Source organism: Poecile atricapillus, chromosome 20 (genome assembly GCF_030490865.1).
Source record: "Poecile atricapillus isolate bPoeAtr1 chromosome 20, bPoeAtr1.hap1, whole genome shotgun sequence".
NCBI lineage: Eukaryota > Metazoa > Chordata > Aves > Passeriformes > Paridae > Poecile > Poecile atricapillus.
The window spans coordinates 1,397,763-1,666,135 of NC_081268.1; the positions used below are offsets into that span (position 1 = coordinate 1,397,763).

General features: G+C 49.1%; 13 protein-coding genes across 31 annotated transcripts; 6 read left to right on the top strand and 7 right to left on the bottom strand.

Moving 5' to 3' along the window:
- Positions 1-382: 382 nt before the first annotated feature.
- On the bottom strand, positions 383-30,284 carry GAPVD1 (GTPase activating protein and VPS9 domains 1). 4 transcript variants are annotated; one of them, XM_058853305.1, is made up of 27 exons: positions 30,191-30,284; positions 29,549-29,597; positions 23,401-23,615; positions 22,203-23,046; positions 20,937-21,023; positions 19,665-19,799; positions 19,362-19,551; positions 17,441-17,601; positions 16,537-16,666; positions 15,651-15,776; positions 14,643-14,816; positions 14,147-14,287; positions 13,412-13,546; positions 12,743-12,862; positions 12,224-12,301; positions 11,717-12,090; positions 11,115-11,202; positions 10,659-10,739; positions 9,895-10,017; positions 9,286-9,415; positions 8,748-8,857; positions 7,972-8,131; positions 7,487-7,674; positions 6,591-6,804; positions 5,966-6,038; positions 5,403-5,600; positions 384-4,710 (listed from the first exon to the last, which is right to left on the bottom strand). In XM_058853305.1, exons 3-27 carry the CDS (start codon positions 23,583-23,585, stop codon positions 4,570-4,572), a joined length of 4,386 nt encoding a protein of 1,461 aa, XP_058709288.1. In that variant the 5' UTR covers positions 23,586-23,615; positions 29,549-29,597; positions 30,191-30,284; the 3' UTR covers positions 384-4,569. The 4 variants fall into 4 exon arrangements, with proteins under 4 accessions (XP_058709291.1, XP_058709288.1, XP_058709287.1 ...); XM_058853304.1 differs by lacking the exon at positions 30,191-30,284 and adding an exon at positions 29,715-30,167; XM_058853308.1 differs by lacking the exon at positions 30,191-30,284 and having other exon boundaries at positions 383-4,710; positions 16,600-16,666; positions 29,549-29,707.
- A 153-nt stretch (positions 30,285-30,437) lies between these two features.
- HSPA5 (heat shock protein family A (Hsp70) member 5) lies at positions 30,438-34,511 on the top strand. 2 transcript variants are annotated; one of them, XM_058853313.1, is made up of 9 exons: positions 30,438-30,591; positions 30,804-30,942; positions 31,155-31,386; positions 31,617-31,754; positions 32,019-32,131; positions 32,210-32,600; positions 32,870-33,107; positions 33,295-33,462; positions 33,639-34,511. In XM_058853313.1, the coding sequence occupies exons 2-9, from the start codon at positions 30,827-30,829 to the stop codon at positions 34,196-34,198; spliced, it is 1,956 nt and encodes a 651-aa protein (XP_058709296.1). In that variant the 5' UTR covers positions 30,438-30,591; positions 30,804-30,826; the 3' UTR covers positions 34,199-34,511. The 2 variants fall into 2 exon arrangements, with proteins under 2 accessions (XP_058709296.1, XP_058709297.1); XM_058853314.1 differs by having other exon boundaries at positions 30,589-30,607.
- A 492-nt stretch (positions 34,512-35,003) lies between these two features.
- RABEPK (Rab9 effector protein with kelch motifs) lies at positions 35,004-37,439 on the bottom strand. Its single transcript, XM_058853333.1, has 7 exons — positions 37,261-37,439; positions 36,986-37,122; positions 36,756-36,908; positions 36,486-36,647; positions 36,073-36,222; positions 35,741-35,890; positions 35,004-35,553 (listed from the first exon to the last, which is right to left on the bottom strand). Exons 1-7 carry the CDS (start codon positions 37,317-37,319, stop codon positions 35,273-35,275), a joined length of 1,092 nt encoding a protein of 363 aa, XP_058709316.1. The 5' UTR covers positions 37,320-37,439; the 3' UTR covers positions 35,004-35,272.
- PPP6C (protein phosphatase 6 catalytic subunit) lies at positions 37,391-40,744 on the top strand. 2 transcript variants are annotated; one of them, XM_058853335.1, is made up of 7 exons: positions 37,391-37,522; positions 37,655-37,750; positions 37,840-37,905; positions 38,286-38,427; positions 38,849-38,928; positions 39,064-39,273; positions 39,933-40,744. In XM_058853335.1, exons 1-7 carry the CDS (start codon positions 37,448-37,450, stop codon positions 40,179-40,181), a joined length of 918 nt encoding a protein of 305 aa, XP_058709318.1. In that variant the 5' UTR covers positions 37,391-37,447; the 3' UTR covers positions 40,182-40,744. The 2 variants fall into 2 exon arrangements, with proteins under 2 accessions (XP_058709318.1, XP_058709317.1); XM_058853334.1 differs by having other exon boundaries at positions 37,448-37,750.
- Positions 40,745-40,818: 74 nt separating this feature from the next.
- ARPC5L (actin related protein 2/3 complex subunit 5 like) lies at positions 40,819-43,869 on the top strand. Its single transcript, XM_058853345.1, has 4 exons — positions 40,819-41,025; positions 41,157-41,229; positions 41,485-41,661; positions 43,311-43,869. The coding sequence occupies exons 1-4, from the start codon at positions 40,886-40,888 to the stop codon at positions 43,371-43,373; spliced, it is 453 nt and encodes a 150-aa protein (XP_058709328.1). The 5' UTR covers positions 40,819-40,885; the 3' UTR covers positions 43,374-43,869.
- A 712-nt stretch (positions 43,870-44,581) lies between these two features.
- GOLGA1 (golgin A1) lies at positions 44,582-61,813 on the bottom strand. Of its 4 annotated transcripts, none has more exons than XM_058853311.1 (23): positions 61,688-61,813; positions 61,026-61,334; positions 59,321-59,411; positions 57,870-57,944; positions 57,289-57,386; positions 56,748-56,780; positions 56,092-56,220; positions 55,647-55,804; positions 55,151-55,262; positions 54,932-55,027; positions 54,585-54,710; positions 53,630-53,725; positions 53,094-53,189; positions 52,686-52,838; positions 52,361-52,456; positions 51,552-51,641; positions 50,645-50,747; positions 50,186-50,343; positions 49,851-50,012; positions 49,320-49,379; positions 48,612-48,776; positions 47,685-47,771; positions 44,582-46,848 (listed from the first exon to the last, which is right to left on the bottom strand). In XM_058853311.1, exons 2-23 carry the CDS (start codon positions 61,158-61,160, stop codon positions 46,768-46,770), a joined length of 2,400 nt encoding a protein of 799 aa, XP_058709294.1. In that variant the 5' UTR covers positions 61,161-61,334; positions 61,688-61,813; the 3' UTR covers positions 44,582-46,767. The 4 variants fall into 4 exon arrangements, with proteins under 4 accessions (XP_058709294.1, XP_058709292.1, XP_058709293.1 ...); XM_058853309.1 differs by having other exon boundaries at positions 55,647-55,816; XM_058853310.1 differs by having other exon boundaries at positions 55,647-55,816; positions 61,681-61,753.
- Positions 61,814-61,992: 179 nt separating this feature from the next.
- SCAI (suppressor of cancer cell invasion) lies at positions 61,993-100,816 on the bottom strand. 3 transcript variants are annotated; one of them, XM_058853620.1, is made up of 19 exons: positions 100,084-100,816; positions 99,900-99,944; positions 92,242-92,303; positions 89,022-89,153; positions 82,909-83,004; positions 82,219-82,305; positions 81,581-81,679; positions 80,832-80,928; positions 79,972-80,070; positions 79,194-79,346; positions 78,265-78,366; positions 77,594-77,695; positions 76,884-76,962; positions 74,738-74,837; positions 74,190-74,271; positions 69,735-69,807; positions 69,024-69,197; positions 68,842-68,942; positions 61,993-67,745 (listed from the first exon to the last, which is right to left on the bottom strand). In XM_058853620.1, the coding sequence occupies exons 1-19, from the start codon at positions 100,696-100,698 to the stop codon at positions 67,596-67,598; spliced, it is 2,448 nt and encodes an 815-aa protein (XP_058709603.1). In that variant the 5' UTR covers positions 100,699-100,816; the 3' UTR covers positions 61,993-67,595. The 3 variants fall into 3 exon arrangements, with proteins under 3 accessions (XP_058709603.1, XP_058709605.1, XP_058709604.1); XM_058853622.1 differs by lacking the exon at positions 100,084-100,816 and adding an exon at positions 90,843-90,940 and having other exon boundaries at positions 99,900-100,017; XM_058853621.1 differs by lacking the exon at positions 99,900-99,944.
- A 7,851-nt stretch (positions 100,817-108,667) lies between these two features.
- Positions 108,668-116,483, bottom strand: OLFML2A (olfactomedin like 2A). Of its 2 annotated transcripts, XM_058853723.1 has the most exons (8): positions 115,965-116,478; positions 112,016-112,279; positions 111,790-111,897; positions 111,502-111,687; positions 111,059-111,320; positions 110,713-110,946; positions 110,371-110,556; positions 108,668-110,137 (listed from the first exon to the last, which is right to left on the bottom strand). In XM_058853723.1, exons 1-8 carry the CDS (start codon positions 116,028-116,030, stop codon positions 109,536-109,538), a joined length of 1,908 nt encoding a protein of 635 aa, XP_058709706.1. In that variant the 5' UTR covers positions 116,031-116,478; the 3' UTR covers positions 108,668-109,535. The 2 variants fall into 2 exon arrangements, with proteins under 2 accessions (XP_058709706.1, XP_058709707.1); XM_058853724.1 differs by lacking the exon at positions 110,713-110,946 and having other exon boundaries at positions 115,965-116,483.
- A 308-nt stretch (positions 116,484-116,791) lies between these two features.
- NR6A1 (nuclear receptor subfamily 6 group A member 1) lies at positions 116,792-192,096 on the top strand. Of its 5 annotated transcripts, none has more exons than XM_058853583.1 (10): positions 116,792-116,970; positions 129,069-129,128; positions 173,076-173,306; positions 176,960-177,015; positions 178,439-178,596; positions 179,452-179,679; positions 180,004-180,258; positions 183,538-183,659; positions 185,087-185,239; positions 186,196-192,096. In XM_058853583.1, exons 1-10 carry the CDS (start codon positions 116,904-116,906, stop codon positions 186,282-186,284), a joined length of 1,419 nt encoding a protein of 472 aa, XP_058709566.1. In that variant the 5' UTR covers positions 116,792-116,903; the 3' UTR covers positions 186,285-192,096. The 5 variants fall into 5 exon arrangements, with proteins under 5 accessions (XP_058709566.1, XP_058709567.1, XP_058709568.1 ...); XM_058853584.1 differs by having other exon boundaries at positions 179,455-179,679; XM_058853585.1 differs by having other exon boundaries at positions 129,075-129,128.
- LOC131586591 (WAS/WASL-interacting protein family member 1-like) lies at positions 122,357-148,645 on the bottom strand. 4 transcript variants are annotated; one of them, XR_009279179.1, is made up of 4 exons: positions 147,305-148,645; positions 134,610-134,638; positions 124,861-125,386; positions 122,357-122,627 (listed from the first exon to the last, which is right to left on the bottom strand). XR_009279179.1 is itself a non-coding variant. In XM_058853589.1 (3 exons), exons 1-3 carry the CDS (start codon positions 147,579-147,581, stop codon positions 125,111-125,113), a joined length of 582 nt encoding a protein of 193 aa, XP_058709572.1. In that variant the 5' UTR covers positions 147,582-148,645; the 3' UTR covers positions 122,357-125,110. The 4 variants fall into 4 exon arrangements, 2 of the variants coding, with proteins under 2 accessions (XP_058709572.1, XP_058709571.1); XR_009279180.1 differs by lacking the exon at positions 134,610-134,638 and having other exon boundaries at positions 147,305-148,641; XM_058853589.1 differs by having other exon boundaries at positions 122,357-125,386.
- A 4,097-nt stretch (positions 192,097-196,193) lies between the features above and the next one.
- NR5A1 (nuclear receptor subfamily 5 group A member 1) lies at positions 196,194-215,425 on the top strand. The gene is made up of 7 exons (XM_058853706.1): positions 196,194-196,353; positions 198,379-198,494; positions 198,882-199,023; positions 202,493-203,133; positions 209,740-209,859; positions 210,351-210,498; positions 213,557-215,425. Exons 2-7 carry the CDS (start codon positions 198,393-198,395, stop codon positions 213,802-213,804), a joined length of 1,401 nt encoding a protein of 466 aa, XP_058709689.1. The 5' UTR covers positions 196,194-196,353; positions 198,379-198,392; the 3' UTR covers positions 213,805-215,425.
- A 3,093-nt stretch (positions 215,426-218,518) lies between these two features.
- On the bottom strand, positions 218,519-237,419 carry ADGRD2 (adhesion G protein-coupled receptor D2). Its single transcript, XM_058853989.1, has 25 exons — positions 237,372-237,419; positions 237,223-237,283; positions 236,376-236,606; positions 235,578-236,231; positions 235,323-235,421; positions 234,773-234,858; positions 234,102-234,383; positions 232,761-232,872; positions 232,240-232,374; positions 231,852-231,972; positions 231,185-231,290; positions 230,865-230,920; positions 229,665-229,791; positions 229,462-229,565; positions 228,708-228,810; positions 228,374-228,527; positions 227,478-227,611; positions 226,794-226,909; positions 225,756-225,876; positions 222,422-222,463; positions 222,163-222,216; positions 221,706-221,847; positions 221,183-221,241; positions 219,584-219,614; positions 218,519-218,634 (listed from the first exon to the last, which is right to left on the bottom strand). The coding sequence occupies exons 1-25, from the start codon at positions 237,417-237,419 to the stop codon at positions 218,519-218,521; spliced, it is 3,294 nt and encodes a 1,097-aa protein (XP_058709972.1).
- A 10,014-nt stretch (positions 237,420-247,433) lies between these two features.
- On the top strand, positions 247,434-267,605 carry PSMB7 (proteasome 20S subunit beta 7). The gene is made up of 8 exons (XM_058853443.1): positions 247,434-247,591; positions 247,694-247,787; positions 247,936-248,033; positions 248,330-248,470; positions 248,993-249,108; positions 255,613-255,671; positions 266,812-266,963; positions 267,439-267,605. The coding sequence occupies exons 1-8, from the start codon at positions 247,530-247,532 to the stop codon at positions 267,548-267,550; spliced, it is 834 nt and encodes a 277-aa protein (XP_058709426.1). The 5' UTR covers positions 247,434-247,529; the 3' UTR covers positions 267,551-267,605.
- Positions 267,606-268,373: the final 768 nt, after the last annotated feature.

Consider the following 268,373-nt stretch of genomic DNA (forward strand, 5'->3'; position numbering starts at 1 on the left):
AACACAGTCCCGCCAAATCCATGCTCCCAGTGCAGGCTGTCAAGGGCCCTGGGGCCACTGGAAGCCCTTCTGGTAGCATGGCCATGGAGGAGAGGCCGTGGCAGGAGGCACAGGAGCCCAGGAGAAAAGACCAGCACAGCCCAGGATCCCTCGCACAGCACGGACAGAACCAGGATGCACAGGAGCAGGTCACCTCCCAAGCTCTGCAGGCTGGAGATCCCCACTCTGACAGCAACTTCCAGGTATATGATTTAATGAAAGGCACAACAAGAAGTGAAACAATTAGAATTTCTGCCTCATTATCATGGTAATCTTATCAGTCGGATAATGAGGTATTAATGGAGATTTAATGTGCCTCTCATAACAGAATCCCTTGGAGAAAACACATAAGGAAATTGCTGTAAATCCACTTAATGATGGAAAGGTCCCCAAACACCATATTCCAGAGGATGAAAAATGCTGGATGCAAATGAGAGAGAATCAAGGTCAATAACACTGCGGGGACCAAGCTCACAGCACCGTCACCACCGCACTGCCCTGGCCCCGCCCGCAGGGCTGGGCGGGTACACGGCAGCTGAAGAAATTCTCCTGTCCCATCAGGAAAAAGGAACATTTCTTAAGAAAAAAGATGACAAACAGTCCTTTTGGACTCGACTATTCTCAACAAGGCATCAAACAGCAGCCAGCAGAGGGACAGGCACAGTCCTGCTGCAGGCAGAGCTATTTCTTTCCTCTCAAGCTACCAGAATAGCCAAGCTGCAGATTCAAAATAGTAACTGAAGAGCTCTGAGTTAAGCAGTCAATGCAGTGGAGCTTCCTCTCCCCTTTACTGGAGTTTGGTTCTTTTTTGCCAATGTCCCTTCCCTGTGAGGTGGGAGGATGGAGCAGAGCAGCAATGCCCAACGCAAAACCACAGAGTTAGTGGGAAGCTGCTCACGCTTGCACTGCCATCCCCAGCACAACTGCTGATGGCACTGGAACAAGGCAGAAACGTCAAAGCCAGGCGGTTAAACTGCTCTCCTTTTAATCAGTTTTTACAGAATAATACATTAATAATCACGTTAAGAGACAAGATGGGGTTCCTGTATACAAGATTGTGCAAGCTTGTTAATTTAGATTTATAAAGGCTTTACCAAAGAGGAGAGGCAGTACAAAGCTTTTCAATAGAGGTAAAGCACAATTAAAAGGTACAGAACACACACTACTAACTCAGCAGAGGTTAATTCTCAAGTAGTACAGGCTCAACCACGTTCCCAGCTGCACCCAGACACGAGCATCCTTCTCTCCGTCCCCATTGCCCTCCTGCTGCTCCAGCTCTCCAGGCACACTGACTCACTCGTGCCAACACACAGCTCTGCTGCCAGCAGCTCTGCCCCCTCCTACCCCCTTCCCCCACCCCATTCCCATGGCAGTGAGTTCTCCAATTCTGTGAGAATTTGGCTTAACAGAACAAGAACATTTTCAAGCAATACAAACCAACACTGTGCTCACCAGGCTCACCCACAGGAAACAGCATCATGTTTGTGGCTTTTTTTCCTGAAGTTTATGGCAGTTACATTCAGCATTTGGTAGTAAAAGGTCTTCAAAACAAAAACTTTTAAACTCAAATCCTTGATAGGCCAGACACATTCTGATTCTCCTTAAAGAGGATTTTTAAAAGGTTTAAAGAGAAATCTCACTTAGGAGCACAAAGGAATCTCCTAAAGATGAAAACCCCAGCCCCTTCTTTTCCCTCCTCTACCAAAAAAAGAAACCAGCACCTCTGTAGCATTCCCAGGCACAGACATGGCATTGTTTAACGGGGTAGTTCCTCAGAATGTGCCAACAATCTGTGCTGAGACAATGACCAAGCCTGGAGTCCACAACTGTGACCTCTTACCAAGGACCGTTCCCTGCTCCGCTTTGCCCAAAATGTTCCATTCCTCCTCCAGTGGCTGAAGTAGTTTAATTCACAGAAAGCACCGAGGTTACAGCAACAGGCCCGTGGCTGGCACCTTTTGGCAGCAGTTCTGGTACTTTTGGTCCTTTATGCAGTGTCTTTTCACCTTTGCTATTGCACATCAAACCTAACAACATCACCTCCTAGACAAGGAATTTAGCATTTTAAAACAAAACATTACGGGACACCGGGGAAAACAGTAAAACAGACATTACAGGCAGGTTTTTAATTCTTTGGAAAGCCTAAGTCTCTAACTACACCTATCAAGTCTATATAAAGGACCTTCAGAGTAGGCTGGAAAAAAGAAGCAAAGGACCATCTTGCTACAAAAACTCTCAGCTCACCTGGGGCTCACTGAAACCTACTGGTTTTAGAATAACTAAGTAACATTTTAAAAAAGACTCCAGTTCTTTTAAGTATTTTTCTATGCAGAGAAACCAAGTGATAAAAGCTGTGAAGGAAATGGCTCTTGCCCCTTCCATAAAGGAGAGTGAACCTGAAAGCCCCGATGGTGCTGACCAAACCCCCTGAGCCAGGCCAGCACAGAGAGGCAACACAGAGGGTGATCACCACCTCCTGCATCCTTGTGCCTTCTTCAGGGATCCTACAAATACTCTCCTCAACCAACACCCAAACTGCAGAACTTTCACACATCAGTCTTAACATCTTGGATATTCAAGTAATTATTACATATTACAGGACACTTCAATAAAAATGAATTTATATTGCTTTTTGATATGATCTGGCCATATCTTCAAGGGCAAGTTTGTGCTTTGCTGCAGGGCTGTGCTTGCAATATTGAGTTATGTTCAGCACCAAAAACCCATCAAGGCTAAATAACCAGAATATTGCAATGCTACACAGACTGAGACACCAAGTAAGGCAGATCAGAAGAATTCTGTTTTGACTGAGTATTGCTCCTCCACACATTCGAGTCTCTAATAGAGGAGAAAGACTAATAAGAAAAGGAAAAGGTTACCATCCCACATTCTCACCTGTGATTAGTTTGGCAAAACTACTAGACTGAATTATATCTGAGAGCCCTAAAAAGTAAGTTTCCTGATTATGCCTTGACAAGTAGCACAGCCAAATCAAGCACTCAATACTTTACATAAATTGCTCTAATGCCAATTAACCACATGATTTTCCCAAGTACTAGTTTCTTACAGGTTTTAATCATCAAAATGCACACACACACAAAATGAACCAATTGTGTTTTGAAAAGAATGTGAGAAAGATTTTGTTCTCTTTACCACTCACAGACTCCAAGTCTTACCACATCCCTATGTCAGAAGTGCAATGAACACTCTGGAAAGAGCAAGAAATAATACTGACATGGAAAAGTTCAACGCTCGCTGTCCTTTTTCACTGTATTGAAGCTGAAAAAGAGCAGCAAGTGCTTATATACAGCCAACACCCACTGGCCATGCCCCAGACCACTTCACTCATGAAAAACCCATGTGGTGTTGTGCATAAAAACCTCTTTAAATTGATAACTGTCAGTTTAAGGGGAAGGTGGGGCGAGAAATCTATAAAACACCCTGAACTGATGTCATGATATGTTTCATAAAGAACAGTGTTATATTATTTTAAAATATTTTTTATGAACAGTAAAACTTGCACTGCTGCATAGCAGACAACACGAAGAACATTTAGTAAAAACATTCACTGAACCCCCTGGCATATGTATTTAATGTCACTAATCAAAATATATATTACAGCCCAAGGTTCTATTAAGGATCTCTGTTTGGGGTTTGTACAGTATACACAATAGCTCAGAAAAAATATTACAGTAAGGTATTTTATTTCTCCTTTTTATATTAGACTTCTCTATTGTAACTTACAGTCCCTCTCCTCTATATATCCAAACCTCTGTAACACCCTAATGCCCTAGCCAAGAAGTGTTCAGCTAGCTAATAAGCCCTGTTATAAATTCCAGTTTTAGAAATTTCAGTAATCTTAATTACATCTTAATAAATAGTTCAGTTTGCCCTTTTAAATCTTAGCCTTTTGCGGAAGTCCTTGTGTCACCAAAACATGGTACATCACAACCTGTTAGAGGTCAGAGAGGCTTTTGCTTGTTTATTCAAAGGATAGTAAGTCCAAAGATACTTGCAATGCATTAAATATAATTATATAATATTTACACTGTCCTCACAGATTTTAAATCTAGATGAAATATAACCGATAATTGATGTCACCTACTACAAACCTTCAGTGTGGCTGGTGTTTTCTTAATAAAAGGTGTATTCAACTAGAAAGTTTACTATGTGGCTGCCCTGATTCCTCGTTTCAGTTTTCTGTTAGAAATTAAATGAAGTGAATTATTCACATAAGAATTCAGGAAGAGGGGTGGTGGAGAAAGCATGAAGAATTTTCTGAATGTTTTGAGATTCCAAAATACCTGAAAACTGTGGTCCCTTTTGCAGTGCCAGTATCTAAAGGGGAGAAAAACGCAACCCAAAGAGAAGAGGAAAACCTGTTAAATTAATTAGATTAGTAAAGGTGTGTTTTAAAATGCCTCAATTCTGTACAGTATTTTACAAGGAAAGTCTTTTCTTCAGCTTTTACAGCTGTTGTACATTCTTAGAAACTCCTCTCCTGTTCACAGGCTGCCTGTGCTGTGCGAGCTACTTGCGATCATCGATGGTTTTGATGAACTCCACGGCTGCCGTGAACTGCATCCACCAGTACGACTCCTCTCCCGACAAGCAGTTGGCATAGAAACTGCTGATGTACTGCACAGTGGACAGCAGGCAAGGGGGGTTTGCCTGGGGTGGGAGATGAGAGAGATACTCACAGCTTGTTCACAAAGCTCAACATCAACAAACGCCGCAAGATACAGAACAGAAACACAATTCCCTTTGTGCAGTGATCCTCATCCTACAGGGTATGTAACCCACTGCAGGGTAGGGACTGTTTATCCTCACCAGCCCCACTTCACATGCTCAGAAAGCATCAGGTTTGATGAAAGGAACATTTTTCCAACAAGGAAAAATGACTATCAGGCCAAGAGAAAGAAGGGGAACACTGGCACAATCTGTGAAGGTCATCAGGACCTCAACACATGTAAAGCCTGTTGTTTCAGCATGTTACACTTCAGACCATTCTCCACTCATGTCAAAACAAACCAACAACACAACCCAAGTCACTCCTGGTCTGGATCTTGGTCCTGAGGACAGCATGAAGCAGTCAGAAGACAGATGCTGGTGGACATGCCTCAAACAAACTCTTCTCCACACACAACATTTGCACCCCAATTTCCTTGGTTCCAAATGCAAAGTTTGCTTGGATTCAAAAACCGTAACTCTGACTCATTTCTGACATTTCTATTCAAACCCTGCTGAAGCAGATTTGGGTTTGAGCCTGGCCAACTCCCCATGACCCACAGGCATTATCTCTCCTCCTAAATTTGCTTGTTTATTACTAGAATTCAATTTGTGATCTCTGTAAAAGAACTCACCTTTATGAGGACAAAGACCAGAACAGGAACAAAATCATCTGCCCCAGGAACAGAATCCTCATTGGCCAGACTGAGCAGGTTCATGATGGTGGAGCACATCCTCAGGATACACTGCACCTTGTCCCGGGGCGTTTTGTAAGCGCTTATTGTGCGGATCTCGGACTGTGCCGATGGCCACGGTGCCTCCCGGAGATACACCTGGGGAAAACCAACCCAGCCTGCATTTGCACAAGCCACTGGTGTGCACCACAGAGAAGCTGATGTACTAGAGGCTCACAGGCTTTGCAGAAATGGGAAGCTTTAAGGCAAGATGAATTCAAACTGAAAGAGGGAGATTTAAGTTATATATACGGAAGAAATGGTTTCCTGTGAAGATGGTGAGGCCCTGGCACAGGCTGCCCAGGGCCACAGGATGGGTACAGTGTATTTTTCCTGCAGGTATTTCAGCTGTCACAGACAGCAAAGCAAGCCTTCTAAGTGTAAAACAGAACAATCCTCTCCCCATCCCAATCCCAGTCCAGCCCCAGCACACACATACAGAAGCAAAGGAAAAGAGTTGTTACCTCAGGTATCTGAAGTGCCTTGTGGTTTGCAGTTACTACTTTGGATAACCTCTGTATGTGCTCATGAAGGACCCTGAAAACACAAAAAACAAGAGTGAAAAGTAAGCAGCAGTCAGCCAGCTGAGGAAACTTGTTTCATGTTTGATAGGACAAGAAAGATCTCCAGGAATGTGGCCCTACAGATGATGGACACCAGGTCAGTGAAGATGCAGAGGATTGTTCTGTCCAGCCAAGAACAACTATAAATCTTCTAAAGCATTCCAACATAGTCTGTTCTAAACCTCAGGAACCCCAAATGCATGGAAAACACTGACTGAAAGCAGAAAATGGACCAGGTCCAGTCCTGAACCAGGTTTTGATCATTCTCTCAGCACACACACTTGCAGACCTGACAGTCTGTATCCCAAACCATTACACTTAACTTTTTTTTTTCTGTTCTAGCAGTTTGTTGCAAATACATTTGCACATGATGCTAAAGCCCTTCCTTGTTCTTTTACAAAATGTTCTGAACGAAAACATGAATTTGTGTGGCTGACTCACACAAGTCTGTCACAAGAGGGCTGCACAGCTTCCATTGCACCAACTGCAAAGGAGAAAACAAGTCCTTTGAATTCCATTAACTTACTGGTCACGCAAAATATCTCCATCCTGATTAGGGTAGAAGGCGAGTTTGAAAATGCGATTCATCACACTGCGCTCTATGGCTAATTGTGCATCCTGGAGCTGCTCCTCGCTGGCATTCTGCCATATGGCATCCTGAGCCATAGCCCCATACAGGAACTGGAGAAAATCCTCTACTTGGGCTGTTTTATCATCTGCTGCCGTGAGTTTCTGGAAATCTGATAAAAAGGAGAAAGAGAAAGAACATTTGCTTAAGTTAAAAAATATTATTTCTGCTATGTTTTTCAGGCACATTTAATGTGCAGCACTATATGCTCCAGGAGCAAGAACTGACTCCAAATTCCTTACGTGCTTCATTTAGTCAGATATGTGCACTGAGAACATAGAACCAGTTTGGTACAAGTGACTATTTTGAATTTCCTGGTGCCACTGTCTCTTATGCTGTGATATTTTTGAATCTTTGATTCACTTGATTAACACTATTATTATCCCCCATGTCTTCTAAGGTTCAGCCATAGGTTCTGGACTAAGAATTGAATGCTGCAACTTAATGTATCGTTATCAGTAGATATTAGTAGATATAAAATAATTAATAGTATTCATGCTTCTGCCATGGGGCAGATAATGTGATTTAGCATAAATTTTTCAGCCAAGTAAGGTCAAATTACCTTCATTCTCTTAGCCCATGAAAAATGCAGGCAATTACCATAGCTTAGCTGCCACAACATATTGTAAAGTCACAGTAATCTGTCTGTTTAGCCATTAATTCACCATCAGAAATTAAAATAATTTTAGGAATCTACTCTTCAGATCAAAAGACATATTTTAAAACATTAACCCAAGTCAGCATCTAAATACGGAGTAAAGGAATATAAAAACTTTGGTCTGCATTAATCTTACCTTGAATGAATTCCCTTATTTTCTTTTCCTTGCTCTCCAGCAGTAACCTCACACAGACTGTAGTGAAGTATCTGTTGGCCACTTCTTTATCTCGCAGGACTCTCTGTAAGAGCCTCTCCAGGTGCGCCTGTGTTGTCTGCAGGCCTTGGCGACAGCGAGTTAAATAAGCGATATATGGAGCTCTTTTCCTAAAGCAAAGAGCTCTACATCAGATTCACAACAAAAACAGAGGCTAACAGCTTTACAGACTGCTGAGTCATAGTGCAAAGGATTCTTCCACTTGTTGCTTTTAAAATAAAACAATGCCTGAATTCGGAAGCTTGCCTCACACAGGTGAGTAAATTGCATCCTTTTGTGGGGACACAGAGACGCAATAACCTGGTTTGGTAAAGCACAATTTAAAACAAAAGGGATCTTCCCAATCTGCTGCTGAATAAACACATGAATTTGGGAGCCCACTGCTGATGGGACACCGGACAAGCTACCTGTAGTCCTCTGCAATGGAGGCCAGCAGCTTGCGGCAGGTGCGGTTGTCGAAGCGGCTCACGCAGCGCATCGTCTCCTGCAGCTGCGCCATCAGGTTCTTGTCCTGCAGGTTGATGGCTTCAGCCAGCTGAACTTTCAAGAAGCACACAATTTCATTATCTAACAAAGAACAAAGGAAAAATATTAAGGAAAAGAAATGCAGGCACGATGAAAATAAATTATTTTTGAATATGGGAAACACATTAATGGTTTAAAACAAAACTTCTGTACATTAGGCAATCAGTGTTATTTTAGAGCAATTTAATAAGCCTTTCTGAATTTTCCAGTTGTTAGAGGATAGCTTCCATATCACTGTCTTATCTAGTATTAAGAACCATTCTGATGGTGAAGAGGACCAGATAAGGTGACATATTCTCCTGTCTGCAAATAAACCTAGAGTGAATAAAAGGATACAACACAACACATTTATACTAAGTCAACATAAAGACCCAGTAAATCATTCAAGTAGCAAAACTCCTAACAGCACATGTATTTTGAGAGTCTGTTCTATAGCTCCAGGCTCTACCTGCATTGTATCTGTAATACTTCGTTACAAAAAAATCTTAGACCAGGCAGAGATGGCAGTTTGTCTGTGGAGTAAGAATGAAAACCCTCTGGGGGCAGAAGGCAGTCTGTACCCTCAATATTTATGGCAAAGAGAAGGGACCATAAATGGTGCAGTTCAAGTGCCATTACATGGGAACAAGGAGAGACACACACAGCACAGAGCCTTTACCTTCAGGGTCTGTGTGGTCTGGGAGACCATTCCTTGTTGAATGTGTCAGCATCGGGAGGGCAACAGAATCTGCTGAACAGAGAGCCAATCTCAATTTCTTCTTTGCATCCCTTAAAGAGGAAAAATACTTCCTTAATACAATTGATTAGAGGTCTACTTCTTCAAAAAGCAGAATTGAAGATTTCTCTTCAATTCTTTTTTTAATACTGCCTAGAAGTTATTTTACATCATTATAACATACAACATTCTCAAGACTTTAGAGTATCAGTTCTTTTGATACAGCACCATTTTCAAAGGGATTTTCTTAACCATCAGATTGCACTGTTCTCTTTGGTTACAACATCCCTCCTTCATCAGTGGAAATATGACAGTTTGAGATACTTTAAACTAAAAGCACATAAAAGTTTACAATGAATCTATATTAAGATTCTTGTCCAGTCACACAGCTTCAATTCTACTTCAGCTTTTTCAGCTTCTACAGTCACTTCAGCTTTTAATTCTACTTTGTGGGCAAGATGAAACCTGCAAATATATTTACCTGTAGGAGAAAGCAGAACCTTGTGGCTGTGCTACTTGACTTGCAGAGTCTGGGAGGTCGTCTGCAGACATGTTCTGCAAAGCCTCATCCCGTGGGGAGTCGTGCATGCTCTCACCATCCCCAATGGCCTCTGTGGAAACAAAAACCACATTACACCTCAAGAGAGGAGTCAGAAGAAGAAACCAGACTAATTCTGTGCTTGTTATTCTAAGGTCAGGGAGAGAATGGAGACAGCAAATAAATCAGCTTGTTCTGGATATATGAAAAAGGGCACATTAAAACATACAACCTAGAAGCTCCTAAGAAGAAACTGCAGAAGTTTTGGAAGGCACTTCTTCAGTGTCATTTAAAACAAAACGAAAAACTGGTAGGAGATGTGCTATCAACATCAGCTCCCTCAATGGCAACACAAAAGAGCTGTCCTTGGGAATACTGATTTAATTCCCAGCCTCTGAGGGACTGTCCCACAGATTATTTGACAAAACATTCCTTGTTCAGAGCTCACATTGTTCAGCTGCTAACACTAACATTGGTCTAGAATACTGAAGTGTTTTTGTCTTTAAGGAGCAGAAGCTATGTTGGTGGTGATTACAAAAGCCAGGTTCTCACCTGCACTGTCGTAGTTCACTATGGCTCCTTCGCTGGGACTTGTTCTCTTGATTGCATTCCTGTATTTGTCCAGAATGTCCTCAGCAGCTTGTGCCTGTGCACTGAGCCTTGGGCTGGGATCATCTGAAAGGACCATAAAAAGCAACCAGAGTTACCCTGGTGTTGGGCCAACTGAAAGCAAATACAAAAACTTAATCCTACACATTTGGCCTCTTGTTTTTAGACCAATCAAACAAAGAGCTGCTTGTGTTCCATGTAGCCCAAATTCAAATGTATTAATAAAGTCTGAAGCAAACCAGAAAACAAACAATAAAATCAAAGTGAACAAATAAAGTCAGATCCTGAGCAGATCCTCAGTACATTTATACTGCATACACAAACAGCTCTTGGATATTTGAAGACTTCTAGAAAGGATCAGGCAAACAGAAAACAAAACACCCAGGTTCAAAGCAAAGTAACTATTGCAGGATTGTGAGTACAGCTATCCTTAGAGCTCAGCTGTGACAAGGACAGGTGCTCTATAAGAGCAGGGGAAAAGTGAGGACTTGAGTTGAAAATCCACTGCATGCACCAACAGACATGTAACAATTTAAAAGCAGCCTTCAAGTCAGGAAATCTTTATCTATTTTCTTATTCAAAATGCCAATTCTGAGCATAAACTACAGCAGCACATAGCTGATTGTCAATATCTACCTGGTGGGCACTCTGGAGCTGCAGGAGGCACATTCTGAGAGAACATTACTGCGATGGTGTTACTCACGTACCTTGAAGCATTGCGTATCTGTCAGGCACCATGTCATCTTTGTCTTTTTCTTGTTTTTCTTTCTTCCTAAATGGAATAGGAGCTGAAAATGCAAGGTACCTCATCAAAGACTACTCTGAGATAATGGCCAAATAGCAGAAACTTTAAGGAAGGAGTTAATGCAGAAAATTTTTATCAAATCAATGTTCATTAAAGCATAAGCTTATCCATGGGGTAGAGCAGAACTGTACCTCATCATCTATAGCCAGCTCCACCTTTAACAGACACGAGGCCAGGCAAAACAGTTGTGCCTTCCAGGTACAGCACACTCTAGGGAACTACCAGCCAAGGGAATCAGGTAGGTTCCCATTTTTATTTACATATTTATTTATACCTTAACTATAAAAATGACTAAAGATATAATAAAGGCCGTGTGAGCTCCGATTGAAGTACCAAACCCAGAGAGACATGATCCTACCTTTGGGCATGGCAGACACAAAACGTTTCCTCCACCAGGGCTTGTTCCTGTCAGACTTCTCATCATCACTGTCTTTCCGTTCCTCAATCTACGGAAGGGCAGAGTCTACATTTGAGCATTTACCAAATCAAGTGTAAAGAGAAAATTTCTCCTTCACATCAGTTTTTGCAACACTGACTGTAAAAACAGAACTACAGCAGAGCACAAAGAGCAGATTAAGTCAGAAATATCTCTCCTAAAGAAGACATCCTACAAATGCAAACCCATAGCCACAAAGAACCTTAGATTTAATTTATTTATTTTTTAAAGAAAATTAATTTTCAGGCTGCTGAAGCAATTTAACACTACAATGAACCTGTTTCTGAAGTACCAACAAATCCAGCAAACCTCATCCAGTAAATTTAAGAAAAGCCAGATCCATTTAAGCCACTCTGAACATCTGCAGCTTTATCTTAAAAAACATTATTGGCCAACGTTTAAAGGGTAACAAAAGTGTGTTGTAATTCCTTGGCTAAAGACATTTCATTTCAACTTTCTGGCATTAGATGTGTAGCTAAGGTGGGCATGAGAGACAAAAATAAGCTGATGAATAGAAGCCTCACCTCTCCCCTGGAGGAGTCTTTGCTGGGAGATGAAGAAGATGACTGAGAGGTGGCCACCAGCACCGCTGCCCCAGTGCTGCTGGAGGCCATGGGCAGCTCCCTCTCCTCATTCCCAGCACGTCTGTTCCACCCAGGATCACTCATAGGCCTCCGGGCTGAGGACACTATGTCTGAACTCCTGCTGCGGACCAGCCTCTCGGGGTAGGAATGTCTCTGCTTGAAGGCTTCCAGGTCCGTTGGAATCAAAGCGTGAGACCCAAAGTTTGGCAACCGGGCCTCGTTGCCTCCCACGGCTCCTTCCAGGATGGGGGGGTCTGGGGGTGGGTGAGAGGGTCTTGCATAGTGCACTTTAGGCCTTACTACAGCTGACACACCTGTGGGCACAAGCAGAAAAGAAGCCACACACATTTCTTTTAATATTATTCCAAATTACATGACTACTTGGTACTAACACAGAGGCATCAAAAATGCCTATTTTTAAAACAAAGCTTAATCTCTACAACTCACCCTCATTTGAGGACAGAGGGTCAAACAATGCAAGCAAAGAATCTGTCTGAGAAGGAGGAGATGTCAACTGACTGGCTCCTGAAATACAGAGAGAACAAAGTTAGTGCTCCACCAAAACTGCCAACATGAGAGACACTGGAAAAGCAGACTTCAGCAACAGAAGTTCATAAAACTTATACTCCAAAGTATTTGTAAAAATATTCCTGTCTGGAAAGAACTCTGTAGTACGTTGAAATGATCTAAGAATTACATCACAAAAATGAGGAACTCTTGAGGAGCAGCCCAGTCCCAAAACGCAAAATGTAACCAAATGTAGTCAATGTAACCAAACCAAATTAGGGATCCTAGCTCTAGTACTGCAAAGCACTGGAGCCTCTTTGTCAAACAAACACACTACTGACAAATAAGGAAAATATTAAGCTTAGTCACCAGCGCTTTGAAAGTGAGGAAAAATTGTAAAATTTAAGGATTCCATAAATGCCACTTGTTTTTATCAGAGATTCCAGATAAGTAACTTACCATGGGCTGTTTCATCCATGTCAGGACTTGTTACTGAATCTTTTCCCCCAAAGTCAGAGCTACATTCAGACCTGAGATCCTCAATCTTGTTAGGAATGTCTTCAGAGGTTGCACTAATACCTTACACATAACAAAAGAAACATCTGTAATAGTCTTTCAAAGAGCAAGGAAGCAAAATCCTGAGGCTGTCAAAATGTTTGGTGGACAGTAAGTAATAAAGCTCCAACTCAAAGTAGCACCTACAGACATTACAAATTTCTGCACTCATAAAGTAACAGTTTATTTCTGCTCTACATCTTTAAAGGTGTTACCATAGCCATGAATGCAGTCTGACAAGGGACATCAGAAAGACACTCCACTTTTATATACTTCGCACAAAATCAAGAACTAGAGCTATGATTTACTTAAATAAAACAAGTTGTGATAATAAAACTAGAAAGTTTGGAGTTTCTTCCAAAGCAACTCTCCTCTGCTAACCACTGCTACTGCAGCACACTCTGCTGCCTTTTTAATTTCTTTTGTGAGGTGAAGGAAGAATCACTGCTTTAAAAATTCCAGAATGAGCACAGAAAGTTATGAGTGAAGTGATGTACAAATACAGCACGTGCAGCAAAGTGAGTGCTGACCATGCTGTGATGGAGCAGCATTGCCAGAGATAGTTGCACACACCTGACACCACGCTCAGGCCGGGGGTGCTGGGCCGAGAGCTGACCTCCCTCACATCTGTGTCATCAGATGTGCTTCCCAGCCCAGAGCAGCTCTCCAGTTCTTGAAGTCTTTCCTCCTGTTTTAAATCTGGAGCCTCTACAAAAGGGAGACAATGCAGAGTAGAGAAAGGAAGTATCATTACTCAATGCCATGCTCCCTAAATATTCACAAGCAGAAGGAAGGGGTGGGGGGTGATTTAGTGTCTCAAGTTTTAAGGTAACTCAACCACTTCAGCAAGAGCTTTCTTATATCCTCTGGTACAGAAGGCAGGACTCTGCACAAACACCAATGCTCTGTCTGCACAGCCATGCAAAGGAGTGTTTACTGTTTTAATTGTTGTATTTCTTAGACAACAGGGTACAGTCACATCTTCACTAACCAAAGTAAACCATGGTCCTGGATAGCTCCTACCACAGGGGAAGGAAAGCAAGCACAAGTTTTCTTTGCAAACCCTTTCTTCCCCTTCACACTTTAAGAATTTCTTAAGTAACAGAAGTCTCTCCCAGGGCTTTTCATCTTCTTTCTGCCTAGGAGTATTTTGTCCTTTTAATCCTGGAAGTATTCACAAAAACTAACTTAACCCTAGGACAGTGATTTCTAGAAAAAAGAGGAAGAGGCTGATGTTTTGCATTCTGTGCCTCTGGAAGAGTCTTAGAATCATGCTAAAGAAATAAGCAAAAACTGCCCGATTCTGACCTGAATCACTTGGTAATACTTCCACACTCCACGCCTCACTTGTGGTTTCTGATATGGTTGAACCTGTGCAGGGATCAAGCAACACGGATCCTGAACCTGGCAAACACAGCAAGCTGCCTAGCATGTTCTCTGCAGCTGCACCTGCAAAAGTAAAGCCGGAGCATATGGCTAGAGCTGGGCTTGGGGAGTCAGCTCTAGAGAGAAGAGTAAGAACACATCCTAAGTGTCCTTAATAAAGCAATCAGAAAACACAGTGTTGCAAAGAAACGAGTAACTAAGTATAGTCCAGTTCATGCACACAAAAATCCTCCTAGAGCACATCTCCAGTTGAATCCATGGAAATTCCTCTGTTGAGGGAGGGAGGAGGAGGAGGAGGAGGAGGAGGAGGAGGAGGAGGAGGAGGAGGAGGAGGAGGAAGAGGAGGAGGAGGAGGATGAGGGCTCTGAAGCCTTGGGTTCCAGAGCAGCACAGCACCTACCCAGAGCACACCCGTTACCTGCGATTTCCTGCAGCCGGTCCTCGTCGATGTTGGGGTCAAAGTCACTTCCCAAGACATCTGTGCTCCAGGTTTCACTCACAGTTTCTGAAATATCTCTGTCATCAGTCAAACCCATCATGTCACGGATTTCAAACTTACGGAGCTTGTCATCCAGGTTATCCTGAGTTGTGGCTGTGGAAAAAGAAACAGTTCTTGATTTTCTGAAAGGCTTCTCCAATTACTTCAGACTGAAAACCTGGAAGAATACATTAAGAAAAAAATTCCAAACAAACAACCCCCTAATTCAGGTAAACCAGTGGTTTAAAGAAAGGCCTGTAAAGCACTATTACACTATCCAGGAATGCTGCCTGAAAACACATTTGAGACATAAGAAGAAAAATCTGGAAGTACACATGGTAATTTATCAACTAAATTGACAGAAAAAATACATGAAATGTATTTTTTATGAAATGCCACAAAGACACTGATACAATTCCTGTAGAGGAACAGGATCACAGAAAAGCTGAGGCCTCCAGGGATCCTTCCAGCCCAAACTCCCTGCCCTGGTCAAGGACAACAGGTTGCTCATGATCATGTCCAGTCATAATTTGGGTATCTCCAGGCTGGAGACACCACAACCTCCAGGCACCCTGTTCAGTGTTTGACAAAGGGACATTGAACAGAAAATTATCCAGATACTTCCAGACTACTCCAATCCAGATCACCCTATTCCTGAATCGAAGAGCTTGATATCAAGCAAAACTTTATGAGCAGTTTTCTATAAAGGACTTCAGTCTCCAAATCCCAGGCAATTTCCTTTTCCTAACAACAGACTACTAAGAATATTTCTTGGGGAAAAAAACCCAAAACAAACCAAACCCACAAATAAATACAAGAGCAATTGCACAAGGAAAATTCATACTTTTTTTTCCTCAAATTGGTCAATTTTGCAACCTCTTTCCACAAAGGCTTTGGCCTTAGCATCTACAGCAGCTCAGGCACTTGTAAGAGAGAACTGGCACCTGCCTTGCTCATGCTCCAGCAGCTGCAGAGCCTCAACACCGTTGCTGCCGGAGGGGCCCGCACCCAGCTCCGACACAGACTCCCCCTCCAGATCCAGAGAGGACACAGAGTTGGACCGATTGGAAGGACCTGGGAAAACAGATTGTACTTTAAAACTAATTTGAATAACAGTTCCTAAATATACAGCATTAACAATTCAGAACACAAAAAAAACTCACTAGAAGAATTACAAGAAATGAAGTAGCAGTTCCAACACAAAATATTGAATTTCACCACTACTGTATACTTAGCTGTAACTTAAAAGCCAATAAAGTCTCTGTCTTTAATTTATTTACTTGTTCATGATATTTTTCTTATTTTGAGGAGACAGAGAGCAAAAATTAAGTTCTGGAAGTTATACAAAATAATGCAAAAGTGATGTATCCAAACCTCTTCCATCCCACAGACATCTGTGCTTTGTTATGTCTGAGGTTCATACAAAGGAGTTGTGCAGAAACTATTCTGAGATACATAACAGCTAATTAGAACATGATGAAAAATAACTCTGAGAAATCCAAGTTTCGAGCTAAGTTAGATTATCTTAATAACTTGTATTGCACTTAAGTTTCAATAATAAAAAATCAAAATCCCTCTATTTTCTCTTTCTAAACACACTTAGTCTTTTTCTTCCCGATTCTCAGACTCAGTTATGCCTTTGTAGGTCAAATTTTATCTCCAGGCTGTATTCTCTAAACAACTAAGAAAGAAGACAGGCTCTCAGAATGAAATAGCACAGCCTTCAAAATAGCAAAGACAAGATGCTGTATTTAACACACCTTCCTTTTACAGTTAAGGGGGAAAAAAAACAAGAGAGCAACAAAACTTCTCCAAGACTTAAGCAGCCCTTCACCTTCAGATATTCCTTCCAGATTATCACTGCAGAGGGAAAAGCGCAAGGTTTTATCAGGTTTACCATGGAGTTTGTTCTCGTCGATGGGGACATCTCCTTGCCCGCCATCTGCAAGCTGCATATTTAACACCTGGAGGGTGGGAGAAACAAGACTTCATTAAAATAATCTATTTTTCAGATAATTAAACAGCAAATAAAACACTGGAGACATGTTTTTGTATTGTTAATGGAACAATCAAATTTCTAACATTCTGTTTGAGAAAAGACAGCAACCTCCCAAGTCAGAGCCTGGCGAGAATGCAAGGAACCACCCCACAGACATCAGGAATGTCCTGATAACAACGGAGCCCCAGCTCCCTCATCACCCCCAAAGCACAGCAGTATGGAAAGGATCTGCACAAGGTTGACAGAGGAGATAATCCCAACCAGCAGGCAGGGAGCAAAGCTGGAAGCAGCAGCTGCGCTACAGCTGGAGGAAGAGAAGGCTGGAACACCAGCCCTGCCCTAGGAGCAGACTGCAGGCACTGATGGCACTGTGAGCTCAGCTCTGCCCTCATGAGAACCTGGCCTGTGCCTTTAATGAGCTGCCAAAAGCATCAGGATCAGTGCTCCAGTTCTGCCATTTGCCTGTGTCCCTGAATCCAAAGGACAGAGACAGCAGTTTCTTCATTCTCAGAAAAAAGGGCCCACATTCGCTTTTAAGCTTCTCAAGTGCGGGAAAAAGCCCACCTAACAAAGGCCCCTTGGAAAGCTACAACCCCCAAGCTCAGTTACACTGAGGAAGGATTTTAATTCCCATTCCATTTACTACCAAAACTTAGCTTTGCAGCCTCACTGCTGTGCTATTAGAGAAGACAGAGGCTGCACAGCTTAAAACACCTGAGATGTCATCATTTCTGGATACCTCGTTTTCTGACATCATTCCTGGAGTAATCTGTGGCCCTGTCCCCAAAGAAATCACCAGCACTTCTTCTGGCTGAACTTCTGGAATAGTCTCCTGGGAGGAGCCTTCATGATCTCCGTGCTGGTCCATTAGCATGTTTGATCTACTTCTGCTTCGAGTGGCTAAGAAAATATTTTAAAATATCCACATTAGAAAGTTGTCCTCCTTGTATAAGGAGGGACAAAAGACAATACAATGGAAATACAGAACTGTAGTGTTTCAATTAGCAATACACACTAAATAAATTTTCAAAATCGAAGTGTTATTAAACTTTTGAGAGATGGAGCTGGTGTTTAAATGTAACTGCCCTGTGAAGAATGAAACTAAAAGTTGAGGAGTAGAAAAACAAGGTACACTGTAACATGTTTGCCTAGAGCAATTCAGCCTGTTCCAACCACAGAAAGACCTTTTATAGGTTATATGAGAAAATCAAGTTTGTTACTAAAAAAAGGTCTGCGTTCCTGTGGTTTAAAACTCTAATTAATAATAATAATTTGTTTAAAAGATTTTTTCTCCTAAGAAGCAGGAAATCTTATTCTAACAGGTGTCTCAAACCCAGACACACAATACAACAACAGGTGGTTTACTCTGATTACTTTGCCACTCTTAAGTCCTCTTTTCATCTGGCCTCAGATTCCCACATTTGGAGCCACAGAAGTAAAAACACCCACACAAAATTAAGGTTTCTAAGAATGGCAGCATGACACCAATTACTTCTTTATTTGACCCAAGGAAAACAAGGCAAGTGTGCAGAAGTCGCAGCCAAATTCTGATTATCGCAGAGGAGTTTGTACAAAATGAGTTCATACACTGCAGAAATCTGCACGGGGAACTGATTGCCAGGGTGGCCCAAAGGCATGCTGAGTTATGTGACATGAGGCAAAGCTTCACAGAAGAATGGAAAGAGGGCATTACCCACCAAAAGGGGTTACTAGAGTTATGTGAGCTGACAGATTGGTAGCAGAGGTATCCCAGGCAGTAATCGCTGCCAGTTGCTGTCCTGGATTCGAAAGCATTAAAATGAAACAAAAGAAACAAAATCTTTGAGCAAAAGCTATTTTATACCATAAAATAAATGCTGTAAAGTGCCACTACTTTAGAGGTGTAAGACCAGAACCATTCAAAAGCAGAGTTAAACCAACATGGGACAGGTTTGTTTTGGAGGTGCTTTTTTGGTTTTTTTTGCCACTTATTGGCCTCTGTATATTTTCAACCTTTTTTTACACACCAACACCAAATCTCTCAAACAAAAATATCCCACATGGTCATATTCACATAAACACACACTGAAGAAGAGTAAAACACCTCTTATTTTAAAAGGAAATATTATTAATATGGAAAAAATCTAGACCCAGAAATCCTATTGAAAAAAACAAAACCCAAACAACCTAAAATTGCATTCCAGAATACTGACAGCTGGAATTAGAACAGGCAAAGAATGGAGAAATGACAAACCTTCTCTTCTCAGCACATACTCTAAAAGTCCTGCTCCTGCTTGTTCACCCTCCTGTCCATTTGTTCTCTAACAAAAATGTTAAACTTATTCTATATCCCACTAATTAAATGCCTCTGCTTCCATCTTACTACCTTCCAAAGAAATTTCCCTCCCTAGATCTGCTTCCCACCTTCAAACCCTCTCTTTACGATCGCTGCCAAACACCACCATCGTGCCTATCAACCAGTCCAGCAATTTTCTCCATTTCAGGCTGAAGTGATGAAGGTCATCCACCACACTTGCATTAGACACTAAGGATGTTACCTGGTTTTCTATGCTAAAGAAAATTCTTCACTATCTACACAGAAAAAGTGGGAACTGAAGGTGTAGGTGAAGAGGTGCCCAAGGTGTCAGAAACCGTGCATGAGCTCTGCTCACTCTCCTTACCTATGGGCAGTCGATTTTTTTTGTTAGCTGGAGTAGTTGCAGGAGAAAGCTGGGGGGTGTTATACGGAGTCATCTCAAGGCTGCTGCTTTTCCCTTGTTTGTTCTGGGGTAGATTTGCCAGCAAGTTCTCCAAAGCCATCCGATCTTCCTTAAGTTGATCGCTTGACATCACGTTCCGCATGAAGCCAACCTAAACATTGACAATGGTTTTGGTAAGAACTGCAGTGCAAACCAGCCTGCTTTTGCCAGGTGGGAGCACAAGGGTACAGGCTGACACTGGCTCCCTCCAGGAGCGGGTGTTACCAGGGCAGTGAGCTGGCTGTAGGTCATGTACACCACAGTGCGGCTCAGCCCCTCCAGCAGGTTCACAGCCGACATCGGTGGAGTCTCGACCGCGCGCCCGTCGATCACCACGTCCAGGAAAGCAGCAACACAGCTCTGAGAGACAGCAGAGAGTGAATGAGACACCATCTCCTAGAGTTTGGAAAGAAACTTATGACAGGAGTTAAGTACTTTACAGAGCAATTTAAGCTTCGCTTCCTACTTCTAAAATCTTAGGATAAAACAGGAGATTATTTTAAGGTCAGTGAAGAGCAAGCAAGGAAAATGTGCAGTTACTTCCAGCATTTCCTTTGTTGCTTTCCTGCACTCCAAAGTGTTACTTACTTAAGTGTCCTCTTACAATTTAAGAGAAAAGAATATGGTAATAAACTGGCCCTTCCTGAAGAATCTGCTGAGCACAGACTGAAAATGAAACAAGGAAGCAACAATAATATCACTTTCTAATGTGAGTAAAAATGTTACTTGTGCAATAAATGTGTAGCTTTGTGTGGTGACTGTGTAACAACTAGAATTACCAAACCCTGCAGGGATACAAGGTTACCAGGGATACCCACAGGTTTTTAAACACTTGGCAATCTATCAAAGGTCATCAGCTTCGCTGTTGCTCTGATGAAGGTAACTGCTCTATGGCTATGGATGATTCATACTAACAGGAAAAGATGAATAAAAATAGCAAAACTATGCAAAAAAGAAAGAGAAGTTACTTGCACTAACACATTTCTTGGTGTTAAAACAGACATTATGCTGAGGTTGTTTCCAGATCAAAGTGTTTCATTAGGTTCAGTTGAAAAACCACAGACAATTCAGTATTTCACAGAATCATACACTGGTTTGGGTTGGAAGAACCTTAAAGACCATCCAATGCCAGCCCCCTGTCATGGGCAGCGACACTTTCCAGTAGACCAAGTTATTCCAAGCCCTGTCCAACCTGGCCTTCAACTCTTGCAGTGTTCAGCTGAAAATACTATTTCATTTAATTTTTTGAAATATTTTCTTTTAAGAAGTGTTAGGATTAGGTTACTCTACTCAGAGTAGAAGCAAGAATCCCCAGTCCTTAATTCTAGTACTCAAGATTTCTTTTCCCAGCTTTGTGCAGGATTTAATCTGCTTTTCATTACATGTAACTTGGAAGTTAAACATTTTGTAAGTCCTTTGCAAAGTCTGAGAAAGGAGGCTGCAGAAGGATGATGATGTATTCACCAAGTCTTGGATTTTTTCAGCCTGGATTCTTACTTTGTCAAATTTAGCAAGGTTGCTCTTCGTACGTGGATCTCCCTCCTCAGAGCCTGTCATTGCCAGCTGCTGCAGAAGTCTCCCAACCTGAAATTAAAGAGAAGTAAACAGAATAAGCCTTTCAAACCATGGTAGACCAAATTAAAAAAAAAAAAATTCAAAAAGCCTCCTCCATTCTAAATCCTTTTTCATTTATACTCCAAGGAATACTTCTGATTGAGTGGACAGAGATTTCTGCTGGCTCTCCGGGAAAAAAAAAAAAGCAAAAAGCTTTAGGAAAAAAAGCAGTCATTGCCTTTAACAAGAAAATGTGCACACAGTAGGCTGTGAGCATCCATACTTCCCCCTCCCAGGAACAAAGCATGTTTTGTTTTTGCAACACGTCAGAATTGAGAGTTGAATCTAGGTCATCTAAACCTAGAGATTTTCAAAGGCTGCATATATTTTACTAAGGAAAAATAGCAGGAGGCCTAACCCTTATTTCAGAGCACATATCCCTTATTCATCTCCAACTGCAAAACAAGCCTCAATTTAAAGAGTTGCCAACTGCTCTGCTACAGCACATGAGCAGTGACACAGGAGAGAATTGCTGCTGGGTTTTAGAGAAACACTGAGCAAAGCTCACCAGCATGATTGCACTGTGAGAATCACTCCCTGCCCACTTTACAGACAAGAGTAAAAAGCAGGTTTCATTCCTCTCATGGAGGAACATCCTCAGTCAGACAAATGTTGCTCAACACCTTCAGATGACTCCTCTATGTAATATCATTAAATTGTCCAAGTGTTTGCATAATTACAAAAACTGGTCATGAGGGCTGGGGAATGCTCCAAGTAGAGCATTGGGTGTTACTGCCAGACAACATGGGGTTTTCATAAAAGTATTTCATTATTTTTTTGCAATATCTGGTATAATATTTAACATTAGCAAGAGCAGCACAACATCCTTTTTCACACATTCCAGAATTCATCTTATAGTCATTTTCATGCCTTAGCTTCCATCCCTTAAAACAGCTTTTATAAAGGCTATTTGCAACTCTTCTAAGAGATACAGGAATACATGCTGCAAATTTCTTCAAGTCAGTATTTTAAGCAAACAGATAAACTATGGAGCCTGCCTTTTCAGCAACAATTAACACAAATATTTTGTTAGCATTCATTTTCTAAGTAGGAGAGATAGTACCTTCACTTCTACTGTAGTAGCATCAGTTCTAGAGGGAAGAAAAAGGCCATTTATATATTTTAAGACTGCCTTACAGTGAATCATACCTGCATTAGATTAAATCTTGCCACCTCATTTATAGGAGCATCAGAAATGATGCCATACTGCTCTGGGTTGACGATGGCAGGGCAGATGAAACAGGCCAGAAGGAGATCTGTGCACATGGCTCTGACCTCCCCAACCTCCAGCCTGTCCACACACGACAGTGTTTTGTACATCTGCGACACAATCCACCTCAGGCTGTGAGGAAAACAGTACGTGTTTTGTTTGAGATAGCCAATGAATTTGTTGACCAAGGTCACCAGCTTGGCCTCGTTGGAGTCAACCATCTCTTGGACTCTCTGCTTGAACTTCTCTGTGCCTTTCTCTCCAAATAACTTTTCCTGCTGTACTGGGGAGAATCTCTCAATTAACTTGTTTGCATCGGTTTCCAGGTGGTCTTCATCTTCAACCAGAAGTTGCATGATTGGCTCATGTAAGGTTGCAGTAAGAAAAAGTTTTGCAGAGAAGAGTCCTTCAGAGAAAAGCTTGAACAAGATGCTGAAGGCACAGGTGCCTCGTCTCAGCAGCCGCCTGGGGTTGTCGCTCTCCTTCAGCTCAAACTCAATCAGGTACCGGAGCACCTGCAGGAGGTAACTCTCATCCTCCTGCATGATGCAGTTGCCATAAATGGAGGTGAAGACTGTGTGAATGACACTCTGGGTGTTGTCCTGGTTGAGCTTCTCTCCGGCAACCAGGCAGGATGCGATAAGCCTGGGGTTCTCTCTCAGTCTGTTCAGGAATTCTCCGTAAGCAGTCTCCTGAAATCCCAGCTGCTTGTATCCATCCACAAACTGCGTGTCCTCCAAGATTTTTGCGTGCTGGCAACATTCAGCAGGAGAAGCTTCAGCACTTTTAAAGAAAAACATTGGAACAGCTTAAGTAACTCTTAAGTAAACAAACTTGCTAAGAGATGCCATGTGATCTATCTATTAACCAGGCTGCCACATCGGAAAAAGGTCTTTCCAGATAGTTACTGCAAATTATTTGCAAATTCTGGAGAGCTTGTTCTCGTGAACAGAAGCAAAACAAACACAGGTATTAAAAAAACACGCTTAAATGGCCAACAAGTAGCTTTTGGAGTAAGATTCCCTACCTGAGGGTTGGTTTACAGCCTCACTATTTTTATGATCAGTACAGCAAAGACCTCCCGATTCTGTGGATTACATGTACGTGATAGAAGCGTGGGGTGCGCTGCCCCGGTACCTGGTGATGATGAGCCTGTCGAGGTTGATGCGCTGCTGTTTGGAGATCCAGGCCGTGCGGTACAGCCGCTCTGCTGTCTTCAGCACGTCAGCGTTGAGCCGCTGGATCAGCTGCTTCTCCGAGGTCACGTACAGCCGCTCCTGCTTCAGGTGATGGGCCAGCGTGTGGATGTCCAGCTTCACCATGGTGGGCAGCGGGCAGGTGGCACAGCAGCCCTGGCACACAGCACAGAGAGGGTCAGACCCAGCAGAGGGAGCGAGTCCTGCCAGCCCCAGGGGTGAGCAGGGCTCACAGCAGGCAGGGAACGCTGCCGTGCCCCTCTCGAATCCCCCACTCTGCCCTGAGTCACTCTCTCCTAGCATTTCCCAAGTGGCAGTTCTGTTGCTCCGTCACACAGCAGGGATGCTGGCAGAGAAGCAGATGGTATTTTCAGCTCACCCTGGTGAGCAGGAACAGGAGCACAGCCCTGCCACAGAGCCTGACCACACTCAGGTACATGAGGTGGGAACCCGACCTTTACCTGGGGACATGTGGCCCTTGCTACAGCTCAGGTGACACAACTTCAGGGAGATGAAGACCAGCCCCCATTCCTACTCACTGTCTGGGGAAAAGGCACTTACTCCATCCTAAAGCCCATCCACATAACCCAGCACTACCCAAGGATCTGGGTCTTGCAATCTCTGGCCTGTTACTTCTCTATGCACCAAAAGCACCAAGCTCCCAATGCTGCTCTTTTCTGCTAAAAAAAACCCAAAACAATATTACTAGTTAAGAAAAAACCCACCAAACCACAAACTAAGGAATATCAATACCCAGATAAGGCAGTAGTTGGAAATAAGTCTGGAGACTTTGCTCAACAGTGAAATTCATTCAGAAAAAATTCTTCAAATATTTCAATTCAGAAGAATATTTCTTTGGGCCATGATCCAAAAATGCTGTTTTATAGATAGAAAAACTGAAACAACACAGGCTTTCATAGCACAACAGCTCCACAAACTACTGCTCTGTATGAAGGTAATATCAGTTTTAACTTCACAACTACAAAACATCTCAGCAGAGTACTGCACCAGACAAGATACATTCCAGGAGCAAATCCATCTAAAAATTAAATTTTGCAAGGGAAAACCCTCATCAAGTGCATCATTAATAACGACAAAGAAAGGGGTACAATCATGCAGATCATGTAATTGATGTCTTCCCCATTAGAACTAACAGCCACACTAGCTAATTTGGGAAGGACAAGGGTTTGATGCAGATATGATCTGTAACAGATCATAATATACCTGTCACGTATCAGTAATGGAGATGTCAGAGGGCTCTAGTGAGGAGCCCTTCAAAGCAATACTACAGTCAAAATAAAATCTTACTTCTCACAGCCTGCAGTGACACTGGACAAGCCTTGCTTCGCAAACCTATTTAGACCATGCTTGGGAAACTCCAAATAATGTGCTAGAATACCACGTGCTGACCCAGTGCTCTCCCCTGCTAGTGGTTGAAAGATCTGTGTTTCACTGTTCAGCAGAGCAGGAGGTGATCCTCACTGAAGAATACAGATTAGCTGTCTAATTAGGCACAGGTTTCCCATTTGTTGGGTTTTTGCAGCCTGACAACCAGGTGCACTGACAACCATCACTGCTCCTTGTGTAATTAAGTCCTTCCATATACAGTTTTAACCTCACAACCAGAAGCCAGGCAGACACGAACAGAGAAGCTGTCACAATACATTAAAAAATTGCAATTTTATTACACTTCATAGTTTAACAGCCATTCCTAATAAACACAGAAAACTGGGTATAAAACTCTCAAAAAAAACCTCAAACTCAAAAAGACCCCAAACCAAATTCAGCAACCCTAACCAGACGCTGCAGCTGATGCATCCAAAAATGAGATTACGACAGAAACTTGAAGGATGTGCTAATTCAGATGTTTTTAACTAGGACAGTCTCAGAGAAATGATTACAAGAATAAACATTGCTGCTACTGCCAAAGTTCTTTGTGAAATAAATAACAACTTCTTGCAACAAATTTATTTTTGGTCTCAGGATTTAAGAGCTTGCAAAAAAAACCTAGCAGTAAACTTACTATTGCCTGCAAACACAGTAGTAACCACTTTTTAGGCTGTGAGCTACTGCTATCAGCCAGGAAAAGGAAGTTGAATCCATAAAAACACCTACAAACAAGACCTGCAAAGCTGCCTTCTGCCTTTCAGAACCCACTGTAGGGCTGTGCATTTTCCACTTTGAGGTGTCAACCCACAGTCTCCACTTTTCTGGACAGAAAGTCAGTCCAACTGGATCTCCTGCTTCTAAGCAAGTTTGGGAAGGAAGGGGAGACCCACATGGAGTACCCTTATTAGCAGCCTGTTGCCTCTGCTACAGACCTATGCCTTTGTTTAGCCAAATTGTAAAACAAGTGTCTATTTTTGTGTCACTGGTTATAAACCCATTTAAGAGCAGACAAGCTGATTAAACAGCTCCTGAGGTGTTTCATACATTTACACAAGCAATTTCTCTCGGTTTCATTCAGAATCTTTTTCTAGCTTTTTTGATTAGAGAAGACGTTTCCAGCATCAGGGATGGGCAAAGCTCCGTAAGAAGCCTCTGAGGAAGATGCTCTGCTCCTTCCTCCTCTGCCCACAGGTCAGAGCGAGCTCCAAAAGCCCCATCAGCAAAAGAGACAAAGGTGTCCTGGAAACAAGAGACTTTTTGTGGTAAGGTATGATCATCAAAACAGCAGTTACATTGCTGGTAACCTTTCCTAGAGCTATGGACAATGAAAAAAGAAGAAATATACAAAATCAATATACAAAGTTAATACTCAGGAAGCAAACAAGACTCTGACACCATCCAGAGCCCTGTTACACATGCATTAATCCACCTGTACAGCAAAAAGAGGTCAGACTCCTGCACTGTACCATTTGCGATGACACTTGAAAAAAACTGACAGCAGAAACCTCAGCCCTACTTGGAAAGTGAGGTGAACACCCAACAGAGGAACAACTCGGGCACCTCTTTGTGAAGAGCATCTCAGCCCTGCCACAGACACAGAAGCCTCTAGAAGCTGTTGCCAACTGCCATGCATTCTGACTTTTCCTTTTAAACTAATTGCCTCTCTGAACTCCAGGCCCAAAACAAGGCTCCAAAGAGCACCCTTAGCTGCATCTGTGCTGCTAAATATACTGGTCCTGTGACTACCTGATAACATCCCATCAGTTGGCCACTACCCACATGTGTGTCTTATCTGCCTCTGCTGCAGAGCACCAGAAATAACGAAAGTGAGAGGAGAATTGATTCAGAACTAAGCCACAGCAGGTTACTGTGTACCACTGCTTTGCCAAGAACTGTGAAAATCCACAGGATTTTCCTGTCAATCCACAGGAAGACAACTGCATGACAGCAGCTTTCACCCTATGTACAAGAACATGGGATCAGCAGCTTCCCCAGCTTGGTAACCTTCATAAAAGTCAAAGTGGCTTGACTGCAAGGATTGTTGCTGAGATCCAGATTTGTGGAACACCTCATCACTGCCTTCTACCACTTTTTAAATTAATTATTCTGAAGCCACAAACGTACAGCAAGCAAGAGCACAAACAACTCTGTCTTCACCTGAGGTCTCTGGCAGACACCTGAGAACACCAGAGATGTAAAGCAGCAGTTCAACACACAATGTACTTCAGCAAGGCTCAGTGAAGAAAACCCAAAAATCCCAGTTGGGCAAGATGCACATTCCCTCTCTTCAGACACTGGTATTACCAACACAGCTTGTCCTAAAAGAAGAAACTATTGAACCACTAACACACCTACCTGACACACACTGCTCCTCCCCAAAACCTCTTCCCCTTACAACAGTAGAAAGAGAAGCAGCTGCATCCTCTGACCAGGCTCCACAAGGTTCACTCCAGAGCATCTGGGCCAAAGCTTCAGCAGCACTTGGCCACAGCCAACATTTAGTGACACGCCACGGAACAGCTCCGGAGCAGAGCCTCTGCCGAGTCCTCGTTTGCCAGATTACCTTATCAGCTGCTCATAAACAAAAAGGTGTCTGTAATTATCCTGCAACCTGGTTTATGACTACCACACACCACATCTGAAAGAGCAGATATCTGTACACAGTTTATAAAGGAGTCACTTTAGTATATTTAGATATCAAACAGCCTGCTGTGGCTGAAGGAACAACAGATATTTAAGATTGTGCTATGTGCAGATTACTTTTCAATCCTGGAATTTCATGTTGATATGAAAACATTTCCATTTCTGACAGTTACTTCAAGACTCCCCGGGAGCCTACAAGTAACTGTGACACAGTAAGAGCAGCTTAGCACAACAACTCAAACAATTTCCCTTCATGATGTTCCACATATCAACAGCAAAGACTGCGTGACCTGACAGCATCCAAGGTGCGTTGCCCTGCTGGCAGCACACATTTGTTCAAAACCCAAGGCAGTCTAGCCTTTGATGAGCACAGGACATCAACTGCTTTCTACTCTTAAAAGTCCTGGAAAACACAACATTGAATCTCCAGGTGCTGAATTCCACCTTACAATGTTCGTGGGTTTGTCCTGTGACACGCAGGAATGAGCCACATCTCTGTTGAGTACTTCTGTGATTCAGTTGACAGAAAAGAGATTAAGTAAAGTAGTAAATACTGCTGGAACACCAGATCCTTCTTCCTCCTCCCGTGTTTCCTGCTCAGGGTTACTTGCTCCTCCTGAGCCTCGCTACGCAAGGCTCGACTTCCAGAGCAAGTTTGGGCACATCTAACGCAGGCAGGGCAGGGCAAGGCAAAATCACTCCCTCCTGCTGAAAAATAACTCCTAAGTAAACCTGAATTCCAAGCTAATTCAGCCCTGATGAAGTACCTCTTTCCTCATTAGTATTTATAGTAGCATCTCACAAACTTTATTTCTTTAACTGCCTGTCTCCCACGGCTGAGCTAAAAGAGCCCTTTTTCAGTAGGATGGTTCACCATGACCTAGGACTCACTGCTGAACCCTCACGTTACAACACCCACCAGCTCAAACATGCATGCATCACACAAAATGCAGGTCCACTGTCTAATTGGCGTTAATAAGAAACTCATCCCTCATGCTTGCTTCTGCCCAGAGGCTGCTCTCAGCTAGCCCTGGACACACTGTCCATCCATGTGCAAGGAGAACCTCACTTCTTGTGCCCCATCATCAGTAAAGCACAGCATCAGCTGGCTACTATATTATCTATTACGGCAGTGCTATGTTGCATAAAAGCCACAAAAACGCATAACCAGGTTAAAACTTATTCCAGTTGCTTGTGATGCTAGAAAGTGAAGCTCCCTTTAGGTGAGGGTCACACTAATAAACTTTTAGTCAGAACAAGTGCAGAACTTGAAGCCGCTCAAACTGACAAAACCAACCTGTTCCCAGCCTGTTCTGAGAGCAGCTCCCTTCCCATCCACCAGGAAAGGCAGCTGCTACTGAGGAGAATATATTCTCCATGATCTAACAAATACCACATCAAAATCCGTGTGTTGAGCATCTTAAATATTTTGGAACCCTCCTCAGCTGCAGCAGTTGAAAATTGTTTCCTGAAGCCACCGTCCTGCTGCTTTTACAGAGTGTTTCAGATTTCACATACTGCCAGTGCCATTTCCCCTCCATCCTCTTCAAACTGCAGCTTCTACTTGTGAGTCAACTGCATCGTCCACCAAAATAGCACTTTACCTATCGCTAAGTGTAGTGTCACATGCTCGCTCCGAGAGCTCCATCCCAACAGCTCTCAGGAGCGCGGTATCATGACTTTGCAAGAAAAAAAAAAGCCTGATCCTGCCTGGATCGAGTTCTCCAGCGTTAGGGGTCCGTGAGTAACCGAAAAGGGAAGTCACCACTCTCGTCAAGTTTCCAGTTTTAAACCTGCACAACACAAAAGCCACGAAGGAGACGCGGCAGCGAGCGGCTCTCGGAGCCGCGAGGGCCCCGCTGCCAAGGGATCCAATTCTCCAAATGCCCCCGCAAAGGGACCGCCGGTCCCGGGGCCACCGGGCGGGCAGGGCCGGCCAGGAGGAGAAGGGCACAGACGAAGCCCCGAGCAAACCCCACCAACAACTTCTGCTGCCGCCCCCGCACCGCTCCCCCCGCCTCCCGGGCGCTCTATCGCGATAAACCCACCCGACATACCCTCCTCAGCTCCGTCTCTCCTCGGCTGCCCGCCTTCCCTCTCGCTTCCCTGCAAAAACCAAAGGGTTTGGTCAGGCCCCGGGCCTTCCTCCTCCTCCCACCGCTCCCTCCTCCTCCTCAGGGGGAGGAAGCCGAACGCTGTCGCGGGATACGAGCGTGTCCCTACCCGGCCAGCGCCCCGGCGGCTCCCGCTGCGGCCCGGGCGGGCGCGGCACTGCGCAGGCGGCGACGGCGCTCCTGGGACTTGTAGTCCCGGGGCCGGCACGGGGAGCGGGGAGCGGGGCGAGGCGGAGCGGGGCGAGGGCCGGGGACCGGGCGGAGCCGGGGCCGCTCTCGGCGCTTCGCTCCGCAGTCAGCCCCGGCTCCGCCCGGCCCCGGCTTGTGCGTGCGGGGCTTGGTGTCGCGACACGGCGGGGCCTGGTGACCTGCTGGCACCGGCGGGACGGACAGCGGCTGCCCGGGGACGGGGCCCGGTGTCGCCTCGGGGCGCTGGGCACACGCGTGTCACCTCATGCCCGACGGGGGTGGGACTGCTCTGCCCCGAGACCCCGCATGGCCTGGCCATGATACCGGCCCAGCTCCTGGTTAACCGTCCCGCACTCCCTCCCGGCAGTGTCCCGGTACCCCCGGTACCGCCCGTACCCCCGGGAGCAGCGGCGCCTCCCCCCCCACACCGGTGGGTTATTCCCCCCGGGCCGGTAACCATGGAAACTTCCAGAAGTTCCCCCCCCCCCCGAACCCCGCGGCCGTGGTCCCGCCCAGCCAATGGGAACGCTCCGCTTGGCTCACACTTCTCTGTGGCCGCGGCCGGCGGGTGGAACCAATGGGGCGGCGCGAGGGGGGTGCGCCGGGCACGGCGGAGCGGTCGCGCGGTGCTCGCCAATCGCGGGAGGCCAGCTTGGTAGCAGCCGGCCAATGGAGAGGCTCCAGCGAGGGTGCGGCAGCCAATGAAGAGACTCCACGAAGGGGTAACGGAAGGTATAAAAGGGCGGGCGGCGCGGCCTGGCGGCTCAGCGGCGATCGGGGCGCGGCGCTTCTGTGCGGTGAGAGCCGGGCGCGGTGAGGGCCGCGCGGGGATGGGCCGGTGAGGGCGGGGGGATGGCGGTTGAAGACATGGAAAGATGGGGTGGGGACGGAGGGTGATTCCGCACGGCGGGGGATGGGCACGGTAAGGGTGGCTGCGGCGCGGGGAGGGCTGAGGGGGGGCTGCCACGCACGTGGCGCCTCCGTTGTGTAACCGGCGGCCTCTCGGTAGGTGGGCGCAGGTGAGCGGTCGGTATGAGGCTTCTGCTGCTGACGCTGCTGGCGCTGGGCGCCGTCTGGGCCGACGATGAGGAGAAGAAGGAGGACGTGGGCACGGTGGTGGGCATCGACCTGGGCACCACCTACTCCTGGTGCGTGGGGACAGGGCACGGGGGGCCGGCCGGGCTGGCGGACAGTGCTTGGAGCCCTTCAGGGGAGGCAGGGCCTGTGGGCCCACGGGAGGTGCAGGGAAGTGGCTGCAGGCCCGGGAGGGCGCAGGGAGGAGCAGAAGGGGAGGCGGGGGGGGAGGGGATGTGTGCAGGCCGCGGCCCCGCCTGACCGTTCCGCTCCCCCCCAATCCCAGCGTGGGCGTCTTCAAGAACGGGCGCGTGGAAATCATCGCCAATGACCAGGGGAACCGCATCACACCGTCCTATGTGGCCTTCACCCCCGAGGGGGAGCGCCTGATCGGGGATGCTGCCAAGAACCAGCTCACATCCAACCCGGAGAACACCGTGTTTGATGCCAAGCGGCTCATTGGCCGCACCTGGAACGACCCCTCCGTGCAGCAGGACATCAAGTACCTGCCCTTCAAGGTGGGCCCCGAGTGCAGCAGTGGGGGGGCTGGAGGGGAGGACCTACAGTTCTGGCCAGAAGAGGCATCTGCTCACAGTGCCTCCCCAGGAGGATTGGTGTGTAAACAACAGTTCCTGATGTTAGCAGCACTCAAGTTATGCCTGTCATAGAGGTTTTGCTTGATGTTCAGGAAGAACCACAGGAACAAGCTGGAATAGTTGAATGTAACAGCATCTGTTGTTTTCCTCAGGTGGTTGAGAAGAAAGCCAAGCCCCATATTCAGGTTGATGTGGGAGGTGGACAGACAAAAACATTTGCTCCTGAAGAAATTTCTGCCATGGTCTTGACAAAGATGAAGGAAACAGCAGAGGCTTACTTGGGGAAGAAAGTAAGTGCACAGAAGACACCTGGATTAGCAGCTTTAGGAAACGAGGGAAGGGTAGGCTGAGTCAGGGCTAACCTTGCCATCTCAAACCACATTGAGTGCTGCGGGCCCTTTTAGCAGCCCTGTTCAATGGGCTAAGGTGGTGCTGGGCCTTCACCTCTAAAGGTGGGCTGCTTGTTCCCAGCACTGCTCCAAGTGGCTGGTACTATGTACAGACTGTTTTTTCTGTCATTGCTGTAACAAAGCTGTCCCTCCCTCCCCGCTCAGGTGACCCACGCTGTTGTCACGGTGCCAGCCTACTTCAACGATGCCCAGCGCCAGGCCACCAAGGACGCCGGGACTATCGCGGGGCTCAACGTGATGCGGATCATCAACGAGCCGTGAGTACCTCACCCTGTCCTGCCCCAGGGGAGCTGTGGGCTGGCACCCCCAGCTCTGACAGCCCATTTCCTGTACAGAACAGCTGCTGCCATTGCTTATGGACTGGACAAGAGAGAGGGAGAGAAGAACATCCTTGTATTCGACCTGGGCGGTGGGACTTTTGATGTGTCCCTCCTTACAATTGACAACGGAGTCTTTGAAGTTGTGGCTACTAATGGAGACACTCACCTGGGTGGAGAAGACTTTGACCAGCGTGTTATGGAGCACTTCATCAAGCTCTACAAGAAGAAAACTGGCAAAGATGTTAGGAAGGATAACAGAGCTGTGCAGAAGCTGAGGCGGGAGGTGGAGAAGGCCAAGCGAGCTTTGTCATCTCAACACCAGGCCAGGATTGAAATAGAGTCCTTCTTTGAAGGAGAAGATTTTTCAGAGACACTCACTCGAGCCAAGTTTGAGGAGCTGAACATGGTAAGTTTAGAAAGGTAAAGTTACACAGCCTTAGCTCTGGATTGGGTCTTGGGAATGTGCAGCATCTGATGCTGTGACATTGCACTTTGGAATATAAATAACTCTGTGTAAGCAATCAGCTGTTGGCTGCCAGGGAGCTGTGCCTTTCTGAGGCTGTGCCTCAGTTTGGCATCTCTGCTCCATAGTGGTTGTACTTTGTACCTCCAGGGCTGCACAGTGGGGTGTGCTGGGAATACAGTCTCACAATCCTTGGGGTTTTGTCTCTGCAGGACCTGTTCCGTTCCACTATGAAGCCTGTTCAGAAAGTTCTGGAAGATTCTGACCTGAAGAAGTCTGATATTGATGAGATTGTCCTGGTTGGTGGATCAACTCGCATCCCCAAAATCCAGCAGCTTGTTAAAGAGTTCTTCAATGGGAAGGAGCCTTCTCGTGGCATTAACCCAGATGAGGCTGTGGCCTATGGGGCGGCTGTCCAGGCTGGGGTTCTCTCTGGGGACCAGGATACAGGTAATGACAACTTCACTGCCACCTCGAGAGCTGACTCCAGTGGTGGATGGTTGGGCATTGACAAGCAAATGCAGACAAACTTGGGTCTTTTCCAGTCCTTGGAGTTCTGTGCCCCTGAGGGATCCTGTCTGCAGTGTTGTGCTTTGTGCTGAAGCTGTGTCACAGTCTTGCCTTTGATCTGTTCCAGGTGACTTGGTGTTGCTCGATGTCTGTCCCCTGACTCTTGGCATTGAGACTGTTGGAGGTGTCATGACCAAGCTGATCCCAAGAAACACCGTTGTTCCCACAAAGAAGTCTCAGATCTTCTCCACAGCTTCTGACAACCAGCCAACTGTTACCATCAAGGTCTATGAAGGTGGGTATCAGCTGTGGTGACCCATGCAACAACTGGAATTGGCTGTTGGATTTTCATTCTTGTTCCTGATTGTCACAAAGGCTGTAGGTACTTTGTTCGTGGAACTGTGTCACTCACAGTTTCACAAAGTGCAATCCACAGCTGGGAAAGTAACCCTGTCTCATTGTTTCTTGCAGGTGAGCGTCCCCTCACCAAGGACAACCATCTCCTGGGCACCTTCGACCTCACAGGAATCCCTCCTGCCCCTCGTGGTGTCCCCCAGATCGAGGTCACCTTTGAAATAGATGTGAATGGGATCCTCCGTGTCACGGCCGAGGACAAGGGCACCGGCAACAAGAACAAGATCACCATCACAAACGATCAGAACCGGCTGACTCCAGAGGAGATCGAGAGGATGGTGAATGACGCCGAGAAGTTTGCAGAGGAAGACAAGAAGCTGAAGGAACGCATCGATGCCCGGAATGAGCTGGAAAGTTACGCCTATTCTCTGAAGAATCAGATTGGGGACAAGGAGAAGCTGGGTGGCAAGCTGTCCTCTGAGGACAAGGAAACAATAGAGAAAGCAGTGGAGGAAAAGATCGAGTGGCTGGAAAGCCATCAGGACGGGGACATAGAAGATTTCAAAGCACAGAAGAAGGAGCTGGAGGAGGTGGTTCAGCCCATCGTTAGCAAGCTGTACGGCAGCGCCGGCCCCCCACCCGGCGAGGAGGAGGCAGCAGAGAAGGACGAGTTGTAGATACTGGCGTCTCTGAATGTGGTGTGTGTATATATTGGACTCAGGAACACTTGTTTAAAATATTGAACTCTTAATTTGGAATGTAACTTTGAATCTTCACTCGTGAGTGGAGCTGGAACCGCTAGCCCGACGTGGCTGTATCCTGCTTTTCGTTAGCAGTTGCTCGATGTCTGGGGAGGGGTTGGGGTGGGGAGTGTAAATGTGGGTTTAGAAGTATTGGCAGTGAAACGTTATTTAACAACTTGGTCATGTGAACTTGGCGTAGAGCTTTTCTACCTGGAGTGACCACAATAAATTTGTTATTTACACTGGACTCTGTTCTAGTTCTGTGATTTCCATTATCCAGCTCCAGCCAGGATCTGGCCGAACCCTAAAGAAGGATGGAGTGCAGCTCACGCCTTCAAGGTCACCTTTAATGAGCTCATGGAAAGTGGGAGGTTGAAAAGCAGGAGTTGGGCCTCAGTTGCCTTGGGATGAGCTGGAACTCGACTTCTGAAGGGAGTGGGTGGACTTGGACCTCACTGTACTTCTACAGCAGATCCTGATAAGGAAGGGGGGAATCAAGCCTGAGTAACTGCTGAAGGGACAGCTTTTATTGAGCTGGGAGAGGGAGGTTTATCCATTGGAACCCCTTGCCTGCAGTAGTGGTGGTGCCCAGCAGTGAGGGAGGAGCTTGGCTTAATTGTTTTCCTGCAGTATTAAAACTTCAGAGCTTTAATAAAATCTCATTTGAAACAGACTGGTTTTCTGAAGACTGAAAAGTAGTTTACACCTAATAAAGGTTCTTACAAAAAAAGAAGCCTAATTGAAATTTGGTCTCTTTATTTAACTGATCCTTATCCACTCCATGGGATTAGTTAAGTCCAGAATGACCTTGTCTGTGTGCCAGCTCCAGCAGTGCTTTCAAACACCTTGGCTTTTGCCATGTTCCCTGGGCTGGGGCTGCAGCAGGACCATGTTCAGGCAGAGCCCCTGTCCCTCAGGGCTGTCAGCACCATACCAGCTGCCCAAGGCTAATGATGTGTTTAAGGGACAGAATTAACCCCATGGGAGGAGGCTGGTGCTGTGGGGACACTACTGGATGAGGGTGACCAGGCAGTCCCTGTGTATCTGCCCCTGTGTGTCCATCCCCCCAAACACAAACAACAGATGGACAGAGGTATCTTCAGCACAGCCCTCACCCTGCTGGAGGGGCTCAGCTCTGTCACCTGCTGCCAGAGGTGGCTCTGTCCCAGCTGGGCTGTCTCCTGTGTCCCCGTGTGCCCCAGCCTGCCAGGGAATGACACACATGGTGTGGTCCAGCCTCCCACTGGGCAGGGGAGATTCAAACTGCAGGAGCGTCCACTGCTGCCTTCCTGCAGTGCAAAGATAGTCACAGCTTTAAACATTACACACCAGACACTGACACCATTAATTAAAACAGTTTTGACTACTCAGTCCTGCAGTGGTGTAACTCCACGGGGAAGCCCAGCATGTGAGCAGGTAACGCGTTCCCCAGCTGCCTGGCACCTACCCTGGCACCCCTGAGAGCAGCCTCCCTACCTGTGTGATACTTGTACGTAGTATCCAGTGTCCCATCTGGACCTATGCCACCAAAAATGTACAAGTGGTCCTGGAACACTGCCGAGGAATGGGATGCCCGTCCTCCAGGGATATCCCCAGTGGCAGGGATCTTCACCCATCTCATGTCATCTAATGCAAGGAAACAACAGGTCCACGGTTATGCATTAAACAAAACCCACATGTTTTGCTGATTTAAACAAAAGTGGTAATACTTTAAGCACTTAAGAACTAGTGTTTCAGAAAAAACATCCCCCCAAATCAAAGCACACGGCACACAGGTACTGCCCTGCAGTACCTCCACCCACACTTACTTGTATCGATGCAGAACAGGTCATTGTAAAAAACATCTCCAGCTAAACCTCCATGGATGAAGAGCTTGGTCCCAACTGCAACCACGGCGTGTCCATGCCGAGGAGAAGGGGGATCACCTTGAGTCTCTGGCTGGGACCAGGTCAGGGTGGCTAAAAATGGGGAGTACATGTGCATTAGAAAGAAAATTCTGGAAATTCTACAGACCAGCAACCCCAGAGCCCTGCCAAGGCTTCCCACCCAAGCCACTGGGTCTGAATTCCCACTGACCACACGAACATAAGGGCCTGTCAAGGGAACAACAGCCACCCATCCCGTGGGGCTCATGTCCAAACAGCTCAACACTTCCAGCCCTCTTGACTAAACCCCAAGGGCAAAGCTCCCATCCCAAGGGACGAATGGTCCACTGAGGTACCTGTGTCGAACACGTGAAGCCGCTGGTCTTTAACCGGCTCTGCTCCCTTGTCTCCACCCCCGAACACGAACAGGCGGGCCCCGATGGCCGCCGAGGACGTGTGGAATGTCCGAGGCTGTGGCTGCACGCCCCGCACTGCAGGGCTCTCCCACGTTCCTATTTCTAGTTAAGACATTTGATTAACCGAACAACCAACACGGGAAGAGAAGTCACGCCGTCCTGCAGCCCCGAAGCCCAGCCCCGCTGCGGACACGGATGCGGGGCACTCACCGGGGTCCAGCACCTGAACGCAGCCGCGGTTCCCCGCGGGGTGGGCCCCGCCGAACACCCAGAGGCGCGGGGGGCCGGTGGCGGGCAGGAACGTGGCGTGCTCGTAGCGCGGCCTCAGTCCGCGCCAGCCGGCGGGGACCCAGCGGAGCGGGGCTGCGGACGGGGGCAGGCGATCGGACCCGGTCCCGGTGGCGGTCCCGGTTCCAGCCCCGCCCCGGCCCGGCCCTCACCCAGCTCCACGAAATGCGCGTCCGCGAAGGCCCCGGCGGGGTCAGCACCGCCCAGCAGCAGAACGCGGCCGGGCAGGAGGAGGCAGCCGAGTCCCACGCGGCCGCGGGGCCGCTCCCCGCGCGGGCTCAGCCGGTACCTGCGGGGCGAGGGCGGCGCTCAGCGGGCCTGGGCCGGGCCCGGGGTCCCGCTGGTCCCCCCTCCCCGCTCATCGCCATCCACCCATCACGCCCGCCCCGCTCGCCGTTGTGCCCGCCGGTGCCCCCGCCCCGCTCACCACTGTCCCGGGCGCGGCCGTCGCCCCGGCTGCAGCAGCGGCAGCGCCTGCGGGGCCATGGCGGCGGGGCCGCTGCCGGGGCCGGCCGGCCGGAAGAGCCGCCGGAAGTGCCCCGCGCTTCCGCCCGCGCCGGCGGCGCGCTCCGCCGCCCGGAAGTGGCGGGGGGCCCGCCTCTGCCCGAGCCAAGATGGCGCCGCTGGACCTGGACAAGTACGTGGAGATCGCGCGGCTCTGCAAGTACCTGCCCGAGAACGACCTCAAGGTGCGGCGGCGGCGGCGGGGCCGGGACCGGCCGGGGCGGGCTAGGGCGGGTCGGGCGCTGCCGGGCGGGCCGGAGCGGGCGATGCCGGTGGTCCCGGCGCTGACCCCGAGCCCGTCCCGCTCCCTCCCGCAGCGCCTCTGTGACTATGTCTGTGACCTGCTGCTGGAGGAATCCAACGTCCAGCCCGTCTCTACGCCCGTCACCGTCTGCGGGGACATCCACGGGCAGGTAAGGTCGGGCCGGGCCACTCCCGGGCAGCCCCGGGCAGGAGCCGGTGCCGATGCCCGGTGCCCCCTCACGCCTCTCTCCCCCCGTAGTTCTATGACCTGTGCGAGCTGTTCCGAACCGGCGGGCAGGTCCCCGACACCAACTACATCTTCATGGTACGTGCGCCGGGCGCGGCCCGGCCCCGCTGGGTTTGACAGGGCTCCGAGGTGAGATCCCGAGGGGCTCCCGGGTCCCCGGGCCGGGGCCGCTGTTGGCTCCTGCCCGCCGGTTCCGTTGCCGGGAGCCCCGCGGGGTGAGGCAGAGCCCAGCGTCCGGCCCTGCCCGGGGGTCCGGGGGCGCGGGGTCATGTCAGGGCGGCGGTGAGCGAGTGCCCAGCCCACACCCGACAGTGCCCAGAGCTCCCGAGGGCCCGAGCGGATCCCGGCTGCCCTCCAGCGCTGGGTTTCTTTGTGACAGTGAGGAGCTGAGAGCGGATGTGTCACTGTGCGCTTTCTCGTGTGACTCCTGCTCCATGTACGGCTATCTCTGCCTTCAGGGGGACTTTGTAGACCGAGGGTATTACAGCCTCGAGACGTTCACGTACCTCCTTGCACTAAAAGCCAAGTGGCCTGACCGTATCACGCTGCTGCGAGGCAACCACGAGAGCAGGCAGATCACCCAGGTGTACGGGTTCTACGGTGAGTCCTGCCCCGTGGCACACATGTGCAGCACCTCTGCCGTGGCAAAGCCGCTGGCAAGGCCACAGCTCCCGCAGCTCTCCATGGGCTGGGTGGGACATGGGCTCCAGCGCTGTCGTTTGTTAACATGGTCATTGTGTTTCTGAAATGGAATGTGTTTAAGGCGGAACTTGCTGCTCTTTTCCTTTGGCACGTGGGGTTTCTGCTTGCCTTGTGGTGCCACATTTAGTTACGCAGGCAGAGGCAGAGCATGAAGTGCTGGGTTCCTCCTGCTGCTGGTGCTGGTCCTGGTCAGCAGCAGGGCCCAGCACAGGGCTCGTGTGACACACCTGAGTGTGCAGGTTTTCCTGTCAGTGTTTGCTCTGCCTGTGTTGCCTGTTTTCCCATGATCCATGACAAATAAAGCCATTCTCTCCAACAGACGAGTGCCAAACCAAATACGGGAATGCGAACGCCTGGAGATACTGCACCAAAGTCTTCGACATGCTCACAATAGCAGCTGTAAGTGCAAACAGCACGTTAACGGCAGCAGATTGTCTAAAGGGAGCTGCAGAGGTGGTGAGCTGTGCAGGCTCCCCTGGAGCATCTGGGCCGGGCAAATGCTGAGTGTTCTGTTCACGTGTCGTTTCCCTGCAGTTAATAGACGAACAGATTCTGTGTGTGCACGGAGGCCTCTCCCCAGACATCAAGACCCTCGACCAGATCCGGACCATTGAACGTAACCAGGAAATCCCTCACAAAGGCGCCTTCTGCGACCTGGTGTGGTCGGACCCGGAGGACGTGGACACGTGGGCCATAAGCCCACGCGGGGCGGGCTGGCTCTTTGGGGCCAAGGTCACCAACGAGGTAACGCTGCTGCTCAGGGCCACACAACCCAAGTGTGGGGATGGGGGAACTAAGGGGCTCAGCTCCGTGCGGTGTTTGAGTGGACTCTGCAAGACACTGAACTCCCCTGTCATGCCTCTGCCAGTAACTCATGGTGCTGGGGAAGCTTTGCTTGTGCCAGCTGAAATAAATGAGGCACTTGAACCTAAAAGAACAAATATAACTGCCAGATGTACTAATAGCCGTCTTGCTTTTGGAAAGTGTGATGTGGTGAAACTCACTAGTGTCCCTGGGCTCTGTGTGGAATGCTTTCCTAAGGACCTAGGACAAAAATACCATTTTTTAATCAATTCCTCAATTAATTTTGTTGTGTCAGCACTGAGCAGACTCCTCAAGGCTCCACACACTGGCCTTGCCAGGCTCTGACCTGGCCACATTACAACAGCTGCACTTGCCCTGCATTGTGGCGCTTGCACAGCGTGTTCAGGAAGGGCTGAGCCTGGGGACAGCCCTGCTGCCTGGATTTCATGCTGTTCCTCAGTGCTCAGTGTTGGCAGCGTATTTCACAGGGGTTTCTCACTGCTCAGGTCTCCAAAGCCCCTGTTCTGTTCTCCCTCCCGCTGTGTGTTGTGTGTGCAGCGGCAGCTCAGGGCACACTGAACTTCCCCCTTCCCTTGCAGTTTGTTCACATCAACAACCTGAAGCTGATCTGCAGAGCACACCAGCTCGTCCACGAAGGATACAAATTCATGTTTGATGAGAAGTTGGTAACGGTATGGTCAGCTCCCAACTACTGCTACCGCTGTGGGAACATCGCGTCCATCATGGTCTTTAAAGATGTAAATACAAGAGAACCAAAGTTATTCCGCGCAGTTCCAGACTCAGAGCGTGTCATTCCTCCCAGGACAACCACGCCGTACTTCCTCTGAGCCCTCGCCTGCCTGCTGTCACCTCTCCTTGTCCTGCCCCTCTACAATATACTTTTTATTGAGCACTTTGCTGCTGAAATGCTGCCTCTTGCCTTTTTTATTTTTAAATTATCTAAATTTATTGTGTATTATGGTGTCTGTAGCAAGTTTTTTTTCTCCCCCTCCCCTAGATTAATTTCAGAGTATTTGTAATATGTCCTTGAGATTTGTACTACTGCATGTAGTTCTCGCTTAGTCCTGGTTAGATGAACCGATTCCTTTAACCACCACGCTCCGGGAGCCGCTCGGGCCCGTCTCTTGTTCAGCTTTTTGTTTTTGGTAAGTTTTAAGAAATTTCAGCAGCAAAGTCAGTGCCCGGTGTGCGGCGGGGCCGGGGCTGCCCGTGCTGCGGTCACGGCGCAGGACCGAGCCAGCCTTTTCCGAGTGTTACGTGGATCCCAATAAAGCGGTCCAAGGGCTCTTCCCCATTCCCTGTTTGTTCCGTTTTCCTCGGGATCCCGATTAAACCCGCGAACCTGCTGCAGCGACGGGATTTGTACATTAAAGTCATTGTTCGGATTTTTTCCAGGCTCCGTTGTGTTTTTACTGAGCCCGAGTGCGCGTGACCCCGCGCGGGGCGGGGCGGGGCGGGGCGGGGCGCGCGGCCGCGCTGGTTCCGGTTCCGGTTCCGCCGGGGCCGGCGGCGGGCGCTGCTGGCGGCGGGGATGGCGCGGAGCACGCTCTCGTCCCGCTTCCGCCGCCTCGACATCGACCAGTACGACGAGAACCGCTTCGTGGAGGAGCCCGAGGAGGCGGCGGCGGCCGAACCCGATGCGAGCCCCGAGGTGGAAGCGCTGCTCAGGCAATATCCTTTGGGCCGGGGGGGCCGGGGGAGTCCCGGGGAGCGGGCTCGGGGCCCGTGAGGCGCCGTGCGCTTCCCCCGCGGGGCCCCGCGCAGCCCAGGCCGCGGTTTGAGTCCTTGACCCGCCGCCGCACAGGCGAGGCGCTCCGGGCCTTCCACACCGCCATCCGCAGCTCCCCGGGCAACAGCAGGAACCAGGCCATGAAGGTAACGGGGGCGGGCAGGGCCCTGCTGGGCTGGGAAGTGACAGCGGCACCCCGCAGACTGGAGCAGCACGGCTGCGGTTAATGAGCTTCTGCTTCCCCCTGTGCTTACCCTTTCCTCCTTGAACCCCAGAACTGCTCACCTCGCTTACAGAAATAACCCAGCCTGGAACGTGGCCATCTTTTGCCAAACACGAGCCTTGGGATCGTTCCCAGCTGTTCTCGTTCTCACATTCCTCTCTTTGCTTTGCCTTCCCAGGAGCAGGCCCAGGGAACGATGCTTAAAGTCCTCACCTCTTTTAAAAGCAGTGAAATAGAACAAGCGGTGAATTCCTTAGACAGAAACGGTGTTGATTTGTTAATGAAGTACATTTATAAAGGATTTGAAAAGCCGACAGAAAACAGCAGTGCAATATTACTTCAGTGGCATGAAAAGGTACGTGTTGGGGGCACTCTTGGCTCAGCCACACTCGCAGGGTCCTGGTCAGTGGCTTCAGGAGAGCCCCTGAAGAGAAGCAAGTGATGGCAGGGCCTCATCCCTGAGGAGCTCGGTGTTTCCTTTTATCTTTGGTCTCTCTGAGCCTGCATTCATAAAGCCTTTGCCTGTATTTCAAACCTTACCCTTTGCCATGGGGAGAGGAAACTTATGGCAGGGAGTTCTCCCTGCCTGTGGCACCCAATGTGTGCAGGGGCTCCAGCAGGGGGAAGAGGCAGTGGAGATGGGACTGGAGGGATGGGGCAGCTGCAGCTTCCTCTGTGGCCGAGCTGAGGGGGCTCAGGCTGGCTCAGGTCTGGCAGTTTTCATCAGCTGAGTCACAGGGTTTAGCAAACCTGTTCGGTTTGCCCAGGAGAGGATTTTGAGGTCTCCAGAGATTCCATTGGGGACCAGCAGGGGCCTCTTGTGCTTCTATAGAATGTCAGTTGTGAAATAGAGAATGTGGGATGTGTTCAGCAGCTCACTGTGGAACCTTCTTCTCTCTCTGGGATGGGTTGAGGCACATTCCTGAAGCAGCTGCTGGGTGCCACTGCCCCCAGGCAGGAATCCAAGTGAAATCTTCCCCCACTGCAAGGGTTTCAGCTGAAGCCCTGGCTGTCAGTGCTCCTAGGAAAACTGATCCCTGGGAAGGCTGCAGCTCCTTGTGCAGGGCAGCTGCTGTGAATGCTGGTGTCATTTTTCCCAAGGTGCAAAGCTTTTCCTGTGGTACATAAAGCTGATGTAGCATGGCTCCAGCTATTGGCTGCTGTCACCAGCTTTGCCAAGCCTTGACAAGGGAGGAAAGAATTTCTCAGGACAGCAAAGAACACGTTTCTGCTCATTTTTTTCTTTTTTTCCTGTTGTTTCTACTGAGGTGCTTTCAGGTAAGCGTGGGTGGTGCTCCCAGCGTGGGAGGTGACACACCACCACTCTGACTGGTACTCAGAGCATGTAGGGACATGAAAGGCATCTGGTCCTCTGTGCTGTGAAAGGAGAAAGGCAGGTCTGAGTAGGCTGGGCAGGGTTTAAAGCCTGGTGTTCTGCTTTGTGGCAGTACTGGTACGATGTGTGGCTTGCTCAGAGCGGAGTCAGCTCAGTGGTAGTACCAGTCTGTTCTCTGCAAAAGGCCTGTGGCAGGTCTGGTAGCTCAGGAACATTTACCTGTCTAAAGAACCTGCAAGTCCTGCTCCAGGTGGGTGCTTTGCATTGTCATGTTCCCCAGCACTGTGTCTCACACTGCTCTGATACCCCTGTGTTCTATTGGATTGTGGCTGCAAAGTAAACGCCCCATTTTCAGCAGTCAGCTTAAATACTTATTTTTTCATAATCACCTCCATCTTCTAGACTTCAGAAGGAAACACTGTTCACATTGAGGGACACAAATGAAACTGAAGTGAGCACTTCCTCCTCCTCAGGGATATGGGAGGTGAGACATTCTGCTGTCAGTGATGTGCAACACTGAAGCCCTCGAGATCCAAAAGATGGTTAGATTGTGGAGAATGACAGTTTCTAGTCTTGGAGAAGAGCCATAGTCCCTTGTGTGGCTAAATTCTTCAGTGTTTGTTCCGTGAGAGACGTGGTGACTCTGTAACCTCTTTCCTTTCCCACAGGCACTGGCAGTAGGAGGCCTGGGCTCCATAGTAAGAGTTCTCACAGCAAGAAAGACTGTGTAAAGACTGTTAACTTGGACAGAGGTGGCGGTCAGGTTTGGACTCAGAAGAAGGAGTGAGCTGAAATTACACTGGTCCATCTTTTTTAGAGATTGCAATCTACTGAAATCCTACAGTAACCTCCTCTGGGAATGCTTTTAACCTTAAAGGTGGGGGAAGAGTAAAGGTATTCCTGCATATTCCGACTATCACCTATAGGAGTCAAGACATTCTCCTGCTCCCTTAACAGGCAGAGAGAAGGCACACTCCTGCCTGCTATTACTGTAAGTGAACAGGTATTGCAGATGCTGCTTTAGCCAGGTGTGGTGAAACAAGCTCCTGTGTGTCCTGCTTAGTCCCGAGGTAGCTGTGTCCGGGCTGAGATCCTGCAGCTGAGGGTGGGAGAAGGGCTGTTAGAACGGTGGCTTTGAACGTGTGAGCAAAGGACTGTTGGACTCTGGGGTTGGGTTAATGTAAAGTGAAGTGCCTGCTGCATCAATAAAGTTCTTGGATCACATGAGTTAAATTTATTTTCACCAAAATTTTAAGTCTGGTACTTACTTCAAAGCAGGCCTGCAATAACCCAGTCCCAACCCAGTGTCCACCTTTGTAGGACTGCTCCTAACTCCAGCTACTTAGAGAATTTGTCCTCAAATCCAGCTGTCCTGGATGTAGGGAGTGAGACCAAGCTCAGCTGTTCCAATCAAGACTTCTAAGATGCATTGAATAGAACACATAGTCACCCCAGGTTTGATTTTTAGATTCTTGTTCATGCTAGGAAGTCAAGAAGATATTTCAGAACTTGTGATTTGTGTATTAGTGTGTCCTCTGCACCAGATGCGTTGCCCGTGCTTTGCCCAGGCAGGACACGACTCCTGGCTCCACGGCTGGCCCCACATCCCTCTGGCTGGGGCAGGGCTCCCTGCCCTTTGGCACCAAGGAGCAGCTGCTCAGGGAGCCCCAGCTCCACCCAGTCCTTGATTCCATCAGCTGCTCAAAGTGCAGCAGCAGCTGCTCCTGGTGGGAGGTGATTTTGGAAGCAGCAGTGCCACCTCATTGTGGCACAACTCCCTGAGAGAGGCCTTGGTGGCAGAGCTGGCACACCCATCCTCACCCTGGGCAAAGGTGGGGTTTGGGTCATGGTTTAAAAGTCAATTTTAAATAACTACAGCATCCCAGGGGAGACAACCAGAACTATAAAAATAAAGAAATCAAGATTAGGGGTTTGATCCAAAATGTATTGCACCACAAATTTCATAGTGTTTCATCATACAATCCATATTTACAGCATAGAAGGAAAGAAATCCAATGGTGATAGAAAAGATTATGTATAACCACTGTTCTGAGACAAGGGAAAGTGCATTAGCTTTTTAATACATGTATACACACCAGTCTTGCTCTGATACCTAATGAAAACTGAACACTTAAGAACTAGTTTATGGTAAATTGATCCTGTGTGAGCTTTGGGAGCTGAAACTGAAGTTGTTAGTGAATATATAACCTACGATTTTGTCACTCAGTTCCAGGCTGCCTGTCCTGCTTTTCTTACTGTTCAGCAGTAACCTCTGAAGCCAGGATCAGCATAAACCCAATTCAGCAGGGAGCAGTGGGAGTGAGGGAGTCCTGACCCCTGGTCCCACAGAAACAGGACAGGGTAAAGGGACATTAGAAAGGAAAATATCTCAGAGAATAAAATCTTCCCAGAACCAATGGGGTTATTCCACCCTGCTGTATCTCAGTAAAAAAACAATTTAAATAAATGCACTTTTTGATTGTCTATTTTCACAGTAGAGCAGGGCTGAACCCTTCCATGCTCTATCCTGTCTGGAAGTGCCATGAATCTGGTTACTGGATTGTTTGGACAAGCTTTAGTGTACCAAAAAATTCTGTTGGTTTTCTTAACTTCAGACAAATCCAACCTGGCTCTAAGCTGATGAGCATTACCTGTGCCCAGTGACAGCTCCTGGGGTACCCATGTCTGGGGTGCAGCTGTCTGGGAGACCAGCAGGGTCTGGATCCTCTGCATCAGCACATCCACCTCCTGCTGGATCTCCATTGGAGAAAGCTTGAATTATCCTTGATATATTTAACAGAAGTATGAACTTCCTTGTAGGAGAATTCCCAGAACTACAGCTGAATTCCATACATGTGTAGATTTTTGGAAACAGGTCTCAGTTTTCAGAAGTCAGACTTAGTGCTGCTTCCCATTTGGATTCAGATTTTGCAGTGGTGTTAATAACTGGGCAAAATTGTGCTTCCAGGGAGGAAGTACCACCTTGGTCCCCTTTCCTTACTGTACTAGGAAAACAAGCTGCTGGAACCACAATTTGTTCACTAAGAGTTGAATTTTACCCTCAAACTCCTCATGGACAGCATTTCTTTTACCATAATAGTCAGGACACAGCTAACATATTCGTAACAGTTTTTAAGCATCAGTATTTGAAGTACAGAAAACCACAACCAAAGAGGCAGATCCTGGTTATGAGGATTTGTTGCTAAAACAAATCAAAACAAATCAAAGTGTTTAGTACCAGCATTCTTCACCCTTTGTCACTAGATTTTTATTTTTTATATTTTTTAAATAAAAGGTATTTTTCAGTGTGGATTTACAATAGCTGGAACTCACCTTTAAAAACTTAAAATGGTTTCCTACCCCTTTTCCCACTGCTAACAACCCATGGAACAGGCTAATGGATTAGTTTTAAAGGCGACTGAGGATTAGGTACTATAATTAAGACCATTTTAAATATTATTTTTCTTTAAGAAAAGTAAAATCAGACAACTCTAAAGTTGTGCTCTCAAATTAAATAATCATCAACATGCAGCCTTGAGGACTGCAGGCCAGGATAAATGCACCTTAAATTACACAGTGATATGAAAAAATGCCAACCATTAGTTATGTCAGTATTAGAAGGCAAGGCAGAGTTCTTTTTTGGTTAAAGCTCCTGCTCCTGTCCTGTGAAAGGCTTTGCAAACCATCCTACTCTCAACACTGTTCTGCCAACACATTTTTCATTGCTGGCTTCCCACAGCCAGACAAGCAGCTTTTCTGTGCCCAGAGTCACTGGACTCCAGCACCCTGGAACAGCAGCTGGAATCAGCACCCCAAGACACTGAGCTGGCAGCCCTGCTGTCAGCAAGGTCCTCAGAACCCTCTGGTGCCAGGAACCCAGGAGTGATGAGCACAAGGAGCTGCTCTCCCATCACAGACACCGAGGTGGTCCCCGACTCCAGCCCAGAGCTGTTCCAGTCTGTAGTGAAAATGTCTCCTTGCACAGTATTAGTTTTGTAAACAGAGCCAGAAGTTCTTGTACAAAATACTGCAATGACAGTGATTAAGACACACCTGGAGCAGTGTGTTCAGCATTCTTTTCACAGAAAGAAGTGCCTGGATACTGCCTGCCACCTTCAGGTTCCCTTAAGGCCACAGAGTCCTTGGGCTCGAGATAGAGGGCCGGATGCTGCCTTTGGGAGATGGCTTTGACCCAAACCAGGACATCTAGGACACAACAGCACAACACACATCACACAGGTTCACACTTTTAAGATGTGAAAGAGAAATAATATGGTACACAGCCATGTTCTCATCATTTGATGGAAAGACCTATTTATAGATCAGAATGCTGCAGACTCCAGACTGAAGAAGTGGAGGCAGCTTCACACAATCAAATCTGGAAGGAACAGTGCCCACTTCCCACAGGTGAAAAAGACTGAAGATTATACTTATATATATTCCTTTAAAATAATTTCAGATTAGAACTCTACAGTCATTTAAACACGGTGCCTTTAGTCAGTGTGGCATTACAGTGTTCCCTGAACCAGATGGTGAGGAAATCATCTGCAGACTGAACATCCCAGCTCCCTGGGTGGAGAGGGATGATGCAGGACCTGGAGCTGAACTCACTGCTGGAGGCAGCACTCACTGAACATTCCCTAACCACCACACAGTCAGGGCCATGCAGATCTCAGCCAATGGAAAAGAGACAGATCTTGGTGTCCTAGCCCAATGTCAAAAGGACAAACCCAGAATTAGGCTCCTGCTGTCAAACACTGACCGTTTGGGTGAGGAGCTTCCAGCTTCTCCCCACAGATTAAGTCCACTGGGCAAAGCTGTGCTCCAGTTCCTCTGAGCACCAGAAAGCTGCTGTTTCTCTCACTGAAATGGACAATCCCTGGCATGCATGTATGTGGTCAACTAACATTTTAATAATAAATTACATTTATTGTTGTAGCTAATGTTTGGAAAAAAGACTTTTTTTAATTTCCCAGCATCTAGGAATTTTCACTGTCTCCTGGGAATCCCATTAGAGACCACATATGGCACAGAAACCTTACCTTGTACTCCAGAGTTTCTTTGAGCATGTTTTCTTCCTCTTGTGAAAAATTCAGTAACACAGACACAGCTTTAATGAGATGGAATGCCTGAAAGAAACCAGAGTTGTGCTGCTTATGGTGCTCTACACTCAACACAGAGTTCTGTAGGTCTGTCACAGACTTCAGCAGAACAGCAGCCTCCCATTTTTCCCAGTTTCAGTGGACTAGGATGGCCAGTATCTTACTTCTGTGTTTCCTGGCTTTCTGTTCTTGTTTTGGGGAAAGAAGACAAGTGGGAGCCTGGTTAGTCAGAGTAGAGAAGCAGCTTGCATCCTGCTTTAAAAAGTGGCTTAAACCAGCATGAAGCAGGAGAGATTCCTGTAATTTGAAATACACACTGGGGCACATAAACTTCACAGTCTAACTGGGGCACAGTGGCAGAGTCAAGCACTTGGGATACCATGGAATTCTACAATAATTTTTTTACCTTACCCTCCGACTTGCAATTAAGTGTTTTGTTGGCATGACTTTTTAACTTTAACACAATGTGTGGAAACAGGAAGGCTCCAAATGTACAAGAAATTACCTCTTACAGACCAATAGCAAGTGATTAATGTATTTTTTTTTTCCTCTTTCTTAAATGTACAGCCTCTCTAATTTCATACTCCATATGCTCTTCAGAGCAGTGCAGAGGGAATCTCTCATAGATGCAGATCTCTAACAACCAGATATAACTACCTCCTAAAAACTCACATTTCCCTTTCCTATTAGTTCATAGTAGTCTGTACTTCCAAACACATTGCTGTCAGCTATTTTGTGTTATTGCCCCCACTGTACACTTTTTAATCGTAAAATTATGGAATTGGCATAAAGTGTCCTTAGGAGGTGACAGGTGGAACTTTCTAGAGAAAGACAGATATAGAAAGAGAAGGTAAGTGGCACCTTTACCTCAGATTCCCTGCAGGACATGAACTTTAGTACAACATGTTTAAGGTACTCGAAGTTTATCTCCCTTGAGTCGTTCAAGTCAGAGTTGTTGGTGACAGTCACAGAAGCATTAGGCACTTCAGAATTTGCACGTAGCTCAGGTACCTCACTCTCAGGCCTTATTTTCTACAAAAAAACCCAAACCCACAGAAGAAAAAGAGAAGCACATTGCAGATGCTGTCAGTTTGACACTGGGAGGGGTCTAGGTTCAGGATATCTAAAGAGGGTTGTACCTCTTTACAAATTGGGTGGGTACAAATTGGGCATCAACAGCTCCTCGTCCTTCATGGGGTCACAGCAGAGAAGTGGCTCCAGCTCTCTCTACACTCCAGGACAGGAGCTAGTTGATGTCAGTGTTCTGTGTACGTTACCCAAACCAGCATGGAACTGGCTCCATAGTGGAAACAATCACTTGGTGATATCACCTATCACTAACCTGCTCTGAGCCCTTCAAATGTGGGCTTTCTTCAGAATAATTTTCAACATCAGAGCAAAAATAACAATTTTAAAACCCCTGTTAATTTTTTTTAAATAGATTTTTTTTTTTCTTGGAGCGATAAACCATTGCAGAGAGATGGAAGGGGTGTTAGCAGTCAAGGTTTTGGAATGGCAGTGCAAGTACCTGCCAGCAAGTGCAATCTTAAGGGACTGAAAACACACAACCCTTACCAGCTCTTTCTGGAGAGTTTTCTTGAGTTCTGTCATTCTTTGCTGAAGCTGCTTTATCATCTGTAAGCACAGCAAAGGAGAGTTTAACATAGTATTCATTGTCAGGACCCCCAGGTATCTGGAAAAACCCATGATAAACAAGTACTGAATGAAAAAATAATTAACCAACACTGACAGTGAAGAAGCAACCTGAAAGCCTTGCCTTGCCAGCTGCACACAGCAGCAGACACGTGACAGGACACTTGGGCTTTCATGTGACAGCACCATGGAACTGAACCCAATTCACACAAAAGGGCTCTGCAGGAAAGCTGTAAATAGTATCATTTGGTGCATCTTTCTGCCAAAATAGATCAGGATTCATGCAGCTCTTGCTGCAGTTTTTATTCATGGTTGGTAGATGTGCAATCCAGAGAAAAGCATTTACTCACAGAGTACTGGATTCAAATTGGACAGGCCTGTCCTTTTAAGGCTGCAGCACCAATTACTTGGCTTCCTAATTAAAAGCGGAAAGACTACAAGGTTTCTGTTCACCTTGTTTTTCTCAGCAATTTGCTGTTCCAGCTCTCTGTTATCCTTCTGAAGTTGAATGACATCTGCAGCTGCCACCTCTCCATTCTGTTCCACCACAGTGTTTTCTGGAGAAGGGAAATGCTCATTGTTCAAGACCCTTGTTGACTCCTCCAGTTCTAAAACCTTTAAAAATAACAGTGAAGTGGAGAGATATAACATTTGCAGCCCAAGAACACTCCCCAGGCAGAAAGCCAGGCTTTTTTTTGATTGTCCAGACAGGACAGAACTGGGGGGCTCCTGCACATCTCCCTTTTTTCCTGGGAAGTCTGACAGAATGGATTTCCAACTGCACTCACATTTTTCTCATGCTCTCTGGCCAACAGGCATTCCTGTACCCGCAGCTTCAGCTCATCAATTTCTTTTCTTGCTGTTTCCTCTTTCTCCACTGCTTGGCTCTGACTTGCTTCTATGTCCAACTGTAACTGATGCACCTGCAGCAAGGCAGCTTCATGGTCTGGGAAAGGAGAGACCTGCTTAGTATCAGTGTTGCACATCAGATGGGAGCTTCTAATCTATTTTGTCTGTCATGAAGACAGAAAGCCAGGGGAGAGACAGAAAGAATGTCCAATTTGGCACTGAATGTCCAATTGTTAGTGAACAATAAACCATTTTGAAATTTCTAAGAGACTACATATGGAAGAAAAATCTAGAAAAAATAAAATCTACCAGGCAAGAACTAGTAGAGACAAGTCTCTAGCAGAACTAGAGATTGTACTTAAAGTTGTCTGGGCTACAGTAGACTCATTTGGTCTAACCTTGACTGAGTTGGTTCAGTTTTTCCTTTTGTTTTAGCAGCAGATCACATTTTTCATCAATCAGCTGGTCTTTCTCCTTTATTAGGACATTCAGATGTGCAACCTTCAAAGCAGAAAAACAATGAACAGAAATCATTAAAGATATAAAACAGGAAGAGGGTGTTGAAAGATCCAACATCCTCCAGAGGCTTAGCAGGCACCACCTCCACAATGCTGCCCTCAGTAACAAGCACTCAAGTTAATACTGGAAGAGCTAAACCCTGCTTGGCTTCTGTGCCACCATCAGATTGTCACAGCCAGCATGTGGCAGCTGCAAAAGCCCCTGAGCAAAACAGGACATGGCCTTAAACCCCTTCTACACAAATCTGGCCCAGCAATCACAGATCTACAGCAGTCCCAGAAGAATAAAGAAACCAAAAGATGGAACTAACTCCAGTCAAACTTGCTCAGTTGACAGTTCTTACTTTAAGCAAACACAAGCTCACATTATCCACTATATTTTATACAGGAAGAGAAAACCAAGACTACCTAGAACTTACATTTGGTACTGGACACAAGCTCCTCCCTATGAGGAAATGTACAATTTTACAACTGCTGTGCTCTGGAGGAACCCAGATGTGACACAGGCACTGAAAGGAACTCACCAGGACAAACAGGTTTCTTTAAAGGAAGCTGCCAGATGTCAGAGGCTCCGGATGGCCAGTGCACTGAGACAGTAACACCTCACAGATTACAGGGCTCTGAAACAGTCTCAAGTTTACTGAGGCAACCACTGCTGTCTCACATGCTGTGGATATGATTCTGACCAATGGTCTTGAATGTTAGGATAAATAAATCCAAACCTAGTCTGCTCTTTGAAAAGTTGGGATGTCTCAAACACACTTTAAACCAGCCATTATTAACCAACCTGCTGTTGCAATTCCTCTCTCTGTTTCCGTGTTTCCTCCAGTGCTTTGGCAATTTCCACACTGACAGTTTCTCTGCTGCTCATCTCATTCTGCAAACCAGAAGTAATTGAGAGGTTATGTGAGACAACTAAATCAAGTCAGTCTCTCATCTTTAACCCCAAATCTATTAGGACTACATTTATGAGTTTTCTTACACACTACAATTTCCAAATGAGTTAGGTTTTGTTTTACTGACTGCTGCTCTCTGCATTTGCAAGAGCAACACAGAACTGATGTAAGAACCCAAACAAGCCCAATGCTTAGATCTTTCAGCTTGAAGTCTCTATTACAAAGAAGTTGCTCCTTGCTACAAAAGATCTTTATTCCAATTATGCATCCAGGAGTAGCTACGGAAAAAATGTCAACCATCTAAAATTACAGTCAAAATTGGATAAACTGTAAACACCCAAAGAATTTAAATTTTTAACTTTTTGGTTTGAACACTGTGAGTGGAATCTGATGTTGAACTATTCTGTATTCACCACTGCTAACAGGATTTCCAAGCTCTTCACATCCCTGACAATATGGGAATGTATTATTTCTGCTTGATTTAGGCACACCCAAGCATTCTGATTCAGAAGAAGATCAGCCCTTTGTAATGCTTCTCAAACACACTTCTGCTGAGTACTAGAGATGATTTACAGCTCCAAGTACCTGCAACCTGAATGTAACAGGCCTCCAAGCACTAAATGTAACCCACTGTGCTGCTTACTGTTCCCCAGACTCAGCTCTGTCCCAAGATAATGCCAGTACCCAGTTCAGCCCTTACCTTTAGCCTGTTCAGTTCAGATTCTTGTTGTTTTAAAGAACTCTCATACTCTTCTTTGCTTCTCTTGAGGTTTTCATTTTCCTTTTCCAATTGGCTCTGTAAAATAAAGTGTTTAAATACACAGTACAATTATTCTAATGCTTTTCTTAAACAATTAAACACGTCGAATGCTGTGCTCATATTTAGTTCCTCAAAGTATGGTATCTTCTATTATAATACCAGGAGTGCTGAATAAGAACATTAAGACAACAAGCAAGCTTTACAGGCTGTGTTAAAATCATGTTGTGAAGATTCTCACAACCCACCAGACAGTTTTTGTACTTACAATCCTGTGCTGAGTTGTTGTTTTATCCAATTCCCAAGCCTTTTCAAGAGCAGCAATCTGAGACTCCAGCCCAGTAACTTTCTGATCATACTGATGTTTCTCACTTAAAATCTGTTGCTGCAGTTGATTTCTTTCATCCTCTAGATCAGTTTGCTTAAGAAAAATAAACCCACATCAATAAAATGGTATTTTGACATAATTCTGACAAGACCAGACACCATTCCATGAGACACTCCCAAACTGAGGAACATTATTCCTTTGGCAGTAGTGTTATGTACTCACAGACCGGAGTTCAGGAGACAAACAGCAAGAAAACAAACACTTGAATAACAAAACAGAGAAGTGATTGTCTCCGGGGGTACTGAAGACTAATCTGTAACTGGTCAGTGAAACATGCAGGATACTCACTAGCTTCTGGATCTTCAGATCCTGGTCAGCAGCTACTTCTTTGCTCTTTTTCAATGCTTCTGTTGCAATCTGTAGTTTCTCTTCCAGTTCTTTATTCTAAAATTACACCATGAATTAAATTCCTTACCCACTGGCATCTATGTTATTAAAAAACGTTTGCATAACACAAAGTGGACCAGGAGGGGAAGGTAAATGTTAAATCCCTGAAACCACAGAGATCAAAGAGGCTGACTATTTGACACATGCTGGTTTTAGAAATTCTTCACCACAACACTGCCCCAGCAATACTTGCACTTGAGTTATTTGTTTCTTAGTACAGGGAGGATCTGCACAAAACCTCTGTCTTCACCTCTAGGCCGTCCTCCACCCATGAAGTGTGGAGATGTCCAGAGACACTGATCAGTTATTCTCCCTTCAAGACTAAATGTGACTAAATGTGCAGTCTCACCTTTGGCTAGGAGTCCAGTGAGGGGAGGAGGAATAGGGCACAGAGGATGAAAAGAGTGGGATCTGTGGTGAGATTAAAAACTACTCACCTGTATTTCCAACCGGTTCACAGCCTCGCTGTGCCGTGTCCTGTCAGTCAGTACCTGCTGCCTGCTCTCCTCCAGCCTCTGCTCAAGAGCAGCTTTCTGAAGATTACATTGAGGTGAAGAACACGAAGAAGGATGGACAAAGACATAAGTTGGGGGGATAATTAAAATTTTCCCTTTTATTTCATTAATAAGGTCAAACTAAAATGGGACAGAATGTTTTCATATCTCTAGGTGAACTTTAAACTGCCTTGAGTTCACTAAGCCAAGTCCTTTTGTAGCAGCAACACTAAGATGATGCGACTGTAGGCATTCTGACCAGGGAACAGCAAACACCCCCTTGTCTCCCCCACCCCCTTGTCTCCCCAGGAGCCAGCTGGGGAAACATTGCTCCAAGCTGATTCTGAGCAGGAGCATCAGTGCTTGACAAAGAGATCAAGAAGCAATGAGAGAAAGGGGATTAAACACAGCTAACTTTCTGTTTTCAGCCGTTGTTCAGCACTTCTGAGGCTGAGGTTTTCAGCATACAACATTCTGTTTGCACACCTATGTGCAAACAGTTCCCTCCCTGCCCCATTGCCTTGACAAAGAACAAGGAAAAGCATTCACTCTTCTTGTAAGGATTAATTAGAAAAACTCCCTAATTGTTCCACCTCCTGTGGGGATGCTAGAAAGCTGCTCTCTTCCTTCTAAGCAGTCAGATGCAGTGCCCAAACAGACAATGCAGAAAGGCCAACACAGACATCTGTGCAGGATCTACACAAACAGGCTCAGTGTAGCCACCCACATGTGCTGCCCAGCACAGACAGTGTGCCAAAACACACTGACAGGACAAATGTGCCTGTATGACATCAGCAGCTTTCTTTCCATGGGTGAGAAGCAATGTACGACCTAAAAAAACCAAAACAAACAACTCACTAATATTGTACTTCTAAGCAGCCTTTAACTGTGTAATTACCTCTTTGAGCAGCTCCCGCACATGTTCATCTCCTGAGAGATTTCTCTCTAGCTTTTTTTCCAGGGAAGACACCTTTTCCTGCAGCTGTTCAGTAAATTTATCTTTCTCAGCAAATTCAAAAGTCATCTGTGAAAATGAGAAATCACAGAAACTTTTTTGTAATGAAGCTTTCAGCTAATCTTCTGTGGTTTGTCCTCCTTTGGAAATGCCAGTAGAAAGGAAAGTCCTATTTGAAAGACAATATAATCCTGGAACACTTTCTAGACACCAAACTTCCAACTGCACAAAGGTGTACATTACCCAAATGTGCACCTTTACACCAGCACATGCATCTGAAAGCACCTCACCTTTTGCTTCTGTTGCTCATATTCCACCTTCAGAGATTCATGCTCCACTTGTAACATTTCCAGTCTCTTCTCACAACCAGAACCAGCCACTCGAGCCTAAACATTTTGAGAAATTACTTACTTTGAAACTTAAATTTCCAACACCATGTAACTGATATCTAATCTAACTTCTGCAGACATGGAGCTCTTTGAATCAAATCTCACTTGGCTCAAACTTACATTTTGCAAGTCTACAGAAAGCTGCTGAATGACAGTTTGTAGCTCCTGTTCTCTTAACTCCAGAGCAGTGATCTTATTTTCTGCATTTGTCTCAGCTGTCATTAGTTCATCTCTTCACAGAAAGAGAATAAAAACAAGTGACATACCGTTCCAGAAAAATAATCTTTAGCAGATAATTCTGCTGCTTATGAAAATGGATTAAGCATCAACAAAGTTTTCTTGTCCTAAAACCAGCCACCATCATCAATCACTGCTTGATTATACATTTTTGAAAAAAAAGTGATAGTCAAGCATTCAAACTATGAAAAATATAAATAATTTACAAAAAAGTATTATTATCATTGGCTTGGCATTTACATCCCCAGAACTATAGCAGAGGCAAAAATTCAGTCAACTCACTACATATACAAACTCTTCCAAGGAGACAGAACTGAGTATGAAGTAAAAATACAGGGGAAACACATCCATTGCTCCTCTGAAATCCTCAGCTCCATACCTCTGAGCCTCCAGCTCCAAGAACTGCTGCTGCAAGTCCTGGAGATCCTTCCTCAAGCCTGAGGACTCGCTCCTCGCCTCCTGCAGCTCCGCTTGGGCACGGGTCAGTTCTTGAGCATGTGCCTCGAGCTCCTGTTCTGTTCTGCTCAGAGATTCTTCCTTTTTCAAAAGCTGGATATTAGAAGATTATCTTTGGCATTACAGATGACCAGTAACACTGACAAACCTTTTCATTGAAACTTGCCTATTTTACTAATTTGTGGGCTGAACTGAGATAATAACCTATGTTATTACAGCAATATTGCATTCAGTACCTACTGTTAGGATTTTGACACTAACCAAATCTGTGTACAAGCATAAAGGCTGAAAAAAATGAATCCTGGGCTACCACTAACTTAATATCCTAGTAAAAATTATAGGAAATAAAAAGTTTAAAATATTCTTACCATGTGTTTAACTTTGGCAATTTCCTGCTGCTGAAAGCCCTCCAGTTCATCGATTTCATCTCGTTTTTGGAAAAGGTTCAAACTCTGCTCCCTCATTTCTTGTAACTGTGTTTGAAGCATTTTTTTTTCCTGATAAATGAACAGAACAAAAGGAAATCAAAGGATAGCTATCTGCTCATGTCAAGTTAATGGGAGTTTGGGTAAACTCTGTGGGAAAGGAATCTTGTCGTGCAGCCATACAGATCCTGATGGAGCTCCACATAGAATTAGAAATCCTTTCAGATTTATATCACAGTGCAAAATACCAAACTTCAGAAAAACATAAAGAAATCTGAATTCATTACAATGCCACCAATGACCATCTAAACTGAACTCTTAAAAATGGACAATGCTCCACCTTACAGAAGGACAACTTTCCCATCACAACTCATCGTTCTTTACTTCTCCACTGAAAAATAAATCCAGAAAGACCTCCCCAAGCATTTGGGCTGGTAACAAAAAGCACATGATTGGCCTCTCCCACTGAACAAAGACCAAATAATAAAAAAGGGCTGAACAGAGTTGAGTTCTGATAGAGCTGGAAGTGTGCAGGATGGTGTTTGCAAATACACAGAGACACACTACACCCCCTGAGAAAAACATCCAAGGTTAATTACCTTTTCAACCTGACCAAGTTTTTCCATCCACTCCTGAACAAGAAAGAAAGAAAGGAGAAAAAAGATATCAAAATCCATTTGTAGACTTTCAAGGACAGCAATTATGGTAAAAAAAAAAAAAAAAAAAATTGTATTGTTAGCACATCCTAAGCTTTGGTAATGATTAAAAAAATAATCAACAGCAGTACAGTAACAGCCAGTGCTTGAATAGATAAAGGCCAAAGAATCATTTATGCTACCTGAATAGATAAGTTTAATGCAAGTAAAATAAATGTGACAACAGGCCTACTGCCATTGAATCTTATCCAAGCACAAGCTCAACCTTTCATTAGGAATTTTTGTGGGCTTTTGTTAAAACCAGTTGGAACAGTCTGAGCAGTGACAATCCCTGCACCATTCCTGGCACTGAGCTCAGCGCTCCCTCCTTCCCTCAGCGCTGGCACACTCACACACAGTGGTCAACAATTATTTTAATTAATAGCAACACCTGATTAGAACATCAGGGTCATGAGAGCCAAAAGTCCTGCTCAAGCTCTCTTACCTTGTCCTTTTTTTCCAAGGCCAAAGCCATTCCTTCAGCCATCTTGGCTCGACTGGCCTGATGAGCTTCATTCTGCTCCTGAAACTTCCTCATGGAGGCTATCAACAGAGAACCACCAGCTGTATTAAAAACTCATCTTTTAAAATTGCTTCTCACTTTTCTCTAAGTTATTTATAACTTTAAAGAGTTTCTTTTGCAAGTAATTAGCCCCATCTTGACTGTAGCTGTAGCACAGTGCTACTCATTCCCTCACGCTGCTTGCACACTGGCCAAGAGCCAAAGCTAACAGCAGACAGGAATACTGCTCCTTGTTGGATTAGAACAAAGCTGTGCATTTCCAAAAGGTCTTTCCTGCTTGTTAGCCTCAAATTTGGCAGAAGGAGTATAATAACAACTTTGTTCAACACATTGCTGCTGCTTTCTATGCTGTGAATAAGGCAACAACTCGTGATCTAATTGTTCACAGCACAGAGGTGCACAGTATGAAAGGAAATCATTAGCACACCTGCACACCAAACCTCTTTCCATCCAACCACAGCAATTTCCAACTTAACAGAAAGGAAAAAAAGAAAAATACGTACAATCCTGATGCTTTTCTAATGCATTTTCAAGCTTCTCTTTTATCTTCTGCAGATTTCGGATCTGATCAGCATAATCTTGGGTGAGGAGGGAGAAGAGACCAGGAATGGACAGACATTGGGGAAGGACATATTTAGGGTAACACACACAAAAAAAAAAAAAAAAGAAAAAAAAAAAGAAAAAAAAAAAGAAAAAAAAGGAAAAAAAAAGAAAAAAAAAAGTTGATGAGTGGCAAATGACAATGATTTTCTCAATCAGAAAATCATTCCTGCTAAGGAAAACTTGGGTGACCACAACAATGAACACAAGCAAATAGTTCTGTACTATCCACAGGGTTGGCACAAACAGAAGGGCCTGTCCCAGGGGTGTCAGTCACACAGACAAGAGCAGAACCAAAGAATGAACAACTGTTCCTCCCTTTTTACTTAATTCCAGGACAGTGATATATGTAACTCTGTTCAAGAAAGGTGTCTGGCACTGGAGGGTGCAAGGAAGGGTTAATTCATGGCCATTGCATCCATTTGCTCATTGTTCCAGCCCCACAGCACTGCCCTCACCCTCACTCAGCAGAACTGACACGGGAGGCAGGGAATTAAAACCCAAACAGAGTATATACACACCCTGGAGAAGTTCCTGTATGACAGAAAAGAGGATTTACTTAGTGCTTGGCTGCCTGCATGAGACTCCTGATACTCAGAGACTCCCTCTCCTGCGTTAAACCCCAAACAGCACTTTTAAGTTTACCTTGTGCAAGCAGATGAGCACTTGGGCCTTTGAAATTTGATGTGAAATAATTTTTGAAGCCTATATTTTCTTGAACTAAAGCCTGGTAAGTCTACAGAATAAATTAAGATAATCCTGATCTGGCTGTAACCTTTCCTAATTTTCCAAGGCCTCCCATGAGCTTTGGGAAGCAGCAAAAGACCAAAGACCAGCCTGGTCTCTGGTTCCCTCCCTACAACAGGGATGGAGAGCAGTGCCAGCCTTCACTACAGCTTTACAGAACTGGGAATTAGAAAGAAAAAAGCCTCAGGACTGTTTTATGTTGAATTCTTTGTTTCTTCTTCACTTCCAAGCCCTCTCCATTAAGGACTGCACTTGTTACTGTCAACACCAGTAAGCTCAGACCCTATGAGAAACAAACCATTACACACAAATGGGGACAGACACTGTCTGAAATATGGGACAGAAAGCTATCCCAGCTGTTCCAAGGAATCACACAAATTGATTGTTGAAATCAGCAACCACCCAGTTGCCTTCATAAAAAAGTAATGATACTGAATACTTTCTTGCTGTCAATCAACAGGGCTGCTACAAATCAATTTTCTAAAGACCCCAACCCCTTGTATTTTTAATAAATTAAATAAATATAAATATAAATAAATAAATCCATGTAAATTCAAAGGAAAACATCTTCTAAAGTAACCAGTTTTGTATGTATTAAGGCACATACCAGACAGCTTCACCTCCAGTTTTCTTATTTGTTCATTTCTTCTCAACAACTGGGATGAAAGATCCTCTCTGGAGCTGCTTCCATCAGAAGCCTTGTGAGAAAAGCAACACTCTGTAACTTACAAAATTTAGAAAAAGTGATCCTGCCATACATTAAGTCTGGGATAATAATCACTCTCCTGCCTAGAAATAGCATTTGTTGTCCACATAGAGGGGAAAATTGTACTAGCACAGCAGAATGTGTAAAAAATGCTGAAGGACAGAACCAGCAAGGGCTTAATAGCACCAGGCTCTCCAGAGCACAACGCTTGGGAAGGAGCTGGGCTGGGAACTGTTTGCCCAAACTGTCACTGAGGAGATGGGGAATGGAATGACTGAGGGGGAGGAAATCAGGCTCTACAGCACAGGCACCAGGAAGGCCAAAGAGAGAGTCAGGAAAATCAAAGTCATTAGAAAAGAAGCAGTAATGCTTTTCAGGTAGGATAAACTCATTGAAGCCCTGATGCAGCAATCTGTCCACACAAAATCTGCTGCATAACTGAGTCCTCTTATGGCTTTTGCTCCATAAAAATCAATGGCAAGAGCAGTTAAATGAATATTGATAAAACAACTAATTCTTGGAGATTTTCTGAAAACCACTCAAGACTTCAGTCACTGCCATTATTTATTTTCTATTCTACAAACTTGCAAGACGGTAAACAAAATTTCTACACGAGAACTTCCTAAGTGCTAAAGAAAAAAAAACCTCAGAAAAGCACAAGACTAATACATATCCACTATAAAATGTATTTAAACATTAGGACCTCCAACTTCCTGCTTAACAGAACAGAAAATTCAGAGATTCAAAAAAATTATTTAAAGCTCCACTGTGTAAATAACTTCTTCACTCTGCAGACAGCAGAGACTTGCTGCTGGCTCTGCAGTGGGCCCTGCTGGCTCCAGCAATGGGGTGACACTGCCTTAATCCAGGCTTTCAAAAATGTGACAGACAGCCAGGGCAGAGGTTCCAGAGCATTCCAGGGTTTCATTTAACCCACATGCTGCTGGAATTTTACTGCTTCTTTAAACAATGTTCTATAATGAAAGAGAGGAACTACAATAGCTTTGAGTGCCACAACACTGCACACATTTTCAGCAGAGACATATACAATGCCTCAGGTAGGAAGAGTATGAGGAAACCAAGAGGCAAAATGAAAGCTAGCTGGCTTTTCTAATGACAGAGAAGCTGTGGCTGTCCCATCCCTGGAGTGTTCCAGGCCAAGTGGAACAGGACTTGCAGCAACCTGGTCTAGTGGAAGGCATCCCCACCCATGGAGGGGGTGGACAAACTTAAAGGTCACCTCCAACCCAAACCATTCTAGGATTCTGTGTATCTATAATTAATTTTTCTAACACGTATCTTAAACATAATTACAGCTTTATTCAATAATTTACGTCTATTTATCAATGTTTTGTATTGAAGCAGCTTCATAACTCACGTTTACATGGGACTGGAAGCCTCCTGGCAACTACTATGTTTAACAAACGTTTACTCTTCAATATTTAAGCTCACTCAAGCTAACGATACATTTACGCAGTAAGAGATACACTTACAAAGACACCACAGCACGTATCCAAATAACACCCTAGACTTAAAATGGTTATCTGCAAAACCGTAATAAAAATACCGTCAGAGAAATCAGATTTCAAAGCAAGGTGAAACTCACAAAGTCGTCTCCGGAGTCTGCTCCCACAGACGTGATCGATTCCTTACTGACAGACCTGGGGATGCGGGCGGCTCCTCCGGGCCTGGGAGCCACCGCTGCCTCCTCTGCGATCTTCTTCTTCAATTTGGCAAACATTTTACTGCTCTACAGCCCTGAAATATCCAGGTCCTTTGGAAAGCCACGACCTCCAGCGTTTAATACACTGACGCTCCTGCCTAAAGCTTCCAAAGGCTGAGACTTAATTCTGAGCCTCATCCACTAGTTTACTGCATTTCTAGTACCATTAAAGCGCTCAAGGCCTGGTAGTACCTGCAAATCAAACAGAAACGGGTTCCACACTAAAAACCCCACCGGCATGAATCATTCAAAGGTAACAGAAAACCTTTTACCATCGCATCTGTTACAACACGTTAAAAATCGCATCTCCCGGAGCGGAATCCGTTGAAGTCCCAAACCAACGGCCCCAAACGGCGGCGGCGCCGGGGCCCGGGCGGGTCCCCTCAGCCCGGCCCCCACCCACACGCACGGGAGGCCCGGCCCGGCCCGACCCGGCCCGCGGAGGCTGCTCTGCCCCGGCACCGAGGGCCTGTCACCGCCGCTTCCCCGCGGCCCCGGCCCGGCCGCGCTCTGCCCCCCCGCTCCTCCGCCCCCTCACTGCTCACCGCCCATGCCCTGCCGGGCCTCGCCGGTCCCGCGGCCGCCGCCGCTTTCCCGGACACCGCCGACCCGGAAGCGCCGCGCGGGGCGGAAGCGGCGCCGGCTCGGCTCCGCCCCCGGCTCGGCTCCGCCCCCGGCTCGGCTCCGCCCCCGGCTCGGCTCCGCCCCCGGCTCGGCTCCGCCCCCGGCCCGGCCCGGCTCGGTCCCCGGCCCGGCTCCGCCCCCGGCTCGGCTCGGCCCCGCCCCCGGCTCGGCTCCGCTCCGCCCCCCGCCCCGCTCCTCCCTCGGCCCCGCTCCTCCCTCCCGCTGTCCCACCCCGGAGCGGACCAGGCGGGTCGGTACGAGCGTTTACCACAGTTTATTGACAGCACAGTCCGCCGGCGGGGCCGGGGCGGCAGCCGGGACAGGGACAGCGAACGGCTCGGACACGGCACAACCGCGAACACCGGGCGGGAGCGGCCCCGGCGCGGCGGGGACAAAAGCGAACGGCAATCTGCTCCAAAGTCTCTGGAAAGGCTGGAAAGGCGGTGACGAGCAGGACGCGGGGCTGGCGCTCGGTTTGTGGTAGCCGCCCGGACCGGGGATGGTGTCCGGCGAGACAAGCGGCAGGGCCCAGTTCCATCGCGGCTTTTGCTTTTCCCGCAGTGTCCAGCAGGAACACAAACGCGCTTCTTCCCTCCCCGAACAACGGCAGAGTCGCTTCTGGCATCACACTGCTTTGGCGATTACAGATCCCTTGCAAAAAAGTCCATTTGCTCAAAAAAATGTTTATTTATATATCTCTATATATTTTAAGGAAAATATCCGTTTTTACCAAAATACGATATACAGGCACACAGCTGTAAAATAACTTTAAACCAATTCACTATAAAATTACTTTTGGTAATAAATAATTTGATTCTCAGAGAGGCAAAACGCTCCCTGTACCTCCGCAGCTGGGCTGCCCGAGGCACGGTCCCTCTGCATTCCCAGAACGCTCCCGAACACTCCCACCTGCGCTCCCCTCATCCTTCTCGCTGGGCCTTGCCCAGGGCAGAAGCAAGTTGTGCTTTTCAGCCTGCATGAGGCAGAATCCTGCTCCCAACAAACCAGGTCAATGCCGGAATGGTAATAAACACGCCAGAAGCCACCTGTGAAGTCAAGGGGGCAGATCCTCCCAGTAGGGTTTATTGTGGAAGGAGCGGCTGCTGGGACTGGGCTGGTGAGATCTGTTCTGCTCTGGGGCTCCTGCAGGCCAGCAAGCTGTGCTGGGGTCTGCTCCCAACAGGAGTGAAACCAGGAACAAAACATCTATGGGTGCATCTGGGCAGAATTCAGAGACAGTCCTTAACCCCAAAAAGTGTCAGATTCAGAAATCCTGAACTAGCTCTCCTCAGTCTTGGCACAATAATGGTTTAGATGGGAAAACAAGAAGTGGCTGACTGTTACTCCTAAATCTAAAGCAGTTACGTGTGTCCTCTGCTCTCTTGAGCAGATCTCTATGGATCTTCAAAGCATCCAAATACATTTGGTCACAGAACAGTATTGCTTTACAAGTCCAGTGTTACAGGAGTGTATAATCTGCTCTGGAGAGCTCTGCCCCAGCTGCTGTGTCCAGTCTGACCTTACAAGGCCACAGAGCAATTTTCAGCTCTCTGTATTACTTTTTTTCCCTTGTTCAGGAAACTTCTCCTGCCTGCAGAGCTCCCTCAGCCCCAGGAGCAGCCACAGCCACCACAGAGCAGCTGCCAATACCCCCAGGACTGAGTGAGGCTCGGCTGCTGCTGCACCAAGGAGCTGCACTCAGACACTTACTGAGGAATCGAACACAGGTAAAGCTTTTACAAAAGAAATCTCAAGACAAAACAGTTGTTGAGACAGATTCCAAGATTTTTAGCTTTGGGAAGGAGCAGACTTGCAGCACAGCGTGGTTACAGGACATGAGAGGCAATGAGGCAGGGGAGGTGCTTCCTAACTCATGCCAGGGAAGGGCTATGGAACAGCACTTCCACCCTTAAGGGAGAAGCCTGACCAGATCTACTCAAATTGTAGCTTCTAAAGATGATTAATTAGAGCCAAATTTCCTGTTGCCCCCATCTATTTCCTATGATCCTTTAAAGACATCTCTGCACATCTCCCTGGGGAGCAGTCTTGAGAGGTTTAGTCAGTCATGACTTGACAGACATTATTTTGATTTTTACTCACAGAAAGGTCCTGAAACTTCTCAAGAAAGCACTCCAGGGAACAAGTTCTGTTTGCACAGCTCATGGAAGCTAGTGCTCCATTTAGCTGGTGCACAAAGCAAAATGACACATCACATCCCAAGAGGAATTAAAAACCAGAGCATTAAAGACTCATAACCCTGCATTGCCCTATCACTGTTATTTAGAGAAGTCAAAAGGGAAAAAAAAAGCAACAGCAGTAACTTTGGCGAGATGTTCCAAAGCCAGTTTGAGCAGGAGCACAAACCTACTGTGGGAGCAGGATTCATCTGAGCACACCACATGCAGGGAGTAGGGAGCCAGGCAGGAGCAGTCCTGTAAGGACACAGCTGGTCCAGTTCACCTTGTCCTCTCAATGTATTACAGGCAGAATTTACCCCTTTAATTTGGCATTGCCTGGTGCTGGCAAGTGTTCTCCGCTAATATAAGCAATAAAGATACATGGAGAAAGGGAGAGCGAGACAAGAGGGAAGGCATCAGGCCTGAGAAGAAAAGGATTTGTTCTCTTCTCACTTAAAAATGGGTCAGTCTTTGCTTCGCTTCCACACTGAGGACTGCGAGATACAGAAACCAGATTTTCTTCAGTACACACAAGCATACACCGAGAGGTACCTACGACCATAGCACAGAGCACACAGTAGCACAAATTTAGAATGACTTAGTTCAAACAAGACAAGCTTTTACTTGGAGGGGAAAATATCAACATTTTCATATTGAATGCAGTTCTTTGGGTGGGAAAGAAGGGGCTGGCTCAAAATCCAAGACACTCATCCTAGCTACAGCTAGAGCAGACAGAGGGTAGGAGCCCTCTGCTTCCACAGTACAATTCCATACTCCTCCCAACACAACAGGAGTGAAATCTTTATCTTTGAATGTCCCAGCACTGGACCTTCTAACAAAGATCAGCAGGTTAGAGGAGAATTAGAAACCTCAAGAATTAATTTTTGACTTGGACAGTCATTGCTGTTAAGTTCAACTTCTGAACTAATTTTGAAGGCCTACATTCTCCTCCTACACTCCAGCTTCTTCAGGGCGTTATGTATTTTAAAAAGTGCATTCTTCTCTGATGAGATCTACCTTGGCAAAAAGCAAACAGAACTTCCTCGAAGGTCTGCAAATGATAGAAGCCTCTCAGGTCACATGCAAGGACTCCCCGCTTCAGCCTGGCTAAACAAAGGTGAGGACCACCAAGACTTTCCCAGTCAGTTCACAAGCAATGTCCCAGAGGTTCACCGGCCCACACGAGTGGAATCGTCATCATCATCATTCCTATGCTTGGAAACAGCATACTCTTTTCCACAGAGATGGAACCAAAATAAGAATAGCTTCATCAAAGCAAAAGCTAAAGCAAAGCAAAAGCATTTGGCTGGAAGGCAGTGAGCTGGGGAAAACTCAATTCCCCCTTTCCATGCAAGCTGAACACTGCTGGTAGAGGAACAGCAGGCAGGGCAACAAATAACCTGCCTCTCACTTGCTGCTGCATTAAAGGCTTCCTGCATCTTGAGCCTCCACATACAATCCCACGTTTGAGCAACTGGGGACCTCCTACCAGGCAGAATGGCAGGGATCAGCTTCACAGTAAATACATGGATCTTATCACTGTAATACATACAGGGGTACCCATTCCCCTGGCTAACTAAGGGCTCCTGTACCTGGAATCAGTTATCAATTACTTCAAGGTCCAAGGGTAAGTCCCTGGAAACAGCAAATTACAGTGGAAGAAGAGCCATAACCTTTAGTACAACCACAAATGATCTGCAGCACCTTGTGGAATCCACCCAACATGGCGTATGTGTGTATATATAAATTTTGTATATAGACATTGTAGTGGTTCATTCTTTTTAATACATATACAAGTACCTATACATATATACATATTTACAATTTACACCAGCCAGTAGATGTATGTGTACTGTACATACACACACAAACGCCGAGCACACACATGCACACACACGAACACACACTTGTTAGAACAGACTCCACAGCCTGGGAAATGAAATCCTGCCAGAGTCCAAAGAGCAGCACCAAGGGGTGGGGAGGGGTCTCAATGTACCAGCTTCGAGACTGCTTAGGACAAACACAAGCATTCACAGGATTTTGTACACTTGGGAAATAAAGAACGGATGGTGCAAGCTTCAGCCCAGCTACAGAGAACCTTCATGCAAACTCCCCAGCTGCACTGCAGCCGTTCCTGCTGTTGCACACTGTGCTCCCTCGGCAGAATGGACCCACCAGTGCTGACCTGGCTGACCAGACCACACCCTGGGTGATGCTTTGCACCCAGGACTGCCATGATACTACGGCAGTCACCAAGTTCTACACTGTTTCCACCTAAGCATGAGGCATGGCTGGGGTTCAACAAAAAGCACTGACTGGACTTGCCCTCTCGCTTCTTTTCTAGCAGCCCATGGAACAGTGACAATTGACTTTTCCATTTTTCCATTTAATAGCTTAAAGTATCTCCATTCCCTCATCCTTGCTCACCCTGCACTGCCAGGATCTGCCCTAGTTCTGCAGGGCAGGCAGTGCAGTCCCAAATGTGCCAGCCAGCACTCTTCCCAGCAGCCACAAGAGCCTTCTCCAGCCAGCCCCTTCCCAAAGGCCACTGTCCTCTTGCAGACGCCCCTGCTGAGCTCTCAGGCTGGGGAGCCGAGCCCCTCGCTGCTCCTGCTTCCAGGGCACGACTGAGTCATAGGGGGGACATGCAAAACATCCAGGGGGTTATGGCAGTTCCCACTTGGTTTCACCTGCAAGGGGAACATCAGCACCTCTCCCGGGGCACGGGGCTGTGGCACAGCGGGGTCAGACACACGAGTGACAGGAGGGGCGGGCACAGCACTGCACAGGACCTGTCTCAGCTCCTGTCAGGGAGTGGTCATGCTCTGGGAGCCACACATTCCATCCGCACACGGAAAGGAGGGGAACACCTGCCGGAAATGCTGGAATTTCTATATAGTACCTCAAACTGAAGAATGCCCCCTCCTCCTGTGCAAGATCCCCCACAAGACAGTGAGAGGTGGGGGCCGAGTTTCAGGGTTTGCAGTTTGTTCACCTATTGACCACCTGCCCAACCGGGTCCTTGGGTTCATACAGAAAACCGCTGCATCAAACTTATAGGGAGCATTAAGTATCTTTAAAAAATCACTTCAAAGCACTGCTCCAAATGCAACTTAATTGTCCACAGTTTTGTCTCCTCACTTGCCTAAGACTGAAAAAATATATTTGTTATGAAGGAATCTGTGTTATTGCTATTGTTGGTTTGCACTGTGTGGTTCCATCTTTACCTTTTCAAATCCAAACTCTTTGGGGATAAAATATTGTTTTTTTCTGTTGATTTTTTTTCTTTCCAATTTCTTAAAATTGTATAAAAATAAAGGATTTCCACAAATGTGGGCTAAAGGTATAACCAATAATACTTCTATACTTAGGATCAGCTGTTGGAAATGTGGTTGACAGCCACAAGACCAGAAATAAACCTCTAGTGATTCTTTACTTTAACATTTAAAAGACATGAAAACTTCTGCTTATAAAATTGACCCCATACAGAATGGAACAGCTCAACTAATAGCTGTTTATTATTATTTTTTAAAATAATGGTCCTAAATTTAAAAATAAAATCAAGTACTTCCTTTTATGATTTTCACATTATAAAACTGCACCATTCAAAATCTGTGGCCAGGGAATCCCCTTTGCAGTAAGACAGTTTCTTTTAATAGTCATCGAGTGTGTTTTCCAGGAAAACATTCCTAACATCCAGTATGGAAGCCAGCTCCAAAATGTGCTTTTGGAGGTGAGGGTTCTCCACCGTTTCATCTCTTGGCAGCTGAGGATAAGATTCAGGATAATTTCGAGTCTCCTGCTAGATGACAGTGAAAACAAAGAGAATCAGACACTCATCTTTTCACACCTTCTAGGAAGAAGACTGCAAAAGGCCAGTTGTGCCCTAAGTATTGGGCAGTATTCAGTATGGCACAGAGACAGAAAATAGTCTAGAATTTTCAGTTTTCTTTTTCCATTGACTCAGAGATGGGCACAGTGGCAATAAAAATGCCTGTCCATCTCAGATAGTTATTGGTATGTTCACTAAGGCTTTGCAGAAAAAAAAAAAGGAAACCTCTAAAACAGACAAAAAATATTCACCTGTACTTACCTACTAGGCTGGAGTTCATTTCTTGAAATTACAGACATGTAAGATCTCCAGTGGGAGATTCATCTCATCCTAAAACAAATATCTAAGACACTGGGGGCAAATCTCTCCCCACTAACACAGACCTGCTTCTCCTCCCTGGTATCAGAGCAGCCCAGGTAGTTGACTTAGGCTTGGAGAGCTGCTGGATGTCTGCAGTTCCACAACTGAATACTGCACCTTTCAATGCTCCAGTCCCATTCTTCCCTGCAGTATTTAAAATGGAGCAGGCAGTTTATATGCCAACATTCATATAAAATGGTATAGATCCAGAGCAGACTTCTCTGTTGGCACAGCTTTAACCAACCAGGAGGCAAAATACCATCTTCCTATTTAGTGTATTCATTTACACTTCAAAGACCTTTCAAAACCCATTCACATGAATACATTCCAGAAATAATGACCCACTCCTCCCCTCTTCCTCTTATATTCTTGTTCTATACCTTTTTGGTTGTGTAGAAATAATATTCTTATGTTATCAAGAGGAATTTTTCTAGCAGACAAGGCTGTCCAGAGTGACATAATTGAACTGGAGTGTGCCTGCTGTGTTACATGCAGGACTGAGGCTCCTGCAAGCCAAAGGCTTTGTGCCTTTGGAGACACACGAAGGCACAGCCTCAGTGTAAGCTGCAGGAACAGCATGTGAGCATCCGTCACCTTCCTGAGGTCACCCAGACCTGCTCAGCCCTTGGACCCTCCCACCTGAGCTAGGGCAGCTCTACAGGCCCTGGTCTGGAGTTCCCACAAAGGCACAGACATCCCTGCATACCCGGAAGATTTTGTGCATCCTCATAGTAGCCGAACAGAAGATAAATCTCGTGAGAAGCAAGCGAAGAAATTCATCCCCAAAAAACTGAAGAAATGACTGATCTGTACAAAAGGCAAAGAAAGCTCAGTTAAGAAAGGCTCAAAGTCTCCCAAAAGGCTCAGCTGTGCCTGGCCAGGCCATACCTATGGATCGGGAGTGGGTCAGCAGCTGGGCAATGTCCCGGTTGATTTTTCTGAGGTAATCCTGACACTTCTCCCATAATCCTCGGCGCATGCTTGATAATCCAGAGACAAACAGGAATGCCATTAACGGATTGTTCAGAAAGAGTGTGAAGAGGCTACCCCGCTGAGACTGATCTAAAAGGAAAAATAAATCAATAGACAAAAGGATACATTTGGCACATGAAACAGAAACGCTGTCCCTGCCACACAACGAAGTCGCTCACCCGCTAAATTCCATCACAGAGGAGCTACTCCTGTGTGTTAGTTACACCTTCTCTCATGCAGACCTGATCAATGACTGGCAATAAAAGCTTGCTGGAGACGTGCATTAACACCAAGACACCTTAACTGACTCTGCTCCCTTTTTGGGAGAAATAAAGCTGCCCAGAGTTGTAATAACCACCATCACACCCCAGGCTGGGCTGGCCACTTCCTCAGTCTCCGTGTAGGAGAGCTCCCAGCTCTTGTTGGAGCCATCTGTAGAAATGTCATCAGCATTGGAACAAATTATTTACCACATACAATAGCTAAACTTTATCATACTACTTCAGGCATTGGTAACCTGATTTAGGTGTTACACAGCAGTGAAATGCTGTCTTTTCCTGAGGAATCTGTTTGGGATAGATACAGGATGCAACTGCAGCTTGTTGGGAAATGCAATACTGCACATACCTTGCAATGCTTTTGGATATGCTGTTGGAGAAAGCAAGCACACCAATGGTTGTCCAAATAAGTTTGTGAAATTCTGTAACAGATAAGAGTTTTGAAGTATTGATGGTCACTTTGCTTGCCTTGAATATTCAGCAAGTCAAGGGTACAAATCACATTAATGACAGAAGATACTAATGCCCCTCACACAGCTGAGCATTGGCAATGAGTCTCACAAGTTCACTTACTCAGAAATCACAGCACAGAAGGAATATAGCCAACTACATTTTAAAGGAATTACAATTCTCTCATTTCATTGCTACTGATGCCAGACACTAATTTCATGGAAATATGGCTTTCAGTAGTAACACATTACTTGAAAATAAAAAAATGCGTTCTGCAGTGAAAGTAATTTGGTTTAGCATCTTCACTCAACACCAATTGAACTGCCCAGTCAAAAATATTTCTTTCCCCTTTTCTTTCTAGCAGGAGGAGCTATGTCTGATGAAACATGAGAGCCCAGAGAAAAGTTTTAAAGTAAGTTTCCTTTAAAGCAAGTATGTCACAACCTTAACATCTGCTGTACTGAACCCTCATTTTACAATACTCATTTCATGCCCCTTTCACCAGCACCTTAAATGTTGCCAGAGTGTCCAACTGCACAAGAATTTCTCCAGAACCTGAAACACCACCATTGTCCACTTTCACCAATATTTACCTGATAATGTTCCTACTGTATATCTGTCTGGTGGTAAACAATTAACACAAAGGGAAAAAAGCCAAAAATCATGCACACAACTTCATCAGCTATCACCAAAGAGCTTTCTTAAAACTGAAAGCTTGCAAAGCTATAGAAAATGTGATTGTGTCTGCATCCTTTCAGAGCACAGACTTAAACCTCACCTCCCAAGCATACAAATGCCACAAATCTGAAGACTGGATTCTTAAAACTGCTGTTTACAGGTGTAAGACATACAACACCACAAGTATTTGCTTGTGTAGAATCCTCAAAAGGTGTTTTTTTAAATTCCTTTTGGCTTCTGCATAATCCAAATGAACTTTCCCTTCCAGGTAGTATATTTCCGTTATATTAGTATTATCGAATTAATTTGATCTAAATCTGCTAAATACTAGAGACAGAAATCTAGTCTAATCAAAATAAAACATTTCCCATCTCTGACAAGAGTGCTGAGTAGTACTAAAACCCCTTCTAGTTCATTAGGAGCCCAGGGAAGACTGATAATGCTGGATACTAAGGTTTGGTCTCTAAGGAAGAAACAAAGACAATTCCCTTGCAGACAGTAACAACAGGCAGCTCAGGAACTGGTGAAAGAAATATTTCAAACTCCAGGAGTCACATAGACACTGCTGGTTTGAACTGTACACACATTGGCAAGGTTTTACCTTCTCCAGTAACTCCTATGCTCAGTACCATGAGCAGATTGACATTTCATTAATTCCATCGTGTGTCACTCAGTTACAGACCAAAGCAGCCACACCACCAGTGAGAAGAGCCCTGCAGTCCAACAGCCAAGAGCACCCCTGGGTCACTTGTGTGTCTCTGGCTGAGAGCACTTCTGGACCCTATCCCAGCAGAGGTTAAGCCAGGAAAACCTGCCCTGCAATACAGATGTTGACAAGAGGTCTGGATATGGAATGCCCTACCATCAGTGCATGGACAACTACAAAAACAAAACCTCATTCTGTTCCAAAATTGACTGGTTTTTTATTTCAGTGTTCAAGTTTTCCAACAGAAATATTGCTGATTTTAACAATGCATGTCATGTACATCTCCTTCCAAGAGAGAACTGCCCATCATCTCCAAAAGAAGTCACTTCACATTTAAGCTTTGCTAAGCTAAGTATTTATACCACATCACTGACAAATGCCTTGCATTCTCACTGGCTGGAGGTTTTGGTTTGGTTTGGTTTTAAGACTTTGCATTTTACCATGATCCTAGTCAACCACAGCTACAGGAAGATATTGATTTAAAAATATTATTTCATCCACATACGCAGTGGTAACCTTCAAGAACACACAGACAGCTATATTTAAATGGAAGTGTTAAAAAAAAAATTCACGGCTTTCAGTAGATATGCTCGATTTGCAGTTATCTTCCACTTTCAGCTAAATATACAGGGAGGAAGCTGTTCAAGTGCCGCTGATTTGACAAACTGGCAAGTCACTTCCTGGCAGGACTTACTTTCAGTCATCACCATTTAAGTCCTCTGGAGGGAGGGAGAGGATGGGGATGCGTGCAGGAGAGCAGGAGCGGGCTGCAGAAAAAGATGTGCGAGCAGTTGCTGTTGCTGCCGGTACTGCTGGCAGTGATATTTAAATGTCAGAATAGCTCCTGTCCTATCAGGAAGGATCAGAGCAGACACACGGAAAAAAGTCAGAATTTACTTCAATTCCTCAGAGGATCGCACAGAACCTCTTTGTTTATGCCAACACTTGAGCCTCCAGACACCTCCCAGCCTGCCAGGGGACAGTCACAGGACAGCTCTGTCAGGGCACTCTGGGGACAAGGACCCTAGCATCACCACAGGCAGGAGTATACAAGGGCTGGAAATACTGACTTTAACAGCTCTGCCATGAACCTTCAGTGGAAAACAAAACAAGACACCTAAGCCAGCCCCTCACACGTTCAGTGGCAAGAGATGGGGAAGGTGAATGTCACTTCTGAAATGCTAAACATACTTCTTTTTAGCTTCTTTGCAGTTTTGCCCACACTGTTCTGCTCTGGGTCAGTGCTCCTAGCAGCCACTTCCATAATCCTGTCCTGAAATACTTCCAAAGCTCACATTTCTGTACTCCTTTTACACAGACAGAGCTGGATGCTTTCCACCAGCTGTGCTGAGCAGACCAGTGGGTTTCACACCCCTGTCAGCTCACTGCAGAACAAGGAAAAGAAACTCAGTGGAGGTTACAGAGCTACTTACTGTGTGCCCACAAAATCTAAAGAAAACCTAATTATCAAATTTAAATGTAATACAGAAACCAAATTCTACTGTAAACACTTGACATTATTCTCACAAGACCTACAGATCTACATATGGAAATCCATTTCCCCAAACAGGTCCTTTTCTCTAAGCTTTACACAGAACCCCAGCCTGTCCAGAGCTGGAATCCCTTGCTCTCCTACAGAGCTGATTCACTTGGCATCTTTTAACAAACCTATTAGAGAGGAAGGTAGTACAAAAACCAAAACCAAACCAAAAACCAAACACAAGCCATACCTTTTTCCCCTGAAGGAAACCAATCCCCCTGATGGAATGAACCTCAGGAAAGAGCCTACGGAAATAAATCCCTTCCAAATGCCCAGTTTCTCAGAAAGACAAGTAAAATATTCCAATTGTGTTTCCCTCCATTTAAATGGGGAAGGGAATTCAAGAAAAAGCAGATTTGCTCTGAAACCAGTGCAGTGAACTCAAATAAAGTGGTGTTTAAAAAGCCCTCTGAGATACATTAAGCTACAACAAATCAAAGACCCAACAGAGAGGCCAGATCATTATCTGGCTGTCAGGCAGCAGGTTCCCTGGCTTAGCACAGAACTATCCTGAATCACACTGACCACTGCTTTAGTACCTCTCCTTGGCCAACACATGCCTTCAAAACAAAACAAACAGCACAGCCTGTGGACACTGAACAAGGCACAAGTTCATCTGGCCACTAGACGTCCCTGTTCCTCCTCCAAAACGCAGCTGTGGATGGATGTTCCCTTCCCTCACTGCACATAATGGAGCTATAAAAAGGAACACAGAAGAAGTGGCACTTTCCCCAGATATAGCACATTCTTATTACCCCATTCATGAATGAAATACATGTGTAATGCTCTCCAGATTCAACTGGCCACCACGAGTGCAATGCCTGCTTCTGTATTACCCGAACTGCAGATCCCCAGAGGTGATTTGGCATGGAGCAATTCTACTGTAAGTTCAGAGCACCCCAGGAAGGAGGCTCAGTGTCCAAGCAAACACAGCTCTACAGTAACACTGGATGCTAATTTGAGGCTTGTTACTTCCTTGATTCAGACACTTTTCAGACACAGACACCCCATGTTTTATAAGATCAGGCTCAATGCTTTGACTCCTTTCTGTTGCTTAAAAGCAACTGAATGTTGGATGACTGGAAAAAAGAAAAGCATATTAGTTATCTCCCTCCCCCATACATACACACACACGCATATCCCGAGATTTGTCTTTGGTATAAAACAAAAGTAAACCTCCCACCAGACCTTGGAAATCTTGAACCTTTTTTCCCTCCAGGAGGATTTATTACTTTCCAATGAGCGGCTGTTCATGTGCTTCTCCTTCTTGTTCCTATTCATAGGGTCAGATCCTGACTAGCATGCACAACCTCAAAAGAAAAGAAAGACTGAATACAAACTGTTTAAAAAAATAGCCTGTTAAAAGTGTAAGCTAACTAGGGGTTGGCACTGTATCCTACCACACGAGGAACTGCCTCCAAGGGCCTTACCTTGTAGGCAACGCTGTTGGAAGAATCCACGATGATGAACAGGGGCTTTCTGGTGAAAGGGTAGAGATCTCCAGGGTGAAGGCTGCAAAGAGAAAGGGACACCTTACAACACCACAACTGCTGCACAGCTCTGACACTGCACAAGTGTCTCAGGCACACAGTTGCCCACAGCCAGATAAAAAGCAGAATGATTCCCCATGACCCAGTCCCCAGATTCATCCTCAGAGAACAACTGCACTAGTGTCTGTATTTGTCTACAATACAGGCTGTGGGACTTATTAGTTCAGGAGATTTTTAACTTCTTGAGAAGTCATCCACCACTGATCTGAAGTTTGCCAGTAATTAAGAATTTATATTAACTAACTTCTGTAAGTAAGGCTGAAATGTTTAAATAATCATTTAAAGCTGCACATTCATTTCTAAGTGTTTAAGGCAATCCCCATTATGATGTCCTGCACTGAGGAGTTTGAGCTCCAGAGGCGGTGATGCATTTTTCTCTACTAAAGACAAGCTCCTGTGACTGTGCAGGTGTGCACCACAGCACTCACCAGTGCATCTCCTTGTAGGACTGGTTGCGCTTGTGGATGGCGTCCCCATTGATGATGTCCCGGTTACTGTTGGTCAGCACACCCCCAAAATCGTACGGACCTTCACGAGGGAAAAGGAAGCTAAAATCAGCAGGGGCAACTCACCCCTGCTAGACATTTAGTGATCACATGAAAGGGAGGAAGCAACAACAAATCCCAGAAAACTAAGGGAATCTGAACTACTGCAGTTGTGAGGAGGGGAAAGAGGAATGTGAAGACTTCACTAACTGCATATTCGTTTTTATGCTTTTTTAGAAATTCCAGCATCTATCCAATAGAAGCAAGGAGTGCAACTTCATAACTTTTAATTTAATTATTCACTATTTATCCACAAACATTAATGCAAATGACCCAAATATTGTCTCTTGTTACACTATAGAGAAAAAAGATTAAAACCCATTAAATGTCTGATACAGGAAAAGCAATACCTTTGTAAAATTACTGCATGAGTTTTCATATTCCAGATTCAGAATTTAATCAAAAAATAAGGCTAAATTAATCAAAAAGACTAGAAATACTACTGTCATTTGCAGTTCTAACACTGCAAAGGAGAGAAGAGAGAACTCAGAGAATGACAAAGGACAAAACAGCTTTAACCAGATTTCAAATCCGTAGCAAAGGTTTGTATTTCAAGATTTCAAAGTCAGAATTCACAATTTTCACATATACACACCCTGGACATGTGTTCCCACTGTAAGCTGAATATAAATTTGCAAAACTGAGCTACCCCCTGAATGAATGGAGAGCAAAGACAAAAGCAATGGCTATAAAAAATATCAAATCCTACAAGATACCAAGAAATGTTTCTGCCATTGGTATGGGTATGAAATGTCACTAACTTCAGTAAAAGTATTAGGATTTCCTCATTCTGTCATACATTTGCAGACTTGGCTGACCCACATTTGGCCACCAAATGCAATTTTTTCAGGTTTGGATACAAGGCACCTTTCCATTTTAGGGAAGCTTTGGGGATACAAAATCAGGAACAGAACAAACATTAATTTAGCACTGTTACGAACACCTCACATGGTCTGCCAAACACACAGCTTGCAGGCAATGCACAGTGCAACTTGCAGCTGCTCTCCCTTTTAATAAGGCAGAAGTGTGTGCAGACCACAGTGCCTTATTAAAAGAATGCAGTTGTGATGGATTCACTGAGGGAAAGCTGCACTCTGGCTGTGCAGCTCCTCAGGTGGCTGAGCCCAGGTGTCTCTGCCACAAGGTCTTAAGCTGAAACAATACATGCAGAGAGGGGGACATACCACAGGCTTCAGAGAACACACTTCAGTTAGGACCTATCACCAAGCTGCAGAAGTAAAATGTTAAAAGCATTTAAAAAAAAAATCACTGCCACCATCCAAAGCTGACAGGGATTTTTTTTTCTTTTAACATTTTGAGAGCTCTATAAATCATGCACTGGGGAGGACAAAGCATGCATCTTTATAAAGGAATGCAAGTCTCAAACAGATGAGGTTTTTACAATATTTAGGATGTTAAAAAGTTATTTTGATTTTTTTCTTGAATTATATAAACAGATTTTTGGACTGTGTTTACTTCAGCCAACCAGTTTTCAGCTTTTACATTGCAGCTGCATCCAAATATTCTGCTAGATTGAAAAGAACAGGAGGGTGAGGTGAGGGGAATTGTCAAAAATCATGAGAAGGGCTTGAATTGTCAGGTTAATGAGCGTGCAAATAGACCAGTCCCTGCAGCTGCTTGAGTCCTTTCACCACCCATGTCCTGGCCACACATTCTCCTGGTGCCGGGCATTGGAAAGAATCAGAGTGCCACTGAGCCATTTTATGAACTTTGTGCTGATGCATCAACTGAGCCATGTTGTCTTCAAAATTGGGAGGCTTTTGATACTTCAGATGCATCAAAAACTGGATGTGTCCTTTGAAAAGTTCTCAGGTTAATGCACACTAATTAAAACACAAAGATTAAATTACTGTTTGTGGAAAATAAAGGCTATCTTACTAAGTAGACAGGAGAATCGAATTGACTTGTCTTTTAAAAGGAGCTTTGTGACATCTTTCTTGGTCACTTGTCCTGGAACATAAAGAGAATTCAAGCCCTGTTCATGACAGGGAGCATTCCTTTATTGTACCTTCACTATCCGAACGACCTGATGGGAACACGCCCGTGGCAGACAGGTAAATCAGCAGCACGCTGTTGGCAGGCAGCTCCTGGAACACAAACAAGGGGACCAGTGGCAAGGGAAGAAAGGTACAAGTTTATTTTAACACTGAATCATCACCTTCACAAACACATTGTCATTATAATTGTGCTACTCCTGCTTCTGGCTCCCCTCCACTCTGCTCTTGGTACGTGGATTTGCCCTGATCCACCACTTACACCCCTTCCAACACACCAAAAGTGTCACCTCATGAAAAGTCTCTAACTTTCCTCCACACAAACCTCTAGGCTGATATCAGAGCTCCAAGCAGCACTGAGAAAGCATCTGCTTCCACACAGAGTCTTTCACTATTTGTCCAGATCTGAGGCTCTCCAGGACACGGAACCCAAAAGCTTCCAAGATCCACACAGACCCCAACTCCCAGACAATTCACAAAGGAAGCTTTGTTTTCAGTTTGAATGGGATAGAGGACTGGAGATTCTGTAGCTATACAGTGCTCAAGAGCAACAACCTCCTGATGCACTTCCCTGATTTTGGTTTGTGCTTTGCATGCTAGGAAATGAAAGAATACTCTTAAGATTTTTCTATTCTCCAGATCAGTGGAGAGCCACATTTCACTCAGTCTCACAAGCAGTCCTGGGTATTTTTTCATTACAACTAAATTCACTGATTTCACAAACCTTAAATGACGCTGCTAAAAATGTATATAGCTGGCTGAAAGTTGGTTTATAAAGTAGGTATTTGTGGGGGTTTTCCCGCCTGGCTGGTTTCTCTGTTGACTCCTGTTAAAAGAAAGAAAGAAAATACTACTCAAAAAACCCCAACAACCAGATATTATCAAAGCAGTTTCATAGCCCTCTAAATCCTGTTTATTAGAATGCTCATCTCCAACACACTACCCACACAAATGGTCTGCATCTCATCATTCTGCATTTCCTACTACACAATAAAGCAAGATGCACAGTACTCAAACCAGAACTTTATATTACCCCTCACTGAAAATTGTGAACTAAATCTTTCTTATTGTCTCAAGTATCACCCAAGAAATTAGTGACAAAATTCACACTTCATCTCAATTAAATAAATTAAAAATCTTTATATTTTCTTTTGGCCCCAGATAGAACACTTGATGCTTTCTCTGAAGGGAACATTAACTTTTAGATGATTTAGTAACCTGATGAGTCCATGGATTTGAGCTACTCTTCACTAATTTCTAGTCAAGGTTACACCACCTTTACTAACCTGCTCTGCACAGTGATAATACTGAAGGAGTGCACTACTTAAACCAATCAATCAAACAAAAAACACAGTTAAGATGTGTTGCCAGGTTTGTTACTGAAGTGGAACTCACCTGCATTCCAGGTTTGTTCATTTGTGATGCCAAGTTCATGGGTTCCCTCTCCAGGGCTTGCAGCATTCGGAACATGTCGATTGTTAATTCACTGAACTTGACCTGCAAGAGAGTCACACAGTTTATTCTGCCTGATACACATTAAACAGAATTTCTCTGGAATAATCCAGCTAAGAGACTACACTGCATGCCAGAGAGACTATTCCCTCTCAGGGATCTGTCAGTGTCATCTCTGAATCTCTAAAGAGCTGTGACTGACTTCTAGAAGAGCTCACAGAAGACAATGTCTATTTGTTACTGATCTACCAGGCCAAGTCACTGCACTGCAGACCCCTGCTTCCAAATTACAGGCTTCTCTGGGATGTGTACAACTCAGGTGCTGAAATGGCTATGTACTATGAATTCAGAAAAAAATCTGACAAAGACAGATGAAGTGTAGTTTGAATACAATTCCCTTACCTGAAAAGAGCTCAGAGAGAAGTAATGAAATTTGTACAACTACACTATCATTAGCATATAAAAACAGGATGTAGATTGTCTTTTGAAAACCTCTTCCTGTTGCCACTGAAGTTGCAACAAGCTGGAGTGAGTCATATGAAAGTTTAAGTCAAGCTTTTTCTAGAGGTCTCTTAGAGGTCTCCCATGCTTGCATGTTGTTACAAATAAACCAGTATATGAAAATCAATTGTATCTACTCAATTGAAATGTTGAATATAAACAATAAGAGGTCTGTACCACAGGTCTAATATCTAACATTTCATTTTTAGCTCTTATTTCTGAGAACCCTCTTCCTCTTGCTACTACTGCAACCATCACATTAAAAATATTTCAATGTTCTCCTCTGTTGGAAATCTCTGTTGTATGATCAGAAGGGATGTCATGGGGGGGACTCCAAAGATGCAAACCCAGGTGCCCAGAATTTCCTTTACCTGGTTGTTGCAGTTCCCAATAATGAGCGCATCTGCAAGAGCAAGCTGTCCCACTATCATCCCCTGCTCCAGCAATGGAGCTCCCGTCTCAGAAAGCCTGTTAGAGGTGATTACAATGGTGTTGTCATCATTTAAAACCATGACAGGGTCTGCCTAAAAAAAGCAACCAGAATAAATCAAGAATTCAGGAAAGCATACAGATTTGCAGTCAGAGAGAAGTCCACAGATCTTAGCACTTACAATAAACATTTCACAAATGAGGCAGATTTTTTAAATTACTTTTCCATACATATATCTATATATTTGTATGCAGGCTACAGGGTAAAACCTTCCCAGCTGGAAAAGCAAAGTCCTTAGGGACTGCAAGAAATACATGTGACAAGCACAAGAAGGTACAGCAGAGAGAAAAGCACACTTCCTCCAATGACATGGACTCTGCTTCAGCTTCACTATGCCTGAGGAGTCAAATGTCATCAACAACCTTACAAATTCATGCAGAATAAACTAAATATTCCTACATTTATAATAATTTTAGCTTGTCTATTTTAGCTTTCTTCCCTTGTAGAAATGAATAGCAAAGGAGGAGAGTGAATGATAATGCTGCCACCCATTCTGACAATATTTAAATATTCCTGTGAACGCGTATCAGTGATTCATGGGACCACGATCCTGTCCCTGCACTAGCACACCTGCTTCCCTCACAGATGTGGTGATACAGGAACACTTCCATCAATAAGACAGGAAGCTCTGAAACAACTGCAGGGGATGGTATTCTCACCTCAATAAATGCTGCCACTTCCTGAAGAACCAGGTTCCACTCCACCTGATCTTCAGTATTGAAACGATGTGTGTAGTCTTCAATTTCATCTGACAGCTCCTGATGCAAACAGTTCAGAGACAGACACAGTCAGTCCTAAAACCAGACTTTAACAGGCAGTCAGTAACCTTATATTTGGTGAGCTGTGCTGGCCTTTAAGAATAATAAATAAATAAATTCCTTGAGAACATATGCAGCATACTCCTGACTAACATGCCAGCCAAAACGCGCTCTTTCGGCAGACAGAATGCCAATGTTACACTGAGTTCTGGCAATGCAAATTGTCTTTTACGTAGGTCCAAATGCAAAGAATATCTGGATGTAAGTATAATTATCCCACTCACAGCTATGTCACTGCTTATTACCATAAGCTACGGATACCAAGGATTCAAATTTCAGCTTGCAAGGAACTTTAAATACCTTGAGAAAGGGGATGGTGTGGCTGGTTTAGCTGTGCTAAGCTAAGCCTGCAGTTCAAGGGAGCTGTGACACAGACAGCAATGCAACCTACACAAAGCTGTCAAGCCCAGGAACTGCTTGAAGCAAGGTTGTCAGAGAGGCTGGGAAGCATATGCTGTGGGGAGCAGCTTGCTGTTCCTTTGCTGCACTTCCAGGGCATCTCCCTCTCTGGGCTGCAGCTATTGGAATATTTTTACTTGCTGTTCAAACAATGCTACCAAACCACTTAATCTTAAAGTGCCATTATTAAATGTCTGCATCACAGAAGGAAGGTATTCCCTATGTTGGATGTGAGATAGACTAGAAAAGCAAGGATCAGCAACCTCCTACCCCTCAGCCCCTTTATCCTGATTTTAGCATACCTTTACAAGGTCCTTTACAACATCCATCTTGTTGAGCAGGAGACAAACCACTATAAACCTTGCATAGTAACGCAGCTTCTTAACCACTAATTCGGGCCTAGACACAACAACAAAAACACCACAGCCAAATTTGAGATCAAAATAGAGCAGAGGCAGGTAGCAGGGGTAAGGGAGAGGAGGAGTTTAAGACCAGAGCAGGGCTGAACACTTGCAGATTAAGAGTTCTGACTGAAGTCGTGTGGTGATGAATAGGCACTTGGCTGCTTGGAATTTTAGTTAAAATTGAGTATAGGGACATAAAAAATAATTTAAGAAAGCCACAGCCTCCTTACTTGCCAGGGGCATGGGAGTCAGATATCATGGCTGGCTCCTCAAACTTTGCTGTACTGCAGTACAAGTTGCTGCTCCCCTGAAAGGCCTGATGAGAATCAAATAGATTCCTCTGCTTCAGCCCAGCTGACCCATCTTCCACCCACAACATCACGACTCCTGGCACTGATACTGCTCAGGATTTAAAATGACAAAACTTTGGGGCTAAAAGCCTTCTATCCAGGACCAGGTAACAGAATATTCTTCCAGTCATACAGCACAGCTCTTATTTAACCTGAATTTTTCAACTGTGGCAGAAGGATTAAAAGAAACTTCCTTCAACAACATGGATCCTAGTTGTGTTCCTACAGTTTAGAGTTCCTTGCTGTTTCTACACACCTTCTAGTCTTGAAAAAGCAAGGGCCTCTATTCAGACATACCTGTCTTCTTTGTTGACTTGGGAGTAGTAGGACCTCTGCCTAATTGCTGAGTAGAAGGAGAAAGCCTCATTGAGATAGCTGGTTTCAGAGGTGCGCAGGCTGCGGAGAAACAAGGCCATCAGCTCACTGCCTCAGAGGGAAAGCCATGCCAAACCCTCCCTTCCTGCCCCTCAGCCATCCTGGGCATCCATGGCAGAACTCCCTCCTCAAGTGCCACATGAAAGCCACACTCACTCTGGGAAGGCAGATGTCAGAGCTTGGATCCCATTTCAAGTAACAATCAAAGCTGCCCATCTTGCACCCACATGTACAGGTGACAGGGTCACTGAACTGTTTAAAGGAACATTAAGCTCCCAAACTTTTAAATCACACTTTTGCACAACATTCCAATGCAGCACACATGGAAGACACTTTGGAGGCAGGAGTGAAGTCCTTGGGCAGTACCAGTGTGACCAGCACCAGGTTCACAGGGGCCCTTCCCTGCGGCACCCCATGCAGTCCCCAGGACCCTCATTCAGAAACAGGCATCGTGACTCAGCCCAATCACTGATTCCTCCTGACTGAGCATCCAGACATTTGACATGCAGCTGCCACTAACCCTGCATTGCCCTCTTCAATCCTCTTCTGTGCTTACTTACTAATAATGGTAATAGAGCTGCCCAATCTTGGAAGCAATTTCCCCAATTTGCCACCTCTTCAACCCATACCGATTGTCCAATACTTGTCTATGTCGCAGGAGAGAAAAGAAAAATTAAAAGGATTCCCAAATTTCCCAGAACATCCCACCAGACAAGAAAAAGAGTCATTGCAAGGCCAAATTCAGCTTTCATTACTGGTGCAGCATTGCCAGCAGCAGCCCCTCACAGAGCCAACAGCACACACACCCCACAACAAGGGCCATTTATCTTGCATAAACTTGCCAGAACCAGACATAAGTGTGTTGCACAAAATGCAACAAAAGGTCACAACTTCCCAGGAGAACATTCAGACTATGCAGCCAGAGGAAGGTGTGAAGGATCAGAGCCCACGCTGCAGCAAGAGACTTCACACCATTCCAGATTCTGCTCTGCAGAATCCATCACCTCCTCAGTAAGAAATTAAAGCGCCACACACTCAGGTAGAGCAAAAGAGTTTGTTAAAAAAGTCACACTGAACACTCTGCAACATTTTAATTCAATAGACTGTGAGCACTGCAGGAAGCAGCTGTTCCCTCCCTTCATGCTTGAACAACAAAGTGAAATCTCAATCTTAGCTGGGGCCCTGGGCATTCCAGAGATTAAAGCTGCACTTAAACCCACACAACGCATCTGCCTACAACATTTCCTTACCGGTGCTGCTGTTGGAACTTCCAGAGTTTGGTGTAAACATCAAATGTTCGCCCAAAATAGGATTGCCACTGCTTCTGCCCATACTGAGGTAAATCCCTGCAAGAGACAGTGACAAAAGCAGAATTAGAAAGCAGAATCCACTCAGCCCAACATGACAGGAGTGTGTTTGTGTCAAAGTCAGAACTGCTTTGTTCAGGATTCACTTGACATACTTTAGAATTCTGCCTGCACCTAGAACTACAAGAACTATGATTGCCAGTTTCTCAAAACCTGTTGTTACTGGATGTCTCCAAATAGGAAATGATCATGTTCCTGCATGCAACAAGTGTTTGAAAAACGTCTTACAATTTTGCTAAAAGAGAAGTCATTTTATGGTTATATGCACAGAAAGACAAACTGGACTGTTAAAATATCATAATACAGGAAAACCCTACCCAAGAGCAAGCAGAATAACCCAGTGGAAATAATTTAATTTAGACTGATAATATTTATTGTTACTCCTTAAGAAAATAATCTTTTTCAGATGGATACCACCTTGTTTCAGAAGCAGAGCCTATGACATCCCCCAGTATCACCAGGTCAGGCCAGCATATGGATGCTCACAGTTAGCATTCACTGGGTTCTGCTACACCATCACCACATTTCTCACCCTCTAACTCAGCCAGTGACATGACACAACCTGAGAACTTCTGCTTTTTTTCCTGTCAGTCTCCAGTGCTACAAGGTGAGTCAGTTAACCCAGTTCAGTTCTGCTCTCCCACCTCCCCTCGATTTCCTTGCTGTTGTGTATTTCCGCCCCACAACTATGACGTATTCCTAAGGATTTTGGCTTTAATTTAAAGGTTTGTGCTCTCAACCCTCACTCCTCCCATTTCCCAGGAGTGACCTGAATCTTGAAACAAATGCAACAGGGGAGACCAAACTCCCGAGTCCCACTGAGCACACATTCCCTACACATCTACACTAAAGCTCATTTGAAGGAGGTGCACAACCCTACAAGTGGAAGTAGCACAGCTTTTCCAAGACAGAATCCTCATTCACTTGATTCAAGATTGATTTCCACAAGGAATTCTCTCTCAAATCACTGTGCTGGTTCATGTACCACCTTCAGCAGACAGAAAAGCAGCACATTCCATTTCCAAGCCTGGAGGGTAGAAACCAAGGGAAGCACCACCTTTAGGAAACCTTGCCATGTCCTCTGAAGGAGTCAGAGAAGCAGAGCAGTACACACCATTTCAGAGCAGCATTCTGGCCTGTTTCTGCTCACTGTAATTGCTTTAACAGCACCCGAGGTAGGAAAGGAAATTAATATTCCTCTGCTTGTCAGCCAACTGTACTTCCCACACAGCTTGAAGGGACCTAGCTCAGCTACTACAAGTAAAATGAATCCCTTACCAGCTACAGCTCTCACCAGCCTGGAAAAGCATTCCAGTACTTGGTGCTGATATTCCATGAAGATGCCAAGGAATCTGGGCAGGACTTTACCAAATTAAAAAACAAAAAAATCCCTTCAAGCTTGTAATTGGCTCAAAATCTTGCAACGTATGTTGGTGTAGCAAGGGGTAAACAGGAATATAAATATGTGCTTCAGGGTGCCAACATCTTCATTCAAATACAGCTTGACACAAACACATGCAAATTTAAAGCATTTTCTGCAAGGAACAATTCACCACCTTCTCTTGTTGTAATAGATGTAAACATTTTAGCTAAACAAAAGAAGCTAAGGCACTGTCTAAGCACACACCCAAGATACAGCACAGACTTCTATACGCAAAGCAAGAGGTAGCTTTAATTTAATTAGCACATCCACAAGATTCAATGTTAAAGTATATATAAAAAAAGAATATAAATACAAAACAACACTAAAATTGATAATTTTTTTTAAAAATATACAAATAAAAGTTCCCTGGCACTAACTTGCAGAATGAATGAATTAACAAGTTGACTTGAAGAACCCTAACCCAAGAAAACACCCTTCCCTCCAACACTGGTATCTGCACAAACTTAGAAATAAGCAGGTAACTATGGGCTGCTGATGCTCATGCATCTATCCCTCAATAATAAGCTAATTAACACACTCTCTAAACCTCACCTGTCACGTCCCCATCCCACACCTTCCTCTGCACAAGCCTAAACATTCTAACATAACCTAAACATAAAACCCAGCTCACCTCACTGTGCTACATTAGATTTGAGTATCTGAAAATTGGTGGTGTTTTAAGAAGCCTCTGTGGGTACAGTGTCCGTGTGTTTGTCCACTGCTGTCCGCAGCCGCTGCTGAGTGTCCACACGGATATTCCTCAAGCAGCATGCTCGCCTAATTGCAGCTGGCATAGCTGCACAATACCATGGATTCCTCAGCTCCCCAGGGAACGGGAAGGATCTCCATGGAAACAGACAGTAGCACTTGTTCTTTTGATAGTATTCTGACATGGCTGTAATAAAACTTCATTTATGACAATACATTACTGTGGTTTCAATACAGCTTTTCGCAGACAAGAGCTGCCCTTCCTGCCACCCCTTTACTGCTCTGTGCTGAGCATCACACATGCTGCTCCCACATACCAAGAAATTTTGCCACGAGAAAACATATGCATAAGCAAAAGAAGGCATTTAGTGCAGTTTTTTTTAATAGAACATGGGGATGTGCATTATTTGGTGAGAAATAGCCCAAAAGAATCCCAAAGCCTTGGCTGATTGCAGAGTGGCCTTTTAACACAGCTCCTCCCACCAAAGGAGATAGGGAATACATGACCCAGAAGCAATTATACACCCACCTTGAGAGCTCAAGACCTGTTACAGCAAGATTTTTGCTACTTCCAGCTCTACAGAAGGACAGCAAAGCAGTGAGAAGAGACCAAGGCAGCAGGTTTTCCTGTGGGGTGTGCCCAGCCCAGGCTGCTGGCTCATAGACAGCAGCAGGGTGCACCCACTCTGGCTGAACACCACCACAGGAGGGATTAAGAGGCAGCCAAATTAATCCAAATGCAGAGGAAGGGCTGGAGATTTTATTTGGGACAGTACAACAGCCTGCAACAACAATTGGAAATCATCTCAAATTTCTTGGCTTTTTAAACATTCCAAATGGCATGTGAAGATACTCTAGAACTGATGTTCTAGAAGGATGGGTTTCTCACACTGGGCACAGAAGACTGGTTCTCTTGCTGCACTAGTGTTGTTGGTGGATAAATTTCACACAATCCAGAATTTTATCCAATTCTTGCTGTACTTTTTGTCTCCACAAAGACCAGCACTACTTATATGCTCATAATTAATTCTGTCAGGAGTTCATTTCAGTCATGCTGCCAGATAATACTGGCTGAAACCCAATTAAAGGTGCTGAGGTGTGCTTGGCCAGTGCCACATGGAAGCTGTCACATAGGGATATTAAAGATATTGAGAAGGTCCTAGAGACTCAGCAGTACGCTTCAAAGAAGAAGGCTACAATAACTGTAAGTTTTACATTCAAAGCTTTAAATACATTCACAGTTTTGACAGGTGATAAAAAGAGGCAATTTCCTTTTATGCTCATGGGCTTGTAGTAGTTACAAGCTCCTATTCCCAGAACCTGGGCAGCAGTGGGATCAAAGTGGGGTGGCACAGAGCCAGAAGGTACCCCCTGAGCCTTCTTTCTTCATGCGGAGGCCCCCCAGCTCCCTCTGCTGCTCCTGGTGTTCCAGACCTTTCCCCAGCTTTGTTCCCATCCCTGGACACTCTCCAGTCCCTCAGAATCTCTCTTGCCTATGAGGGGCCCAGAACAGGACAAGTTGTCTCACCAGTGCCCACTACAAAGGGATAATCACTTCTCTAAAATATAGTTATGGAAAGTTTTTTAATTCCTTGAAGTTTCAGGCTGCTTTGTGATACTGAACACATTTAAGTACTTTTTAACATTTAAAAGAAAATACCAGTGACAATACACCATGACAAACTGCTTCCTTATACCCTCCCTCTTCCCAGCCTTTTTCAAGAAAGAAATCATGAGGGAGTGGGTAAAGGGGAGAAGAGAACCATTGCAACACACTTCATTAACAGTGTATTCTAACTTATAGCCCAGAGTAGAGACACTAGAAAGACAGCCCCCCCTGGGTTATCCTAGCAGGCACGGCCACAGGGGATGCTATCACTGGGAGCACGAGCACAAAGTACACTTTCGAGCAGCAACCTTGGCAGACCATCATATGTTTTCCTCAAATGCTGTATTTGGCATCTGTATTGGGAAGAGAGGAAGGAAATGCTACTGAAACAAAGACGTGGCAGGCTGAGCCCTTGCAATTTTTGGCAGCAGCAACAGCTAAGCAGCTGCCAACACAGCTATAGGCTCAGCTCCCTGTAGCTGAAGTGCCCAGAGGAGGTTTTGGGAAGGAAATTATTGCTCTCCTCTCCCTCCCCCATTACTTCTTTTCTATGAAAAATGTGGTAGGGGCAAGAGAATAGCATAAAACACAGAGCAAAGGCTGTCATCATCTTCAAAACAGAAGGTGTCAGGTAAGAATCAAATGCATTTTTTATGCTGGAGGGAAAAGCAAGCAACCGGACTAAGAATTGGGATGCTTGCCAAGACATTTCCAGGTGAACTCCCCAGAGAACAAGCACTAACAGAGAAGATACCTGAGAATTATAATGTTGCTTTATCCTGTCATTATGTCCATGGGAATCACAGGTCTTAGAGGTGAAATGGTGGTCAAGTGTAAGAAGTAACTGTGCCAGGTTACAGTAAGGACAAAGGCAGGTGTCCATTCTGCAGTGTTCCTATTTTCACACAGCAGAACTGGCTGCTTAATGCCATCTCTATTTTCACTTGTCATACTTCATCCAAAGTTATTTTCCATTTTCTTTTCATTTAGCTGGACAAGAATGTTTCTTTCTGGAAAAGTACCGTGGATATACTGAGAAACTCCATCTCATCTCAAGATCTGATACAAGCAGTACCTCCCTCCATGGCCAAAGCAGAGACAGAATGGCTGGAGGTTCTCTGCCACCTCTCTGATCTGAACTGGAGCAGCATGCAGCCACACATGAATTGTGTTCATTTGTACTCTTCAGTGACTCAGTCCAAAATTTCAAGCAAAATCTATCAGAAAGCCAATGTAATGTCATATAGTCCTGGAAATCCTGGTCTCAGGATCTCAATCCTTTCGCTTTAGACTGTTTTCCATGGGGGGAGGTAGGGGGTCAAACACAATCACCAGGAACTCCTTGTCCCTACTGCCCATTTGCCATTCAGATTTTGGAGCACAAAATGTTTGTTTTGGATTTGGTAATCAACTTCTAAAGCACATGAAAGGATTATCAATAGCGGGGGGTGGAGGAATTAAAAGCATCTTTGCTAACCATCTGTGTTTGACTAACAGCAAGCTATAAGGGCCCAAACATACAGCATTACTCAGAAACCAGTAAGAGGCTGAACTGCCAACCAGATATGAGCTCAAACCCATTACTTAAGAGACTACAGCAAAGCTTAGAAATAAAGCAGCTTTGGATACATGCTGTTTAACTCAGCATATATTGACATAAACAGGATATCCATATTACTGTCCAAACATGTATTCCCCTGCAGACAAACCAGTCAGACTTTCCAGCTGTTGTTGCAGCTGCTTAGTAGATAAATGTAGATTTTACCTTTCTCCACAGCTCAGATTAAGTACTTGTTTCACCAGACACATACAGCATACAGTTTCAATGTTTCTGTTTATCACTTCATAAATGTCTTTCCCAAAGATATTCCCTCTCTTCCTTTCCTCGCATCCAGACCAATCCTCCTCATCCTTATTTTTTTCACAAAGACAGTAGTGGTTTTGATTTGGATGCTGTGGACTGCACAGTCACACCTAATCCTTAATTGTGGCCTTCAAACACACCATTTCAGCAATAACCACATCAATTTCATGGGATTTCCAATTCCTAGTGTACTAGAAACTGGAATCTCTGCTCCTACAAACATTCTTACATACATGGTCCAAAAGTACCCATACAGAGGTGCATTGTTCTCTCCTAAACAAACCTACTGGGCTTGGATTTGAAATGTTCACTGTACAATTCACTTCAGCATCACATACTGCAGTGTGTGTTCCAAGGTTTTTCTGAAGGAATACTGTCAAAAATCCACTAACCTTAAGCCATTGAAGAGCTGCTTAGATTTATCCAGTAAGTAGCAAAAGTCTGTCACAGTTTTTCTCTCTGCTTGAGGAATATCATCTTCAGCTCCCCCTGATGACATGATTTCTTTTATGGGAAGCTCAGTCCTATGAAGAAAAAAATAGCCATATTACTCAAAAATCAAGGGCTGCTATGAACTCATCCAGACTGAGATGCATGTTCAGTTCCATGGGGATGTAACACACAGAGCATGCAATTCTCCACAGGTTACTCTTCTCAAGACGCATTTGAAAAAAACAGCTGAGAATCCAAGCATGTGACTAATTACTGCACACTGCACTAGTTAATAGAGCAAAATTAAAACTAACAGTGGTACAACAGTCACAAAATAAAATAACTCTGAGGACTGTCTTCACAAACACAAAACTGACAATGAAAGGACTGTAGCACAAACAACACGCAGGTTTCACACTTGGACAAATAAATCCTATCCAAATTTGCCTTCTGCAGAGGTATTTATCCTGCAGCTGTATTTAGAGACCAGCCTCAGTTCTCTTTACATTTCATTTTCTTCTGTAAATGCTGAAAACTGTAGCTCAATAGCTCCTATTGCTAAAACAAGGCAAATTCAGCCAGAATGCTAAAAAGTACCCTACCATCCTTCCTCTCTGCATCCTCCTAACTGTTTGATTCCATGGTGGCATTGCTTACAATCGTAACTGCAGATCTGTTTCATACCTGCAGATCTGTTTTCATTCTTCACATGAGTAAAATGTTACATTGTACAAGAATCATCTGAACAAAAAACTAGGATATAATGTAAATAATTGTAGAATTGAGTAAGCAAGGGAATATGAAAGCTTACAGAGGCAGAGTGGCTTTAAAAAATCTTACTCCAGACATACACAGATATCAAATTTTCCTTTTGAGCATACAAAGATGAGCTACAGATTTTGCAGCAGAAGCAACAACCAAACATCTCTGGAAATGGCTGCTAGATCTTCAGCTCTGCCATGCTCAGGATTTTTGTGCAAGATAAACACACCCCTAACTGGGCAAATGCAGAGCTTTTACTTCCAGCAGCTTCCCTACCAGTTCTGGTAAGTGTTCCTGTTAAGCAACAAGCTTCCATTTGTGCAGCAGCTCTATTTGGATGCTATTTGCACAAATAATTACCTACATATCCCAGTCCAAGCCAGGAAATGGCAAAGCTCACTCTTTCCAGCCATCGGAAAGCACCCAGAAGCATCTTTCAGCAACTGTCACAAAAAAATTCTTCACAATAACTAAGGAAGCTTCAGAAATGCTTCCCTGAACAAATACTTCATGCCCAACAAATGCAGAAGAAACTGACAGTTTCCACCCAGCTTTTGGGGTAAGTTAGAGGGCCATCCTGCCAACCAAGCAGTCTCATGATTTCCCAGTTTAGACAAGATGCAGCCCACATACACTTGTTTATACACACCCATGTGACAGCGCACCAGAGCACCAGTGCAAGGCCATGGGGGCACTGCACAAACCACTTGTTGAAAAGCTCCAGAAAAAGGAAAAAGTGTCTCTGTACTCAGGTAACTGTAATATGGGTGCCAGAGTGCAGAACATACCACCCAGATGTCACAAGCTTTGGCATGAGCCTGGCAAGAAGGACATGAAGACTGCGAAGCACCAGCCTGTGTCTGAAACCTCTGAACATTCACATTTACACAGCACAGAACAAACAACACCAAGTACTTAAAGCACCAACATATGAGACTGAAGTGAACAGTGAGACCTAAAAAACAGATGTCAGAAGTAGCCAGGAGGTGATTCAGGAATTTCAGGAAGAGGGACAATACCCCAGGTCCTGTGTGCTCCACAGCAAGGGTGACCTAAATCCTGCAGCGAGCCCGTAGATTCTGTGCTCCACCGTGGTAGTCCAGGCACTCCACAGCAGCTTCAGATACATTTGCAAAAATTGAGGAGCTTGCTTAAGTTGCAAAGTATGTTTCATACAGTCTAGATATCAGTCTTCTCATTTCATAGCAGTGAATTTTATTTTACACTATCTTTAAGATATACTACCCAACAACCCCAAGCACTGCCAACATAACCTGCGTTAGCCCTGGCCCAGGCAAGTAAAACCAACTAGGCTTTGGGTTGTTTTTTAAAACCAAGTAGTTCTCACATGCAAGGAGTTCACCAGACCCACTGTGAAGAGGCCATTTATGCAATCAATAAAAGACACACAAGAAAATCCATAGCCTGCCAATGTGAAAGGTATTGGAAGGCAGGAAAATATGTGAAGCTGGCTTTTCCAGCTGACAGGGAAGGAAAATAAAAGTAGTTATCTCATGCACTGGTTTTGGCTTATCATGCTCTGGAGGGGGTGGTATTTGGTGCTGTACAAAGGAAGAGCTACTATCAGGAGCAGCTCGGGAGAGGAGGAGGTGCTCCTGCACTAAGGACTGTGTTGTAATGCAGCAGCAGTACAGACAGGAGGGAGAATTATTATTAGAACAGCAAGTGGGCACAGTAAAGGGAGGAATACAGCTCCTGACATCGCCCTTTCCTAAGGGACTGCTCAGCTCCAAATGAACAATAAAAATAAAAAGCAACCAGGAGCACAGCCACAGCGGGGACCTCTCCTTCCCTTTGATACTAGAAGTTATCACATGGATCTGTGCTCGTCTGCAGACAGGCAGTTATCCTAGTTTTGACAGCCCTACTATACCAGGAATATCACCTACTTAATGTCTTGTTCTCTGTTTGATGCTTTTTGCTTTCTTTCATGCAAAAGAAACTGTTGGGCTGTTTTGTATGACAATTTTTCTTAAGTAACACATAAAAAAAATGCTCTCCAGAGTCTGCAGAAGGAGACACTGAACCATTGGCTTAAAAGACTGTTAGAATAAGTCAGAAAATGGTGGCTTCCAGCAGAACTTATTATTGTCTCAGATTTTGCCAACTCCTCAAGCCATACAAGGCAGAAAACCCATGCTAGCCAAGCCCCACACATGGTGTGCCAGGTTCTTCCCTACAAGCTCTCAGAACAGACAATTCCAGGTTTGCTTAATGCAATACATTATTGGATTTTACAAATTCATCCAATTGCAGCACCCAGGCAGCAGAGCTTCACAGACATCCCAGAGGATGGCAGTTAAAACTGGAGCTGAAGGGCAGCAGGAGGAGGGATATAGGACAGGGATAGAGGTTTCATGGTGCTGGCCAGTATTTTTAAAGTCAGATGTCACTTACATCACACACGTCTCCACTTCCCTGTGGTTTGCTGTCTTTTGGCTAAGGTTTTCCAGGCTTAGCTGGAAGGGAAAAAGAATGCTGAAGTTAATGGTATGCACTCCCCACTAGCCCTACCCTGGGATTCAGGCCTGCAAAGCAAGGCAGGCTTTGTGAGCCGTGAGGGAATGACAATGCAAGCCCAGCATGGATATGTTCAATGAGTGCATTACATCCTCTCAGATTTGCTAGGTAGCATCACTGTAAGCTGCCATTCAGCTGCCTGCTGGAAGGGGAGGGTCATAACTTCCCACCCGACATGTAGCAGCAAATAAAACCTCACACACTGGAGGTGCAGCTGTGGTGTAACCAGAGGGCACAGTGAACAGGAGGATGTCGGGGGTCTGTAAGCTCATGTATCAGGACAAGTAGAATCAGGAGCAGTTTACTGGAGCTGCACAGCAGCTGGCTGGACATGGCACCTTGACCTTCCAACAGAGCACTTGTACAACCCAGCTGCCTTTTTTTAAGCCATCATTTCTTCTCAGTTATGGAATATTGACTGGTTTTCAAATGCTTCCCACTTCCCACTTAGAGGCACAAGTGGTAACCAAAACCAAAAGCAAACACACTTTGTTCATCTATGTTTTGATACAGGATTTCCCCCAAACTAAGATGTTCCTAGAACTGCTCTCTACAGAAACCAATGGTGGAAAACACATTCCTGTCTATCAGGATTTTAAAGCTGTCAAACCTTGAGTCAGAGACCAGCTCTCTTTCCACTTTTCATCCTGACACATCTCCCACAGCATCACTGCCAAAAGGGGATGCGACACAAAGCCAGACACCCAGCTGGTATCTATTTCTTATCTGAAAATTAACAATACAGATAAAACTAAGCTCCTGATCGTTCATACACAAAGCCTGGAACCATCATGCCTCAGAACTCTATCAAAAACCAGCCGATCTTACCTTCACCAAGCATGATGCCTACCTTGGCTTCCTATTTGCCTGTCCTTTTCTTCTGCAGACTGGCACACTCATGTCTCATTTTTTTTTCAACGCTGTACTGCACGTTTTGGGAAAACCATCTGTGTGTTTCCATGTGATCTACTCAGAGTGCTAGTCCTGACAGAGCCTCAGACAACACAAAATGCATCAGAAACCAAATTCATTCCTCTTGCCAGAATACCTAACTCTCCATCAAGAGCCACTGCCCTGAAGTTCCCAAGACACCACTCAGTTCTGCCCAAGAAAAACTGAAATAAATAATCAGCAATTCCCCCAGACAGGCACTGAAAACCTCACAGCCTGCTAGAGTCAGGAATTCAGAGGGAATGGTAGTGAGCAGTTATACATCAAACCATTTCTTTATAAAACGGGGAGCGGGGGGGAGATTTCTTTATTATTCCAAGGTTTTTAGTAAAATTTGGAACCAATCACAGACATTCCTCACCCCAACCACTGTTCACCTCAGGGCATGTCTGCACTGCAGTGGCTGCAGCTCTTCCAGACATATCCAGCTCCTTTTCCAGCAGCTCGTTGGATGCTGCAGGAGGCATCTGGGAGCAGGCTGAGCCCACACCTGAGCTCCTGGCAAGGCTCAGTCCTGGGGGACAGCAATGGCCAGGGCTAGCTCAGAGAACAACTGGAGCATTTGTGTCCCAGCTCTGCTCAGTGTTCTGTGCACATGGGCTGCACAAGGAACAGGACGTAGTCTGGGCTTTGGGGACACTTTTGTCTGAATGCCACAATGGTAAGCAACTCAAGAAACAGAAACAAGTAGGTGTTGTATTTAACTGATAATGCTGGTCAAATCACATTCTCTCTGCCTAGATGTTTGCTTACTTCAAAGGGCACTAAGGAGATATGAATTACAAGGGTGAAAGCCTGGTTTCATATAAAAATTACAGTGTGGCTGATAAAATCACCTGCAAATACAACTAGGTACAACTACCTCCTACTGGGAATTCTCCAAGAAGCTGGTTTTCCTACTAAATGAATTTTTACAGCTAACTTGCAAAAATACTGCTACCTCCAAAGATTAGGCAAGAGGGCAGTCACTTTAAAAAAATAATAAAAACACAGAAAGGCCAGTGAGCCTGTGCATGAACACACCCACACTCCTGTGCAGGAACAGCCAGCGCCAACAGTCGCTCCTCCAGGGACAGGCAGCCTGGTCCCCCGTGGACCTGGATTGATCCTTCCCTTTGCAACTCAATAAACCCAGATCTCCCAGCACAGGGAAAGCTTCCACTGCCCTGGGGCTTCACACATTCTGAGGGGCTGGCCAGATGCTTCCTACAACACAACTTTTTTCTGTCTGTCCTTCCCTTTAATAGATGCACTGAACACATCACTCTACTTCAACTTCTTTTGAATTTTGTGAAAGTTACTCGTGAGATAATCTTCAGGACCTTTCTCCCTAGAGCAACAACAGTTACATCAGACAAGAGATTTGATAGCTGCTTGAAAAAGAAAAAAGAGGAACCCTGATCATGTAATTGCTTTCCTGAAAAAAGGGAAAGGAGCAGACAGGGGATAAATAAGAAAACAAGATAAACACACGCACGCACATTCCCCAGCTGCACACTGCTGTGGCCAGTGGAAGTGGCAGAGAGCAGGCACTCACAGTTACACAAGAACTGTTATACAAGTTGCACAAATTGTATTACTGCAAACTGAAAGTTTACTACTCTCACATGAATGCACAATTCCTTCCTCAGCACATCAGAAGATGAGAAGATCTGCTAACAGCCTCACAATAAGACCTCAGAGTTAAGGGGAGCTGCCACCTCTGCATTACCTGTGACATTTCGACAGGAACAGTCTCATGATTTCCAGTAGGAAAATAGGCAACACCACAAATTCAACTCCATTCTGAGTCAAATGAGTCAGAAAATACAATATGCAGTGTCAATCCCATTATTTTAACTTCAAGTAAGTGCTTTGTCTGGAATCAGGCTTTTCATATGTTTCAGACATCTTTTAAAATCCTTTTATTGCTTAGAAGCACACCTGTCTGTATCCAGAACTGCAGCTTTGGCATCTTTTCTCTCAGAAAAATGCGGAGGTGCTCATTAACATCATGCCATGGAAACCGTGTAGTCCCTTCCTGCCTCCTACACTGAGATCATGGAAGCCACACCTCAACAGCAGACTCCTCTGAATTCACTCTGGGCAGACTCACTTTGAACACAAGAGACATGATCTCACCATGGGATGCACGTGGCTTTCAATCGCCTTCAGAACACAAAACTTTCACTTCCCTTCTTTATGTTTCTGCCACTGACAATTTGTTCCACCTTTGTCTGTTCTGCGCCCTCTGTGATCCCCCTTTGACTGCAGTTCACGACCTTTTGTGTATACGATGAACAAAGGGCACAGGCTAAAAATGTCATCACAGTTGGGCCTCTGCTCTTCTACTGACTTCACTGGTTTGCTATTAAAAATAGGCTCAAGCTCAAAGTCAGACCAAAGAAGAATTTCTGGGTCATCAGAGTCTAGGAATCTCCAGAAGATGGTGCAGAAGCAATGTGAAAGAGGACACAAGTGTTTCGTTTTATCCAAATTCAAATAATGAATCTGTCGTGGTGCCTGCATACCACCTACATGGTACCTAGCAGTCATTTGCTTTGTATGAAAGAGCAAGAGAAAAAAAATCATCAGGCTGGCCCACTCTTGGCAGGGGTGGGAGGGTAGAAGGGAGACAGAAAAACACCATCAGCTGTGGCAGTGAGCTGTGTGTATTTACATTTCACAGGCTGAACTATTTAGTGGTTTATTTACACACAATGTTCTTGGAGCAGCTAAAATGCCAGTTGTGTTTTATCTCGATTTTGTGGCAATGCACATAAGCCACAGAATCATAGGAAGAGCCTGCAAATGAGAGATGAACCTCCTACATCTGGAAAAGCACACAAGCCACTGTGAGAAAGGAGAGAGAATTTTGGGAGCACAGGCACAACGAGGGCTGAAATGCATTAGTTGTGACAAGATACCAAAATACAACCCAGGGATTCAAAAGCAACGACCCTGTCACAATGCAAGAGTTCGTGCTGCAGGGATTGCACATCCCAGGGAACCCTCACAGCCAAGCCAACCTACGGCACAGCACAGCGGCCTCGGGTCCCTCTGGCTGCCCCTCCATGTTAGAGTGAGGAGGGAATTGCAGTCAGCTCCATTTTATGCACATTTGATGGCAAGACGCCAACACAACTGTTGACTGAGCCAAATCTGGGCCCCCTTGAACTAAGCCATCACCTAAAGCGGGGTGGAAAAGCACATGCCTCTCGCCTTCCCAGCAGCCAAGTTCCTGAAAAGCATCCCAGTTACAAGAAAGATTTTCCTTTCTTTCCTCTGACAACTGATGTTTAACTCTTTTATATACACTCATTAATTTGAAATGGAACAGCTAACGTGAAGCTGCATTGTACAGCAAAGGGATGGAGAGGCTTCCTTCCAGCGAGCCAAATGATTTACTGGCTGGCCCAAATGGCAGCTGAGGCCAGTGCCCGATCTGGAGAGCGGCTATCGTCACACTCTGCAGCCTGTTCCCATCCTCAGCCAAGGTGCCAATGGCTGCCTTCCAAATGGAACTGTATTCCAACAAAAGAAGGAACGCAGAACAAGCTTGGGAAAGCTTTCTGATCCCTTCGGTTCACTTCTTCCCTCCAAACCAGTGTTTGGTGGGAGCTGCCAGCACGCTTGGGAATTGCATGGAGAGCATCACCACTCTGGGAATTCACCTTCCTGAGCAGGTACTGCTCCTGAGCCATGCCTCTGCCTCAGAGCAGAGAAATCCCTCTGCTGACTTCTGCTTTAATTATATTTTAAAAACTCAGCTTCTAGTCTGTGTTCCATTATATTAATAGCAATAATTAAAAATACTTCAAACAACAAGTCCTCTAAACCTGCAGTTCCATCCAGGCTTTCTGGTATTGCAAACTTCCTTTCCTGACTGACATCCTCAGGGAACTAGACTGATGGCTACTCTGTTCCATCCCCGCTGCAGGGCCGTGCTGTGTTCTCTCAGCATATGTAAGCTGCAAGGTAATATTTGTGTTGGCAACTTCCTTACATACTTTACAGAACCAGACCTCCATTTGACCCTCAGTGCAGCTCCCACACACAACTCGGTCCACTCCTTCGAACTGTCTCCTCCTGCTGCACCACATGCTCCATACCATACCTCTGTTTCCAGCCTGTTTAAAAACTACACATCTTGAACAGAGCTTTTGTCCTTTAACAGTACACCTTAGCTATAAAAGCCAAGCCCGCAGAATGTTCTTATGCAAGAACACCAAACAAATTATTATAAAATCTGCATTTACAGGTCCTGGTTGTCCTTCTCCCAAGATTGCTCCAACGAAAGCAATATTTTTTATGAAAAAATGAGACCTGTGTAAAGTTCAGTGTAAAAAGACATCAACATCCAAATTTTTATGGTCAAAATCCAATAGCTGTACTGTGCTTTAGGGGGCTAGTGGGAGCGTTGGGGGTTTTGGTTTAATATCAGTTCTATTTCAGCTCTTTAGGCAATAACACCACCACAGACTTTCACACCAGAGATCTTCCTTCCTTACCCAAAGCACACCAAGCAGAATAAAAGATAAGCCAACAAAGTAACGTGTCCAGATAATCCAATGAATTCCCATTATCCATCTGTGCCGCAGCAGATCATCAACAACTCCATTTAACGCCAACAGAGCTAAACCAGAATAAAAGTGATGCAAAAAGAGGGGAGATGTGAGTGGCACACGGCAGCGAGGCAGCTGCAGTGCGAGCAGGGGACTGTGCAGAGCATCATGTGACAGGAGCAGCAGCCGCGGGAGAGCTGCAGCCCCCGGCTCCCACCTCCCCAAATCTGTGCCCTCCGTGCAAGGCCACGGGCACCACCATCTGATTCCAATGCAGAACTGACTAGGGTTAGAAGCTTCTCGATTCTGAATCATTACGCTCCATTTTTGTTACTTCCCTCCACAAAATAAAACAGGGACACAGAAATGATTAACAATGAGTTTCATGTTCCTCCTGCTGGAATGCACTTTCAGGATCTTTATCACTTGTAGATCGACTTTCTCAAAAGAGCAAAATGAACACAGAATGTGGTATCATTCTTACACATAGAGCAAAGCCTAACTAGACATCGTTGTGATAAAATATTCCCTTGCTTGTAAGGGACATGGATTGCCAACTAAATTTTGATACTGTATTGTAGCTACATTTCAAGACAAAACAATGATCACGTTCTCCTTTGTAGCACAAAATATTCCCCCCTCTCCATATAGTTTCTGTGAATGATTTTTCTATTTCCTGCAGTAAAGGACCTGGCCATCACATTTGGGACTGTCTGTGTTGCTCTGGCAGCCCAGAATGACTGGAGAATAATGTTCTCTGCTCCTAGTGAAGTGACTCACTCTTTCTTTCATTTAACATAAATCGTGGTCCAATTTATCCAAACATCTTGAATGAGGCTGTATTAATCTGATCTGAAAATGAAGCCTCCTTTTTCTACACACACATTCCCCAGCAGAGCACCAAGCTCCCAAAGTGCTTCCTCCACCATGCAAGGGACAGCACAACCACACCACGGGTTCAGGCGGGGTGAGGAGACCCCAGGCAGGAACTGCACCTGCAAACCCCACAGCAAGACCCATACCAGGATGATTTTCTACAATTTGCAAAGACTGCTACCACCACAGCAGTCCTGCAGCCCGCAGGAGCAGTGGGAAGCACACACATGCTGGGAGACTCACTCACATTTTAGTCCTCATATGGTCCCACAGCGCTGCTTTGCATTAGCTTGGACAAGATGCCATGAATTACAGGTTGCATTTGGTAACTCGTGCAAAATCTAGATTTTTTTAATACTAAAGAGTTCATTTTGCAGGTTGGAGGACTAGAAGTGCTTGGCCCAGACACAGCTAAAGCATAGAAGCTTGGAATCCGGTTATTAAATGACAGACGTGCAACTCAGACATTGATGAAAACAGGTCCTATTCTGTGGTGGAATATTAGATCTAGAGCTGAAAATATGCAGTCTTGATCTCGAATGCTTTAATAGGTTATGGACATTTTTATAGGGCAAGAAATTTGAGGGGTTAACACAACATAACAACCATCCAGCGTCTGTTCCCAAGAGCATCTCATGTCACCTATTGTCCAAGACACCTCTCTATTTAAAAAAAAATAAAAAATAAAAGATGACAAGGGAACTGCTACGATATAAGTTTAAAATCAGAACTGATGATTCTATCAAACCGGGAGCTCGGATATCCAGCACTGCACAGACTGTTCCTGTAAAATCCCGCAATATTCCATCCCAAGGGGCTCGTTTGCCGATGCCGAGTGCCGCTACCTGTCACCAGCGTGCAGGACACCGACAGCCTCGCCCGCCGCGAGCGGGAAGGGAGCGCGAGGAACGGAGAAGTTAATAAAGAAGGGGTCGTTTGGGTAATTATTTCAGCTACGCTGCCAACCCAGGCCTAAGCGTTAGACGTGTCATATCGTGTTCCTCCTCTCCGTTAGCAGCAAAGACAGCGGCGAGCACGGCCCCGTGCCGCCGCCGGGCCTCGGTGGCTCCCGCCCCCGCCGCCCCTCACCGCGGCAGCAGGCGCGGACTCGCCGCGCCGCCGGGGGATGCTCCGCGCAGCCCCCGCCCGCACCTGCCGCCTTACCTGGGCTCCCACGCGCGGCGGGGCTCTTCCGCCGGGCCCGGAGCACTGAGGGGGCGAGACCGCGGTGAGGGGCGCGCCGCCGCCGGGCCTGCCCCGAGGCGTCCGCAGCCGCCGCCGCCGCTCCCGCCCGCCCCCGCCGCCGCCCCGCCCGCGCCCGCCCGCGCCGCCGCTCCGCCCCCCGCACCTGGAGGCCGGGTCGGAGCGGGGCAGGCGCTGCCGGACGGCCCCGATCACCGTCCACACCCGCCGGTCCCGAGCACGGTCCCGGTCCGGGCGCGGCCGCGGCGCCGCTGAGGTTCGGGGAGCGCGGCTGCCGCCTCGCGCCGGTCCGCGCCGGCCAGCCCCGCCCCCGTGCGCGCCTTATTGGCCGAACACCCAGGCTAACGGTGAGAAGGCGTTTTGATTGGCTGCAGCGGCCGTCAATCGATAGACTCCGCCCTCCCTCGGGCTGCCGCTGAGGCGGGCGGCTGCTTGGATACGGCGGCGGCGGCACCGTGCGGAACGAGACCGGCCCCTCCGTCCATCTGTCCGTCCGTCCCGCGCGGCCGCCTGCGCGCAAGGCCCTGCCCCTGCTCCGCCGTGCCGCGGCGGCCCCTCCCGCCCCGCCCGCCATCACGTCCCCAACACTGTCGGTGTAAGAGTGCCGCACCTCGGCCAGCGCGGGAACACCGGCTGCGCTCTGACCGGGCTCCGGCGGCCGAGAGAGGGCGAGGGCGGGGGCGGCAGCCGCAGCACCGAGCGGCTCCCGCGGGGCTACAGCCCCAGAGCCCGGGGCCAGCCGTGCCTCCCGCCCTGTCATCGCCCCGGCCGGGCCCACCGTGCATCCCGCGGGGGGCGCGCGGCGCGCGGGCTCCTCCCCCCGCCCAGCGCGCGTTGGTACGGTCCGGCCGCGGCTCCGCCCCCGTCCCTGCGCCGCTTCCGTCCTTCCGCCCCGCGCCGCGCGCCGCCCGCCATGGTGAGAGAGCCGGGCCGCGGGTGGGGAATCCGCCGGCATCCCGCGGGAACGGCACCCGGCATCCGCCGGTATCCCGCGGGAACGGCACCTGGCATCTCGCGGGAACGGCGCCCGGGATCCCCCGGGAACGGCGCCTGGGTTTCCCCGGCATCCCGCGGGAGTGGCCACCGGGCATCCGCCGGCATCCGGGACCGGCAGCCCGGGAATCCCCCCCGTCCCATCGGGACCGGGAATCCCGGCAGTCCGCCCACCTCCCAGCGGGGCCTGGGCCCGCATATTGGCGCTGTGGGGGCTGAGGGAGGGCGGGGTGCGGGCCCGGGGGTCGCGCGGGGGTGCTGACGGCCTGTCCGCCGTCCGCAGGCCAAGATCAAGGCCCGAGACCTGCGCGGGAAGAAGAAGGAGGAGCTGCTGAAGCAGCTGGACGATCTGAAGGTGGAGCTGTCGCAGCTGCGCGTGGCCAAAGTGACCGGCGGGGCCGCCTCCAAGCTATCCAAGATGTGAGTGGGGCCGGGGGCGAGGGGAGATGGGCAGGGGCCGCTGGGTGCGCCGTGTCTGAGAGTTGCTCTCGCGGGCTGTAGTTGTTGTGGGCTGTAAAAAACAAACAAAAAACAGTGTGGAAGAGGAGCAGCTCTCAGTAGGCCTGAGGGTCGGTGTGTGTGTCTGTGCTCAGAGATGTTGAGCGGAGATGAGCCGGGCGCTGCCGGCGTTGGCTGTAGTGTGGCACAGTGTAAGGGGCCGGAGCACACACGGTTTCTGTGCCCCGGGTTTGATCCGTGGTCCTGCAGGGTGTCCTGAGATTCCTCTTTCCCATCTGCAGCCGTGTGGTGCGCAAATCCATTGCCAGAGTGTTGACTGTCATCAACCAGACCCAGAAGGAGAACTTGAGGAAGTTCTACAAGGTAAGGACAAACATCTTTTGTAAGTAGCTTTTTACGTTCTTGCTATTCACAGTTACAAAGTTTATGGGAAGGATTGCTACTTAAGAGTTTAAAACTCGGTGAAAAACTATCGTTTATGTTCAGTTTAATGTTCTCTGGTCATGGTTGCTTTTTAAATATTAGTGCAAGAATTCTACAAGCTTGGTGTGAGTCTGCTTTTGCAGGAGTCTTCTGGCAGCATCCCTTGTGTGGGGTGGGGTGAACTTGCTGGGAGATGTAGTTTGTAGAAGTGCAGGTACTCTTTTGTTTTGAATTTAATCATCTCGCAGGTGACCAAGAAATTCTTTAATTCCATAAGGTTCTGTAATTTTTAGAATACTGCTTCCTTGAGTTTGAGTTAGATCATATTGGGTGGGGAAGAAAGAACTTTTCAAGAGGTGTTGGATAACTGGAGCTTTTAAGATTAGACATTACTTAAACTTGAGTCAGAGCTGCTGCAAAAGTTAGAATTCACTCGTGTTTCTCGGTGGAGTCTCCTACACTTCCAGACTGCATTGACAATGCCAAGGAAAAGAGGCTCAGACAGTGGTGCTGGTGCTGTGGCAGGAGCCCAGCCCAGAGCAGTGTCTGAGCTCAGCTGCTGCATGTCTTTGCAAACAGGGCAAGAAGTACAAACCCCTGGATCTGCGGCCCAAGAAGACTCGGGCCATGCGGCGCAGGCTCAACAAACACGAGGAGAACCTGAAGACCAAGAAGCAGCAGCGAAAGGAACGATTATACCCGGCCCGGAAATTCGCTATCAAGGCATAGCCCTGAGCAAGCTGCAGCTCCAGGCTGGGGGGCTGGGGATGGCTCATTAAATGGAGTTTGGTTTGGAAGTGTCACTGGTGGTTTCTTTGGTAGTGGTGGGTAAAGAGGCCATAAAGGAGTCATCAGCTTAATGGAGGGAAATGGGAGGATTCACAGAAAGTGTCTGAACTGTGACTGCTAATGAAAATACTGACCTGGCAGTTTATTTTCCTCTGAGGAGTGAGGCAATGAATGAGTACAGATCTGGGTGGTTGGTTCAACCTAACATGTAAGAAGTATTTAACCTGAGATGGATGTAAAATGGAAGCTTTTTACAAATGTTGGTAGTCAATACTTATCACTGTTTATCATAGTTTAAAGTTTTATCTTGTACCATTGTTTAAGTGTTAATAGAAACAAATTAATTATCTGATTTTACAGGATTTCATGGCAACTTGTCAGCACTTGGTTCAGATCCCTGGGCAGCTCATAGCTCCTGAGAACCCCCTGGGGTGGGAATAGTTTCAGACCAGGTGTTCTGTGGGTGTCACTGAGCTCAGGGTGTGATAAAGGTCTGAGCTCCAGGGGTGGCACTGCTGAACTCCCAGGGCATCTGTGGCCTCACAATTCCACGCTTCTTTCTACCTGCAAAGCACAGCACGGGTTAAATGGTTTGTCTTTGTCCCCCATGGAGTTCTTTGGGACTCAGATGGAGTTGCAATTCCAAAAGCCTTTTTTGGTCCTGATTGTGAGGAAGAGTTCTGCAGTGCTGCTGGAGCGTGAGGACTGCAGCACTCATGGTTTGTGTTAGTGCAGCCAATGCATTCGAACATAAAAAATTCCCTATCCATTAGGGAGTTCCTAGATTGGATCCAGATTCTGTTTAGGAAAAAATCTTAATTCTACTCCCTCAATTAAGGCTTTTTAAGCCTCAATCTGGTTTTATCCAGAGAGGCCTGATCACGTGCAGCGCAGGGAATTTCCCCTACATGGTGACACATGGTGAGGGGTGGCCGTGCTGTGATGTCACCTGGGCTGTGCCATGCCTTTGTTTGGAGCCCGAGGTGGACGGGACGTGTCTGGCAGCGAGCGGGCCTGGGCTGGCACAGCGCTGGGCCAGGCTGCCAGAGCGTGCCGGGGGACGGTGAGCTGCATGTGGGAACCAGCTCCTTGGCTCACACTCGCGTTCCCAGGAAGGCAAGGCAGGCTTTCAGAGGGCTGTGTCTCCATGTGTCAGTGTCCTGCCCTGGCTGACAGAACTGCTCCAGGGGGAGCCTGAGCTTCTTGCCCAGCACACACAGCCCCCCAGGAGCTGGAGCACCCCCTGTGAGGATCCCAGATCCACACACTCCATCCCAGGAGCCTGATGCCAGAAGGAGACAGGAGAGGGGCTGAGCCCCTGTGCTGGGAATGGGGCAGGTTGGGGCACGTGGCTGCTGCCAGATGATACCTGGCTGTGTTTGGGCTTCCCTCTGGAGAGGTGTGTGCCCTGTTCTGCTCCAGCAGTGCAGCTGATGGGAGTCTGGTGGCTCTGACAGCATTCCTGACAACACAACAAAGCAAACACAGTGTGAACTCCACTGCAGAGACTCGTGACAGTCGGGGTGTGCTCCAGGTATCACCTTCCTCCCCAACCACAGGAGCAGCTGCTCTGCTGAGAGAGGACCTGCTGTCTCAAAGATCCAGTCAGTACAGATCACTGGCGTGTCAATCAGTAACAAGAGAGTGGAAAACACAAAAATGGGGGGAAATACTAACTAAACAGGCACTGAACATCCAGGAGACATCCCCATGCTGAAGTAGGAGGCAGTACTGGAGAGCAGCTTCAGTTTGAGCGCAGCCCACAGCAGCCATTTGAGGAAGTGAAAATGTTTCTGGCACTGCACTAAATCCTGGGGCTGAATTACTCCATAGTTGTGTGACAAAACCAGCCAGTCCAGCCCTTCCATCAGAGCTGCCCTGTCCTGTTACAGGAGACATCCTACAGACAAGCAGCCCTTTAGGTGACCAGGAACAACAGACTGATTGAGAGGATTCAGAGGTGAAGTGATGGGCTACCTCCAGGGCACAGGTGGAGAACACTCTTGTTCCTGCTGTGAGAGCAAGGCAGGGCCTGTCCTGGCCAGGGTCTCTGGTGGTCTGTGCTGGTTCCCACTTCACCAGCCAGCCCCAGACGGTGCTGTGCTTCCCCAGCTCCCTGGCAGAAGCTGCTGCTGTCAGGACTGAGTGAACACTCTCCAGCCTTGCTGGTCCCCAGCAGAAGGGAGGCCAGTGGCAGAACCCCCAGCTCAGGGCCATGCACTCTGCAGAGCATCCCAGTGTTGCACTGCCTATGGGGACCACAGAGGGTCTCCCTTGTGCCCCTGAGGCAGTGTGACCCCTGTCCCCCTGTGGCATGGCGCTGCCTGGCTGTGGGGTCGGTTGCAGGGACCCCGCCGTGCTGCAGCGCTGACCCTGCGCAGCTGCCGACGCCAGCCCTGGGTTTAGCACCGGTGTTTGCAGAGCATCAGAACCTCAGAGGCTCAAACTGTTTATTTGCTCCTTGTAACTGAAGATGTCCCTCAGCACTGGAGAGGTTTCCTGGGAAAAGACGTTCTTCAACAAATAAATAATTTCCCGGGTGGGGATGAGGACGGAGGAGCAGCTGCTGGCTGGCTACAGGGCACAGCCCAGGGCTGGTGCTGCTGCAGAGGGAGCGCTGGCCCTGCGCCCTGGAACGCATCCAACAGGACCAGATGTTTCTGGCCAGCATAGCAGGACCGGCCCGGAGCGGATGGTGTGTGTGGGAGCTGGCAGCACCCACTCCTGGACCCAATTCTGCATCTGGGGCAGGGCCTGGGGGCTGGGGGAGGAGGGGCATCAGAGTGGGCAGAGGCAGATGTGAGCTGTATAATCACAGTCTGTGAGGATGAAGAAGATCCTCAAGATTGAGTCCAATTGTAAACCAAATATTTCCAAGGAAAGCCTAGGACCCACTTCCCTTGGCTGGTGTTTGCTGTGATGGACGCAATCCCCAGGTCTCCTAATGCTAATCTCCATGCTCCTGATTGCTCCTGTCACCTTCTTCCCTCAGGACAGTCCTTGGCTGCTGCCCTGTGCGCTACCACAGGGCTGTCCCTGGTTTCTGCACAGTGGGACGTGTGGGCAGCAGGACACGGAGGGACACACCAAGTGCTTTGTGGTGCAGAGAGTTTGGGAGCGACCACCTGGGCACATCCCAGCGCCCTGGGCTGTGCCTTGCCCCGGGCAGGCATGCTGGAAGAGCTGGCCCTGCGTGGCTGCGTGCGAGCAGCGTGTCTGGTGCATCTGGTGACCACAAGCCCCACGCTGTGAGGCCTGGCAGGAAAATGCCGCGTCCTGCTGGCCTCGCGGACGGCCTCGGTCTGTCCAGAGCGGCCGCCCGCGCCCGGCCCTGAATGCCCGTTTTGTTGGCCAGTCTGGGGGAGGATTTGCCCCCACACTGCCCTGGTCCTGCTGCTCCATGAATACAGGCAGTGTCTGGATGCAGGCGCTGCGCCGCAGGGATCTGCTCCTGCTGTCCCGGGGGCTCCCGGGCAAAGGTGGCCCTGGAGCTCCTGGGGCTGGGGCTGCTTCGTGCTGGGGCTCTGGGCTGCCAGCCAGCCTGGTTGTGCATCCGCAGGGAGATGGAGAAAGCCCCCGCATCAGGCTGAGCAGAGCCAGCCATGAGAGTCCCCTGCTCTGTGCCATGCCATGCCATGCCGTGGGTGCTGCCAGGGAAGGGGCACCCTGCCAACCCCAGGGGCTGCCATGGTGAGGCCGGGGTGCTGTGGAGCTGGTGGTGTAAGCCTGGGAAAGATTTCTGTTTCCACTGGTGAGTGAGTCAGCGGCGGCACTGAGCCCATGGCTCCCCTCCCTTCCCTCCGGCCACCGCCATCGCCCAGCACCCGCTGCCCAGCCCTTTCCCACAGCTGCTCGGAGCTGTCAGCCTGGGCACCTGTGTCCCCTCATCACACCATGTCCCTGCACCTCCCTGCTGCTCCTGGAGACTGACCAGAAGCCCTGGTGGCACCAATGTTCTCCCACCAAACAAGTCCCATCACAGGCAGCAAATGGGTGGGGGCACAGCATGAGGGCTGCGGCGCTGGCGCTGAGCCTTCAGCTCCCCGGGATGACCTGGGGGCTACTGGCATGGCTGGACACCATGGCCCAGGCAGAGCCCTGTGCCAAGGCCCTGGTCCTGGAGCCTGGCTGTGCTCAGACAGCTGAGCTGCAGGGGATCCAGGCAGAGGCAGCTCCTGGGGTGGAACAAGGACTGAAGTTTTGGTGCACCCTCAGCAGGTGCCAGCAGACTGCAACCATAGTCAAGCTCTGCCCAGGATGTCACTTGCCCACTGTATATCCTGCCCACACAAAGACTGGCCACCCCCAGCTCACCTCAACCCTCACCTCAGACACCGTGGGGAGAGCAGGACGCCAGCCTGGGCAGCAGGGCCAGGAGGGAGGCAAAACCACCACAAACAGACCAGCCTGGCCGGTAACTGAGAAGGAGGCGGGGGCGATCAGGGCTCACTGCCTGGCTGCACCGAGGACAGGAGGAGATTTTGGGAGCAAAGGCTGTGGCACCAGGGCCACCAGCCCAGATGGCCTCAGCTGCCCTTCCTGAGGCACCACATCGCTGTCACGGGGGCTTCGAGCACCACAGACCCCCAACATCCTTGTCTCAAGCTTCATTTGCTGCTTGCTGCTGAGCTGAGAGATTTTAATCTTTTAATCACGTTATGAGCCGAGGTGGTGCCGGCCACGCACAGGAGGAATGTCTGGAAGTCAGCAGCGCCTGTGGCAGCGAGAACCCATCCTGACCCCACCCACATGTCCCCACTGTGTCCTGCTCAGGGACCCCTGTCCTCCCCAGCCCGGCTTGTCCAGCGGCTGGAACTGGGACCAGGGGCAGAACATGGGACCAGCCACTGGGGATCCATGCCAGAACAAGGATCAGCTCAAAAGGGCTGCTGGGACTGCAGCCCAAAGGACCCAACACAACGTAGTGTTCTGACCATGTGGATTTCATTCCTCCTTTCCCGTGTTTTCCATGAGGGGAGCGGAGGGGTGCCCGTAGCCCAGCCCAGCCCAGCGCGGAGCCACGGCAGCCCCTGCGGAAGAACAACAAAGCCCTGGAATTAGAGATGTGCTGGGAGTTTACTTTACCACAAAAAAATGTCAGAAATCCGTATTGTTTGTACAGGGATTTGCTGGGGATCGCTAGATAAAAGCCTGGCAGGGACCCAGCCGGGGGGGAAAGTCAGCCGGCTCCTTTCTGGTGGCGAGGACCCCTGGCCAAGCAAGGGGTGCAGTGCATGGACAGTGCGGGGGCTCAGAGCAGGGACAGGGACAGGGACAGGGACAGGGACAGGGACAGGAGCAGGGACAGGGGCAGGGACAGGGACAGGAACAGGGGCAGGGACAGGGGCAGGGACAGGGACAAGGAGAGGGGCAGGGGCAGGGACAGGGGAAGGGGCAGGGACAAGGAGAGGGGCAGGGGCAGGGACAGGGACAGGAAGAGGGACAGAGACAGGGACAGGAGCAGGGACAGGGACAGGAGCAGGGACAGGGGCAGGGACAGGAGCAGGGACAGGAGCAGGAGCAGGGGCAAGGGCAGGGGCAGGGGCAAGGGCAGGGACAGGAGCAGGGACAGGGACAGGAGCAGGGGCAGGGACAGGAGCAGGGGCTGTCGGTGCTGCCGTGAGTCACAGGAGGACCTGGGAGCAGCGTGGGGCCGAGAGGGCCCCGCTCCTGGCACCAGCTTCAGGTCTTCGCAGTGGGAAACCTTTCGGCATCCAGGGACGCGGTCGGTGCCAGCTCCGGAGCACGAGGCGCCCGTGGCCAGCAGCCGGAGCGTGCGGGACCCGGCGGGGCCGGGGGACGCTGCCCCGCACACACGGACAGGAGCGGGAGGGCGCTCGCAGCCGGGGCAGCTCCTGCCTCTGCAGGGCCGTGGCACCGTGCTGCTGCTGCGAGGGGTGCTGGGTGTGGGCACACGCACCTGCAAGGTGTGCAACAGCTGTGACAGCAACCCCTGGGCACTCCTGGCCACGGAAGCCGGGTCAGTGGACAAGGGGGGCAAGGGCCATGGACAGCGAGGGATGGGGATGGTGAGCACCCACCCTGGCCAGTCCTCCCTGCCCAGCTTCAGGACAAACGACAACACACACAGCTCGCTCTCACATCTGTTATGTTTTAATACTGTTCATGTCTAAAATGACCAAAACCAAGCCAAGCACTCGTAGCCCCTCGCTCTGCCTCACACGGAGAGTGAGAGCCCCGAGGGCTGCCCTGTCCAGTGCTGGGAGCAGGCAGGTGTGAGGGCAGGTGTGAGGGCAGGTGTGTAGGTGGGTGTGCAGGCAGAACACCCTAGGCAGGCTCCTCCACGCCTGCTGCCAAAAGGGACTTGCACAGCTTCAGTGAATGCATTTAAATAACAAACTCATGATCAGCAAAAGCAAAGGCATCTCAACCATATTTCCTAAAATAGCGACTGGCACCTGTTCCTGGCGGCTGGCAGTGAGGGGACCCGCCCGCCCCACGGGGCCCGGTGCAGGCCAGGGCATGGAGCTGTCCCGGCCCTGGCACCGCCGGCAGGGACGGGACGCGCGGTCCCGGTGGGTGTGCGGGGAGTGTGGCTGGGATGGGGGCAGTGCAGGGGGGGCTCAGTGCGCTGGGGCAGGGCAGGCGGTGCCAGCAGTGGCAAAAGGATGCGGGGCTGGGCTCCTTTCTGTCCCTGGGAAGGCGAAGCTGGCCGAGCTGCCACGGCCCCAGGGCCAGGTTGTCACAGGTGTGTCTGCTGGGGGCTGCTCTTACGGGCTCTCCCTGCCCTGCAGTACAGTGGGCGCACTGCGGGTGACGGCCATAGCAGATGGGGGAGGTTTGGGGGTGGAAGCTGGGCTCTTGCCACAGCCCTGGCTGGAGCTGGGGTACCAGGGCCAGGCTGCGTCAGGGTGCCCCAGGCAGGCACGGTGCAGGGTGGGTGCAGGAGTGCAGTGGGACCCGCCCGGGCACTCAGACCACGAAGCGGAGCCCGTATGTCATCTGATGGCCGTTGTCCCAGGCATAGAGCACCTTCTCCTTGGGGTTGTAGTCGACCTGCGTTGTGAAGGAGTAGTGGTTGAGGAAGGGCAGTCGGAGCTCTGCCTCCGTGTCTGTGTGTGTGTCAAAGGCATAGGAGATCTGCCCTTCCTTTTGGCTGTAGGTGTCCACAGCATAGAGGATGCCACAGATGATGAAGCAGTTCCCGTATGTGTTGCGCTTCAGACCCGTCTTCCAGGTGGTTTCCTTGCGCACCGAGAGGTCCACGGGGTCAAGTCGGCTGAGGATGATCACCTCCTGCTGTGAGTAGTCATAGTCCACCGAGGGGTAGATGACCCAAAGCCCACTCTCATCCACAGCGAAGTCGATGTCTGAGTGGCCCCTCCATTTCCAGGGCGTCGTGTCCTCATACACCACATCGTGGAGCTGCGCCCAGCCCGCCACATATCGCTCCTTCAGGTCATACTTGATGATGTTCTTGGTGAAGGCACGGTTGTAGTAGAAGGCCCCTCTGTACACCACGTGCCCGGTGCCAATCCAGTTGTAGGGCAGCTTATAGAGGTTGCTCCAGCGGCCTGTGAGTGGGTGGGAGAGGTGTTGGGACCCTCCACAGCACTGGGATCCCATGCATGATGGCCAGAGCATGCTGGCAGCAACAGGGGACTTGTGTCCCCCTTGCTGCCCTCTGGGTGCTCCCCAGCTCCCCTCAGCTGCCCACCGCCCCAGGGCCCAGCACAGCTGATGTCACACAGCACTGGACACCTGCCCAGGAGGAGCCCCTGTGCCCACTCAGCCGCTTGCCCCTCACCCTGCTTGAAGTTGTCGAGGCTCCTGAACTCCACCAGGCTGTTCCCATAGTAGTAGTTGGTGACGTAGATGCGGTCATCCTTGGCTGCCGGGTCCTTCATCCAGGCCCCCTCATTGCGCCCGTAGCTGTGGTGCTCCGTGGGGGGCTCCACTGACTCGATAGTGCCTTCGCACTCCACCTCCTTTACTGGGTGCCGAGGGGGAGGAAGAGGAAGGCTTATCCCTGCCCCAGGCAGCTGACTCCACCTTCTTCCCCGTGGCAGATTGCTGCTGGCTCAGCTTGGCCAGGGGCGCTGGGAACACAGGGCTGGGTGCCCTCTCCCAGCCGCCCCTGCTCACCCACCTCTGTTTGGTGTTTCGGGGTCCCCGGTGCTGTCAGCCCCGTGCCCGAGGCCGGGGCCAGGGGGGCTGCGGGCGGTGCTGTGGGGGGCCAGGGCAGTGCTGGGTGCAGCCGTGGTGCTGGACACGGTGGTCTCTGTCTGTGCACCAGCTTGGGCTGGGGTGCCCTCGGCTGAGGGGCGTGGGGGGCCCCTCTCCTCCTGCTGCTCTGACACAACTGCCCCTCTCACAGGGCCTTCTGTGGGGGGACAAGCTGGGGGTCAGTGTGTTTGCAGAGACAGGCCCTGGCCCTCTGCCTTGGTGGGATGTGCCCTCCCAGCCTCCCATCCCTGCCCTGTCACCAGACTCACCACGGCTGCCGGCCGGACCCTCCACTGCTCCGACCTGCCCGACCTTGTAGTATGTGATGCCTCGGACCACAGTCTGCTGCTGTGCCAGGGGCTTGGGCTTGGCTGTGGGCTGTGACCCTGCTCTGGCCTTGGTGTTCTCCTTTTTGGGCTTTTCGGGCTTCAGTGGCTTCTCCTTGGGTGCTCGGGGGCCTGCCCTGTCCCCCAGTGCCTTGCGGGTGCTGGGGTATCGTCCCACCTCCTTCTCTCGGCCACCTGTCGTGTCCTGGGGGGCACAGCCTGGTCAGACCCCATTCCCTCCCTCCTCCTCCCTGCCACCACCATGCCAGGCAGTGGGCACAGGCACCAGCCCAGGTGTCACCCCAGTGCACCTGCCACAAGCCTGGGGGAGCTCTCACTGTGCCTGCATGGGGCTGGGCCCTGGGAGTTCCTGTGCCTTGGGGTACCTGAGCCTTGCTCTCGGGGATGGCAGCTGCATCCTTCTGCAGCAGCTGGTAGCCCAGATTGGAGATCTCCTTCTTGATGCTGATCATGATGTCAGAGTAGTTCTCATAGCGTTTCATCTGGTCGGTGAGGTGCTGGACGCTCTCCTTCATGAAGTCATTCTCTCTGCTCAGGTTGGTCTTGATGGTCTGCAGGAGAGGAGAGGCTGGAGCACCATTCAGGGGCTCACAGGTGGTCCTGAGCTGCCCGGTGGGGACACTGTGGGGACAGTGCTGCTGGAGCTCACTCACCTCCTCCAGCGTGTTCATCTGTGCCACCACCTTGCTGATGTAAGAGTGCACCTTCATCAGGTCCATGCTGTACAGTGTTCCCTCGAGCAGGTCCACCATGGACTGCAGCTGCAGAGGGGATGCAGGAAGGGGCCCTGGGGTAAGGGCTACGGCACGGGGCACAGGGCAGGGGCATGGCTGCACAGCGTGGGGAGGGATCTGGCCCCCAGTCCCACACCACAGATACCTTGAAGAGCTCAGGGGCCTGTTTCTTCAGCTTCTCCATCTTCCACTCATTCTCACAGGGGTTGAGTGAGGAGGGGGGCGCGGTGCAGGAGCACTTGCAGTCAGCCCCTGAGCTCACCGTCTCCACGGTGTAGAAATCCTCCACGCGCGCGCTGCCGTTCCTGACGCGGCTGCAGGCGTCCTTGCTGAGCGGCCGCAGGATGCACTTGCAGCGGCAGTCGGAGCCCTCCGAGGTCATCCGGACCTGGTCCACATCACCCAGAGCCTGCAGGACAGGTGATGAGCCAGGTGTCCCACCCGGGCATCCCACAGGACCTTGCCGAGCCCAGCAGATCATCACAGCCACCTCCCTCACTGCTGCTTGCCCAGAGATCTCCCACTGCCCCTGGGGCTCACGGTTGTGCCCCAAAGAGTGTGAGGCATTGTCTAGTCCAGAGCAGCCTGTCCCGCCGCTCTGTGACGAAGCCCAGGGAGCTCTCATCCCTGCAGCCACCAGTGTTTTGTGGCCCAGGTACTTCAGTCTCGTTTCCGTGGCTGTTTCCCAGACTCCAGCAAGACCTCAGTGAGCAGGGATGGTGGCATGAAGACGCAGCAGCGCCTCTGTGCCCCCACGGCACGGCTCCAAGCCCACACAGGGCTCGTTGTTTGTGGTGACATGCAGCCACCTCGGGGTGAGCTCGGCCCCTCAGTCTGCCGCGATGGCCCGAGGCACATGCTCAAGGACTCCCTTGTTTCCACACATGGCCCTGGTTCACGCCACAGAGCCCAGGGTGCTTTTCGGCTGGTTTAGCTAATTTCTCCCGTTGTGCTCAGGGACAGGGGAGCTGAGTCCCTCTCACCCGCCGCCACCGGCTATGCACCCGCGGGGGACCCCCGGGCTGGCAGGAGCACGGCCAGCCCGCTCCGGGTGTCCCAAGCGCAGGGATGAGCCTGCTCCAAGCACCCGGGAGGGTGGGAGAGCAGGGAGAGGCAGTGCGATGACCCCGGAGGGAGAGGGACTCTGACTCATCCTGGGAAACAGAACGGTGGCAGAGCTGGGAAACAAGTTGAGCTCTGGCTCCCTGTCCTCCCCGGACCACAGCGGGGCACAGAGCGCCGTGGGAAAGGGCAGGGGCCCGCGGGGTGCATGTCCTGCCTGCCTGCAGCACCCACGGCCGCCCAGGGATCCAGCGCAGGGCTGCTGCGCCGCTGGCACCGGGGCAGAGGCTCTCCCTGAGCTGGGCACGGACCCCCAGCTCCCCACAGCCCACATGGGCCAGCGGCTTCCTCCCCTTTCTGAAGGGCTGCGAAACTTCACGCATTTTGCATTTCAAAAAACCCTCTTTCGTTCAAAGGGAAACCAGGTCCCGCTGGCTGAAGGAAAACACCAGGAAGCCAAAGGGCTGTAAATTGAGTAGAATCTAATCAAGCTCTCAGCAGGGAGTGGGGCAGGAACCCCCTCCCCAAACACCACCTCGCCAGACTCGCACGTCCCCGGGCCCCCTGACCTCCCCCGTGGCCACGCCGGCGCTTGTGCAAACACGCAGGACGATTCACAGCCGGCACCGAGCTGCCGGCCCCTCTCTACAGCCCCACAGCACCCGGGGCTGGGCTGGCCTGGCCACGAGCAGCGTCCATCCGTGTGCACGGCGCTGCCTGAGGTCCTGGTGCGCGCACATCCCTGTGGGAATCCCGTGAGAGATCCTGGTGAGCCCCACTGAAGTTCCCAGCCGGGGTCCCCCGTTCCAGAGCACCAGGCAGCGGTGCGGGTGCCACTGCCGCAGCACAGCCCGACCCCGGCGCATGCTGTGACCCCACCTGCTCCCAGCACCTTCTGCAGGGCAGGGCTGCAGCTGCCTGTGCTGGAAGCTCGTTCCCGAGGCAGCAGGTGACCGTGGGCTGTGCATCCCCTCCCTCGGCCCCGGCACGCTGCGGCGGGAGGCGCGGGGCCCTCGTGTCCCGCCGGGGCTGCGCTGAGCAGCCAACCCACCGGAGCGGCCGCGACACCGGGACCCTGCACAGTGTGCGGGTGTCCGGAGCTCAGACCCTCTCCCACGGCACGAAGGGCCAGCCGCAGCCCTTCCCAGAGACCCGCCAGGCTCCGGCCACATCCACCCCGCGTGGGAAATGCGCTGTGGGTGTCTCTGCAGCTCAGCCGCCCTCCTTCACGTGGGGCCGTAACACTAAACCTCGCTCTGCCGTTTGCCAGCTTCCCTAAACAGGAACTGCACGATCTATTTATACAGAAAAGCCCACAAGCAAGGAAGTATTAAAACAGGCTCCCACGTAGGGAGACTCTGTGAGGGTCGCCCAGCGCGGTACATCGGCTGGGTGCCCTCTGTCAGCCCGTGCCTGGCTGTACGCACCCTGCAGGGCACAGCCCGCACCAGGGCACGCACAAACCCGCTCCCCAACGGGGCACAGGTGCTTGGGGACGTGGTGCAGAGGGCAGCCCATGCTGCTCTGCTTTCTCTGTGGGAATCTGAGCTCCCCAAGAAACCTGCGTGGGGGGCTGATGCAGCCCTGCCGGAGCTCTGGTGATTCTTTCCCTGGATGCCCCCACTTGCTGCAGACCCTGGCCCAGGGTGCTGGCAGGCGGCTGCTGCCTCTCCGCCCAAGCGGGTCCCAGCTCCACGGGGGCTACACACACATGGCTGGTGTGGGAGAGAGACCCTGCACTTTGCTGAGGGTTTCCTCACTGCAAGTTTTATGAGCTGGGTAATTTTCCCAGTTTCCGGGACCTCTTGCAAGAGCATCCATGTGAGCACAGAGTTTGTGACATTATTTGGAGAAAGCGGGACCTTTGACAATGACCCCTGGCCAGCTTTTAAGCTGTCCTCTGGCTGCTGCCAGAGGACTCGTCTCGGAGGAAAACACGCTGTGTTGATAAGCTGCCGCTCCGCACGCCTCTGGCACAGCTGCTGGGAGGCATGTCCCCTTCATGGGAGAGAAACCATGTCACCCTCCTCTTCTTCCTCCTCCCAGGCTTGGCACAAGGTGTCAAACACGTCCTGCAGCTGAGGCAGAACGGCGCTGGCAGGGCTGGGCCGTGGCTGACGGCGGCCAGGCCCAGGGCGCTGGCGCTGCTTGGGTGTCCCGTGTTGGTCACGGGGACACAGCCATGCCAAGCGCTTGTGTGGCACACGCATGCCCACCGATGGGATCTCATCCAACGGCAGGAACGGAGAAAACACCTCTGAGCACAGCAGGCAGCACCTGCGGGGAGGGAGGGATGGAGGAGGCACCGCGTGGATCACTGAATCCTGCCAGCATCACCCCTGGCACCCCGCCGGGAGCCCAAGCAACAGGGCATTCCAGGCTTCGGATATCTGTTCCAAGCTAAGTGCTGCCGACAACAGCTGTGTCAGCGTCGTTTTCCACCAAATGTCTTGGAAAATCCTGTCTTTTTAACATTTGGTGATCCTAGCAGTAGCTGCTCCCACCACCATTCCTCTGGGGTGGGTCCCGGTGTCCCTGCTCCGGCCCCGCTACGGCCACTGACCCCGTGGGAGACGTTTTCCAGCTGGAACCGAGGGCTCCTGGATGCAGGGGGGAGGCTGCTCCCCCCCCAGCTGCCCGGTCCCGCTCCTGCTCCTCACCCCCGCGGGGCAAGGCTTGTCCGGGCTGTTCTCTCTGGCACGGAGTCGCTCATTGCAGCGCCCATCACCGCAGCGCCGGGAATTGGGCACCTTCCAACTGCTCGAACGCGCCCACAGCCCGGGTCATTCCCTACGCCGAAGCCCCGCCGCGATGGGAGCACCGGCACCGGAGCCCCAGCTCTCCCCCGGACCCCCGCCCGCGCCCCCGCCGCTCCGCCCGGCCACAGAGAGCAGCGACCGCCGGGGACACCGGACCGGCCCCGCAGGGAAGGGGCTGCCCCTGCCCGCTCTCGACCACCGCCGTGATCGCTCCCGGCCGCAATCCCGGTCCCGGTCCCGATCTCGGTCGGTGCCGGTCCGGGCCGTCCTTACCGTGGCGGCGCCGCGCACCGCGGCCAGCGCCGGGAGCAGGAGCGCGGGGAGCAGCAGCGCCCGCATGGCGAGAGCGGCGGTGACCGCCCGCACCGAGCGCCCGCTCCGCCCGGCCCGGCCCGTCCCGGCGGCGGGGAGGAGCCGCCCGTCCCGTCCCGTCCCGCCCCGCCCCGTCCCGGCGGCGGCACCGGCCCCAGCAGAGCCCGGCCCGGCGCGGGGGCGGCGCGTTCCCCCCGGGTGGAGCTGGCCGTGCTCGCCCCGGGGCTCCCGCTGTACCGAGGCTGCCCGTCCCTCCCCGGGCTGGCCGATCCCCTCCTCTGAGGAGGCGGTGTCCCCGGGCGAGCCCGGCCGGACGCTCGCCGGGGCTGTGCGGTTTCCCCGAGCTATACCCTATGCCCGGTTCCCCTCTCCCGGAGCCCCATGCCCCGTGCCCGGTTCCCCTCGCTCGCTGCTCGGTGCCCGGTTCTCCTTTCGCGGAGCCCCGTTCCCCTCTCGCGGAGCCCCGTGGCCGGTTCCCGGTTCCCCTCTCGCGGAGCCCCGTGTCCTGTGCCCGGCTCCCGGTTCCCCTCTCGCGGTGCGCGGTGCCGCGGGCAGCGCTCGGGGCTCGGCCGCGGGTGCCCCCTGGCGCTCCACCGCTCCCGGTGCACCGGCCCGGGAGAGCCGGGGCGGGCCGGGGCGCGGAGCCCGCGGGGCGGGGCGGGCCGGGGGGCTCGGGGCGGGCCGGGGGCGCGGCCGTCAGGGCCGGGCCGCGGCTCCCCGCGGGCGGCGCTCGGACTACGGCTCCCGTGGTGCCCCGGGGGGGCGGGGCGCGGCCGGCCCGGCCGAGCGCGGCGCGGCCCTGGCTGTCAGCAGCGCCCGAGCGGCCATGGGGCAGCGCGGCCGCCGGGGCCGCTGAGACCGCCGAGCTCCGGCCCGGCCCGGCGCGGCCCCGGCGCCGCCATGGAGCTGGAGCCGCCCGCGGAGCTCCCGGAGCCCCGCGCCGCCAGCAAGGGGCCGCCCCGCAGCGGTGAGTGCAACGCGAGGGGTCCGGGCGGGCCGGGGGCGCGGGGCCGGCGCTGCCGGGGGCTCCGGGGGCCCGATGCGGCCCCGCGACTTTCCGCGGCCGTGGGGCACAACAAAGGGCCGCTGCCCCCCGGGCCGGGGCGCCGGGACCCGCTCGGGCAGGCGGGGGTCGCCGGCCGCAGCCGCTGCCCCCGGACGGTTCGGCGTTTCCTGCCAATTGAACCCGTTCGGCCGAAAGCGCGGCTTCCCCGTACGGACTCGCTGTCCGAGCTCCCCCGGGGCCGCTCCGAGCGCTCCGGGCCGCTGTCCCGGGGCAGCCCCGCGGGTGCCGGTGCCGCCCGCCGTGTCCCGGCCGTGCCCCGCGGCTGCTCCCGGTGCCCCGCGGGTGTCTCGGCTCGGTACCTGTGAGCCGGTCCCTGCCCGGGGTTTATGGGCACCATTTGGGACCCTTTTACACTTCCCGTATGCAGATGCCGCATCTGCACTTGAATGTCCCTGCCAATTTTTATGGTTTACAATTGCATTTTACCATCTTAAGGTACTCGGGTTCTCTACAAAGGGTTTGCTCAGACAAAAGAGGCTTTTTATCAGGCAGCATCCTCGGTTTTCGACATACGGGCGGTACCAAAAGATAGGCTGTGTGGGAACTGCAGAAATGGGCATTCCTGTAACCGCCCCGATGTGTTGAGCTGTCCCTGGAAGCACTTCATTCCTTCTCACTTAATTAGATGTCCAATTAGATGAAAGACGCTTAATACTCGTAGATACTTTAATAACAGTCTTAATACTTTAATGTAGCCTTAATACTTTTTGAACTTTCTGATTTAATTTGTGAAGTGTCTGATGCTTTAGTGTCCCTAGGAGTACAACAATATTAATGCTTTGTCTGCATTTGCTGTTTTTCCCACAGATGTGGGATTTTGGGGGAAATCTCTTTCTATTAATCAGATTAGCTTTAAGAGTTTCTTGCGTAGCTGCTTCTTGTGAGAGGCGTACCTGTGGCTGTGGTTAGTCTTTTCAATGGGTGATGTAACAACCTTTTACTACTTTGCCTTCAAAAATGTGAAATACTGGTGCAGTGTTGAGACATTGCTTGACCTTCAGTCTTTCTAAAGCCTCTGGGGGAGGAGCAGGAAAGATTGGGTTGTTAATTCATGGTTTTATAAAATACCTGCAAATGATAATGGCAAATGAAGACTGAATATTATGTTTTCTAAAGAAAGATTCATAGTACTTTTGATACCTTGAGGAACAGCATCTTAACTCTTAACAAAACCAGTGACAATTGTATGAGGACAGAGGTATAAAAGTCAGATTGTATTCTTGGTGTTAAAACGTTAATGTTAAAAACATTAATGAACTTAAGCTCTGCACGTGGCTTCTGTGTTAACCCAGAGTAAACTGCTGCAAGTTTATTGGCGTCTTCAGTGAGAGAAGCCTCAGGATAACTTTGAAATGCAGGGGTGTAGTTTTATTTCAGCAGTTACAGGCAATTGCAGCCTCATTATTTGACTGGACACTTGACATTCTTAGAATATAAGATGATGGTTTTCCCTTGCCAATTTGAGTACTTCCTCTTCCATGTAAGAAACATGTTTTGTCACTGAGGAAATCAATGACAACACATAAAAATAGTTTTTTTTAAAAAGCAATTTCATTAAGGCCTTCATTTTTCCTGCAGTAGTAGCAATTATTTCTCAACAGGGTCCCATTTAAGATCAGTTTTGCTATAGCTTCAGTTGGCATCTTTTTCTTCTGTGTTTGAGACATGATGGCTTTTACATAGTTTTAATTATTTTATGTTTTAGCTAAAATAGGGACACAACAATTTATCTAAAATTGCCGTAACTTTGGACACTTGTTGTGTACTGTGATCTTGGAAGAAAGATTTATCAGGAAAGTACTTGAATTTTGTGTTCCCGTAAAACTATCAGAGTTTCAGATGGGCAGATTACTGATCTGGATAAACTTCATACCAGAGAAGAGAGGAAAGTTGTCAGAGCACAAAGAATGTAAGGTTTTCAAAGAAAAATCCCTTTGCCTGCATCCCTTCCCTTTTCCACAGCATTCCCAAACTTTACTGGCACACACTGACATTTTTAGTGGTTCTTTATGCTTGGTTGCTTTGCATCTGATGAGATAAGCCTTTGCTTAACAAAGACTATTTCATTGATATAGTTGGGTCTTGGTTTACTTGCTATAAACATTTCTTTGAAGATGTAGGAAGAAAAACAAATGGAGTTGTCGAATGGCAACGCTGCTGAAGTCAAATGTCTCTGAATAAACAAGAAGCTACAGTGTTATTTCAGCTCAGTGTAGGCTTGTTGAATGTGGATGTCTCTTGCTTTTGTAAATAATAATAGAAAATAATGCATAGGATTCTGAACTCAGTTCGGTGATGGGAAATGAAAGACTTTTAATTTAGGAACAACTTAACTCCTTTATTTGATTTGAGGTAAAGATGGAAAAAATACCTCTTGGTATAAAGTTGGAATTTGGTATTGATGTCTTCTGTAGATCATTAATCAGGAAAATGGGTTTATGCATGCCTTTTTGTGCTGAGCCCAGGACTAGTGCTGTATGTTGAGCAGATGCAGTGTGTGATGTGACATTGCAACAACAGGATTTTTTCCCCTGCTTTGCTATAAAACAATATAAAGATACTGTATTATAGAAAATGAGGGAACTTTCCCTTCTGGGAGACTATTTCTTGATTGTTGGGAAGCAATAGCTATCTTTCTATCCTGCCTCTGGCAAGTCCTTTGTGGTATTTCTTTTTTTCGGTGGGGAAAATATGCCAGTGGTTTATTGAATTACTGTTCAACTCCTATGTGGTAGAGCTTTGAACAGATGCATTTACACCAGCATTCTGTGAGAATGGGAGCACAGTTTATCCTGTTGATAAACTGCCTATTTAAATAAAGCCTTCAGCAGTGTAATCTGGTAATTCTAATTAAGTCATTTACATAGGGAATTGGCCCAGGGTTTCATCAGATGGCTGCTGGGGAGCTGAAATGCATTCTTTCCCTCCAGCTGTATTAAACCAGCCTTTTGATCCTGTCCTTTTTTTAGCCTTTAAGCCAAAGTGGTTATCACTGTGCAGAGTTAATTGAGAAAGGGAAGTTGGGGGACAAGGGGACCCTTCGAGCTTTAGCTTTGGTCTTAATTATTACAGTTCTAATTACATAATTAGAAGGCTTCCAGATTTTGTGTGTTGATAAAAATGATTCTGTACAGGTTTTGCTAGAAAGAGGAAATACTCCACAGAGAGGCTGGCTTCAGTGAAGTTCTTTATTGGTAAATGATTGCCAATAACTTATCTTGAAAGCAGTATATGCCTGGAGTATCTGAGTTCTCCCCAGCACTTCGATAAGGAGGTTTCATTTACCCAGGGTGGACCCTGTGTCCTTCAGTTACATGTCTAACTTCCATTGCCTAATCACCCCAGCTGGAGGCTTGTAGGGGTGGTGAAATTTAAACTTAGAGAAATGTCTGGGCAGTGTGAAAGATTAATTTTATAAAGCCCTTTTTTCCTTTGTGAAAAAAAAACCAAAAACCAACCCAGTAAAAATCTAGCACAGCTCTAATGCTAGGCTGACTTCAAACTGCTGTGATGTCCGTGTCTGGAAATACCTCCCAGCTGAAACTTCAGGGCAAACCTTCGGTAGTTTTTATGGGAACATAATCTGGGTCTGTGGTGTCCCTCTGGCTAAATCCCCAAATTCTCTTGTTGGAGAAAGCCTCCCCAGCTCTGGCTGCAGGAAATGTGGATTACAGTGGGCTGCAGTGAAGGTGTTCATTGTGCTGGGCTCCCTGCTCACAGACCTGCTGGTGCTGCAGCCCTGGGCTGTGGATGAGCACGGGGCTCCTGTCAGCGTTAGGGTTTATTCTGATTAGCTGCTGCTGAGAAGGCCAGGGTTTACCTGCGGGAATTGCTGCGGAGCCCTCAGATCCTGAAGACAAGGGATTAAATGATGGCTGCCGTGGTTGTAGTAAAAATTTGTAAAAGAACTCTGAGTCTCTGAAAGTTCTGCCAAACACCAGCTTGTCCTCCAAAAATCTCTTCATTCAGTCTCACAGCTGTAGCTTTATGTTGTTTGGCAATATTTACAAGAAATTATTCCTAAGTATGTTGTTTCAGATGTCTTGTGAGTGCTTTTGCCAGGAGACTCTCTATCCTCTGCCAGTTTTATCAACAGTGCTAAGGAAATGCCCTTTCTGTGGGTCACAGGCAGGGGTTATTCTTACCTGCAAATGTATCGTACTCGTGGTGGTGTACAAAACTGAAGGGAGCTGAGCAAAGGTGCCAATGTTTGGTACCAGTTTGCTGCTGGACCAGGCTCAGGGTGTGGCTGCTCGGTGCCTCCTGCTTTGCTGCTGCTTTGTGCAGCTTTTCTTTGCCCAGTTCTGTTTTCCTGCTTACCTGGTACTGCCAGTCGGGTCCATCACCTTAACACTCGAGCTGACCTTTAGTATTTCACTTGAATTTACATAAGGCCCCTGCTCAGTGAACTGTCGCTATCACAGGATGATATCCATAAAAATGACACTTCCTAGTCTTGAAAAAAATCCCCAGGCCCATTGGAGACATGTGAAAAGGACACCCAGCAGGAAGAGAGGCCCATGGCCTGAAATATTCATCAATCATTTTCCTGGCACCAGGAAACCAATCAACTCTTCTAAGGGGGAGAGTGTAATCAATCACACAATGTGGGAAACAGGGATCGCCGGCCCTGCCAGAAATGTTCCTTCATGTGCACAGAAGGAAAGGGCTGTGCTGGTCCTTACTCACCAGTGGTAACTTAGACCCTCGGAGCAAGGCACTCGGCTTTTGTGAAAGGCAATCTGTGCACACCACGGGCTGTGCTGCATCGCCAGCTCCAGCCTGCACTCAGGCTTTTGATTTCACTAATGCTGAGTTATTTTGTTCTTATATATTTCTTTTATTTACCTCTTTTCTGTAGCTGGTAGGCGAAGGGTTTGTTTCCTATTCTCCATGTTCTGAAGTGGCGGGTCCAGGAGCAGCATGTTTTTATCTAGAGGATCAGAATTTTTAAATTTTGCTCTGTTTTTTCATGAAACAACTTAAGTCTGAAACAGCTTCCATTGCAAACTGGTATTGGGGAAGAAATGCACCTCTAGGTGTTTGACCTCTTTTCCTATCTTTGGGTTATTCTAAAAGAAGTATATCTAGATTGCCCAATAATAAGTGAACTTATAATAAGTTCACTAATAAGTGAATTTTAGTTGTCAACATCTGTAGGATATTTTATTGTAGGGTAGGGATTATTTGAATTCAAGTAAAAGTTCAGATAATAATTCGAAATTCAAATAAGAAATACTATAAAATATTCTAGTTAGATGGTACAAATTAGAACAAGAGACCTGTTTATAGCTTTTTTATTTTCTACGAAAACCTCTGCAATAGTTGCTACATAAGAAACGCCATAATCACGGCAAAATAAATAGCAGTGCCACAGCCTTTGTCATGTCCTTTAGCCCAGTGGACAGTGGATGGTGCTGGGATGATTTTTTCCTGAGGAGAGTGAGATGTTTCAGGCGTGGCCATGGTCTGTGGCTGGGTGGGCTGCAGGGGGACCAGCCTCACTCACCACTGCCCAAGCAGAACACGACCATCTGTGGAGCATCAGCGCTGAGCAGCTTCAAAAGGAAGAATACAAATAGATTTTCTGTAGCAATGTACGTAACAATTATTTTAAAATTGTAAAACTTGTATTCATATGTCTTCCAACATAGATTTTTAAAAAGGCAAAATTGTGCACTGTTTTTTTCATGGAAATCAGCAAAACATGAACTGCTGTATTATTTAAGTTAGTTTTAAGTTGGTTAGTTTAATTAAGGCTCAGATTTTTCTTTAGAGCAGCAGTGTATACTAAATTCAATCCAAAATTAATTTCTCATTGAAAAGATTACGAGCATTCCTTTTAAAAACGTAGATATTTTTCTGCATTTAAGGTAATTTTCTAATACAAGTGGAGACAAATATCCACAAATATCCAAATGTCAGGAAGGATGTTTCTCTTCTGAACAGCATTTTTCTGTCTATCTGACAGTTTCTGATGTGCTTTTTAAGATGCTTAGATGTGTTACACAATTAAAAGCTACTAAGAGATGTGGCATCCTGCAAAATGAGATTACAGCAATAGGCAGATGTGGCTGGAACGAGCCCTGAAGAGAAAGGGAAGTGTCTCTGGAATTGCAAGCAGCAGGAGCTAATACGGTTTGCAAACATGGAAGACAGTAGGCAGAGAGGTAGGTGGGGAGAAAGAATCAAATTTCCCTTGATTCCTGCTCGTTTGTAATCCCCGTCCCTGGGAGGCCAAATGCTTAATGTGAGCCTTTCACTCGGACAAAACCCGGGATGCTGCTGGTGGTGGGCTGGGAGGGAAGTGCTCGGTGGGGCTCTGATCATTGAATTTCACGAGCAAGATGCTGGAATCAATAATGGAAGGAAAACCTGAAGTCTCAGGGACAGGTCGGTTATTGCAGCCATCAGCACAAGCCACAGCCACTCCCAGGTGGGAAATGGAGACCTCACAGAGATGGGAGAGGCACACCCATCTCTGTTCCCACACTGACAGGTGTCCAGTTACAGGGCTGTTCTCACCTGCTGCACTGGTTGGGGTCTAGAACAAAAACTAGAACAAACTTGCCTCTGGGAACCCTGGCTGATTTGCAACATGATTTCTGCCATATTCTATATATCATAACGTGCTGTTATTTATCAGGAGATCAGTATTAACCTGCGTTGATGTTAATTCTTCAAAAAATATCATCTTTTCTATAATCTCAGTCAATTATGGTTTCTTTAATGTAGGTAGTTCCAGTGGACTCTAGATGGGTTTTGCCAGAGTGGTATGCCTTGAGTTAGCCAACACTTTATCAGTGATCAGAAAGTCAATAAAGAATTTTCCCAGATTTACAGACTGATTATGCAATTGATCTTTCAATATTGGAGTAGGCTGGGCTGCCTGGTAGGCAATATCCTAATAAACCAAAACATCCTCCAGGCAGAGAAGATGCAAAAATCTCATGCCCAGGGACAAAGACAGTGCCTGTGGGCTGGGGTGTTGCATGCTGAGAGGCACTGGATGTGAAACAGAGACATGATCACCTTCTTTTGGGACAGGCATTTTTCTTCATCATCATATTTTTTCTAACAAGCATTGGTGCTTGACTGTGTTTTCCCTTTTGGTAGCCTAAATAAGATGCCAAATATGTACGAATCCCCTTTAGAGGAATGGGCTGGCTGAGAGCTGCCCCTAGTGTTGCTGTTACCACGAGCTGGCTCTGAGGGCATTTCCTCCACACCACCCCATTTTTCAGGAGCAGAGCCTGCTGAACCTCTCAGGGAAGCACCAGCTTTGCAGAAGTGCACTGTGCTCTGTCCCAGAAATCACAGAGGGCTTCTGGAAACCCAGCCCATAAGGTATGTGGTAATGCTGATACCACAGCAACATGCATCTCCTTTCTGCTTTGATTTTTGTGCCTCAGGAGGCATGTCAGGAATCCTGTGACTTTTGATGGCATCAATAAATCAGATACCATGCTGACAGAATTTTACTGGAATGTAAACAGGCATTTAAAATAACGATGTTTGTAGACAGTGTATTGAGGAATAGTGCAGATACATGGAAGATTCAGCTCTGTGTAGGTTTCCTTTCAGTTTTGTTGTAAGCAGGAACTGGGATTGTTTTCCGTGTAAATGAAAATAAGTAAAAATACTTATCACAAGATGACCTTATTTCCCACTCCTCTCTGCAAACAGCGTGTGTTTTCAGTGCTGAGGTGAGACAAGCTCTACCCAATGTAGGGGAAAGGGGAGGAATGTCTCTGTATAGTAAAATTTAGCTGATAAGGGATAATGAATCACCTTTAACTCGGCTCTGCTGAGTAATAGCTGCTCTGGGGAACTGCCTTGTCTCAGTCCCTCAGTGGGAAGGGTATGGAGCAAATCCTCCCAGAAGGCATTTCCAGGCACTTGAAGGACAGGAAGGTAATTGGGAACATTCACTGTGGGTTTACCAATGGGAGAGATCATGCCTGACCAGCCTCATTCCTTCTGTGATGAAATGACTGGATCCATGGATGAGGAGAGTGTAATTTTGTCATTAACCTCAGTATTAGGCAAGGCTTCTGATGCAGTCTCCCATGTCATCCTTGCAGGCAGTTTGGGTGAAAACCTGGGCTGTTTTGTTCAAAGGCTGGCAGTCGAGTTCAAGCACTAACTGGTGGCCATCATGCTGTGATTGTCCTTGGGAATCAGTGGTGGGGCCAATACTACTGAGCAATTTCATCAACCATCCGGGTGGTGGGATGGACAAACTCCTCAGATTTGCAGATGACACCAGGTTGATACTTTGGAAGGCACAACTGCTGTTCAGAAGGACCTCAATAACCTGAAGGAAAAGGTTGATTGAAACTGAAGTTAAACAGACACAAACAGCAAGTCCTGCACCTGGATACCCCCATGGGATGGTGCAGGCTGGGGAGCAGCTCAGCAGAGGGCCTGGGCTCCTGGAGAACCTCACCACTGACCCAGGCTGGGCCTGTGACAGCTCATGGCCACGAGGTTGGCAGAAGCACTTGGGGCCTCCTGTGGGACATGGCAGAGTCACCTCTGGGACATCCTGAGCCTGTCCCACGCACATCTCCCACTCACAGCCCCACAGGCTGAGCTGTGCCACACGATCCCTGTGTGTGACTGATCCTCACAGGAAGGGGGAGCACGCTGGGATCCCCTGAGTCAGCACGTTCTGCTCATTCCCACCTCGGGAAGCCCTGCTCAGGTACCCAGTGTTACCTGCCGAGCTCTTCCACACCTGAGGTGACAACACTGGGGAGGGGGTTCCCAACTCATCTGCAAAGTCCAATGCTGCATCACAGGTTCAGGCTAAGTTCATTTCTAGGAGTAGCCCATATACCCCTTCAATTAGCATAAACAGGGACAAGGGCAGGCAAAGGTCAAGAGAAGTTCAAAATAGCATAATCTCTTTTTGCTGGCGTTCCCAAATGTTCCCGATCCTGCAAAGCTTTCCACACTGGCCTTGCCAGTGTGTTCACCAGGCCATTGTAAAAGTCTAAGAACAAGGCCTGGCTTGATACAAGGGAAGTTAGAAATCTGGGGCTTGAGAATAGGTAGCATTGTTGCTTAAAACAGGAGAAATAATTGATTTATGTTATGGTGGCCAATTAGGCTGTAAAGTGAAAAACTCTTAAAGAAACCCTGTGGCTTCAAGGGAGCTTTTTGCTCTGATTCCTGCTCATCAAATAGGGGAACCCCAATAAAGGTCATCAGCTCCATGAGCTGAATTATTAATTCCTTTCATGCCACTCAGGGCTTGTAAACAGCATATAATACAGGAAAACAATTGGAACTGTTCACTGAGTGGGCAGAGGAGAGGTCAGGAGGTAAATACTGGCAGCAGTTGCTCTTCACAGCTGAGTAGACTTCTGTCCTTTTCATCTTTCAGAGCAAACCACTTTCCAAAATCTTAGTCTAGTGGTTAGTCTGTATCTCCTCTTTCTTAGATGAATTGTTTTTAGTAATTTAATGGATTACATATAATTATGAAGATAAAAAGGGCTGGAGGGAAGGGTAGGGGATTATGGATAAAAGATCAAACCAGCATTGCCATGTTTCATAAACAGCTGTTTGATTTTTTTTAATATTGAGAGAATTTTATAAATCCATCTATTCAGGGCCGGGTGTAGAATAAGCAGTTGTGCTTTTACGTACTTAGAAGAAAATCGAAGTGTGATTTTGAGATTTGTTATTAATACCATCTGCCAGTAGTAGCACAGAACCAGAAATGTCGATATATTGCTGCTCTTGGATGCCACAGCTGTGCCATGTTCCTGCATGTGGGATCACCAGGTTCCTGGCAGCACAGGGCAGGACATTGAGGGAATTCTGACCTCAAACCTGAGCAGCTGGGTGCTGAGCATGGTGTCTGCATTGGTGAACATATTACAAATAGTCATTAAAACACATAACTTCAAGCATGAACTGAAATTTCCAAGTATGTCTGGGAAATAGTTACACTTTGTTTTTTGCAGGCTGTAACGTGGCATTACAGTGAACAATCTGTAATATCAGCTCTTAGAGAATTTGCGCTGCCTCTCTCTAAACACTTCCCACTCAGAAACATCTCTTCAGAAGGCACATGCATAATTTAGTTGCTCTTTGAATGATACTTGATGAACTATTCCAGATGTTGGCAGGTGTAGCTTACTGCCCTAAGTGACTGCTGCTCTCGCAGCAGCTTCTCAAGTGCCTGCCCTGTGCCATCTGGCCACGTGCCGGGCAGTGACCTCTGTGTGCCAGAGCAGCAGCCAACCTGGGAGTGACCATCTGCTGACTTGGTCCCTCAGCCTTCCTTAACCACTCTCAAAAGAGTCACAGTAACTTTAACCCACACTTAGTTCTTGCCTTTATTTGGATGTATGTGAAAGCATGTGTAGCTTTCAGTAGGCAAAAGTACAAAACTCTTTCTAGGAACCCGAAATGGCTGTACTACATGAGAATTTATTTTTTTTTTAATTTATTTACAAAGCATGAATAGTGTATAGCTTGCTAGTTCCTAAATTAGGGAGACAGTAGTAGTATTAAGGTGAAAAATAGGAAGATGCAAAATAATTTTTCTTCTCTGAGCACATCAGAGACCTGTGCAGTGTAATCCAGAGCCTGTTGGGAGGTCTGCAGTCACCATGTCACATGCAGCTTTCTGAGCACTGGGGCAGGAGCCAAGCAGGATGATAAATTAATGTGGAGATGTTCTAGGCAGAAAATGCCTTGGTAATTCAGTGAGGAATAGGACAGGAACAAGCCAGGGCATTACTGAATAAATCTGTAATTGTGTTTGTTGCTGTTCTCAGCTATGGCTGGTGCTTAACATGAGCTAAAGCTGCTGCTTTGAGTAGCTGCACCAGGGAGGCTCGGAGTGGTACAAAAGTATGGCAGGAGGATTTAGTCAGTGTGGTGCAGTGTCTGCTCTCACGTTCTGCAAAAATGGTCTGCTGAAGTGTTTACTTTTGTTTGTGGTCTGCCTAATTAGAGCAGAACTTTGCACTTTCAGTGTAAACAGTGGTCTTCAGGGAACTGCCTGCTGCCTGAGAAATGGGAATTGCAAGAATGTGAAAGGCAGGATTTGGGCTGGCAGCAAAGCCTGGCTGTGGGCTGGAGTTGTGCTTCTGGGGCTGTGTAAACTTGTACTGTGCATTTAGTGGGTCTTAGAGCTAAACAAGAGTTACAGAATATATAATTATGTGGGACCTACCAGCATCAAAATCATGGAGATGGAGACTGAGCTGCTCGACTTGGGTGTTGGTGGTGATGTGCTGAGAGGGGTTGTGGTCTTTTGAGAGAGATCAAGCCCAAAGAACGCATCTTGGCTTTACCTAATCTTGGGTTAAAACTGACCCTGTTAGTGCAAAATGGTTTTCTCTTGGTTTGGGTCCTGGAAAGGTGGATCCTCTCCAAAATACAGAGGGCAATCTGGCATTTGTTTTTGATCACGTTCTGACTTTGAGGGTTTTCACTGGCAGACACAGACAGGAAGTTCTGTTTCTTCTTTCAGCAGTTAGAAAATAAAACTTTGGAGTGTCTTGTGCTTAAAGACACTTGTTTCTGATGCTGCTCCAGATCAAATTCCAGCAGCTTGCCAGCCTTTGGAAGAGGATCTCTCTTCTGATCAGGAATCTTTTGAAGGTTCACTGGACACAGATGGGAGATCATCGTGTCCTTTCATTCCACAGTAATGCTCTGCATACAGTTTAAACTTGATGTAATTTAGACTTTGTTTGTTCTGGAAGTTGCTCTGAATTGATATTCTCAAACCATCACAAGTTACAAATTACTGATATTACTGCTGAGAAAAGTAGATCTGCAGATAATGTGTATGATAGAAATACCTTGAGAGAGGGAAGCTGATGCTGTAAAAATGACCTGCTTCTCAAAGCAGCTTCCTCAGGCAATAGAAGACATGTGTATTCAATTTCAGTGTAAATGAAAGTTTTCAAAATAAAACCTTCTCAGTAACATGCACATCACATCTTTTCTCATTTTCACTTTCCCATTAGCTACAGATGTGGAGCAGATGAGTTCCTCCTCTCCTGTCCTCCCTATGAACTCCATGGGCAGTAAGTACCCCTTTTCTTGCCATGTGTGACGAGGTAGAATGTCTCATTCTGAGATAATCCAGAGATGTGAATTGATACTCCATGGTAGAGACTTGGAGAAGTTTTACTGCTGATGTTTATTCATGGAGGTGGGGATTCCCATAGCAGAGAGCTGATGAGGTATTTCTCACAAAAGTAGCACAGACCAGGTCTGTACATCACTATTTATGCCAGCAGAATGCAGGTTGTGTAAGATCTGTTGCCACCAGAAATACCTCAGTGAAGGAGATGCCTGCATGAATGATAGAAACCCCTGAGGTGATGGAAATTATGTTGATATGGAATATTTTTCTGTAGTGTTTCATTGTTACACTTGACAATCTATAGCCTGGAATTTCTCATGAAACTGAGGGCAGTTGGTGAAATCCTCCTCAATTTCAGGGAAATGGTGGGCTTGTAACTTTTTGAGACTTGTGAAAACCTGAGCTGCTGGACACCTAAAGAAGTAGGAATTCAGAATTCCTTCTTAACACTCCATCTAGTGGCATTTGCTGTGCGGAGGGACCAGTCTTTGGGAATCCACTAGGTGGCAACAGGCCCTTGTCAGACTGGTGGGACTGGAAAACCGTGTCCTTAACAGGGCTGAGAACCCCTCATTCAGAGCTATTAACTTTTCATCTCATTGTTTGGGAACTCTGTGGATTTGTCAAATGTGGCAGACCTTTAACGGACAGCTCATTTCAAAAGTGATGCTCAGATGTTCACAGCTGCTAAAAGCCTCCCAGTGCCAGGACATGGTCCTTCCCACATGCCTCTGTGCTGGTGGACTTGCACTTGCTTTCACTGGAGAACTGTGGTTCCTGTATGATGGGAATGGAAATCTGGTTCCTCCCTTTATAATGAGAACAGCCCTGTGGAATGCATGCATGGAGGCTCTGAGTTGTAAACGTGTGCAGTTGATTAATAAAACACATCTTTGTAGGTTTTCATGCAGCTTATCAGTTTTACATGGAAACAGGTAATTTCACATGCATATGTAGAATAATTTGTCATCTAGAGACATGTATAGTTCATGACAATATACTGATTAATATTCTGTTGAACCTTTGTGGCCTGACATAGCTCATATTTACTGCTGTGCATTGACAGGTATTAAAATGTAACTAAATTTTCCATAGCATTCTCCCAGCAGAATGTATCTACATAAAAAGAGCAGGGCTGTCCAACATGAGGTAACTGATCCTTAAATAACTATGTTATTGCCAGTGTGCATTTGTCTAGCTACAGCTTTCATGTCTGTTATCTTTTGCTAAACTGAAAAATGCTTGTCTGTTCCCTATGAAGATATTTATATAAACTTTTGATAAACTAAATAAACTGAGCTCCTTGAGTTCTTTTGATGTCTTCCTGTCTCTCAATCACCCGGTCAGTGCTGGTGGCCGCTCTAGTCAGTCACGATGATGAAAAGCCCTCACTGGCCTCTGGTGTGGGTGGCTGAGCCCTGGCAATTCCTGCTGGGCAGGTCCCAAAGGCCTCCAGCCCCAGCTGTCCCAGGGCTGTAGTGGCAGCACAGTGCTGGTGCTCGGTGTCACCCTGATGTGCCCCGGGCCTGGGGGAGCTGTGGGGTGGTGGCTCTGGTAGGCAGCAGACAGTTGCTGACTCAAGCATCTAAAGCTTCCCAAGCATGGATTTAAAAACATTCTGAACATGCCTGCTAACCTGTCTTTCCTTGGTTTTTTCCCTTGCTGTCTCCTTACCACAATTAAAGCAAAAAAATAACACACAAAAAACCAAAAACCTGAAGGATTTTTTGCAACCAAGTAGGAGCCCAAATTTTAACCTTATTTGTGCATCCAGAGCATTTGAGAGGTGTGGAATGTCTGCTCAAGCCTTTGGCTTGTCATGCATTGGCAAACTGGGGTAATGGCCCCTTTACTGTAATTTTCCCTGTTTGTCTGAAATGTCTTATTCAGAGTAATTGCAGTGAATTATTTTCACATGTCCTTGCAGTAAAGATGAACTCCTCTGTCAGGACTTCTGTATTTTCTACTTTCATGCAGGTATACATGAGGAAAAACAGTTGGCTGAAATGTCTGTTTAAAATAACACAAAAGTGCTTTCTTGTACATCATGTAAGATGCCTCTGGAAAAAATCCAAATTGTGCACTCTCACTTCCGAATGAGTCTGCCAAGCATGCTGAAAAATTTGAGATTTCAAAGGCAGAATGTCAAACTCCATCAAAAATGAGTCATTTGTCTTGTTTTCATAATGTTAAAACAATTTGGCAGGCATGCTTTTGGGCTGTTCACTGTTACGCTGCTGTGGTAAATTCCCTGTACCAAACCACCACACTTACCCAGGCTGTCAGTGCAAGTGCTCACTGTGGATGACTGAATAGAGCTCTTTGCTATCAGACTCAGGGAGAGGGGAGGTTTTTCCTAAAATTCCACTTTTGCAAAGTTCAGTCCGTTTAGTGTGTAGCTGTTGAACTTGATGGAGCTGTTCCTGTGTAAAAGTGAACATGTTTAAGTCTTTTAACAGAGCAAGCAGATCCATTTTGAATATTCACCAAACTTGGTGAGTTGCTCTGACTTGAGCTGTACAGTGAGCTGAGGGACACGGTTCCTGTGGGGTAGCAGCACAGCATGTCTGAACAGGCTCCTTCAGCATAATCCTGTGAGCAACTGGAGGAGCAAGCAAGGCGTAAGAGAAGTGCTTGGAGCCTTCACTGCCCAGGGAATTGACTGACACCGCTGCAGAACAGAGGGAGAGCCACCATCCCTGGTGTGAGTGGTGTGGGGGCACCACAGGAGCCTCCCTCCTTTACTGCATGGCTCTGTCCAGAGACAGGGGCATTTTTGGGAACAGGTGTGTCATGCCAGTCATTCAGAAATACTGGGAGGGCAGCTCGAGAGGCTGCTTTTGTGTCTCAGAGCAGTGCCAGTTGTGTCTGTCGTGCAGAGATGTGTCTGCTGCTCCCTGCACAGCCACAGAGCAGGAAGGTCCCTGCCTGCCCCAGGCTGCCAGCTCCAGCTCACCTTGCCAGTATAATTGGAGCTGGCCCTGCCCACCACAGCCCTGAAGAATGTTCTCTGCAGCAGCACCTTATATCACTATTTTCTGCTTTGCTTCCTCCCATTCTCATCCCTGTTAATCCAAAGCCCCACAGTTCAGTCCCTTTTCATCTCTCACTGGTCACTTTGTAGGACCAGTGCTATTCCCTAGCTTGGCTCACTCAGGAGGAAGTTTAATTTCCTGTAACCTGGTAAAGCCGTAGGTTTATGCTTTACTGATAGATTTACCAATTGGGTGTCACTTTTACTAAAACTGAACTAGTTCCTCAACTGTTCTGCTCCTTTAAAAATCCCTGTGTGTTTCTTAATTAGCACTCAGATTTGCTCATGAAGGAGCTGGATGATGTATCCTGAACTTCTCTGGTGGGACAATGGCATAGCCACAGACCCACCTTACACAGTTTTGGGAGGCAGAATGTGGATATGGCATTTCTTTGGCAGAAGTGTCGCTTTTCTTGCTGGACAGGCCACCCTGGCCATCTGAGTGGGTGGTCCTGGGCTGTCGGAGCGGGCGGTCCTTGGCTGGCTGGTCCGCAGTTTGCATTCATTGATCAGTGAGTTGATAGAAATGAAAACCCACCGACAGCAATGAATGTTGATTGCAGCCATTAGATGCTGAAGATGCCACACCATGGTGATGGTGCTGTCACTCTAGAGCAGCCCAAGACAAAATTCTCTGGCATGTGCTTTGGGTCTTATTTTATGGATTCTGCAGACCCTCCATGGGCGGGACAAATGCCTGCACCCTTGTGAAGGCACCCGCTGCCAGAGCCTGCAGTCCTGGTCACTCAGCTGGGCTGGAGAAGGTTCCACACAGGTACCACTGGTGCCTGAGTCCTTGGCTTTCTGTGCCTTTGAAGGGGAGGCTGCTTCCTTGCTTGCCTGGCTGCAGGGTGATGGCCTGAGCCATGGGAGCAGCTGGACCTGGCCGGGAGGGAGCCGCTCCTTGCCCAGCCTTCCCCGTGAGCAGCTGCTGAAATTGAGTGCAGGTTCCTGGGAGCAAATGAACTGACATTCCAAGGCTTTTTCCAGCAAAGCTCAAGTTGCCAGCCCTAATGGAAAGGTTTCCCTCCTGATCTGGCCTGTATTCTGCTCTTTTGAACATGTACCATGCTCAGACTTGTTTCCAAGTGTCCCATATGGTGTGGATATGTTCCTGCTTTTGTGCTGCCCATACAAAACCTTCCATTGATCTCTTATGCTCTGTTCTGCAGAAATTCTGCGCTAGTATAAAGCTTTAATTCTTTTTTTTTTTCAAGAGAAAACAAGCATTTCTTATATACCAATTCACTTTTAGAGAAAGTAGAACTGGAGAACTGGAAAAACTCAACCTCTGTAGCTCTTAATATAATCTGTAAATCATGACTTGCTAATGGCAACCACATGTGAAATCTCTGAAGGTTCAGGCTTTCCATTTAACAGAGGGTTTGTGATAAACCTCAAGGTACAGTCAACGGTCGATGGTTTTTTCTAGTTCTCAAACTCACCGACAGCGTTGAATGTTCACTGAAGCTATCCAAAGATGGCTGTATACATGCACTGTAGATTTTCCATGCATATGTTTTCCATAGACTGGCAGTGGAAACAGTGCTGAGGACTGCACATTCTTTATTGTAAAGCCTTAAACTGCAAAGTATTTTAATTACGGAATGAAACCTCGAGGACTAATGAATTGCAGAAGTGTAACACTCTGGTTATGGATGCTGAGTTGACTTAGTATTTCTTAAACCAGCTTGGAATATATCAGAGTTGCAGTGGAAAAAGCCTTTCCTCTTGTGGATATGCATGTTCTTAATAGCAGCACTAAGGATGTTTATAATGATTCAGATTTCTTTAAAAAGTTCACTTAAAGAAAACTGGAGGTGGGGGCTCACCCACAATGCTAAACCAACCAAGAAGTGAGAGAAGGCGATCTGCTTAGTGGAGTGCATAATGTCTGCATTTCCACAGCTCCAGTCCCCACTCTTCTTTCCCCTAAAAAGAGTAAAAAAAGGGGGTTTAATATCCTTAAATCTCTATATTGCATCTAATTGTCTTCACCTTTTCCACCTGGCTTGCATGGTCCCGGAGAGATGACTTATTTGCAGTTTGTTTATTAAAAAGTGAATCTGCTGCTGTATATGAAATAACTTTCCTGTGAGTGCAGTGGAGCCTACAGAGTCAGTGGGGATAATTTACTGCTTAAATGCTGGAAACTTGCTTTAAATTCCAAGTATTTCTTCTTCTTGTAGGGATCAAACAGTTTCTCTCTGAATATCCCGAGCTGATACATGTAAATTAACAGAAATGTATTGCCTAATAAAGTACTTGAAGCAATCTTCAAGGAATATAGTTTGCAGCCTGCACTTAAACTGATTGATTTTAATGGTATCATTAAACATCAGCTGATACTGAGAATCAAAAGAATTCTCCAAAAATTAGTCTCACCTTTTTCTTGCCATCATTTGGAGTAGGAGCTGGTGAAAAGAACAAAGACAATTTGAATTAATCACAAGCAGAGCTCAGCCTGGAGTGTTAAGCCTCAGGAGTGTCCCAATGTGAAGGGTGACCACATGTGGTAGGTATAACATAAATCAAGGAAACTCAGTTCAAGTCAAGCATGAAATTTTGGTTTTAACAAACCAAAACAGTATGTTTATATTTAAATGACATTGTGAGAGAGGCTTTTTTCTCAATTCACTATTTCTTCCTCCTTTATCCCTCCAATGACCTTCAAAGTAGAAACTTTCATCTTCTTGTTTCACAGTATCGGAGCCTGAATTTCTTCTGCAAGTTCTACTGTACACATTATTTCTGTATCTTGGCTGCACACTCCTTCCCCTTTGCAAAGTTCAAAGCTCTCCATGAGATTTTTTGGACAGACTCCGAAATGATAAAATAGTTCTCTGGAAACTGTAAGTGGGCAATATGTGCAAGGCACACTCCAACAGTTCTACACTGAACCTTCAACATACCTTCCTTCCTCTCAGACTTCTTTCACCTAGGAAGCACTGAAACTAGAGTTGACAGCTTCCACCTCTATTTTTATTCCTTAATTATTATTTTTTTGTTGTGAAAAATGTATTAAGTGGACCCTCCCCAGATGCTGCCAGGGGTCCCTGAAAGCCCAACTCTGTTTTCTGCACAGAACACCTTGTAAACTGGGATTCCTGTAAGGCCATCAGTTGGGAGGCAGTGATTGCTGAACAAGACCTTTTCTATGAAAGTACTGAACATTCGGAGCACGTGGGGTTTTCTTTCAAATTACAGTGGAGAGAATGGGTTTCTGTATGGAGAAAACGGTTTCCTCAGAATTTGCATACAAACCCTGAAACACAGTTGTTAACCTGTTTGTAAGGACTGAGTTAATTTGGTGGATGTCTCTTGTGCTCTTTCTATTTATGGTGCCTGAACAATTCTTACACCCTAATCCAATCATTCTACTAGCTCCTCACAATAAGGCTTTTATTTAGCAGGGCAGGAATCCCAACAGCACTGCCCTAAAGTATCACTAAATAAATTTTGCATATGCAGCTGGTAAAAATAGTAAATAGTAAAATAGGTTCCCTTTTCTTCTCATGCCCTTGTGCTGTAGCTGTGACTCTCAGGAGGGAGGTGTGTGACCCCAGTGAAGGAAACTGGGGCCAGGACTGTCCTCAGCACATGGCACTGTCTTACTGCTTGCATGAAGCATCCACTGAAATGCCATGTGCAAGCACATTTGCTTTGTTCTGGAACAAGCTTTAATTGTACTATAAAAATGTATTTTCTTTGTCAAGGTAAATGACTTCAGCAGGGGAAGCATGCAAATACACCTGGGGGAGACAAGAGCATGGAATTGCTAGCGGTAGTTTTAGTTTTTGCTGTTTCATTGAAATTTGGGTGAGTGTTTAACTAGCAATGCCATAGCCAAACACTTGAGATTCAGCAGTCTTCTATAGTGAGCAATGGAGATTATTTTTAACTGTCCAAAAATTCCTTGGGACTATTACTGGACAAGTCCAGAGGCTACATAAAATTGGGAGACAAAGTTACCAGTCTATTCCATTTCCCCCTTTAGAACATAGTGCTGTGATGGTTATCCTAGAGAAAACAGATGCAGACCTGGGACCTGGGAGAAATGCTGTTAACACCAGTTTCCAGTGAATTAGGGAGGACTTACCAAGTTCTTTTGATCTCATTCTAAGTTGACAAGCTTACTTGTAGATGCAACATACCCTAGACTTCTGTAAGGTGTTTGACTTAATACCTAATGACAATTTAAACTGCTATGATACAAATTTGCTGTGGCAAATGTTAAAAGGATTAACAAATGACAAATGGGGAGGTCTAAATGCAATTCCAAGTGGGAACTTGATCCAGTTGGCGCAGCCTTAGAATGACTTGGCCACATCCTAAAGCATCTCCATTTCTGGCCTGGGAGAAACATAGCATCCCATATGAGCAGGTTTGGGGTTTTTAGACAAAAGAGTGATACAGACTTGGACTCTAGATAAATCAAGTATAAGTGAATGCTTTAGTACAAATGAATGCAAAGTTCCATGTTTGGGAACAAGGAATACAGACCACGTGTGAGGATAAAGGGATTGGCCCACGAAGCAGTACTTGCTACGGAGATAATTAACTGCATGTGTGTGCACAATCTGACTCCTACTACTGTGCAAACAATGAAATATTGAACAGCAGCACAGGCTGGTGCATCTGCATTTAGTTCTCCTGAAACTGCTGAAAGGATGCTTTAGCCAGTTCTGGCACAGGCTGCCCTGAAGACATCACTGAGCTGAGCAGGTTTCTGAAAGTTTGAGTGGAGGGCAATTAAATAATCAGACTGTCACCAGTAAAATAAGGTCCTCTGAGGTAAACCAGTGAAGGTTCAGGAGTTCTGTCCTGTTTCTTAACTTCTTTACCTGCACAACTGAGCCAGTTACAGCACAGCAACCCTGCCCTGGTTTGGGAATGGGTCTGGCTTTATAGCGGGGAAGCAGAACCTTGGCAGTGGATGTTAGCAGGGAAAAATGGTTTGACTCTTCAGAAACTCAAGGTACCAACTTCTGTTGAAAGAGTAGAAAGCTTTTTTGACCTATTGGGATGTGATTTTGCAAGAAAATTGTATCAGACACTTATGCTTGAAAAATGCTAGGCTAAGACTCAGCAAGTGAATTCAGCTGAAAAGTAAGGTAAAATTATTTTTGTTACAATTTTTTTTGCCAAATATTTTAAAATAAGGCATTTATGAATGAGCTACTCTGAATGTTCTTGCAGTCTGACATCCTAGATTGAGTAGTGAGATGCCCTGTATCTTTTTAGGTGCTTCACCAAACTCTTTCTGAGCTATCAAAACAGTGAAATAGATGTATTTTTTAAGCAAAGCTTGTTTAATATTTCTAGAACAAACACACAAGCTCTCAGAATCAAACTCTTCATCTCCTGTGACCTCCTAAAGGAAACAGTTGTCAAATTTGCTTGGTGGGGGGACTGGAAGACACAACCATGGGCAGGGGCTTCCTTGCTGACCTACTTAGACAGGAGTGCTCGCCTGGATTAGAGCCCAGTTCGCTGTCCTGTCTCCAGAGTTGTTCTGTGCAAGGTGAAGGGATCACCATGTGATGTCTCAAGCCCTGCCTGCCCCCACACCACATTCCCCCAGGCAGGCTGGGGAGGGGATCAGGGGCTTCTTCAGCACTGTAGCAGCTTCCCCAAGGAGGTGTAAGGGATATTGTTCTGAGCGGACAAGCAGGGATGTATTTGGAGGGAGCTCCATTTATGAACTGTTTGTACCTGGACTGGAACAAAATGACCTCAGTCCAGGATGTCTCAGTAACAGTGTCGTCATCTCATTTCACAGACTTCAGAAATTGTCTTTGTTGGGAAAAAAAGACTACTTTGGGTATTTGGGACCACTACTGAATTGCAGCTGTTGGCTGCAATCAATAAAGCAGTTCTGACTCTTAAAATAAAATCAAACCAGTGGCTAATGGATGTTTGGAGAAGGATACAAGGAGGAGAAGCTTGCATATTTCCTGCTAATCATCTCCTGTCTTCCAGACATTTTTCAACACAGACTTCTGGAGACAGACTTCTGTGTGTTCAGTCACCAGGAATGCATTTTTCTTTTCATGAATTTGCACAGCTTCCCTGTGAACTTTTATCCCCTGTCTTTTAAGATAACATTTGTTGCCATGAAGATGATTGGCTGTGTTAGATCCATCACTTTTAATGGAGAGGAATCTCAGGTGTCCTCCTGATGGATTCCTGCAGTTGCACTATGCCCAGGCACATCTAACACTGGGTAAGCAGCTTTGTGAGATATAAATAACGTTGTCTTTTCTGCTGTATTAAACATGCTCACAGGTCTTCATCATTGAGGACTGCGCTGCTTCCAGACCCAGGATGTGTTACATTTATTGCAGTGGTGAATTTAGGATAAGTGCATCTTCAGAAGGTCCCCCTGTGCTGACTGCTCCTCTTGGCTGGCAGCTTTGTGTCTGTGAAGATCAAAAGATTTCCCATTAGCTGTGAATTCAGCCATAGTTCCTGTGCCTGTTTCGGGAAGGAGAGAGATGATCCTAACTGCAGATGATTCTGTTACCAACATTGTTTTCTGCCTTTTAGCTTTTTAGAAATTGCTGGCAGTCATCAGTCTGGCAGTTTTCACAAAAATTAGTTCCTGTGGCGCAGAGAATTGTGCTGAGGTTGGAAGGAGCTGGACTTGCCGGTTTTTGCCAGGGCAGGGAGGGCAGGAAGCACCACTGGTTCTTCTGCTGGTCCCAAGAGTCCAGCTGAGGTTCCCTTGTCATTGTTTCTGGATGTCTAATGTAGCTGGATAATGTCAGAGAATCTGGGTTTGGCGTTAAGGTCTCCTTGGCTTTGGTGGGGCAGTGCCTTGGGTGGGCTCACCCAGCATGATGCCTGCCCCTGGATGTGTTTCACAGGAATTGTTCCAGTTTTCCCATGGGGGATACTGAAGACATACCCAGAACCTGCACTTGGTAAGGGGCAAACATGGGGAAAATACATTGCAAAGTAATTGGGAGAGAAATCTGAGGCCTGTTTTGTTGAGATGGCTTCCTGTGACTTCAGACCAGGGACATGACCCCCATGGCACTGCTGCCATGTGTCCCTATTTACACACTGATCATACACAACACTGTAAAAATACACATTTTTTTAAAAATATGCTAATTGGGACTTTTATAATTGATTCCCCACTTGAAATATTAGCAATTCCATATGGATAAAGCTTAGGTTATCTGCTTGGGAAGCAGTATGGATGGAGAGGGATCAAATGGAGGATTTGCTTTTCATAATCATAATGTCTCCTCCTGATTTGTTGATAACTGTCCCTTTGAAGATAATTAGTTCCTGGTTTTCATCTTTATAATCCAGCAATTCTCATCTGATAGACTTCAAGATTTGATGTTCTTCTCAAAAGAAATACCTATAAAATCTCACTTTTTGGCTCAGTTTTGGCAGTGTAGCACCTCTGGGTCAGTTTTATGCTGCCACCTTGTAAGACTCCATGTCAGGATACACTCATTTCAATAAAGATTCTACTTCCAGTAGCTGTATATAACCAAAGCAAAGAAAATGACATTATGATGGCATTGTAATGAGCAGGAAAATGAATCCTCACGTGGCTTTCTCCCCATCCTCCTCCCAAGTGTCATGAGATTTCTTATCCCTTGCCAACATCTGGCTTAGCTGGAAGTGTGTTATTCTTTCCATGAGGAGAGTCTTCCTTGTGAGCTGAGTGGGTGCCACACAGAACAAGTGTGCCCTGATCTCACTGAACCTCTGCAAGATCCTGGCTCCATCTTCTGGCTGTGGTCACTCCCAGTCAGCTCCAGCAGGTACCACAAAGCCTGGATGGGTGTGCTCCAGGCTGACAGGGAAGCATCACCTCCCAAACATGGTCCCATCCACACCAGGGATTCATTTCCACTGTGTTTCCTTGCTCTTTTTTCCCATTCTCACACCAAATTCATTCAGCCGCGTTTACACATGGTCTGAATGTGCATTGACCACGCAGTGTTGGCTTCAGAGCTTCAGCTGTGTTGCTGTGAGACTTTCCTCCCACTGTGTGTGGCTCAGCCAGAGCAGCACATCTTGAACTGTTCTTTCAGGTGTTAAAATTTAAAATAGAAGTGTCTTCAAAGACTTGTAGAACAACTAACTGTGATTTGGGGGTAAAAAAAGAGGCGGTGTCTTCTATCTGGTTACCAGGCAAATATTCAGTTGGAAGAAAGACTTCCTCCCCCGCCTCTTATATATTTAATTTCTTTGCTTTTGCATGCTTTTAAATATTGGATGGATGTGGATATGACCCCCAGGTGAGCAGGACTCAGCCATTCTTCTCTGAATTATACATTTAGCCTATTTAAATGCAGCCATCATGTGAAACAAAAATGAGAAAATGTACTTATGTTCATTTAGAAGAATGATCTTCGGATAACGTCACCAAATATTGCAGGGTTTTATCTTGCCTATAAAATAAATTGGTCCCAGTGTGCTGTGAGATGCACATAAAAGTTTGAATATGAAAGTAGTACAAAATTCAGATGAGTTGGTAGAACTGGCTTTAGAATTTTGAAAAAATGGGAACAGACTTCCTAAGATCGATATGTGAGGGAAGGAGGGACGTACTGCAGATTTTCATTTGTGAATCTCAACCTACTGGCATATTTTCTTTTTTGGTGCCCTTTCTCCTGATGTTTGATTGCATGACCAACCTTTTGTGCTGGGATGTGATGAGAGCACAGCTGTTCCAGATGTGCTTCATACCCCAGTACAATAAAGCCACGGAGACTGATAATGATGGTAATTGTCAAGTTTGGTTGGTGGTCTTTGGATTGCTAGTTCTGCAACCACTTCAATATTTTTACAGTTTTTATTTTACGCTGAACTCATTGGTGTTTAGAAAAGTAGTTTCTCATATTTCAAAATAAACCTTCTTGTCCCTCCCGCCAGTACTGACACCACTGATGGCAGGATTTGCATGGTCTCTGTTCTAGTAATTGCTTTCTACCAGAACAATTAAGAGCTGTGAGAGGAGGGGAAATTTGGCTAAAATGTCCCAAATGGAAATCTGCTTTTATGTGGTTTCAGAATGATAACCCAGCAAGCATAGGTGGATGTCCTGTAAAGTGTCAGGATTCAGACAGCACCATCCTTATCCTCAGTAAACAGGAGGGGTTGGGAGGGACGTCTGGATCTGGGCAATCCACACCAACTCTCCTCCCAGGGCACCACAAAGCTCACACAGGTACAAACAAAACAGCATCACTCAAATATTTCAGTACTTCCCTCTTTTCCAAAGTAGACTGCAGAAATACTGCATCTACACACTGGTTACTGAAGGCAGAAAATGAATTAAATAGGGCAAACAAAGCTGGAGCTAAGCTATTATGTATTTCAGATTGCTTAGTATTTGGCATATGGACCAAATGCTTTAGATTATAAGGCATAAGCCTTTCAGAACCTTAAGTTATTTTAAAATTAAATGGATGACAGGCACAGGTCTGCTGCATGGATTTGATTTTCTTTGTGTCTTAGCAGAAGTAGTAAGCAATGTCTCTAAGTATCTAATAAAGCTATTTTCTGCTATTACAGAAAGGTTTGCTGTGAGAAACAGAACTGAGAAAGGACCACATTTTCAATAAAACAAATTGAACAGATTCTCAGAAATCTAGGTCACAGTAACAGATGACCTATACATGGTCCTAGTTTTTGATGCAACTGTCTAATCTGCTCTGAGAGTACTAGCCAGACATCATTCCTAATTGACCTTGATATTCAGTGAACAGAAAGAAAGCTAAAGCCACATGATATTTAAATCTTTAGCAGAAAATAATATATGGCAAACTTGAATGCATTCTGTTTTGTAACTAGAATCTTTTTCACGTGAACCTTGTCTGCAAACGTGTTGATCATCTTAATAGTCTGAATTTGAGGCTCTATCTAAAGAGATAAATCTGAGTAGGAAGAGCCATTCATCACCCAGTTGCAGGGGAGGGTTTTATGTCCGTCGCACAATCACCCTGTGCAATGTGGTTGTCCTGGTGGGCTCCCCCAGCCTCCCCCCTGGAGGAGCAGCGTTCTCAGTGAGGTGAGAGCTCTCTCCTCGCCTGCACTGGGGGGCTGAGCTCCAGCATGAGCCCCCGGGGTACCCAGCCCTGGTTATGTAAACGGAGCTGCTGCCACTCCAGGGCACCGGCGTGCGTGCAGCTGGAAATGTAAATATGGGAGACTGGGAATTGCAGTGTGTGGTGAAACCCTGACCACTTCTGCTCATAGACCAGATAAATCCTTTTTGTTCATGACATCAGATTCAAGATGTAGCACTATTTACAGAGGCACTGTAGATGTGTACATAGGAACAGAGGGATGTGTGCTGTAATGGTCAAGTAATGTGTGCTCAAAGCCTGGAAAAAGTGAAGTAGGAAAGCCTTGAATAGTTATATGACAAGGTATTTTCCAAGAGAACTATAACCTGATTTGGTTGCCAAATTGAGAATCAGTAAGTGTATTGACAGAATTTTGGGGATTGATGCCTTGCTGGACTCACTGTGTTCCAATGTGCCTGTGCCACCACTGGGCTCACCCTGCCTGGGCTGGAGCCACCGCAGAGCACACAGCCCCTGTCCCCCGCATGTCAGAGCGGCTCTGAGCTGAGGGCAGTGCCCATGAGGGGACACGTTCATGCTCCACGTGCTGCCCTTACAGCTGGGCATCTCATCCCACACACCTGGCCTTCCCGAGGGAAACATGCGTTAACCGCAGGGCTGAGCAACGCAAACCCAGACTGCAGGATCCCAAAGCCGTTATGGTGGGCAGCAGAATTCCCATTCCCAGGCTTCCTGCAATATTCATTCCCACACAATTAACTGCTGATGCAGGAGGGTTCCTGGGTTTGAGATGCAGCACTCAGAAGTGTGCAGTTTTACCAGGTCATTGCTGGCAGTGGGGTTCATTTCTTTGTGTTACGGTACAGGGCAGCTGCAGATGGTTTGAGCTACTCTCAGGGAGAGCAGGAATGACTGAAGTCTGTTTGAAAAGGTGATGTCATCAGTCTCTATGTCCGTGGTGCTTCTTAGGGAAATGCATACTTCCATGTTATCCTCATATCAAAACACCCAATTGTTATCTTTTGAGCTCTTAACATTTGAAACTGTTGAGCACTATTAATCAACACTGTGGGTTTGAAACGATTACAGCATCTGCTGGCTATTATTAAGATAAAATGAAATTCTTAGGATTCCATATTTTTTGTTAAATTGCCAAGTGTATTGTGAGATCTCAGCATACCTGATGCATTTTTATTGGCAACCAACCCTGTAATGCAATACCATCTATTAATGGTTGGATTATACATGCGCTGGTCTTCTGCATCTGCTGCAACTTCCAAGGCTGTTAGTGGCTGTGACAGTGCTTCAGGCTTTATAAGCTTTCCCTTGGAATAGTTGCAACTGGAGTTGTGAAAACTGACTTTGGAATTATCTGTTATTTCTATGTGCAGTTTAAATAAACCCTGACCACATGAGAAAAGCCATCAGCATCCTTTTCTTATGTGCCTGATGGGATTATTCCCATGTCCAGGCTGAGTCTGCGGATGTTGTTGGGGGCGGGTTATGCCCAGACATTCCTCTTATGGCTGTTTGGATTAAGCAGAAGTGCATTTTGCCTACCTATAATGGTCTGGTTTCCATTCAAAACTCTGTGCTTAACAGATACTCAAAATCTTACGACCCAATTGGAAGGACAGAATCTAACTTTTCAGCACATTTTTTTTTTAGACAGCACTTTCAAGGGGCAGGTTTTAACATCAGCATCTGGATGAATATTAAGTATTAGCAGTCTTTCAGTAACAGAAAAGGTTGCTGCATTTTAAGAACACCATGGAATTTAATCTAAAAGTGTGTTGTAGATAGAGCCACCAATATCCTTAGCCTTTATTAAAAATAATAATGTTTTTGTTCAAAGGCCTATTTTTAGGTAAGTCCTTCTGGGCTTGTCAGTACCATCAAGAAAAAAAAAATCAAAATAGGTGATAAGAATTGGGTGAGATTACAATCAAGCTAAGTTTTACTGAGAAGTAATACACCCAAGCCATTGTATTCCATGAGGAAGAGAACTCAAGGAAGTTATATAATTACTCAGACAAAACTGACTCCTGTGAAAAGTATTTACATTTACATTCGTATTTCTAATGTTCTGAAACAGCAGCTAAAATTCTATGAGCTGGCCCCTCACATGTATAGGTGCTTGTTAGTCATACAAGAAGCACCTTTTTTAAAAGTGTGTTCTTTTTGTCATCCAGGCTTTTTGCCCTTCATTGCTTAAAGGACCAGTGGAAGCAGGTCCATCATCTTCCCTGTGGGTTGGTGCAGAGCATTAGCACTGCTCTTCCCAGGTGTCTCCCTGGAAGATGGACCTTCCTTGCTTTAAAACTCTTCCCCTTTTCCTGATCTCACAAGCATTGTGTTGATAAAAACATGCTTAATGGCAGCAAACAGCCCAACATTTGTTTCTGTATTTTATGCTGCTTTGTATGGCTGTAGCTCATAACAAACACACTTCCCAACTGCAATACACAACTCTCACTTTCATTGTTTTTCCTGGGTGAAGAAGAGCCAAGTCATCCCACTCGAGGTGTGCTCACAGCGAGGCTCACACCTAGAGACACCCTCAGTGTGTGCCTGGCAGAATTTTAAGTCTAAAAGCCTACTGGACTGCGTATTTCATCTGGTGCTAAGGTGGTAGGGGAGGTAAGATTTATGGAAAAACACAAAAAGAGAGGGGGACCAGCCCCAACCTCCCGCTCTTTGGGGGAGGACTGCCCCGAGCCCCGGCGCGCGGCCGCGGCGCCGCGCACAGCGAGGGGCTGGCTTCTCAGCTAATAAAACCCGCTGGTTGGTTTTCTAATCTCGATAATTTCTGCTCATTGGCTCCAATCAGCGGATTAAAGCCCAGTCTCCGAGCAGTTCTCATTTTAACTCCAGACTGGGGGGAAAGTAGGGGAAATGGGAGGTACCAGACACTGAGCAGTTTGGTTTTTCTTATTTATTTTTGTGTTTGCCAAGTTGACACAACTGAACAATGTTCTTCTCCACAGCTGGTGCTGGAGCTGCATGCAGTATATTTACTGCACCTTTTAGGATGAAATAAGCTGCCCAGCCATGTCCCCTTCCAGGCACCACTAAACCGAGTCCATTAGAACACCACCCCATCTCAGGCAGGACATCAGCTGCCTCAGTAACAAAACTCTGCTTTTATAAACACTTTGAGGTTTTTTGTCCTCAATTCTAATTCTTCCCTCCCCTCCACTCCCCCCAAATTAAAATCTCCAGCCAGATCATGCTTCTGCCTTCCAGACCCCGGGCAGCTGAAAAGTAACCATATGGACTTCATGATTTTATGTACTGCGACAATAAAGCTTTTATGACATTCTAGGTGGTTAAAAATGGCAGTCAGGAGCTCTTAAACATGGCACAGGCATGTTGCTGTTCTGAACCGACAGACCTGCCAACAGTGCATCAAAAGCTGTAATTTCCTGTGCAGTGAAGCCCCTATCTCTGCTGCCTCCAGCTTTGTGTCCCAGGGCTTGTGCCTGTGTGCTAACAAATCTCTATTGTCCAGCGGGGCGAATAGTGGCTGGGACCAAAGAATTGCTGTCTGGTTTCTATTCAAATCCAGGTAGTCAGAGATATGAATGGAGTTTCTCGAACAGCCATGTGAATAACCTCTGCTCTGCGTGGAGCTGCAGGCGCTGCGCTGGCTGCTCTGCGCCGCGGCTGCAGGGAGCACGCCACTTGGAAATACACTTTTAACGCTCCTCGTGGCTTTTAATACTTATTAACTTTTAAAATATGCTATCTTGCATTCCTGAACAAAACAAGGAGGGTAAATCATCCCTTTCTCAACTTGCTAAACTTGTGGAAGAATTCTACTTAAGCTTTCATCGTGGGTTGTTTTTGCCGAGGGAATGATAGGAAAAAGTTTATGAAAATTATTTTCTTAGAAAATTCCAGGTTTTTAAGTGTACACTGAACATCTTTTATCACACACAGAGCCTAAGAGCCACTGCAGGAGATTCTGGGGGAAAATAAGTTAAATTTCTTTTAGGTATCGTATATACAGCCCATTGCAATCGTCACAGTAAATCACTGCAGATGGTTTGGGGGAACAAATACATGAAATTTCCTTTAGATATTGTATTGAGTCCATTGCAAGTGGCACAGCTAATCACTGTCAACAGTCTGGGAACAAATATGTTAAATTTCTTTTAGAGCAAGTTACGATAAAAATTCCGCGTCTGACGGAGCAAGAATTGGGGGAATACTGCACATCGGGGGTCATTTTATTGCAGTTTTTTTGTTTTGTTTTTTTTTCATTTTTAATGATTTTGTTAATTAACATGAGGCTCATGGAATCGAGCCCCGCACGGCCACAGACCCAAACGGCCGAGGCCGGGGCTGTCTCGCCCCTCTCCGACCGCAACTGTCGCTAATCCGTCGCCGGTCGCGATAGGGTCCGCGGGCGGGGCGGCCGAGCGCTCGCCCCCGCAGGTGCCACCGGAGCCAGACAAAAGGGGGGACCGGGGGCATCCTCTCCCTCCTCGCCGTCCCCGCCCGGGTCTCGGCGGTGCCGGGCGCTGCCGCCGCGGGGCGGGGACGGCGTGTCTGGGGCTGCCCCCCTCCTTTGTGTCCCCGTCTGGCTCAGTTCCTCCCCGCCAGCCCTCGGGCGACACGCGTGTCTGGTTACCGACCCGGACCCGCGAGCAACTTCCAGCGCTGCGGAATCGCTCGAGTTTCTCCTTCTTCTTCGGGGGAGGAGGGAATAAAGCGGGGAGGGGGGGCAAGGGGGAGCTGCTGCCTGTTCCCCCCTCCCCCGGTACCGGCGGGGAGCGGCTGCTCCAGCTGCGTTACATTAACGGATATATATATATACATATATGAAAAAAAAAAAAAAAAAAAAAAAGCGCTTCTATTGGAGAACAAAGGAGCACGTGCAGAAATGAGACTGGAAAAATAAAATATAAATAATAAAAAAAAAAACCAACAACTGGCGGCAGGTCGGGGCGCAGCGCGACCCCCGCCCCCCCGGCGGCTCCCCCCGGCCCGCCGGGACTCGGATTAACGCCTTACCTGGCGGGGCGCTCCCGGCTTCAGCTCCGCGCTGGGCTCGCTCTCCCCAAAGTTGGCGGCGGTGCGGACGGTCCGGCAGCTCCCGCCGCTGACCGGCGGCCCCGGCGCGGCGCGGGCGGGGCGGGAGCGGCGGCCGGACCCGCCGAGCCCCCGCGGCCGCCGCCGCCCGCGCCCCCGCCCCGATATATAGCGCCCGCTGACGGGCGGCCGCGCGCCCGGTCACGTGCGCGCTGCCGCCGCGCCCATTGGCTGTGGCGGCGCGGGGCCGGCTCGCCATTGGGCCGCGCCCGCGCCCCGGAGGGTCCGTCCCGCCCCGCCGGCGGGCGCAGGGCCGGGGTTGTTCGGGGGCCGCGGTTGTTCGGGGGCCGCGGTTGTTTCGTTTGGGGACCGAGCCGGCCCGACCCGCACCTGCCCCGCGGTCCCGCAGCGCCCGAGCCCGCCCGGGCCCGCCGCCGGCTCCGCCGCGGGGCTGTCCTCCGGCGGGCGGCGGCCGGGCCTTGTCCGCCGGCCCCCGAGCCCCCTCCCGGGTTATCCCCGGGCGTTCCGGGCCGCTGGGAAACTGGGTCACGGCGCGGCCCCGCCGCCAGCACGGGCAGAGCCGGGCAATAGCGTGAGGCTACTTCGTGTTCGCACTTTAAGGCACCTAAAAGGTTTCAGCGGCTCCAGCACCTGGAGCTGTGGGCTCCTGGAAAACCTCGGGATTGTCCCCTCTGGAGCGGCAGGACAGACCCCTCCAAATCCCGTTGGCAGCTTTGCCCTGAATCGCACGTAGCATCGAGGAGATTCTGCCCTTGTGTTTGTTTCCTTTCCATTCTTTAGCGCAGTGAGAACAAGCGTTGCCGTTCGTATGGCAGGACAGAATAAAACGCTTTAAAGCCCGTTCTCAATGAGACCACCTGATGATGAATGAACTGCACTACCTTGCTAGTTTCAGTGGTTTCAGACTGACAAAACTCAAAGCTGCTCCCACAACTTGTCTGCTTCCATTCCCTGTGCTAGAACAGGGAAACAAGACACTGGCATGTCTCTGGAATTGCACGAACTTTGTTTCTGTCAAGTGTTTTCAGGGGGAACCCAAAGCTGAGCAGTGGGGAGAAGTCAATGTCTGTGTTGCATTTTCTCTTCTCATTCTCTTCCAGGCTCCTTAATCTTTTTTTCTCTGCTTTTTTTCAGTTACTGATCTTTTATTTTTCTCAGAACATTTTGAGAGGGGGAGACCAAAGCCCTGGACACTCTCCTTGGAGTTTGGAGGGGAGTTTGGCCTGGGTGACTCCTGAGGCCCGTTCTGACCTACAATCCTGTGCTGTAGCACAGGTTCTCATTCTCTAACACTGAAGCACTGAAGGGCTGTTCTCTCTCTGTGTTTTGCTGCTGTTAAAGTGCTTTCAGGAGCAACTGCAGTCACCACTGCTGGTTCTGGGTTCCTGTGCTTTGGTGATCTGGCAGCCGCAGCCCCCTGGGACAGGGCAGCTGCAGGTGACACATGAAGGGAAGGAGCTGCAGCAGCAATGCAGCTCCTGCCCTTTCTGGTCAAGTTTGTTGAGTTTTTCAGCTGTGCCATGATGTCATTAGCAGGGACACGGAGGAGTGGGAGGGGTGGGTCAGAGGGCCCTTGTGGGCATTCTTGATACGGATTTCTGTAGAACTCCCCTTCAAGGGCTGGATGAATGCATAAATGGAAAATGAAAATGAAATGAGAAAACAAATGACAGTTACATGGAGCTCATCCAAAAGGAAGCAATTTGGAAAGAAAAAGAAAAAAACACAAAACTTGACAAGCTGCTTTAACAGTGACCCAGGCTCGTATCACTGTCACACAGCTGCTATTGATGTGGATGAAGAGGTTCCCACCTCCCTGTCACGAGTGTGAAGGAGATAACTCATATCTACTGTCCATTCTGCTCACAATCACCGTTGTTCTAACTTCTCCAGTTCCCAGACAGCTTCCTATCTGCCTCCTCTTTTGAGGATTGTCTGTCATTCTTGAGTCAGGTAGTTACCCTCTTGAAACATAGTTGATGCAGTTGTTAGAATACGTATTCTGGTGCTTGCTGGGGTAAGGGTGAGCTTCTGACTGAAAAACCTCTGGTATCTTTGATCCTATTCATGAAAAATAAGAATGAATCCATAAGAGTATTTTTGAGGGTAATATGGGCTTTACAAGGTGTCTGAACAGCTATGGGAACCCATTTTAAGATTAGCAGAAATATTATAGAAGCTCTCAAATATGAAAAGTTAGAGTCTGGAAAAGGAAACAGGCTTTTGGCACAGTGTATAAGCACAACCACATGCCAATCTCCAGGTGCCTCCTTCTGTCCCCACATCAGAGGTGATCTTCAGATGTTTGAGTCGCTTGAATATTTTGAGGCTCGTCCTAATTATTTTGCTCTCATTCTTAAAACACTCGGTCCTGCTCAGTAGGATGAACATCGCGATTACTAAATTAGAACCGTGTTTCACTAAATCTATGGAAAACATCGTTTCCCGTTGGGAAGTGAACTGCTGGAGCAGCCATGGAGAACAAGTTCCCCAGGCAAGGGCACTGCAGCCGAGGCCATTGTGCCATGGCTGTTCCTCCAAGCCGGAGCTGGGCCCTGCAGGACCCTGTCAGTGGTGATGGGGCTGGGGGCAGGAGGTGGGGGTTGACCCAGTTTTCAGCCTTTCAGCCATTTTTCAGTGCTGTCATCAACTTTGTGTTACATTTTGCTGCTTAGAATTTACCCAAGTCAAAGTGAAAAAGCAATGGAGATCCATTGAGGAATCTAAAGGAGAGGCAATGCCAGTACTGCCTTGTGCTTCCCCCAATTATCCTCGAGTCTTTCTGGCAGTTCCCATCCTGGAAAAAGGCTGTGACAAGACAGGGGAAGGAGGAAGGATGACTTCCCATGAGTTTGGTCAGATCCAATGTGCTGATCCAGACAGGCGAGGCGCAGGCCAGATGCGTCTCATTTCTCTTCATACCGCAAAGACCAGCAAATGAAGAAGTGGGGGCTTAAAGGATATGTGTCTTTTTTCCTTTCTGTGTAATCTTTATTGAGAAATTAAGAGAAATCCAGAGTGTTAATCTGAACCTCCCCTCTTCCACCACCCCAACGTGCAGCACTGTGCTGGTCAGACCAGCTAAGTCATCTTCTTATCCCTCCCTGTTGCTGTTCTCTTCCTTTCCTTGTGAGACTGAGATGTGCCTATTGTCAAGTCCATTCAGACAAGACTGTGAAGAAATTATTTAAGAAAATAGTTTGGAAAAAGTTAATTTGGGTCAAGGAGAGATTAAGTGAGGAAATTGTTTCTTTACATCCTTCTGCTAAGAAGTAAGCAAGGGAAGAGATTGAAAATAAACCTTGTTGAGCCCATTTTTGGAGTTATTTTGTATGTGCTCTGTCCTTTTGGTAGCTGTCATTGCTTAAATCCATCTAACTTGATGAGGAAGGAAAGAGATTCAGCTTGAGAGCAAATTCAAAGTGAAAAGATTTGGCCAGTGACATGATGAAAGGGATAAATATAGGTAGAATGGGATTAAACAGAAGTATTGGTATTGAACACACAGCTCAGAGGCCTTTACTCTTGACAGCCTTATTTGAAGCCAAATTTGTATCCCTTTTGCATGAAAAGGAAAGATAAAATTAATTTAAAAAAATCAATGTGAAACTGAGCAAGATAGAAATTGTTTGATAGAGTTGATAGGCACTTGGGAAGCCTCACTGCAAAGCATCAGGAGCAGCATCAGGGAGCAGCTGTGGCAGGAGGGACGCCTGGATTTGGAGGGGCTGTCCCAAGGAGCAGCCCCAGTGGCTGCAGCTGTGCTCAGGAGAGACCTGGCTGCACATTCCCCTGGTCCCGAGCAGGGGGAGGCCCTGACAAACAGCACAGGGTTCTTGCATTCCTGCTCCTCTGTGCATTTCGTTTCCTCTTGGCTTTGAAACCTCAGCTTAAAAGAGTAGCCTGTAAAAGTGGAATTCCCTGGGCCTTGCGAGGTGTTCCATTTACTACCGTGAGCATGAGTTCTGTATGCACCACAGGACAGTGGCTGGAACTGCAGTGTGTGGCACGGTCATGCTCTCTTGTGCAAAGCCAGTTGTCCTCACCCCACTGGGAGTGAGGGAGCAGCTCGAATTCTCTCACTTGGGAGTAAACACAAGGGGGAAATTAAGGTACAAGACCAGAACTGGGTAAGAAGTCAGTAGAAGAGCCAGAAACAGGGGCTGCTAACTCTGTGCATTATTTGTTTTTTAGGGTATACTGCCAGTATTAATAACAAAAGAATTGGCTCGGTTTCCACACTTGGGCTATGAAATATGCATGCCTGTGTTCCTGCAATCAGGGGAGCGCTGTCCTCCTCCGAGGAGCGCTGCAGGTTAGCACTCTGACAGGGTCCCTGTGGCTGCCTGCTTCTCGGTGCCTGTCACCTTCTGTAGTCATCAAGTGGATAAAGAATTTTTGTCATGCTGCTTCATGAATGAAGCCTGTGCTCCTAAAGAGCATAAGAATTAGCTCTGAAGTGTGCATTAGCACAAAGCCGAGGATGTTGAAAATCATAAGAACTAAAATACACATGCACTCCATTTTCCCTTTCCCTTATCCTGACTCTGAGTGGGGACAGAGTCTGGGTTTAGTTTGTCATGGTTTTTTTTCACCCTGGCTGCTGCTAAAATGCTTGGGACTCTGGAGAGCTACCAGCCCTTTGCTTTTAGCATCATTCAAAAATCTTCCATTTAGAGACCATTCTGATATCTTGGTGGTTTTTTTTCTTCGTCGTCTTTTTTTAACTACTAAGGAAATTTGCATGAAAATGGAATCATTGTTTCTGAAGAGTTCCATCTGCTCCTGCTGCTTATTCTGGAGCTGAAGTCATAATCCTCCGTTTGTGAAATTTCCCATTGAAGAGATTTTTGGCTTGTTATAGTTTCAGCACAAAATTTCAGAACAGAGGAAATATAGATGTTTCACCTAGGGAAAAATAAATAAATAAAAAAAAAGCCTGGAGATGACATCAGAACTGCCAGTATATCTGCAGTCAATACACTGTAATTCCATAGGGACTGAGGGAGTAGGAAATAGGACAGTACATGAGGTGTGCGGGGCTTGCGGTGGGAAAATGCATTTCCTCATAGCATCAGAGCTTTGGCTGGGGGTAATGAAGGAACTGTAATCTTCTGGGTGGCTCAATAAATAGGATTCCATTTGGTGGAAGTGAAAGGGCAGGAATCAGGAATGCTGTTCAGGGCAGCAGGAATGCTCAGACCAGCCAGAAACGAGTCAAGCCCCTTTAAAAGAGCTTTGGCCAGACTGGAGCTGCCAGGCTTCTCCCAAGGAGGATCCATGGGATGGATATTCATGTAGCCACTCTCACAGCCCTCAGTCTTCTTCCGAGGAATATTCTGTGAACGAGAGCAGGATTTTTGTTGTTGTTCCAATTCCTTCTCTTCCTGTGTTTACTTACATTGATGTGCAATGCCGCGTCTGCGTGTGCCTGCGTGTAAAGGCCGGGCACATGCAGTCGAAGCAGTAGGGGACGGAGGATCCCGTGGGCTGGGAGGTGACACTTGTCCTGCTCGGACCTCTGTCGCTGTGCAGAAATGCTGCGGGAATCTGGGTCAGGGCGAGCGGCGCTGGCAGCGGCCGCGGGGCTGCGGCTCGGCCGGGCTGGGCAGGGATCGCGTGCGGGGCTCCCTCCGCCTGCTCCCAAAGATATTCCAGGAGAATTAGTGACCTCCTTTTGCATCCTCATTTACGGGATTGTTTCCCGCACCACGAGCGGTACTAGTGAGGAACATTGCATATGTATGAACCTGGCTGTGCTTAAAGTAGGTAATACATAGTTCTGCTCGGGAAAAGGAATTCATCCGCAGCGTTTGGCATTTTCTCTGTTCATTAGATCGTGGTGTGCACGTGTGCCCCTGCATGCGGCCCTGTGCTCGGGAACTGCCCCGTTAACCCTTCCCTGTTTCCAGAAGAGCTCTCCTCCGTCACCGCAGCCTGAATTCACACATCCCTCCTGCTCATCTGCACTCCTGCCGTATGTCCTTCCCCGTGTGATGTCCACCACGGTGTGTTCCTCCTTCTCCCGAGCAGAGCCCCGTGTGCTCGGCTCTGGAGCTGCAGCAGGAGCTGGTGACGGAGCAGCCTGGCTCGGACGGACCGCAGTGACCGTGTGGCTCCAGCCCCGCTGCTGTGCCCAGGGATGCCACTCGCACACACGGCCAAGGGGTCGACAGGTCCCGTCCCAGAGAGCCTGGTCCCCCGGCCTGACACTCACTGGGCTGTCCCTGCATATCCCTTCCTGGCTTGTTTCACTTCTCCCTGTCTGTTGGCGGCTGAACTCTCCCCCTTTGTAAAATCTCTTAGTGTACCACCCCTGCATAAGAATTGACTCCTGGAGGTGTCACTCCACAGCTCTGTCTGCAGCTCAAGCACAACCATTAGCAGCTATTGAACTTTATATACAAATCAGAGGTATAATTTACCTCTTTAGGGACAAAGGATGGCTGATACCAACACACCAGCTTCGAGTGCAGCCGTGCTCTGTGAGCTCCACAGGAAATACACTTAGCTAAACACAGTTGTAATTACGTGCAGCTTCCAACCTCTGTTTTCTTGCTGTTCTGTACCACAGTAGTGCTCAAGTACCAGGGATTTGGGAAAGCCTAGCCATCTACACCTCATCCCAATCAGCCTTGCTCCCTTGTTGCCAGCTGCTCTATCTCCTCGTCTTCTCTCTTATCTGTCACTGGCCTTCAGAGCCTTTTAAAGAGATAATTTTGGTCTGCTGGTCAGGTAAAGCCTGGTCTCTTTTGCAGGTGAGGCACTTCTCAGCTGCTCCATGGGTCCAGGTTTGGCTGGGAGAGCCTCTCCTGCCGTGCCTAAAGGTCAGCTTTTCATCTAGGGACTCCCACGGAATCCACAGTTCTTACCATTGACCCCCCTGCGGTCTCTGCCGCTGTGCCTTCCTTGTCTGGAGCTGGGGGGAAAACACTGAGGAAGGCACCAAGCTCCTGGCTCAAGGCACAGCTCTTACACTGACAGGCACAGAGCCTGACATCCCAAAATTTTGTTAGTTGGACACAGACTGCGATAGTAGATATTGGCAGAGGATAATGGACTGTGTTTCTGGTGGATATTGAATGCTTTCAGAGGAGAAGCTAGTGCTGGGCTTCAACAATAAAGAAGTAACTGGCAAATTTATATCTACCTACTGTTCTGGAAAATGTAACATCACTTCTTCAAGGGGAAAAGCCTATGCTAAAGTTTGTTATCACTTTTCATACCTTCAGTTTTGAGGAAGGGTCCCTTTCACTTATCTGACAGCCTCAGGAAGACAGGCATTTTTCAGGTCTGTCAGGTCAGTTTGTCTTTGTTTTGTGCTGCAGGTGAGGCTGTGTCAGGCTGGTCTGGGGCTTTGCTGTCTGGCCTCCAGAGCAGCCCACAGAACTGTGTGTGAGCTGCAGTAGCGTGTACACATCCTTCCAAACTGTTTGTGTTACTGAGGCATACAACTCCTTTGTTTTTTCTTTTAAAATTAATTTTGTGCTTTATTTCTGTGTGCAGAAACACAGAGACTCGCATATATGACCAGAGCACAAATTCTGCACAGCTACAGCAAAGTTCCAAATGAGACTAGAAATTACATGTAGCTCTGTGATTTAATTTTCTCTGACATATTGAGTCTATGTTTTAGCCTACAGAACTCCACAGCTGTGCCCTAATTCTCTTTTCCTTGTGATCTCAACATCGCTGCCTTTTAAGGCATTGCTATTCTTGGATCTCAGCAGGACACCATGTTAGACTGTCACCCTGCTCGCTGTATTGCCAGTGCAGAAAGCAGCTTCTCCCCGGACTTGCAGAGAATATGTGCAAGCAAACTTTGGAGCAATTTAGTGGGTGGATGAGACTAGATCAGAGTGCTTTATATCCTACACAATAGTGTGTATTGGGGTGAGGGTGTATGGGTTCCTCTGTGATTGCTGTCTCAGGGCATAAGGAAATGTTTATGTTTTGTTACAAATAACAAGCAATAATGTAATTAGTCTTTGGCAAAACTCACACAGGAAAAGTTAGATATCTTTTGCTTTAAAGAAGAGGGTTGCTGCCCTGTGGGTGTTTATGTTTCGTTAAGTGACATTCATATCTCTAGAACTCAGATGTCTAATTCCTGATTTAACCAAAAACTGAGAGTGTATAACCCTGGTGTGGCCCTTATCTAATATCTTACATTTGCTCCTGTAGACGTACTGCAAGTGCAGTTTGCTAAATTTGGTGTAGGGACTCACTCAGTGTGGTTTGGGCTGTTCTGACACACGATGTGGCACCTCACAGCGAGGTCTGTGGATCTGAGCATCCAGGGTGTCTCCTGTGAGTAGCAGGAGCTGTTTTCAGGAGTACGTGTGCTGCAAAGTCATCACAACACAGCACAAAGAGCCCTGTAGTTTCTGCTGATAAGATGCCTGGTGGTGAGCACTGGGAGTTTTCTATTTGCCTTGTTTTCAAGATGTATGATAAAAACCGTAACTCAGATTTTAAATTTTAACTTCTAAAAAAACGCGTGGGATTATCTTGGGTGAGCAACACGAACGTATCATGCCATTGGAATGTCAAAAATTTAATGCAGAAATCCAGGCGCTGTTGTTGGGGCAGATCATTTTAATTTCAAATCTGAATCTTACATGTTTTCTCTCAAACCCTCTCACATCTCTTGCAGCACCTTGCATTGAGAAGGATCCCTCTGGCTAAACCCGCTGTGCTGTGCAGGGGAGGGCTTGTGGCTGTGGTTGGCAGCCAGCAAGGCTGCAGAGAGCAGGGCAGCTCTGTCTGTCTCTGTCTGTCTGTCTGTCTGTCTGTCTGTCCTGCACACACAGACGTGTTGTGAGTGAGGCCTCGGCTGCACGCGCTCCTCAGCCCCGAGAGCAACCGGGAGAATCTGTTTGGTTTAGCAAATGTGCCGTTTTCACATTCCCAAAGGCAGGCAAAGCAGGGCGGCAGTGGGGGCTCCTGGAGCTCTGGCAGTGGGGGCTCCTGGAGCTGCTCTGGTACTGGGGGCTCCTGGAGCTGCTCTGGTACTGGGGGCTCCTGGAGCTGCTCTGGTACTGGGGGCTCCTGGAGCTGCTCTGGTACTGGGGGCTCCTGGAGCTGCTCTGGTACTGGGGGCTCCTGGAGCTGCTCCGGTACTGGGGGCTCCTGGAGCTCCAGTGTTTCTCGGGAGCCGCAGTGGGAGCTGTGGTGAGGACAGTTCCTGCAGAGAGCAGCTCAGGACAGGCTTAATGAGGGGAAATCAACCCCCCTAATTCGGGGGCCGCGTCCCCGGGCAGTCACGGGGAGAGGTGGATTCCTCTGGCAGGCAATTTAGAGGCATCTGTTAAGAACTAATCACAGTCCTAAGGTGCAGCTCCTCCGAGTATGAGGTTCCTGCACAAGGAATTAAGGCCCCAACTTCCACCAGCAGCTGCTCCGGAGTCGGCTGGGAAGAGCTGCTGCTCTGTGCCATGTTGAGAGCTTGGAGCCTCTTCACTCACGTAGCATGAAATTTGGGAATCTCTATGGCCTTGGTTCCAGGTCTGGTGTCAAATCCTCACTGTTTCAGCAATTCCTATGGGCATGACATGCTCGTGCTGTTGGATGTCCTGTGAAAAAACATTGCTGAAAAGCCTTTCAGTCACTGTGCTCCAGCATGGCATCGTCTCACATTCTTGCTTTTCCAGCAGACTGGTCTGGTCGTGCAGCCACGGGTCCCTTCTCTGTTGAGACGCCTTAATGAGACCGAGGTTTGTGGTCAGGGCTGCTGACAGGAAAGAGAAAGGGGAGAATAAAAATGAGCATAGGGAAGTGTTGTGGGAAGAGCTTTCCACAGCATTCATGGGATTTAATGTCCTGAGGACACAGTCAGAGGAATTCAAAGGAATAAAATCTCTATGACAAATCATAGAATTGTTGCATTGCATTTAATGTATTTTAATTGACTCTGGTTTTGTCCCCCATTGGTTTTATAGTGCTGTCATCTGGAAGACAAAGTATAGAGCTGTGCTTTCCCAGCAGAGCTGTGCCTGTGTCTGCACTGGTTGGACCTAGAAGGCCAGGCTTGGTGTGAGCTGGATAATTACCCTGTAAATGAACCAGAGCAAATGTAGGTTTGAGGAATCTCTTGAAATGTGAGTAAAATATTGACTAGATACCAATTAAGTGAACACGAGGCTGGATCATGTGGAAAATAGCATGTAAAGATGCAGTTAGACTGTATTGTGAGACATACGTATGTACGGGCTCAACTTGATATCCAAAAAATTAGTTCCACCATGTGGAAAAGTTCTTGACTCCGAAGCAGACACTTGGCACAGAGCAGATCCTCTGCTGCTTCAGCTGGGGAAGTAGCTGGTAATTAGAGGCTCATCTGTGAATCACCACAAAAGAAAATGAGGGCACAGTTTTTGAATGGGCTTGATGAAAACAGAGGGATATTGGGATTAGAGACTCATGGTTTCTTCTCTGGGTTTGAAGAAGAGTGTGATTTGTCATGGGTTGCATTGTCGGTGCACCCTGCCTGATCCTCTTCCTGTCTGCTCAATTTGTCTGGAGGTTGTTTGGGTTCTCTTGTGCAGAATGACCACTTTTCTCAGTTTCTCCTGCTTTCCTCTCCATCTGTGTAATCAAGGGAAATTCCTTCATACACAGAAGTACCTGTTTATCTTTGAGCAGCTTCCTATGTAAAACAGTTTTATGACTATAGAAATTTCATCCTGAAAATGTGCTGCAGTCCTGGGGGCTCATGTTATGAGCAATCAGTTGTAGCTGTTACCACTATGCAGTAGCTTTCCTCCTCAAGTACATTATCGTATTACCATAGATTTAAATATTTGATTTACAAAATGTCGCTGCCTGATACTCCAGCAGTATCATGTAAGACACATCACAATAGATACCGAGTGTAAAGATTGTTTTAAATGGCTTTAATACAGACAGAGGTCAGAAAAGGCAAGATAACAGCAGAAGAGGCTATGTCAAAAAGTAATTAGAGCAGGACAAATGGATTGTGCAGGCATGTCGAAGGCTGTTATTTCTGTAGGCAGTGAGTAGGAAAGGTGTTAATGTAATGTGACAGATCTGGAGCAAAAATGAGGGTGCAGGGAAAACAAATAGGAGCTGACCAATGGAATGGTTTAAATTATGAGGTTTGCTTTAACATAATTTGATTACACATGAAAGAAATGTTTAGTGTAGTTTCTTTGAAAACCTAATTGTCTTAAATACTGCATGTTCAATTCAGTTTTACACCCAAAGCAGCAGTCCCTGTGCTGAGGCAGCCTCGCTCCCTGTCAGGAATAGGCATGGGAATACTTCGCCCTGTGTGGCTTCACGAATGAGAGGAGGATGGAAGACTTTTTTCCCCTAGTGTTTGTCTAATAAAATTGGCTCTTTTTGCAGTCACGTACATCTTAATTTGGAACCTCGTGCTGGCTGGGGTGGGTGGTATCTGGGCCTGGGAGCTGCTGGTACAGGTGATGTATAAATTATCCAGTTCATCAGAAGGAAAGGATGAGGATCAGGTTTAGCAGGAAGCAGACAGGAAGGAAACATTTGTTTTTTCAGGATTCAGCTCTTGACCCATTCAGAATTGGAACCAATATTAGTAGGAGGGGGGAGCAATGCAGAAATGCCCTAGATTTCCAGGCTGCTCCAAAGGACTGAACAGGATACAAAGAACCTCCCCAGCCCCGCTCTGCTTGGTAGTGTTGTGCTGGAATCACACAACCTGCTGTACTCGCAAAGATTTGACCTTGCAGCCAGGACAACGTGTGTAGCTCATGGGCACATTTTCCTCACATTTGCAACAGCAGCAACTTAAAATGATGAAAGCATTTTTTCTGAAGGAGCCCCCTCTGCAGCTTTGAGCTGGGCACTTCAGGTTATGGCTGGACAGCAAAAGGGGATACAGAGCTCATGACAAATTATGGGCCCTTATCCCCCTAAACCAGAGCCAGGTGTGTAACTGAGCCATTCTCCTGTGCTGATTGCCTTTCCTTGCTGCTTTGAGGCCCTCTAGAAAGGAAGCTGAATTTACACAAGGGTTTCTTGAGTATGGGAATTTCTTCTGCGCTATTGTCCTCAATTGCTCTTGCCTTTCTAATAAATATATTTTCCATACTGTTGTTTATAGATGGTCGTAGATGGTAAATCACTCAGTCTCCAAGCTGGGGGGTTGGCAGGAGGTTCTTACAGAAGCTGGGGATTCAGGTGATGTGTTTTTTTCAGTGAAATATGCTGTTTTCTGCATGGATGTATTCTTGGCTGGTTACATGGGTACAAAGGGGAAGTCTGAGGGTTTGTCAGGATATACCAGATAGTTCCTCCATAATTTTGTTCCCGTTTTTGTAAATTGTGGAAGGACATTTCAGGTCAGCTTTTCCCTTTCTTGTAAAAAAGGAAAAAAGGATTACAAACTTCAACAAGTTAAATTGAACACTTAAAGATGATTTGGGGCGGAAAGGGACATTTTAAATAGCTACTCCTACTGACAGAAGAGCTAATTGCAGGAAGATGAAACCCTAGTACCATCCAGCCCGTGAGCGGCACCCGGGGAGGGGAGGATGCTGCGGAGCTCCGGGTCTGCCAGCTCCATTCCCGGTGTGTCCAGCCCCATTCCCAGTGTGTCCAGCCCCGTTCCCGGTGTGTCCAGCCCCGTTCCCGGTGTGTCCAGCTCCATTCCCGGTGTGTCCAGCCCCATTCCCAGTGTGTCCAGCCCCGTTCCCGGTGTGTCCAGCCCCGTTCCCGGTGTGTCCAGCTCCATTCCCGGTGTGTCCAGCCCCGTTCCCGGTGTGTCCAGCCCCATTCCCAGTGTGTCCAGCCCCGTTCCCGGTGTGTCCAGCTCCATTCCCGGTGTGTCCAGTCCCGTTCCCGGTGTGTCCAGCTCCATTCCCGGTGTGTCCAGCCCCATTCCCAGTGTGTCCAGCCCCGTTCCCGGTGTGTCCAGCCCCGTTCCCGGTGTGTCCAGCCCCGTTCCCGGTGTGTCCAGCTCCTCTCCCGGTGTGTCCAGTCCCTCTCCCGGTGTGTCCAGCCCCTCTCCCGGTGTGTCCAGCCCCGTTCCCGGTGTGTCCAGCTCCTCTCCCGGTGTGTCCAGCCCCTCTCCCGGTGTGTCCAGCTCCTCTCCCGGTGTGTCCAGCCCCTCTCCCGGTGTGGCCAGCTCCTCTCCCGGTGTGTCCAGCCCCATTCCCAGTGTGTCCAGCTCCTCTCCCGGTGTGTCCAGTCCCTCTCCCGGTGTGTCCAGCCCCTCTCCCGGTGTGTCCAGCCCCGTTCCCGGTGTGTCCAGCTCCTCTCCCGGTGTGTCCAGTCCCGTTCCCGGTGTGTCCAGCTCCGTTCCCGGTGTGTCCAGTCCCTCTCCCGGTGTGTCCAGCCCCGTTCCCGGTGTGTCCAGCTCCGTTCCCGGTGTGTCCAGCTCCGTTCCCGGTGTGCCCAGCCCCGTTCCCGGTGTGTCCAGCCCCGTTCCCGGTGTGTCCAGCTCCGTTCCCGGTGTGTCCAGCCCCGTTCCCGGTGTGTCCAGCTCCGTTCCCGGTGTGTCCAGCCCCGCTGTGCCGCTCGCCGTGTCCTCGGTCGGGTGCTGCCCTCTCCCGTCCGGCGGTGGCCGCACGGACCCGCGGGGACCCGGCCGTGTGCCCTGAGCCGCAGGAGCCCTGCTCAGCTCTCTGGAAAGCCGGGGACGGGGATCCGCCGATGTTTTCTCTGTCCGACATGACCCAAGCGTTTCTCTGGGCTTGGAGCACAGCAGCGATGCTCGGCCACATCCCGCCCAGCTCTCTGTGCTGTCACCCCAAACCTCTGCCGAATCGCACCGGGGTGTAAGAGAGGCCAGAACGTTCCCGAACAGGACTTTCCCCAACACTTAATGATCCGAAGAAGCTCCCAAGCCGCTGCAGTCCCAGCAACGTGTTGGCTGCAGTTGTAATTCTGAAGGTTTTTTCTTTGTTTTACCATCTGACCTGACATTTGAGGAAATGTCCTCACTGTTTGTTTGTTTTTCCCTGGGCATACAAAAAAATTGCTGTTCACCACCAAGCTGGAATTTGTAAATACTGTTCAGAGCTATAATAACTACCGCTATAACAACAAACTTGGTCTGTTGCTATCATTAAAAACACCAGCAACTGCAGCAGGCTGGTGTAGCTGTGTGAATGTAGTTTGTGTAAGTCTGGCATAAAGTCATCTTTCAGTTTATCACTTTAATGCACAGAATTTTCCCCCCTCTTCAAATCTGGGACATACTCTCTGCCTCCTGGCCTACAGGCCTCTCCTCTGTTCCTGCATGCTGCCGAACATCATCTTCTGCCCAGGTGTGGATGAAGGGATTTGGGCTCCTTTGTGTCCGTGCTGGCTGATGGGCGCCCTGGTTCTGTAGGTGGGACACGCTGGCACAAAGTGCCCAGTGCTGCATCTGCCCTGGGCTCAGTGTCTGAGCTCGGCCCTGGGCTCAGTGTCTGAGCTCGGCCCTGGGCTCTGTGTCTGAGCTCGGCCCTGGGCTCTGTGTCTGAGCTCGGCCCTGGGCTCAGTGTCTGAGCTCGGCCCTGGGCTCAGTGTCTGAGCTCGGCCCTGGCAGAAGCTCCTGCCCTCGGGAGGAGGTGCAGGGCCCCGAGCCTGCCCTGGGCCCGCTGTGGCTGCAGCCGAGCCGCGCTCGGGGCTGTGCGAGGCCGTCGCTGGTATCACGGAGCCAGCCCGAGGACTGCCCCGTGTTCTCCAGCATGATCTGATGCTGTGTCACCCGATTTGGTTACGGAGTTACAGGAGAGGCACTCTTCGAATGGGTGGAGCCATCCCATAGGAAGGGAATGGAGCTCGATTGCCTCCTCATAGAAATGTAAAGCTTCTCCCTTTGCAATTCCCCTTTCTTGTACTTTCCCACTAAGGCAGTAAAACCATATACTTGCCATGCCTACAATCCCATTTGTTTTCCTTTTTTCCTCTAAAGGCGACCTTTCTGAGGCGCCCTTAACCTCCCCCCTGCCTTTTCCTCTGTTACACAGAAGTGCTGCTCTCTGCTGTTTGTCACCCACCAAGCGAGGTGCAATGAAACTCTTCTTGTAACCACTCATTTGACTGGGATGGCAAATTCGGTAGCCAGGCGAATAAAAATATAAACAAACAGATAAAACTGGAAATTGATAGAAGGATTCCATTTACACAATGACCTATCAAACTAGTAAGAAGTAGAAAATTGCTTAATTTTATGTGCACCAAGTGACCAACTTCACTAGAATTATTAACACCACACTCCTGGTGTGTTTAACGCCAGGGAGGAGAGGAATTACCCAATCTGTTGGTAAACCATTATCACAGAACAGCTCAGACATCAGGTGGATGCTTATTATTATTCCTTGCAGTTCCTTCCATAGCTCCTCTAAGCAATTTTATATTAATTTTTAAATTTTTTCTCTGAAATAGCTGCATACATAGTGAATGGAATAGATCTTTCGGGGAAAGTACACGCTGTGTTTACCTCCAGCCAGTTCTCTCACTGCAGTGCCTGACAGCAGTAACGTCCACTGCACCAAGGCTGTTGAGATGTGTTAATATGAATTTTTATCATTTATTCAGGTACATTTGCAAACCAGGTTGGTTCTGGTTGGGGGTGCTGGGTCTCGTTGCCCAGGTTCCTGCGCCTGCTGACCCGCACGGGCTCAGGCGCTGCACGGCAGAGCTGCTGCCAGCAGCACCGCTGTTGGTAAAATGAAAACTGAGCCAGGAGACGGCTGTTTTCCTTAGAATCTGTTTGTTGCTTGAAATCAAATCCCCTTCAGTGCTGTAGATTGGTCCCTGGCCTGCTCGGTGGTGTGGGGCAAGCCTGGGTTTGTTGCCTTCAGCGCCGAGATGTGCTGGGTTTTGTTATCCCCAGCCCGGACTTTGTTCCTGTCACAAAGGGGCTGCTGGCTCAAACTGCGGGGACACAACAGAGCCCTGATTGTCATGAAAATGGGCAAAGCCTCGCTGGAGCATGGGGAATTATGAAACTGTGGCCGTGGGTGGGAGAACAAGAGCTCAAGGCAGGGCTGCCCCTGTCCTGGGGACACGCAGCTCTGCCAGCCCTGCTCTGCCCAAATTTAGGGTTTTCAGCAAAGGTTTTGGGATTGGCTGTGGCAAATGATGGTATTGGCAGAGAGTGTCCTGGGAGAGCTGTGCTGGCCTGGCCTGGCACTGCTCAATCCATTTTGGTACTGGCTCATGATGTCGCTTCATCTCCATATTTCTGAAAAAGTCACATCTTTTGAGAATTCCTTCTCTCTGGAATGGTGATCTCATGGCACATGACCAGGGAGCATCCCGGGAGAGGGGCAGCACCTCCTCCTGCTTCCTGTGCCTGTCCCTTATGGCTTTAACATCAGGACAATAAATCCCTTGCAGGCAGCAGTGCCACTTGACCACTTTTTGGCAATGCTTTTGGCTTTTACTGTTATGTACCGGTGCCATTATAAAATCTTAGATATTGGTTACAGTAGCATCAGGTTTTTCTGTCCGGGGTGGGAATTGGCTGATACAGGCTGAAATAAGAACCAGCTGCTTTAGTTTTCTTTTGCCCAGACTTACTGCATGGCTTTTTGGGTCAGACAACAGAACTCATTTTTCCTGTCTCTTTGCCTGCTCTCTGTGCTTTTACAGGAATACAGAAAGGCCTGTGCTTTTACAGAATAGTTTTGGATCTCTACAATTATTTTCTGCCCTTAAGGATTTATTATAGATAAACTGGCATGTGTATTTAATGTGAGTTTTGAATAATTTGGAAGATTTGGGTTTTTTTGGCAATTATCATTTTTCCCAGCCATGTTTTGTCTCTAATTGCAGTTTCAGAAATAGGAGGGGGCTTTTTTGGGTTTGTTTTGCGTTTTTTTGGTGTGTTTTGGGTCCGAGCAGCAGTTGTGGGAGCAACTTTGTGTTATCTGGAGATTAAGTTGCTTCATTTCAGCCTGCTGTGTCCACACCACACTGCAGCTTTACAAAATAAGCACTCTGCATTCTGGTCACACTTCTCCGAGGGGTGCCGGGAGCCAGCGAAGGGCTCGCAAGGGATGAAGAATGTGGAGCTCTGGGAGCAGCACAATTGCAAACAGCTGTGTCAATAGTGCAGCCAGGCCTGGCTTACCTTGGCCATCGCTGCGAGGGCAGCTCCGCACCCAGCCCGGCTCTGGTGGCTGCCACGGTGAAAAAGGGGGGCTCAGTCCCACGAGGGTCTCGTGGACTGACACAGAACTGCACAGATTTACAGCATCAGAAAAGCAGTGCAGGGTGGGCTTGCCAGAGTTCGCTCCTGCAAATGCACCTGCTGTGCAGAAATGCTGGGTTAAAAACAGGATTATCAGTAGAGAGCACCATGGAAGGGTTGGAGTTGGGGTTGGGATTGGTGGCCAGATCCCCTGCCCAAGCAGGGTCAGCTGGAGCAGGGGGCCCAGGCTGCCAGGAGGACACCACTGAGCTCTGCCCTACGTGCTCATGAGGTTACTTGCATTGCTGGATGTCACCAGAAAGCAATAAAATTTCAGGCTTGGGATGGAGTGAAATATGACCTCTTTTGTTGCCTCTGTGCCTTGTTTACTCTAAGCCAGCCATTTCTCAGAGCGCAGTTGGGTGCTGCAGTCCTCAGGATGAGGAACAGGAGCAAACTGTGGCTTTTGAGCAGAGCCAGTTTTGAGACATCCAGGCATCTGGAGGACAGGTCGGATTGGGCATCAGCAGAAATGCTCTTGAGCCTTCCCTTAAATGCTGTGGTGTGGTGAGCTTTGGTTTGGGCTGGTCAAACACACATGAGCACCAGGACAGTTTCTTGGGCACTAAGGACACTTGAGCTGCACCGTAGCCCAGGCTGAGTTCATCCCAGAGCAAGGATGATGGGGCAGAAGAGCTTCATGAAAATATTTTCTAGTGCAGATACAGGTGTCTGTGTCTGACAAAGGGCTCACCATGATCAGTGCTGCCAGTGGTACCCATTTTGAGGTGGGCAGCTAAATCAGTCATGGAATTATTGTGTTCCATTTGAACTCCAGCCTCTCACTTATGCAGACCCCTGTGAGGAGGGCTCCAGTCCCCTGCCCCATAGTGACCACCACCAAAGCAGCAGCTGAATTCCCAGTCCTGGGGGAACTGGGAGTCCCAGTCCATGTTCACAGTGCTCTGCCAGGTGTGGCCATGGGAAGGGGCTTCCCTGAGGGCACTGGCCTGAGCACTGTGAGCTGCGCCTGTTGGCTGGTACTGCCTGTGCCTGTCCTGCTTTTCACTGGTGATTAAAACTAAGCATAAGTTTTTGGCCAATACTTGGTATCAGTTTAAAGAAATAATTTTCATAGAGTCATAAAATCTCAGAATTACTTGGGTTGGGAATGGCCTTTAAGCTCCTCTTGTTCTGAGCAGTGACACCTTTTACTGGACCAGGTTGCTCCAAGCCCTGTTCAGCCTCACCTCGAACACGTCCAGGGATGGGGCAGCCACAGCTGGGGATCTCTGGATTTTGTTGATGTGTGTGTCAGTGGAACCTGTTTCACACTGCAGTGAGCAGCTCTCTCAGCTTCCCTGGGAAGCTGGTGCAAGGACTGTGCCAAGTGCTGGCCAGTGGTGATGGCTGGTGGCCAACGGCTGATGGCCACTGGCCAGTGGTTGGTGGTGATGGCCAGTATCTGATGCCTCCTGGCAACTGCCCAGGCCATGCCTCGCAGCAGGGGCAGTGATCAGTCAGTCAGTCTGTCAGTCAGTCTGTCAGTCAGTCAGTCAGTCAGTCAGTCTGCCCAGTCAGTCTGTCAGTCGGTCTGTCAGTCGTTTGCTTGGTAGGTGAGTCAGTTGGTCAGTTGGTCTTTGGGTCAGTCAGTCTGTCAGTCTCAGCCGGCCACTCAGTCCCTGTGTTGGTAGGTCTGTCTGTTGGTCTGTCGGTCTGTCTGTCAGTCTGTTGGTCTGTCGGTCGGTCTGTCGGTCAGTTTGTCTGTCTGTCGGTCGGTCGGTCGGTCGGTCGGTCTGTTGGTCAGTTTGTCTGTCGGTCTGTCTGTCTGTCGGTCGGTCGGTCGGTCTGTCGGTCGGTCTGTTGGTCAGTTTGTCTGTCGGTCTGTCTGTCGGTCGGTCCCAGCCGGCACTCAGTGCCCGAGCGGGGCGGGCCGGTGCGGCGGGGGCGGCGCTGCCATCGCGTCGTTAGCATAGGGCGGCCCGCGGCGGCGGCGATGGCCGAGCCGGGCTGCCCGCCCGCCGCCGCCATGAGGCGGCCCTAGGAGCCGGCCGGGGATGAAGCGGGACTCGACCTGCATGGAAGGTGAGCGGGGCCGGGCCTTTGTCCGGGCGGTGCCTGCGGGGGCCCGGGGCCGCCCCGTCCCGGCTCCCGCGGCGTGCGGGGCTCGGACCGCGGGGTGCGGGACCGCCCGGGACCGCGGGGAGAAGGAGCCGTGCGGGATTTCCCCTTTTCCTGCCTTTTCACGGCTCCCGGGGCGCGGGGGCCGAGCAGCATAGCCCTGGGCTGCGAGCGGGGTTATGCAATTAAAAAAAAAAAAAAAAAAGAAAAAGAAAAGAAAAGGTATTAGTTTATTTTGTGGCTTAATTTGTTTATATTTTAAACTTCCTAATCCCTCCGACCATCTGGAGGAGCTTTTTTTAGTATCGTTAATTATGGATAGTATCGGGGTCACGGAGGCGCTCGGTAGCGCCCGCCCGCCCTCCCGGGACCGGCGCTGCTTCCCCCTGGTATTTGCAGCTTTTTTTCCTCTCTGTGACTGAAGACAGCGGCAAAGCTCACCTTCAGAGTAAGGATGAAATATTTCAGGAGAGAACATTGAGTGTTTGGTAACACACGCTGGAGAAGTCACTGTTTCAGTTGTGCCCAGGCCCTGCTCCCACAGCCTGGGGGTGGGGTTAGCTTCAGATTTTCTTAATTCAGCATCGTTCTCAGTGGTTGCACATCTAGACAGCTTCAGTAGGGCCAAGAGAATAGGTTTTAGGGCAGGTAAGTCAGGTCTTCATCCTACCTCTCTGTAAAGTATCAATTAAATAAACCAAACCAGTCTAACCCAGTCGTTCATTCCGAGCGTGCGGCCGCGCCGGAGCGAGGGCAGGGACCGGGCACGGAGCTTTCTTTTGCTAAAATTGGATCAGCGAAAGTTGATCGCTTGAGGGAGCGACTAAACTCGGAGTCGGTCTGTGAGAGTGGGCAGCGCGACCGAGACCCTCGTGTCTGTCCCCAGCCGCGGTCCCGGCCATCGGGCACATTTTGGTGTGCGGGCTTTTGTTCCAAACTCTTTGTGCAACAACTGGCTGGAGTGAAGGATCCGTGCTCTCCCCGTCCCTCACAATGGAGCGGGGCGGGGGTCCCCCGGCACCTCCCCTGGGCCGTGCGGTCCGTGGGGCGCGGCGCTGCTGTCGGGGTGAGGCAGCGCCGGGGCTCCCCTGCCCGGGAGAAGTTGCATTTCACAGATGAGTTTTTGATATGCAAATGGAGATGTGTCCCAGGCAGGGGAAGGGTGACGGGTTTCATCAGCTGCACGCTCTTGATTTATACCGAGCCGAAAAGGAGCAGCTGATGATTTCTGGTTTTGGGGTTTTTTTTGTGGGGGTTTTCTTTTGACTGAACTCTGCTTGGGCAGAAACAGAATCAGGGTGGAATAAGACCGTTGAGTTTGGGATTTCATTACTGGAAAGGAAGAACTGACTGAGATGCACTGACCATTCCTCTAGTGCATCATTTCTCCTCTTTTCTTTCCAATACTCACTTGCTGCATTTTAAAATGAGGCTCTCTGTGAGTAGAACATCTTTTTACAGTACAGAGAATAAGATTGCAGGCTGCTTCTTCCTTTCCCCTCCTCTATTTTTTTTTTCTTTTTTTTTTTTTACAGGAGGCTTGTCCATTTAAATTAACCTTTCTCCCAGCTGGGCACACAAATGTTTTTGTTTTAGTTCACAGAGGGTTAATTCTATTCAGCTCTCACCATGGCCGGCCTGATCCGGGGCAGTACAATCTGCTCTTTGAGCCGGGCTGGCCAGGCAGGACGCGGTGCCTTCGCCCGCCTCCAGCGTGGGGCTGGGACCCCCATCTGCGGGGTCGATGGGGAGCAGGATGGGGATGCCCCGGCCCTTTGTGCACCCTGCCATGGGCTCTGCCACCGAGCTCGCTGCTGTCCCGAGCAGGGGCCAACGCACAGAAAATTTAATCCCTGTGTTCATCGATTATAAGTTTAAAAAAAAAAGCCCCTGAAGCAAAGGCGCCTGGTTTGGGGGTGGGCTTGTTTGGACAATGCAGTGCTCCACAGTGAGGGGGCAGTTCCTCCAGTTCTGGGGCTTGAATTTCACAGGATGCTTTTCCTGAAACTAAAAATTGAAAATGAAAAACATCGTTAGGATAAATAAAAGGAAAAAGAAACCCCCAACACGTTTGTTTGTGTTCGAGGCATCACCAGAGGCGAGAGGAGAGTGAGATGCAGTTGGGATTTAAGTAACACATGTGTGAGATCTCCCCCTCTGCCCCCCTCCCCAAACAGCTGGTATTTAGCAGCTTGAGATTTAAACCCAGCTAAAGGGTGCTGCAGGGGGCTGCGATAGGGTCAGTTAATCACGAAGCAAATAACTGGCACACAGCTGAAAAGATGTTGCATATATTAATGAATTGCAGTGCTGAGTGTTGCCTGTAATTATTTTTTTTTCAGCTATGAAAGATTTTCTTAGCTGTAAATTCACGTTCTGTTGTATAAATGGGAAGTTTTGCTGGCGGCAGCTTTCTGCCTTCTCCCTCTTGCTTTCCAGTCAGGCCAAAGCTCAGCACCGTCTGCTCTGGGCTTTGGGTGAGGGGTTGTGCCTTCACTTTTGGCCTTACTTTTGGAAATAAAGTCTCTTCTATTGTAAAGACATGGAAAGTCCTACAATCCGGCTACACCAGCACACCACCAGGTTCGCAAGGTAAATCTCACAGGGAGCTGTAGCTGCTGTAGAGTTTTCAGCTGGGGCTCCAGGGGTGGGTGTGAGCCCCTCGCAGCCTGGGGACCCTCGGGGGCAGCCTGGGGACCCTCGGGGGCAGCCAGGTCCCCTCCCAGAACGCAGCAGTGCCGCTCCCAGCACTGCCTGCTCGGGGTGTTTGTCCACAGGACTGGCACAGGTGGGAGCAGAGACAGGGATGTGCTGGGTATGTGACCCCATGCTTTAATTTATTTGCTGTGTATTTTGGAATCTCATTCACGTGCCGTAGTGTTTTCTTTCGGGTCTTTGCTGTGTGTTTCAGCAGGATTGTAAGGTATTTCCTTTTGGAAATTCATAGGATTTTTTAAAACAAAAATTATCAAGACTGCTCATTTTGCTGAGGGGAAAAGCCAGTTTCTTTAAAAATTGAAGGTATTGCTTTTACTGTTTGTCTTCTAAAACATAGATGAGGAGAGATTTTCCCTCTTTTTTACTCCATCTCCTGTGCTTCTTGTGTAACATCATCATATTCTTAGAGAATTTACATTGTATGTGGTATGAAACCTACCATGACCTCTGAAAACAATACATCCTTTAATGTGGCTTTGGGGAGGGGCTAGTGAGGGAGTAGCCATAAAAATCTTCAGGGTTCAAGATGAGGTTGAGATTTTTGTGAGTGCCTTTGTCGTAGCAGCAACTGTTTGATTTAGTGGCCCCTGCTACAATGGGTTGTGAGAACAAAGCCAGAATATCCCGTGTATGAGTTTGTTAAACGTAGGAGCCATCAGGAAAATTGGGGAGGGGGGCAGGGGCAAGCTTTCTCAGCTCTCTCTCTGAAATAAAACAGGTATTTGAAGAAATTTCTTATCAGTTGCTTTGTGTCCTAATCTGTGTTGTCTTGTGTAGCATTTGAAACCAGAGGAATCAGTGAGATGAGAGGTGACAGGGACGAGGGAGGGCTTATTCACAGAAAAATTGCTATTCTTATTATGTGTTTTGATAGTCCAGTGAAATTTCAAGGTTAAGGGAGTTCAGAGCACCCTCAGTGCAAAACTGCTTTAGATTTGCTCATGCTTTACCATTTCTGTGAAGTTCACTGCGGTTCTGCCCCATCTCTCCCATCCTTCACCCGCTCCAGGCGCTGCATTACGTGGGGTGAAAACTGGTAAAGGTCAGGAGCAGCAAACCCCTGGGTACAGGGCAGCAATGTGGTCCTGGTTCCTACAGGATTTTTTTAAAGGTCTAAACCTCTAAGACTTTCTGAGGGCCATCATTTTTCATCTCCCAGTTTTGTTTGTGCCAGTTTTGTGGGGAGTACAGACACCTCTGTGGTCCCTGGGGTCTGTGTCTTTGTTCACAGTGTGTGCCGCTGCTCAAAGGCCAATTTTAATCTGGGAACCCAAGGAACAGCTTCTGCTGGAGGTGTGTGCAGTTCCTGGGGCCAGGGGGCCATTCACCCCCTTCAAGTGGGGAGATGGGGATGGCAAGGGAAGGATTCTGATTCCTCCTCGCTTTAATCATCCGGGCTTCCCGCATTGGCTGGGTGACGGCCCTATTCTTCCCACAACAAAAAAAAGCTGTGCCTGGAAATGAGTCCTCACTGACATGGTCAGCCAGGGCTGCAGGGTGAGCGGGGAGCCCCGGGGGCTGTGCTGTGGTGCTGGAGCAGCCCAGGGTGTCCTGGCCATGTGTGGGACCCGGTGGAGGTTCCCTGGTGGCTGCTGACCCCGGGATTTATGGCACTGCTGTGTGAGCAGGGGGAGGGCCAGGAGTTAAGCTGAGGCTGAGCTAAACCCTGCAGATAGAGGACTCCTCTGTCCTGGCTAATCCCCGGCCCCCTCCCCGCGTTTATCAGATTGCTGAAGGTGGAGATTATGCACTTGGTGACTACAAAGTCATGTTTAGCTGCCTCCCTTCAGAGATGCTGAGATAGCCCCACTCCTGAGCTGTACCCACATTCCTTTGGGTTCAGCACATACCTGAGGCGGTCTGTCATGTAAAACTGGGAATGTTTTGCTGAAAATTAGGAATGTTTCTTCCCTTAAAGTTTGTGTTTCCTTTGTTCATCCCTTTATAACAGTGAAATTTGCAGAACAGTGCAAATGTGCATGCTGTGCATAGCAAACCTTATAGAGATTAACACAGATTGGTTCTGGTTTCTACTGGGTTTAAGCTCTGGAGAAAGCTGCTTGTGAGTAGGAGCAGCTGGTTTGGATTTTTACTTGGCTTGTGTAACTGAAAACTGGTTTAATATCTGGTCCCAATACATTTGGCTCATTCATTTCTCTTGCATTCACATGTGCTGCAGTAGTAAGAAGCTACACCCTGTTTTGTCAGCTTGCTTGGGCTTTATTGAGGCTGGAGAAGACTTCACTGTGACTCTTATGTCCTGCTGCTCCAAAAATCCATCCTGTAGATAAATACCTTTGTCTCAGAAATCTCCCTGGTCAAATCTAGATGAGGAAAGTCAGGCTTGGTGGTGTTGTGCTGCAGCAAGTTTGACCCAGCTCATCTTCACAAGCCAGTGCCATCCAAACGCTGGGGTTTTTCAAGGTTTGTGTCCCAACAGGAGCAGTGGGTGTGGGCAGCACCCCAGGCACGGTGTGGGTTTGTGCTGCTGTGTCTGCCCAGTCTGAGCTCCCCGTTGGCTCCCAGTGTGGATGGTGGGCACGGGAAGCTGCCGTGCCCTGCTCTGTGCCCAGGCAGCTGCAGGGAGCCAGTGCCACCTCCTGGGTCCTGCATGGGCTGTGGGTATTCCTGTCCCCATGGGCAATGGTAGTGTCCTGCCTTTGGGCCAATGAACACCAGAAGCAGCCTGGTTTAACCAGTATCCCTAGGAAAGGTGTGATGGAGTGAGAAGCACCAGAGTGGTTCCTTTCTCTTCTCGGTGCCTGGCTCAGCCAGGGCAGTCCAGTCATCGGTTTGACCTTTGGGAAAGCAACCCCATGGGCAATACTGGAATGCTGCAGATTTCTGTGTCCTGAATGTATTTGAATAGCTTCCACCTTTACAGTGCTGATCTGTTTGCAACTGTTTGGATTTTAATGGGTTAAAACATGAGGTGGGGGCTGGAGGCAGCTTGGCCTGGCATGCAGGGGGTTAAACTGTTGAGCTGTGAAACATCTGCTACAGGAAGAGCTGCTGGTAAAATAATGCTTGCTGGCATTATTTTAAGCATAGCTGACTTGGTTGAAGTGAGGTTTAGGCCTCCCTATGCAGTGTGAGGTGATGAGATTCTGGGTTAACTACCTGGGGCTCTTCACCATCATTTACTTCTTCCTTTCTGTTTGACATCGCTGTCTGCAGATCTCGCCGAGCCCAGCATCGTCTCTGCTCACTCTCTCTCAGGCAGTGTTAGAGTCTTAAAATACTGAATTTAATGTGACAGCTCCTGTTGTGGAGAGCTCTGCAATTTGCATTTTTAGTCATCCAGAGGCCTTCTGAAGATTTGGGAAAGGATCAGTAAAATCACATCACTGTGGCTTATCTGTATGGTGGTTTCTGTAGTGATGTTCTCGGGTTCTGGGCGGTGGCTCTGCAGCGAGGCTCTTGAAGCCCAGAGGTGCCCCTGGAGTCTGAGCTGTGACAGGATTTTGCAGTCACTGGTATCTGCCAGGTTTCTCTGTTTGCACACCCTGCTCTGGGCAGCTGAGGCAGGACATTTTGGAACCCTTTTTTCCCCACTGGAGTTTGTGTTCCTTTCTGCTAAGAACAGCAGGAAGGTCAATGGAGGCTGCCAGGGAGAGCCCCAAGGGTCCTGCCTGGCAGTGGGGAAGGGAAGGATGGAGCTGCCCCTGTGGGATGGACCCTCACGGGCTGACAGTGGCCGCCCTTCAGTCAGACCGACCTGGCAGAACCCTCAGGGTCCTTCAAAGCTTTTCTCTTGCCTTGCAGATGAGCGGGTGGATCAGCGAACCTGCCTGATCTGCGGGGACAGGGCCACGGGGCTGCACTATGGGATCATCTCCTGCGAGGGCTGCAAGGGCTTCTTCAAGAGGAGCATCTGCAACAAGCGGGTGTACAGATGCAGCCGGGACAAGAACTGCGTCATGTCCCGCAAGCAGCGCAACAGGTGCCAGTACTGCCGGCTGCTCAAGTGCCTCCAGATGGGCATGAACCGCAAAGGTAACGGGGACAGTGCCACCACTGCGGGCTGCCCTTCCCTGCCTGCCCCTCCCTCAGCTGCCACCTTGTGTTGCAATTCTGCCTCCAAAACTCCCTGCAAAAAGAAAGCAAAACTTGAGCAAAATCATGCATGGATTAAAAATTACACACAGATACTAAGTTCTGAGCTACTTCATTTCTACTTTCACAGCTTCTGTATGGAGGAATAATATATGAATTGGAAGCATATATAAATGTTTTGAGAATATTTGTATTTATGCTGAGCAAAGTGGTCACTATTTCCATGCTTCAATCTACTAACGAGGTAAAAATTAAAGCATTTAAACAGGCTTTTAGAATCCCAGGGGATCTGAGCCAGACATTACCTGTTTGCTGTCGTGGGTGCTTAGACCAGCAGCTGCAGCCCACAGGTGAGGTGTGAGGGTTTTCACCAACCACCTGCTGTGGCTGAAACAGTTGTGGTCTGGGTAAGGGACAGCCACCCCTTATCCCCACATGTGCAGAGGTGATGGAATGCTGTGGTATCATCTTTAGGATGGACATTCTGAAGTAACTCAGAAATAAGTAATAAAGAATGGGCTGTGTTTGATGTCAGTGTCACATCTCTACTCCTCACTCCAGTCTTTTGTGTGTTTAACCTCTGGAATTGCTGTTACCCATTGAAAGCAGAGATTCCTCAGTTTGATGGCACAAGTGGGAGCTGGCCATGCTCCCCTGGCAGTGAGGCAGTGGAGTGACCATCCCAAACTCCAGTGTCACCACATGGTTTTAGATGTGGCTGTTGATGGCCTCTGGGCCATTGCTCATGCCAAAGCCGCCTGTCAGAAGCACTGCAACTTCCATGAATTCACTGCAAATCCACCGGGATCTTCCTTAGAAAATGCATCAGGGGCCAGGATGGGAGAGCTGGGACCAGGGGGTGTGCTGTGGGTAGGGGGTCCTCACCTGTGGCTCAGGGTGTGCTGTGGGTATGGGGCCCTTACCTGTGGGTGGGGCTGTGCTGTGGGTCTGAGGTGGCTCGGGACCCTCACCTGTGGGTCAGGGTGTGCGGTGGCTCAGGGTGTTCCATGGCTCAGGGTGTTCCATGGCTCAGGGTGTTCCGTGTCTCGGGGTGTTCCATGGCTCAGGGTGTTCCATGGCTCAGGGTGTTCCGTGTCTCGGGGTGTTCCATGGCTCAGGGTGTTCCATGGCTCAGGGTGTTCATGTCTCGGGGTGTTCCATGGCTCAGGGTGTTCCATGGCTCAAGGTGTTCCGTGTCCCGGGGTGTTCCGTGTCCCGGGGTGTTCATTGTCCCGGGGTGTTCATTGTCCCGGGCTGTGCTGTCGCTCGGGATGTTCCGTGTCCCGGGCTGTGCTGTCGCTCGGGGTGTTCCGTGTCCCGGCGTGTTCCGTGTCCCGGGGTGTTCCGTGTCCCGGGGTGTTCCGTGTCCCGGGCTGTGCTGTCGCTCGGGATGTTCCGTGTCCCGGGCTGTGCTGTCGCTCGGGATGTTCCGTGTCCCGGGATGTTCCGTGTCCCGGGATGTTCCGTGTCCCGGGCTGTGCTGTCGCTCGGGATGTTCCGTGTCCCGGGATGTTCCGTGTCCCGGGCTGTGCTGTCGCTCGGGATGTTCCGTGTCCCGGGGTGTTCCGTGTCCCGGGGTGTTCCGTGTCCCGGGGTGTTCCGTGTCCCGGGATGTTCCGTGTCCCGGGCTGTGCTGTCGCTCGGGGTGTTCCGTGCGGTGTCTCGGGCCCTTCACCTGTGGCTCTCACCTGCGGGCTCGCAGCGCCACCTGCCGGCCCTCGCCCGCCTTCCCTGCTCCCCCTCTTCCTTGGCCTCCTTTTCGTTTTCTCCTTTCCTTTTTCTCCCTCCCCAAACAACCGCGTGGATTCCACTCACCGCTGGTGTCCCTGCCGAGGCCAGGCAGCCCTGCAGGTCCTCGGTGTTGGGTTCTGGAGCTTTCTTTTCCTGTCCTGGTGCCAAGTTATGGCATTGTTGTGTTGGAAAATCCCTTCAATATTAGGTCTAAATACAATCATTTTTAATTCAAATAAGGTGCAGAGCTTAGCACTGGTAGGAAAATCAGCTTTGAGGAGAGTGGGTGTCATGCAGCCCAGGAGCAGGATGATATTCCAAAGAGTCCATCTGTATTTGGGAACTATTCAGGTCTCTTGAGGCCTTTTTGATGGCCCACCAGCAAAAACATTCCTACGTTTTATTGCAGGTGGAAGTCATTGTCTGCTAAATTTATGCTTTGAAATCAAAACAGCAAGACAATTTATGCCTAGGGCTCATAATGGAATGAGCTGAAGGGAAGCTTCTAAATCACAGTGGTAAAATATTTTTGAGAATTAGAAAAATTCCCCCAGAATTCAGGTAGTTCCAGTAAGTTTAAAAAACCTAAAGGGGGTAACAGCCAACTATGACAGCTTTTTTTTTTTTTTTTTAAGTGAGAAACTGTTACTTTTTATGAAGAGCTTTCATAGGAGATAAACAGCCAGTGCTGTGCATTTCCCAGGTTGGGGTTTGGGAAACCACAGTTCAGGTCCCGTGGGCTTTTCCTCTGCCCTCTGAGGCACTCCCTGCACTGTGGGAGCAGCCTCGAGGCACACGAGGAGGATTTGAGCTGAGGATATCTCAAACCAAGCAGCAGCGTGGCTTTTCTGGGACAGAAGTTTTTGCTTAAATTTGGTGTCACTTTCTGCTCCGGGAGGGCCTCCTGCAGCCCCGTGTGCCAAGCAGGGTGAGGCCGTGCAGCAGCAAGGTCACCGTGCAGCTGGGGAGAGCCTCCTGCCAAGTCTGGCCAGGTCGTGGTGGGAAAGAGATCGGGCGCTGATAAACGGGAGGACAGCCTGGGAGGGGAGGCACACGAGGAGCAGGGCTGCCATGGCTTCTGCAGAGAGAGGCAGAGGGAAGAAGAAGGTAGAGAAGCTGCTCCAGGTTAATCCCCTCAGCTGGACTTGCAGCTCCCTGGAAACTTTTTAAAGGGCCTTAAAAGGGCAGCTGAGGAATGAGGCCGCCCCTCTGAAATGCAGTCGTGCAGATCGGTGTGGTAACTTGAGTTTTAAACACCGGCTTTGCAAGCAACCAGCGAGGTCAAACATCTCCCCTCCATTTTCTGTGGCGGCTGTAGGAGATGTGGCCCTCTGAAGTGACAGCAGGGTTTGCAGTCACCAGTGCAGTGCTTTGTGTCTGTGCTGGTGGCAGCACTGGTGGTGTCTCTCTGGACTCTGGCTCATGGTGCTTCAGAGGGCTGTGGGCAGCGGAGTTGGATGTGCTGGCCTCTACATCTCATTTTCCAGCAGTCCTGGGCATTCATTGGGTTATTTCCAGGGGTCAAATAGGGTTCCTTACCATGTGCCACTTCTCAAATTATGCTGGAATCAATTCTGATAAAAGATTGTTATTTCTTCATTACCTGTCATTCAAGGAGCACATGAAGAAACTAAAATCCTTGAGTAATGCTTGTAGTCCCATTGATGTGTCTGTGCCTTTTGGGGTGAGAACCATGGTGTGTGCTGCTGAAGCACTGAAGGTTTCTTTGCAAACATCTTTAATGAAAAAAATAAATCTTTTAAGGTATAAAAACTTCTTTCAACATAAATAGGTATCTACTTATGTACTTTGGGAATAGCTGGCAGTGGTGTTCCTCACTAAGGTTTGGTTGTATCTTTCAGCAATCAGGGAGGATGGCATGCCAGGAGGCAGAAACAAAAGCATTGGACCTGTCCAGGTGAGCACATGTGACTTTCCCTCCAGGACTCCCTTCAGCTTTTGGTCTGCTGGCCTTGGCTGGGCTGGGCTCAGGCCACGGCAGCAGCTCAGCCTGGGCTGGGGCTGGCTTGGCTGAGCCTCCATCATCCCTGGCTGTGTGTCCTGCTGGTGTGGCAGGGCTCTGACTCTGTCAGAAACACGTCATGAGCTGCAGGTTGGTAAATAGAGCTGGCTGCTGCCCATCCCATGGACACACAGACTTGCAGCACCCTGTCCTTTGTGAGCCACACAAGGACGTCTGTCCCTCCATGACTCCCAGTAAATCTCAATCTGCCTGCTGCAATCCCTTCAGTTGTGGCAAGCAGGGCACCAGTAAATGTCTCTCTGATTGATGGCACAGCTTGTCCAGAGATGCCTTGTAAAGCACGAGGTAATTCAGCACAGCAGCTTGTGCCACATGCCTGAGAAATGATGGCCATTTCCAGCTTGCTTCTGGAAAAGGGGTCTTTTAAAAGTTTACTGTTTATTTTAACAAAATAGAAATAACACTGAAAGCAATTTCTGTGAGTTCTGAGTGCCTGGGAAGGAGCACTCGGCCCAGCCCAAAGTGTGAGGAGCCAAGCAAGCACCGCTCTGCCCTGCTGGGCAGTCGGGTGTCTGGGGTCAGTGTCAGACACATCCTGCCTGGAGCCACACAAACCTGTTCCCTGCTGTTCTCATTAAGGGACATACACAGAATTTAAAAAAAAAAAAAAGAAGCCTCTAAATTTTTATGCATTTTCCTCATTAGTGGTGGAACACTTCTCCAGGAGCATGTTCAGCACTTTCTTGAAACTTTATATTACAGTGAAATAAATTTAAAAATTTTTTTAGTCCATTTTAACTTTGTATATGTTACTCTCTGGAACTTAAGTATTAGGTGTTAAATTGTTACTTGAGGTACCACCTGGTTCTTATCTGGAGGAAAATAGGGAACTCTGTCTCCCTGTAAATGTTTTCTGACTGATTTCATATGTGTCACCTTGTCTCTCTTGATTGCTTTATCAAACCAGAGCCTGCCCCACCTCCTATTTGCCTTTCCCTCTGCCAGTCCTGAGAGATGTTCCCAATGTACTGGCCTCAATTACTCGCAAGTTTTTCACGGTGTGACAGGGGCTGATTTACAGCTCGTTGCCATGTCCATCTGACATCATCTTTTCATGTGTCAGTTCCTATCTGCTGTGCTACCCTCACTTGTATGGTACTGCTGGAGCTGGAGGTCGCCACCATTACCTGTAAATAGAATTTTTCACATGTGTTGTTAAATGCAGAGGAAGGTTGTGGTACCTGCAGGGGGGTGGGAGGGTCAGCCCCCTTGGATCTGACTGAACAAGGTGTTTGTAAACAGGGATTCTGCTTTTCTGTTCCCAGCCAAAGTAACCATTGTGTCCTTCATTTGACAGATATCAGAGGAAGAGATTGAGAGAATTATGTCTGGGCAAGAATTTGAGGGAGAGGCAAACATGTCATGGAGCAACAACGGAGACAGTGACCATAGTTCCCCTGGAAATGGAGTTTCTGAGAGCAACCAGCCTTCACCTGTTTCTACTCCATCTTCAAGGTGGGAATGACCCCTGGAAGAATTTGGTGTTAGAGGAATCTTGGATTTTTTTCCCTGGGTGATACTTGGGGTCAGTGTAGGGAAAACATGTGAGTGCATCTTTGTGTCATGCAGCAGGTTCTTACCTCTCTGATTGTGTTCTAAGACAGGCACCAGATTAAAAAGAACTGAACTGGGGAGTGAGATGTTTGTGAGCAAAGGAAGGCAATCTTGAGTTAAAATTATATTTAAAATATGCTTCCATTTATATTGATTGTGTTTTCTGCAGATCTTGAGAGCTTGATCACCTTTCACTGCTCATTCTGCATAAGCTCTTTCTCTGAACCATGCTCAGATTTTAAAAATAAAACCATTAACGTTAATAATTGGTGGTGTTACGTCAAAGTTGGCTACTGTGAATACAAACCTCCTGATGCAGTTCCTGATGCAGCTTTTGATTGCAAACACAGCAAGAATCTCAGATCTGATCCCATCTGCTTTCAGTTGCAGCTTAAGCTTGGCCTTGATTGTGTGCACTGGTTGTGAGTACTTACGGTACAATCCTCAGTTCTGGCCCTGTAAGGAAGCCAGGTGGAAAGGCTGGGCACAGGTGGGTTTTGTGTTTCCGCTTTGCTCCCTGAATTGGCAGCTCAGCAGCAGCTCCCACATCTCCATCAGGTGGAACCAGCGCCCAGCCAGGCTGGACGTGCAGCCAGTGCACACCCGGCTCTTTCCAGGGTAGGGTCTAAACACAGAGGCGTTTCCACTCTGTTTGCTTTCCCTAGTTTTGTTAACGTTTCTGGTGGAGCTGGATGCAGCATTGTAATAAACCAGGTGGAGTTTTGGGGGTGTATTGAAGAGCTTTTCCTTTTCCAGTAGGTCTGTGGAGCTGAACGGGTTCGCTGCACTCAGGGATCAGTACCTGGGCACGCCGGTGTCCACGCACTACCAGTACCTGCCGCACCTTTTTAGCTACTCCGCCCACTCGGCGCTGATGGCGCCGCAGCCGCGCAGCCTGGACCCGCAGTCGCTCAGCCTCATCAGCCAGCTGGTGTGTGCCGAGGACCTGGAGCCGCTCGGCACCCCCATGCTCATCGAGGACGGGTGCGTGTGACGCGGGGACATCCCTGGGGTGCGGCAGCGAGCCTGACCCCATCCCATCCTGCTGGGGCTCAGCTGGGCTGCTGGGCCTGGCACGGAGCTCCAGGCTGCATGGTCTGGCCAGGCTGGGTGAGCCAAGGGGCTGTGAGGACTCCCCTCGGGCCCTGCCTGGGCAGGGTGGGTGCTGACCATTGTGGCTCCTGTCACCAGGTGACACTCTGGGCACTGGCAAATTCCTTTGACATTTGCTTCCATTCCGAGTGCCTCAGATGATGTCATTCGTTGTTTTTAATGTTTTTTCTGCCTTTGTATTAACTGTGCCTGCAGGTATAAAGTGACTCAGGCAGAGCTGTTTGCGTTGCTGTGTCGTCTGGCGGATGAATTGCTTTTCAGGCAGATTGCTTGGATCAAGAAGCTGCCGTTCTTCTGCGAACTCTCCATCAAGGACTATACCTGCCTGCTCAGCTCTACGTGGCAGGAGCTGATCCTGCTGTCCTCGCTGACTGTTTACAGCAAGCAGATCTTTGGTGACCTTGCAGATGTCACCTCCAAGTACTCTCCCTCTGATGACGAGCTGCACAGGTGAGATGGGCTGAGCCTGGGGTGAGGCAGCAAGATCTGGAGATGAGGAGCCGTGGGAGCCCAGCAGTCAGGTGTCCTCTGACCACCTTCTGGGGCAGGTCACTTCATCTGTGACTGTTCTCCTTTTCTGCTTTTTAAAGAACAGTTGTTCCAGGCTTAGAAAGCCTATAATGGTTAGTCAGTGCTGGATCACAACTTCCTTCTGCAGGAGAAGGGCACGGTGATGCATGAGGCTCTTTGAATTCCATGTAGCAATGCTGTTGTCCTCCAACATAGCCACCTTTTTATTGGGGCATGGGGAAGGGAGGTAAAACTAACCAACCCTTTGGGTAACCCTGGCACACAGGAAAGAAAGTCTTATTTAAAAACCCTTTGGGCCAGTGGAAAGGTTGTTTACAAAGCTGGTTGTCTGTATTATCAAAGTGTTCATTATAAACTGCTATTTCATTGCTTTGATTAGATAAATTTAAAGATGTTGCAACTTAGCACTTGTTTTTTTGTTATCTGATGCTCTGAGGAGCACGCCTTTCATTTATCATGTTGGTCAGGGTGTTGGTTTTTGGTTTGGATTTTTTATTTTGTAGTCTTGGTGCCAGACAGATTCTTCTTTGGGTAGTAGAGTCCTAATCTCACCACACAATGGCAGAACAGGTAGGATTTAGAGAAACTGCTGCCCATCCTCCCTTAAACACCTACCCTTTGCTCTCTGCCCTTCCTGGGCTCACGATGCTGCCAGAGTCACCAGGGGATGTCTGATGAGTAGAGATTTAAAACACTGCTGTGGTCCTCGCCATTGCAGTGTCTCATGGTTCTTGGGGGCTCCTTCGTGCATCTGTTGTGATAAGCAGAGGCACTGGCTGGCTGAGCCCATGGCAGGGAGCTGGCCCCAGGTGTCCCATTTCCTGGGACAGGTTCCTCTGTGGCGCTGCTCTGCACAGCCATTCATCGTGCATCTGGTGCCGCTCCTGCGAGGAGCACTGAGGGTCATAGAAAACCACAATGACACTCATTCTTGCACTCAGCTGTCCTTTTGTTCCTGCTGTCCTGGTCAGAGCCTCACAGGAGAAGTGTTTGTTTCATTTTGAGTTTGTGATAAATACAAGCGAGAGGTAAGACAACGAGACAAAGGAGGAATCCTCGCCCTGCAGAAACCAGCAATTCAGAGCTGGTCGCCTTGAAGGTCCTTCAGAGAAGATCTGTGCACATGGATGAAAATAGGTGTTCTTGGGAGAGGAATGCTTCTGCAGTCTCTTCTTGTTATTTAGCTTTTCAAGTGTCATTAATTGTCGTTAGTAACCTGGGAGAATGCACACCCAAAAAGCCATTTAGCAGGAAGCTGCACAGATGAGGGGTCTGGAGCTGCAGGGCTCCCTCCCACTGGTCTTCATGGTCCTTCAGCCATGGCTTGACTGTGTCCAGCAGCAGTGGGATAGCTCATGGGTATCAGTTTCCCTGTCCAAAGCTGGTCCCTTTGGATTTGAGAGGGGCCCTTTTGGAGAGGTGTCCCATTTGTGGGTGTTCTCAAAGAGCCCCCTGCTCCTCTGGCACTGATCAGGAATGATTGCAAAGGGAGCTTCATCAGAGCTCACACATGGTTGGAGAAATCTCACTGAGTAGGGATGGTCTGGCACTTCAGGGTTAATTTCTGCTCTTAACAAAATGACAAGAGCAGTGCTAAAGCATAGGTGACAAACAAAGGCATAGAATGAGCTCCACAGCCCCTGTGTTTTAATTGCTTCTAACAACTGGCTAAATGTTCTGTTTGCCTGCTAGATCAAATGTTTTCTTTTATTGTGCTGTTTTTCTGAAGATGAATATGAAATGAATAGACTCCTGACCTCCCCCAGCACTCCTGATTGCGCTTCCCTTCCCCCTCCTCCCCAGCTGATCCCGATAACTCCCAGCCAGAAACTTGCCTGGTGTAAACTGTGAGGAAAAGTGTGTGGAGGAGTCAGTCCTCGAAAAGAAATAGGGCTGTGAAAAACAGAACAGCTTTGTTTGAAAGGGGGAGGAAAGTATGTGCAGAAAAGTAAGACAGTTCAACTGCAGGAATGAGAGAAGAGCTCTCCTGGATTTATGAAGTGATGAGTGGCTGGTAAAAATGTGCATGCTCTAAAAGGAAACCCAACAGATGACTGAGTGGTCTTTGTGCTCATTAACTTCTTGAGCTTTGCAATCTTGCACCTGCAAGATTTTTAATGTCAACTGGAGAGCAAGAAAACTTGCACAACTTTAGATTAGCCGACGAGGCTTTCATCACTTAGAATATTACTTTCTTGAAGAACTGACCTGGAGTTCAGACAGCTTGTTTTCACTTTGCAGAGGTCAAACCCCACCGTGCATTTTACAAATAACTTTGAAGTAAACAAACACACATGCCAAAATAAGGTATTATTCAGTGAAAAAGGTTCTATTTCTGTTCTATTCAGAGATGGCTTGCTGGCTGTGCTCTTATTCTTTGTGCTGCACAATGCTAGAGCACGCTGAAGCTTCCCGAAACACTTCTGTCCCACTTCTGAGCGCTTCTGCAATATGTAGTTGCTTTGAAGCCAGGTATTGCTGTGAGATGTGTTCCCAAGAGGCTGTTCTGGCCCTGGGCAGGCGTGGGATGCTCTGGAGGTGCCTGCAGATACCCACAGCCTTCCACACCCTCCCACTCCGCTCCTGCCTGGTCCTTCCCCATGGCTTTTTCATGGTGCACACGTGGGGTATTACTCTTGATGAAATGTGGCAGCCTCTTTAGCAGGAGGACCTCATTCTGCACCCACAAAATCTCCATCAGGCAGTTTCCAGGAGGTTTTGGGGTATTACATCAGTGTGCCCTGTGCTGCCCATCTGTCACTGGCTTCCCTGCAGGTTCCTGGCTCTGTGAAACCTTCTCTGCTGTCAGAACAGGCTGGTGGTGAGCTGAATAACCTAGAGAGGTTTTTTCCTACAAATATCTGTAGGCCGTGGACGCCCCATCCCTGGGCCAGGCAGGATGAGCCTCTGAGTAACATGGTCTAGTGGAAAGTGTCCCTGCCCTTGGCAGGGGGATGGGACTGGATGAGCTTTGAGATAATTTCCACCAAACCATTCCATGGTTCTATGATTCTGCATTTTTAACTGAGACATTTTTCTCCTTATTTTTGGTACCAGCAGACTTCAGGCAGTTTGGATGACTTTTTTTAAAATTTTCTTGCAAAGTGTTAAAATCTCTGAACTGACTTTAGTAAGCTTCATACCTTCACTGTCCAGTCCTTGTGCTGTGTGTGCTGATGTGTGATCTCTGTCCTCCAGATTCAGTGAAGAGGGGATGGAGGTGATGGAGCGGTTGATCTACCTCTTTCGCAAATTCAACCAGCTGAAGGTCAGCAACGAGGAGTACGCGTGCATGAAGGCCATCAACTTCCTAAACCAAGGTGAGGCAGCAAAGAGGAGCTACCAGCCCCACTTATTCATTTTTCTGCTTCGAAGGGTGAATTTGTATGTCTGGTTGCTCTCTTTTTAGAGCTTTTCAGACTCATTAAAATGTTTATCTTCAACATATATCCTTAGGTCTCTTAGCTGGGTTCCTACTTTTTAGGTTCTCTACCTAAATCTGACTCTTCACAGTGAAAGGTAATCACGAATGAAGTATTTACGTGCAGGCCATGAATTCAGCCTAGGAAAGGGCTGTATCCTCCTGTTGATTAAGCAGCATATTAAAGCTGGCAGTTCAGGCTCCTTCAAGACCCTGGGCATTTCAAAATCCATGCAGAGACAAATGCTCAGTGAATAGTGTTCAGCTGTAATTTTGGAAATAAATGTCCCCAAAGTCTTTTGTACTGTGAAAGATAGTTGCAGTCTGTAAAAATGTGCTGCGGGCTCCCTCCTCCCCCACTCATTTCCAGAGGGAGATAATGCTGACGCTTCAATCTGTGCCGGGCTGAGGTTCCGGTTTGCTTCCCTGGGCAGTTTCCTGACACTGGATAATGCACTTCTCGAGCTGTCTCCATTGTTTTCCAAAATGTATTTTCATTAACTTCCTGTCTTCTTTTATTTTTAGTTGAAGTTTGCAATTTTTTATGTGAAATACCTGAGACTTATTTTTGAAAGTCAGCTTTTGGGCAGTGGATCAATGCCTCTTCCGTCAGATGGTCTCCCAGCTCTGAGCCTGCTCTGAGGCTCGGCAGCTTCCTTGCTCCTGTGCTGGATCCTCCCCAGGAGCCGCCAGTGCCGATGCCGCTGGTCACGCTGCCAGTGGGACTTCCTGCCTGTCCATTTTTCCTTTGTGTGTGTTGTCTGACACTGGCAAAGCTAAATTTAAAAACAAGAACTTGACAAGTTTATAAAGCTCCCGTGACATAATTCGTAAGCAGATGGGGAGAAATGTGATGGTATCTTGAATTATAGAGCTGAGCGCTGTCCTCAGCCAAGATGATACAGCTAAAACCATTGTGTTCCTGTCTGAGGAGGTGTTACACTGATGTCCTGTGAGGACCAAACCCTGTGTTGTGCCAGGCATGGATTTCAGGTTGCTGGGGCTGTTCCCTCTAAGAGGATTAATTGAGCTGCAGATGAGCCTCTAATGAGACATTAGCTGTTCTCTTCCCAGCCTTTTGTGGAGAGAAATCCTGGATCCAGACACACTTATAAAGACACATCCATGATGCAGGCACAGCAGGAGGGGAGATGAGAGTTTTAGTATTGGTCTAGCTGGGTGCTGGAAGGCAATCTCCAAAGCAGGGACCCAGGTCAGAGGGACAGAAATCAATCTGTCATGAGGAAGTGTCAGTAAGTGCGAGGCTGCTGCTCTTCTGAGATGTTTTTGTCATGTTTTCGTTGCTCTGATTGTATTCCTCACCAGATATCAGGGGTCTGACCAACGCCTCCCAGCTGGAGCAGCTGAATAAGCGGTACTGGTACGTTTGCCAGGACTTCACGGAGTACAAATACCCCCACCAGCCAAACCGCTTCCCGGATTTAATGATGTGTTTGCCAGAGATACGGTATATTGCAGGTAACTCCTGAGCACTTCTCCCACTGGGAGCAAGTAATGAAATTTGCTTCTAAAAGATAATTAACTTATTGCAGTGAAATTCTTGTGGACTTTGGTCAAGGATGTTTGTGTGAGACCATTTCCTATCAGAGCTTCTGCCCATCTTTTTATTCCTATCCCATTGCCCTGTGCTTATCCAGTCTGAGGGGCTCTTGGCAAGGTGTCCTGGTGATGCTGGTGGGCACAGGGTTAGTCCCACTCTGGGAAGAGGTGCCTTGCTCCAACTCTTTAAGTACATTGTTCAGTCTCCCCTTATTCTTCTTTCACTCCCAGCTGGAGGGCATTTTGTCTCAAAAGGATGTAATCCTGGTTTGAGTAGCTATCTCATCTAAATTAGGGAGATCCCTGAACTGAGCAGAAAGTGATCAGCAGAGTTCAGGCAGACCAGTGTGACCCCCAGGTTTCCTCGTCTGGACCTCGGAAATCCGCAGGTGAATTCTCAACTGCAGTTGTGTTGCTAATTAGATCTCCAAGGTCTGATGTTACTAAAACTGTTTGTTCCTGAATGTTATGGCAAAGGGAGATGCTTGCCTCCCTGTGTCAAGGCTCTGTATGCTTCATACTACTCCTTCATAATGAACAAGATAATAATCTCAGAGTAGCTCTCGTAATTTACTCACAGAGATCAACAAAGGGGTTTATGGTGAGATGGGATTTAGCCTTTCTCACTTTCTATAAATACTTCTCCATTGTGGAGAAATCATTTTGATCTGCCTTTGCCCATTTATTTTGCTTTCTATTCAGTAAATAATAAATCATATTGTGTCCAAATGCATATCAAATGTCTAATGTAGCTGTGGGATGATTAACTGTTTCTGTGAGAGGTTCAAGGTAAAACCGTCTCCAGTGCTGCTGGCTTAGGTGTCTCTGAAATCTGATTCAGGAGTGGCTGCTAATTCTGGTTTCTTTCTTACCAGGAAAAATGGTGAATGTCCCCCTGGAGCAGCTGCCTCTCCTTTTTAAGGCCGTTCTACATTCCTGCAAGACGAGTGTGAGCAAAGAGTGAGGGCAGCCGGCCCCGGCCGGTGCCTTACGCTGAGCCTCGGGCCGGGAACTGGCTCACCATGGGAGAGGGGCAAACGCCATGCAGGCAGGAGACAGGGCAGTGAGCCTCCCTGCCCTTGTAGCAAGAATATTTTTGTTTGTTTTTGTTTTTTTACTCTTTTTCCTATATATTTATTTCACGACAGAGTTGAATGTATGATCTTCAACACGATGCACATGGTTCTGTAAGAATGCAGCAGATGCATTCTCCAGCGGTTTACAGAATGTGAAGATGTTTAATGTTACAGTGTTTGTTAGGGTTAGTTCTTTTGTATTTGGGGCTGGGGACCGAGATGACTAAGACTACCTCAAGGAGAAGATGCTGTTCACACACTGCTCTTTCCATGATTTGCATCCAAAACATTTGTCATAGAGAGCAAATGTCGACAGAGCTGTGAGTATCCCAAAGGGACGACTTTGGAGAAGTGGGTGCTAGAGAAGTGCCAAGCTTTTTCCTTAATTTTAAAAAGGCAGGGAGTGGAGAAGAAGTCTGTCTAGGCAGTTTGGTTTTTTCCCCTGGAAGTTTCCAGATGCAGGTTACCAGTGGGATGGCAGTGCTCTGAGGGGCTCCCCAGCCTTGTCCTGTCTGGGGAGCTGCAGGTGGGGTCTGCCCCAGCCCCTGCAGCTGCCCCCTTACTATTGCCACAACACCTGCCAATTCCTCTGAAATTGTGTTCCTGCACTTCATAACAGGCTCCTGGCATTACACAAAGGTGCTCCTGTTGCTAGAGAATGGCAAGGACTTTATCATCACTTCCTTAAAATCCATTTTAGGTTTACAAAAGCAGGAAAAACCTACTTAGAAAAGAGGCAGGATTGCCCCTGTTAATGTGTTCCTCCAACATGGTACCTGACTCCTGAGGCTTCTGCATTGCAGCAATTTTGGGAGCAGTTGATGTATCCTATGTTAAATGGGGCCTGTGTAATGGGGTGGGGGACTCCAGCGTCCTCTGGCATGGCGTTCTGTGCTGAACTCAGGGAATGGGTGTTCCATAGTTATGTCCTGCCAGGACTGCATAACTGTTCCTTGTGGAATCCCAGGAAGAACGACATTACTGCTGTACTTGGGTACCTGCCGTGTTCTAGGTGTTGCAAGGCTTGGATTTTCCATCTCGCAGGCTCTCCACAACTCCAGATGGAGAATTGGTTTAATGACAACTGATGAGCTGATTGAGTGATTGCTGAGTGCTGGTGTTTAGCTAAACCTGGGCATTCTCAGAAGTGACCTCATGATTTCCTGCTCCTGATGGGGAGGTTGGATGAGATGCTCTTGATCTCATCTCCTTCATTAGGAATTAATACTCAAAGACTCCGTCACTCTCCTAAACAGCCTTGGCTGGATTTCCTTCCCTGCCTCCTTAGATGTAAATCTGGCATTCACTTCGCAAGGTGGCTCCTTGATAAGTGTTTCAATGCTGATTTAAAAATATGTGTGGAAACAACTTTTGTTCCTTCAGGGTAGGAGGGACAAGTCACTACCTTCTTGTCTTTCCCTGGTGACAGCTGCGTGGTGAGCGAGCATAGCTCAGTGGGGCTGCAGCTGCTGTGCATGAATGTGATGGTGAGCAGGAGAAAAATCCCATTCACCAAAGTCGTCTTTCCCTCCCTCCCCATGCCCAGCAGGTGCTGCCTGGATTGCAGCCTGAGGGGGGCTGTGACCTGCTGGTGTGGCACGTCCTGGTCAGTGCCAGTGGCCGTGGTCACCCCGCGCCAGGGCCCTGCTGCTGCCTCACCACGGGCATCCCGCTGGGGCGTCTCCCAGCTCAACGGTTTCCCTCTTCTAAAAGTCCATAGCTGTTAATTTTTCATTATTTAAGCAGGATGTTACGGGTAACAGCTGCTGGGCACAGCAGCGGCTCAGCTCGATGGAGCTTCGCACCCAAAGGTGGTTCCATAAATCTCATTTACTTTCTGGCAGTACAATGAGAGACGTGTGTGTTCTCAGGAAAGCCTTCTGCATGCAGCCAATACCTCACGTGTTCAGGGGAAGATTTTAGTGTATCTGTTTGTAAGTTAGAATGTATTTGTCAGCTTTTAAGTTTAATTTTCAAATAGCTTGATATGATCTTTTACTACGGGTTATTTCTGGCTTGCTGTTTTATACACTCAAGGAATTGTTAAAATTGCATAGGAGTAATTTTATTCTACAGTTACTGAATTATTATAATCTGTTAATGAATAAGTGTTTTAATTAGTGTACATAAAATCAGTCATCTTGTTGCCAGCTATCCAACAAAAGTAATCTATTGGGTAATCTATGGTTTTCCAAAATAGCCTCCCAAAACTAAAGTTGTACCAACAACAACCAAAAACCTAAATTCAGTTATGATGACAAATAGACATGAATGTTCACTTTCTGTCGAAGAAAGCAAATTTTACAAAGGTTGATTGGCAGCAGTATCGGTTCCCAAAGCCACATTTGCCATAGGGAGTAGAAAATCCTTCCTGAACTGACAGGTAAGGAAGCAGCAAACAGACCAGATGGAATCACCAGACAGTCATTCCTGATACCTTCTGCACCAAGTCCTCTAATGACTCGTATTTTTTAAACAGGGTAATGTGAATGTGTTGCATTGCAAACTCAGGTATTATGAGAAAGTAGGAATGTAGCTAGAGATTTAGAGACGTTAGGTAGATGTATTTGTGAATTTGGTTTGAAGGACACCCTAGAAAGGTTGGAATTTTTGTTCCATTCTTCACGTAACATTCAGTTTACAGGCACTCATATTTTATTTGTGCTTAATGCTACTAGGGGGAAGTTCATTATCTTTGGTATCTATCTGCTCTTGCTTATCTGACCTTCTGTCATAGAGAAATCAATCAACAATAATAGTCTTTGGTAGAATCTTCTGCCATGACAAGTCAATTTTTATCCCCGATTTGAAAGATAGATTGGCTGGCTGACCCCCTCTTCTCCTTCAAAGCGTCTGTGCAGATAGAAAGCTGAAGAGTTACTTTTAATCCAAACAGAGATTTGGGACATAAATTTGAAGCGCTCAGGCTCACATGCTCAGGGGAGGCTGCCGAGGAGCAGCTGGAAGGGGTCCCTGCTCACATGGCTCAGTCCCAGGCAAGAAACAGACCCCTCAACAAAACCTTCTGGAAAGTGAGTGAGTTTTCTTCCCGTTCATCTCCGACTCCTGCCAAGTGGGCTGAGCCTTGACCCCTCAGAGTGGGTCAGTTGCCAGTCCCTGTTCTGGGCACCTCCAGCCCTGCAAGAGGGCCGGGGGATGAGCAGCTGGACCTCACGCTCCCCGTGTGCACTGGATGCTGCTCAGCTGGGAGCTGTGCCAGTGCCCTTGGTGTTCTCACCTCTGCAGAGGCACTGCATGCTTTGGGCCATCAGGGAGCATCTGGATTCTTCTGTAATTCTTAAATCCAGAGATTTAATTCTTAAGCCTTTTGCCATCTCCCGTCACACACAGGCTGAAGGGGGAACATGGCGTTTTCAGTGAGCAGTGGTCAGTGGCATTGCCAGCTGCAGGGCACCTGCACAGGGGAGCTGCCACTCTAGTGCTATCCATTTTCCCAGTGCTGGGGTGTTGCTTTGAGGGAGCCCGTGAGAGTGAGGGGTCCCAGAGGTGCCAGCAGGGCTCCTGGACTGCTCTCACTTTCTGGTGGGGGCCGTGGTGGCCCCATCCTCACCCATTATAAGGCTCAAGTGCCTCTGCTGCCATCCCTCCCTGTGCCAGCAGGATCTGCCCTTGCTCCTTAGGCTTCTGCACAGACCCACAACTACTTCAGGTAAAGGAGTTTAAGACTTGTCCTTCAAACCAACTTTAAAAAAAAAATAAATAAAAAACACTTGAATTTCTTTTACCTTTACTACATTTTTTAAAAGGAAAAAAGGAAAAAAAAAAGATTCTCCTGTGAATGTGCTATTTCCCATTCATTCTTTCTTCCTTCTTGGTTTTGATTTAAAGCTATGAAGCTCAGTGTCTGTGAAAATGTTGTTATTTCTCAGGATAATAAGCGGCAATCATCCCTGCCACATGAAAGGCAGGAGAAAGGGGGAAACTTGGGGAACTAGTTAAAGTATGAAACTAATTTTTAAGTTGTAGATGATGTGTAAATGGAGGGGAGTGCATAGCTATCAGTATCAAGCTGTGGTGTTTCTCTGGGTTCACAGTGTGTTGTTTCAATGCACAGAAGCTCAGGGATAAGTATTTAAAATGTGACCCAGAGAAACCCTAGCTTTGATGTTGCAACAGTTGCTTCTTTCCCAACTTGTCTGGAGGACCCACTGAGAGCTGACCAAAGCCCCACATGGGGATTTTGGGGGGAAAACTTTGGGTTTGATAGTGGGAAGTTTGCCTGCAGAGGGCTCAGACGTGGTCCTGTGGCAGAGCATCCTAAAGGTGCAGGGGCTGTCAGAGGCTGTGCCCTTGCACCACCCAGCAGCTGGGGACCAGCTCTGTTTCTGCATTACCTCATCCCTCTGCCTTTGGTGTGAAATGTTTGACTGCTCACAGAAAAGGGGAAGTTGGAGTTTCTCGTTGTGTCCCTGGCAGCTAGTCGCAGGGCTCTGTACTCTGTTGCTTATGAATTCTTAATTTTCATCAGTACAACTTTCTCACTGTGGTGGTAGGCACAGTCAGTTTGAGAAGGGCACTGGTGTGTGACTCTGGTTGGGTTACAGCTGCTATGAGTGTCCAAACAGCCCCATCCAGACACAGACAGGGCCAGCACTGAACGAGAGCTGAAGTTTGAAGGGCTGAAACCCAGCCAGGATCTGCAAATTTAAACCAGCCTCGCAAAAAGCTGGGGCCAATCCAGGCAGTGTCTTTCCCTTGGGAAAAAAAAAAAAAAAATTAAAAATAGCTCCTGTGAGCTGCCCTCTGACAAGTCTGTGAAAGAAGCAACATGGTTCAGTGGAAGAAATGCCCCCAAGGGCAAAAAGAAACAGAAATTGAGACCAGATGACGATCAAACTTAACAAAGCCTTTTGTGATTCATTGTTTTCTTTCAATTTATAAAATGTCTTGTAATAGTTGATAACATTATTGACTCAATTTCCATAACTAAACTACCTCGTGTGACATCCTGTTTATCATCTCAAAGGGATTGTGTGAAAAACTAAACACTGCCAGTGTCTGTTGCCAGCGAGGAGCTGGGGCTGTGATTGCTGGAGTTGTGTTTCCCTTCCATGTCACTGCTGCCTGAGGCTGGGCTCTACTTCCCTCCCCAGGGAGGATGTGGCTCATGACAGTTTGGGTTTTGTCAGTGCCCATCAAGCCACAGGCCTGGTTCCAGCTCAGTCCTGGGTGCAGAGGCTGCATTTGTAACCTGGGACCCCACAGGACCTCGCAGCTCCTCGTGTGTCTGTCCTGGGCAGGCAGCAGGTCAGTTTGCTGCTTGTGTGAGCCCCTTGCTGGTCTGAGGGATGTTTCCAAGAGGGTCAGTCCCGGTTGTTGGGTCCTTCTTGGCGGCGTTCCTGGTGATGGTTTCTGCCGTTCATTTTTCCCACAATCCCTTGTGTAAATCAGGGAAGCAGGATGTTGCCTCGGCATGACACATGGTGAACATTGGCACACTCAGAGCCGGGCTGGGGCGGGAGCGTGTCTGGCCCCGTGTCACCGTGGGGGAACGGGCACCGCGAGCTGCCCCTCACCGCGCTACGACCAAATGAATGTTTCTGCCAGCGGGTCCGTGTCAGCCCGACCTGCCCCTGCTCCGCTGCTCTGGGACTTGACTACCTGTGGAAATGTGACCAATAAGTGTTGAATGCATGTTTAGTGAGTGTTTAGCTGTATGAACTAATAAATGTGAAATGTTCTGCATCGCTGATGTCTCCTGGCTGTTTGTGCCTTCCCCTTTTGGTTGCGGCACACTCTCAGGGTGGGGAGCACCACCAGGGTGGGGGAGCCCAGCGCTGCTGTGGGTGGTGGCTGTGGCCCTGCCCTGCCCTGCCTGCTGCTGTGCTGCTGGAATGGCCTATGGGTGTGGGGAAGGCTTTGAGACTGCTGCTGTGGCTGGGAACTGGGATAAGGGCACTGTGCCACATGGGATGTATTCCCCATGAGGAGGGCCTGAAGATCAATGGTGGTGGGTCTTGCTGGGAGGTTGCAGAGGATGCTCTGTGCACATGGGGTGATGGGTTTGTCCTCACCTTCAAGCGAAACTGAGCTGCACCGAGGTGACGAGGCAGCCTCTCCCCTCACCCTGCGCTGCCATGAGGCGCTGCCTGGAAAGCAAGGCTGGAGTGGGAAAAGTACCAGCACCTTTTAATTTTCAGCTCAACCCCTACTGACCACTGTATTTTGATTAGAGCTCTGCTTCCTTTTCATCTCGGTGCTCCGGCGGGTGACAACTGCCACAGCCTCGTGTGCACGGCGCAATAGTTTATCACTGAAGGCCAGCGGCTCTATGAATTCAGAGCCAGCGCGGAACAAATCACGCTGTCACTAACGTCAAACTTGTTAACCTGATCTTTGGTGGATCACTAGTGTCAACATTGCATGGGACATACATTATCGGGCCCAAGGACTTAGGGAGATGTGTTTGTCAGGCTGCTCTGTCACAGTCCCACTCTTGACCTTCGCAAAGTAACTTTCAAGGGTAAGCTGCTTTCCTCTTGACAGGAGTGGCTGTTCCCAGGAGTGTCACCCATAGGCACAGGCTGGGACAGGGCTGTGGGGTCAGCTGGGTCACCCTCCTGCAGCGGTGCAGTCAGTCCAACAGTGGGTGGAAGATCTGCTGGGATGGTCCTGTGGGGCCTCTTCCACAGCTGGGGAAGGTTCTCCATTCATGTCCACCCTGCCCGTGTCTATTCCATGAGCTTTCCCCATCTTGTCACTAGCTGCTCCCACATCTCTCCTCATCCCTTCCTCAGTCACTGTCTGTTTGTTCACAGCTGAAAACAAGAGTTCTGAGTGCAGCAGACTGGTGGGTCTCCATTGGTCCATCACAAGTCTCTCCTATCTCAGTTTGCCAGGTACAGACCCTTCTGAGGGGGTGGGTCACCATGGGTGGGCTGGTAAGACCGTGGAGAGAAGGTGTGTGCTCTGGGTAAGCTCCTGTCCAAGCTTCTGAGGCCAGTTGGGTTTTTCAGTACTTTTATTGGGGTGGTGGATCCCCTCCCTGCATCCTGCCATGAGTAGGAGAGCAGCAGTGCCATGGGCTGGGTGCCGGGAGGCCAGCAGGTTGGGGCTGTGCTGGAGAAGATGACTCATGGCTGGGAGGACCCTGAGGCAAATGCTGGGTCTGTGCTCCACATCACTGTCCTAGTGGGCCGACCCTGCTAATCAGCTGTGAAAGAGAGAGAGAAAGCTGGAGAGAAATCTTTCTCTCTGCTAACCTCATCACAATAAAGATTCCTATAAAGAGCTCTTATCCTTGAAGAAAATGAGGCACATAAGCAGGAATAGTAAACAAAAGGCTGTCATTTTGACCCAGGAGTGCTTCATGTTGTTGGCAACTGCCAAGAGGAAACATAAAGAGAGGCTGCATCCAAGTCCCAATTATGCAGAACTATGTGACTGATATGTCAATGAGTCCCCCCGGGAGGAGACCACCAGCACTTCCCAGTGCTGCCTGCACAGCATCTGCACCCACCGCCACGGCCGGGCCGCCCGCACCCCGAGCGAAGGCGTGTGTGGCATCGGAAGAATGTGGGGGACAAGGTAATGTCATTGGGAACGCTATCGCCCAAGTCCTCGCCGCGCGCGCACTATCAGCGCGGGCCCTGGAGTCAGGGACTGCGGGCAGGCAGTGGCGTTTGGCAAACAGTAGTGCTGGCCACACCTGCTGCAGGCACGCTTCGGGAACGTGGCGCAGGCAGGAGGGCTGCCCCGTGCCGATAAGCTGAGTGGATGGAGATAAAATCCGAGCAGGAGATATGCTTTGCTGAGCATCAAGGCTAAGCACCAGCAAGGAGCCAAAGCATACTGCTGCCTGCTGTGGGTGGTGTGGATCCGCAGGCTCCAGCTGTGCCGTGGCCACGAGGGAAGGAGATGGGGCAGGGCAGTCTCCAAACTCAGAGCTGGAGCTTTGGTGACATGTGCCTGTGCTTGGGCCCATCAAGGGCACAGAGCCGTGCTGCTCCCTTGGCCAGGACAGCGCTGCTCACGGCAGCAGCTTTGGGGCCTATCCCCAGCCCTGAACATCCACTCCACAGCACATCCTGTGGTGCCAAAAGCCAGACCCACCTCATCCTTCCCTCCTAGGTGCTGTGGCTTTCAAAATGTCACCTGTCTGTACCTCTTGCTGTCCCCAGGAACGCCTAAGGCTGCCAGGAGCTGGCTCTACCTGGTGGCTGTGCAGCCACTCCAGCATGGCCTTCCCAAATCCACCCTCCCAAATCCACCCTCACGCCACCACCAGGCCCCGCCGGACTGCACCGCGGCCCATGACTGGCCCTGACCGTGGCCGCGCGCCCACCACAGGAGCCAGGCCACAACCTTGGCCAGGGCCCGCGCAGAGGAAAGTGCCCAAGGCCGGCAGGGACGTATTTACCCCCGAAAGCACCTTGCTGCAAAAATAGCAAGTGGCTGGTGTGAGGCCGGGGCTTCCCAGGGGAACAATGCCTGGCAGGAGGAAGCGGCCGCGGCCGGCCCGCAGCTCTGTCCCGCCTTGTGCGGCACTGAGCCGCGAGCCGCTGCGTGCCGGCCCGGCAGGGACCTTGAACCCGACACAGATTTATTTTCTCTGACATTGGCATCGCATCGGAACATCTGGCATGTGGCTGATAATTGCTGGGGATCGGGGCGGAAGCCACTCCAGGCCTGGCGCTTCTTCCCGAGCTCTGTTTTCATTAGTTTTTCTCCTCTCTTCAGCTGCAAAGCGAGGAAAAAACAAGCAGGGCTGTGCAGCCCGCACTCCCACTCCTCTCCCCTCAGCACCCGAGGCTCACGGCTTCCCTCACTCTGCATGGGAATACTGCAGGGCACGCCTCTGTCACACCATGTCAGGGCTCTGCCGATACCGAGACAGTTCAAACCTTTCCCTGAGCCCAGGACTGGGGGTGCTGCTGTCCCACCCTGGTTACCAGCAGCCGCTTGGCCAGAGCAGAGCACAGCCTTTGCTTTGGGTGTGGGGCTCGAGGCAGCCACCCCTTCTCAAGGCTGTCGTCACTGTGGGATAAAGCAGAGAGCAGGACACTGCAAACATGTGGGGAGACACCGTGGTGATGGATGGACAGAGCACAGGGCCAGCACTGAGAGCAGATCCCCACTCTTGGCTTTGCTGTTCCTGTGTTGCACAGGGAAATTGGAAGCCTTGATCTGCCAGCACAGTGCCCATAGTCAGGACCGAGCATGGCAGCGAAACACGGGCAATCACACACGGCTAAAACGCAGCCGAGGCGTGGCTGCCCAGGCCCAGAGGCGCTGGCTTTCTGTCAGTGGCAAATGAAGAGCTGCTGGCCACTGATGCTGTGAGCCCCAGGGACCTGGGAGTGGGGCCCTGAGCGTGGAGGAGCCTCCTCTGGTCCTCCCCTGCAGAGGAGACCACTCAGGGCCGAGGAGGCCGTGGCTGCATCCCAGTGCTGGGCGGGTGAGGTGAGCTCACGTTCCTCCCAGAGGTGTCCTGCCCCGTGCCCTCGGCTCCCTCCCTCTTGCTCTGGGCCATAAATCAGGGTAGCCGTGGGTGCTGGGACACTCTGGTGCCCCCCACCTCCCTGCAGGGTCTCCCTCCTGGGGCACCTTATCTAATGCAGGGGTTCCACTTATCTTCGCTGTCACTTTCTAATGCTAGTTTATGGGCAGTGTTTTGTAGCTTAATTATGATGTTTTTCAGCATGGTCACGTGGCCACAGAAGCCAATAAGGCACCGAAGTGGGTCCATCCTGGCTGAGCCTGGCCCCCATGGGGAGGAGATTGGCTGGTGTCCTGCCTGGGGCGGCGTGTGCGCAGCCAGAGCCCCAACACCTTCCCAAGAGACACAGGTCCTCATAAATCCCCCAGCCTACCGTGGACAGGGCAGCGGTACCCACACTCCACGGAGGCTCCTCGGGTCGCAGCTCCTGGCCGGTGGCCGAGCGAGGCTCTCCCACTCGCCGGCCCCACGCGCAGCAGCCGTGCAGCCGCCTCGCGGTGAGTACGTGTCTGAGGGGGGAACCGCGGTCCCCCATCCCACCCATCTCCCAGCCACTGCCGCCATTCCCCGGCATGGTGGCAGCCAAGGCCGGAGCTGGGGACGCGGCAGGGCTTGACGAGGAAGCAGGAGTTGTGTGTGGGCCTCCGCTTCCCGTCAGCGGGCGTGGGGATGGCGGCTCTGCAGATCACGGGCAGCAGAGCGAGGCCTCGCCATAGCCTTGGCCCCGTGGCCAAGCTGCTGCTCAGGAACGACAGATCTGGCTGCTGAGGGGCTCTGGGAGCACAGCTGGTGGTGCCTGGGGGTCCCCAGTCACCCAAGGGTTTGGAGTTGCCCATAGGAGCACAGGCATGGGAGGCATCTGGGACCCTCTTGACTCCTGGGGTTGGCTGAGTCTGTGTCCTGTCCCCATCCGGCGTTGGCAGGGATCACAGCCTTCGGCTCTCAGTTGCTTTTGTTCCTTGCAGTGTTTGCTCAGTTTTTCCAACTCAGAGCCCCTCCTGGGCTCCTTCTCCTGGATGGCAGGTCCCACTCCATGGCTGCCTGGCAGCTCCCCCGGGAGCTCGTGGCGACTGTGGGGGCCATGACTGAGGGGCTCTGCCGGTGGTGGGAGCGCTCCTTCCCGGCCGAGCAGTGGCTGACCCGCACTGCAGACTGCTCTGCTGCTATTCTTAGCCCGGGCTCCATTCCTGGTGGCTCTGGAGTGATGCTCTGCTGAGCCCGTTTCCTGTTTGCCGCTCTCCCTGCCAGCGCCACTTCCTACCCGCTGCACCCGTGGGCAGCTGGTCTGTGGGGTGAGAGAGTGGGATGAGCTGGGTGGGATGAGATCTGTGGGATGAGCCCTTCAAGACAAACCATGCAGGATCAGCCTGGCAGGATCAGCCTTATGGGACCATCAGCCATGCCTTTCCTTTGTGGGGCACTGCCAGCAGCAGTCCCCAGCTGTGCCAGGTTCTGGGCACCCAGAGCCTCGGGCCCCAGAGCTGCTGTGCTGGCAGCAGGCTCCCACCATGCTGGGACAGACTCTGCAGCCACTAAGGGTTCCTGACTCAGTGGGTTGGCCCTGCAGGACGGGCTCAGCTCCAGTGCCTGGCTCAGACCTGGAGCCTCAAGCTCCCCATAGCCAAGTCCTGGGCCACGGCGTGTGGCCTGGGAGCATCCTGATAAACAGGACGTGCCAGGAGCCAGGGTGCTCCTGTGCTGGTCTGCTGCCGTCATGGAACATTCCACCAAGAAACCCTAACTGTGAAGCACTGATTCAATACCTGCTGTCTGACAGGCAGACCGGGACACCATTGGGAGTGAGTGCTCCTGCTGGGGTGGCCAGTGCTAGATCCAAACTCATCCCCTCAGTGGTGGCTTCAGAGGGGATTTTAGGAGCCGCTGCACAGCCCAGTGTTCCCCACAAAGCTCTCCCGGGCAGGCAGGGGCAGCTGGTGGGGGGTAATGGTATGTTTTGAGAAAGCTGGTGGTCCAGGGCTGTGCACTGAGCAGAGCAGCCCAGACCTGGTCAATTTTGCTCCAGCCCGGAGACTCCTGGTTCCCAGCAGGTCCTGCCTCTCAGGCCGGCCACTCCAGAGAGGCTGAGGGACTTGTTCCCCACAGATGGTGTGGGGGAGCAAGGAGGGTCTCGCCCTCCCCGCAAACCGGTGCCCCTTCCCTGCCCCTGGGGGGGATCCCTGATGCTGCCGAGGCCTGGCCGAGCTGCTCCCCAGCCCGGCCGCCGTGTCCCCGGGCCCCGGGGCCGCCGGCTCCCTCCGCCCCCGCCCCGTCCCTGCCGCCGCGAGCCGCCCGCTCTCCCAGAGGAGGTTCCCCAGCCCCGGGGGGCTGGCCGTGAGCCCGCACCAACATGGAGATGCTCTTCCAGGCGCTATAAAGAGCTCCGGCTCCCGCACCTGCCGCTCGGTCTCCACCGCGCCCACTCCCGGTCCGCACCCAGCGCCGGGGCCGGGGCCGCCGTCCGTCCCCTTCCCTTCCCGTCCCGTCCCATCCCGTCCCGCTGACCGCGGCTCGTCCCGCAGCAGGGCCGCTGGAGGGGATGGACTATTCCTATGATGAGGACCTGGACGAGCTGTGTCCGGTCTGCGGGGACAAGGTCTCCGGGTACCACTACGGGCTGCTCACCTGCGAGAGCTGCAAGGTAGGATCGGCCGGGGCTGTGCGGGGCTGGGCAAACGCAGCTGGGGCCGTGCGGGGCCGGGGAAGCGGGGCCGGAGCTCAGCGCCACCGGCGCCTTGTGTGGCCGGGGCTGTGAGGGGAGCGCTGCACGGGGAAGAGGGGTCCGGGGCTCTGTGGGGAGCGGGGAGGGGGCTCTGCAGGGGCCGCGGCAGCGGGACCGGCCGCGGGGCTTCTCTCGCCCGTTTTCGTTAGCGGCGGATTCGCGGCCGGTGGCGGGAGGGGAGCGCGGCCGCGACGGGAGCCCCGAGCGCGGCGGGAGCCTCTGCCCAAGGCGGGTGGCGGGGACGGGGTGCTGGTGCCGGGATGCCGGTGTCGGTACCCACCGCATCGCCTCCGCCCGCCGCCGCAGGGCTTCTTCAAGCGCACGGTGCAGAACAACAAGCACTACACCTGCACCGAGAGCCAGAGCTGCAAGATCGACAAGACCCAGCGCAAGCGCTGCCCCTACTGCCGCTTCCAGAAGTGCCTCACCGTGGGGATGCGCCTGGAAGGTAGGGACGGCCCGGGGACGGCACGGCGGGGCGGGGGGCGGCGGGGGCCGGGGAATGTGCGGGGACTGTGCGGGGACCGTGCAGTTGCCGGGACCGGTCGCGCCGTCCCCGCCGCCGCCACCTTCCCGGACCGGTCAGTCGCGCCGCCGCTTCGATTCCGTTTTCCCCTCCCAAGTTAAGAAAAAAAATCGTTTTTTCGCGTCGTCTCCTTCTTTTCCTTGTTTCATTTTGTTTGTTTCCCCGGGATTCCTGCTGCTACGGCTTCAACTTTCCAGGAATTTTTTTTTTGCTGGCAAGAAGGTTGGGAAATAGCAAATAAATTACTGTTTTCCTTAAGCACATAATTCCAGAACCCGAGACTTAAGGAAAAACGTTAAAAATGATGGGGATCGCAATAAAACTGCCGCAGACCCACCACGAATTATATTTTCCCTCTCGGTGGCATTTAGTATAACGGATTTCTGATCCCCGGGGCGGCGACTCCAGCCCCACAGCCGCCGCCTCTCTCCTGTCGGCGCAGAGGATCCCGACATCGGAGTCGGGCACCGACAGCCCGGGGATTGTTGCGGGTTCTGCAATTCTCAGCATCCGGCAACGAAATATATTGGAGGGGTCAGGTCTTTGGCACGGGACGGCAGAGCAAAAGCAGAGACAGAAGGAGCCCCCCACCCCAGAGTCAGCCGCCCCCTCCCCACTTCGCCCTCGAAATTGTTTGCGTTTTGCAGCGGGTGGAAGTGGGCTGAGCTGTCCCGCCTGACCCTAGCAGGGCTGAGCCCCTCGCCCGCCGGGTTCGCTGCTCGGGACACAGCGCTGTTAATCGGAAAGTCCTTCGTGTTCTGGCAGGGCGGCCGCTCACTCCGGGGAGCGGGGTGGGAGCCTGTGAGCACAAGCGCAGGAGTAAGACACAACATCGAGCTGCAAGTTCAACCCCTGCAAACTCCCGGCGTGGGCTAGCTTCCAAAACAGATCCCAGTTCCACTCTTCTCCCTGGGCTGGCATTACTGGTGCCCTAAATCCCTGGGTGCATGCTGTGGCCGTTTTGAACGATGTGGCAGGGGGATTTGGGCTCTGGGCAGGGGCTGGAGACCCTACGACAGACGGGCAGGGACAGTGCGTGGGGTGCCCGGGGGGAAAAGGCATGGTCTCAATTTGTCCCTTGCCAGCAGTTTTTGTCGTGTACACCGTGGAGGCACTTTGGTCCCAGAGCTGTCCCAACAGCCTTTTCTTGTGTGTTTTCTTGCTGTTGGCTTCATAGCAGAGCTGGGCCGACGAGGCAATCACCCAGCCAAGGGCGATATTCCCATGGAACCGTCTCTTTTGTGGTGAAAAACAGATCACCTTTTTCAGCTTCTAGTCTTTTTGGGCAAGGCATCAGAGGTGATGAGTCTGCAGGTCCACATGACAAGAGCAACCCCGAGGTGATTGATTTTGGGAGCACAGTGTTGACACGGGCACCCTCAAAGTGCCTGCGGGGAGGTGGCAGCGAAACTTGCCCGGGAGGAGAAGCACAGCGCTGGCTGAAGGCTGCCCACAGCCCTGGGCACTCTGCAGGCGCTACCCATGGCACCTTCCACGTTCCTGCTCAGGCAAAGAAAGGTGGCCAAAAGGAGGCAGAGGCTGGCCAGCAGCCTGCCCCAGGCAGGGCTCTGCGCTGGGATGAGAGCAGTGCAAGTGGGAAGGGGGCTGGAGACCCCTCCTGCCACCGTGTGGGTGCGTGGCTCGGGGGTCACCTGCACATCGTTTTTGGGGTGTTGCTGGGGGTGCAGGCGCTTCCTGGGCGGCTCCACTTGGGCCCCCTTGCCCTGGAGGTCAGGATGCATAATTTTCTTCTCTGCTGTCAGCTGGAACACAACAAATAGCAAGTCGTTCCCAATCCCAAGTGTAGCACAAATGGCAGGAAAAGCAGAGCAGGAGGGAATTAAAAGGCCTTTTCTCCCTTTGTGTTCTTACTGGGAGAGGGGAGGAGGTGTATGCTGTTGCCTCTGGAGGGCTTGTGAGACCGGACTGCGAGCACCTCTCGCCGCGTGTGGGAGTGCAGGCAGCCCTAGCAGGGTCTCTGCCTGCGCACCCTTGCCCAGGGTCACGGGGGTTTGCCTTGGGATGCGATCCCTGGGCGTCACTGTGCCCGATCTCGAGCCGTGCTGGGATAATGTCGCTCGAGTGGGTGCGGGATTTGGGTTTTAGTGTGCTCTGGCTCCGGGCTGCCAGCCTGCCTGCCTGTGTGGGATCCCGGCGGGGCTGTGCACACGTGCTGAGTGTGGGCACCGCCCCTGTACCCGAGACAGGAGCTGCCCCGGGGCAGCTCTCTGCTGCCCAGAGGGGCTGGGCCGGCTCTGGGGAGCAGGGGCCGCAGCACCCCTCTCTTCAGAAGCTGCCGCTGGCAGCCCGTTCCCAGTGAGATGCTGTTTTCATGAATAAAGAATGAGGGAGGAAGCCAGGGCGGCTCTCCTGGGAGCACATTCCTGCTCGTCCTGGAAATGCTGCTGCTCCCGGCCACGCTCCCGCCTTTCCAGCCTGCCTTGGGAGCGCTGGGGAGGTGCTCCAGCTCTCCGGGGGGGCTGGCTGTGAGCCCCAGGATAAGTAGGCGAAAGAAAGGCAGAGGTAACAGCTGAGAGGCAAAGCAGGACCCGCTGGCTGTCAGCAGGAACACGAGCGAGCAGAGGGGTTTGCCTTTGATGCTCACTGCAGGCTGCTCTCGCTGGCGCGCTCCTCCAGCCCCAGCTCCTGCCTCCAGCCATGGGAGCCTCTTCCAAGGGGGTGCCAGGGCAGCAGCCCCCGGAGCGCAGCAAGGCCGTGCAGGACAGGCTCCTTCTGCAGAGAAGCACCTGCTCCCCTGCGTGTTGGCAGATCCTTGGGGGTTTTTGGTTTGGTGGGGACATCTGCTTTGCTGCAGCTCTCGGAGGACCCTGGCAGAGCCCTCGCCAGGGCTGGTATCCCCAGGGCTAGCAGCCTCCTGCCTGGGGCCGGTGGGGCGAAGTGCATCCACTGGGACCTGCCAGCCGTGGTGCCCCACAAAGGGGCAGAGATGTGCAGTCTGGGCGGGAAGAACCGAGGTCCAGAGGGGGCTGTGGGGTCCCAGGCTCTGCAGAAACAAGGAAATCCCAGGGCTGCTCCAGTGGCACGGGTTGTTAAACTAAAGTGAGCATCAAATCCCCTCCTCTGCTCAGGCTTTAAGGGTTGTCCCCTCAACCCACAGGGAATGAAAGCTGCTTTATTACCCTAGCTCATTTTGTAGTGGAAGCCAAATGTTTCTTCCCTTCCTGCAATCCCCAGAGGCTCTGAGGGTGACATTGGCTGAGCTGGGAGTGTCACAATCTGCCTTTGGCTCTCTGGGACAGTCTCCCCCATGCCCTCCAAACCCTTGTTGCCACTAAGTTGTGTCCCCCAGCATTTTCTCTGTGCCCTGCATAAGCCCCTGGTCTCTCTCTATGTGGGTTCACTGCAGTCTCTGGCCTCTCTCTGTCTCCAGCTGTCCGTGCAGACCGGATGCGTGGAGGGAGGAACAAGTTTGGACCCATGTACAAGCGGGACCGTGCCTTAAAGCAGCAGAAGAAAGCTCTGATCCGTGCCAACGGCTTCAAGCTGGAGACGGTGCCTCAGATCATGTCCCCTGTGCAGAGTGACTACAGCCTGTCCTCCACCATCCACAGCATCCACGCCATGTCCAAGACCCTGCCGCCCAACCCGGCCGCCCTGACGCCCACGGATTACGAGCGCAGCCCCTACGGGACGCCCTCCCTGGGAATGACTGTGCCTGGCCACGCGCCGCTGCCCGGCTACCACTACCCCTCCTTCCCCAACCGCACCATCAAGTCCGAGTACCCCGACCACTACACAAGTGCCCACGAGGCTGTGCCTGCTTACATGTACCCAGAGACCTACCCCAGCAGCTCCCCCCCTGACATCCCTGAGGTCATCCTGAAGCTGCTGCAGCTGGAGCCCGAGGAGGCCCAGGTGAAGGCACGGATACTGTCCTGCCTGCAGCAAGAGCAGGGCAAAGGCCGCCACGAGAAGCTCAGCACCTTCGGCCTCATGTGCAAGATGGCAGACCAGACCCTCTTCTCCATCGTGGAGTGGGCACGGAGCTGCATCTTCTTCAAGGAGCTGGAGGTAGGACCTGTCAGTGGGATGGAGCTGCTCTGGGGGACAGTGGGAGGCGGGCAGGACTGAGGCTGCCATGATGTGAGGCTGGGATGTGGCTGAGGACAGGATTACAGGTGAAATATTGTGAGGACAGGGCAGCACCTGGGGCCATCACTGCGGATCTGTTGACACATCCCAGTCCTGCTCCCAGCTCCCTGCACGGCAGGGCTGGAGGTGCCGGGGCACGGCTGCGATGCCGGAGCGATTCCCACTGTCGTGTGGGGCTAATGGTTTCAAATTCATCACAGAGGGGACAGGTGTTGCGGCAATCGCCGGCAGAGTGACTGTGGTGTCAAGCTCAAGATATAATTGAAAAATGTAACGTTGAGGAATTATAGTTGAGACAATTCTCTCCTCTGCCTTTAGGAGGAAAATCGATGTGGTCAGGTGGGTGCTATTAGCACCAGGCAGCCGGGGCAGCCCCAGCCTGCTCCAGAGCCCTGTCTGCTGCCAGCAGCCACGAGTGTGCCTGGCTGGGGGACATGGAGCTGACCTCCATCCTGCCAAAACATCCCCTCTGGCAAATGTCCCTGAACATTTACTGGGGCCCAGAGAGGGTTTGCAGGGCTGGAGCAGCTTCTGCCATCCTGCACACCTTGCCAAGGTTTCAGAAATCTTCCATCCATGTTCTGGGCTGACCTAAGATCCCAAACTGGTGCAAAAATGGGAGAGAAGATTTTTCAACATGGCCAAAACCCAGAGAGCAATATCCTGGGCTGCCATGATGAGACTCAGGTACTTTCTTGTGTTTCTGGCCTGAGACTGTGCTGCCTGGCTCTAGCCAAAATCACCTTCTTCCGGTGAGACTGTGCTGTAGGACAGGATCAGGCTCTTCCCCGTGCCATAGGTGCCATGGGGCTGAGTGTGCTCAAGCCTTGTGGCTCAAAATAGCCCCTGACTGCCAGAACAGTGTCAGGAAATGGCATTGTAAGGATGGGCTGGGCTTGTTTCAATCATATCAGTGTCCAGCCTGGATTTTGGGAACAGGGTGGTTGTTGTTTTGCAGGAGATATTGTAAACAGTGTAAATTCAGTTCCCAGCTATATAGTTGTGTAGCCTTGTAACTCTATTGTCAGCGTGATTGTGCCACCAAAATAGGCTGTTCCTGTGTGAATCGGTGTTGGCGGGTGCTCCTCCTGCCGTGGGACTCTGGGGGGATGGCAGTGCCACGGGCCTCACCTGGGCAGAGCTACCAGTGTCCTGTAGGGAGCAGGGCACGTGCCCTGCCGTGCTCAGGATGTGGGGTTCGGTGCTCAGCGGGTGCCCACATCCATCACTTCCATCCTGGGGGCTCCAGCTCTTTGTCTTATCCACACGGTGACTGCGGGGTGCATTCCCAGCATCTCCCAGGGCTGGGGACTGCAGCACCCCTCAGCCCACCCTGGCTCCAGTGGGAGAGGCAGAATGCAACATCTCCATCCTTGGCTCCCTCCTGTGCACAGAGCCCCGGCAGTGCCGAGCCCAGCACGGAGTGGAGGTGCCCGATGTCCTTTGTGTCTCTGCTGGGGCTGCCCCACATGACTCATTCTCCCTGGCCGGGGGGGAGGCTTTTCCTCAGGCATGGGAGCGCAGCCAGTGGGAAGCAGGAGTAGGTCTGAGATCTTGAATCCCCATTCCTGTTCCTGCCCGGCACATAAAAGGAAACGGCTGCTGGGGCGGTAAATGAACTCCTGCTAGCGCAGGGTTTATGGCTCTGCCCTAAAGCCAGCACGGAGGAACATCGCAATCTCCGAGATCGATGGCACCGGCAGTCATCTTGGGGCTCCTCAGGGCAGGGATGCCAGCAGCCCTCTTCCATGCCCTGGGAAGGTCTGTGTGAAGGTAACCAGCCCCAGCAGGGAAGGGCTGTTGTCTGAGGCCAGTGCAGGGAGCCAGGCTGGAAAGGCACCACTGGGACACTTCTCCAGGGCATCGTGCCAGGCTGGCACTACACGGGGAGGAGGTGCAGCCAGGTGAGAAGGGTGAGTGTGGGCAGATTGCCCCATCATGGATTGCCTTGCCTGAGGCCACCCAGCCCCACCGTGCTCCTTCCACTGGGCTGTTAGCAGAGATCTGGTTTCTCCCTGGAGCCTCATAGGGGGCCTGGAGAGGAAAGGGCAAATCCTCAGGGACAAGGGTTTCAGATTTTCAGGGTTTAGTCCCTGCCCAGGGAGAGTGGGAGCAGTTTCCCCTGGAGCTGGCCAGTCTTGTTCCCATTCCCATTCTGCTGAGGGCCAGAATGGGTGCTTTGCTGTCTCCACGCTCCTGGCATGTTGGCTGGGCTGGGGGACACTGGGGAGAGCCTCCCTGGCTCCACCACTGCGCCTTGGGAAGGAGGGGGGCCACGGGCTAATGGCCTCTTGACATCGGCTCGCACGCCACGTCCGCCCGCAGGCGCGGGGCAGTCAGATTGAAAACAGATTTAACTTCCCAGATATATCGTTTCATTTAAGGGCCAGTAATTCTGTCAGTCTGCCACTGACAAACGAGGGTCCCCATGCCAATCCGCCGGGAGACTGATGTCGCGGCGCTCATCTCGTGTCACCAGGAGGAGAATTACGGACTGCGCTGGCCTTCGGAGGCAAGACTAATAACGCTGCACGGCAGAGGGGGATTTGGGGGCCCGCTTGTTTATCGAGGGCCGGCCAGGCAGCCGCGGCGCGAGGCCGCGCGGGCGGAGGTGGAAGAGGTCAGCGCTGACGCCCATAAATACGAACTTTAACTGAGTCTAGATGAGATGTGTCAGGACTGAGGGAAGATTTGCAGCATCTTTTCAGGAAGAAAAATATGGGCCGGGGGTGAAATATATTTTGTTGGGTTGTGAGTCTCAGGCAACTTTGTCCTCTCAGATGTAATTTTTTTATATGTATATGGAGAGAGACAGACAGAGGGATGTGCACACACGCCCGCGCGCTTGCACGCTCACGTTGTGTCTGGTTTTGGTGTGGTTTGTACACATATGTCTCCCACAGCCTGGTTTATATAGGTGTCACTGCCATACCTACATATCAATATCGTGTACACAGGGTTGCAGTGACCTTTAGATTGGGATGAGCAGCCAGGAATGTTAAACAAATTGCCACGGTTTCAGCCCGAAGGCCAGGCCAGGCTGGGTGTGCACCAGGTCCCTGCGCCAGTGGAGGGGCACAGTGCAGCCGCAGGGGATGATGCCGACCCCTTCCTCAGCCCTTTTGTGCCAAGGGCCTGGGGCAAACTGCCCTCCCATCCACAGGCAAGCTCCAGTGATAGGGGGGATGCTGAGAGCAGAACCATTCCAACAGACCCAGAGGTCCCTGTGGTCACTGGCTCTCTCTGCTGGGCTGCTCTCCCTCAGTTGTGCTTAGAGATCCCAGAGCCACCACAAAGCCTATTTGCAGTCAGTTGCTCCTCTGCCTTTAACATGTGGGTCATCTTGACCCCATCTCCTGGCCAGTGGCCAGAGCGTTTTTGGCAGATTTAAAATCTCCTTCTGGTCGTGGATGCTGCAGCAATGTTCAGCATCCCATGCACTGGGGGAAATGTGACGCTTTCCTGCCTGTGGTGTCCCGGCCAGCGCAGCCCTGCCCGCACAGCCAGGGCTGCAGCAGCGTGGGAGCCAGCAGGGACAGGGGATCCTGGGCTAGCCACACTGCTGTTGATGGTTATTTATTTTGAGATGCACACCTTGGTGGTATCTGGGCAGGGCAGTGGGGACCTGTGCTGGCCATTAACACCTTGGACACGTGTCCAGTTGTGGGTGGCTGCTGGACACCAATCCACTCTCACACTTCTCAGTGGCCAAGGTGATGGGTCCTGTTTACACTCAGTAATTGCTGGGGCTGCCCAGGGTGCTGGTGTGCCACGCATTTGCCAGAGGGCTGCGGGGCAAATGCTGCACCCGAGATCTGGGAGGAGGCCTGGAGGGCGTCTGTGTGGTGGGGACAGGCCAGGGGCATCTGAGTGCTGCTTGTGCCCATGGCTGGGGATGGATGTCCTGGGACCAGCTCAGGGCTTCCTGCCAAAGAAGGGCTGCTGGTGGGTCACTCTCCTTCCTAAAGCAGCGGTCCCTGGGGCGGGAGCTGCCCTGAGCCCCACAGTGCTCACTGTGGCCTGGGCACATTTTGGGGAGCCCTGACACTTGCAGGGGCTTCTTCACCTTGTACCTATGAACCCACAGGGAAGGTTGCAGAAGACTTAAAACTATGCCCACATGCAGGTCCTACAACCCTGTGCCTGGGCAGCACCATCCTGGCCTCTGCATGCCCTGCCTCCCCTCCAGCACCATCCCAGATCCTTTCCCACAGAGAACTGCCTTTTCTGTGGGTTGCAGCCCATCAGGGATTGCTCTTCCAGCGCGGGGAGGGTTTCACCGCGTGTTTTGTGAATGGGTTAAATGCTCGCTTTAAAGAAAAGATAAGGATTGCCTCTCAAAGACGGCTTACATCAGGCCTTTGATAAAGCACTCAGAGGAAAAGCCTTGACATTAAAAGAGGAAGATCCTTTGCTTAACTTTTAACAGCAAGTGTGCTGCCGCCTGGCTGGGAGGATTGATTGCCTCTGAGTGCCCCTCCATTAGCAGCCCCCTGCTCCTGGCTGGCCAGGGTGGGGGGCAGCCCGGTGACCCCAGCCTGAGCCCCCCTGCAGCTGGAGCGGGGCCGTGGGGCTCCCCACTGCCACCCAGCCTGGCCATGGGGACACCCGGCTTGCTGCTGGGGACAACTCCACACACCCCAGCCAGCTCTGGCTGGCCCACGGAGCCCCCAGCCCACCGCACCATGCTCCCAAGCACATTGTCCCCATGCCAGGGCCGTGTGGCTCTGGTGCACTGCGACGTTCCCGGGAAGCACCGTGGCCCGGCGGAGCGTGTTGGCAAAGGAGCAGCCCCACAGCAGCCATGGAGGGTGAAATGTGCTGCTGTGAGGCTTCAGGGAGGGAGCCACACACCCCTCAGAGTTTGGGAGAGGCTGATTAGCAATTTTTAAAGAAAGAAAATAAGATTTCGACATTGTTGAAGTGCTTTCTTTGGAAAAGCTGATTTTTCTAAATGGTTTTCAAGGCAAAACCTTCTCTCTGTCTCTTCTGGAGCTCATCCCGCTCAGGAATGAGGCACAGGAAAGAACTTCCAAAACAACTCCCTGACTGAGCCAGAGAGGAGGCGCTCGGCACCGGCCGGGATCGTGCAGCTGGGCTGGCCCCAGCTCCCTGCTCGGGCTGGCCACCGTCAGAGCCGGCCACTCACCTTGGGCAGGGGTGGCCACGGCTGCAGAGAGTCTCCACTTTGGTTTAGTGTAGAATGAGCTTTTCCCCAGGGTTTTGTCAAGCAGCTGACCGGGAGGCTCATGTTCTGTGGTGCTGAGCCACGACCGGCAGCTGCTGCGCTGGGGCTGAGGGGTGAGCGCAGGTGGGCAGCAGCGGTGCCACAGCCCAGCCACCATCTCTGCCTTCCTCATCTCGTGCCTGCTCTGGCCGCCCACCGCCCTCGGCGGCTCGCGGGGGTGCCGGCTCTGAGACCATAAAGCTCTTTCTCATCTGGCTTCTATTCCTTTTGCAATCTCCCAGCGCGGGTTTATTGCAGCCTCTTCAGCAAAACGAGGGCATTATCCAGCCCTGTGATACTGCATCTGTCTTCCCTCTATTAACAGGGGAGCACAATGGCCCTGCAGAGCTCGAGCTCGGCTGCTGGCACTGGATTTGCTCCTCAGGGCGGTAGTGGAGGCAGGACCGTAATCCCAGCCCTGCCCCTACACTGGCCCTGCAGGAGAGGGGAGCCCAGGCAGGGCAGGAGTTCAGTTCTTTGTGGAAAGGAGTTGGGGTTCAGTGGAGAGTGGTGCCGAGGGGATGAAGCCCATGAGCCATGGGACCTCTTGGCAGGAGGGTGGGGAAGGCAGCGTGCCCTACATCCTGCCACAGCTCCAGGGGCTTTTTGTTCTTCCAAATGCAGTTGCTGGCTCTGGCAGCTCACCCCACCAGTCACTGGTGCTGCCTGCAGTGCCCAGTGCCCTGCGAGACCTTTGGGGACCCTTCCAGCTCGAGCTCCTGACAGGGACAGTGCCAGGTGTTTCTCTGGGCACAGATTTCGTGGCACATGGGCACAAGTGTGGGTGTTGGTGCGTGGGCAGGGCTGGGCTGGCAGCTGCAGGGCACAGCCATGTCCCGCTCCCGGCAGCTCCCCCGCGGCCCTGCTGCCCCCCCGGACCTGCCACCCTGGGCAGGGAGTCGAGGATGGGCACTGTCTTCTTTCATTTTAAAGTATCCAGAGGGGCTGTCTGGACACACAGGCCCTTTGTGCAGCCACCACGTGTCCCTCCCGTGGTCATTTTGTTAAAATTTGTGTGCGATTTGGGGAGGTTGTGCCTGGGGGGGGGAAGACAAGTGCTGATAAGGGCCAGCAAGTGCCACTGAAACATGCTGAGCTGCTTTGAAGCCAGCTCTGCAAAACCACCTGCCCATCTCCTCTCCTCCAGCCCAGGGTTGCCCTTTCTGGGGTGCAGCTCCAGCTCTCCATGCTCACCCCAAGGGACCCCCCCCTCCCATGGGATGCCTGCCAGGCACAGGGTGGATGCTGTGCACTGCAGCACGGTGGGTGTCAGCCCTGCTGCTCCCGCTCTGTTTCAGGTGGGTGACCAGATGAAGCTGCTGCAGAACTGCTGGAGTGAGCTGCTGGTGTTTGACCACATCTACCGTCAGCTGCAGCATGGCAAGGAGCACAGCGTGCTGCTGGTCACTGGCCAGGAGGTGAGAAACGGCCTCTGGGACTGTGGAGGGGCAGTGGGGACGGGCAGGGGCTGCATGGGGGAATGGAGTGACTTCTTTCCTTTGTCCCAGTGTGGCTAACTCGGCCTAGGGCAGGCAGGTGGTGTTGTTACACGCTGGGTCTGCTTGTGCAGGAGGTCCTGTCCTGTCCCATCCTGCCACGCAGCTCCTGGTTCTGGAGAATAATGGTTCCTGTGGGAGATCAGCAGCCCCACCTGTACTGTCAGCGGTGGGATGGGAGGAGGAGCCCCTTCCCTCCCTGGAGGTGGCTTTTGGAGATGTGGTGCCTTCAATTCCAGCACCATGTGAAGGGCCCCCCGTTTTAAATGGTGTTGCCCATCACTCTTTTTTTGACACCCTTAATTCTCAGTCAGTGCTCAGGGCTGGACCTGGCTCCTGCCCGTGTGAGGTGCCCTACAGCAGGTTGTGCTGGGGCTGGGGCTGCCAGAGCTGATGCCACCGTGTCCCCGCAGGTGGACATGTCGGCCATCGCAGCCCAGGCCGGCTCCATCCTCAACACGCTGGTGCTGCGGGCACAGGAGCTCGTCCTGCACTTGCACTCGCTCCAGGTGGATCGGCACGAATTCGTCTGCCTCAAGTTCCTCATCCTCTTCAGCCTGGGTGAGTGCGGCTGGGGGGGTGCTGGGGCTCAGGGCGGGGAGCGTGCGGAGCCGGGAGCGCGGCTGGAGGGAGCACACGCAGCCCGGGCTCCGGCTGTGAGACAGAGGGGACTTAACGGGGAGCCAGGAGCGAGAGCTGGCACCTGCCTGTCCCCCTCTCACCCCGCACCCAAAGCGTCTCCCGCTGCGGGGCCGGGCTCTGCTCCAGCTGCAGGGGACATTGTCACCGCCTCGGCCAAGCGGAGCCTGTTCTGGTCACTCGCCCATCACGCCGGGCAGGGAAACAAGCGCTGATACGGCCGGGAAAACAGGAGTGTTGACAGAGGCGGCCGCGGCCGGGCCGGCCCTATCTCCCGGGATTTGCGTCAGAGTCCGCTTGGGCAGGGGCTCCTGCGCTCCCGATTAGGCTCAGCCCGGAGCCTGCGGTCGGGCACGGCCGCCGCCTTCACACGCTCCCACCTCACCCAGACAAAATAACCCCGAGCCGCGGGCGCTGCTGCCGGAGCCTGAAACGAGCCTGGCTGGCAGAGCCCGCTCCTGCCCCTGGGATCCCCGTCAGCAGAGTGCTGCTGCTGGCACGGTGAGCCCACCGCCGGCTGTGGCAGACCTGTCCCCATCCCCATCCTCGTTCCCATCCCAGCCCAGTCCCTGTTCCAATGCCTTGGCTCTGTGCTCGCACTTCTGCACCTGCGGGGTCGCGTCCAGCGACCGGCGGTGGGAGCTGCGCTGCTGTCTCCTCCTGCACCTGCAGCCTCTCCTCCCTCTGCTTTCCTTTCCTCCGGGGCTGTTTAGGAACCCAGAGAAACGCTACGCGATAATTCGCTGCTCAGGCAGTGATAAGGTGTGGCACAAACAGTGCCCAGGCTGGGAAATGCAGGAGCCGGGGGGGCTCCTACCCCGAGCCGGGACCTTCCCCGGGGGCTGCCCCGAGCTCTCAGCCCAGGAGGGGAGGTGCTGTCCCCCTGTGTCCCCTGGCACGGCACAGCACAGCGAGCAGGAGCGGGGTCCCCCCAGGCTTCCCCAGAGCAGCGGCTCGCAGGGAGGGCGTGGAATCCAATAGCTGTGTTTTCCCATACATCATTTTGCCCCAAATGCAACTTTTTCTCTCCATATTGCAGAGCTCACTTGGAGTAATTTGCCCTTCGTAGGCTCAGCTGTGGAGGACGGGATTGTGTATTATGTGCAGGATGTAATTGCCTTTAACAAGAGAATTTCCACATTTACCACTCTGCCACAACACAGTCAAAGCCAAGCCCTGCTCACAAGAGCTGCCATTTGAGTTCTAAATAGATTTCTCTCCTGAGCAGGTAAAGAGATTTAATTAAAATTAGGGCTTCTCAAAATAGCAATATTTATGAGGACGGCACAGGTTAGCTTTGTTCTACAGAAGGGCTTAATAGAGCCTTAATGGATTGACCTATCATTCGATTTCATGACTTACATTCATGAAGCAGCTACTCTTGGGGAGGGGAGGAAGAGAGGCTTTTATAGCCCACATTCCCTTAAGCGTTTGCAATTTATCAGCAGCTTCTCCCAAACAAAAGGAGCTGTGAATAGGAAGAACACTTGAGGGCATAGAAATAATCCCAGGCATATCTGTATGTGTGATGGGAGGCTTTGTCACAGGACAGTCTTTGCAACTGCTGCAGTGTCTCTAAATGAAGTGAGTCAATGTTATTTGGACAACATTCTTTATTCCTTGCAGGAATGAAAAGATTATTCAAATATTCAATTAAACAGTGAATAGGGTCTTTCAGAGAACCAGGTGAGTTCATCGAGTAGAACTAGCTATTGTTGAGCCAACTCAGGGGATAGATTTGACATTTATCAATATAACTTCTCTTTTTTAATGACATGCACAATAACCTTATGCAGATAAAGAGATTTCATAACAACAACCCGGGTAGCAGGAGACAATAGGAGCAAATGTGCCGTCAGAGTGAAAAGGGAAGGGTGATGTGATCCGCTGCATCTTGGCACAACCTGTGCCCTTTGTGCCTGCCCCCGCAGTGCCCTGGCCATGGGCACGGCCCGAGGTTAGGGCTCCCTGGGGGCTCCCGGCCCTCCGGCCGTGCTGTGCCTCCCCTCCCTGCTGTGCATCCCCCCCGGGGCTCCGCAGTCCCCCCGACCCCACCTCCGCTCCCACCTCTGACCCCGGGGCTCCCAGCTTTGCTGGCCTGCAGCAGCTTTGGGTGCCACAATCCCTTCCAGGGAGCCCCAAACTCCCAGCTGCCTTGGCCAGACCCTGTGCCAGATTCCCCCATTTCCAGCCCGTGAGTGGGAGTTTGGCCACGCGTCAGGGTCTGTGTGCAGCAGAGCCAGGGGGGCTGTGACCGAGGCAGTGCTCCCACCATCCTGCACAGTAAATCCACCAAATCCACCTGCTCTGGACAGACTGTGCCAGGGCTGGCAGCAAGGTCTCTGCTGGGCAGGGCTGTGGGACCATGGCTGTGTGCAGCTGTAGGTGGTGATGGGGCAATGCCCAGCGCTGGTTCCCTAAAGCCACTGAGATCTGTGTGCAGGGACAATTGACCCTGCCAGCACCTTGGAGCTGCTGAGCTGCTCCCTACCCTGCTGGCAGCAGGATTATGGGAAGCTGCTGTGGCCCTGGCGAGGCATGGAGGATTAGGGTTTCCAGGCTGGTGAGCCTGGTTGCCACACTGGAAAGACCAGATTTATCAGAGAATTAATTCAGCCGCTTCCTCGACCTTCGGGAATTAAAGAGGGCTGATGGCAGCGACTCCCAATGTGTTGGCACAGCTGGCAACACCTTCTGGCTTTGCAGCTTCCTGGGCACCAAGGGCAGGGAGACACCAGTCCTACTGTCAGGGGGTTTGGAATCTGTCTTCAGCATCAGGGAAGGCCTGGGGAGTAGGGTAGGGATGGGACCCCGTGGCTGGGTAGGGATGGGGTGTGGGACCCCTCCTGCACTGTGTGCTCATGCATAAGAGACACAGGCGAGGAGTGTGGGTCCCTCCTGGCTCACCCAGCACAGTGTGGCACAGATGGGGCAGACACATGAGTTTGGCACCATTTCATCCCCACCCTACCTCTTGCAGACGTGAAGTACCTGGAGAATCACACTCTGGCCAAGGATGCTCAGGAGAAGGCCAACGCGGCGCTGCTGGAGTACACGGTCTGCCACTACCCCCACTCCACGGACAAGTTTCGCCAGCTGCTGCTGTGGCTGGCGGAGGTCCGGGCGCTGAGCCTGCAGGCTGAGGAGTACCTGTACCACAAGCACCTGAGCGGGGAGGTGCCCTGCAACAACCTCCTCATCGAGATGCTGCACGCCAAGCGGACTTGAGCGGCCCCAGCAGGAGCCGGCAGCGCCGCGGTGCCTCCAGCAGGGGCAGGACCGGTGCCCGGGGCTGGCAGGCGCCGCCTCCCACCCTGCCTTCCTCAGCGATGCTATTTAACCTCTGCTATTGGAAAGGCCCCAGCAGGTTTCGTTCACAGCAAGGACAGTTGAGGCTGCAGGGCCGTGGCTTGGCTGCCGGCAGTGCTGACCCCCGGCTCTGCTGCACACCTGGTGCCCAGACCTGTCACCTGCCTACCCGGCCCAGCAGCACCAAGGAAGGGTAAAGCCTGTCCCGGTTTTTCTCCTGTTTCTGCTCCTCTCCAGCTGCCCCCACCAGCTGTTTCTTTACTGCTGCCATCCCTCCCAATCCTGCCCATGTCTCAGGGCCCCTCGTGCACAGGGCAGGAGAGAGGGGAGGTGAAACCCCTCCAGACTGTGGTTTTATGGTGGTTGAGGTGTCTCCAGGCACCAGGGAACACACAGAAGTGGGGGATTTCTGCAGGAAATCCACACAGAATGCTGGGGCTGGGCTGGAGATGTCAGCCCCATGCAGCTGTGCCAGGACCCCAGGGTGCAGAGGCCGGGTCCCAGTTGCTGCCAGCTCTGTGTCCTGCAGCTGCCCTGGCCAAGAGAGGGCAGGCAGGGATGGGCAGTGTTAAATCATCAGCTGAGGTGCATCTTCCTCATGTCTGCTGGTGCTGGAAGCAGCAGTTCTGTGGCAGCCACAGTGCCCAGAGCTGCCCAGGGGCAGCACAGCTCAGTCCTCCCCACAGGTATGGTGGCAGAGCAGCCGGGCAGGAGGGAGGTGCAAGCTCCAGCGTGTGCCCAGAATCTTGGGCAAACCTGGGGAGCTCAGCAGTGCCCACCTGCAGAGTGGGTAAGGAGGAATAAGGATTGTCCTGCACTTCATGCTGGGCCTCCTGGTCCCCTCCTTTGCTCTGCCATGGCCCCAGGAGACAGCAAATGCTGTGCTGAAGCCACGGGCAAAGAGCTCTCTGTTCCTGTCCCGTCATGGGATCAGGCTCACAGACAGGACTGGGAGCACTGGGGGTCGCAGCCCCCAAACTGGGCCGTGCTGGACTCTCACTGCAGCTTTCTCTCTGTCTCAGCCATGCTCTCCTCTCCTCTGCCCCATCACTGGGGCTGGCACAGCCCCTGTCCCACAGACCCCCAGCTCTGGGGGTCCTGCAGCATGGCCAGGGACGTTGAGGTTTGTCCCCCAGGACAGGGATGTCCTGGTGCCCAGGGGCTGCTGCAGCTCTGCCGGTGCCTCAAGGAGCCGCAGAGGCTGCGCCCGGAGCCACAGTTTGTGAAGCTTGTTAGACACAGAAGAAAGAGCATGTTTGTCTCTGCTTTAACACATTTGTGCATTTTCCTCCTGAAGTCAGTGGTTTGGTTTCACCTTCTTCTTTTTGTGAACTTAAAGAACTGGAGAAAATGTTTTGGGAGGTAAAAGACGTTTTATTTTCAGAAAATGAAAAGTGCCCTTAAGTGTCTCTCTCTGTCTCTTACATCCTTTCCTCCTTCTCATCCCTGCCCTTCCCCACTCCTCCCCCTTCCTTCCCAGGCAGAAGGTTACCAACTTCTTTGTCAGGAGCAAACCACTGTAATAAATTTTGCAGTTCATTTAAAATGGCAAACTTTGTCTTTTTTGGCTGTCTTTCTAACCCCTGTGGTTGGTGCTCAGCATGGGGAGGGCTGGGTGTTTGTGGGGGCACTCCTGGGCTGTCACCTGCCTTTGTGGGACAGCGTGGCTGTGGTGGGGGGCTGCTGCTGCCTTTGCTTCTGGGCACTGGGGACTCAGATTGGTTCAAAGTGCTGCTGGGAATTGCCGTAGTAATTCTTAAAGTGTTTTGCAAGTGAGCGCAGGAACAGCAACATTTATGGGCAATTAGTGGGCAGTGCCCTGGTCCTCACACCATGGCCAAAGCCCCTTCCCTGGGCTCAGCCACGCAGACCTGGACTTGAGCCCCTTCCCTTGGACACAGTGCAACGAGGACAGGAGGTTGTCTTTAAAATCAGCATTTACTGTTGTCATAATCAGGAAAAACCCACCACGTTTTCTATGTTCTAAACACTACAGAGGTAATAGGAGAAGAGGGAAGGAAAGCAGCACCCAGCTGGCGAGGGGCCAGGCCAGCCTGCAGGAACCCAAGCAGGAGCAGGGAGAGGAGTTTTGTCCTAAACAGCAGAAGATGCTATTGATGTCAGCTGGTTTAGAAAAGGCTCGAAGCCAGCTGCTGGCTTCCCTAGTGCATGTGCTTTGTACACAGCCCTTCCCCAGCCCTGCCCCAGCTCAGGGCTGCTTCCATCCTCACTGGCACGGCGCTGTGGGCACTGCCTGGGCACGGCTGTCCTGGGCAGAGCTGGGCTTGTTCCATCCTGCTGCTCCAGCTCCCTCAGGCAGCACCAACGAGAGCACACAACCCAGCACTGCAGGGATGTGTGGCAGCGCTGCCTCAGGCCAGCCTTGGCTGCCCCGGGACCCCAGAACACAATACCTGCCTGTGGAGTGCCTGTGGGCAGTCGTCAGCAGCAGACGAAGCCCCATGGGACCCCACACTGCCCCTGCCTTGGTTTGGTGGCACGTGGTGCTGGGAAGGAGTGCAGGGTGATGGCTCTGCCCAGGCTGGAAGCTCTCCAAGGGAAGCCAGCTCCTCTGACCTGCCATGTTTCCTGCTGGGGGACCCTCTGCATTGCAGGCTTGTCACCCAGAAACTTCTCAGAAACCTAAAGCAAAAGAGAGAAGGTCTCAGCTCTGCTGGCAGCAGGGGAGGGCAGGGGTCCCTCCCAGGGCAGTGGGAGAGCTGGTGGGATCCCCCAGTGCAAACCTGCTGCAGGACAGAGCTGGGTGCAGGTGGCACCAGGCTGGCATAGCCAGCCCTGCCTGTCAGTGGTACAGCTCTGCCACCCCAGACATGCCCCTGTCCCTTTGGGGTCCCTGAAACACGATCTTTGCGACAGGAGCCAAAGCAGCCTCCACACACAGGGCCATGGCTGTAGGGAAACCTCTTCTTCCCTGGTCAGTCATTGGCCTGAGCACAGCACCCAGTGCTGAGAGCATGGAACAGTGAGCTTTAAATGGGATTTAAGGAACACAGCAGCCATGGCAGGAGGCACCGGTGCCCCACAGCTGCATCTCCTCCACAGGTACACAAGGGACTCCTCAGGAAGGGCCATGGGGATCCCACCAGTCAGCCCAGCAGGGTTAGCATAGATGGGGTCTGCATTTCCCCTCATGACACTCAGGTGCTTTTCTGGCTTTGAATCCCAAAGACTCATAAATTCCTTATTATTTCAAACCAAGCTTATGTAACACAATATGGTGAGAATTGCAGAATTACTCGGTATCGATCAGAGGAAGGCTGGGCTGTGGAGACAAGATCCATGTTGCTATGTGTGGCTTAGCAACATATAAATGTATTCAAAGAGAATAATGAAATTATCGTGGGGAAACAAAGCAGCCATCACTTGAGGAGATGGAGGATGTGGAGGCCTCTTGGAGCCCTTGTTTGCCAAGACAAGGAAGATGGGACTTATTGTTTGTGCAAAAATGTGAACGGCCCCAGCCATGCCCCGCTCACAAAAAATGTGTAATGAAGGCAGGCAGGGCTCTTTGCACAGTGCAGCTCCCTGCAGCTGGGCTGGGGCTCCTTAACTGCTCCATGGACTGAGCCCTTCTGGGGGGAGGCCTTGTCTGCCTCTTGCCACAGCCATGCAGCAAAACTCCCCATTTCTCTGGTTCTGGACTGGCATTCCCCTGGATTTTATCCGTCCTCATCCTCACCCTTCCCACCTCCCATGGACCCACTGTCTGTCTCTTGCACTTGGAGCCAGTTCAACACCCAGAGTTCTCACAGGAGCGTGGCTGAGGCCCTGCAGCAGAGAAGTGCTGGACCCCATCCCAGATCCAGCACAGCTTTCCTGGGAGAGACAGGTGGGCTCCCCCTGGTCTCTGCCACAGCTCCTGCTGGCAGCAGCACCACATTCATCAGCTGGCTGGCAGCTTTCAAATGAAGATATCTGGGGCTAAACATGTCTCTTTTCAATAAACTGTGTGGGAGACAACAAATAGAAGAGGAGACAGTGTCTGTGCTGGAATGATCTGTCCCCATTCTGGCACCCGAGAGCTCCGCAGTGCTTTGCTCTGCGAACAGAATGCGAAGACACACGCCTGCGTGAGGCTGAGCTGCCCTGGGGTCCCCCAGCACCCTGCAGCTGGGCATTGCAGCCTTTTATTATCTGGTTTAATGGCTGGAGGCACTTGTGGAGGCGCCCGGAGCAGCGGCGGGGCCGGCACCAGCGCTGCGCTGCTGCACGAACACAAGTGTGAGAGGAGAGCTCTTCTGGTTCAAGATCTTCTCGTTCACCCCAGGCTCAAGGATTGCCCAGCCACGAGGGCAGCCTGGGGGGCTCTCAGGGAGGGTGGCAGTGCACAGCACTCCTTCCACCCCTGGCCACTCCCATGGCACCGAGCCCAGCCTGGCATTCCATCACCCTCTGTGCAGACCTGGGCTTTTAAAAACACACTGAGGGCTCACCTGAGAAAATGAAACCAAACTAAATAACCCACTTCTTTGCACAGCTGGAGTTTAATAACACACGTGGGTTATCAGAGACGCAGAAGAAGGTGAGGGTGGGTGGACAGAGAACAAATGCCAGTGTTGGGTGCAGGTCTTGCTGCCTCTGAGACCCCACTCCTGCGCCCGAAATGCCACTGCTACTCCTGGATGCCACCGTTTCTGCCTTTCTCATGTGTCCAGTGTGGGGAGGAAAGCTGCACTGCTTCTGGGTGGCATCGTCTCGAAAATAGTCTGAGGATGCCCTGCTTAGACACTTCATGTGGAGCAAAATCAGAAACCTGCTAATGCACTGCTTGCCTTGAAAAAAGAAAATGTCACAATGCAGAAAAAATATGATCACTCCACCCCAGGCGTGTCCTCACTGCACTGAGGATGCCCATCCAGGAGCTGCACTGGGAGTACCCAGCAGTGGTTGTTAAAGAGAGTAAAGTGAAATTTTGTGTTCTGAGGAGCTGGGGACCTGCCCAAAGCCAGGCTGGGAAGCTGGGAAGCAGGGAGCTGCCATCCAGCAGAGGCCTGGGGCTTAGGAGGGATTTCTGGTTTTAATTCTACCCACCTCCATGGTGACATTGGCCTTTCTACAACCTGAAAAAGAAGCAGCTAAATGGCTGCTTTAAAGCTCATAAATCCAGGCCTGTGTGAACACCCCACCTTCCCCACCTTCTTTGGGATCACGGTGCTCCCAGCACCCACCAGGGCTTTCTGCCACAGCTGCTGGTTTAAAATAGCCTGGGGCAGAAAGAGCTGCTGCCCCCCTGGATCCCTGCCCAGCAGCAAGGGATGCCAGACCCTGCTGCACCCCTCAGTGGGCTGGGGGCAGGCAGAGAGATCAGCACCTGCAGGGCCCCTCTGCCACTGCCCACACCTGAGAGCCCCAGCTCTGCTGGCACAGCGGGGCTCCAGGAGCTGCAGCTGACAAGGACAGGCAGCAAGAGAGGTGCAGAGACATGGAGAGAAACCAGGCAGGTGCCCTGAGAGCTGCTGGGGTTCCAGAGCACCCACCTCTCCCTCATCTGTTTAGGGGGACATGGATTTCCCACAGCCTGGCCAGGACAGGACCCATCAGGGAAGTTTGGAAATCATACAATTCCTGAAGCCCCAGCAGAAAGCAGCTGCCCTCTGGGCAGCCATCCAACACACAGCCACAGGAACCAGCACCAACAGCAACAAAAACTACAGAACATGATGTAGGCAAATGTTACCTGAGCATTTGAAGGCTGTCAGCTCTATGGCCTGGAAGAGGGGAGAAGGTGTTAGCAGAGAGCATGGATCTGCTGGCTTTGCTGCTGGTCACCCCCAACACACTCCCTAGGGCCAGGCAGGGCTTCCCAGAGCCCAGGCACCCAGTGTCCCAGCACTGAGCTGCTGCACAGCCTGGGAACCGGAGCCTTCGTGCCAGCCCCGAGGGACAGGCACCTGCAGAGCGTCCCCCGACACAGCTGCAGCTCTCAGCAGAGGGGAGGGGACACCCTGCTCCAAACACCCACTCTGGGGACCCCTCCAGCCCCACGGTGACCCACCAGGCTGGATACCATGCTGGAGACCACAGGAAAATCACAGGAAAAGGATGAGAGCAGCCCTGTGCTGGGGTGGGAAGAGCCCACACAGTCTGCACTCTGTGCTTAAAGCATGGTTAATGCTCTGAGAGATGTGAAATTCCTACTCCCAGTCCAACAACAACAAAGATCACCAAACAGCATTTAAAAAAGCTGAAACACAAAGAACATCTTGTCTGTGTTTGTATCTTCATTCGCTCCGTGTTTTGTCATTTTAAGTGTTTATGCAGCAAAGATACAGCAAAGCCCTCAGTGACCCTCACACAGAGGGAAGCACTTTCTGTCTTTGCCTGCTCAGAAATGCCACGGCCTTGGCATTTAGGGGATCTGCTGCCTCCAAATGCCCCTACCTTGGGGAACTCAGGTCCTTGGGCTAATCTCTGTGGCCCACATCTCATATCTGGTGCCAGGAGCTTAGCCCTGACCCTGGTTCACACAGCCAGCACCTGGCTGGTTGAGAAAAGCATCACCTGTGAGTGAGTCCTGGTGCTGTTCAGCACAAGGGGCCTGGTGCTGCAGCATTAACCACAACATAAATCATGAGAGATGGAAATATGGATTTTACCAAGTGGCTTCAGAACCATATGCCAGCTATAGAAGTATTATCTATTGGATAAATAAGAGCTGTCTACATGACATAGGTTTTCAAAGGATAAATATTAGAGAGGGAAAGAGAGATCCTTCAGTGAGAGACTCATGAAAGTAGTGTTGGATTTTAATCTGAGGGAATTACAGCACTTGTATGTCAAGTGCACAAGGACTGATGATCATTTCAATAGCAGGAGATGGAAGTGGGAGCAGAGTAGTCAAATTTAAATTGTTCCTGCTTTAGGCTGTGCCTTGCTGAGCTCTCCATCCTGATGCAGGCAGCACAGCCCTCCTGGGAGAGATGAGACTTGCCCGTAGCACCTGCCCCACTGTCTGATTTAATTTGCTGTCCCTGGGGAAGTCTCCTGCTTGATCCACACCAACCTCAGCCTGGGGTTCTCTGGCTCAAATTCAGCGGCACCTCGTGCTCCTGTAGGGCCCTGCTCCAAGCACCCTCCTGGCATGGCAGCGGGGCTGGGTCCCCACGTGCTCAGGGTGAGCCTTTGCCTCAGAATTCAACTGGGACCAGCTCCTCTCCTGCCCTTGGAAAGGTGCCCTGCCCTGCTGCCCCCCTGCCCAGGCTCAGGTGGTGTCCCTACATAACTGCTGTGCTCTGTGTGGGGTGAAGGTGCAAGAAAAACAGAAGATGTTACATACCGGTCTCTCAGGTGACATAATTGATGAAATTCCTATGGGAATTCTGGCTCCAAAGTTTCCTAAAGGGTGAAGGAGCACGATGAGTTCTTATATTCATGCTTTCCTAAGAACTTGGTGCTTTGTGTCCCCCACTGAAGCAAAGGTACCAAATGGGTTTTCTGCATCACTTCAACCACAGGTTGGAGAATGCAAAACCTTTGTTTCTCCTAAGCTAAAATCCCTATTTTCTACTGTTACCTTTGCCTTTCCTCCAGAAAATTAATTGTAAGACACTAATATGGATTTTTTTCCTCAGGAGAATGCAATGCTGCTGTTGATGAGACCCCCCTGCCCAAACCCAGCCAGGCTGCAGCCATGGACCTGACCCCTCTGACAGCCACATGCACCAGACCCTGTGCTCACACAGCCAGCGTGCAAAGGAATTAATGGAGGCCCAGGTGCACTAAAACTCAAGTCTTGGGAATAACATTTTGCTGTGGTGTCACCACCCAGCCTGGGCTAGCAGCAGCAACAATCCTCTTACCTTTGTTGGTGATGTTCTTCACTGGAGGTTCCTTCTGCACAGGGCTTGGCAGGGCACTCTCAGCTGCAGGACTCAGCTTGCCTGTCTCCCAGGAGGTCGTGTTTCTCGGACTGGATAGGTAGTTGATGGGATGAGAGCAGTTCTGTAATGACAGGCAAGAGATACAGCACAGTGAAAATTATGAGTCTTTGCTACATCCAGATCCAACTTCAAAGACCAATTTCATTGGCACTGCTTTGGCTCCCTCCCCACCCTGGCAGAGCAGTCTGCTGCCTCATTAGGGCAGGCAATCTTTGGGTCTGTGTTGTCCAACAAGACTGCAGAGAAGGGAGACAAAAGGAAAAAATAAGATTTCTTTTCTTCATCATTCCTCAAAGCAGACCCACAGTAAAGCTGGGACCCTCCAGTGGTGGGTGGCTGATGGATGAAGGGGCAGCAGGAATTCCTTCCAACTTACTGTGAACGAGAGGGCTTTCTTCTTGTCCTTCATCCTCTGGATGGCATTCCTCACCTGAAGCAGAGCAAGGACATGAGAGAGGGCCACAGCAGCTCTAGCACAGCTGGAGATGCTTCAGCAAGTCATGGAGAAAAAGCAGCCATGGTTCCAGAAGCACAGGGGGACTGTTGAACCTGGCTGTTGCCAGAACCCAGCTCCCCCCAGATGCCAACACAGCTGCTGTGAGGAGTGACTGAATCCAGCCAGGGGCATCTCTTACCTCACTGTTATAGATGGCATACACCAGGAATATGTACAGGCCCTGAAGGGGAGAGAGCAGAGGATGGGTCAGAGACGTACGGCTGCTCTGTGCTCCTTTGCAGGGAGCAAATGGGCTTGAGGAGCACAGGAATGAGTGAGACTGGCACAGCTGATGGGCACAGCACAGCCAGGGACAGCCAGGCAGGAAGGACCTTCCACACTTGAGACCAGGCTGCTCAGAGTCTGCTGCTCTCACACACCCAGGAGCAGTGAGCAGTGGCAGCTCGGCGGGCACAGAGCTGGGGCACAGCTGTGTGAGGGATGTGCCCAGGGACAGTGCCCAGAGCGAGCATCGCCTGGGGGCCACAGCCCAGGGCTAATTACAGCTCCAAACCAACGATTTTGGCCTTAAAGCAGCCCTATCTGGCCCACCAGATTTATGTTATATCTGTGGGGTGTTTTGTTATCGCAGCTAGATAAATCAGCTGCAGCAAGAGATGCAATTCATCTTGTCTTCAACGAGCCTTGCTCTCATCTGCGAGCTCTTGGCAGGCGCAATGGTAGCAGCCCCCTGGCACCGTGCCGTGACCTGTCCTTCAGCCAGCAGTGCTGGTCACTCCCCCAGACCAGATTTCTGGCCAGGCTTCCAAGGCAGGTCTTCCTTGAAAGAATCATTCTGGATGAGCGTGGGGAGGAGAGAGCGGAGAGGTCGGCTGGGAGGAGGGCAAGGAAGGAGAGGAGGCCCAGCTGCAGCAGTGGGCGGGAGCGGAGATGCAGCTCTGGGGGAGCCCCCCTGACTGTGCTCCCACCCCTGCTCCCACCTCTGCTCCTGCCCCACAGCACCACAGGATCCCCCTCACTGTTCTGTCACTGTCTGGGCTCCTGCTCTGCCTGGCTGGAGAGGGAGGTGTCGTGTTTGGTACCAACACACAGAGCAGCCTTGAAGACAGGCTTGGGCTTCTGCAGGCAAACAGAAAGCAGCCAAATCAAAAACAACCCCAGCAACAGAACAACTGCACAGGACCCACACAGGAAGAAATATTCTGGCCTCAAAGGAAATTCCAAGTGATCCATAGGACAGTCAGCAAAGGGGCTGAAACAGAATGGTTTTCTCTCAACCCTGCAGCTTCTCACCAGCATTTATTTCTCCTCTGGGGCAATCAGCAGACTGTCCTGAACTTGGTAATGAAGGGACAGAGGCAAACGAGTACAACACAGTCATGTCTGTCCACACAGCTCTGTGCCTGAGCACAACCTGAGTGTGACATGAGGAGACGTGGAGAACTGGTGCTGCTTAATTCTCATTAAGACAGGACTCCTGCCATGCTCCTGGTATCCTTAAGAGTGGAGATGTGGAGAGGCAGCCCTTGTGTGGCCTTGGAACCTCCCCTCAGAGCGCCGGCGGATGTGCGTGTGCAGCACCCGGCTGCTGGAGCAGCGCCAGCCACAGACCATCCCAGAGCAGCCACCCATCTTGTGCACGTGGTGATAACGCCTGGATTCACCCTTGGAGAGCTGCAAACAGCCAAGTGTGCCAGAGGGAAGCACCACAAACCCAACTGCTCCGTAAGCACGAGCTACAGCAGGAGCCAACTTCTACCGAAACGAAAGAAAATGGGAGATGGGGGTGGAAAACTCCCTAACCCCGGTGGTTTGGAGGGCAGTGCCCAATTGCTGCCTTGATCCAATTGGATCCCCTGGAGTAGGATTTGTCCTCAAGCACTGGGCAAGGGACCCTGAATAGGCAGTGCCAAGAGCTGGGACTGTCCAGGGAGTCCCCTTGGGCACCTGTGGGCAGGCACAGCCTCAGCCCCAGGGCTGGTGTGACCCACGCCGTGTCCCTCAGCCAGCTCCCACCTGCCTGCTGACAACTCCACGCTCCCCCTGGGGCCGTGCTGGGAGCCCTGGTGCTCAGGGGTGTTCAGAGGTGTTCAGTGCTTCTCTAGCTCCATCTACAGCTGCCTTCTCTCAAGGTTTGCAAGGCCTTTGTTGATGCTTTGAATCGCAGGTGGCAAGCACATGTTCCAGGAGTTTCTGTCACCATGTGTCCCTGAGTTCCAGATATCCCGAGGTCCTGGGAACAGTCCCAGCTTGGTGCAGAACTGAGCACTCCTGGCTGCTGGGACTTACACAATTTGCTTTGCTTTCTTGACCACATACAGGCTGGTTAAAGCTTCAAAGTCTTTTGATGAAAACAGTAAGCTCAGAAGCAAACATTAGGTGTTGCTTTATGCACCAGGTACTGATGTTACTTTCTGCCCTCCAGAATTCCCTGTTAACTCTAACTTATTGACAACAGGACTGCAATAACTGCAGTCACAGCCATGGCCCTGGAAGACACCAAGACAAGCAAAAAGCCTTAAAAATGTAGCCAGGCAATGAAGAGGAATGAAGAGGCTGAAGGAGATTATATGATCCACACAAGGTCTTGCGAGTCAGAGCTAGAAACAGCCCCCAAACTTCCAGTTGTCCCAAGCAAGGCTCTGATCACCAGCCCAACAAAGCTGGCACACCAAACACTCCTGCATCTCACCAGATCCCAGTACAGCTGGTACTGGGCACTGGGAGCATCCCTGGGGAGCAGCTGCACGGCTGCAGACAACACGGATTTCAGAGGTAAAGGTTTTCAGTTCATGATTCTTAGTTCTTCCCCAGCCTCCCCCAGTAAAGCTGAACTCCAGACAAGGGGAAGGTGGCTCTGCCTGTACTGATCACAGAGATTCTGAGAGGTCACAGCCTCTCAGAATGGCTGAACAGGAGCCAGATGGAAAACACCCATCCTGGAACACACCATCCAAGCAGCAGTCAAGCATGCTGTGGCTGGATGTGACCTTTGACACGCTCTCCACCAGCAGCCCTGCTCTAACAGGGACAGTGGCACCCTGGGCCAGCCCTGTCCTGCAGTAAAGAGGCTCATTTCCCAGATGCAAACAGCAGGAGGGATGTCTGCCCCATTTAAATGCACAGGTACCATCTTAATTACCCGTTATATGAGCAAATAAAAACTCTAATGAGTTTGTAACTGCCATGTTGAAACCACACTGATGTGAGAAAAACTAGCACAAGAAACAAGATTTGAACTGGAAACCTGTAGCACCACTAGGACACTGCCAGAGACTGGTGCTCTGCTGCCAGAGACTGAGGGCCATTAGATCTACAAGGTCCCCGGAGCCATATTTTGTATCTTGTAAGGATGAAATGAGTTTCCTTAGACAAAACAGCCCAGTGGCTTGGGAAAGCTGGGCTGGCTTCAGAGCTGAAGTGTCCCTGGCTACATGGGCAGGCAGAGTGCATTGAAGCAGTGCAGGTGCCTGCCTGGCTGTGACCTGGGGCCCTCGTGGTGCAGGACTCACCTGAAGGGAGTTCAGCACAGTGAAGACATAGGCCCAAACGATGCCGAGGTGGACGAGGACCCCGCAGACCCAGGTGAGCCCCAGCACGGGCAGCAGCACCAGGACGGGTTTGGCCGTGGCCCTGGCGGGAGGAAGAGCTCAGGGTTACCCAGGCACATTTCAGAGATGAAACATTACCAATGCAGTAGCTGTGGAACAAATTCCTCTGCAAACAAAATAAGTTAGGACAGGAAAAACCAAATATTTCACCTCCCAGACCCCAGTGTGCCAGCCCTGCTCTTCATTTATCATCGCAAGTTAGCAAGAAGGGAGCTCTTTGACGTCATCAGCCAAGAGAAAACAGCTATTTTCCCCCCAATTTCTGCTACAAGGAGGGTTTCTCTATTTGTTTTATTTGCACATGGATGTCACCCTGCCCTCCAGCAATGCCCTATCTTTGTGCTTCTGTAAATTTGGGAAAATTTATTTATGCTACAGGGGAACAATGCGTGTCTAGCAGGGGTATCCGGCGCCAGCTAACAACAATAAAAATTCACAGAGCATGATAAAGTAATGACTCAGGCAGCAGTTTTTTAGAGGTCTCTCAGTATTGACTGATTAGAGAAGTCCCCACTGCCTCTTTCCCTGTGTGTGTAGCCCCTACCAGCCTTACTTTCAACCCACCAAGTACCAAGCCTGGATTTCTGCAGGCACTGCCAAGGGTCTCCTGTCCCAAAGGGATGAGATTTAGGACTGTGAGTGCAGATGGAGACCAGCACTGGTTCCCTAAGATGAAGGTGCTGGCTGGGCTTCTCAGCTGGGACTAGAAACTGTCTTTGGGTGAGACATGATTACCCTGGGGGAGAGAATCCTTCCTGCCCCTTCTGCTCTGACTCTCACCGTTCACTGTCTTTCACTTGGCCAAGCTTCTCTGGTCAACCTGTGCCAGTGCCTCACCAGCTCCACTGGGAAGGATTTCTTCCACATACCTAACACTATCTCAAATATTTCAGAGCCAGAGCAGTCACAGCTGGGAGAGCCAGGCCCTCTCCTGCTCACCAGATCTGTGCTCCAATCTGGTTCTCCAGGCTGCTGTTGGGTGTCAGCATCTTCGATCTCCTGCGAGCACTGGCCACAGTCACCATCACCACCCGGAGCAGCACGAACGTGTTCACCTGCCAGGGCAGAGCTCTTGGACTCAGTGACATTCTGGAGCCTCAGCTCCTGTGGGTGAGACTTTTCTGCTGGAAACTAGTGTCAGAAATATCACCAGCAAGAAAGCAATGAAATCAAAAGACTCCACAGAGCTATCTACACATGTAGGAAACCTAGGAAACTTCTCCCAAAACTTCTCCTACAGAACATCTTCCCTGTTAAAGGTCTATTCTGGACCCCAAAAAAATTGGACCTTTTTCTGCTGCTGTGTTGTGTATAATGATATTTCGAGGATGTAGACGTTCCTGTATTAACATCAGACCTTTAGCTAAGGCAATGTCACACACCACATTCCTAACTGAACAGCCAACCAAGAACTGGCCAGCAAAATTTTCTTAAAGCACTTTTTCCTATCAAAAAGCTTTTTTGATTAAAGAGATTTATTTGTGTCATAGAAGTCTATATAAAGTAAAACAACATTTTCCTATAAAAGCAGCAGGCACAATGAGCTGCACCCCTGACTCAGCATTGCTTTTCTAGGACCAGACCCAATGGACTCCCACCTTCCCAGCGGGGTTTGGCACTTACAGCCAGGATGAAGAGCACAGGCCCCACGAAGGCCCAGATGACGTTGGTCTGCACGTTCAGCCAGCAATGGTTGGCTGCCACATACTTGTTAAAGGAAGTTGCAAGGGTCACCCCCACAATAAGGACTGGAAGCCCTGCAGAAAAACCCACAGGTTCAACCCCAGGAAAAGAAGAGATGGCACTGTGTACCAGACAATTGCTTCAAAACCCCCCAGACCAGACAGACTTCAGCTTGAGCCTCCAAAACCCCACGAGCAACATCAATTCTCTGCAGCTGAAATCTGTCCTGGCTCAACACAGCCAGATTTACAAGCTGTCAGCATCTTTCTCTGAGGTATAAAGCATTCCAAGTCCTGAGTCCTGACCAAAGCAATTTATTCCTCAGATTGCTTTTTTAACAAAATGGACAATCAAAGACATAAACCAATCCAAAGTACTTGAAGTGGTTGCTCAGTGTCCAGCTAGGTGTGTGCTCTTTGAGCAGCATATCCTTAAAGAGGCTCCTCTCTGACACAAAACTCACCTTATTCAAATAAATCCATGTCCCTAAAGGGCTCCCTCAGAATAAGAGGTGCTTAGTGAGGAACATATTTATTTATATTTAATTACTATCAGACAATAGTGATGCTCTCCAAGAACAAGAACTTACCGTAATTCTCCTCCTCCACTTTTTTTTACTGAACTCCTGGATTTAGAAATATAACAGAAATGCTGCTTAACTTATACTCTAAGACTAACAATTTGACAAATAATTCAAGAGACCTCTGCAGGGCACTGGCACCCAGTTCTCATATTAAATTAAGTCAAACAATTGTGCATCTCTCCTATTAAAACTTTCAGTAGAAAAGAAAAATACTGTTTTCCTGAGGACTCAAGGCAGAGGAGCATGCAGGTACCCCAGCCTGTCACGTAGTAGAACTTCATTCTTCTGTCTTCGCTCATGTTGACCGCTACCACTTTGCTCCAGAGGAGAAGCCCCTCTACCAGCATCCATGAGAAGGCTGCCATGAAGAAGAGATGCAGGCAGGCAGTGACCATGAAACACAGCACCTGGAGAAGACAGAAACCACAACTGCACAATGTATGCATGTGCATCTCCAAACAGAGAGACGATTCTAGCCTAGATGCCAGTTACGGGTAATTAATAAAAAGGTTTACACTCCTGTTGCTCTGGCAGTGACGCTGGAGCCTGGTCACATGGGCTGAATGGGACATTCCTGGTGAGCTCACCTGGTTGGTCTTGGCCAACTCACTGAACATGAGCAGAGCTTCTCCTGCAGCCAGGGCAAAGATCAGGTTCTTGTGCACAGTTGTTCTTTCACTCTTGGGGACTCTGGGGAGGGAGAGAGGGAGCCCTGAGCTGCAGACAGACAAAAGGGTGCTTGGCAAAAGAGTCCTCCTTGTCCTCTCAGGCTGTGCAGGCCTGCCTGGGCAACTTGTGGTCTCTCTGCCATTCACTGCAGAGAGTCTAAGGGGCAGAGGACAGCCCTGCTGTGCAAGCACTTGGTGCTGGGGACACTCTTGGATGCAGCTGCTCAGCCCCTGACCACGGTCCCAGGGAGCAGGCAGTGAGGGGGAGGTGGAGGGAGCCGCTGCCATGCTCACAAGGCAGATCTCTGTGCTTGCCAAATGACACAGAAGGGTTGGCAATCAAAGAAGTAGTCCTTGCTCCATTTATTTTATAAAAATTAATTCTAGAAGAGCAGCTTTTATAGTAAACATCGTTAGCAATTGATAAAAATCTTGCCACAGACACCCAGGTGTGTGCACAGATCAGTGAGCATCTCCACAGAAACAAGCAGGGCTGAGCCCCTCTCCAGCCAACAACAGCCACTCCCCTCTGCCACAACTACAGGGCAGCTCCCACCTCTCCCCACACACCTGCATCACCCCACGCTGACAATGGACACTTTGAGAAAGGCTCTGAAGAAAAATATCAAGTAGAAAATACAGAGGAGGCTATGAGTGTCCAGGCTTTTCTTACCGAACTACCAAGAACAAGATGAAGGTGACTATCAAGGCACAGAAAGAAATTCCACATCCAATAAAAGTCAAAGTCTGCAGTGTGAGCTCCTCCTTGGTGGTCCTCTGCTCCAGACATGAAACAACAGAAGACACAAACCCCTCATGAATTAACTGCACCAGCTGGCAGTCCCCCAGAGCAGCTGAGACAGGCTCCTCACCTACCTCCATCTCATACACCTGCAGCAGGACAGCAAAATTTGTGGTGTGGTTGCAAAAACAGGCAGTGGAGTCTGGGAGAGACATCACCACAGAGCAGCCAGCTGTGGACCACATCCCACCAGCATCTGGGCTAACATGCAGCAAAAACAGAAAAAACACACAGAAATTACCTTTCACTTCCACAAAAAGCCAGGGCATGATGGGAATTTCATTCTCCCAGAAAGAGCGGAGTTTGAAGGAGGAAGATGAGGATATCAGAAACAGGTCTTCACATGGGCTTCCCTTTGGTTTGCCCTTTGTCTCAGCAGCTTTGCCTCATCCAGCAGGCATGCAATGGAAATAGATCTGGTGTCAATGTGTGCATTAAAGAGTGGAGTTCAGCCATCACAGCTTAAAACAGAACCCAGTTATTGCAGGGCTCTGGGAAGAGCTCCCTGTACATCCCCTTCACTGAGAGCAGCCCTGGGCTGGCTGTGTCTGATTCTGTCCACCAGCTCAGCCTGCCACAAACCCAGCACGATGCCACTGGGCTCTGGGTCCTCGGGACAAGCCTGTCTCAGCCATCCAGCAGTGCTCCCATCTGAATTCCCTGGGCAGGGACCATGGCTGCAGCTCTGCCCCCACTGCCCCTGAGCCTCCCCAGTACCACAGGAAGGTCAGGATCAGAGCAGGGCTGCTGGGACCCTTTGGACAACAACCAGCTGTTTCCAAAATCACGCCCTTCCCATCTTTCCCAACCTGATCCATGCCTGCTACAAGTCTGGGACACTAAGGAGGTTTTGTTTCATTTGAATGACTTAATTACCAATCCATAATATATCACAGCCTCAGTGTTCTCACCACAGTGACATTCAGCAAAAACATCTCCCAGTGCCAGGCAGGATTTATGAGGCTGGGGGTCCTGCATGTCTTTGGGGCATGTATCTTGGACTAACTCTGTCACAGGCAACAATCATAATTAACTAGGGCTCTCCATTTGATTTGTATATACCTCATTAAAGGTCACTTGCTTGTGAGTGACTTCTCCAAAGGAAAATCTTTCCAGGAAAGCACTCTGCTCCAGGAGACAGGGGATGTCAGCATGCAAAGGAGGCAAAAAATTCCAGATCTCTACTCTTACCATTAAATTTATATTGAGATGTTTGGTTTTCCAGTGGAAATAAAAAGCTCATAAATCTGGGGACCCAAACTGAAACAAGGCACCTGAGGCTGAAGTTCCAGAAGGCACAGATGGGCCCCACCAGAGTATTGGGCAGGTCCTGGAGGCAGAGAGGGGAGAGAAGAGGTCACACAGGCACGCACATGCTGGACACGGGAGGCGCAGGTCGCTCGGCTGTACCGGGGCCTGTCAGCACAGGACAAACACCTCCCCAGGGTCACAGGAGCCAAGGCAGGAGCCCTGGGCAGGGGACAGCCCTCATCCCAAAGCTCTGGGGTGCTGAGCTGTGGCTGTGCCAGCCGGGCCGGGCAGTGTGGTGCAGCTGGCAGGAGGTGGCTGGGGACACAGCCCCTCTGCAGGGTACCTGGGCGCGGTGCTGCAGGCGGTACCGCACGGACGCGCTGATCTCCTGGTAGTCGCTGAGCAGAGTGGATGAGATCACAGCTGTGCCCACTGTGGTGCTCAGGTACCTGCCAGGGAAAGGACGCTGCTCACAGGCGCAGGAAGCACAGGACATGCTCAGAAAACGGGATCTCCGGGTGCAGGGACAGCCGGAGAGATCCGGGTGGCTGCTGAAGCTGCAGCAAAGGCCTGGGCACGGGGCAGAACGGACCTCGGGACACCTGACAAACCCTCACCGCTGCCCCGTCACTGGGGCCGGGCACTGGAGCATCCCAAGGGCTCCAGATGCGCAGCCCAAGGCGGGCGCAGCGTGTGCGGGATGTGCGGGCGGCCATCCCCACCTAGTGTTCGGAGCCACCGTCTCCAGAGACACCTTCTGCCCAGCCACAGGGGAGCCTGCAGCAGCCCCTGCGGCTCTGTTCTGGCACCGCAGCCGAGCTGGTAACCCCCGGGAAGCAGAGGCACGCAGGACACCCCACGAGGCACAGGCAGCCCCAGTGCCAGGGCTGGGATGGATCGGGATGAAGGTGACCCCAAAATCGAGGCACCAGCTCAATGCGGGTTTGAAAGCGAGCTCCTCTGTGGCGCTGAGGGCAGCCCTGGGGTGCGGGAGACTCTGTTTCACTCACTTCTGTCCCCGATCAGAGGCAGCCGTGTCCTGGGACACAGCACCGGTGCTGCTGCTGGACAGGCAGCGCTGCAGGGAGCCGTAGCCAAACCACATGTTCTTCACTGTGACTCTGTGGAGACCTGGAGGGATGGGTACAGAACACAGGGCAGCGCTGGACACCTCTATCCTCATCTGGAGGGTGATACTGGGGGTCCAGAACACCCTCAGCTCCACGCTGTGTCTCCAGAGGGGCTGTACAGAATCTGTCCCCCACGGCCCATCTCCCTTTCGGCAAGGCCATCCCCTCCCCTCACTTCTCCGGACCTCACATGGGCAAGGCAAACAGTTTGTGCCACTAAGGAAGGTGATGCAGAAGCACCAGGTGAAGCTCAGGTGTCATAACAAACCTCTGGATTTCAGCCTTTGCATTTCTTCCACGGGAACTTCGATGAAGTCGTGCCTGTCTTTCTCAGGGCTCTGGACCACGTATGCCTCACCACTCAGCTCCTGTTCACTCAGCTCCAGCTCCCTCACCTCCACCCCTGTGCACAGGTAAAATCAGATGCTGAACCAGGGTTCAGCCTTCCTCCAGAGCTACTGCTACAGCTAAGTACCACAAGGACACTATAATCCCAGCCAAGACCAGCCAAGACCCACAGCAGCAGCAGACAGGTCCCTTTCTGTGCACACCGTGGGCCTCTGGGCTCAGTTTCTCCCATGCCCAAAGGTTTCTTACAATCCTCTTGCAATCCACGGCGTGAGAGGTGCCCTCACACTGTGACACTGTGCACAGAGCAAATGGAGAGCAGGCTGCAGGGCTGGCAAGAGGTGAGCCAGAGAAGGAGAAGAGCCAGGAGTGGATTTGGACTGGGAACCAGACAGGGTGACTGATCTGGGTCTTGGTGAGATACCCTCCAGTGCTACTCACCAACATTCCCATGCTGGATCGTGATCTTTGTCCTCTCTGGGGTCAGCAGTGGGACCAAGAGTGACAGCATTCTGTCACAGAGCTCAACGACAGCCATGGGCCCCCTGATAACCTGCAAACACAGAGAGAGCGAAGGAAATCAGCACCTGCACCATCAGCCCTCCCTCCCCACAGCTCACAAGAGTTTTCTTAAACGTTTGGTCCTTGGCAGGAAAAAAAAGAGAAGTTAGTGATTCAGCAATTTCTTTACTGAGGGATGTTCCCAGTTCCTTCAGCAAGGAGACAAGTCTGGCAGTGAGGGAAACTTGCTGTTCTGCATAAAAAGCCATTAAAACAGCATGGAAATGAATAACTAAATGAGCTTCTGGAAAGAAAGACCTTTAGACTTGACTCCTGATTTTTGCAAAGCTGTAGAACAACCATCTGCTCTTCCTGGAAAAGGTTTCACCCAGAAATAGACTCTGCAGCAGAAGAGTGGCCCCATTGCTCTAGGTCCTGCTGTGCTGGATGCACAAGTGCCACCCCTGTAGAGCACAGCTCCCACCCTTCTCCCTCAGAAGATTATCAGCTGCACCAGTTTCACTGGGCCAGCGCTGGGTTTGTGCCACTGTTGAGAAGCTGCGAGTGACTGTGGCCACGGAGACCTGAGCAACTGGGAACAATGAGGCAAACTCTGAACTGTTCATCATCTTTTAATCTCTGGATATCCCTGGCTTGGTTCCTGGGGCACCAGTCAGGCCAGACACTGTTACATATTTTCCAGAGACAGGTGGAGAGTGCAGACCTTGCAGCAGGCACAAAGAAGGAAGCATGGAGAAAACCTCACAGGGTGGGATGATGGAAATCCCTTATGCAAAGCCTGACTGGCATTTTGAGTAGTGAGGGGGCTGATGACAAACAGCTCCTTGGCAGCCCATCCACAGAAAGCACAACACACTATAAAGGGAAGGGCATTGCCCTGCCAGACAGCAGGATGTGGGAGCAAGGAAACTGCACAGCACCAGGAATCTGCAAACTGTCGATCCAGACTGACAACGTCGGGAATTTGAAGAGAGCCGAGTCAGCCACCGGAGGGGGTTGCAAGGGAGGCACCGCTAGCACTGCACTTGTTTGCACAAGAACCTGGTTGCACATCCAACAAATGAGGCACCAGGAAAGCTTTGAGCCCTGCTTTGAGCTGGTGAGAGGCTCCATGCCTGTGATTGCAGCATTTTCACATGCTCGAGTATGTCCACAAAGGCTACAGGTGACCATGCAAGGACAGCATGACCAGCTGTGGTCGTACAGCAGCCAAGGATGAACAGATGAGGCACACACTCGTCAGACTGGTGACACCATTACCTGGCTGACTGATGACCATGTCCCAGTATTCTGCTCTTCCAGAATTAACTCAGTTACTTCCATGTAATACTGGCCCAACTGCTCCAACATCTCCAGCTCATCTCCCTCCTGGATTTCCACATGTGAAACTTGCTTTAGTAATTGAAGCACTGCAAGGAGGTCAGACGGGTCAAGAACAGGCACTTCTCCTTCTCTCAGAACAGTTGCCAAGATATCAAGAGCATCAAGAGCCACAGAGAGGTTCATGTCTTGCACATCACTCGTGAAGACACTGTCAGGAATCTGTCATGGAAAAGATGGTTTAATTCAGTGCAGAGCCCTGACTCTCCCTGATCATCAGCTGTGCCTTGGCAATGCCCTGCATGCCCTTGCTGGCATCAGGACACCTGTCTGGCCAACCAGGAATATCCTGGGGGAAGGGATCTCTTGTCCAGACTCCCATCCTCAGTGACATGGGTCAGTTTGAAGCAACACTGCTGTTTGATCAAACACTGCTGTTTGATCAAACACTGAAGTTACAGCTGTGTTGGTCACAATCTCCAAGAGCAGTTCAGGAAAGGTCCCAGGCACAACTGTTGGCAAAGTGACTTCAAACAGCACTAGGTGCCAGCACATCCACCCAGCAGCTCCTGCCTGCTGCAGGTGCCAGTTGCCAGGGCTGCAGGACTCACCACAGTCCTCACTGCAAGCGTGTTCACGCAGCTGGCGAGCGAGTGACTGGACTCCAGCTGAGCTCTTTTCAGTTGCCAGTATGCATCTGGGGACAAACCAGAACCAGAACCACTGCTGTGGTGTCCAACAGCATGGTTAACACATGCCATGTTCAAAGCCTGGGCAACGGTCCTTGGAAGGTGGCTAAGTCTGCAGGACAGGCAGAACAAGGAGACCTCACAGCTGTATTTTATTTTTAGCACAAGATCCCATCTGGAGAGACAGTTTCACACTCCTTTTCTGCCTCTCCCCATGCTCCCCTGGCCAAAAAATGCCTGGAGTGGGAGGCACTCGCAGCACTGCACCCAGAAGCCATGGAAGGTGTTACCACCACTGCCCAGCTGGGTGCAGGCAGAGTGCAGGCAGCTGGAGCAAAGTGCCAGCCCTGCTGGGTTTTGCATACAACCCCTTCAGAGCAGGGGCCTCCCAAACCCTGGCCACCACCCCAGCCGGGACCTGCAGGAGTGCGTGTGGTGGAAGCAACGCATAAATAACTAACAGATGCTGTACCCTTGCTGTAGAGACAGATGAAAGGCAAAGTCTGCAAACAAGATGCATAACTGAATCCACTGCTGCCAACTTCCAAAACTCTGCATTCCTCAACAGGCCCTGTGGAAACACACACAGACAGAAGGGTCTCCCAGGGACACGCCATCCCCAGCAGGAATCACCTTTCCTGCAGCAATCCACAAGCCCTGGTACAACAAACGCTGTGGGCTGTGTCTTCAGAGCCAGGATGGCAGGAATGAGGACACTGAGACTTACCTGGGCAAAGAAGCTGTGTGGTCACAGCCTGAATGGTGCTCTCCACTTCCAGGGCATTTGAGCTCCACCCAAAAACAAGGTCTTGCTCAATCACCCAGCATGAGCGAACTTTCTCAATCTGCTCGGTGCTGAGGACTCTCTGCCAGATGTGCAAGTCGGTGATGTTCCCACTGAAGGACTCCTTCGCCCTGAAGGTGCCCCCCAGGGAATCTTGATCCTGCCCAATTATGAAGGTCCCCTGGCCAAAGATGGCCTGGGGGGCAGATGGCCCCGCAGAACACAAACCACTGGCAGACGCCCTCCTTTTCCCATCGGCATAGATGGCCCAGGTCCCATTTTCCTGCTGCCAGGTGATGCAGAAGTGATGCCACTGTCCATCAGCACGGAACACAGGCAGGTAAGGGGAATGGTGCCCATGGACTATGAGAGCAAACCGAACAAAGCCTTCCTCATCCACAAAGCCACGGAGCTGGAACTCGTTAATGAAAGCAGGCACGGCATAGGAGAAGATGGTAGCGATTTCCTGGGTCCTGGTGTCCCACTGGAGGTGGGCACAGGCCGTGACAGCAGGCAGTGCCGGGAAATCAGAGAGCACCTTCACATATTTTGTGTCTGTTTTGTCTCTGAATACCAGGACTGGTACAGTGTGGCCACCTAGAAAGAGAAATTTCAGTCAGCAGAAAGGAAGAAGCATAGGCAATAATAAAGTGACAATAAAAAAAACAAGGGACAACTTCTCCAGTCATATTTTTCAGAATTAAAACATTTCTAAATAGCCCATAAGAGATTTATACTCACGTCTCCTCTTTGTTTTGTGCAGGACAGTGTCCTTTTCCTTCAGCCAGACAGAACCTGTGATGTGGTGGGACTGCAGCAGTTTGCTGAAGGAGCCTTGCTCAGTGTCCTGGGGTTCAAAGAGCAGCTGAGCAAAGCGCTGCTCACAGTACCTGTCAGCTTGCCACCAGTCCAAAGCAGTGGCCACATATTCATACGTGTGTCTTGGGGTCTCAATTATGACAGGAGCAAAACCTGGAGAAAGACACACATTGCAATGGGGAAACAGAAAGCTTCTCCAGCCCCCTGTTAAAAACACTGCCTTGTGCATCTTGGAGGAGCTGCTGGCAGGAGCTCATCTCCCCATGGAGCCCTTGGGCTGCTCAGTGGGCACAGTGACAGACAAGCTCGGACTACATTGGACCTGAGCTGAAGGATGCCTGTGACTCTGTCCCTGGCCCAGGGCTGGAGCTGGGACACTCCTGTGGGACACATAAACCATGCTAAGCTCAGCACAAAGGAAAAGCTCACTCTGCTATGCCTAGGGAAGGCCCTCAGAAAATCTTGTTCAAAGCAGTTTGCAAAAACAACTTTTCTTGCTTTATCCCCACTTCCCAGCTCCTCCCATCTTCTGGTTGCAGATGTAATTTGCAGGCACAAAATAATTTGTTTGGTTTGCAGTTGCAGTGGGGCACAAAGCAGCAGCTGAGCAAACAGCCTGGCAAATACCAGCTCTGCAAACAGCATTTTAGGCACAAAACAGGATAACAGAAAAAGTTTCTTTACCTTTGTTTGCACCACCAGACACCCTTTGTTTCTCTGTGCTGGATATTGCTTGTAAAACACAGAGAATAATGATAAAAACACTAACCTTTAGAAGTCTGGTTCTTGGCAAGGACTGCAAAGGCAAGGAGACTCCTGGACAGACCAACCTGGTGGAGAGGATGTGTTGTAACATTCAGAGAAATATTAATATTATCTCAAATACCCAGAATAAAAAAAAAACCCAGTAATACTCACCAGAAAGCTGAAGAACCAAGAATCAGGTCTCAAGTCTCTCCTAAACATGCTGACCACCCAGGAGGTTTTCACCCTTTGCTAGAATAAATAAAATATTACTGGAGATGCATCACGGAGACAAAGCATTCTGCAGAAAGCCAGTTCCCTGACAATGCTGCTTTCCTCAGAAAGTCTCGAAACAAAAAGGAGAAAATTACTCCCTCTGAAATACCTGTCCTGGATAGTATCTTATCCAAAGAATTCCCAGATCTTCTTGAAGAACTTAAGGTCTCAGTTTAACATTTGTTTGCAGGATACAAAATAATTAAGCATAAAACATAGAGATGTGCAATATTAACGAACGGGCAAGGTCGCAGAGCCTCCTCATCTGCACTAACTAAATAAAAAAGCCACCATAAATGGCATCATTAAACAGTATTGCATCACTGGCAGCTTTTCTCCTTGCCTTTAAAACCTGCAGGAACAGAGCACCAGAAGAGACCCTGCAGAGCATTAAATCCAGCCTCCATGAGCCCAAACACAGAGCTCAGCATCACGGAGCCATCCCGGGGAGCTACCAGCTTCAGGGCTTGGCAGCGAGCTCCCATATCCCCACCTCTGCCCCTGCGGGAGGAAACCCTGAGTGCAAGGCAGTAAAAAACCTAGTAAAATCATAGATGAGGATACATAAAGACACAAGATGGAAACTGGCAACGCCAATGCAAACAAGCCCTAAAGCTCTGGGCACTGGCATCACCGGCTGAGAGTGATCTGTGCTCTCAGCGTGCTCTCCCATGAGCGCTGTAAAAGCACATTTAAGCACTTTGCTGTTAAGGGACTTCGGAGATCCGCTCTGCAGCCCGGGCTCTGTGTTCACAGTATTCCAAAGTTCAGCAGTGACTTTGGAAACACCGAGCACAGCTCTTGGCCCTCCAGGGAAAAGTATAAATCTGATGGGTGAGAGGGGAGCCGCGGCACCGCTGATCTCCCTCTCCTCAGCCTGCACCTGTAGCCTCAGGTGTTCACTTCTCCAAGGAGAGCCCTGGAGATGGTACAGGCGAAACCCGGAATCTGCGGTTTGGGCAGAAAACACAGGGCAGTGGGGAGTGCCCGGTGACCCAGCTGGGAGAGCTGTGTCCCTGGGGGGAGAGCCCAGTGACTCGGGGCACCCCGGGTCTGGGGCCACCCTGAGGAGCCCGGGCAGGACCGAGCTCCGGCACGGCCAGGGCGGGACAAGCGCGGCAGCCCGGGGGGACCCGGAGCGCAGCTGCGGCGTCCGGAGCGGCGGAGAGCGGAACCGCGACCGGTCCGCCCCGAGGAACCACGGCACTGCACCCACACTGAGGAACCACGGCACCGCATCCGCCCCGAGGAACCACGGCACTGCACCCACACTGAGGAACCACGGCACTGCACCCACACTGAGGAACCACGGCACCGCATCCGCCCCGAGGAACCACGGCACTGCACCCACACTGAGGAACCACGGCACTGCATCCGCCCCGAGGAACCACGGCACCGCCGCGAGGAACCACGGCTCCGCACCGGCCCCGAGGAACCAAGGCACCGCATCCGCACTGAGGGACCACGGCTCCGCTCCCCTCTCCGCACATCTCCCACGCCCCTCGCACCCCCGCCTCGCTCCGCACTCCGCCGCCGGCCCTCGCACCCCCGCAGGGCTCCGCGGCAGCCCCGCCACCGGCGGACACAGAGGGTGCCGCCGATCCCCGCCGATCCCCGCACCGGGAAGCGTTCCCCGCTGGACAGCGGGACGGCGACTCCCGGGGCGCTGCTGGGCCCCCACACCCCACTGCTCACGTCCCCACCCCACATCGCACCCCGGGACGCCCCTCCAGCCCACCCCATCGCTGGCACCCCCGCCCTGACATCAAAGCACTCACAACCCTCCCTGCTCCGCTGTGCGAGCAGCACCGGGATCTTCTTCCCTGGCAGTCACTGCTCCATAGAAATGTCCAATAAACCTTCCCAGAAAATCTGCCACATGATCATGGCAAAGAAATCAGGGATTGGGGGAGTGACTAGGGATCCTCACAGTAGCAAGAGCCCAAAAATGCCAGGAGTGCAGGTGAAGAGGGACAGGTCTAGAGATGTCCAGTGGGTTCCTGGTGCAATGTTCTCACCCAGCAGCTTCAGCATTCTGGTGTTTCCTCACACCGGGGTCTGAAGCTGCCCCGGGGAGAATGCCAAGGCTGGAGGGTCCAGGTCACCCTCGTGGCTGTGGCGCTCCCCACCTCGCCAGCCAGAGCTGCTCCTTTGGTTGATGCCCATTCACTTTTGCTACAGCAACAGGCACACAGTTCCCACTCCTCCCGTCCCAGTAAATGCTTGAATCACACCATGGATTCACCAGCAACTGGCTTTTGTTCTTCAGGATCTCTGCCTGGGAATGAAGGCAATTTTCCCATCCCAACGCCTCTACTGTCGACAATAAATCTCCCACAGAAGAATGGACCTTGGAGGCAGCTGCTCTGGGCTGTTTAGTCAGTGCTGCCAGTTGGGAAATGGCCTGGCAGTCCTGGGCAGCATGGCACAGAGTGCCAAAGGGTTGCCAACAGCAAGGCAGTGCTGCACAAGGCTCTGCTGCTCACCGTGGTTTTCCCAAACCTGGATCCTGCTTCCCTTGGTAATGGAGAGAGCAAAGGGCACGAGGCAGAGCTCAACTTTATGCCAAAGATCTTCAGAGGGAAACTGCAAAATTATTTCAAATTTAGGGCTGGATTTAGGTTTAATGAGAGTTAGTTTCTGGGCAGACAGCAAAACTGTGGTCTTTGTCCCTGTGTCTTAGACAGAATGCATCACCTTTTGTAGAAGCATAGAATACAGTTTTCTGGTGGCATTAGAAAAGGGATCAAGTCCTCAGCTTCATTCTTCTTTGTATATACAAATAAACCTTCCCCTGTGCACATGTAGAGAGGTAAAGAGAAGTTCCCTGTGATCACTGAATGCCACCCAAGTTTCCAACCTCACCTACACCAGTTACCTAGATTTAAACATGAACTAATTTCCATAAGTATACACTGGACTTTCAAATAAAACTTGGTGCTTTGGCTGGCATCAAGGATGGCTCTAGAGACCCTGGCAAGAGAGCATCACTCTGGCATTTCAGAGGAAAGGTCACAGCCAGCAAGTGGAAACCAACAGTTGGCATCTCACTGTGTTTTCACCTAAAATCACACTGAAAAGGCCCCAAAGAGCAGAGCCTAGGAACTGTGGCTCCTTTGGACCTCCCGGCTCTCCAGACGATTTCTATGCATACATGGGCACTGCCAACTGTTTGCTCCTTTCCATGGAGCAGATTCATTGCCATCAGTGCTGGCAGTTCCTCATTGTATCAGCACTAATTCCCACAAAGCCAGTCAGCTGTCTCCTTAGGGCAACTGCAGTTTCTGGAATCACCTTCATTCATACATTTTAACATAAACTGGAAATGACAGAGTTCTTAGAGTTAAGAGGTGTCTATCCAGCACATGAAGACCTTGGCAAGCAGACATACGACCTCGGGATGGTTGGATGGCAAAATCCCAAAGCACTTTTAATGCTGGTAAATCTCTCTAACAAGCAACTGAGCAAAGGGCAAGTTGTGTTGTGCCATTTGGGTGATGCTGTCACTCTGGGTTAGCTTGCTTTGGAATAGGTTGCAGTTCTGTTTACACTCAGTCAATTTAAAAAATCAGCTCAGGTGCATTTTAAGGAACATTTCCTTCGCAGTGAGTAAACCCTGAGCTGCCACCCTCAAGGCACATCTTTCACACAACCCTTGGAAGAGCTTCCCAGCACATGGGCGAGCAACATGTTAATCTTTATAAATCAAATATTTGCCAAATGGAGTAGAAGCCATGTGTCTGAGCAAGATGCACTGAGAAATGGAACAAAGCACGGAGTGTGTCAGAGATCACTCGGTCATGTGCATGCCTGTCCCTTGCAGAGCTATCCTTCAAAACAGCATTCCCCTAGCCCAGTTGGACATGTTATTCTCCTCCAGTCTTTTTTTTGTCCTGCTGTTTACTGCTCAGAACTGACACTCTCTCTAACCCAACTCCTCCTCACTGAGTTTAGCGTCAGCCAAACTTTCATCAGAATCAGTTTTGACCGAAGGCAGGGTTTCCCCAGGGCTGACTCAGGAGCCACCAGTAGAAGAGATGCAGATTTACCTCTCTCCCCAGTACTGGCGCTGTTAAAGTGTGTCACACAACTGCCATATCGCAATTATTTCACCCTTTCACACATCTGAATGTTTCACAAGCTGCTGCTGGCTTGTGCTGCTGCTGGTTCTCCATGCCAGCACTCCCAAAAGAAGATTCATCAGCATTCAGGAAGCAATTAACCCTGCATTGCAGTGCTCCGGTCATGGCACAGCTTCCCACTGTTCCTGCTCCCGGGGAGCCATCAGCGCAGGACATCCCATCTCTGTCACTCCAAGCAAGCTCTTAACACACGGTACCACTCTCACATGGATCAAGTTATCAGAAGCAGCAGTGGCTGGAAAAATCAAGACAAGTCTCCCAGCCCCTCTGGACAAAGGCACAGTGTCACCACCTGAAAACTCGCCTTACCTAGAAAACTGGTCTGTACCTGCACAGCAACCTCTGACTGGCCATGCAGGAGTTGTCAAGAGCACAGTTTGGACTTGGGATGGCAGGTGCCATTTCCCATTCACAGCTCAGCAGGGGCATGTGCTCAAGCTATTTCTTCAGGTATCCAAACAAGTTCCTCACCCTGCATACTGGAGGTCTGCACTGATGTGATTTTATGGCCGGACACCCGCATGTTTGGCAATGCCATTATTTGTCTAGTTCTCTTAGTTTCTTCTCCCCTCCTCCTTTCAAGTCTGTCACATCAGGGTTGACCAAACTTCCTGATGCTACAGGCTTCCCATCTAGAGCCTGATAGGTGATGGATATGTCCCCCAGGAAGCTAAGAGGAGAGGGCACAAGGTCACAGGCAGAGCAATACCTCCCCAAGGGGACAGAGTGACCCACAGAGGTCTCAGGAGCCTGCCTGTACCAACACCTGCAGTTCTCCCTGCAGCCCTCACTCCCCCGTGCCCCTGTCAGCAGCAGGTGACCTGCCCTCAGCACAGCAATCACACCTCAGCTGCTGCTGAGCAGGGATGTGCAGGGCTCTGCAGTGGGAGCTGTGCCCCTGCTTTGAGCCCTGCTCAAAGCACAGCATGGGCCTAATCACTGGACACCCCCACCCACTGCTTTATGGCATGTGGCAATCCTAAATAACATCGCTGGGGAGACGGAGCTGATAGCAAGGAAAAGATTCTCCCAATTTTCCTCCAGCTTTCCTGATTCCTGTGTGTTGGAAGAACACCTGCACCAGGAGAAAAAAATGCTTGAGACTTCCTGGCCAAGTGAGTTCCTTTCTAACAGCTGCTCCCTTCCAGGTTCAGGACTGGCCACAAGCAGTCACTGACACTTCTGCTGTCAGTGCATTGCTGCTGTGCTGTTTTCAGGGCCTTTGTAGGGCCAGTAATTTGGGAGACCTTTAAACGTTCAGAGTGCAATGTATGGTGTCCCCAGGCATGGAACTTGCATTTGTTAGGTTAGAAATCTTGTCTGTGGAGGCTGCTGCTTAGTCCTTGTCCTGGCACAGCAATGCAGAACTGCCAAAGCTCTGCAGCTCTTGGGTGCAGAACCCCACTTGGTTTAATTTCCTGTGATACACTGACAAGACATCTCAGCTGAGAAGAAAGTTTCCTCTACAACCCCAGACTTACATTTCTAATGCAAAGGATCCTGTTTCAGTGCAATTTTGTTTTCTAACTTGTTTGTAGAGTTAGATTTAACCTGGGTTTTATTTTTTTGTTTTTGCTTCTTAAATGCCCCCAAGTCTCAGTGAGGTTTGTTTCAGCAATCTCATGTGGACATGCCAGCCTTAATCTCACTCTTCCAGGCCCTTCTCATTGTCTGGGATGAAAGCCCAACACAGAGCCTCCCTGCTAATTGCCAGCTTTCTGTTTCCCAGTGACAGGTGTATTGTCTGGAGGAACAGACCCAATTGTGTCCCTGCGCAGTGGGACATCAGCTGCTGATATTACAGAGCCTTTCAAGGGGCTTGGGCATGGCTGGTTATTTAGTGCCATCATTTATAACAAATCTGTGTAGCCCAGAAACTTAATAGAAAAAACAGGAGCTGCCTGTATTACTCATCTTTTTGGTGGTTTTTTTTTCCTCAAGCTACTAACTACTTCTAAATCTCACATCCTCCTACCAGCAAGACAGGACATTTGGTTCTGATCCTCTTTAAAATACTAAATCTTTCTGATACCTTTTTTCCATAGTTTCCTAATAAAGGGGTTTTGCTGGTTTAACCAGACCTCCACTGTGCATCTACTTGAACCTGGAATCACAGCTAGCAAAAACTCTGCAAACTGTGAGGTGTCAATATGCACAGGCTGAGGTCACAACCATCATGGGGAGATGGTTTATATCCTCTGGAGGTCCTGAGGAGCACCCTCAGCCAGGGATCTGGATTTGTGGGACAGTGACTGTGCCTACTTTATCAAGTAGAAAGAGGAGCTCTGGCACTCAGAGTGAGGAAAGGCAGCAGTAAGAGAGCTCCTGAGAGATGAGAGGAAAACATACAAGAACAATATTAGACCCAGATTGCATCTGTCTTTCCCATTTTTCACATTAAAGGATAAAGCTTTCCATACGTGGCTGTTGCACAACAGCAGCGCTCCAGCCACTGCGACAGCACCAGCGGCCAGAAACGCAACAGACCATTAAGCAGATGGCCCAAGTCTTCTCTGCAGGAGCCTGGCAGTAGAGAAACCATCTCTTTACTGGGTTTAATCATGTCAGTCACAAGACAGGAGGGTCTACAAACAACTGGCATTAGCAGTTCCATATCAGTTTACAGGAACACAGATGTCAAGAAAGAGGAAGCACATTGTGTCCAGCTGAGCCCTGGGTGTCTCCGCAGTTTTGGAGTTCAGTCAGCTCCAGTGTATATTCCCAACCCGGATTGGGAACCCCCCTCCTCACACCCCTTTTACTGACATCCTGTCCCATGGAGGGAGACAGTCTGCTCTCACACACCACTGCCAGAAGCCATTCCCATTCAGAAAATGGCTCTTTCAGAAGCTCCTTGGAACTTCCTCCACATTTCACTACATCATCCCCTTGCCTGCACCACTCTGCTCCAGCTTCAACCTCTTCCTTCAGTTTTCAAAGTAATGAAAGCACCCTCTTGGACTCAAGACAACACTCTATTTCCTCTAATGAATTTAAATATTTATTTAAACTCTAATGAATTTAAAACTGCTTTTGGAAGTTTCAGTTACAATGAAGAAGATCCCAGTAAGCTCACATTCTGTCCCGACCTGGGCGAACACTTAATTAGCTTTAGTTTAGCCATAGGTTGGTAAAGTTTGAGTCTATCTAGTTCGGATCTTGTCAGAATTGTATTTAAATTCTTCTGACAGATTCTTGGCTGGCAGCTCGTTAACAGATCGTTGTTGAGGCGAGATGTTTGAAATGAGAGTGGTTTGGAACAGGAGAGACACATGGTGCATTTATTCTCCAGTTCAGCGATTATCTCCCTGCCTGGCTCCACTCCTAACACAAGTTCGCCTTGGGACGTTACAGGAGCTGCTGGCTAGTTTGGGAGTTAGGAACACACACACCAGCCAGGAATATGTTGGAATATGCACCAGACACAGCCATGATGAGGGGTCAGTGCTTTCAGCTCCTGGCTAGTCTGCATTGCCTCTGACCAGCTGTAATGAGAAACCTGTCCTGTGCAGGGCTGGCTGGGTGGTGCAGAGTCCAGCCTCACCTGGTAAGACTTGACTTTTTCTAACTCCCTTTTTGTAGAGAGCAAAAAATTACCTGGTGATTTCCTCTAGTTACCCGGAAATAGCGTGTTTGTCTCTCATACTGCAAGAGCAGGTGCAAGCTTCATAGAGGAAAACCATACTAAAGATTTTGTTAAACATTCCAAGTTACCCAATGTCTCTTCAAAAGGTCCAAGAATTTAAGATGTCATTTGTCATTCACACTTTGAGAAAGCACTGAACACAAAACTGGGAAACCAGGCAGGTGTCAGTGCAGACACCAAAATACCTGGGAGTTTATACATTACACACACACAGTGAAGACAGACCTCAGCTCCAATGCCCACCTGCTGAGATAACACTAAACATTTGTCCTATCCCAAGTAAGTTTTAAAAAATGTGTCTGGAGTGCTATTTAATTTCCCTGTCAGATGTCTTGTAGGATGATAAACCTGGATTGCAGCTTTGTTAAGGCTAGAAACAGATTTCAGGACTGCTTTAAAAAAAAATAGAAAAGTTTGCGTTTTTCAGGCTTGAGAGCAGTTTATTGTAAGTTAAGGTGAGCTCTGAGGTGTGCAGCCCTAGGTGTTCCCAAATGTATAATAAGCACTTCTTTGTAGATGGGACCAGAACCTTAATAATTAATTGAACGTGGCACTCTCTTCTCCAGTGTTTATTCTCCTGAATACTTTTGGGCTTCCCAAGCTCTTCAGAATGGTGCCATCCTCCAGCCCTGCACAGTGAGTGCCCAGTGACAGAGGGGGTGCCCAGGGACACCTCCAATTACCCATCACTGCTGTCAGGGTTTAAGGACATCTGCTCCAAAGGGCTCTCAAGGACATCAACAGACACCTGTGTCTACAGTGGACATCAACCCAGATGCAAAGTTTAGAATAGAACAGGTGTGAAAAAGCCTATGTAAGATGATCAGAGAGGATCTTATTCTTTGGACCATCAGTTGTATCTTCATTAATGGGACTGGAAATAGGTATCCCAGAAAGCTGAGGGAGAAACAAGGATTTGTTTGACTCTCAGCCAGCCATTAGCCAGCAATAGATGGAGCTAGTGATGCACCAAGATGGCTTTGAAGCAGGGAGATGTACCTGCACATCTGTAGAAGGGTCAGTCGTGTGCGTACCTGGGAGGATGGGAAAAGGCACTATATTTCTAGAAGGTAAAATAATAATTGTAGGACATCTGCTTAGTTGTCAAGGACCAAAAGGGAAATAAAGCTGTTGTCCCCTCTAGCTAAAACCTGCTGTTTCCTTTTCCCCAGACTCCCCACCACCAACTGCTCCACAGTTTATATGCCAATCCAATTTTGATGCCTGGTATTCACCCCAGAGACTGTTTATTTTAACTTTATCAAGTGAAGAGAAAAACAACTGTGTTAGAATGAAAAAAGCGCATCTGGCAGCAGGATATTCTGTCTGTCAGAAAGCTTCCCAGCTTTACTGGTGTACAAGAACATGGGATTTCAGTTACCAAAGGGCTGAAGGATGGGGAGAAGAGTGTGCAGAGCGCAAGTTCTTTGTGTGTTTACTTCAAGGATGGTTTTCCCTGGTCTGGTGACTTTTTTCTGCAAGACTGGCACAATCAGGAGAGAGGCTGGGGTTTGAATTTCTTCCCCGTGGCTGTTTTTGTTCTCTCCCATTGGCAAGTATTTTTGAGCATTGGAGGAAAAAGTAGACATTTGCCCACCCCATTTTTGTTGTTCATCCAAAGAACATCCTGATGGAGAACAGTAATTTTTCAATAATTAGGAGGGACAGTGCAGACATGCAGATCTGGTTGGACACAGGGGACACAAGGTTCATTTTCCTGCAAGAGAAAGGGTGTTAAGTGATTAATATTTAATGTTTGGAACAAATGGCACTTTATTTTTTTAATCAATAAGACTTAATATCAGGTACTTGTAATATCTAGAAAGAAACTATGTGTGAACTTTGGAAAGATCTCACTCTCTGCCTCTCTTTAAAGCGCATCCTTTCTGCAGATGTGGCCAGAAGTTCTGCTCTCTGTGGATACATTTGAGCATTCCTTAATGGGTCGGGACGCCGGAGGAAAAGTTAAACTGGAGGCTGGATGTAGTTTACTCAGAAAGCACTATATGAATTTTAGTGACATACAGAGGCCGGTTTGGGATCTGTTTTCAGTGGGTTTTGGGTCGGCTTGAGGTCGGTTTCGGGTGGGCTCCCGACCCCCGCTGGAGCCTCACGCAGTCCCCAAGGCCGGGACTCCAGGCTCGGGCCTCGCCCCTCAGGGCCGCGCCCCTCAGCGCCCCCCAGCGGCCGCCCCGGCCTCCGCGCGCGGCCCCGCCGCCATTTCGCTGCCCCGGAAGCGCTCGCGGCCCCTCCCGTGCCCGGCGGAACATGGCGGCCGTGTCCGTGCTGCGCGCGCCCGCCGGCGGCTTCAGCTTCGACAACTGCGCTCGGTGAGGCGGCGGCGCCGGGAGCGGGACGGGGCCGGGGGGCGCGGGGCCGGGGGGCGGCGGGGGGAGCCCTCCACCCGGCCTCACTCGCCCCCTGTGTTGCAGGAACTCGCTGCTGGAGGCCGAGCTGGTCAAGAAGGGGCTGCGGGTGCCCGCGCCGCGCAAGACCGGCACCACCATCGCCGGCGTCATCTTCAAGGTGAGGCGGGCGGGGGGTGAGGCCGGCTGGGCCCGCGGCGGAGGCTCCGCGCTGCTGAGTCACCCCCGGTGTGCCCGGCCTCATCCCGAAGCCCCGAGCTGCCTCCTGGGGAAGTCGCGGCTTTGGGAATCATTCTCTCTTCCTGCAGGATGGCATCGTCCTCGGAGCGGATACGAGAGCAACTGAGGGGATGGTTGTTGCTGACAAGAACTGTTCCAAAATACACTTCATTTCCCCTAATATCTAGTAAGTATTGTGGATTTTTGTTGGGTAGTAAATTGTTCATTGTGTACGTTATTGCATAATGATGTTGGTACTGGGATTTTTAGCTGTGTTCTTTACTAACAGCAAATATTAAGCTCTGTTTCAAAATGATATTTTGTTAGTGAGGTTCATGGTATTCTATTTACACTTAAGCAGGCTCTCTTGTTCCATGCTCTCTGTGTGAGAACTTAATTCCCTCAATTTTACAATGAGAAAATTTCTGCTTGTTGCATGAGGTTTCTGTCTCCTTTTCCTCATTTGCTCATCTTGTTCCTCAGCTGCTGCGGTGCCGGAACAGCTGCAGACACTGAGATGACAACTCAGCTGATCTCCTCCAACCTGGAGCTCCACTCCCTGTCCACGGGACGGCTCCCACGAGTTGTCACGGCCAATCGGATGCTCAAGCAGATGCTGTTCAGGTAACTGAGTGGATATCTTCTTTATTAACAGTTTTTTATTAAAGCCCCCAGATAATAATGCTTAAGGAGCATCCTGTCTCAGCTTGCTTAACCTCCATAATGAGACTTCAGGAAAGATTTCATAATTGCTCTTTGCTTCATGGGCTTCTTAACTGAGGTGGAAGAGAAATGGAGTCTGTGGTGTTTTAGAGAATTAATGCAATGATTACACAACAAAAATAGAATGCATAGTCGCATCCATGAAAACTACTGTGTATCCTTGTGGTGAGAAGGCTGGACCAGTAGTAGAGTAATGTGCAAGCTTGTAAAACAGAGTTTCCTGTGATTTGTAATAGAATCATTGCCTCAGAAAGTCTGCTGGACACTGAAATAAGCCATATTTTAGTACATTTCTTTGATTGCTGCCAGCTGGTAAAAGCAGCCTGTTTAGTGCAGAGCTGTACCCAGGTGGTTGCAGAGCAGTTCCCAAATGCCTGTATTGTGTTAAACAGTTTCAGACTCACAGCCAAACATTGCTCCCAGGTACCAAGGCTACATCGGTGCCGCGCTGGTGCTGGGGGGAGTGGATGTCACAGGCCCCCACCTGTACAGCATCCACCCCCACGGATCGACCGACAAGCTGCCCTACGTCACCATGGGTGAGTGCTGCTCCCGCGGGGCCAGGGCACGGCTCACGTTGGTGCTTACAGAGGTCTTAGTTAAATCCCATTGTTTGCTGGGAGCTGTGTGGCCTTAGACTACAAAGATAAAGTCGTATTTATAAGGCAGGTGCACCATTCTGTTTTCTCACAAACATGGGCTGGGATAAAACTCAGCTGCCAGAAAACTGATATTTGGAATGTTGCTGTGTCTGTTCCACACCGTAAATCACAAGAATTGTGGGAATCCCAAAATCTTGCTGAAAGAAAAAAAATACCCTCACAAACTTTATTTGGAGATTGTCCTAAGACATGGTTCATATAAATTTCATCTGGGCGACTTGTGTTTTCTTTGGAAGACTTGGATTATTTTTAACAGAAGCTTATGTTTGGTAGAGCCATGGAAGTGTAAAGGAAAGTTCAAATAAATACATCAGAAAACTGATCTGAAAGCAAAGTGTATCAGATTAGTAAATCAGTTAGCCTGTGCCTGGTGCAGCTTTAGTGCTGCTTCTGTGGTGGGAAAATACACATTTATAGATTCTCATTAATATTTTCTGTTTCTTTCTGGCACCTTTGGCTAAAACACCTGCTCGGGCTGTTGCTGGAGGTGGCGGAGGTCGCTGTTTTAGCCGGGGCGGGTGGCGGTGTAGCGAGGCCGTGATTAACACTCGCAATTAGCGGGGCCGGGCCGGGCCGGGCGCTGCGGCGGCGGCGGGCGGCCGCTGGGGGGCGCCAGCGGGCCGGGCACGGCGCACGGCCACGTGACGTCATCACAGGGCTGTGGGAGACTGTGAGGGGCTGTGGGGTCCGGGAACCGTGGGGCCGTGAGGGGAACCGTGGGGACTGTGAGGGGCCGTGGGGACTGTGAGGGGCCATGGGGACTGTGAGGGGCCATGGGGACTGTGAGGGGCCGTGGGGCCGTGAGGGGCCGTGGGGCCGTGAGGGGCCATGGGGACTGTGAGGGGCCATGGGGACTGTGAGGGGCCATGGGGACTGTGAGGGGCCGTGGGGCCGTGAGGGGCCGTGGGGACTGTGAGGGGCCATGGGGACTGTGAGGGGCCACGGGGACTGTGAGGGGCCGTGGGGACTGTGAGGGGAACCGTGGGGCGGTGAGGGGAACCGTGGGGACTGTGAGGGGCCGTGGGGACTGTGAGGGGCCGTGGGGACTGTGAGGGGAGCCGTGGGGAGTGTGAGGGGCCTTGGGGAGTGTGAGGGGAGCCGTGGGGACTGTGAGGGGCCGTGGGGACTGTGAGGGGCCGTGGGGACTGTGAGGGGCCGTGGGGACTGTGAGGGGCCGTGGGGACTGTGAGGGGCCGTGGGGCCGCGACACACACTCTGCACTCCGCACATGCTGGCTTTCCTGCCTCAGTTTTAAAAGCTTTAAAATGTGGCCTGTCGGGAAATCCGGCAGCTCCTCTTTCCTTCACAAAAATAGCATGGTAGCAGGCTGAGTTCAAACGAGGGGGAAGTAGAGTATCAGAGGATTAAGTTCTGTGTAGCTTAAACTTCGGTGTGTTGTGGGCAGTACCAGGTGTGTGGCTGGTGCCCACACTTTGCTTTTGGCCACGCTGTCAGACAAAGCCCTTCTCAGCATCAGGGTCCTTCACCTTCCCACTCCTGGTGCACTGACACTTCCAGTGACCAGGATATGTTTTACTAATAAAATTTTACTAATAAGTTTTACTAAAAAATATACTAATAAAATTTAGCTAATTAGCTAATGCATTTAGATGAAAGATAGAATCGAGACAGCAGAAAAACTATAAAAAGTCAAATTAAAGATAGCAGTTGGAATTGTATTTCAGTCTTATTTAGACTAGTCTGTTGTTTGTTGGGTGGGTTTTTTTCCCCCATATGTTCTAAAGGTGGTTTATTAAATCAGGGGAGGTGTGTTTGGCCAGTTAACTTCTGGAAATGAAGTATTAAATAGGAAATGTGGTTGAGAAGTTGAGTTTTATTTTGATATGCTGGTCTGTCTGGATGGACGGAGTGGTGTCCTGTCTTGCAAGAGAGATTTAAAAGGTGCACGGTGCTTACTCAGGAGTGAGAACATCAAATTAAACTGTTTATGCTGACAAAGGACAAAATTGGATTTCAGCAAACGATGCAAGATTGTCTGATTGCTTGGCTTGTCTAGGAAAGCTTCTGGCCAAGGCCTATAATGAAATGCATGCATAAAATTAAAGCTCTTGAAGTGTGTAGTTGAGCTTTTGGAAGCAGGCAGAGTGTTCAGGAGTCTCTCGTGGCTGGAGCTGCTCCCCTGGTGCCAGTGGTGCTTCATATTCATAAATCAGCTCTTCATGCAGTGGCAGTGTCGTGCTGCAGAGCAAGAACTCCCACTGCTGGGAGCCAGCCCCCAGCCAGGAGCCACACTGAAAAATGATCCCAATCCAAGGGGCTGCCGAGATCACAGAATTCTTACCTGGGATGAGCAGCAAATTGAATAACAATGAGTGCATGTGAATAAATGCCCTGTCAGGGAGCCTTGGCAGTGATGGATGAGGAAGTGCTAAATGTTGCTCTCAAAGCTTTGCACATCCTCTGGTGTGGCAGCAAACAGGTCCTTGGGTGAGGAGGTGGACGGTACTTGGCAATGAGAACTTGTCTTCAGTGAAGGTTCTGCTGAAAAGATCCAGTGCATCTGCTTTAGAAAAGCTCCCCCAGTTGTAATTCGCAGTGAAAATTATTGTGAGCTGCACTTTTTTGCTGTGTATCAATAATTAACTTTCACTTTAAATCAATACTGAAGTGGTACAACTGCTCAAGTGAAGACCAGATGGTATTTTTAAAGTCAATTTATTACAGTTGCATGCAGAAAACTTAACAACTTGGTTGTAAATATTCAGGAAATGACCAGTGTTACTTAAAGAAGAGAACAGTAAATTCTCATCATTTCATAACGTACCTGGTTCATGCTAATCAAGAGACTGGAAGGCATTTGCCTCTGAGCAGTTCAGCTTCTGAAGTTCTATAGAATTTGTTTGCAATCAATATTTTTATATGTGTAGATATTAGATTAATGCTTCCTGAATATTTGGTTCTAAAATGTAGCTTACTGCAAATATATGCAAAGCAAATTCTTTGGAATTGAGATGGCATTTTTTACTTGATGTTAAATGTAAGCATTTTTAGCAGTTTGCGGATTTTAAATTTCTGAAAGGGGTTTTTTTCCTGAGTGCTATATAATACAAATAAATTATGACTTTGCCAATTATCCTTTGTTTTAATTATTCTTATTGCTCACATACAGAAGAGACATAAACTTCAAACATGTGTAAAAAATAAATCCAACAAAGAAAATTTCCTATTTCTGCAGAGCTTATTTTGAAATCTTACCTAAAATAAAAATCTGGTTTGGTGTTACTTTGAGCTCAGGTAAAGACACTATTTAATGACACGCTATCAGGCGGCTTTCCTGGAGTTTTAATGGATTTGAGGTTGAATTGCTGCTGAATCTGAACTGGTAGTGACTTAAATTGGTTACCGTGTGCATGAGGTGGGGAATCCACCCTGAGTTAATGGATGGTGTTTTGTCATGTTTGGATTTTATCCTTCTCCAGACTTTGTTTGGGAATTGTGAAGCTTGTTTCTGCATAAAGGCAAAGCATGCTTGTTAAAAACGAATTATTGGTGGGCACTGAGTGCACGGACAAGAGAGCAGCTGTTTCCCCACACACAAACAAGTTCTCCGTAGACCCTTAATATCCAAGTTTTCTGTGTTTTTATAGGAACTGCAGTAAGAAAACCGTACTTGCAGTGTTTACTTAAGTTCCCAGTTTTATTGCCTGCTCTCCTGTCACAATGCGGCTTTCACGAGGCAGTTGGAGTAGTTGGAACATTGTGGGGTTGTTTGGATGGTGGCTGGAATTTGACAAGGAGAGGGAGGTCGGTGCGGTGGGATAGTGAAGTTCTCACCACGGGAGCGACTGTCCATGGCTGCATGTCCAGGCCAGTCCCAGCAGTGCAGGTGGGCTTTGCTCAGCTCTGTGCTCCAGGGCATGTCTGCATGCCAGGAGGGTTTTCCACAACAGTTCCTGTTGCTGTTGTCAAACATGCTTTGTTTTGATGGAGACACTCAGATGTGTGCGATGACTGGTGTTTCTGAAAACACGGGGCTTACATCTGGTGCTGGGAACAGTGAAGAATTTTCATTGTGCTATTTAAGATCAGGAAAATCTGTTCTTTCAGAGAATGCTTAGCTGTGCTGGGAAGCTTTTGCTAAGGCAATTTTTTAAATGCAAGCTTGTTTAGGATTTATAAGCACTCGAGAAAAAAAAGAATTGAGTCTATTCAGCTTTTCCAGCTTCCTGTTCTGCCAGAACCTCCTTAGGATCTTGGTTTTCAGATGTAAATGTCTACATGTAGGTTTAATTAAGTTAAGACTTTGAACAACTCTGAAAAATTTACATTATAGGACTGTCTGGATTTATTTATTTAAGGTTGATAGTAGATTTGGCATTTATTTGTGTCTTGGTAACATAGTGAGATAAATAATTAAGTGTAATTCTTTATGTATAAAGGATTTCATGTACTATAACGTAAGATTTCCCCCTCCTTTTTCCTTTTTTTTTTTCCTTTAAGTTACTGACTTCCTGCCCACAGCTTCTTTTGGGAAGTTCTTTTTAAAAGGAGCTGGAGGAATTCAGCCTGAGCCATGTATGCAATTGTGTTATCAATAATTCTGTATTTGTCAGTAGAAGTTCTAAGAAATTACGATCACTTTTTCTTAACTAAATACCTAATGTAGTAAATTTGGTCAGATATTACATTTTATACTTTATTTCTTGCACATTTTCTAGTCTTTGTCTTCCGATTTTGTCAACCTTTCCCCAAGAATAGCGTTGTTTTCCAGCTTTGAGGATTCCCACTCAGCTCATGGTAGGCCATCATTTGGGTATAGCAAGAATGTGGGCTTGGTTTGAGACCACAGCCGAGATTTTTTTCCCCCCTCTCATTAGAAATATTCCTATGTCATCCCTGAAGAATTATTATTTTATTGTTCAGGTTCCTTTATTTGTTTTGGCATATACTTTATTTTGACCTTGTTTGAAGGGTCAGTAAAATTCCTTTTATTTGTGGTTGGTTCTGTGATATCAGCTGTTTGCATCAGCAGTTCAGTTTTGCTATTAGTTGCTTAAAAATCTTCTTTATTCTCAGTTTCAGCGTTTAAAAAATGGAGTTGTGTATTGCTCCACGGTGTAAATGAATAGTCATTGCCTGTAATACAAGTACACACTTAGAGTGTCCTACTGCTTTTAGATGTGATGTATTTGGTACTGTAAAGGTAATGATCCTCAACCACAGCAATATTCTGTAACAGGAATATCTGTCATATTCATCGGGATTACCATGTTCATTGATTTGTGTCTGTAAATCTGCTGTTTCAACCCTTTAAATTTGATCTATAATTGGACCTCCTTAAATGGTTCAGCTAAGGTAGTCTGTATTTTCTCAACAGTGTCACTGTCAGCTTCTCCTTTTTCATTATACATTCAGCAGACTTGATAAAATCAGCAGGACACCTCATTTGAAACTGTTTAATCGCTGCCTTTTGCTTTCACTAAACCATTGAGGTGGTCAAGCGATATACACAAATCATTTTAAATAGGAAATATGGCTTTCTCTGTGACCCAGCTAAACAGATAGCACTATGCAAAACAAGTTAAAAAGTAATAAATGCCAAAAAATCTTCTAATTGGAGTAAAAAATTGCAGGTAACTTTATTCACTCCCCAAAAGTAGCGCTCTCTGAAATATGGGTAGGGCCACCGACAGACAAGAAAATCTTTGTGAAGACTCACTCTTTCTGAACAAAGCAAGTTTACAGTTTCAAATAGTACCATCCTGCTTCTTGTGTTAATTCATGAAAAGCACATTTATAACTCTGCGGTCTCAGTGCTTTGGGCAGAGATGGCTCCTGTTCCATCACGGCACTTGTACTTTGTCCTTTCTGGAGAGGAACGTTAAACTCATGGTTTTGTCTCTGGCACTTTGTTCAGCTGTTACTGTTCATTATTGTAAAAAGAATGGCACAAAGCAGGAGCACAATTAACTATTTAACTACAGGGGATATCGGCTGCTGGCAGCAGCCCCCTGCCCTGTTCCCACTGCTGGGCTGATCATCCTCAGGGTGGGAGCCATCTCCTCATTCCAGCACCCCTCTAAGAGGGGCAGGCACAGAAGTGGGGCAGGAGGGATGGAGGAGTAGGGACTGCAAACTGCAGCATTCCCTTAACTCTGTTTCTTGCCTCGTTTGTGTATCTCACGTTCAAAACGTAAGCAGGAAGGGCTGTCAGGATGGGCCTGTGCCGAGTCTGTGCCCACAAACTGTACCCCAGGATTAAACTGGGTTCTGACTTAATGTAGACACTGTACAGTGCAGAGGAAGCTAAGGTGGGCTTCAGTTTGGTTTGTGCTGATGAGATGTACTGCGTTTTTCTCTAAAAAAACTGCCATACCTAAATGCACTGGCTAAAGGGGTGTCCTGGTGTTGTCACCACAGGTTCTGGATCGCTCGCGGCCATGGCAGTGTTTGAAGATAAATACAAACCCGACATGGAGGTAAGTCTTGGGATTTTAAACCTCAGTGTTTCTTCCCTCAGCAATCCTCGTGATCATAAGAATTCAGGAGGTTTGAAACTCTAAAAAAGGTAAATCTGCTCTAGTTTAGCTGCACTTAAAATGTACTAATGTCAGCTTACTGCAAAACTGTAAAAACTGATGGGTAAAATAAATAAATTTGCAGGAAGGTATATTTATATATGGGAAAATGTGTGGTTTGAATGTAGGTGAAGGCTTTAAAAACATACAGCTTACTGGTTATAGTTGACTTCAGGAATTTACCAGCCCTTGCACAGTCAGTGTTGTTGGTTTTCTGTCAGTCTCGAAAAGAGAATGCAACAAAGTGTCCAGGTTATACATTAAAAAAATTCTGATTGATTGTGTATATTCAGAACTAGTGTTTGCAGTTTTAATATCTGCTTAAAAGCTGATTATCAGAAGACTCATAAGGTTGTGTTTTGCTGCCCATACTGATAAAAAATGGAAAATACTTGATTGTAGTTATAAAAAATCATTCAGGAGAGCTAAAAGCTAGAGTGTCATAAGATCAGAGTAGGCTATTTGGTTACAAATGAATCCAGTGCTTTTTTTTTGTATTTTCTGTTGTATTTGTTGCATTTGGTTATATCATACTGCTAATATAAAACCTGAGAGTCCAGATGAAATTAACTATAAAATAATTACAGGGTTTTCTGTAACTGTATTTCATAAAATGCCTCAGTAATGTCAAGTCCTCTTAAACCACATTAATCTCTTCGGACTTTGTAAAAATGCTCCTTCTCATTCCAATTGATTAATAGTTCCACAGTGAAGAAAAAATGAGAATTGAACACAAGATTGAAAATTGAACCAATTAAAAATGGCTTGTGACACTAACAGTTTCAATCATTTCAGCCTAAAAGGCGGATAAAACGAAGCTTGGAGCTCTTCAGTATCACTGAATGATGTAGAAAAGAAAAGTTAGTTTACTATCAGCAGAGGTCTTCAGATGCTCCTCATTTTTGTAATGCAGCTCCTCATTTCTGTGGGTCATTTCCTCCCCTTCAAGTGCACTGTGTTTTTAGGTGATGGTCCCATAAATTCACAGTTCCTCTATAAAGCTGGTAAATGGAGTTTAAAATGTGAGATGATCTGTTGTACCTTGGTACATCTCCTGACAAATCACAGTGTGCAATTCCAGCAGATTTTTAATAAAACAGTCACCTTCCCACCTTGTTTTGAGAAGTTTGCCATTAGTTAATTGCTTCAGCATTAGTAATAAGCAGATTTCCAATTATGCCTGGCCCCTCTCCTGTCAGTATGTAAGCAAGAATTGTAGATGTGCAAAGTTAAGGACACGCAGTGGGACCAGGATTCCTGTGATTTGGGCAGCATCTGAAGACACTGGACTTTTGGCCTCTAGTATATTTACAATTGTTATCAGAAATACTGAAATATGTTTAATAGGCTCCCAAGTGTCTCTGGGAAGGATCCTCACACCAGATGGCTGATAGAGCCACTTGAGAAGAGAGAGGAAGACTCTGTTTTTCCCTCTCCCCTCGTGCTGCTGTAAGAATGAGAGTCTCCTTTTCCAGCCTCCTGTGTGATTGTGCACTTGGCATGTGTGCCATTCCACTGAAAACATGGACTGCAAATCCCTGGAAGCAGCAGCTACAGCACAATAGTCCTCTTTCCAAGATACAAATGGCAAAGAGCTGTGCTGTGCAAGTAAAATTTTCATTTATTCTCAGCTAGCTTTCAAGCTTGGATTTTAAGTCATTTATTGTGTAAGAGCAACCGAAAAAGGCACCAAAAACTGGTAATCTCTAAATTTTCCTATTTAGAAAGGTCATCCTCATTAAACTGTCTTCACACACAACCATACGTGGCAGCAGATAGTCACTTATAACAAGCATGTAGAAATGCAGCCTACCAATTTGTTGGAATAGATATTTAGATCTTTGAGACTTGCGTGCACCTTAACCCTTCCTTTGGCTTTCCTGGATAATCTGTTATTAAATAACAATTCAGGAATTGTATTAACCAAACCAGCAAAGTTTCATGTGATAAAGCTCAACTGTATTCTTAAACACTTCCTCTTCATGTTGTGTTATGGCTGAGTTTGTATTTACATTTTAAGTCAAAGTGGGTTTTTTTTCAGTAAATTAATAAAATAACAAATATTTCTAGTGAAATTAATCCAAATTAAATCTGAAGTATGCTATGTATATTTTACATAAAGCTTGCTATGAAATGGCAATGAAGATAAAATTGCTGGAGATTAATTTAATAAAATACATAGAAAATTATTATTTTCCTGTCAAGATCAATGCTCCTTTCTTTTGCACTAATTGTCAGAATAGCTTGCTAGGGCTACTGGAGGGTAGTGGTGTGCTTCAAGACCATCACATCACAGAAAAATGATTCAAAGGCAAACTGTCCTGCACCCTCTGGTATCAACTTGCAAATTAGCATCTGGAATGTAATTAAACAAGCTTAATGAAAGTAGCAGCTGAATACTACTGGAAAAGACAATCAGCTTTTTTGCCTCTGATATATATTCTGTACTATTGAAGCTGATCACCAAACGCATCGTGTGAGCACAGTTAAAAAAAAATTAGCATTTATTTGAAGAATAGGAACTGTTTTTCATTCTGTTATGCTTTTGGCATGCACTGGTGTCCCAGGAGAGCCATGCCACAGCAGATAGTGCACAATATTTATAAATCCATGACAGGCAATAATAGCAACTTGAAAAATTCTTTTGCTAGAATTTCAAGTTGAGAGCTGCCAAAAGCTGAGAGGATCAAATCTGCAGTGGCAGCTGCTGTGCCCTACAGTTAGAATCGTAGACTTTGAAGATGCTCAACTAAAAAAAAAATAAAAAAATAATAAAATAAAAAAAGACTGCAGGCTTAGCCAATTTTTGCAGGTTTCTAGAGCCCTGGCTCTCTGCCTTTTGAAGATGAGTTGCTGAAGCTTCTCCCAGTGCCTGAGGCATGCTAACACCAGCAGGATGTGTTTTTTTCCATAGACTTAGTGTGTCTTCAGATTTAAGTAGCACATGCTTTATCAGTGCCAACTGTGATGGTCCTTTCCCTGGCTGCAGTGCTGGGAGATGGTCTTTACCCAACATCCTTCAGAGAAGCTGTGGAGATGGATGGTGACGTCCCTGAGTGCCACTTGTGCAGCCTGATTTATGGAGGCAGGGTTTGTTGGGAACGAGTGCTGGCCTCTAGAGGAACCATTATAGATCGCTGAGGATGGGAACGCTTTCAGCCCTGAAGGCCTCTAGATGCTTCAAAAATGTAATGCCAAGCACCTAACTACTGTGGAACAATATTAATCTGTCATGTGGGCAGCTATAGATCTACCTTAAAAAACGTAAGTGGAAGAACAGCACGTCTAATGGAGCTCAGATCTCTCATTGCAGCCAATTTTTCTTTCAATAGAGTCGCCACGTTTTTAAACCTTACAGTCATTTTGTAAATGCATTTGTGCCTTCTGGTGTTAAACAATAGCAAAGAAATACTCTTGAGTCAGTGGATATAGAAAGCATTGTGAGCTGGGAGAAAAATGTCTACAGTATTAAATGCTGGAATTCTGGGTTTATCTATCCTGTGGTGATTGAACTCCTCAGGAGATAGGGAGGGGGATATATTTTATTCTGGTATTTGATTTCTGGTGTTTGAAAAATAGAAGCATTTTGTCTGTAGAATTACTTGATGCACAGCGGGGTTATGTTGTAGACTTCCTGTTTAAGCAAGGAAAGGCTTCTTGTAACTTAATTTCTTTTCTGTATTTCATCAAAATAGCCAGGTTTGTTAAAAAGAGGCTCCAAAAGGAAGACAGTTAGAAGCTACAGAAAACAAAACTTTTGCAGAGAAAAGAAAGTAAATCTTGGAGTTGTGAGTTCAGGAGCAGAACAGCTTGAAGAAAGGAGATAGGAGATAGTCTGGCAGATACTTCATAATTATTTCTCGGATAGATCACAACAAATGTACGAGATTGTATTTACAGTCATTTATTGTACCATTTCTTAAATGTGGCAGGAAATCAAGTGGTACTGGATGAAAACAAAAATACCCTGGAGGGTAAGAACAGATGAATAAGAGAGGACTGTTCTGAGTGTGTTCCACGTGGAGCACAGGCCCTCTTGGTGCTGCAGCAGCTGTGCTGTCCCAAAACCTGCAGCTCGGCCCACCAGAGGGGGGTGGTCCCCTGGTGTGACTGCTCTGCTCTGGCAGCTTTGGCTCACCTGTTTGGGTGGGACCTACATGGGCTGGGAGCAATCTGATGAGCAGTTTGGCAGGCAGGTTTTGGAGAAGTGGTTTTCAGTAGCTCCTAATCCCTGAGTGAAGTAGCTGAGGCACAGAGAGCATTTTCCTTGGGATGCTTCATATGCTCTGGGATCTTTGCGGTATCGAAATGCGAAGTAGCCTGAATGCAGCTTTCACTGTGCACCTCTTATTTCAGTAAAAAAAAATACATCAGGCACACTATAAAATATTATGGTAACATGTCACTTTCTTCCATTTTTAAGCAGCTGACACATAGATCCTTCAAATGTTCCTGTGCTCACATTTCCTACTGTCTCTCAATATGGTAGAATTATTTTTGTTTATTAACTACTGACAACAATACTGAGCTATTTTTGGAATCTGTCAAAAGTCTCTAATCTTCAACAATAGTTGTCTCCCCGGCGTTGTCGCCCGTGTCTGTGTGCCGGGGGCTCGGGAGCGCTGACAGGCTGCAGATGAGCCCTGTGTTCATTAGTGATGGTGATCAGCTCGGGCTCAGGTGTGGCAGCCGCGGCTGATCCTGCCAGCTGACACCGCAGCTTTAATGACTCCACAGGACGGTGACCACTTGCTGGGAGGTTTGTGGGCTCCACTCTGGCAGCAGACAATGGAGATCAAGCCAGACTATGGGAGTTAGGCTGGAGAGGCTGCCTGAGATACTTGAACGCCTGTTGGTGTCAAACATGGAATTAAGTAAATGGGGAGGGGGGGAAATCTGACTTGGTGAGCAAAAATCAGGACTTTGTGTCTCTGTGCCCTGTGTATCTGTGTATTTCATTATCCAGTGACAGGAACTGAGGCTGTTAGTGGCATATCTTCACTCCTTGCTGCCAGAGCTTGTGGCACTGCAGTTTTCAGCTTTCCTGACATAGCTGTGTTTGTGTCTCCTGGAGACATGGATTTCCATGGGTAAATATCAGGTGTTAGTGCATACAGTCAGCCAGAAAATAAAGGCTTATCATACCTATTTCTTATTCTTAGGTTAGATCACAATTATCCTGTGGCAGCCTGGTTTCTGCTTGACATGTTGGACAGTTTGTACTGTTTTCATCATCTTTCACAGAACTGTGCCCTGGATCAATTTCCTTTGTGGAACTAGTGTTAAACAGGAAATCTGGTTTGGAATATGCCAGCTAAGTATGCTCTGGCATGGATGGGATTGCAGGAGAGGTGTTTTGTGGGGTGCTTTCTGAATGAATGAAAGCCCAGTTTGTGTGCTGAAGTTGGTGGGACAGTGCCAGCAGCTCCAGTCCGAGTTCCCAGAGATATCCAGCAGTGCTGCCTTCCAGTTTGCTGATTGCAAACTGTATCAAGGGAAATGAATGTTACCTTTGTGTAAATTGGGCCTTGCTGCATGACAAAGAGCAACAATTTCTTCACCTTTATGAAAGTAACACTTAAACTTTGTCCATAATAGTGTAGACAAGCTGGCCAGAAGCAGGGCTCTGTGTTAAGAGATCATTTCACTGCACAGGGTAGGGGGAGGACAGGTAATTATTTTTGATGCATTTCTCAGGAGCAGGTGTTCCAGTTTAAATTGTTCCAGTTTGTATATCTCCCATAACTGCGGAACACAGGCAAAATGTACTGGAAAATATTTCACATGGCACAAAGCCCGAGTGCTGCTCCCGCGGCGAGGGCCGGCGGGGCCGAGGGCAATTGCTGTGAGAGAGAATGAGGAGGAGGTGGGAGCCAGCCTGGGCTTTATGGAGCATTTTGGTGTATTAGGAAGGATATATTACCAGAGGGCCCAAGGCTTCTTTTCCAAATGATATGTTGACCTTCATTCCCTTCCATCCTTTTATCAGAGGTAGAGCAATATTAAGATGAGCAGGGTTTGCTTTATTTGAAACCAGATGTGTTACTGCTTGACATTAATCTTTTTATATGCAGTAACATAAAGTAACTTTAACCATAGTCTTTTGCAGGGTTTGCATGTGTGGGTGGCTGAGGGTCGGTGTGTTACTGTAGAGCAGCACAGCAGGACCAGAGGAGGAGCTGCAGCCTGGCAGGAGTTACAGCTCTGGTGCTGTTATGCCAGTTCCCATTCTGAGAACCAGTTCCCTAAAAACCCTTGAACTTTACTAAGTGATTGATTGAACGATTTCTTTTAATCATTCTTAGTTCAGTGAATGGGAATAGTATTAAAAGAAATCCCACAGTTGTGAGAAGTGCTTGTAATTTAATTCTGTGCCATTGGAAATATGGATTGTACTAATCCCCGTGTAGGGAATGACATACAGCAACTAATGGTATTGAATAGTAGTTCCGAATCATATAAGTTTCTTTTCTTGTCAGGTAATTTGACATAAATTGTTAATGTAAATCCAGGTTAGTGGGGAAGACATTATTTTACTAAAAAAGATAAACTGCTGATTAATTCAGTATAGAACTCAATTACAAATTGAAAGTGTCTCTGCGGGACGCCAGTACCCTAAAGACAGCAGATGTTGAATTGATACTCCAGCATATTTCACCCTGGTATGAAATATTAACGTGGTTTATTATACTGGTGGTGTATGATATCAGAGAGGGGGTGGGGATGAGCCTGTGCTCACAGGCAGCTTCCTCAGAATGGGAAAAAACTGTTATCTCTGAGAATAATAATTAGGGACTACTGAGCAGTTTATTTGGAAAGTTCTTAGCAGAAAATGGTTAGAAAAATAAACATTTACTGACACTTCAGTCACAATGAACCCGAACATAAAACACATAGGTCTAATTAAAAAAAAAAAAAAAAAAAAAAAAAAAGAGACAAGTTGTATCGTTCTTATTCTGAGGCAGCACTAGAAATGCAGAGTTTTGGGGGGAGACTTGTTAAACCTGAGTGGTTTAAATGACACATGCCATCCCCTTTCCTGACAGCCAAACCACATCTATTCTTGCTGCTGGAGCCTTCCAGCCTTCCCTTACAAGAAATACAGAGTCCTTTGCTTCTCAGGCTTTTCTCTTTGGACTTAGAGCAGACTTCAGCATCTCTTCAGTTACAGACTGAAGAGCCCCTCACTCCCCTGCACTGCTGATTGTCTTCCAGACTCTCATTATGCTCCTGTAGGTGCTTATATCCTTCATGAAGTATTGCCTTCTACCCCCAAATTCCCAACACTCCTTTATGGATTTATTTTTTTATTGTCATTGTCTTTGCTGAAGCTTCTGACTTTTTTTTTTTTATTATTTTTTATTTCTTTCTCTTCCCACACAAGTCTTGGGGATTCTCACTTCAAGTAGTATCAACTTTTTATATGATAGTATTTGAACAAATCTCATTGTAAAAGAGTGTTATGGTAAGTATTTGCATTTGTTTATTTTTAGAAAAAACACTTGCTTATGTTCATATTATGCTGATTGTGCATTGCATTTCAAATCTTTCTAAGAATTGCTTTGGAGAACTGCACTGTGTATTGCATCTCTAACAGCATCCTGGTGACCTGCAGAAGGGATTCATTTTATTTTGGTAAGAGAAAAAAAAAATCAGTAATTTCTAAAGTTTTAAAATCTGTAAGGGACATCTCCTGTTTAACTTGCTTGTGAAGTTACAAAATGTGAGGAAATAATGTTCACAAAGCCATTCCAGCTGCTCCCTTTGCTGCTGGAGCATAATGATAAACTTGTTTACCGGTTATTAGTGAAGACAGTATTAATACAATGTAGAAGTAACCTCATCTCCTGTAGCAAAGTCTTTTTTCTTTTAGTTGCGCTTGAAATTTAGAAATCACATAAGTGAGAAGAGAAAGTTATCCAAGTCATATACAAGAGTAATGTGTAAAAGTTGCTGTTTGGGACTCGTGGCAGAGCAGCTGTGAGAGGTAATCCATCAGCTCTGAGTGTCTGCAAACTGCAACTCTCTAGATAACAGGTTTAAAGTAAAGATTTAATACAGGCTCTATCTACTATGATGTTGCAGTGACAGTTTAAAACTCATTCTCTAAATCTCAGCAGACTTTATAGCCAGCAGTGGGCCCATATAAAGCTTAATGGCATTACAACACATAAATCATCTTTTAAAGATGCTACCAGTAGCGCCAATATTAAATGCAGACAATTGTCTGTGTTATAAATAATTTATCAAACAGTGTTTCAGATTAGCCTTCCACGCAGAGTTATTTATTTTAGCCTTTACTGCCTATTCCTCAGGCACCCTTTGGAAGGCGCGTTGCCGGTCACTGTAATGAACTGGGCTGTGTCCCACAGCGCAGCTGTGCTGACCATTACAGCGCGCTGGACCTCGCTGCGCCTCTGCCAAGCGCTGCCCATTTGTCACACGCAGGTAAATGGAGCTGCACATTGGAGTCCAGGGACACATTGGGGCCTGTGTGATGGGGACAGACAGATCGCTCCATAAAGCGCTGCTTGTCACCGCTGCCTCGCCGTACGGTTCATCACTCGGCTGTAATCTCATTTAAGGAGCAGTGGGGGCCCCAGAGGAGGATATTCCCAGTTAGCTTGGTCTTTGCAACCATAAAGCAGGAAGTGCTCCTTTTATATGCTCTGAACTTTTAGGGTTTTTTAAGATTAATTATTACAGTGACTCATTGAGGGCCCTGTACTTGAGACTGTGTCAGCACTTTCCTGCTAACCCCCTATTTTGTGACTGTAAATAGTAGTCTTTGCTGAACTCCATGGAGGATCTCTGTAAGGAATACTTGGGGTTTTTCTTGTGGCTACTCTGTTCAGCTTTCTAAATTGTAAAAAAGAGGAGCAGGGAGCAGCACTGAGGCAGGACTTTCTAATGGCAATTATTCCATGTTCACAGACTGAGCTGCACTGTATCAGTGGAGGAGCTGAGGTTACAGCCTGGGCTCTCTGCCGTGGCTGCCTCAGTGCAGTTACAGCTCAGCTCTTCTGACTGCTATTGGGTATTTTTTTAACTATTTTGGTAACAGTAGGGTGATAGAGTACGTTTTTAAAAGCAAATCAGATTTAAATTAGAGGAATCTGTGAGATTTACAGTGTTAACTTCAAAGAATAAAATTAAGAGTAGAACAAACTGCACCAATCTGCTGTAGTTTTCATGAGCTACTTTTCTTACCCTAACACTCATACAGCTTAAAATTACTCTGCTTTTGCTACCACTTAGTTCTTAAAACAGATCTACACATACTTCTTTAGTTTATTTACTTTCACTACAGTACTGAAATAACCTTAGTCTGCAACAATCATTGACATGCTTCTGTCAGTTAAGTGAGGAATTACTTGCTTATCAGGATTTTGTTGCCCAAAACACTGAAGGAAAGCTACAGGAATTATTTTTGCAGCATGATTGTATTGTTCTAGTCAGCTTGTTAGGAGGCTTAATTAATTTTTTTTTTTTTTTTTAATAAAGAGTAATAGTTGTAAAACTGGGTGTGAAGTAAGAATTGCTGCTTTTTCTATAGTTCAGTGGAGGCTGTGCCCTGCTCCTATGGGTGTTGGAACAGGAATACTGTCATTCCCACCCTTCAGAGGGGCACCAGGGAGTGCAGGACAGGCCCGGGGCAGGTGGGTGGGAGCTGAGCTAATTTTGGGCTCCTCTTGAGCCGCACTCTGGGCTGGAGCAGCTGCAGCCGGGAGCTGCTGTTCCTGGCACTGCTGCTGTCACGTGGCAGAGCCCTGGCACAGACAGGCTGTGAAAATGAGCCACACTGGAAAAAGCTGCATTTTATCAAATTCAGCGTTGACCCCATCTCTTGTTCCTGGTGTCTGGTGGCAGAAGATTATTCCAAGGTGTGAAATAGCAGCAAAGCAATGAGGAGTGAGCCTGGCAGCCTCAGCTTTCCAGCAGGATCTGCTGGGTGAGCTGAGCAGCCACTGCTGCACACAACCTGGGGACAAAACCAGTCCCCACCTCTGTGTCCGTGGATGTGTTCCAGTCTTACCATTTCTGTACTGGAACAGGCAGCTCTAGTCAGTGTTTTCAGGTATGTAACACACCTTTGAGAGAAAGTAACGGGTCTTATATTCTCTGGTTTGTACTTTCTAGGCTACTGAAAAGATTTGTGTCGTATATGACGTATGCATATGTCCATGTATATATTTATGTGGACTAAAATCTGTTTTCCTTGCACTCTGACCCTTTGGCCAGGTGACAGGGGCACAGGGTCAGTGGGGCTGAGGGTGCAGGATGTCCCCTCACTGGTCAGGGCTCTCCAAGGCCTGTGGTGCCATGGGAAGGCTGCAGGGCACAGGCTGGACTGAGGGGCTCTGTCAGTGAAAACGTGTCCTTGGCCCAGGGACAGGCACACATGAGCACTGACACAGGCCGGGCCTTGGCTTTGACATGATTTAAAATGGCACATCAAGAAAGTTGTTTTGTGACATTTCTTCATGCTCCCCAGCCTGGGTTACAGCAGGGGTTGAGGCCATGTCAGATGGTTCCTGATAGTGCTGAGCTGATTGTGGGTATTTTTTCCATCAGCTCATTTGGAATAGCCCCAGCTATTCCTGGGAGCTGCAGAGGGAGCCAGTGCTGCTGGAATGACCGGGGGAGGCTGCCAGTGCCATCAATGCTCGTGTTCCCAAGGCCTCCGCAGCAGCACCAGTCAAATGATCTTACTGATCTGGTGTAATATTCTAATGGATATTTTGATGCATTTGAAATGTTTCTGTGTAAAAGATACTCCTGAATGCTGTTGTGTAACATGGGCACTGTTGCACTCCAGTTTCTAGTAACTGTGTCTTAGTTATATCCATTACTGTAGCAAAAGTTCTTTTGTTTCACTTAAGCAGTACAAACCTGACCAAGTGCAACATTTTGTCTGGGGTACCTGGTGATTGGTTTGGTGTATCATTTATTGTTCCAAGCTCAGCCTCCACAGGCACAGGGACACAGTGTCCTGGGAAATGCCAGCACTGGGGCAGTGACAGCTTTTTACCTTTCCCAGGAGGAGGAGGCCAAGCAGCTCGTGCGAGACGCCATCGCAGCCGGCATCTTCAACGACTTGGGCTCTGGCAGCAACATCGACATCTGTGTCATCAGCAAGAACAAGCTGGATTTCCTCCGTCCATACGATGTGGCCAACAAGAAGGGGGACAGGTGAGTGATCCTAAAGCTCTTGTGGGGTCCCTGCTCTGCCTCACAAAGCCTGTTTTCAGTAATACCAAGTTCTGTCAGTGATCTGCAGTCTGTAGGACTTTTAACTAAACAGCACAAAGGAGAGGCTGTAGCAGCAGCTGAACAGAGGCTAATACATTGATGGAATTATTCTAGAGTTGCAAAACATAAATAAATTGCTTGGTCTTTGGTTTTTAGCACAAATGTTCCTCACCACTTTGAGAGCACGCTGATTTTCCAGTTACATGGCAGTGTTTTTGTAAACAGTTTCCTGAAGTTGTTTGTTTATCTGAAACTCTGTCACTTATTGCAATCAATGTAGACTTTGCAGTAAGCACAGTTTCTTTACTTTGGACTTTTTACAGGAAACTTCTAAAGCTGATCAGTTCTAGAATTTTAAATGCAGGTTTTCCTCTGTACCATCTTCAAGACTAATTTTCCCCCATTTCTTTATTAGGTTTGGTAGGTACAAGTGTGAAAAAGGAACAACTGCTGTTCTCACAGAGAATGTGGCACACCTGGAGCTCGAGGTGTTGGATGAGACGGTGCAAACCATGGACACATCCTGAGCCCTGTGGGTGCTCAGACAGCAGCTGCTGCAGAATAAAGAGGCTCTGCCCAATCTCCTCTGTGTGTCTGTACCTGGTGCTGTTGCTGCTGCTTCTCTGCTCCTCCTTTAGATCAGGTGAGGCTCGTGCAGCCCTGAAGGGCTCTGGGGCTGATCTCAAGGGGTCTGAGCAGGTGAGAGCTGTGTGCCCCTCGAGGCACCAGCCAGCGCTGTTTGTTACCTCACTCCGAACAAAACAGCAGGAGTAAAACTGCTCTGCAGAAGTCTAATCTGAGAAGTTTTAATTTAATAGAATGTAAGAAAATGGTGAGCATTGGTGGTTCTGAATTGCTGCCCTTGTCCCCTCCAACAGACACTGCTCTCCTGCTACCAGGGTATCACTGGTCATCAGGAGATGTTGATGTTATTGCTTCCATTTGCTGTAGATACAGGGCAGATCCAGCATCATTTTAAGTCCGATTGTCTTGTTATTTATTCACCTCCACCTGGACCTTTAATACTGGACTTTTTTGTTTTTTAAACAAAGGTGTTTATTTTGGAAATAATTTTATTTATCTAAAAATGCACAATTGCAAAAAATTACCTTTTGAAATACATTTCTTTATAAGCACTACGAAATTTTATGTAGCAAGAAAGTGACCAGACTTCTCCAGATACTCATATTTGAGCTGAGCTTCCCTGGAAGCCGTGGCTCCAAGGAAAGCTGCAGTGGAACCAGAGAGGTTCAGGCTGAACCCTGGGAAGTGCTAAAGAAGCTGGTATAAATAACCAGGCTGGTTGGCATGGAAATGGTGGGAGTAATTTGGTGCCTCCACAATATTCTT

What these genes read in the sequence shown, in the direction of transcription:
- GAPVD1 (XM_058853305.1), bottom strand. Translation starts at nt 23,585, where the DNA reads ATGGTGAAGCTGGACATCCACACGCTGGCCCATCACCTGAAGCAGGAG. An exon ending in CCCTCTGTCCTCAAATGAGG is followed by an intron (nt 12,091 to 12,223) that starts GTGAGTTGTAGA and finishes TTGTGCCCACAG; the next exon opens with GTGTGTCAGCTGTAGTAAGG. An exon ending in AGGCACTTCAGATACCTGAG is followed by an intron (nt 5,601 to 5,965) that starts GTAACAACTCTT and finishes GGTTTTCCCCAG; the next exon opens with GTGTATCTCCGGGAGGCACC.
- HSPA5 (XM_058853313.1), top strand. Translation starts at nt 30,827, where the DNA reads ATGAGGCTTCTGCTGCTGACGCTGCTGGCGCTGGGCGCCGTCTGGGCC. An exon ending in ATGCGGATCATCAACGAGCC is followed by an intron (nt 32,132 to 32,209) that starts GTGAGTACCTCA and finishes TTTCCTGTACAG; the next exon opens with AACAGCTGCTGCCATTGCTT. An exon ending in TACCATCAAGGTCTATGAAG is followed by an intron (nt 33,463 to 33,638) that starts GTGGGTATCAGC and finishes TGTTTCTTGCAG; the next exon opens with GTGAGCGTCCCCTCACCAAG.
- RABEPK (XM_058853333.1), bottom strand. Translation starts at nt 37,319, where the DNA reads ATGGCCCCGCAGGCGCTGCCGCTGCTGCAGCCGGGGCGACGGCCGCGC. An exon ending in CGCGCATTTCGTGGAGCTGG is followed by an intron (nt 36,909 to 36,985) that starts GTGAGGGCCGGG and finishes CCCCGTCCGCAG; the next exon opens with CCCCGCTCCGCTGGGTCCCC. An exon ending in CCTGTTCTGCATCGATACAA is followed by an intron (nt 35,891 to 36,072) that starts GTAAGTGTGGGT and finishes TCCTTGCATTAG; the next exon opens with ATGACATGAGATGGGTGAAG.
- PPP6C (XM_058853334.1), top strand. Translation starts at nt 37,448, where the DNA reads ATGGCGCCGCTGGACCTGGACAAGTACGTGGAGATCGCGCGGCTCTGC. An exon ending in GCGGGGACATCCACGGGCAG is followed by an intron (nt 37,751 to 37,839) that starts GTAAGGTCGGGC and finishes CTCCCCCCGTAG; the next exon opens with TTCTATGACCTGTGCGAGCT. An exon ending in ACATGCTCACAATAGCAGCT is followed by an intron (nt 38,929 to 39,063) that starts GTAAGTGCAAAC and finishes GTTTCCCTGCAG; the next exon opens with TTAATAGACGAACAGATTCT.
- ARPC5L (XM_058853345.1), top strand. Translation starts at nt 40,886, where the DNA reads ATGGCGCGGAGCACGCTCTCGTCCCGCTTCCGCCGCCTCGACATCGAC. An exon ending in GCAGGAACCAGGCCATGAAG is followed by an intron (nt 41,230 to 41,484) that starts GTAACGGGGGCG and finishes TTGCCTTCCCAG; the next exon opens with GAGCAGGCCCAGGGAACGAT. An exon ending in TACTTCAGTGGCATGAAAAG is followed by an intron (nt 41,662 to 43,310) that starts GTACGTGTTGGG and finishes CCTTTCCCACAG; the next exon opens with GCACTGGCAGTAGGAGGCCT.
- GOLGA1 (XM_058853309.1), bottom strand. Translation starts at nt 61,160, where the DNA reads ATGTTTGCCAAATTGAAGAAGAAGATCGCAGAGGAGGCAGCGGTGGCT. An exon ending in CAGACTCCGGAGACGACTTT is followed by an intron (nt 59,412 to 61,025) that starts GTGAGTTTCACC and finishes TTTTCTCACAAG; the next exon opens with GCTTCTGATGGAAGCAGCTC. An exon ending in CAACAACTCAGCACAGGATT is followed by an intron (nt 52,457 to 52,685) that starts GTAAGTACAAAA and finishes TTTATTTTACAG; the next exon opens with AGCCAATTGGAAAAGGAAAA.
- SCAI (XM_058853620.1), bottom strand. Translation starts at nt 100,698, where the DNA reads ATGACAGGGCGGGAGGCACGGCTGGCCCCGGGCTCTGGGGCTGTAGCC. An exon ending in CGCTCCGACCCGGCCTCCAG is followed by an intron (nt 99,945 to 100,083) that starts GTGCGGGGGGCG and finishes TCGCCCCCTCAG; the next exon opens with TGCTCCGGGCCCGGCGGAAG. An exon ending in TGAACAAACCTGGAATGCAG is followed by an intron (nt 77,696 to 78,264) that starts GTGAGTTCCACT and finishes TTCTTTTAACAG; the next exon opens with GAGTCAACAGAGAAACCAGC.
- OLFML2A (XM_058853723.1), bottom strand. Translation starts at nt 116,030, where the DNA reads ATGCGGGCGCTGCTGCTCCCCGCGCTCCTGCTCCCGGCGCTGGCCGCG. An exon ending in GGGTCCGGCCGGCAGCCGTG is followed by an intron (nt 110,947 to 111,058) that starts GTGAGTCTGGTG and finishes GTCCCCCCACAG; the next exon opens with AAGGCCCTGTGAGAGGGGCA. An exon ending in CCTCGACAACTTCAAGCAGG is followed by an intron (nt 110,138 to 110,370) that starts GTGAGGGGCAAG and finishes ACCCACTCACAG; the next exon opens with GCCGCTGGAGCAACCTCTAT.
- NR6A1 (XM_058853583.1), top strand. Translation starts at nt 116,904, where the DNA reads ATGGAGCTGGAGCCGCCCGCGGAGCTCCCGGAGCCCCGCGCCGCCAGC. An exon ending in GATGGGCATGAACCGCAAAG is followed by an intron (nt 173,307 to 176,959) that starts GTAACGGGGACA and finishes TGTATCTTTCAG; the next exon opens with CAATCAGGGAGGATGGCATG. An exon ending in GTTTCTACTCCATCTTCAAG is followed by an intron (nt 178,597 to 179,451) that starts GTGGGAATGACC and finishes TTCCTTTTCCAG; the next exon opens with TAGGTCTGTGGAGCTGAACG.
- LOC131586591 (XM_058853588.1), bottom strand. Translation starts at nt 147,581, where the DNA reads ATGGCGAGCCGGCCCCGCGCCGCCACAGCCAATGGGCGCGGCGGCAGC. An exon ending in AGCCGGGAGCGCCCCGCCAG is followed by an intron (nt 147,077 to 147,304) that starts GTAAGGCGTTAA and finishes AATGTAACGCAG; the next exon opens with CTGGAGCAGCCGCTCCCCGC.
- NR5A1 (XM_058853706.1), top strand. Translation starts at nt 198,393, where the DNA reads ATGGACTATTCCTATGATGAGGACCTGGACGAGCTGTGTCCGGTCTGC. An exon ending in TCACCTGCGAGAGCTGCAAG is followed by an intron (nt 198,495 to 198,881) that starts GTAGGATCGGCC and finishes CCGCCGCCGCAG; the next exon opens with GGCTTCTTCAAGCGCACGGT. An exon ending in TGCTGGTCACTGGCCAGGAG is followed by an intron (nt 209,860 to 210,350) that starts GTGAGAAACGGC and finishes GTGTCCCCGCAG; the next exon opens with GTGGACATGTCGGCCATCGC.
- ADGRD2 (XM_058853989.1), bottom strand. Translation starts at nt 237,419, where the DNA reads ATGTTTAGGAGAGACTTGAGACCTGATTCTTGGTTCTTCAGCTTTCTG. An exon ending in CATGGTCATCAGTCAGCCAG is followed by an intron (nt 232,873 to 234,101) that starts GTAATGGTGTCA and finishes CTGTGTTTGCAG; the next exon opens with GTTATCAGGGGGCCCATGGC. An exon ending in CTACTACGTGACAGGCTGGG is followed by an intron (nt 227,612 to 228,373) that starts GTACCTGCATGC and finishes GTTTTTCTGCAG; the next exon opens with GGCTTCCAGTCCTTATTGTG.
- PSMB7 (XM_058853443.1), top strand. Translation starts at nt 247,530, where the DNA reads ATGGCGGCCGTGTCCGTGCTGCGCGCGCCCGCCGGCGGCTTCAGCTTC. An exon ending in AGCTTCGACAACTGCGCTCG is followed by an intron (nt 247,592 to 247,693) that starts GTGAGGCGGCGG and finishes CCTGTGTTGCAG; the next exon opens with GAACTCGCTGCTGGAGGCCG. An exon ending in GCCAACAAGAAGGGGGACAG is followed by an intron (nt 266,964 to 267,438) that starts GTGAGTGATCCT and finishes TTTCTTTATTAG; the next exon opens with GTTTGGTAGGTACAAGTGTG.